Source organism: Platalea leucorodia (assembly GCF_965183815.1).
Source record: "Platalea leucorodia genome assembly, chromosome: 5".
Taxonomy (NCBI): Eukaryota; Metazoa; Chordata; class Aves; order Pelecaniformes; family Threskiornithidae; genus Platalea; species Platalea leucorodia.
The window spans coordinates 53,699,438-53,987,795 of NC_138827.1; the positions used below are offsets into that span (position 1 = coordinate 53,699,438).

Genomic DNA, 288,358 nt, shown 5'->3' on the forward strand with positions numbered 1-288,358 from the left:
GCAGGGGACGCTGCCGCCGCGCAGGCCCCGGCCCCCCGCCCCGGGCGGCCGCCGGGCGCCGCTCGGTCCCTCGCCCGGGAGGAGGGAGCCGGGCAGCGGCCTCCCGGCCCCCGCAGCCCCCAGGCGGGCCGGCGGCGGGAGGAGCGGGCGCTGCGCGGGGGCTCCTCCTCCGCGGCCTCTCCCCGCCTCCCCGCCGTGACGGCCGGGCGCGCCCCCCGCTCCGCGCCGCCCCTTCCCCGCCTCAGCTCCCCGGAGAGGCCGCTCCGCGCCCGGCTGCCGCCGCCGCCACTGCCGCCGCCGCGCTCGCACACTTAGTTGGAGCCGCCCGGTCCCCCGCGCCTCCTCGTCCTCTCCAGCGCGGGCCCCGAGCCGCGCCCGGCGCCTGCCGGCGGCTCTCCGCCGCGGGGGAGCCGCTCCGAGCGGCGGCTCCTGAGGTGAGCGTCCGCCGGGTGCCGGCGGGGGCGGGCGGCGGGGGGGGCAGCCGCGGGCGGGGGGCCGGGGGGCGCCGCTTCCCCCGCCGAGGCCCGGGCCTGGGCCGGCGGCGGGCGGCGCCCCCGCTCCGGGCCGGGGCCGGGGCCGGGGCCGGGACCGGGACCGGGACCGGGACCGGGACCGGCGTGCGGGGGGCCCACCCCCCGCGGGGCCGTGCCCGCCGCTGCGTCCCCCGGCCGCCGCGCAGCCTTTTTATTCCCTTATTTCTCCGTATCCCGATCCCCCCCCGCCTTCCTCCAGGCGATGTTTTATTCATGACCCCGCCGGGCTTTGTACGGGGAGCGGGCGCCTTCCTCCGCAGTTCGCCAAGTGCTGCGAGACCCCGGGGCTGGCGGGGGGACTGGGGGGGCCGCGGCTTGGAGGCGAGAGGGCTGCAGCTGGGCAAGGTTTTTCCCATCCGGGCAGGCAACCCGGGGCTTGAACGGCATCTGTTTGCTTTGGGGGGTGCTGGCGATGCCACGGCTCAAAAGTGGAGTGAGGCAGGGGGGTCTCTCGCTGCATTTCCCTCGCTGCAGGTCTGCAGGCCTCATGGAGAAGAAACAAGTCACTGCAAGGCTTTCTGTAGCAAATTTTAAATATGTATATATATCTGTCTTCTCTTTCAAGGGTTCAGCAGCAGGCGTATTGCCACACCAAACGCCTGTAAGCCAGGCGGCACTTACACCATCACCGAGTTAACTGTAGATGTCAGACTGTGCTTGCACTGATGTGATGTCAGATTCGTAATAACAGGCAGAAATGGTGAATTCGGGCTGAGCGTGATGGAGATGGCACAGACCCAGCTGGCCTGGACAGACTCGGTGGAGCCTCTTTCTTCCGTGGTGCAGGGCCTGCTGTGTAGGTAGTCCCCCGGAGCAGGCGGATCATGGGGGCCCTGGGATACAGATTCGTGGGTACTGCGGACTCAGAGGAGCAGATATTTGTGCCTGGAGCAGAGATACTTAGCTTGCTTTCCCTTACAAAGGTATTCAGATACGTGTTGGTTAGACAGTCGTTTGCTGATGCCCGTCTTCTCTGTAACTTCTGCGATGAGGCTGCCACCATGGGTATCAGTCAACAGGATGAATTTTGTTGCGTGCTGTAGAAAGCCAGCTGCGATCAATAGGTGGTTTCATATTAGCCCCCGATACTGCCTCTTGATTTCTCATGAGCTGATCATGGACTGGGGAACTAAAACTGAGAGATGCCAAAACATGTTCCTCACCTTATTTGGTTTCCTGTTTGTCTGCCCTTCACCTTCCCCATGCCTTGGTTGGTTGGATTTCAATGGAAAAATTCTGGTCCTGAGTCTGTTCAAAGAAATCCGTGTGTTCTGGTTTTGCTTTTCTAACTCGCTGTTTGATAATAGCCGTGAGGCTATGTGTTTCTGAAGATCTCCTGTGTATGGGGGCTGGAGGTGTTTGCCCTTTGGTACAAGTGGAGTGCACCGATACTGCTTGATGTTGTTTAACCTTATATTGTCTTAAGTGTTCTATAATGAGGCAGCTTGATTTGTTTAAGACTTTGTGATGATGTAATACAACAGTAATTATAAATCTTCTTATTGTCTGAAGAATGTTTAAATACTGCTCTGTCTCAGGAGGTACTTCATATGTGTTTATTTCCAAGAGGTGCAGGCATGGATGAGCAGTGTTTGATATTAATCATGTTCATTTTGGGGTGGGAGGGCAGGACCAGTTTGACACTAGTGCTTTAAGTTGTAATTTATGGGTGTGACATCATGTGGTAGATAAGCTTTTATGGGATCTGCCGTGTAAATTATGGCCTTTGTTTATATACGTGCAATTACTTGTTTTGAAAATCCATGCTGTATAGTTTGCTTAATAGCCTGCGCTGGAGCTGTGAATAAGATCTAGCAGAATGTGCTTTAATTGCGCAATATTGCTCAGCGTTTGAAAACATTTCGCTTTACCTTGTGCTCGCAGCCTGCACCAGGTGTGAAGTTATTGCGCTGCATCTGCACGCCGTGATATGTCTTGTATGGTAGTCGGCTGCAAAAGCAATGGCCGGGCACTTTTATTTTCTTCTTTCTCCATTATCTGTTTCATTTTGTTTTTTAAAAGAAGGGGGGTGTTGAAATGAGTGATTTCAACTAATCCGTGCTGGAGGGAGCAGCTTGGTTATTTAAGGCTGCTGTAGTTTGTTATGCAATCAGATTAACGAAGGTTGAAATGATCATTCAACTTTGGGTAAACAAATGATATATATAACAACATGGATTAGGGCGACTGTTTACATTGGAGACATGTGCTGCAGTTAGTGTAGTGCAAATATTGGACAAAAACACAATGAGTGGACACAGTAATGTAGTAAATAAATTTTTGGTAAATTTCTCAGGATTATAATGCACTTACAATTGATTGTCTATACTCCAGGAGCTTCTGTGGTGCACTAGGTGCTGTGCACACACATGGGCAAACTTACTTTCAGCTTCATTTAGTTGACAAGCAAAGGCCTCGGCAAACATCTTTGTGCACAGCCCGATCGTGCCTGGGGTGCTGTGCAGGCTCTGTGCTAATTGCAGTGCAGGTGTTGGGTCTAGGAAGATGACCAGTGCCCAACTGGAAGCTCTTTAAATAAAATTTAAAAAAATATATAATTCCAAACACGTTTGCTGAGGCTGGCAGCCCTTCAACCAGTCCATTATTAGTTGGCTATTTCTTCTTGTTGTCGTGGAAGCAGCGTGGCTGCAGGAGAGATTTTTAAGGCTTGTCTCCCTGAATCTGCACAGAGAGGAGGCGATGACGTGCGTGCTGCTCGGCAAAGGTCGGTGCAGGCATCGCTGGTGTATCAGAGGTGAGACCCTGCCGGCAGAGACAAGAGCCGATATGGAAAGGGGAAGGTGGAAGCCTGGGATGTGGGGGAAGTAGCTGGAGCGCAGGGAGGATAGGGAGGCGTTTGTCGGTGTTGCGGCAGGGACCTCTCTTGTGCGTCTGTGCACGCAGTGCCTCGCTCGGACCCCGGTCTGCGGTTGCAGCGCAGTGATCTCGCGTGGGCTCTGGTGCTATACAGGTGAACCTCGCTCTAAAAATACCATAGTGTGAAATATGCCCACTGTTATTACGGTATGCAATGGCGTCAAGTGGTTGGGGGAAAGGGGGAATAACTGACTCCTGGCAGTCAGTTTTCTGGTGGCCTTCGTATCGGCGTGGAGGCTGAGCCCTTCCAACCTTCCTCTCATTCAGGGAAAGGTAAGGTACCCTTGAGGATGCTGTTCTTCCATCCTTCAGCAGAAGATGATGGAACAGCACTATGTTTTCAATACACATGCAAACATACTCTGGAAAGGTTTTTTTTTAATATTATTGTTACTTATTTCCTTGCTGCCTGTGTTTAATTCTATGTAAGCAGGCACCTAATTGCAAAGGGATTTCACAGGCACTTGCAAATATCTGTCACTATGCTACTGGCTCATCTTTGTGCTGTATAACATACTTGTGACTAAATGTACACAAGCACATTTCAGGTATACTGGAATCTAAAGAGGTACTTTTGGGAATAAGTAATATTGTTCAGGCCATATTCTTGTAGGACGTTCAGAGAGGAGGCGGTGTGGAATGTGATATGCAATCAGTAATTTTAAGCCTATTTCTTTTACTGGTAGTAGTCTACTTCAGCTCCGATTTATTAACAGGTTGGTATCTTGTCATCTTCAATTTTACGGACTGAATAAGAGCAGTTATTCTTGGTCAGACTAGAGATCTGTCTAGCTCAGTATCTTTTCTGATGGGGCCACTTACAGGTGTATAGGAAAACTGTAACTACAGAGTTCTCTTCCTCCTGGTAAACCCTTCCAGCAGTCATCACTTTAGGAAATCTTTGGGCTGGCAGTTGTTCCGTTGAGGCTGTTTTGTTTAATAGCTGCTGATGGATTGTCTTCTCTGAAAAATGTCTAATTTGTTTTGAAAACCTTTATGGCATTAGTCTTCACAACATCCTGTGTTGGTGAACTTCAGGTATAATTGTGCACTCTGAAAAGGATTTTATTTTATTCCTTTTATGGCTTGTTAGTTGAAGTGTCCGCCCTATGATTTTTATCTGAATTCTGGAAGAATATCTTCCTTTTTAGATTTTTACATGCAAAAGTACTATGTATAGGGATGTTAACAGGTCTTAGAATGTATATAAAGATAACTGCTATATGTTTGCAGTAAGGTATGCTCCCAGCCCTATTTACAGTCACGTTTCATAGATAGGTACCGTTACACTTGCAGCATTTTGGTGGTTGCATGCAAAAAAAATATGTTCAAATACAAGAAGTGACGTGATTTCTGCAGCTATACATCCTGTACATAGATTGCAGTAAGTCTTGGTGCAGAACAACTCGGACAACAAAAGAGTTGCTGTATGCCGAAGAGTGACTTCAGCAGTGTTGTTTGAAGTTCTTGCCAAAGGAAATCTTTGCAAGTTATCTGGTGCAACATTTTAGTGGATATGGAAGGATGTGGGGAACAGAATTGAAAAATTGTATTAAAGAGCTTGAAGTTAAGAAATAAAGATTCCAATAAGTGCAGCATCATACAGTAAAAAAAAAATGTGTTGGTCACTGAATTGTTCTTTAGGTTAGCTTTCAACATGCCATCCCAGACCATTTCAGGAACAGATGGGTGTTAAAAAGCTTAAATTCCGCTTGTCCTTCGTGTGGCAGGGAAGCAGGATCTTTTGACTGTGAACTGACCTGATTGCTTTTGTACTGGTGGTCCAGGAGTCAGTCTGGGTTACAGGGGCCATCTGGGTTACAGAGTTTGTTGTACTAGACTTTGGTACTGGTGGTAACGGCCGTTATGTTTGGTGTATTAAAAGAAGCCCTCCAAAGGTTGGTAATTTATTTATTATTATGGCAGCTTCTGAAATCCTATTGATAAAAATGGGTGAAATTTTCATGTTTTTAAAGCAAACAAAAAATCTTCATCTTGTAATTTCTGCTGTTATTCCACCCTTAAGCCTGTAAAACTTATGATTAAAGTGGGTGGAATTTCAGCTTACTGGTTTACGGGTGGGGTAATAGTAGAGAGTGACCAGACAAACGTTTTCTGCCCGTTTTAAAAATAGAGACACTTACATAATAATGCTATACACAACAAGAGTACATGCATATGGATAAGATCTCTGCAACAGAGTATTAATCCAACAGCATCCGTTGCCTGTGTGTCTGCTGTCACTTGCTTCAAAGGAAGGTAATTCTGGAGTGAAGAGGTGCCAATGCCGAACGATTTAACTGGAGTATTGGTCTGGTCCTGAACAGCCTTTAGGCAGGGCTCTGGATTAGAGGTTTGGAGAAACAGATTTTTAAACCATTATGAGCTCGTAATTTGTTATCTGAATCATGGAAAAACATTCTTTCTCTTTTGTGGAGCACTGTCTATCTGTTTGCATTTTGAGTTATTTGCAGAGATTAATCTCTTAATGTGTGGCATGTGATTAGTAAAACTGAGGCCCCATTTTTGAGAGTGGAGTGCTATTGCTAATAAAAAACCCCCAAACCAGTGAAAGTGTCTGAAAGCATCAGGATCGCATCAGGGTCTTTCCTCTTACTATGGAAGTGGCCCCCATTTGTTTTTCTTCTGTCTCTGTATCTAACAGAAAGTAATAGACTTTAACCATCAAGTTTGGAAAAAGATAAAAAGCAAGTTCAGTTGAAATATGTATTTAATAGGAAAATCTTTCCAGGATCTATATATACAGGTGGGCATTTTCCCAAAAGTGTGTGTTAGGCGTTGAGGCCATAACTATGTTGTTGCTAACCAAAATTCTAGCCCTGAACGTATCTATAAATACCATAGCCTCACCCCTTTGACTTCGTGAAATGATAGGTAGTTGGAATAACTTCATACATCAAGACATAAAAGGACCTTGGTGAACTTGTGCTTTTATAATAAACAAGGAAAAGTTTATCCAAGTTGCCCAATAGAGGAGTTTATCCACACAAAGATAGCTCTTTATTCGGTAAGGGGGAGGGACTTACCTTTTAGACTTTGCTCCTTAGGATTTTTATCTCATCCCATCCCAAGTTTTTATTAATAAAAGCAAAACAACTTTAATGTGATTATCCATGTTTGGCAGACAGACCTCTGTGTTTTAGAGTCATGGCTAATTAGATTTGTGGAGCCTGTGCAATTTAGGATATTGGGCAGGGAGATTGTTTTAGCAGGAAGACATGGAGGAAGGAACAAATTGCTCTCCTTCCTTTTCTTATGGTGGCAGTGGCATTTTCTGTGAACTTTGCAGGTTTCTAGATGATGTACTGATGTTGGTGTACCATTCCTGGGGAAGCGGGCTTGTTGAAGTTTGCCTTTCTGTTTGGAGAACTCCTTTTAAATTACTATTCAATAAAGATCTGAATATCGGATATTTGCACATCTCCACTAGCAAACAGTCTGAGGAAAGAATTGGCTGGTAAAACAAAACAAATGCTGTCTTTCTAAGAGCTGGTAACGGGCTGTAAGCCCATTTCAGCTGTAACTTTGAGGGATGACTAAGATGTTTCTCTCTTCTGGCAATACCCAGTTTGGATCCTGCTGCTTAATTTTGTCTACAGGCCTGCTCATCTCAGCTGCGTCTTACAGGGAATGCAGCTGATGTGCAATAAATGTACCGATAAAATGTGCAGGAGTTTGGTCTTTTGTTGCAGATGGATTTACACAGCACTCCGTCACTAGGAAGCCGCCTTCAGCAGCAGGGTGTTCTCTGAAGTAGCATGTTTAAAGATGTGGTTTGGGCTGCTGAGCGTGGTCAGCCATGTGATGCTGAAGGACAGGGTACTATTCCTTTTCTTCCAGTGCAGTTGTGCTTGTTACGTGCGCACAGTAGCTGTGGTCTGGTGGATGCCCAGAGGCTCAGCTTTCTCTTCTGAGCCTTTATTTTTGCAGGAATCTGAAATAGCAGAACTGAAGCTGCTGAATAAGCCGGACTGAATCCAGGGGAGCAGATCTGGCGGCTCTCCCCTTCACCTACCACAGAAATGCATAGAGGAGAAACTCGTGTGAGTACTTCAGGGACTTGTTTTATTAGTGGGTGAAAAAAAAGCCAACCAGGGTTTTCTAATACTGTCGCTGTTATTTTTACCACTCAAAGTTCTTATGGTCATGGTTGTTTTTTCTTATGATTTATGTTTTTAAATTACTACCTAGTTTTCAGGTGTGGGAGCCTATAATTTAAGAGTGCCTGGCCAGTGCTACTGAAATGAAAATCAAAACCTCCCAATGAACAAGCTTCTGAGATAATTTCTATTGTTTTTCCTCTGTTTAAAAAAAAAAAAAAAAAAGAGGAAGCTGTATCCATTCTGCTTTGGTCATGTCAGATAAGGTATATCTTTGAGACTAAAAAGTCTTGATGCTTGTGGGAGGAGGGGAGTGCTGCTTTCTTTTGTCTCAGACGTTGCAGTGGAGGATACTAATTAACCACCAAACAAATTGGGTTTGGGGGAGTTTGCCTTTGCTATTGCAGTGAAAATGTTTTGTTTGGAAGAGCTGCGCGAAATTACACCTGCAGGCGTTCATATAGAGGTAAATCAGCCCCTGGCTGCCCAAAATCTTCCTGTTTCAGTCTGCAGAAATATGCCAGGAAAGCTTTTGAAATGGCAACAGCCAGTCCGCATGTTCTGGAGCAGATTGTGTACCGGAGACCGCGGCACAGCCCTGAGCAAAGACGTCAGCAGTGAGGAGTGACTGCCATCCCCAACACAAACAGACAGACTCCATCAGTGTGACAGACCGGTGAAGAGTGACGCAACACTAATGGGCAGATCATGATGATTGTCAGCTCAGAATATAGGGTTTGTTTGTTGTTCTTCCCCAACGACAGGAGCTGACTCTGAGGTGGATTTTCCTGTAACTAGCATTCTGCATCTTTGACAGTTTGGCAAGAGTGAGACTATTTCCTAAAAAAAAAAATAATGGAATAAGAGGCCTCAGGCTTAGTAACAGCATTTAGAATAATAAATGCTCAGCCTTGTGAAGCTACATTTAGTTGTACATTTATTTGGGGGTTTTTACAAGCATAATGGAAAATTATGCACTTGACTGTTCATTGAGTTGCAGTGGGATTCAGGGGACCAATTTCCCTAAGACTATGAAAATCCCAGGCTTCGTGATGTAATTTTTGTTTGCCTTTACACTTCTGTGCTAGTCTCTGAGGTTTTTTTTCATCCACAGCAAATGCTTGGGTGCTTCAACAGAAATAGTTTAAAAGCCAATGATTTGACAGAAAAAAAGCTGGAGCTTCTTAGATGTGTGGGGACTGGATGAAGTCAGATTAATGTGGCGTTAGGGTAGAAATTTGTCGGAGAAGCCTGGTCAAGTGACTGGCTGGAGAGAGAGGGGGTTCGTGAAGTCAGAGTCACTTCTTCAGCCAAAGGAGGATCGGGCTGACATCTTTGTGACAGGGGTTTTTGCCTGGCCTCTCCCACAGACTCCGGGTTCCTGTCATGTACAGCCCTCGCAATTGCTTGGCGTTCTGTGAGCTCATGCCTTAAAAAAAGGCTCTCAAAGTGAACAGCTTTCCAGAAGGTCATTAGAAATTTAATACTACAATTTAACGAGGTTTGTAAGTTACCTGTAACGCAAATAACAGTGCTGACGACTGCTTTTCAATTATTAATTTTTGTGCAGTGTGTTGTTGGCCATTAAGATGGGTTGTCTGTGCAAAGGAGTTCCATAAAATGCAAATTATTAGCTTCTGTGTGGGTCAGAAAACATTGCATACTTGATGTAACTCTTGTAGTTAAATAGACTCCTTTGTTAAGCAAATAATTTAAGCACTGGTTACTCTTAGCAGTGTCAAAAATATACATGAATTCTTGCTGAGTGTAAATAAGCATTTCAGCTTTGAATGATGACTGCAGGATTTGGCTTAAAAGCTATTTTTGGGCCATGGGCACAGCCCAAAGCCGGGGGACGTACGTGGCTCCGCTCCTGGAATGGCGTCAGGATGGAGGATGACTCAGTCAGTCCTGCAACTTCCTTGTTGCTCCAGAAAGGTAGTGATTTATTGCACGCCTGTGTCAGCAATAAATAGCCATCCACCCAGCGCTGATTCAGCCGCTCTGAAAGTGGTGGTTAAGGATGTGCGCCCCATCTTTGCCTACTCGATCCCTCCCAGCTCCCTTCCCACCCAGCAGCCGCGGAGGGTGTAAACAAACACGTAGCCTTTCCTCCCCCATACTTCTGACTGTTGGCCAGGCGGCCCGTGTGAGGCTGCGAGCAGAGATCCTGTTCTTGCAGATAGACGCATGCTGCATGCCAGTGTTGAGATTTGGATGGTGTTCTTGTTGTGTCAGGGAAGATTGGCTGTGCAAAGCCTGCGGGGTTTGGTTGTCTGAGGGCGCTGAGGTTGAAGCAATAGTAAATGTTGCAGAATCAGCACATAGTGCTGTTGCTGCTGGGTGAAAAATGGGTCCAAACCCTTCCAGGCCCTGCCCTGGCCTTCCTTTGTAGGCAGAACAGGTTGGGCAGCAGTGTGGGATCAGGGGAGACTACAGAGAAGAAGGTGAAGTTCACAGAGAATGTTCATTAAGTGCTAGAGGTGAAGTACTCTTGTTTTTCTGGGGTTTATGTTGGCTTGCAATAGGTGAGGAGAAATTTCTTTGCTCCTGTTATGATTAATGAGAGTAAGGCAAGTAGTTGTTTTACTGCTGGCTTTTCCCTCCTGCCTGCCCTCCAAAAGAAACCCCAAGGTGCAAAAAACCACCAGTCTAAACACCTGATTTTGAAATAAAGCACTCTATTTCAGATATAGGAACGATCCTACTGATGTCAAAGGATTGTGATGGAGAATAGTATCTGAATGGCAATACCTCCTCCCTTCTCTGCCACCTTGCTTTCCCAAGAGCTACTGCTATCCTGGGAAAGCACATGAAGAACCCACTTGCTGTTTCTTGCCATCACAGCCCTTATCTTTTTAGTGGAGGATAAATACCAGGATAATTGTTGTGTTCCTGTATTTTTTTGCCTTAAGCCAAATGCAGAAGAAACAACTCTCTTTTCTCGGGCATTTTTGCATCGGCGTATGCTTTGAAAAGGCACATAACAGGCTGTTGGCCATAATCAGTGTTAGCCACTTCCCGAGACGTGGTCTTTCGCAAGCAAGAGGTAAGTTTTAATGCGGTGCTTGTGAGAGGCAGAGGTGGGATGGAAGATCCCAGGTGAATTAACCATGCCAAGGAAACTATTGCCAAAAAAATCTGATGTGGATTTTCTGAGCGTGTGAGATCAGCCCTGCTTTTGATCTTGTTCATGACTCTGAATATCCTCAGGAATAAAAGCCACAAGTGAGAATAGAGGTGGCCCTGAAGACTTCTTGGTTTCGCTTTGATGGTTGTTACCCAGTGAATTGCACTGTCCTGTTTGCTGATGGATTCTCTTAATGAGTAAATTGGTGACCTCTGTGCTTTTCCAGGTGTTCAGTTTCCCATTCCTCTCTTCCCTGCCTATAATCTTCCATTCTTTACCTGGTGCCAACTCCTGCGACATCTCATGAACGTGCCTGCATTGTGTTTTGTATGGAAACAGTTTTATTGCTTTGAAAATGCTGAGTATGGTTGGGTGTAAGCAAAAAGTACCATGTGAACTTCATGGTCTGCTGCTTCCATGCCAATAAAATCAAACTCTGTGAGTTAGGCTTGGTATCCATAAAGTCTCTTCCAAGTGCAAACTGAGCTCAGCTCAGATGCTGTCTGTGGGAATGCTGATCTGGTCTCAATGTCAAGGGGAAGAAACGTGTTGGAGGAGACGCAGGGACCTTTCTGTATCATCAGACTGCACAACTGGTTTTGTATCTTGATTTGAATGTCAAAGAAGAGATGGAAAACAGAAGATGGGAGTGACTTTCACCCTTAAGGTAATATATGACTCTTGGTGCTAGGGATTGCAAGCTGGTTTACCAGTCTCTAGTTCATCATTCCTACCTGGTCATTAGCCAGTGCATCTAGTAGGTTCAAGTATTTGGTTAGTCACTGGAGGTACTCTAGGACAAAGTTTAAATTGATGAAAATTACAGCAGTCTAAGGTGCTGTGTTTGTTGTGCTTACCTGGAAATTTAGGAGTATTCCCTTGGTGCTGTGTGCAGCTGCCTTTAGCAATTCCCCCGGTTTTTATCCTGTTTGCTGCTTTGTTATAGATCTATACCAGAAAGGCTTGGATGAAATGAGTGCCCGCAGGGAAAGTTTTAGGGAATATTGGGAAGAAGTATAAAGGAGAACAAGGATGCACCAGAAAATCAGCTTCAAAGCATGTGGTAAGGAGGAAAAAATGTACATGCTTCCAGATATCACTGGAATAGGAGAAAAATGTCATGGTGTAGTGAATGGTGCTCCAGGGTGGGAGCCAGGAGACCACAGCTCTTTTTCCCCGAGAGGCTGTGGAGCTGCTGCGACTGGAGTTGCCCATTCAGGTGCTTTGCAGCTGTGATGGTATCTGTGGCATGCAGCGTGGTAGGACTCTGATCTTGTTCTGTGCCTTGTTATCAGAGACGTAAAAACAGAACCCTTTTCTCAGCTTTGAAATATTTGTGTTTTTTTTTTTTTTTAAAATAGAGTGAAATCTGGATTATTTTTCTAAATCCTTTGATCAACTTGAACCTCAGTAGTTTAATTCTGTTCTCATAACAGATTTGCTTTTCAAATACTATTTTTAAGTTCATAGTTATGAAGAAGAGTATTTTCTCTTGCTGTCTATGACAAGTACTAATGCTCCCAGTTCAGTCCCGGGGCTGGGGTGTCCATTGCTATTTCCTGATGGCTTTTGTAGCTGTTCTCTCCCTGCTTCTGCAGGGTGAAAGCAATGCTGATTGATTGCAGGTTTATATTGCTAATAACTATGAACAAGCAATTCTGACTCATCAGTCATGGAAGACAGAAGTACCGTCAAATACTGTGGCTATGTTAATTAGTTTACATACAGGGAAATTATGTAAATATCAGTGCAGATTAGGTTTAGCCCCTGTGTGCGCTTGCATTCAATACCCTGGGGCCAAAGCTGGGTACTGCTGAAGTCACGGAGAATTTTGCTGTTGAGCTTAGTAATTCTAGGATTTAGCTTCTGAATGTTTAGAGGTACAATGGTTTTTAATACTGTTAAATGCCGTAGAAGAAGGATTCTTGTGGCTTTACTTTATCATTAGACCCATAATCACAGATGTGTGAAAGAACAAAGTAAACTGAAAACCTGTCTTTCAGGCTTTCTGATTGCCCTCTTTAGAAGGTGTACAGCTCCCCTTTGCATCTGGCTTTCAGTTGTCCCCCAGCCTCAGCTCCCCACCACCCTCCATCCCGTCCTACAGCTCCTACCTACCTCGTACAGACTGGAGCCTGCAGGCACCTTGGGTTTAGTATGGACTGAAAACTAATATTGAAAAAGAAGTTCAGAGTAATGGTTGGCCACCGTGATGCCCAGCAAAGGAGGTATTGCGTGGGCATCACTAGGGGCTTTCACTTAGCAGTTCTGAGCAGGTGGGGTTGGCTAACTCTTCATTTTTGGGGTAGGAGCAGAGCCTGGGCATGTTGTTTCTGGGTCATTACCATGAAGCGTTGGTATCAATAAGCTGAGAAATGGTATGGAGAGCGGGAGTAGTATGTCTGTTCATAAATGTATTAAACAAGGAGGCGGCAAGGTAGAGGGCTGGGAGATGAAACGTGAAGAGCTAAATAGCTGGTGGCATGAGGCTGGAAACATGAGCAGGAGAAAATGAGACACTGACTAACGAAACCAAAAGGCACTTGCTGCTGAAAAGGAAATTGTGTAAGGGCACACACATGCTTTGCATTACTGTCTCGAGGTGTGTGGTCAAGGGGGCAGAAATGATCAAATGCTTCCTTCTCCTGTTCTTCATATGCTGTGTATTATGAATAAAAGCTTTCTGAGTGAGAGGCTCTGAGCCAGAGCACTTTTCTGTAGGCTGTGATGCAGGATGCTGGCCTTCATGTTGCTTTTCCTTTTAGAGGCAGCAATGCAAGAAATGAGCCTGTCAAAAAAACAAGGACAGAGGCTGCTCTCTGGCAGTGGGCTGTAACCAGGGGTGGTGGTGCCACATCCTAAACGTGGGTCTTGGGCTGGTCACCCCCCGATGCCAGTGACACCCCAGGCTTTTGTGGGAGGCACGGAGTAGTGCCTGGCTCTTTGTGCACCCTTCTGTCTTTCAATAGGTGAGATATAGTTGGGCTGGATTCAGCCAGGAGATTTGCCAATTGAATCCTGCTGAGCACTATCACTAGCTATGGGGCAAGGGAGAAGAGGAAGGAAAGAATTTGGTCTCCAGTTAGGGTTTTTCTACAACTCTGAAACGTTAAAGATCAGTCAAATAGATTGTAAATGTTCCAGTTGTGAACTGCAGTGATTTTGCTTAATGCACTTCACTGATTCCTCCTGTCGTATTTTCCAGGTGGAAATGTTAATATTCCACTTAAGAGCAGTATTTCTTCTGATTTCTGGCTGCACTCGTTTGGCCCCCAAACCTTCTCTCTTTCTGCCACACACCACATAGATAACTGGTTTTATGGGAAAATAATCATCACTTGTGTTAGCTCCTTGATTCCCAGCAATGCTGGTTTGTACTCTCGTATTTAAAATTGCAAGACAGACAAATAGACAAGTGTGCAAAAGGCAAAGCATCAGCAGCAAGAAAAAAGATATTATATTTGATTAAAATAAATTTCTCCATGGTACCTTAACTATAGCTAATCAGGAATGTGTCTTTTTGGGGGAACTAAGGGTAAGATGAAGTTTTATGGATGAGCCTTCACTTGTTGAACCTGGGATGGAGCTGGATGGAAGAAATCATAGGCTCATCGTGGCACTGACATACTGTTGGGAAAGAGGGGGCAGTGACTGACCCTGCAAACAGTGGCTGTGGGAATACGTCAACTCTCAGGATTTCAGTACCTTTACTGGTTAATGGTCCTGCTAACGTGCCTGTTTTATAGGATTGAGGCTTGTTTGTATTTGCTTTCTGTCCACCACCCTTACTATCCTGTGTTGCACAGCAGACCTGCAAAACCCAAAGCAGCATGAATTTCCGTGGAGTTTGATGTTGCCACCTGTGTTGGCACAGTGTATTCGACAGTGTATTTGGCAGGACACCAAACAACATGAGCTATCTTGTTAGGCCAGCAGATGTAATGGAGGTAAGGTGCTGTGCCTGCTGTAGTTGGACCTCGTGTCCAAGACTGTCAAGTTTTTTAGTGCTGGTTTTGAGTGGGGAAGTTCATGTAGGTAGTATCTGCAAAGTCCTAGGCAACATAAAAGTTGCATCATGGGTCTCTCTTCTTTATTGGTTTAACATTTTAAAGAGTTTCTAAATATATAAAATGCTAAAAGCTTAAACTTTAAGAACCTTGTTCATTGGTTAACTTTACTTGTAACTCAAAATGATTTCTTTATTATGGAGCTTCCTCTTGCCAGCACTAACACCATTTCCCATTTCGGTTTGCTTTTCTTAAATTTCCCCTTGCCACATTACTAATTGTGTTAGTTGGCGCAAGGAAACTCAGGATGAGATCAGGTGTCGTTCTGGGAAGCACAGTTATGACTTTCGGCAAGGAGGCTGGCTTCCCAAAGCTCACAAGGTAGAGAGGAGCAACCAAGGGTGAGTGGGGAACAGGGCAATGGGCAGGAGAGCCTGATAGAGAATCCTGTGCCGTGATGGTCAATCCATGATGACTTGCTGTGTTGCATTTAGTACAACTTTAGTTACACCTCGAATTGAAGAGGAAAAAGTTGTCCCTGTACTTGAGCTGGGGTAGGAGAGAGCATTACATGGTGGTTTCACTGTGTACTTGATCTGTATCCCTATGCCCTTTCCCAGGTATCTGCTTTTGGTTTCTGTTGGGTGCAGGATGAAATGGACCTTTAGTCTGACCCGATGTAGCTGTTGAGAATAATTCTGCATTGTTGGCCCATCTTTAAAGTCAGCAAGGTTTGTGTGGGCATGGGTGTCTTTGCAGAACGGCTTGGGGGACTGGGAGGTTCAACTGCAGGCGTCCTGGGGAAGGAATTGCCTCCTTATTCGTTTCTGTACATCCCCAGCTGAGCTTATTGGATAGCAGCAGCTCTGGAAAGCAGAGTAATATAATTAAAGGTTGCTGTCAAATTAAAATTTAGAAAAAGCCTATTTCTGCCACACATGTAAGAGCAGAGGGATGGAAAGGTGGAGCCTTCTTTTGCCTGTGCTGTGCTACTTGTCCTTTGGTTTCCTGTCCGTGAAATGGTATAAAAATGCAAACCACCTCTGTGCAGCACATGGGGACAAATGAGTAAAAGGTCAGTGAAATTGCAAAGTATTTTCCCTGTTCATAAAAAGGAGCAAATGTTCTGTTGGGTTGCAAGGGGAGGTGGCCTGTCTTTCGTTTCTTTTACAGTGTTTTCTCGTCTTCCTCTCAGATGAGTGCTAAAAGAAGTGCTGGTATGTTTGCAGTCTCTGAGGAATGATGGATTATCATCCGTTAAGGGACTGACTGTCTAATTGAAATAGTGAATTTTGAGCACTATGTGAGTGTGCTTGCTCCTTGCATGTTGTTACTCAGTGACTATGCTATATGAATGCTTGCTAGCAGGAAAACTAATTTTCATGTTTATACACTTAATGATTTGTTTTGGTAAAACCCCTTATTTTTAGTCTCTTCTAAGCCAGGAGAAAAATGAACTTACTTTTAGAGTTGGTCATTTTTTTTTAGGATTGCACTTTTTCCCCCCCCGAAGTCTGCACGTAGCGTTTTTCCCCATGTTTCCTGCCTCCTCACCTTATGCACAGCCAATCAGAATACTATTTTTTCTCCAAATTTAACTTTTACAGTAAATTAGCAATGTATTCTCTTAGTTATTGGGTAGGATTATTCTTATTCTTATTCAATTCTTATTCTCCATTAGATTCCTCCCTTAGCTGAGGACCACATATAGTGACAGAAATGATTAGCCAGCAGCATTTTAGGCATAAGAGTTTGTAATGTCCAGCCAGCTGAAATGCCTGTGTTCTTTAAGATGAGTGAGAGCACTGCAGCCTGCGACTGCATGCCATCCTTCAAAGTCCCCTCCTCAGTTTTAATTACCACTAGACCTGGCTGCGGTTTGCTTTCAGGTTATATGACAAAAATATATGTAGGATTTGCGGGTTCAGAGTCATGCCTTTGTGCTGGGTATGCAGTTGAACAAGCGTGAGTCTAATGCATGGTTAAAGCTCTGCTCTTTCTTTTCTGCGTTTTTGTCTTTCAAACAAGTTCACATCAAGTTTTTTTATAAGTGAATGCTTTATAAGCTAAGTAGAAAGTCTTTGTATTAATTTGATGACACAAGCAAAAATACAGATCAAAAGGCAAATGCAAACATATAAGAAAATACCTGTAAGAAAGGTTCTCCTTATGTGAATTGTTTTAAGTGAATTGAAAGCACTATTTTTTTATATATATAAATATATATATAAATTATATATATATAAATTATCTATATATAAAATATATATGTGTGTGTATATACACATATTTTTTTCACCACAAAAACTACTGCATGTCATTGGTAGTGGTACAAAATGGTGTTTGACTGGGTATCAAAGTCAGTGGTGGATGGCCATCTGCTGTGCACCACTTGGATGCAGGGTTGTGGCTGCAGACGCCCATCTGCAGCTCCCACCCATTTCTGCTGCTCACCCATAACCACGGGACTGTGCAAAATCCTGTGGATAAGATGACTTGCACAAAACACTGATTGCTGCGATGCCCGTTTCACTCTTAACGCTACTTAGTCACGGTATCTGCTGACGCAAAAGAAATTATATACTCTGTGCAGATGTGAGAGCAGTAATAATATAAATACACATGCTTCTGAAAAGTAACTCTCATAAAGGTGCAAGTGTCCATAGCATAAGGTATATGTGATAACTGAAGGTATATTTGCAATATCAATAATTATGTTTATTGTAGCTTTTAAATAAGAGCAGTACGTGTGAAAATACAGTAAGGCAGATTGCAGTGCAGGCCAGCTGCCCAAATAAGTACCGAGATTCGTGTTGGTGACAGACAGAGCCACTACGTGCGGTTCCAGGTTTGGTACTTTCTGTGTGTTCTGAGTTAATTAGTGATTTATGTGCAAGTTGAATTGGATCGCAATGATTATTGTGGTGTCTGCGCTTAAGGAAGTGGGTACAGGTATGTAAAGATTTTTGGAGAAGCAGGTGGGTATAGCGCAGATAGACCATGGCAGCACTAAGCACCGGGCTTAGGTTTGGTTTCTAGTGGCTCCTTTTGCTTTGCCTTGTGCACCAAAGACTCGCTTGCCCTTAACTTTCACTTCTTCCCCCCGCCCCCCTTGAAATGTGTTAATTGGCCTTTAGCCAAAAGGTGTTGCTGCCGAACCCTTGAGAAGTGGAAGCCAATCTGAACATTCAAGCATTGTATATGTTCAAGCACGTTGTCTGGGGTGATCTTCAGAAGCGTGAAGCAGCTACAGCAGCCAATCTGCTTGAGCATCTCCTGTGGTCTGGAGCTTCGGAAACCCATCTTGGTTGTGTTTTCAATGTCAGCAGTTGCCCTGCTCTTGGTGGCTTTCCTTTCTCCTTTGTCAGCTTTGGGAGGGAGCAAACTTGAAGCAGAAGAAGATAAGTGGTGGGTGAAATGAATATTTAAGCACCTCTAGATTTATTTCACTGACAAATAAAATAGCTGCTTGATTTCTGCAGGAGGAGCGTTTGCCAGAGCCTTGCCAAATACTCTAAAAAGGGAGCTGGAGAATGTTAAACACAAACCCCACAGCATTTGATGGGAGTTTATTCTGTTGTTTCAGTAGTGACTCATCTCCAGAATGATCCATCCACTTCAGTATGTGTACGTGGGGAAGAAAGCCCTGACAAAGGTCTGAGCGCCTCCTACGAAATGCCATGTCCTGTTCAATTATTAGTTAAAGCATCTGAGTATCTTAAGCCCTTAGGCAATTTTGAGAGTTGTGCAGGCAAAAAGATGTTTGCAGTCAAATCTTGTTCACTTTTTATTAAACATCCTATATTTTTAAAAGAGTATGGGATGAGAGAGAGATGGTAGGTATGATTTTCTTTTTCTGGATGGACAGGATTGTTGTTTTTGAAATCTCAGGGGTTGTTAGGACGTCACTTTTTCCTTTCTGTACATCGCATCTTTGGCTAACTGACCTGAAAATTAAAAAATCAGCATTTCAGTGCGTTTGTTAAATGCTCCGCTTCCTGAGGTGGCCATTCAGAAAGCCAAGGGCTCCCATCTCGATTTTCCTCCTGCCCCTACTCGTTGTCCTCTGAAGGCAGCAATGAGTACAAAAACAGGAAAGGGGAATGATAATGTGGGAATACAGCGAGCACTGAGTTAGCAATGCCAGAAGGAAACGGCTTTCTGATGGCAGTCTTGCTTCTGGTGAAAAATAAACAAGAGGTGAACTGAGTTAAAATACTTCTGAAACTGGAGTTCTCTCTCTTGTCAAATTTTTCTGTGATGTCTTTCTACAATTTTTTAATGCAATAAAGTAGAAAGAATGCCCCTTGTATTGACTGGATACTGGCACTAGTGTTTTAGCAAACACCTACGCAGTATAGATGCCCTAAATTATCTAGAGGGCTTGTTAGCATATCATCTGCATGCAAAAGAAAGTGATAATGGTGATGGAGGCTTCTTAGAAATTGAGTGAAGGACTCTGGGTCCTGTATGTTGTGCTTCTGCATGTTGCTTTTTCCTTCAACCCTGATTTTTTTCCTTATATCATTCCACAGATGTTGTGCATACATATTGTGATACATATTTTTTTTCCATAATATTCCCCCATGGAATTGCTAGAAAAATAGAACTGTATTATATGGCAAAATATAAGATGGGGTGTGAAAGCCTGTTACTGCTTTGCTGCCTTTCCAGAGCTGCAGAGCCTGTCCCAAGGGTTTGGGGAGACTCTCTTGATTCATCAGATGTTGCATGTGCTCCTTTTGTTTAGGTGCCGGGTGGTCAACACAGATGCACTTTTGACTTCCACGTGGCACTAACATTTCCCTCTTCAAGAGCGGCGTAATGCCGAGAACAAGCGGTGTCCTTTGGCTCTCTGTGTTCAAATGAGTGAACCCATAAATCAAGAGCACCACGATTAATGAATTCACTGTGAAGGTTTGTGGGGGGGAGGAGGGCGTCTTGCACATGCTGTGAACAGTGTCAGCCTTGGTCGGGGATCTGAAGAAACTGAGACAGGGCTACCACATAATTTTTTTTGCTATTTTCTGGTTTCACATTTCAACTGGAAAAAAACCCTTGAGTGTGAAACTCCAGAACTTTTGGAAAAGGTTGTCTGCGTGAGAAGAAATGTCATCCAGGGGTCCTGCTCCAGGCTTGTTCACTGTGAGCCTGGTAGTTTTATGTGCTTGTCTCCAAGCAAGGAAGAGCCGAATTCTGGGATATGGGCACCTGTGTCTCTAAGCCTTCAGAGCTCGTGATGGAGTAACAAGCAGTGGGATCCCAAGGGTAGTATGTGAGAAAGGAGGGTATTTAACCAAAAGACTTGGAAGTAAAACGGCTCAACATATGTCCCATCTGTCTTTTGATGGTGGTCTGGTCCCGCACAGAAGATTTCCTAAAGATCTGCACAGTGATACAGGCAGGGCTTATTTTAGAAGCAGCATGGTAGAAATTAGGATGAAGTGTTGTATTCAACTGCAGTTTGACATGTATTGAAATGATATAATATGTCCTAAATAAGAAACATTTTCTAACAAAAAGAAATGAACCATTGGGAATTATGGTAAACGTATGGGAAGCTATGACATTGTATATTAGGAACACTGTATCCTCTGGGTTTGCAAAAAGAAGTTCTGTTTTTAGCAAGAGAAAGCTATATTTACATGACGGATCAACATGATTTAATGGTTACCAACCGATTACAAGGGAGCTTTCTTTAATAAAATAGCTGCCAGTAAAAATGGAGATGATTTGGGTTGCCTCGCTGAGAATTTACATTACTTGAATTTAAATAAGCGTATCCTACTTTGTGCAGAAACTGTGAGTGACGATTTATGCCGTGTCCTTATCATCAGCTGTGGAGAAGATTGAGTAAGTTGGAGGTCAATTCAGTATTTTCCTGTCCAGCCCCTGGTGTCTGTCTCTTGGCCAGGAGACTGAGACAGGGTACCTTTTCTTCTCAAACTGTGGATATGAAGTCCTCTTCCCACAGTGGGCAGTGGAAGATGTGCTTTGGAAAAGGATTAGGTTATTGTTACTTTTTGCTTTCCTTTTTCTTTTCATTGTTTTCTCCACAAAAAATGTCCATTGTTTTTGAGCCAGTCTTTTTCTCTCTGTCATCATTTTTTTGCTGTTGTTTTGAAGGACTTAAGATATTTTTTTCCTTATTTTGTCTTAAGAAAAATTAGTAAGCTGTCTGGCTTTTGTGAAGTTCATGGAGCACATAAAATAGTGGTAGAGCAAAACCCTCCACCAGTGAAAATACTTCATTTACAGAACAAGTTGTTTCTGAGAAAAGTTGAGTAATGCTTGATTCGATTTTGTTTTGTTTTGTTTTCCTTTGGTTTCTTGGCTTCCGAATCAGTGTTGAAAAATACCTGCCAACTGTAATTATTTTACTGGAAGCTTAATTCAAGGTCTAATTTTACTGGAAGCCCGAAGGAGGGGAGGAGACCAGAGCTGGAGAATGGCATCTGATGTTGAATGATGGCGATGTCAGACATACTTAAGATAAACAAACTTGCTGTTAATAAAATAAACACACAATGTTGCTTTTGGCCCAACGTGGTGAATGGACTCTATGGAAGTACCCGTAGCAAGCTGGCCGTTTCGCTGCTGGTCCAAAAGCCTTTGCTGGTGGTTTTGGTCATCTTTCACCAGAACCTCTTGGCACACGTGTAACTTTGAGCCCTCGAGCTGGTTGTGGTTGAAGTGTGTGTGTTTTAAGTGCTTTGGCTGAAAAGAAAACCAGTACTATTCTGATAAGGAGATTGAAAGTATTAAGTTGTTTTAAATACTAGCTTTCCTTAGTGGAATTCAGGTTAGCTGTTTCCCGTTGTTAAAAACTTACTGTTGTGCCGGTATTTCTCCCATCAGGGAACCTCCTGAAGCAATTGCAGCATTTCCAGATGGGTCTGCTAACATCTTCATTGTCCAAGTTTTCTCTTAAGAAAGAGAAAAAGGAAAGAGAGAGAGCAGGGCGGGGTGGGGCAATTTTTTGGAGTGAATCAACCCAAAGAGCAGGCTGTGTGGGGAAGTATTTAATTTCTTCCACATTCTTGACTTCCTTCCATGGCTGGAGCATCACAGATGTGCAGGCACGAAGAGGTGGCTTGTTGTGAGACAGGTGAGTTACACCCGATGGCTTTGTGTCAAGAGAAAAAACCGAGTGGTTTATCCTCACACCTGAGAGGAATGATTTGAGAGGAAGCATCTCTTGTTCTTACAATTTGAGTTTTCTTATAGAATCATAGAATCATTAAGATTGGAAAAGACCCTTAAGATCATCGAGTCCAACCGTTAACCTATCACTGCCAAGTCCACCACTAAACCATGTCCCTAAGCACCACGTCATTCTTGGTACAATTTGAGTCATCCCTCTGCAGTTCTGCTCCCTGTGTTCAGGGTGAGCTGCATTCATGCTGTGGGTTGCTTCATTGAAAGATCAAACCCCCATTTCAGACCCCCAAATCTTTTGGTTAACTTTCATCAACACTTTATGTAGCATGTGTGCCTTCTGCTTTTGTTATCCATCACAAAAGCATGAGGAATTTAACTATGATATTGATACTTCCAAAATATTTCTGAAATTAGACGATAAAGGATTGATGTTTCATATGAGCTGTGTGTGAAGTGTTTACAGAGCAGAAGGGTTGTGGCAAGAGCAGTTAACTTTGTGTTTTAATAGTTTAGGCAGAAATGTTTGGGAACAACGCAGTGGGAAACTATTCTCATGTTGTTCTCAGGGGGAAAAAACAGCCACTCATTGTGCACTGGGCAGGACAGTGACGGGCGCAACTCAGTTTTGTAGCTCACTGTGAGTATGAAGAAGGATGAATAGGTTACATAGGGAAAGGGACTCTCTCCTCCCTCACCGGCTTTTTCTTCAGGGGAAAAAAACCCAAACCCATAGTTTTTCTCAATTTACCTATTGAGAATAAACTTGAAAGGTATTTATAAACCACAGGGTTTATCTGATTGTCTGGTTAGGCAAATCAGCAGAATCTGTTTGGGGAAGGAGCCAGGGAGGGTATCGCTGCCTTTCTTTTAAACTTCAGGTAGAATCATAAAATTAGAGGTTGCTGCAAGTCCCCTCCAGCATGTTTCATATAATTTGATATTTACGCACTGAAAGCCTGTCTAGACTCTTACCACTTGTGTTTATTACGTACAGCGTCAATCACTGCGTGTCTCTCCTTGTCAGTTTGTATATATGAGATTCATCCTGAACTGTCTGCATCTCCCTTTTCCCCACAAAACTCCCCCAAAAAGGCATACCTCCTTTTCCTCATAAAACTGCTTGTGCCAGGAGCCCCGCAGTGTCTGAGGACCCATCTTGTCTGTGAGCATGGTACATTTTGCCGATGCTACAGACTTGCTGCATAGACCTGAACCGCCTGGATCTGCTTTTATAAAACCATCTTTCAAGCTGAGGGTGATTCATTGCGTTGGGGGGCTGAAGGCTGATCTATTTTAATCTGGAACCTGCTGCAATTATATTTAGTTGTCTATTTGCCCGTATGTAAAATGGGGATTGTGGTACCCTCCATCTTCTGAAAACCAGTCCTGGTGCTTGAAATGAGCAGCATTTTATAAGGACTGGATGATAGTACTCATAGTGTCTATCACGAAACCTTTTTTGAGTTTTCTGGTGGGTTCAACAGAAGTAAAATTAGTTTTAATGGGAATTGCAAATTGTCTTCTGTTTGATCTTGTACTAGTATTTGTTTATCTTCTGTTTTACACTTTAATGATAAGCTTCTTGGAGGAGACTGCTCTTGCTCCGTGTTTACACAGTGTCCAGCACAGTGGGATTCTTTCCCATGCTACTCCTACATACTACAGATATTTAAGTAATAATGAAATTGCATGCAGTGCTCTCTCTTCTCCTACACAAACTGCTTTAAACCATTCAACTGCTCCTTTCACATGTCTTATCTGAAACCCTGTGAATTGTGCCTAGAATTGTTTTGAGCTTGTCAGAGCTCTCTGCTGCCTGTTTGGTAACAAGAAGCGCTGTTTACTTACATACAAGTAAATCCTCTATATTAAACAGGAGCAGAAGCTGTTTTCTGTGTTCTGAGGACTTCAGGAAAACTTGAACAACAAACGCTTTCTCCCTTTTCTAAATGCTGAAATATTTACTTCTTGTCTTAATCTTACAGAGACATTCTTCACAGAACATGTGTTTAAGAGAGAGGCGAATCCAAAATCTGTAGACAAGAGATTAAAAAGTCAAATCCCAGTTTGGAAGGTAGATATATTAATTCTATGTGTTCACACTTGTTTACAATAGACACAGCATTTGGGTTTTGTCTATCCGTTGCTGCTTCTGGAAGTACTTTGCATATTTAATGAATGGTTTCACATTTGAATTATTCCCCAACAAATTCTTGCTTGCCATTATCGGTCTCTTTTCTTCTGCTGTCATCTGAAACTCTTCTTCGCAGCATTAAAAGGCTGAACAACTGCACTCAGTTCTCAATCGGTTTCTTAATAATTTTATGAATGTCAGTCCTTCTGGGACAGAGTACTGCGAAATGTAGCATGTTGTCCTGCACATCTGCATAGAGGCTTGTGTAGGAGCTTGCTTAATTTCAGATATCATTGACCTGACTGGCACTGCTTTTCAGATTGCCGTCTGTAGTATTGAAGTGAAATCTCTTACTGCCAGTGCATTTGAATTATAGAAGATGCTGGTTTTCATGAGTGGCTGAAAGTAAAGGCTGATATTGACAACTCTCTCTCCCCTGCGCCTCCCCCCCCCCCCCTTGCTTCCTTATAAACAAAACACATGTACAGGAAAGGGGAAAATTTTATTTGCTTTTTGGGACTGGAAGCCTACCAAAGCACTGATAATTGGCTTTGACTTTTTCCCCCCCTCTGATTGGAAACAACACAATTTTTTTTTTTCTCTGATTGTGTTCAGATTGTGCTCTGTGAAAATTACACTGCCTTTCTCTTACTGACCCATGGAAGAGCAGATTTCCCTGTCGCTGGATGTGTTTTCCCTGTCCTTTGCTGCCTGTCTCTGTCACAGCCTTGGACGCAGTCTTCCTGATCCATTGCTCCTTGGTGCTGCTATGCTGCGTGTTTGATGGTTCCAGTTCCAGCTGTGCAGTACAGGTAGTTCATGGTAACCATTCTTGTTTATGCAAGGGACAGGACGCTCGGAGCATAAATCCATGATCCCAACTAGCCTGGTATTAGGGTTTCCCAGAGCAGGCTGATAAATGTATCAGCGTGACCTGGACTCACATCTCTGTGCATCTTCATCTGGAGTCAGTTGCAGCTCATGAAACTGAACTCATTGATTTAAAAAAAAATATATAAGGGAATGAGGAAGGCATCTAAGAGGAGGTCTCGCCTCCTCTCTCCAGGGAAGGTATCCCCATAGTCTTGAAAAAGCTGTTGGCCAAAACTGTCTTGTGTTTCTAGAGTAAAAGGGAGAAGAGCCAGGATGCCCTTGTGAGTCCTGCCAAGGATGCACAAACCTTCCTCTATTCCAGATCATCTTTTTAACAGGAGTACCCTGCAATAAAATGCTTGTGTAGTTTTTAAGTTAGTAAAAGGCAGACCATAGAGTTAAGATTGGTGGAGTTTTCTCCTTGCTTGGATTTTAATGTTGCTAAATTACACTAGCATCTATTATTAAGCATGCTTTTGCAGCCTGCCGTCATTTTTCTTCACTGATTTCCACTCCTGTAGAATATGTATAAACTCAATATTATCATTAATGATATGAGTGGTGTCCTAAATATCTTCATACACTGTTTTTGTACATCAAAAATTGTTAACCTTCATTTCAGAGGTCTGATATGTCTTTAGCAAGAAAATAATTGAACGTTATGGGAACATGCTCCTTCTAAATACTGAAGGGATGCCCTGTTGTAAAAGAAGCTCAAGTGCGTGTTAAACAGCTGCGGGCAGATATATTTTTTAATTTAATAGAAGAGCTCATTTGAATGTTTTCTCGAGGGAGCGCCACTTCAGTGAGCGTGTTGGTTGACTTGGAAGAATTAAAATGCTTCTGTCGGAAAGGAAGCCCTATAGGATATCATGTTGAGTGGGGATGTTGAAAAGTGTGTGTGAGTATTTGAATTTTTTGGATATGGATTTGCTGTCATAGTAAAGTTTTGGATGACACAGAAAACTAAGGTAATCCTTGATTGAGTGAATAAAAGTACAGTAATGAGTGTTTACATAGTCTAGGCCATACTTTTTTTTAGAAGTTTGAAAAACTGAAGGTGATTCTGTTCTGCTGTGTATTTCTTACCATTTCCTTTGCCAAATAAACATTTCAAAAGCTATTAAATATATTAATATGATGTCCTCTCCTCTGAATTTTATAACCTCCGCTACTTCAAGACATACATTTTCAAGTGAATCTGAGGCTTGTGCTTCTGTGAGCATTTGGGATACAGGAAATATTGAACCCCAAAATGTTTTGGGTGGGGTTGGTTTTTTTGTTTTTGTTTTTTTTAAAGTTAGAAAGTTAGTAGTATTTTCCTTCCTCTCCTTTTGTTCACCAAGCCCCATTACTGCTGGCAGCGAACACTTCTTGCTTGTGCTCAGAATCCAAATGCTGCTGTCGCAGTTCCTGAGTGGGCTCGTACCCCAGCTTTTGAGGTAGCTTCCGGAATTTGAGAGACTCTTAATTTGCAATTTCAATTTATCTTTGTTTATGCAGAGCTTTTATCCTATGGTCAGCCTTCCTGTTACATGTTTACTTTTTACAACTTGCGTGCCTTTGGCTCTGCAGTTGAAGTTACAGCTGTTTTGTAACTGAAATACAAATTATTCTAAAATGTGGGAGATGTGCTGAAAAATTCTTGTATGCCTCATATGCAATTATATCTGTATATAAGGCAGACTAGTAATCTTTGCAGAATCACAGCTTACTATACCAGCTCTGAAGTCATCGTTATTTCCAGTAAAAGTGCTTTCTTATTGCATTAAAAGGTTGTGCCCCTTACATGTCAGCAGTGATAACCAATTTGGTCATTATATTCATGGTAATTGTTGACTATATAATCGCATACTTTTTGGCTCATAAGAGATTATTTATAAAGCATAATGAATAAACTGTACTATCAGGATGCCTGGTAAGTATCATTTTTTAAGATGCTGTGTTAAAATGCATTTTACTTAGTTGCTAAAGCTTACTTTTATTACGGTTTACTGTTTGCATTGCAATAGCATTGACACCTCTAACTGCTCCTCAGCTCTTTGCTCATCTTCAGGAATACTTGGGATTTTACAAGTTGAACAGGATGTGATACTTTTCCTCTGAGGAATTTCTACTGCAAGCTTTTTTCTTGGCAGAAACCCAGCTTTTTCTTAAAAATTATATCTGCTCTTAAGACAATGAAAAAAGCTACAAATTTTTCTTGATCTTTTTGTCCAAGTACTAATTATATAATTTGTATAAAAACATCAGACTTCAAATGCAGCATGTTGCCATTTTAAAGGATAAACCTAGCATACTATTTTTTTTAAATGCTATTTAAAAAAACTGATAAGTGAATGCGTCTAGCATGTATACAATTCTGTAAGAACATCATTCCTAGGATAGCCAAATCCCTAAAGCTTTAAGCCTCTCTTTGATCCAAGGGATTAGCAGAGATTTCCATTTTTGCATGGCAAATTTTTGAGCTGTTAAGGATGCATGGAGGAACCATGTTTTCATGAGAGAAGTGTCGTGTAGGAGTAATACTGCTCCTAATCCTGCTCTGTGCGCATGGTCTTCTGCACTGGTTTGCACAAGCCATTTCAAATAGGTTTGAACATTGCTCTTGCACTCAGAGGAGAGCCCTTTTGCTGTTTAGTTGCTCTAGAAGATATAAGCTCATCTGATGACCCAGGCTGTCACCTACAAACCAAGCTAAGTGTTGAAGCAACTTTATTAATGCTGAGGATTTATGATGCAGCTGTTTATAGGGGTCAGTGCTAGTCAGACACCTTCGGGTGGCATTGCAAGGAAACATATGTTGTGTCACAAGGCCGGATTGGAGGCTCTCTGATGAAGGCAAGGTTTTTCTTCCCCTTCGGTGAAACATTTAAAGCATTTTTGGATAATATAATATAATTGGCTGCAAGGGGAATCATGGAATCATTTAGGTTGGAAAAGACCTTTAAGATCACAGAGTCCAACTGCTAACCTAACACTGCCAAGTCCACCACTAAACCATGTCCCTAAGTGCCACATCCACATGTCTTTTAAATACCTCCAGGGATGGTGACTCAACCACTTCCCTTGACAGCCTGTTCCAATGCTTGATAAACGTTTCAGTGAAGAAATTTTTCCTAATATCCCTAAATTCCTAAGTCCTAGTGGAATGACTCTCTTCCCCATGTTGTGTTAGAAGAGCGAAGGTTTAGGTTTGGTGATTTTTACAGGATATACAGACTTTTATAGAAAAAGTCCACCATGTAATAACCCATGCTATGGTAAGTGTGGTCTCTCATCACGTACCTGTGAGGATGCTTCTAGGAGAATGGTTTGATCAGAGTGAAAGCTATGGTGAGAAAGGCTGCAGAGACATCAAGAACAGGATTTTCAGGTGCAAGGAGAAAAATCGAATGTGAAATAAGAAGAGATATGGCATTACTGGTATTAAGAAGAATAGAAGATAGATGTTTTGTAAGCCAACAATATCTGTATGTAAGATAAGGACTGACTTGTATCGGCCATTTACACAATTCAAATTGGTGTTTACAGTATAAATACTGTAATGTGCTTGTAGCATCTCTTCTGGTGATGATCATGAGCAATGCAAGAATGGCATTGAACAGAGTTGGGGTTCAGCTGTCCAGTGAGCATTGGCATTTAGAGAACCTTTCTCTCAGGCCAGAGCTATTTTAAATTTAAAACCAAATGATAAAATAGCATCAGGCAAAAGAAATGCTCAAATAAAGAACAGGAACTGTCTCAAAGGATTGTCAAAAACATCATCAGCTGTTTTCACATATCCTTCAAGAGCTTCAGAAGTGGCATGGATGTGGTTGGCTGGTGCAGAGCTGCAATCCCAGTCTGACCTCTCTTCTCCTTGAGTGACTGCATGGGAGATAAGCTGGAGTAGGGTTGGTTCGCACAGAAGGTCAGTGTTTTAACTTGATTTCATTCAGTGGTGTGGTTGCTCTTCATCTTTATTGTACATCCCCAAATCAGCATCCTTTGTTAGAAATTCATTGGTACTGTACCTGATGAAATGAGACAAGTTACTTCGACATTTGTGGTTGTTAAAACCCAATTTTGTAAATAATCTACTTCCAATAGGCCCTTACAGTCAGAGCAGCTGCAGCTCTCTGTCTGCAGGTAAGAATCAAGGAGGTCCTTGGTGAATATTTCTTCATCTTTCAGAAGGGCTGTTGTTGGTAGGGACTAAAGCAAAGAAATTCAAGACTGTAAAATATGTGCACTCAGAGACAAATATTTTTAGGTGCAGAGAGAAGTCATGCAAGAACTTCCCATCAAACTCCACATGTTCTTTTGTCATCTAAAGCAAGAAGACAAGATTCTGCACAGCAGATGAGAGCAAAATTTAAAGCAGGGGTGAAAACAAAAAAGCAAAAACCTTTAATACCTTTTATGATTTCAAGTTGAACTACTCTCCCACTATTTTGCTAGAATTAACTGTTTGTTAGTTTATTTTCTGCAAGGCATAGGATAGATAATATTTGTGAATGGCATGAGCAATTGTTTTTTTTTTATTTTATTTTTCATGTATGTTTTTTCCGTTCACTGTAATGTGAAGCTCTAGCAGTAGAAGCCTACAATTAGGTAAGGATATTAATAGTATCTGAAACTTTCTGTAGAATAGTTCTTTAGTAGGTTTCTCAGCATGTATACTTTGTGCTTGTCTCCTGCTTTAAAGTCTTTGGTAGTGTACAGTGTGAAAAGTTTTGTTTTGCATAGTAAGTATATTGTCAGTGCTTAACAAATGCTTCGTTTTTAATGAAAAAAAACTTTCAAGCAATACAGTGCTAAAAGTAGCACTCTTCGTAGCAGATACCAAACTGATGCTCCTGGACAACTGTGTTTTAATTAAAACCCATATTATTATTAGTTGCAACCAAAGATATTAGCTCTGTTGCAAGACATGTCTTGACACTTGAATCTGATGCTCAGCCAGCCTGTTAAATACATTAAAAATACTTCATATTTTTAATCTGATGTTTGAAAACAGCATGGCAAGCATAACCCTAATAGGGGGCAGCTATTTCTTTGCTTGGCATGGTGCATCTGGAATTTTGCTGTGATTTCACAGATTTTTCTTAACCTGAACCATCAGAACACAACTCAGCAGAGGCTGCTGGCTGTTGCTTGGCATCAAGAAGAAATTACATAAATCTAAAGGCTTGGGTTGTTTCTGTCAAAAATGAAGTTTCCCAGATTTACTGAAAATTCATCTCGAGTCATTGCAAGTCCCCTGGCTAGGGAGTTTGATGTGCACATGTGGCATGGGTTATGGGCTCTTCCCCCTGTCTTTCCTATCCTGCAAGCATTTCTTCACATCCCCTTGGAAGAAACCTGCAGAACAATAGAATATCCTACTTACTCTAATTTAGAAGTACCATACATTATTATTATTTAGGGGGGCAGGTCTCATTTGGATTAATATTAGTCAAGGTCACTTGAGGTTTAAGTTAAAGGCAATAAATAAATGCAGTTTTTATAATCATAGGAAGTATTTCCCTCAATTTGGAAAATTATTTTAAAAAACAGTGTTAGGATAATTAACAGAAAAATGGTTTTAATGCTTGCCTGACAACAACTCTGGAAAGTAATTTTGTTTTTTAAGAGTACGAGAGATGTTTTCTGTCCTCGAAACCAGCCAGCAAAAGCTCTAGCACAGAGTGTTGTTAAATTTGTTTTTGCTGGGAGAGCCTGGCACCATGGGAGGAGGAAATGAGGTAAGGACGGATATTTTTAGGAATCTTGGTTTTGAAATACAAAGATGTGTGTATTTGTGCCTTCTAAATATTATTTTTGGCTCTATAGGATACATATATATGTGTGTGTTTGTGTATACACATATATATACACATGCACATGTATATATACACGCACATATTTTTTTTATATATATATGTACACGCACATACACCTTTGAAACATTTTCATGTCAAACGGAAGGGTGTAGAGGAGAATACAAACACATGCCTGAAAGTGCACGGCATGAGCCATGGTGTTGCAGCCTGTGCCGCGGAGTGTGGTAGTCTCTACTACAGCTTCTGCTCGGTTGCTCGTTCATAGCTTGTACTAAATTTGCCTAGTTTTACCTCAGAGAGTTGGCTCTGAACCAAGTGTAGAGGTGTCTAGGGAAGCTGAAGATGCCTGGGCTTTTACCTCTAGCAGGCAGTACTTCTTACAAAACATCTAATGAACTCCCATTAAATGTCTAAGGAAAAAAAAAAAAAAAGCTGATGTAGAGTTTTGCTCCAGAGTTTTTCTAGGCTAAAAAGCCAGACCAAAATACTCCTTGAAAATATGAAGTTCGGTTAACTCTTACTGTGAGATAAGTGAAAATGTATGGGGTAGGTGTATGGGACCAACAGAAGGTGATCCAAGGGGGAAAGAATATGTTGCCTTTGGCCTAGGGAAATGGGAGTAAACATGTAGGAGTCAGGATTGTTTTTCAGTCCTCCTTTCTCTGTTATTTTGATCGAGCCTCCTCATCCAAAATATGATGCCTATTTACAGGGAAGACATCTATTGATAGGGCAACTCGTGGAATGAGAAGCTTAGCATTGAGTTGAAGACTTAATGAAGGGATGTTAGCAAGGAGCTGTCTGGTAGCATAAGCTGACTGCGTTATTCTTGAAGAATACAAATTATTCCCTCTTTTAAGGAATGCCTCTGAATGTCCATATGGAGTCTGTCATGCTAAGCATGAAAAATTAATCTTGGTAAGTGAGATAGCCTGGTCTGTAGAAACTGGGGAAGAGGAGTTGCAGCTCATGGGTTTACTAATAGCACACAGCAACAAGGCGCTCGTGGGGTTTTCATCAGAGATTATATAAGAGACAGGCATAATATGCAAGAACTGTCTTGCATATTATTATGCCACATCATGACAGCTCTTCCAAGTGTTTTCCACTGACTAAAACTTGCTATGAAATGGTGCTATGCCTTCAAGAGGGTTTTTTAGAAATTGTGAGAGATCTACTGAATTACAGTGTATCAGGGTGAAGCCTTCTGGTAGTAAGACCAGTTGACTGTTCATGTGTATAAACAAAGTGTGTATGGGGATGATTGTGAGATATAATCCTGTTGGGCCAGGGCCAACTCTACGAGATTCAACAAGGCCAAGTGCCGGGTCCTGCACTTGGGTCACAACAACCCCATGCAACCCTACAGGCTGGGGGAGGAGTGGCTGGAGAGCTGCCTGCTGGAAAAGGACTTGGGGGTGTTGGTTGACAGCCATCTGAACATGAGCCAGCAGCATGCTCAGGTGGCCAAGAGGGCCAATGGCATCCTGGCTTGTATCAGGAATAGTGTGGCCAGCAGGACCAGGGAGGTGATAATGCCCCTGTACTCGGCACTGGTGAGGCTGCACTTCGAGTGCTGTGTTCAGTTTTGGGCCCCTCACTACAAGGAGGACATCGAAGTGCTGGAGTATGTCCAGAGAAGGGCAATGAAGCTGGTGAAGGGTCTAGAGCACAAGTCTTATGAGGAGCGGCTGAGGGAGCTGGGGTTGTTTAGCCTGGAGAAGAGGAGGCTGAGGGGAGACCTTATCACTCTCTACAACTACCTGAAAGGAGGTTGTAGCGAGGTGGGGGTCAGTCTCTTCTCCCTAGTAACAAGTGATAGGACGAGAGGAAATGGCCTCAAGCTGCGCCAGGGGAAGTTTAGGTTGGATATTAGGAAAAACTTCTTCACCGAAAGGGTAGTCAGGCATTGGAACAGGCTGCCCAGGGAAGTGGTTGAGTCTCCATCCCTGGAGGTATTTAAAAGATGTGTAGATGTGGTTCTTAGGGACATGGTTTAGTGGTGGACTTGGCAGTGTTAGGTTAAAGGTTGGACTTGATGATCTTAAGGGTCTTTTCCAACCTTAACGATTCTATGATTCACCAAAAAAAAAATTTAGTATCTGTTATATCTCATCTTGCTATAGTAATCAATACAAATTAATCTTTTTGTTGTTTTGATTTAGTGTTTTTTTATTTTTTTAATTCAATATGCAGAACTTCCTATGGTAAATAATGAAATGAAAGCAAGAAATAAAATATGACGGTGCTGATGTACCTTTACATGTTATTTTCTGTCACGTTTTCACAGTGTTTTGTTTGCCGAATCCCAATGATGCGTTGTCATTGAGCTGTCTACAGTAAAGCCTGGGTCACAGTTGTACATTATTCTTTCTAATCTGTGTTACCCTGTGCTTGTCAAGATAGGTTTATTCCACTCTCAGGCAGCTTAATTGTCTGGCTTTTCTCTGGCCCTTTGGGATTCTGCAGTTTTCTCTAGTCTTGATTAATTTGCACAGTTTAGTGCCACCCATCAGGCCCTTCCCTGGCCACTCTTTCCTGGAGATGTGGTGTAGCCCATCTCTGTATTTAACAAAGAATGCTGATGCGGGGTTTGGGTCCGTCTGTCATCCCCCCTCCCCCTCCCAGTATTGAAGTTTATTACTATGTGATTGGAGGGGAATTAATGAGGACTAAACAGAGGCAGGCAGGCTGTAGGACCACTCAGCTCTCCTGAGTTAGGCTCTTGCTCTGGAGCGTTCCTGGAGTCCCGTCCTTGTGCAGATGCTCAAGGAAGCCTTTTGAGGGTAAACTTGCCCTTGTGAAGATCTCCCTTTTCTCCTTTTCCCTCTTCCTCCTCCTCCCCGTGGCAGGCCAGGTGACTTTCTGAGGTTCCTTCCAAGCCACTTGCCAGGGGCTTCTGCAATAAAGTCCATCCAAGACGCTGTCACTGGCTTTTGAACGTTCAGATAACAGTGGTGTTTTCTTTATCCAAAGAAATCAAGCACGTTGACTTCCGTGACTGAAGTTAGGTTAAAATTTTTTGATTTAACGTGTTTCTCTACTTGTTTTCAAACACTATCATTAATTCTGATTTCAAACAACTTGTAAGGCTGATCGATCTGTAATTTTCAAGATCATGCCAGAGCATTTCTCGCTCCTCCCTCTAGCTGGCTTGGATGAAAAATGGAGTATTTTTCCCTGGTAAATTCTGAGTAAATCAATCATGTAGTGATCTTGCAAACTGGGGTGTAGGAAAATGGCATGGGCATGCTACACACCTCAAACACTGCCTGTAATATACCGATTAGCTACCAGCTGCACAGCGGGTGAGAAGCGATCAGGGCAGTGTATTTATTTTATGTATTCAGTTTGATTTGCTAAAATAAACAGAATTTGTTCCTGCTGGAAGTGAGGTTCCTGCCTGCAATCTGCTCGCCTGTTTTGGAGCCCCTTGTTTTGATTCCCAGATGTGCCATCCCATATCATTGGTATTCTGCAAGGGTGCATGGCCGCTCGCAGGGAGTGAAATCCTTGGGGCTCAGGGAGGGAGCTCAGAAGCCTGGGCTGGCTTTTCACTCACAAACCACCGAGGAAAGCTGAGTGCCACGGTGAAAATACAAAAGCGGTGGATTTTATCAGGTAAAAATCGGATTACCCACTCCTCTCCTTCTGAAGAAGTCTGCTGTGCTCTGAAATACTAGGCTTGGTTTTTATACACAAATAAAAGATCCCTTAATGTCCTTCTCTGAGTCTGTACTGTAGCTTACATAAAATCAGATCTTCCCCCGCCCCCCCCCCCCCCAATAAGGCACTTAAGCAGCCTTAAATGAAGATTAAGGTTCCATTACACTTTTATCAGTCATGTTATAGACTGAAATGCGCTGGTCACATGCAGATTGTTCTTCTTTGTCAAATAACAGCAAAAATCAATATTTTATTTTTTTTTAAAACCAGTATATCTACAGAAACACTTGTTTGCATCAAGTAACTCCCTTGTTTTATTGAGCCTCTCTTTGGGGATCCATGCATGCCAGGGAAGTAGGTTGCCCAGAGTGAAGACGTGAAGCCATTGGTAAGCCCAGCTTTAAACCCGTGGCTATGTGAGCATCCACATCATTCCTCCTGTCACATTTTACCTTAACATTATCATTTGTCCTTTGAATTCGGAGGCCTGTATAAGATCTTTTTATTGCCTAAAAAGAGAGGAGAAACCAAGCTGATAGAGTTACAGCTTCCGTTCCAGCTGGTACCATCTGTGTGTGCCGGCTGGCAAACGCTTGAGGAATTGCCATTCCTGGTTTTGCATCTTGGCTGTATTTAAAGTTTTTGATCTCTGGTGCTTTCTCAGAAACTCTCTTTTGGGGAGGCTTGGAGGGAGTTGTTGGCATTTGGGTAATGAAATCCAAGTGGCTGCTTTGTGTGCCTTCAATATAGAGCCTGAAGGTGATCAAGGCTTCTTTCCCCAGGTTTTTTGCTGCTTTCTTTCTTCATTGGGTAGCTGTTGATGGCTGTGCTGTGGCCAGCATGGGCTGACAGCCCTACAAAAGTCTTCCGAGTGATGTGATTCATGTTAGCTGAGGACCTTATAGAAAACAAAGTTTCCATGTTTAATTCCTTCACCCTTATACTTTTAATTTCTTTCACTCAACTGGGCTGTCAGAATAATAGAGTTGCTAAGCAACTTCTTCACTTCTTCCCTTATTGCCATGGCATTTGTCTCCTTCTCTGGTGTTTCTGGGGACTTGAGAGGGTCTCTTCCATCCCGGCAAGTAGTCGATAATTCCCATAATCTTGTTGTGAGGAGGCGGGATGGTGTTGGTAACAGAAAGCTGATTTCACCTAATTGCATATCAAAATTGCTTCTCGTGCTGCTTGGTTTCCTCGAGCTCGTACGGCAGGTTTCACACCAAGCTTTCCTCGCTTTAGCTGCAGTTAAAGCACTTGCTTTTGCTCTCTGCACCGCAGCGCTGTGGGGACTTGATGTATTGAAAAACCTCTTCCAGGGGTGGCAATGGCAGTGTCATAAATAGGAAAGCCTCAGGTTTGATTGCACAGCAAAATAACACAATGAGGGAGCGTTACGTTATGGCACATTGCTTATCAGAAAGGAAAGTGAAATGATTTCCAGGCAGAATGTCCTGATTTTTTTTATTTTTGGTTTTAAGCTTTACAGCATATTTGGTAAACCTGAGCACTTAGACTTTGCTTCCCTTTTAGCAAAGGGAACGAAAAAAAAAAAAGGAAAACGTGGCAATTTTTAGTTTTTATTTCAGTATGTTTTAAAACTTCTCAGTCTTCCAAACAGATGACAGTGACTAAGAGGATTCTCCATGTTGGTGCTGGTACTTTATCATGCCACCGTAGGAGAAGGTGCAGCTGTGAAGGCCTTTGCATGCAGAATGACTCTTCTCTCCATGTTGTTCTGCACAAAGCCTTGATGAACCAGAAATACCGTCTCTGTCCTTGCTCTTTTTTAGCTTCCAGCTCTTGCATTGATGTCCTGGATTTAGTCTTTGGAGTTTTGAAGACCTGAACTTCACCTTGATGAAGTACAGTTTATTTATGAGCACTGACATATGTATTAAATGATTCACCGTAGATGACAAAACAGTGGCTATTCGTCATGTAATTTTTTAATTATAAAAAATGCGATTGTAGAGAAACAAGGTAAAGAGAGAAGAATCCTGTTATTAGCTTCTGGGTTTGATGCTTTTCTTCTGTCTCTATCCTAATGACGTTTTTTGCAGTGGGATGTAGGCACCTTTAAATAGCCTGTTTAAAATATAATTGGTAAGTGCTCAGCTACAGTATCGTAATTCAGTTGCGCAGAATTTGCATATAAGATGGGGGTGGAAAAATACAGTAATACTGATGGAAGAATTTATGGTGTTTTGGTGCATATCTCTCTGGAAGCGGATTTTCATGAGACTGTTTATCAGTTGTCTGGCAATGTATGATTTACAGGTGCTATAAATGACGTCAGCATTTACAGTTATGTTGTTTTGAGTTAAATGCTGTTCTAGGGAACTGGACGCGTTATATGGCTTTTCTTATGAATAACATTGAACCAACTTCCAGTTGCAGACTCCTTGCTCAGCCCTGACCATCCACATTCATGGGCTTGGGAGGGAGGTGCACAATCTGTGCAGGAACTTGTACAGCACTGGCTTATACTTGGGGCAATAGAGCTGCACTGTTTAAAAGCTGGGTTTGTGTGATGCAATCACATTGTTTAAAAAAAAAAGTTTTTATTGTGTATTTTTTTAGCATTGCTAAAGGAAAAGCTAAGATTAGATAGCTGGATGGGGTTTTGTGTTATTTAAAAAATTTCTTGGTGCTGCCTTACTTAAAAACAAAACAAAACAAAACAACAAAGAAATAAGGGAAAAAAAAGAGTTGTGGGGTTTTTTTGGTTTTTTTGTTTTTTTTTTTTTTTTATTAAATCATTAAAAAAATGTGCAATGATTTTTGCCTGAGGGAGGATTGTGGCAGACTGGAGCCAGGTGGGCTGTATGTCTGTGACCAGGTCTCTTGCAAAGGGCTGAGCAACTGTGGTCTGCCTGCCGAGTGGGGGCGAAATGTTTGCTTTCTTGGGATTTGAGGAAACCGTGGGTAAGCTTTCTGTCTGTCCCGCAGGCTGAAGGATTTTTCATAGTCGCTCAAACCCAGTTTTTGCATTTCAGGTTGGTGGCTGGCTTACTGTCAGCTCTGCACCCCAGCAAGAGTGCTTCTTTGTGTGCTTCACTCTGCCCAGCTTTGCTCTAATGGGAATGGTTTTGTGTCTTTTGAGCTTCTGGTGTACTCTGATTTTGAGTGTTAGCTTTTGAAGAAATACTACAATTAGCAATAGTTTGACTCCCCCGTTTCCTTTTTTTTTTTCTTTTTTTTTCTTTTTATTCTCCTTAATTAACATAAAATTCAATGTTTTTTGAATTTAATCTCACTACTGCTTTCCTAATATAATAAAAGCATATCCAAGAAAGCCTGCCTGCTGTTAGAGTTCATAAACTTATTTCTTTTTCTAATGTGAAAAAGAAATCCTTTTCACACTTGAAGCTAAAAGGGGGAGAGAAAGGCTATAAAGATGTTGCAGAATTGACTCTAAGTAAAGCAGCTGCTATTTTATGTGCAAAAAGCTAAATGTGGGAGTAAAGGGGCCAATGAGCTTAACATTGTACAGCTGTTGGTTGGCTGCCTTTTAACTTTGGATGCAGCTGCGTTGAAGTTTCACTGTCACAGGGAATCATGGACCCTGGTCAGTGAAATGGTCCTGCTGGACCAAGAGCCCCACGCGAGGCAGCCTGACCTGGCTGGGCATGCTGAACCTGCAGAGCTGGAGACGAGTCAACAAGTTATTGCAATTAGTCCTTACTGGACGTGAGAAGGGAAATAACAATGAAATAAAGAAGGAGCAAAGATATAAATTTAAGCAACACTGTATTACTTCTCAAAGTAATAATCATTCCAGGGCAGAAGGCTTTGAGATACATCCCTAAGGAAGATGATACAGCCATAAAACATCCTTGTAGAGAGGTTATCAAAAAACCCAAAACGATGCTATGCTGTTGAGTATAAGCACTGTTGAAATGCAACAGTTCTCATGTAGTTTCTGCATTAATATCAACAGTAAGTCAAAATATTTTAAGTTTGAAGGCTGCTGAGACGGCTTTAGCAATTCTTTGTGGCTATGTGGGTAGTATGGAAAGGTACATGTTGTTCCTTTGCCCCTTATGCTAGTGACAGTATATAATAACTAAGGCCTTGAAGGTCTTAGAGCATTGGGCACTGAATTAGAAAAGGAGCAATATTTGAGCATTTGAATAATAAAGTAATTGTAAGGGGAGGTCATTGTGGGCAGAAGGAAAAGGAGTCAAAATAGCTCCTGGAAGGCCAGGTCAATTTATCCCCATGAGAAAGGAGGCCTGCTTGGAGCATAGCAGAAGAAATTGGAAATTGGAAAATACTTTTGAATCGGGATTGTCCTTCTGGTCTCGAGATGATGAAAACAGTGCAGTGGGTGAAGCTTCCGTATGTCTGTGGATGTTGTCCTTGCCCCTGGATATGAATGAGAGGCCCACTGTGGACCAGTAGAGAGCTAGCCTGGGTGATGCATTAGCATCCTCAGAGCCATTACATACAAAGCCCCTCCTCAAAGCCAGCCAAATAGCGTATGTACTCATGTCCTTCATGCTTTTCGAAGTCTTCTCAATCTTTTGTGATCCATATTTCTGTTTTCTTCAGGGGACCTATATTATTTTGTTCCACTCTAACAAATCGAAGTGTGTTGCATTAACTCTTCTTCCCATCAGTTTTCTCTTCCTGGGTGAGCATCTGCAGAGCTTTAGCATTTTTGGATGTCTGCAGTGGCATGTTTTGGCGTGGGTTATCCACGGGAGTTATAATCCTGTAGGCATTTGTATTGTTCAGGCAGCACAAGTCTTAAAAAAATTCCTATTATGCTTCAATTCCTACTGATTGCATTCAACAGTATTTGGAACCTTTTTCAATTATTTATTACACATTTCTTCTCTGCTCCTACAGTTAAGCAGAGTGTATTTTTTTCCCTGCTCTGTATGGATTTCTGTCCTTGCTTAGACTCCTGTAAGGCTATAATGTTTTCAGCTGGGTTTTTCCCCCGCCTTCTATTCATGTATCGGTTTGGCAGAAAAATCACAGTGAGAGCTCAACTGTGTGGCCAGGCGACTCTGAGGGGGCGTGGGAGAACACTTCATTTGCCATTTTCTTTCAGGATTATTTCCTCTAGCTTGTTCGTGCTCAGCTATACACCCTTCACAACTGCAGGACCTCAAGCCAGCAATTCATCTCCCTGACTTAAGAAACTTCACAGTCCTGCATCTAGACTGATGTATGACCCCCTGCTCCTCCCTAGATGAGTTACATTCCATGTGCTGCGTGGAGGGAGTCCGGAGCAGTACTCGAAATATTTTTGAATGGTTCCTGGTCCTGGAGTCAGTTCCAGTTTCAGTTTTTGATGGTGAACAGCACTGATTAGTTTATAATCTTCACTGTTCCTCAAGAGATGTGAAGGCACATGCACGCTTTGCAAAGAAAACTTAATATTGTTTAATGCTATCACAGAGTCCATGCTGTGCATGTAAGAGTCACTGGCGTGGCGTTCGCATGCATTGGTGCTGCACTAAAGACCTGGAGAGTCACAACACTTGATCTGCAGAAGTGATTTCAAACCAGCTTTGGATGAACTGGGTGAATCCAAACGTACCCATTCTGCGTTGGTGCGTTTCGGGACAGCAGCTGGATCAACCTTAAGGCTTGATTGAATCAACTGCAAATAGCTTTGGATTCAGCCACTTGGAAAGAGGAGTCAGGGCACAGACTGACGTGACCTTGATGTCCTGGGTGGAGTGGCAGAAGTTCTGCACTCTCTACTGGGACCAAGCATCCATTAAAGAGGGGACGGCACAGGCAGCTAGGAGCAGTAACCTCTGCAGATGTAGACCTCTTGCTCAGCTGGCTGACCTTTGCATTGAAGCAGATAACAAATGCTCTGATGGTACATCAGTGCAGAGTCAGACCTAGAGATGACGATATCCAGCTGATGCTCAGCAATGAGCAGCTGGTGGGTAACAGCACCCAAACCGTAACAGACCTTTCCAAAAGGATACTGTGTCCTTGACCTAACTGCCCTTTGCTTCAGGTCTGCAGGGATTTTGCTGAGCTGAGATTCATGGGCGAGGTGTAAATGTTCTCGGAGTGGTTCTTAAACCTTTTTCTGTACCAAAAATTGCTTCATAATTATTATTCTGCATGGTGTTTGGTTTAAGTAAATTCAAGTGGTATACAGAAGTTTACAGGATGAAATAGAAAGTTGTGCTTGATGTGTTTTCCCCTAAAATTTCTAATTTGAAAGATTTGTTTTATACACAATTGGTTTTAAACACTGTTTTTTTGAGTTCAAATAGATCCCTAAACTGTGGGTCAAAGCACAAGAGCACTGTACAGGTATATGAGATGCCACATAGGAGCCAGCTGCCTATACACAGAACATTAGCATGGTCACTTTTGGGGGAGTGTAACATTAGGCCAAAATACAGGGGCAGGGTTCTAAAAGCCTGAATAAGATGTAGATAATTTAAAGAAGATAGAAAGTGGTTTCTATGTTTTTAATCCTGATGGGGTCTGTTGCTGCCTTGACTGCTCCTTGTTGTAACCCAGGGAAGTCGGGCACCCCATCAGCATCGTCAGTGGGAGGAGAGATCTGCAGCATTTGCTGCTCCTGTACCACTGATCCGGCTCTGGGCTTGCTGGTTGTTTGAGTTATAACTGTGTTAATATGAACTGAAAATATTTAAATTGTTTTTGGCTAGCCTACCTCTCATTTATTTATACCATAGGCTGGAACATGGTTTTGATCTTATTTTTTGAGTCTCCTCCAGGCTTGGTTATGCACATATCCATTCACCATCTCACCGTTGAAAGGAAAACTCTCCATTACTTGCTCTATTAGCATTAATGGAGAGTGTGGAAATATAACTTATGATGTTGTAAGACCTTTTTCTTAATCTAAAAAAAAAAAAAAAAAAAGAAAAAGCCCATACCCAAAGCTGTGACTTGGCTAAGCTGCTATATCTGCATTGAGGGAATGGAGTAAGGAAACATTTTTTTCAAGTGCTGAGCCTCCAGCAGGGATGTGCAGAAGTGCCCATGCTGAAGTGCTGGATGGGGGGATGTGATCAAAGTGGATGGATCACAAGAGGTTTTACAGGAGCGGTGACACATTGCTTTTCTTCCCCATAGCCCAGCTCCTCTCTCAACTATGTTTTTTCAGCTGCCTGTTCTTGGCCAGAGGTTTCTGAAGATCTTCTGCTCCTGAGCAGAGCCTGCCTTCTCAACTGACCTCCCAGCTTGGGTTTCTGGGGGATAACCTGTGTGATAGGGTATGATATCAGATAGGGTATCGCATAGGGCTCTCGGATCAAACCATACCAATGCAAACATTCGGGTACTGTGGCCTTCAACACCAAAAATCCTGTTTTTTCCTCCTTGATCTGGAGGAGTAACCCTGCTAAGCAGGAGGGAGCAGTCAGTAGTGTAATTTTAGGAATGAGGGTTTGCAGTGTGCATCCCTTTCGTTGCTACTTGTGCCATCTACATAGGACTACAGTTAGGAAATGTCCTGACTGTGAAAAAAATCACCAGTAGAAATGCTGAACCCTATACAATTGTTCACAAAATCTAACAGTGAAATGAGCCGCCTTGTTAGCTTTTATCATTAAGTTTAACTGATAATTTTTAGCTAGATAGATTGTAGCTGTCATTTCAGCCATAGAGGAGGCAGCCGTGCATGGGACTGGATGCCTGTGCTGGGATTACTCCTCACCAGCCTGGACGAGCCACCTGCTGTGGTTTTGAGCAGCATCTCTGCACTTATTCTGTGGTTTAAGTATTATCAGGTTAGTGAAGACAGACTTCTTTCTCTAGCTCATCTCCAAAAAAAGGAGGCCCCTTTAAATTGTTTAATGCTTTAATTGCACAGAAACAGCAGAGGTGCATATGGCAAATGCTTCCTTGCTGACACATTAGCAGCAGGTCCCCGGCATCTCAACCCCGTGGCTTCTGCATAGCTGAGTTGTTTTGTTTTAATTTTAACCTAAGTGGCACATGAAGTAGCTTCTGCCACAGCTCTTTGGATGAAAAATGCCTGGTAAGTGACCGGGGGGGCAGATTGTGGGCTCTGTATTGCTGCAGAAACATCCAGCAGCCCCTCTCCAGCTTGCGGGTGCTCCCCTCTTCTACTGTGGTGATGAATTTGGTCAAACTTGCTGCTTGGCCAGACTTACCAGGGAGCAAGGAAGGGTCTCCAGGTAAAAGCTGGAAGTGCACAGCGTAACTGGAGAGCAACTGAGTTTTGAAAGATGCTAATCATTGCCACATGGAGTGGAGAGGTTGCATCTCACACAGCTAGAGGCATCTAGCAGACCCAACTCTGTGTGATTATTTCAACCATCATGGTGGAACACAAGGAAGACTAAGTAGTAGTTTGGGAAGGAAATAAAAGTGTGGAAGAAGAAAGAATAAAGATTAGACCTCCAAGTCTAAAATGTCCAAGTCTAATACCACCGATATGTGGTATTAGATACTTGATGCTTTTACTGTTGAAATAAAGAAGTATGTGCTTCGCATTTTTAGGAGAGACTTGTTGAGCCACTGCTTTTTTGGGAGAGGGGCAGTCCTAAAAACAGTTCAGCTGCAGGCCAAAGTTAGTGTTTACATCTGGAGGTGCGTTCCTCATCACTGGTGGGGAGGCGGGTAGGAGGAATTTAGGAGAATGAAGCTGCTTTTTCAGTGTGGTAATTATCTCTCAAGGTTTTCCTCCAAAGCAAATGGTTTTGTTGACAGTGTGGCTACAGCTACTGCATCACTTTATTTCAGTCTAATTCTAAATGATGGGGTTGATTGGCTAGGTGTAATGCTTGCGTCTTTAAATTATTTTTAGTAAGGCAAAGAAAGGGGAATGAATTCTCAGAAGGGAGATGATGCTCCGACCTGTACTTAGACGTGTACAAAACATTGTAGAAATCACTGTTCCTGTACCTCAGGGCCTAAAAGGCCTGTGTCTTACTCAGTAAACTATATCTTGCTCTTAAACCATGAAGACAGAAATAACATTAAATGGGAAAGCTTATTGTTGGTTTTCTTTATACTTTAGAGGTATTTGGGCACCCTGCCCATTATGGTAAGTGCTGGAGATTATGCTTAGATATACAGGAAAGTCGTCATGTACGAAAGAGAATTCAATCGGGCTTTTCTGTAGTCCTGTCTAGTATCTCCCATCACACCAGCATGCCTGGCTGGGCTGTGATCATCAGCACTACATTTCCAAAATCCCTTTGGAAATAAATCACAAAACAATCTTTCTTCCATGAAATCTGAGTTTTAGGAAGTGACCTCAAGTCACCTAAAGTCAGTGGAAGGGGTCTTGTTGCCTTTAATCAGGTCCCTCATGCTGGTTTCTGTTGGGTTTTCAATCAGCTAGCACTGACTGTGACCCAAAAGAGAAGTACTGGGCAATGGACTGAGATACTGTAGTGGCCCAACAGCTCTGAAACTGCCTCTGAAACGTGTTTGGTAGCAAACACACGTCTGAACATTTTGTGTGTGTTGTGGAAACCTCTACTGCAGTTCTGTAATGTCCTTGTAACAGCTATAGCGGTTGCTCATCTAGGAGCAGGAAATATGTAAGGTGTTCTCAGCTTATTGTCATGTAATCTTATTTTTGATGAAAAGTGCTTGTTTTTTCTGCAAAGGGAACGTACGTAGGATAAATGTCCTGGTTCTTTGGAAATTCTGGTTGAGTAGCACCACCTACCATGGTAAAGAGGAGCTGTGGCACCGCTACTGGTTTGAAAGAGACTGTGCAGGTGCAATATGTTGTATGAAAGTTTTGCTTTCTCACCAGAAACATACCATCTTTAGTGTGTTTTTCCTTTGTGTGCAAGGAAAAAAAACCCTACAGTATTGCCAGCCCATACTCTTGTAAAGTCTTATCTGTCTTCAATATTTTGACTATTAATTCTCCTAGAAAGAGGAAAAAAATAATTAGATGCTAGAACTGCATTCTGTAACTGCAGTGGTAATTTTCCTATCAGTAATCCTAAAGTATTTGAGGTTTTTAAAAAAAAAAAAAAAAAACAAACAAAAAAAAACAACAAACCAAAACCAAAACAAAAAACCAGAATAAAATTTCATTAATTTTCTTTGGAAACAGCAAAAATGGTAGGTCCTGTGACTGACATATCTTGCTCCTGGGTTGCTGGGCTTTTCACACTAGTGTTGCTTTAACTCCACCCTGTGTGAATGAAGAGGAAGATTGCAATGCAATTCCCGTTCTCTTCCTCATTTGTGTTTTATAAATCTCCCAGTGATTCTCTTCGCAGGGACTCATTGGTGCTACTTCTCCTTATAAGACTGAATAAGGAGAAAATGCTCCCTAGATGTATTGTGTTGCTCTTGAGAGCTATACTATTTGGAAATCACTTGTTGCTTTAATGCATCAAAAAAACCATGTATTGGGTCAGCAGAACTGCTGATTGCAAACAGAAGAAAAGAGGAGGCTATTTTTGCTGATAAAAAAGGTAAGATAAGCCTCAGTGGGGCAAAGTCTGTCCTGTAATAAGACAAATAACCTGATGATATGAATTAGTAGCATTAATTCAAACCAAGCCCTCTCTGCTGGGAAAAACTAGGTAGACAAGCTTCTGTGGTTTTTCTGTCTGGTCTTTCTAGCTGTCAAATTGCAGTATTCTTGTTTGCTCTTTGAAAAGTGAGTGCTTAAAATATGATTTCTGCTGAGCACGGCTTCCCAAGAGAGGATACATGCAAATGGCAGTTCCACTATCCAACTGGGTAACTGGGCTGGTTTAGCTTGTCGATGGTATTTTTAGTGCAGCTTGAGTAAAATGCTATAAAACCGTGGTGCACTTTCTCTGCATTTTCTTATGTGTTATTGATTTTATCGCACCGCACTCATTCTTTTCCCTTTCAGCGAGATTACTGCTGGATTCGCCCAGCTGGCTGGAACAGCGTGTTTCCAGTAGGATGCCGAAATGTGGTAATAAACACAGAAATTTTGCATCACGGAGACAAACGATTCATAGAAGGGGAGAAAATGCTTAATTTCATGGTTATTAGTATCAGCAGGAGGAGGGGAGCGTGTTCTGCCTATGGGTTCCAAGTAACAGAGCATCACCACTCACTTTGACTTTTCTTTTTCCCCTTCTGCCACTGCAAGGTATTACTTCAGAGTGTTTGCAACTCTGGTTCTGCTGTAACCTTGCCCTGTTCATTTAGCAAGTCAGTGGGTTAATTTTTGATATAACTATGCTATTCACCAGCAATGTCGGTTTGAATAATTTGAAGAAGGAGAAAGAGAGCTTATATGATATATATTTTTTGTTAATTTTTTTTTTCCTCCCCTCCTTGGGCCATTGGTGCACTTCAAAGGCAAAAGCTCTATCTTTTTGACTCAAAAATGCCTTTGGCAGTTGAAAGTAACCCCCCCAAAAGTCATCTTTTCTGGTAGAGGTGCTGGAGGGTAGTTGAGGAAAAGGGATATCACAGTGGGGGACTCCAAGGTGCTAACTTCCATCAACCCTCATGGAGGGCAAATTCAGGAGACATTGCTGCTTTCCTCTTTTGGGGGGGGGGGGGGGGGGGGGGGGTGTCAAATGGAAATGAAGCAGGCTTATTTCTTATAGGAAATAAATATAATTAATAGCATTAAATTAAATCCTTGGGTTCTGCCTGGACTAGGTTGTATTATAGGAAAAGTCAGTGTGTTTTTTTTCTTCGTAGCTTAGGGTTTTTTAATGGTTGCACAAAGCTCATTGCTTTGATCTCTTGAGCTCTGTGAAATTTTAACCTGATTTCCTGTGTGGTCAACACGGAAGGAAACCTTTAAATGTATCTGCAGCCTGAAGATGAAAAATTGGTTATCTCAGTGCAATAAAAATGAAAACAAATATACCTGTGGTAATAGAAGAATTAACATACATTTGTTGTAAAACACTGGAGATCCTCCATTCTCTATTAAGTGTTTGGTTTTCAGCTGTGGAAGCAAAATGTCTTTTGTCAAGGATGCAGCCTTGGATGTGACCATCAGAAAGAAGAGGTGAGGGGATGACGAGTGGATTAATGAAGTGTTGAAAGAGCTGGTAAAAGAAAAAGCACAACATAGACATGCCTCAAAAAAAAAAAAAAAAAAAAAAAAAAGAAAAAAGGAATTGCTTAAGGTTTCCAAAGGCAATTTCTATTCTAAGAATCGAGCTCCCCATTTTTAGCTCAAAAGAAACTTGGGGTACGAAGTACAGCATCTGAGAGTGTCTGTAGTCTTCTCTTGACCCGCACATAAGATGTTAATCTTAAGCCTGATGCATTTAATTTGAGGGTGATGTAGACACTTTTGATCTGCCTGAGAGATTTTTCTCACTAGCATTTTGCAGATTGGAGCTTGTAAATTGCCTCTCAAATCTTGATAATTAATGATGGTGGGTGGTGAACATGAACTGCAAATGGTTTGAGGTTTTCTTATTCTTTTTATTTTTGGCTTCTAAAAATCTGTATGCCCCCAAAATGCTCAGGAAGACAAAAGGAAAAATTATAATTGTGTAAAAGTGGGGGAGGAGGCGGAACGGATGTGTTCTGCTGCTGCCATTTGAAGTACTGCGTTTCACATCCTCAAAACCCTCTGCAGGCATCCCACTGAATGAGGAGCAGCACCTCGTTTCTGAGCAATACCTGAACCTCGTCACTGTGGGCTTCGGTACTCGGGCAAGAGAGGTTTCCCCAAGGCTGGGGATGGTGTAAGGCTGGAGAGCATCACAGTGTTGTGTATCTCTTGTAAAATTAATGCTGCTTTTCTCTCACCTTTTTTTTTTTTGTTTTAAATCCTCTGCTAACTCTGGGTTGTGTTAGTTATCAGTGTCACAGTGTTGTCTGTCTCACTGCATTGTGTTTACAGTAGTCCAAGAAACGTGCCTGGAAATGTGTGTTGGACTTAACCTTGGGGGTCGTTTTGGAGTAGCTTTCTCAGCCCAGTTTATTGGCACCAGGGGAAGCTGCCTCCATAATCCAAGTACTAGTTGTGTAGTTTTTCCAGATACTGCTGTGATTACTGTTCTTTAATGTAAAAGGTGAAACTTCCAGTTCTTGTATTCCCATTTGTTTCCTTTAATCACAGCGTGCCTTTGAACGTGACCATATTTTTAGTAAGGTTGGCGTGTGCTACCAAGATACTGCAGGAGAGATTTGACTGTGGATATTTTTTACTTCCCTCCCCCAAGGAGCTTTATCCTTCTGCATTCACATTCTGTGTCTCTTTGCTCCGGATTGCTCCTACAGCTCACCGGTCCTGGGTGACAGGACCATCACCCTCCTGGCTACTAATCAATGATTAAGTATTTTGCAGTGTGTTTTGCTGCATGTTGGCTGTGTATAAGGCTTCAGAAAGAATCCCCTCCCAAAAACCAACCCACTGCTATGTTATGAAATACATTTGGTTTTTATTACTAAGCAGCTGTTTCCCTTTTGTAAGTGGTCCCTGCTGAGACACAGAAGGGAAAAAAAGAAAGAGGAAAAATAGTTGAAAAAGGCAACGGCATAATTCATTCAACAGGTACTTCTGTGAGTGCCGTTTGGCTGTTCTGTGACAGAGAAGCTGGGTTTGCAGTGTGCAGTGATTTCCCCCACGTGCAGTCTGTTAACGGTCCCACATACACACCTCCTTGTCTTTTCTGGGGTTACATCGGGTCTCCCCTTGCTCTTTGCCCCATAGCTGGCCACATCCTTTTCCCTTGGATAATATAACTGGTTATATTTTAAATCAGAAATCAGTTACTGTTTTCAGGCTCTGCTTACCTTGAGGCTCCTGCTTTTCTTTAAAATCTGAAACAGGGACTCTGGCGAAAAACTTGATTGCTCCCCCCCCCCCCCCCCCATTTGTTTCAGCTGGTCTAGTAAAAGCTATTATCTTTAAGCAAATTTGCATCCTCTAAGAAAATTAGTCCACGTTTCGTTTCCAGTCCAGTTAGCAGTTCCCCTTCTCAGTCTGCTATTTCTCCTCCATCTCCCACATCTCTGTGTGTCTTGCTGTACCTCCTGAGCAGGCACAGTGTGGCTGATGCTTGAAATCCATATGGATCCTCGTTTCCCACCCCGACAGTGAGATGAAGACCTGTTATCTTAATGCAGGCTGTCATGCTGTTTGGACACATGTGAAGACAAATTGTCAGCTGCGACCTTCCCTGCATTGCAAAAACTTAAGAACAACTAATATAGTTTACATAAAATGAGTGTATCAGTATTTACGACATGTGGAGGTGTAATTAGGATGGCCTGCTCTGGATATTGACTGCTCGGATGTGCACAGGGGGATCCTGAGAGCAATTTGTTTCTTAGCAGGGCTATAGCTTTGTCTATACGCCTGACAAGCAGATGGATTAAAATGGTTTGAAGAAGAGCCTTGGAGATTGCTTGAGGAAGCGGAAAGTTTCCCTAGCTTAATACTGACTTTTGCTGCAAAACCTATGTTTTCTTTTTAAAAAAAAAAAGTATGTAACCATATAGGGTTAAAAAAATAGCTCAAGGGGGATCTGCTCACTCCCTTCCACTACGAGCATGAATGCCTGATTTAAAATGCTATGATTTTGGGTGAGCAGCTAGCTGTGACTAAGGGAGAAGACAGGGGTGGGGTAATTAGAAATTTATGCTCAAGTGTGCATCTATAGGAGGAATGAAAAAAGGAGAAAGCATGTTGGGGAATATACTGAACATGAAAAAAGCACGTAGAGGTGTGACTGGGAGGGTTAGCTGATTAGAACAGGGATTGAGCTTATATATGTTGTATGCTTTGAGTGAAATGCCCTGGTTAAATGGAGAAAAGCACTTCTCTGTGCTCTTGTACAGAGCAAGGTGGAAGGTGGAAGCTGGTCTGTGAGTAGAAGCGAGAGGTGGTTCTGCATCCAGAGTCCTTTTGCCTTGCATGGTGAAAGCCGCCCGTCAGGGAACCTGCGGCTGCAATGGCAGAAGCAGAATCGCTCTCAACCCAGCTGGCCACATCCTCATTTCTGTGACTTGGGATGGGCAGGGAAATCCCTCCGAGGGCGGTTGCGGAGGCCCCATAAACCATGTCGTGATGTGTCATGGTGCTGCCTAGGCACGGACAGGCGTGCTGTTCGTGCTGAACACACAGGGAAATAAACCTCAAAAGATATTCTTTGGGTTATATGTTTTTGGTGGGATGGATACTGCTATATCCTAGGTAAGAGCACCCTTCTTCTGTTACAGATAAAATTCTTGTGGTCGGCATGGAGTAAAATGAGCCACATCCTTTTAAGTAAATACTCAGAAGTGATGAGTTAAGAAATTGTGTGTATGATCTTATGCTATAGCTGAACTAAAGCACTCAGTGAAAAGGGGTGATTCTTATTTTGCTCTAGCTCTTCTCCTCTTCCAAAAGGTTTGGCTGATGGAAAGGCAAGCCAGGTCATCTCACCCAACTTTGAAGTTGGCTTTGTTTGAGTGTGGAATCATTTGGTCATTAAACAGTTTGTGGTCTTAATTTTTTTTTTTTTAATATAAAATATTGCAGCTATAAACTAGCTTTTTCTTCCCCCTTTTGTTTTATGTGACATCTGGATTGTTCAGGGAGTGTTATTCCATCTTAAAATGGGGATAGTTGCCTTTTTGAGCGGTGGAGGTTTTATGGATCCAGTAGAATAATGATCACATAGAAAAAAGATAATACAGCTGGCTATCGCCTTTCACATCTATTAACATAAGATCTTTAATTGATTTAGGGGGGGTGTTTTGTCTGAACACTTGCAATTAGCAGCTCTTAATCACTAAAACACTTTGTAAGAAGTCTGGCTTGATGAGTAGATTGGTAAAAGGCACAGGAGGAACAGATATTGCTGTGTTCTGTGGGAAACATCTGTGTGCGTGTTGCTTTCTTCAAGCCACAGATTAAAGAATAGGGCTGGAGGAGACGTTGAGTTCCTCTTCCAGGGCAGGACTGGTCTACCTATATCATGATCTGCATATATCAGATGTTTATTGAATACGGTTTTAACAACCTAAGGAGATGGAGACAGCCTGTGCTCTTGTACTTCTCTTCACAAACCCCATTATTTGTCGTCTTAAAGCTCTACATTTAGAGGTTACCTTTTGTCAATATTTTTCTCTCTCTTTTGCCATCTTTAGGTAAAAGCGTCTTGACAGCCACGCAGGAAGGTGGATTATTTTTCAAACAATGAGCGTGCGTCTCTAGACATGATTTGTGGTTTGGTCCAGCTGGAGCTGTCTGAATGAAGCTATGGGCTGTGCCTCCGCCAAGCATGTTTCTACTGTTCAAAACGAAGAGGAAACTCAGAAGGGGAAAAACTATCAGAACGGAGATGTGTTTGGTGGTAAGTGTTGCAGGATTTCATCTTTCTCCCAACATCATGAATATTCTGGAATGTGTATTTGGGAGCCTTAACCTTTCACAAAACATAAAGGAAAATGCATGGTAAAATAAATCACGATGATAGTGCAGTTGGCCCCTCCAAGGGACAGTACCATGACACCTGAAACAGAGGTTGGGGTGAAATCCTTAGTAGAAAATTAACATTCTAATTGATGTACAGTACTGCACTGTCTTTAACTCCATGAATCCCGGAATAGTTAAAAGACAATGAGTTGCATAACCCCCTCATATTTATATATGTGTCTCTGTTATATATTTGTCATTAGGTACCAAAATGGTTGACTCATTTCCTAAAAATAAAAGTCTGTTCAGTAAGAAAAGTAATTCCTCAATACTGTTGTCCTATAAAGCAATAAAACATTAGTTCTGAAATCCTGTAGCAAACAGAGTTTGAAGGTACAATGAAACTAGAAATAACCTTCTGTGAGGGATTCATTGGTACTCACAGCTCTGAACGTGGGATGAAAACATCTGTTTCACTGTGTGGGAAGACTGGTCTAGGATCCAGGTATTATCACAGACACTTGTGCATCAGGAAAGTTGTATAAGATAAAATGTACAGTCAGCTTCATGATTTCGTGTGCCGCCCCCCCCCCCCCTTCTGTTAGTATATGCTAAGTGTTTTTTAGATAATGATCTAAACAGTAATTCAGTTTTTTAAATGTTAGGAATTATCTGGAAGACTGTTCAGAAATGAGATTTCTAGATCTGCCCAGATATCTATCTGAAAGTTAAGTCAGCTGTGAATAAGCTAACTTGGTACTGTTATTCTTAAAATAGGTGCATTGCTACTGAGTACGCCAAACTTCTCTTGTGGTTTTTATAGCAATTGTTTGTGTAGAAGTGGGAATGACGCATCTAGCAGCAAAATATATCTTCCTTTAATTTCAAAAGCAACAATATTTCACTTTTTCAACCCTTCTGGGGGCTAGCTTGCTCCCAACAGTGGATCCCGAAGTAAGACTACCTAGAGGCATGACCTGAAGAGGAAGTAGCTGTGCAGCAAACTTCAGGCCTAAATGATGGGTTACTTTCCTGTGTGTGCTCCTTCACTAACATGAGAGATGCTGGTTTTGGAATTGTGAGTTCAGTGTGTTGCTTTTATTTAAAACAGGCTTTAAGTGCTGTCATGAACAAAAAGCTCTATTTGTTTCTCAAAGGAATTTGAGTTTATGTTTTAGCTGATCTTTAATGAGGGAGCAATTTTTGGCAATACATGTCTCAGCTTTTTTTCCTCTGTTTAACTGCATGCTGCGGGCCAAAGATCATAACTTTAATGACAAGAAGCCTAAAGTAACTTCTGGAGGCAGAGGATCAAGAAGACCAAAGGGATTTTAAAGGGCTCCCACTTTATAGAGGTCGACTGGTGTCAGCGGTATCATTTAGCTATTCTGGGATCCATTTGAGGGCCATTACTCATTCCCTATTTTACAGAAACCTATCAATATCAGGAATACTACCTGCTGTTAACTGTTTTCTGGCACATATTTTAGTTTAGGTACACAGCTTGTCATTGCTAAAGATGCAGTTCAATGGCTGATCCTTTTTTAGCAAAGAGCTGGAGTCTGTGACTTAAACGATTTGTTGAGTGGTAACCAGAATGAGCACAAAAGCCATGTTTTCCCCTTGCGGCTGAGGGGCAGCCTCCAGATGAGGAACTGGGCGTACGAGAAAGGTGAGCTGGAGTGTACCTGGCTTTACTGCTGTGCTTTTGGGACTTGCAAATGATCAACAGAATGTTTAGATGCATAGAAGCAGGAAGCCGCATGCTTTACATGTCCAGTGCCTTGCATAGTTCCTGAACGCAATTTTTCAATATAAAAAAGAGAGGCAAGAAAAATACACGTTAACATCATATTTCTTGTCCTCCTTAACAATCTTCTGGACTGACCAAATGCCTAGGGCTCTTTCATAGGAGACTGAATACTATTCCTGCTCCCTCTTCTTCCATGTTAGAAATCGTAGTGGCAGTTGCATTGTTTGTTATGAGTTAGATCTGAAAGCTCAGAATATTCTGCCCACTTCAATTTCTATTAAACTTTCATGTTGTTAGTCCCAAATTAATTCCATGTAACATATTCTGCAGAGCTATTCCTTAAGTCATCAAGGAGAAAGTCAGTGCCGTATCAGAGGGCTGTCATCATCAACTCGCTGCAAGGAGAGAGCGTGGTTGTGCTAGATTTGAACAGACTATCTCAGCTAGGATGACAAATCTTAACAGAACAAGTTCCCAGAGATACAGAAGCATCCACAGAGTCAACAAAGGTTAAAAACCACGGCAGCAGTTCCATCATGCGTCCCCCTGTCCAGTTTCAGGTGCCAAGAGCTGCTGAATGTTTCCTTGCTTGTTGCTGGGAAGGGACAGAAATGTCTCATCCAGCCAGTGGACAAAAGCAAGTATCTCTGCAGCCTGTACAGATCAAAAATTAACTGCAGAATGACTAGGCAGAGCAAGACCAAGGTGAGTGGCAGGGAAATCGGATGGTTCATGAGGAGCAAGAAGGTAATGGAAAGGGAATCAGAGGCAATCAGTAAGAGGTTTTGGGGAAGGAGGCAGCAAAATAAAAGAAACAAAGATGACAAGTGGGGTTGGAAGGTGGCTGATGTAGTGATAGCATCGATAACATCCTGGGATTATTAGTATCCATAAATGATGATTTTCATAGATGATGAACACTTGCAGTGTTCACATCTGGGGACTAATCTGACATAAAGCACCTGTGGAGAACTAGCAGGTACGAGCTTCGTAGTTGTAGTAGCCCAGATTGCCTCAGATGTTTTGGAAGTGGAGAAAATAATGAAGAACTTGGAACAGCAATGACAGAATTAAAGGAAAATACCTTAGTGCTGGTGCTGCCTTCCCTGAGCAGCTGATGTGATCTGAAAGACAGTATATTGCCCCTTCCTGTTTGCCTAACACCTGAGATGAAAATGGTACTCTTCTTTCTTCCATGAACATCATCCCCAGACAAGTTGCAGGCAGAAAGAGTCAACAGTAAGGATTGTACTTTCCATCTTGCTTTTGCATTAAATAGGTCATTTTGAGTGAAGGGAGGTATGAAAATACTTTATTTGGTTCTAGCCAGTTTTGCTCTTACCTTTGCCTTTGGCTGCTGGGTTTTTTTGCCACTTAGGGGTTTTTTTTCATGTGTGGTTGAAAGCATTAGCCACATAGCTGAAAAACCTTTCGCTTTCCCACATACCATCCTTTTTCCACAAATAAGTGCAGTTGTTCATGTGATTTTCTGTGAGCTCCATCTTCTCTGGTGCTCAAGAGCTTTCCTGTTTTGCCCGACTGCTATAATTGCAGCTCCACAAGTAGCAAGTGAAGCTACTGAGGAATGAACTAGATGGTCATCATTACCATTGCACTTGTTTTCCAGCTGGGCAATAAGAACTGCCAATGCCAGCCTACAGTGATACAGTGCTACTCTATACCGTCTCTGCTGTCAAGGTTGAATAACGATGGAAGTTTTAGAGGGCAGAGAAGGGGGTTAGTCATAGCCTGGGGTTATAAGGTTCCCTCTTGTAACTGGTGGAAAAGAGCTGTAACTGTAATGAGAGTGCTGGGGGGAGGAGAGAAGACCTGTCTGGTTGTAGTTAAGCATGGATTCTTTCTATGAAAGAGGTCTGCTGTGCATGTAGTACAACAATCCTTAGTTGTCTGAACTGAAGAAGACATCAAGGTGGTCTCAGAACGGTGTAAATGGTGGTGTCTCCAAGCTTCTCCTTTGGAGTAAGCTCATGGTACAGGACTTCATGAGTAAAGGAAGGACGGAAAGGACATAAGTAATTCCTGTGCAGCTCCATGCTCTCTGTGCCTTGGATAACAATTCGCCGTTCACGTTGTAAACAGCATCATTATTGCGTTGCCAACTTTGACTTCCTTCGCTATGAACACACTTCTAGTCCTTCAGCACTTTTTCCTCTTCCTTTCAGGAGAGAAGCAAGCAAAGAAGCCATGCAGGAGTTAATGAGCATCAATAGGGCTGCAGCTTTGCCCTCTGCCTTCTTGTTGTCACTCAGCTTGCATGCCACGAGCCTTATACTTGTTTTGCAGCCCTCCCTCCAAGCCCTCAGAAGGTGGCCTGTCTAGAAGACCACTTAACATTTCCAGAGCTTTCTTCAGGCGTTGTGATGTTTGTCTTAGGGTTTATTCATCCTCCTTTATTAATAAAGGAGATAATTTCCAGGTATATGGTGTTTGGCTATTTTTTTTCTAATCAGTAGGTTTTGCTCGACTATAGATGTCACTTTGAATCCAGAGACTATTTTCTGAACTGCTCGGAGTGGTGCAGTTCTGCTTCTGTTCTTCCTCAGAGCCTCTAGATGCTTTTTCCTTGCCTGGTGGTGTTTGGTTGAAGCCAAGTCTGTTGACTATTTGAGAGATCATTGCTTCTGTGGGGATTTTTTTTTTTTTTACTTTTAAAAGTCACTGCACGTTATGATTGTGCTCCAGTGCCATATTTCCTCCCCGGCTTTTAACCTTTTTTTCAGTTGAGCAGATACATTGAGCCAGGTGTTCACTGTAAATTTGAAACTCTAGTATTTAAAACCGAGACACCCACTGTGAAACCCATGAATTCTGTAAGAACAAATTCTGGTTAACTGAAAACAAAACATAAAAATGCTCATCTTATCCCAAACTGCAGAAGGCATGCTGCGTTTTCCTGTAATATATATTTAAATAATTGAGTTAACAGGCCTATCAAAGGAGATGTTCTAGAGAAGATTGAATATAATATGATTATTATGTCTTGTTGGTCTCTAATGACTTTAAAATCCCTCTAATAAGGATAGTAATAATAAATCTTCATTTATTCATCATTCCACTTCAAAGCTGATTTCCAGAGCAATACATAAGAACTATAATAATGTAAATACCAATGAAGAACAAAATGCCATGATAGAGCCTTGAGTGTTGTTGATTTCAGCATATGTTCTAATAATGTCTCTTGTAGATTAATTTTATTTGTGCCTTTTTAAATAATCATGGGATATTTATTTGGGGAGGAGGTTATTGATGTGATTTTTTGTGTAAGAAAATAACTGGTAATGTGACTTGTTGTGGGGAAAAATCTCCCAATTTTAGAATCTGTTTATTAATCTGAGAGGCTAATCCAGATGTTTATATGGAGCTCTCGGGTGCTTTGCAAAAGTGAGAGTAAACATGGAAGGTGAGAATCTTCTGGCAAATTGGGAATATCTGTGCTGCAATTGCCAGTTAGGATTTTTATTAACAGCAGCTCCAATTGCTAAACCAGTCTAAATAAAGCTGAACACAAAGCACAACAGTTTATAAACCAATTTATCTCAGAGCAGCTGGGAGAACGCTAGAAAAGGAAATCTTTAGCATTGAGGTATCATGATGAGATTGAAAAACCGATTGATGCGCATTGTAATTGATTGCTTCACAAGCCCTAGTGTGGTAATCTTCACAACTTTCCTGGTTTGTATCACAGACCCACCCTTGTTTTAGAGACGGACAGCATGGAGAAGATGTGTGAGGGACCTGATGTCAGATCACTTGCAGATGTGCATGCCCTTTGCTTTGCTCTGCTCTTCCTCACTTGTTTTTTCCAACAGTTTTCTCCTGTGTTGATACTTCTTCCCAAATCTTTTGAAAATGCCATAGTTGAAAAGCCAAGCAGGAAAGTGAGAGTATTTAACTATGGCAAGTATTGACCTGTCCTGTATGGTGGCAGTTGGTCTGCCATGTCAGGAAAGCAACAACCCATCTCACAGGGAGGACTCCCTGGTCTCTTCAAATCGAGGAGTTCAGCTTAGCCACCCAAAACCAATACACTGCTCTGTAGCTGCCATACCTGAACTGGAAGGAGGTAGCTTTATTTGGCTTCTTATTCACCAGTACCACCATTTAAAACCCAAAATCTTTATCAGCTCATCATGAGTTTTCTCATGTTAGTGTTTTCTTTCTTCCTATATGTTTTATGGGTTTGTCTCACTTCTGCTAACCCCTGCCTTGTGACAGTTGATTATTTCTTTCCTTGTGTCTGCCCTGTCTCATCCATGTGGGTATCTCAGTCTGCTGCCCAAGACAGAAGAGCTCTGACTTATTTTGATGTATGCCATGTGTGTTTGAAGTAAGTGTCAAAAGATGCTGAAATATTTGAAACTTTTAAAACATGTCCACTGTATACAGGAAGAGAATAGCAAGGGAAATTTGGGACTATGACTTACCTTTCCTAAATAAGCGGCATCTCCAAAAATATTGTGCCCATGTCTTTGTAGACATTAGTTTGTTTTGAAGGCTCTTTCCTTGATTAACAGGCCTAGAATTATTATCTTATTCAAAATTTCAGACTCGGGTTGTTGCACAGGACACTTTAAAATATCTGTGAGCCCAGTAGACAGTTCAGATGTCCTCAATTAACGTGAGATCTACTTCCTAAGCCTGCCTTTCTCCACCTAGTTCCTGTGCACAAAATTCCGCAGGTCATCTTCTGGCCATTTGAAGTTCTGAAGTTGGGAAGTTTTTAGATGAAATTTGAAGTGGAAAAAATATATTAGAAGTGTTTTCAGTGAATAACACCTTCCTGTTACCTCTCACTTTCCCTCAACTGATTAAAAAAAAATGCTAAAATTGAGGACAAGAAATTCTTTCTTCTGAAAGGCAGTGTGGCCATCCTCACCAAACTGAAACTATCTGGAAAGCCATAGCTTAAAGAATATAACTCCCGTCATGTTGACCGTGAATGCGTGCCATGATCAGAAGGTCTTGCTGCACTAGGCTTCACACAAACACGCAGCTCGCTTTGCCTGGCAGCATTTATTTTATTGACTCTGGTCAGCTGGTTAGCACTCAAATAGTAATTGCTTCAGCTCATTTGGCTGTCCTGACATGCTTCTGCAATGTCAGATCTTACTCATTTTAGGGACAGTAGTAATTATGCATAAAGGGACCAGCACCATGCAGTGTCCTAATATCATAGTGGATATTTTGAGACAGTAACCTTTTCGAAGACATTTTCAAACGTGAACAAATATCTCTGGTACAACCACAGGCGCTTGTTCCATGCAGTGCTTAATCTGAACTCCATGGAAGTGAGTGGCATGTAGGCACCCGCTCTCTGAAAATCCAGTCTCAGGGGTGCAAAACTTTAAATATCATAGTGAATTTCAAAGGAGGAGATTTTCATTGCTTAAATTCACATTCCGGCTGAGCTCCTGGAACAGTAGCTTTCATGTTGTTCATGATTTCAACAGCTCACGTTATGAAGTAGATCTTGCTTCAACGATTGAAAGCTAAAGAAAAGCAGATGAGTGCATTGCAGCATAGGGCTGAAGTGCATGAGCATCTTCCAGAATTATACTGGACTCTGTTTTTCCTCACTTTTTTTATTCAGTTGAAATGGTATTTTTTTAGTTTAACAACATCTTTGTTTTTATCCACTCTGTTCCAACACAGTTTGGTGATAGTCATGGGTCAGTCCTAAACACGTGTTTCAGGAAGTGAGAGAGAAGAATAGAACCAAAAACCACTTTGGCATTATGTTCATGTGGGAAATGTAATAAAATTCTATTTGCTATCTCAGTTTATGATGTATTTGTGTAACTCTGAGAACACCCTTGGTAAGTCAATAATTTACTATTTTATTCCCATAAGGAAGCAACAGGGTTTAAAAAAAAATCAAAACTAAACCAAACCCCACCCTCAGGTTTTATCTAGTCATGTATTTATGATCAATGTGTGCAAAGAAAGTGTTTTCCACATGAATTAAAACTCTGTATTTTCACCTTTTGTGAATAGAAGTGGCCTCACAAAGGGGGACGAGCTGGGAGCTGAAGGTGACCCCAGCACCTGCAGTGCCCTCGCTATTGGGGTGCAGTCCCACAGGGCCTGAACAGGGGCCAGAGCTGGGTGTCAGCAGTCCCAGGCACAGCAATGAACTGGTACAGGGTCCATCCAGTGAGGAGCACCAGGAGATGAGGCTGCAGTCAGGGATGGGGATGAGCTAGAGCTTGCCTGAGGGCTTTGTTTAGGAGACAAGATACCTTCAATGTGGGGTTGAGGTCCCTCCAGGAGACAGGACCAGAGGCAGGACTGAAGACAGGCAGGCCTGCTCTGGCAAGGACTGAAGGCCCAAGCCTCAGCTGAAACAGAGCTCCTGGATCCATGGGCAGAACGTGCAAGTGGGGTTTTCGTGAGGCTGGTCAAGGCCTCTCAGTGCACTCAGGGCCCTGACAGCATCTGTCCATTAATCGTGAGCTTTACCTGATGATTGTGATTGAACTAGCTTTCTCTTTTCCTGCTCTTCCCCTGTTTGTTTTTGCTTGCAAGTGGAGAAATGCTGGTCTGGTGATCCTTACGGATGAGATCCAAGTCAATGGAAAGGTTCCTGTAGGCTCCGAGAAGATACCTTGCCACTTTTAACAAGATTGGTTTTCAGCATCTAGTTTCACTGATCCAGCAGTGAAAAAAACTAGTTCAGAAGTGATGATAGAGTAGCTCTTTACATACTTGGGTGTTGGAAAATAGTTTAGTTGTAAATCATTTCAGTGAAGTCAAGCAACAGTGGTTAAAGACATTCCTCGGTCAGGTGTAGTAATCCCTGTGCAACTGATCACTAGTGGTAGCCATGGGGTTCCCATTCCGGGAGAGTTAAAGAGCTTGTCCCCACCCTCCAGTGCTGTGTGCATTATGATGAATAACTTCTGTTTTGATAGCACTCCGGAGTCTGTCGGGACGGGGCACGACCAGGGTAGCAATTGTCTGAACATGGGTAAAGACACGTCATACTTCCCTGTTGCTATCTTCATATCTCACACAGCAGTTGCCACCTCTTTCATACCATTGACCTTACAGCTACAGAAGCTTTTTGTTCTTTTTAAGTCAACTTAAAAAGAAAAGAGAAGAAAACACTGACCCTCGGAAGCCGATCACTTCCACCACCAATGAGCAAGCTTGTGCTAAGGAGCACATTGACCGAGCAGATGCACAGAAACAAATCGCTTGTTTTTACGTGCTGGAGGAGTGTTCTCAGTCATTGGGTGAGGTTTTGCATTGCTATGCCCTCAGCCACATTGCAGGGCTGCTTTGGGGAGGCACTGCATTTGTATAAATCAAGCACTGATTTACCAGATAAAGCCTTCCCATTCTTAGTCATGACTTCTCCTGGCAGGAAGCAAAAAATGAGCAATAAAGAAAAATGGTGCATATTTGGAGTTCTGTCTCGTATTATTTCAGTTCTTTCCTTTGGAAAAAAATCAGAAAGACCCAAAATGAGGTTACTTTCCCAAATGGATAGCAGATCTTTGCCATATAAATGTTGCTGATATTTTCCTACCTGTAAGCAGGGAATAATTGAGTAAATTTAACAAAACAAGTTCTTATTTTTTGTTGCTGTGTTTTGAGATTATTGTATGAGATGACTGAGCTGATATAGTAGTGTATGGCCCTTAACTTAAAAAATAATCCCTGTAGTTCAAACTGTGTTTGCGATCTAGCCAGAAGATGCAAAGTATCCTTCTTCTTTGCAACCCTTTAACCTTAGTATATGGTTCAACATCAAACATTTAACTTAAGCATTTAACTTAGCTTTGGAATGGCTGAAAGCGTGTGCGGATAATTTTGCAATAGGAAAACTGAAGAAAGAGGGGGCGACTCCTACTTTATTTTTTGTGAAACCATAATTTTGTAAATTTTTGTCTTGCATATGAGTGAATTTGAAATTGCTTGACACCTTGAAAAGAGCTGGACTTAAAGCAGAGCAGGTGTCCATAAATTAACTAGATAGTCCATAAATTAACTTCAGATTCTGTAGTATCATCTTCTGTCAGTTAATCGTCTTGCAATGTTTACAACCCCTTGTCATGTTATTAGATGAGGGAATTATTCTGCAATGTCATTCTACTAAGTGCAAATGCACTGTATTTATACAGACCTTCTCTGGTACAGCCACTGTTTGTTATCTGCTTTGCAGCAGTGCCTGGGTTTCTAGCCTGGTGTCTGCTGGGTTTGGCATGATATGCACGCAATAAGACTCAGCACCTTTACTGGGGATTTACAGTATAAAGAGAGGTGAACCAAGGTGACAAAACAGTTGTTATCCCCATTTTGGGGGGAGAAATTAATCACAGGCAGGTTGTAACTTCCCTGCTTCTTAGTTTAATGTAAGCTTTCATCTTTTGCAATCTGCCTGTTGGTGTCAGAGCACCCGAAGGCGATGTATCAGAGGATGGGGGGCTCTGAGGGCACCCCTGAGTCTCTGCAGGCTGTTGATACATGGGCAGAGTTAACATAGTTTTATTCTTGGGAATAACCCTTCCCACAAGCTGCTTAGCTCGATGAGGAGTATAGTCAAAGTTGAATGCAAATGAAGTGCATGGGGTATGCATTTCACAACTGCATTAGTGGACTATATATAGTGTACTATAAATAGGGGCATACATCCACCTTTGTAAAGGCAGAATCTTTGGCGCTCATTGCCTACCTGTAGGTGCAAACAAGGAAAAATCATGGTAAAAAGGCCACATACCTTCAATTACTGCAGTGTTCCTTTTGTCATTTTCCAAGTATTGTATTACTTGGCCACAAAGTTAAAAAAAAAAAAAAAAAAAGAACAAAGACTGAAATTTGGCCAGGAAGACCTCAGTCTGGGGGCTAATTCTCTGATTCCCCAGGTAAGCCTTGTGAAGCTGCACGGATGCGTATTCATTTCAGCAACACAAGGCTGTAATTTTATAGTAGGAATACTGGTAGAAATACCTATTAAATACAAGGAAAAGGTACCTGACCAGTCAGTATTTGTGTACAGCCAAAGATGCCTTTACGGGTTAGTTGCTATGAAACTTTGATTTCTAAAAAGCTGCCAGAATGCCTTGTTGTCCTCTGTGCTTGGACTACAGTGAACATCTGTTTGCTAACGTAGAAGGCATTTTTCCGTTAGGTACTTCTCCAAAACATTGAGACATCGTGGGTATTTTAAATAAATCCTATAACCCAGCAGTCACATGTTGTCCTGGTCCGAAGCCCAAGACTGATGGTGTTCTGTCTTGAGCTTGCACAAAAAAAAATTGGAAAATTTGGAAATGTTAAGATTGCTGCCTCATGGGCGTATAAAAAACAAAGCCTGGCTTCTGCTGAGTGGGTGTAATCGTGCCCTGCCATGTGCCTTTTCTTCTTATCTGTATGAGGGGGGGATCTGGCAAAAAGGATCAGGTTTAGGGTGCTCTTAAATTATATATTTCCTTTCTGCTCTTGTAAGAGGAACGCTGCAAGGGGCTGTTCAGGCAACAGAGGTGCCGAGCACTTCATGTTCTGTGATACTGGGAAATAGCATGAAGTCGCCTTTGTTTCAGGATTTATGATCTCAGGAATGATCTTAGTCTATTCAAAGGGAAAAAAGAGGGTGTAGGTGTCTTTCATGGAAGTTTCCTGAAGTGTAGTAATGGTTATATGTATTAAAATTACATGCATTTTATGCCCTGTATTTTGTTGTCAAATATATATCAAATTTCTAACTGTAGGAACTGGTGCATCTTGAGATCTTTTTAGGCTGAAAGTGCTCATCTAATATAAGTGCTCTAAGCACACATTTCTTATTTTGATTTTTTTTTTTAGCTATTATTAAAAAGTGCCTTTTCTCACATTGATATTTTGTTTTCTTTTAAAAAGTGTTGCCCAGAGGGAAGGGGAAGAGATATGGAAAATCACTAGCTTTTTAAAATTTCTTTTTCTTTTCTTTTCCACCCAGTCATCTTTGCACTTCCAGCATACCCTAAATGTGTGTGTTCACGTATTATTTGCATGGAGCGGCTTTGATATGGTTGCAAGACAGCAGGCAGCGAACAGGGACGAGTACTTCTAGTCTCATAAACAGGTTATGTTTGCGATGACAGTAGGGACAAGGGAGGAGATCATTAACGGTACAAGATGGTGTGGAAAAGCACCAACTACATGCTGCAGAGAATTGGGAGTTAATTTGTGGCTTGGCATATATGGTGAGATGGAGATGTTAAACCAGACATCTCCTGTGACTGGACAGGGCTGTGAGCCAGGCAGTCCCTTGCTGCACGGTGTCGCTCCAGTTTCGGGAATTTTTTAGGGTGTTCCCATCGTTACTGTTGATTGCTTGAACAATATGCCTCTGTTGGCACCATGTGGGTGGTAGGTTTTTGCTTTCGGGGCTTTAGATAAAGCTTTTGCAACATGGATGCTGCTCAGGGAAGTAGGCATCTTTCGGAGATAAATTAACTCGGAACGTTGTAACCAGAGTAAAATATTAATCTTTCCGATAGGTTAATTTTGTAGCTCTTTGGATGGCCTGTACATAAAGTAATGTAATTAGCTTTTCTATCTTTTGCATCTGGAAATGTGCGCTGTATTTTATAAATTAAGTTTTCATTAGTCGTCCCCTCCCCTCTTGGTTTACAGAAATACTAGCAATGAGGAGACATTTGTGCTCATCATGAATCTCCAGTACGTTACTGGTCCTGGATAATAATACTGTCCCTTTCATAATGCAATTAATAAAAATGAAATAGCTGTTGATTTACAAATATTCTTTGAGGTACATGAGCAGTGAAAATTTGATAGACTAATATTAATGGAAGAAAGCTACTGTGCCAGAAAGGATGTGAAAATCCATTTCAAGTCATACGTTGCGGGGCAGCAATCTCATTTAATAGTTGACTGATTGAGAATGTCATTATTTGTTAAGTAAAAAGGAATCGGCTTTTTTATTGACAAGGATACTGAAGACATCTCGTCATGTATTTGCAATATAATAAAAAAATTAAATAATATATATAAAATAGTGTATATATAAATATAGAATTTAAAAAAGTGTGCTGAAAGATGAGCTGGCGGGGATGAAGACTTGCCTGGCTGAACAGAGAGCTTTGGCTGGAACTCAGGAAAAAAAGGAGGTTTGGAAGAAGGGGCAGGCAACTCAGGAGGACTACAAAGATGATGTGAGGTTATGCAGGGAGAAAATTAGAAGGGCCAAAGCCCAACTACAACTTAATCTGGCAACTGCCATAAAAGACAATAAAAATGTTTCTATAAATGCATTAGCAACATAAAGAGAGCTAAGGAGAATCTCTATCCTTTATTGGATGTAGGGGGGAAACATAGTGACAAGGATGAGGAAAAGGCTGGAGTTCTTAATGCCGCCTTGGCCTCAGTCTTTAGTAGTAAGACCAGTTGTTCTTGGGGGTACCCAGCCTCCTGAGCTGGAAGACGGGGACGGGGAGCAGAGTGAAGCCCCCATAATCCAAGGGGAAGTGGTTAGCAACCTGCTACACCACTTAGACATGCACAAGTCTATGGGGCTGGATGGGATCCACCCAAGGGTACTGAGGGAGCTGGCGGAGGTGCTCACTAAGCCACTTTCCATCATCTATCAGCAGTCCTGGCTAACCGAGGAGGTCCCAGTGGGCTGGAGGTTAGCAAATGTGACACCCATCTACAAGAAGGGTCGGAAGCAGGATGTGGGAAACTGCAGACCTGTCAGCCTGACCTTGGTGCCAGGGAAGGTTATGGAGCAGATCATCCTGAGTGCCATCACGCAGCATGTATGGGATACCCGGGGGATCAGGCCCAGTCAGCATGGGTTTATGAAAGGCAGGTCCTGCTTGACTAACCTGATCTCCTTCTATGACAAGGTGACCCGCTCAGTGGATGAGGGAAAGGCTGTGGATGTTGTCTAGCTGGACTTGAGTAAGGCCTTTGACATGGTTTCCCACAGCATTCTCCTGGAGAAACTGGCTGCTCGTGGCTTGGATGAGTATACTCTTTGCTGGGTAAAAAACTGGCTGGATGGCCAGGCCCAAAGAGTTGTGGTGAATGGAGTCCAATCCAGTTGGCAGCCAGTCACAAGTGGTGTTCCCCAGGGCTGAGTGTTGGGGCCAGTTCTGTTTAATATCTCTCTGAATGATCTGGATGAGGGGATCGAGTGCACCCTCATTAAGTTTGCAGACAACAGCAGGTTGGGTGGGAGTGTTGGTCTGCTGGAGGGTAGGAAGGCTCTACAGAGGGACCTGGACAGGCTGGATCGATGGGCTGAAGCCAACTGTATGAGGTTCGACAAGGCTCGGTGCCAGGTCCTGCACTTGGGTCACAACAACCCCATGCAACGCCGCGGGCTTGGGGAAGAGTGGCTGGAAAGCTGCCCGGTGGAAAAGGACCTGGGGGATGTTGCTCGACTGTAAGGAACAAGCCCCAAACGCCTGTACTGTGAGGCCGGATGCCCTGCCAGGAGTCAAGAGAGAGGGTTAAGTCACGAGGGGGTGCCACTTCTCTTGATTGGTCAACTTCTCTTGATTTGATGGGTGTCTCAACCACTCCTGGAACTGGGACGAAAGAAGGTTCCAGAAGTCCAGGAACTGAGGCCAATAAATAGGGGCACGTGCGAGTGTACATGGGCTCTCTACACCGAATACCCCTGTTGGCAGGTCCGACGCTGGATGCAGGATTGGTGATCTCTCTGTTTCTCCCTCTCTCTTTCTTTCTCTCTCTCTCCTCCTAAAATTGTCAAGTAACGCAAGGCTTGGCTTGATTTCCCATAAAGCCGCATAGCTTAGGTCGATATAATTGTTAGAGGGCCAACATTTACGGAATACTTGTTCTATAGAAATCTCCCATTAAAGTTGGTGTTTATGTACAGACCTTGAGTGTTATTTCACCTTAATCCACACTGAGGGGATTTGCGAATCTGAGTCATCCCCCCTCCCCACAGGTGGGATGTGACATTGACAGCTGCCTGAATATGAGCCAGCAGTGTGCCCAGGTGGCCAAGAAGGCCAATGGCATCCTGGCTTGTATCAGAAATAGTGTGGCCAGCAGGACCAGGGAGGTGATCTTTGCCTCGTACTCGGCACTGGTGAGGCCGAACCTTGAATACTGTGTTCAGTTTTGGGCCCATCACTACAAGAACATTGAGGTGCTGGAGCGTGTCCAGAGAAGAGCAAAGAGAGTCATACGAGGAGTGGCTGAGGGAGCTGGGGTTGTTTAGTCTGGAGAAGAAGAGGCTGAGGGGAGACCTTATTGCTCTCTACAACTACCTGAAAGGAGGCTGTAGCGAGGTGGGGGTCGCTCTGCTCTCCCAAGCAACAAGTGATAGGACGAGAGGAAGCGGCCTCAAGCTGCGCCAGGGGAAGTTTAGGTTGGATATTAGGAAAAACTTCTTCACCGAAAGGGTAGTCAGGCACTGGCACAGGCTGCCCAGGGAAGTGGTTGAGTCTCCATCTCTGGAGGTATTTAAAAGCCGTGTAGATGTGGTTCTTAGGGACATGGTTTAGTGGTGGACTTGGCAGTGTTACATTAATGGTTGGACTCGATGATCTTGAAGGTCTTTTCCAACCTAAACGATTCAATGATTCTATGGTTCTAATAATAGGAATGTGCAATTTTGGGGGTGTGGAGTGGTAATGTCTTTTTTCCAGGGAACTCTTGAGGCAGCTCAGTTCAGGAGAGGTTTTTGGTGTCTAGAGCAATTGGTCAATATGTTAGCGGAGGTGTAAGGAGCAGGACCTCCATCATTGTACAAGGGATGCTCACAGTAATGGTCAATTAGGTTTGTTTTCTGGAATCTGAATAGTCCCTCACAGGTTCTGTGCTAAAATGATAAATGTTTTGCAATGGAGTACATAGACGGATGCCAGCTGAGGGAGAATTAACAGAGACTGGGAGTTTTGTTAATGATGTTGAAAAACCTGAAAAGAGTTAAATATTTAGTGCTTGGTGGGTTTTTTTCCTTTCTAAGGGAGAATTTAAAAAGGAGCAGTAAAATGAAGCTCAAGTACCCTTTCCAGCGTGGCCGCAGTGTGCTATCTAGATTGGCCAAGGTGACAACTTTTGGGTTGGTATCAAGATAGTTTCCAGGATGTGGTGTGAAGAGGTGAGAGGACAGCACCCACCTCTTCTCCGCAGCTGAGGAGGTCTTGCCACCACTGCCTACAAGCTTGCTAAGTTTTTGCCACCTACTTGGATCGTAGAAGAAGTTTTGGCTCTTCCTGTGTTGTAGTTTATGTTATGTTTGCAGATTTGCTCACCAGCCATTCCTCTTCTCTCTTGTCTCTCTCTTCCACAACAGAGGTCTATGGCCATGAAGGCAATTCTTCAAGCTTTGCTTTTGCAGTTTCTGAGTGGCACAGAGTGTTTTCTTCAGGGCAGAGTGACGTAATTTTGTTTAAAAATAAGTTTGTGATGTTTAAATGTAGTAAGCGATTGGAAATGCTGAACTTCCAGATCCTTCAAGATTCTGCAAGGGCTGTGTGGGGCCAGCCCTGTGCTGCTCCCCTGTCGTGGCGTGGGGATGCTGGGGCAAGATGGTGCAACCTCTATCCAAAAACCTACCTGGTGGTTTCATACGAACAGCAATATTTTCAAGGCACAGACCCTTTGTTTTCCTCCTGTCTGTTCCTTTAATTAATCTCTCTGCTGCTTGTTTCCTCTCCTGCTTTCATTTCTCAATTTGATCTTTTTAGTGGGCTAGATAATTGCATTTACTGAGTATCCTTCCTGCTGAGCACTGTGGCTGTAATCTCCTCCACCTGAGAAATGGTTTCCTTTGAACAACCTGGTGTCTGGCTCAAAGTTATGTGTTAATTAAATAAAAAAATTAAAAAAAAAAAAAAAGTGTGTGTATCTGTATATATATGAGTTATATAGTTTTAGCAAGCAAAAATCTGGGTAGCTTGAAGACAGTTATGAGTGCACACCACCAGCACTGTTTTTTGGCTTCTTAATTACAGATGAGTGCACAAAAGTCTTTAATTATATGATCGCTTAGCTGTTTTTTCAATACCATCTTATATATGGAGGTTCCTCAAATCTTAAATACAAATGGGAGTTTAAAATATCTGGAGATTGTGTAATTAAAGACGGTACCATGCAAGCGAGGCGGAAATTGTGTGTTTAGCAATAACTGGATTTTAGGGTATTGAGGTTGTATTTTTAAGAGTCTTTCTGAGGTAACGAAATGGCCTCTGAGGTTGTGGTACATTTCCCCATGCTTGAACCAGCCACTGGCAGCATGTCCCTGGCCAGAGGGATTAATTGGTGGAGTTGGCCAGAGGGTCCCTGACCTTCTTGTCAGGGAACCGTGATGGAGCAAGAGCAGCAGCACAGCATTGCCTTCCTTCTCGGGTTCCAGGGGGTTTAAGATTTCCAATCCTTCCCCTACCACATGCATGCACATCCATGAGCCTCCCTTGTCCCCAAGAAAGTGGTTTTGGGTACTCACTGTCTTCCACTTGCTCATGCGTCTTCCCATACTTCTCTTCGTGTAAAGAGAATTAACCCCAAGGAGCATGGAGGAAGTCTGAGCTAGAGCAGGAAAAGCTTTAGGTTATACCCTGACCGGTGAACTGTCCTCCCCCCTCGGTCTGTAGACCCAGGGGTGGATGACCTGCATGCAAGGAAGCCAGTTGTGCAAAGCATGGTGAGTTGCCATTTTTTTTTCCCCACATGCTGTTAGTAGAGAGATTGCATATGAAGCAGAAATCTTTATGGAAAAATTACGTCCCACAAAACAACTCTAGTGGCTGCACACCAATATGTATGTATTTTTTTCCCCTGCCAAAGTACTCCTCTGACCTACCTACCACAAAGGTAGACCTAGCAGATACACTGTAGTGGGCCTGTGCCCCTGATGCAAGGTTAGTTGACATGATGCTTTATGCATAACGTGATAGAAAATTACACATACAACTGTAGTTTTCACAGTACTTAGACTATGTGACAGTCCAAATGTAGAGAAGCCTTGGGAACTTTTTGGCCAAGAAGAAACCAAGTAATGACTTCCTTGATTCAGCTACTCCTGTCCTGTGCACAGTGGTGTGTCACTGCAAGACATGTACCAAATTCAAAAATTAAACCTATAGAAACACAGGAGCTAAATTACAGTTTTGTCATCATCTGCCACTAAGACATGTGACGAGCAGTGGCGTTGCAGGCATTGGAACGGTACTTTCTCCCTCAGACAGAAGTCAGGCTGTACCTTTTGTGTGAGAGGACAGAGATGATACCCAAAGGATCGAGAGTTGCAAGTGGTTTGCAGCACTGGAAACGCCTGACAGCATTAGTGAAGGATGGGTTAATATAGCAATGTGAGTTTTTGTGCTTCTACAGCAACAAAGGTCAAGATGATGTCCATTAAATGTAATGGAGCTGCGCTTGTGTCAAACCTGTCAGTCCCAGAGGAACGCTGTTGAAAGCTGTCATGATTTGGGCCTGGAAAGGGGTAGCCTGATAAAGTAGAAGGGAATTTGCTAAAATTTTCCAGTTTAGTTTCAAGTAGGCATCACCCTTGAGGGAGTTAATGTTTCATACAGCACTGGGTGTGATGTGGGGCTGTAGCAGGAACCGCTCAACAGCTTACGAAAGAGCTAGCTTTGAAGAAGGAAGACGATGGGCCACTTACTTACCCAATGCTGGTTGATCTCTGATGAAATTTCATTCTCAACCCACATTGAGGTGGATCGGAAATCCACCCCCACAGCTGTGAATCTTATGATTTTTAACAAATATTTTTAGAAAGAGCAATTCAGTCCTTTATCTAAATATAGCTTTTAGCTTTCAAGTCTTTGAGAGAGGAGAGCACGTGAATCTTTGATCCATGGCATTCCTCGTGATCACAGCAGTAAGAGTACTTTCCGCACCTGGCAGAAATTAAGTATGGTACAGAGAAATTTGTTAGACAAAAAGTTTGTATTTTACAGAATAGACATGTCTTTTATTACGGATGAAGGATAAATCTTGGCATGTCCTTCAACAGAAAGGCAAGAGATACTAAAGCAAAATATGAAGCACAGGAAAATGAAGGTGTGGATAGAAACTTTCTTCTTGGTGGTGTGACTGAAGTACCACTTATCTCCTGTCTGATACTTGATATGTCACTAAAAATAGAGAAGAGAGGCTCACCCATCGTCCGTGTTGATGATGACAGAGCCAAATCTGTTTGTCCTTAGATGTCTGAAATGGGAATGCAATGTAATTCAGCATATTTTTTTAAATTATTTATTTTTTTAAGGCAATGTTTAACAGAAGATTTCTCCAAAAGTCACAGTGAGTCCAGATATATTTGATGGAGTTATGCTTTTTTGTGGTAGTGTTTTGTTTTTTTTTTTTAACGGAGCCAGAAATAGCATCATTACTGATGTTGCTGTGGTAATGGCACTTACAGCAATGTCTGAAAGTGCTGAAGAAATTTTTCTCGTAGGAACAACCAGAGTTTTCTCTCTCCCCCCCCCCCCCCCCGTAATTGTTTCAATATTATAAGTTGATATGCTCATTTATCACTGAAATCATTATTAATGCGTGCTGTTTTTCTCTGTCACATTGCCATGGCAACTGGGTGACATGTTTGAGTAGAATTATCTGTTTCCAGATGGAGATCTTCATTCATAAGATTTGCCTGCTGAGAATTTTTGCAGCATATTCAACGTAAAAATTCTTCCTTCCTTGCCCTTCCAAAGAGTTTCACGCTAGAGGCGTTACTGCTTTCTGGTTTATATCCTGTGATAGATTTTGTGGTGGGTGTTACGCTCAACAATATTTCTGTCATTTATTTGTGGTTCATTTATGTTGTTTTTCTTTCGACTCAATTGGGCTGCTTTTCTTCAACTCGGTGTTTGCTGTGGCAGTCCTGTAAACCCATTCCTCCTGCACTTGAGTTGTTGGAAGTCTTCTCTTTTTATATAATATACCACACAATGTAAGGCAGTACTTGATTTTTACTTTTACACGTGAAAGGAGCATAAAGATGTATTTCTCTTTATATATGATATACCACACTCTGAGTGATGGTGTCCTAAAATTTTTATCATATTCAGTACTGGATTTCTAGTTTTGCACAGGAAATAAGCATAAAGATGTTTCACTTTTGTTCATTTTTGATGTAAAACTGTATTTAGGAAAAAGAAAAAAGGTATTACTCTTGAACAAGGTAGAGCAAGGTAAATATGCACAGAACTTTGTCTAATTTCCTTTATCCTGATCTTCTTACAGTTTTAAAGGTCTTGTTGACTGTCAGACTGGTTGAGATCAAGTAGGACATAATTAGCATTTCAGGATTTCTCTGGGTTTGTTTCTGATCGCTCAGACCAAAATATCTCAAAATGGTGTATTTACTTTAGTAGAAATCAAAAGTTAAAAATCAAAAGGTGAATTTAGCATGCTTTACTTCTTTAATTCCAGGTGCACTCTTACCTTATTACGCAAAACCTGGTTAGCAGTTTTTGCAAATACCTAAAAGTGTTACCTTTAGGGAAGGCGTCAAAGGCCCGTTCCTCCAACCAGTCTTTAATCTAATTTTCATATTCACTTTAAGTCATTAATGACCGTACACCCCATGACACACTTCAAGGTCTGTCTGCTGCTTAAACGTCCATTCTTTTGCATTTGCAGTACTTTCATCCTGACAGTAACTTTAGAACAAGAACAATCTCATAAATAGCCCAGAACTTGTGGTTTCTGAACCCCATCTTATGTATATCGTATCTTTAGAAGGTAACATTTATTTTCACCTAGTCAAAAAAGTCTATATGTAGTTGTATACTCCCAAAAATAACATAATATAGTGCAAGACCTGTCTTCCTCAAATATTTATTTGAATTTAATCTCTATATTTAGTATATTTGAAACAATTAATGATGTCTCATCTGTGAAGAGCAAGGTGTTATGCATCCGACTCGTTTCTTCTCTGTTACACCAACTAGCAGTGTCCTCCCTAGCCAAGCTGCTCGCTACCACCTTCTCCTCCTTTGCACCCTTTGGTTGCCCTTTTGGTTGCCTGCTTATTGCAGTCAGCAGTCTTGGCTGGGAACGTGCTAAATATTGACTGGTCCCATTGCTTTCAGGAATTGTTCCGCATTTCTCATGTCAGGTCTCTACTTGAACAGACTTGTGACGAGCCCATAAAAATGAAGAGATTTTACAGCTTAGCTTGATCCAAGGAAGAAAAATGGGAGTTCAACATGAATGTGAAGGGTAAAGTTTGTGTCATTGAGTACTGTAAATGCCAGAGGGAGACCTGCAAGCAGAATCTAGTGTTTCTTCTCAGATAGCAGAAAGGTTGCAGGTATAAATATCGACATTTTAGCTGTGATTCAGGTAGTTACTTGTATTTAAGCAGCCTAGTTCAATGGCTATTGAAATTAGTTAGAGGTGGGGTTTTTCCTCAGTGCGTTAGCTAGTTCAGAAGGTGGATGTTTCCAGGTATCCCTTGTTGTACCTTGGAAGCTGCAGGGCATGTAGTCAGCTGGATACTCCTCCTTTTTCTTTCTGTGGCAGTACAATTACTTAGCTGGTTTTTTTTCCCCTTTGAAAGTGCAATCATATCTATTTATACCTACCTCCAGCAAGTGACTACTCAATATGAGCTAATGTTGCCAATATATTGTATTTGTGCTCCCTATTTTAAGGAAAATATTTTGCCTGTGATAGGAAATTATGAGAGCTTATGAGTAATAATATTGCTTCAAACTTAACATTGCTGATCCATTCCCTTCATCTCTGTATCTGATAAAACAGTTGTTCATGGCTCAGTCCTCTCCTTTGCTCCCATTAACTGAAATAGGTTGATCGCTTGCTTTCCACAGGCCAGCGCTGTGTTTGCCTGTTTGTCTGATATTGGTACGTGCACCGCTTGCTCAAAACATGTGGGTTTGACGGAGTTGCTATCTGCTTGGCACTTCTCTCTGTTAATCATTTATTTAGGTACTGAAGCCTGAGTGTTGGCCACTCAAGACTGCTTCTTCCTTCATGTGCCGCATCCCCAAGAAATAGTCTCTTGGCCTCTAAGGCAGGTTGTCAGTGTTAGATTGTGTCAAATTTACATTGCTTTTTGAGATACAAGTAGAGATTTCTCATGCCCAAACACATACCATATAATAGAGCCATATACCATATAATAATGACATTAATAATCATTTTGTAAGACACTTCCTATTAAAAGAGTAATTCTACTAACATCTACAGAAGCAGGTGTCTTCTACTTTGACCTCCTGAATTTCTTTTATCTGTATTCTCCTAAGGAGAAGGTGGATTTCTCTGAAGTAAGACTTGCTGGTTGGTGTAGTGTATTCAACTTGTCCTGAAAATGTAGTGAAAAATGATTGTTTTATTTTTGGAAAATTTCTTGCTGCTGCGTGTCTCAGGCATGAATTGTCCAGGCATCTGCACTTCTGCAGTTGGTAGAATGGAGGGAAGAATAACACCAACTGTGCTACACTACACAGATAACTGAGTAGTTACTGTATTCATAAGTAAGGTATTGGGGGAAAGCATGTTTACTAACCCTGTTGTAAATATCTACAGAAATTACACAAGAAATCTGTGCAAAGTTTTTTGCTGCCATTTCAGGGCTACTTGAGGCATCTGGAAAGTTATGCAGCATTAGAAGGATCTGTGCCCATGTTCAATGTGAATTTAAAATTACATTTTTGAAAACTTCTCTTGATAATGATATCTAAAAAGACTTTTGTGGAGCCGAAGCTGGAAAGGAAGTGTGGCCCAGACATTCACACAACCACAAAGAGTAGGAACAGGCTGCCCGGTACCCTCAAGTATTCTCAAATTATACTGTAGCTCAAGCATTCCTTAAATTTCTCATGTCCACGTTGTAATCCGTACTCTCACCTGGCCTGACTCTGTCCATGGGTTCTCTAACATTTATTCTCTTTATGAATCCTACACAATTCAGGCAGATCTCTGTGGAAGTTAATAGCAAGAGGAGGTCTAAAGAAAACATTGGACTGATACTTGTTGAAGATGGCCACCTGATTAGTAGGAATGAAGGAAAAGCAGAGGCATTCAATGCTTTTTTCGCCTCAGTTTTTAATAATACTGACAGACCTTGGGCTGCCTGGTCCTCTGAGTTGGATACTGTCCCTCACAGCATCCTTCTGGACAAGTTGTCTGACTGTGAGATGAGGAGGTACACGGTGCACTGGGTGAAGAACTGGCTGAAGGGCAGAGCTTGAAGGGTTGTAGCAAATGGGGCTACATCTGGCTGGCAGCTGGTCACCAGCAGTGTTCCTCAGGGCTCAATCCTAGGGCCAGTGCTATTCAATATATTTATCAACAATCTGGATGCAGGAGTTGAATGCACCATTAGTAAGTTTGCTGATGACACCAAACTGGGAGGTGCTGTTGACTCTCTTGAGGGACAGGAGGCCTTGCAGAGGGCTCTAGATAGATTGGAGCATGGGGCTATGATTGATGGGATGAAATTTAACAAGTTCAAGTGCTGGATTCTGCACCTAGGATGGAGTAATGCCAGGCACAAGTATAAATTGGGAGAGGAATGGCTGGAGAGCAGCCCTGCAGAAAGAGATCTGGGGGCGCTGGTTGGCAGCAGGCTCAATAGGAGCCAGCAGTGTGCCCTCGCAGCCAAGAGGGCAAACCACATCCTGGGGTGCATGAAACAGCACAACCAGCCGGTCAAGAGAAGTGACTATCCCACTGTATTCAGTGTTGGTGCGGCCCCACCTGGAGTACTGTGTGCGGTTCTGGGCCCCACCATTTAAGAAGGACGTTCAGGCACTTGAATGTGTCCAGAGGAGGGCAAGAAAGCTGGTGACAGTGCTGGAAGGCATGTGCTGTGAGGAGCGGCTAAGGACTTTGGGCTTGTCTAGTTGGGAGAGAGGGAGGCTGAGGGGCGACCTCATTGCTCTCTACAGCTTCCTGAGGAGGGGACGTGGAGAGGGAGGTGCTGCTCTCTTCTCCCTGGCATCCAGGGGCGGGATGCCTGGGAATGGTTCAAAGCTGCGCCAGGAGGGGTTTAGACTGGACATTAGGAAGCATTTCTTTGCCGAGAGGGTGGTCAAACACTGGAAGAGGCTTCCTAGAGAGGTGGTTGATGCCCCAAGCCTGTCAGTGTTTAAGAGACATTTGGACAATGCCCTTAATAACATGCTTTAACTTTTGGTCAGCCCTAAAGTGGTCAAGCAGTTGGACTAGATGATTGTTGTAGGTCCCTTCCAACTGAAATATTCTGTTCTATTCTATTCTATTCACCTGGTAAAAGCAGCACAATTTTGTAAGTAGTAATGGTGCAATAATTACAAGAATGTTGTCATGATGGTGATGATGCATATGGGGAAGCCAGGTACCAGCAAGTCCTCAGCTCAGACACCTGAGCAGCAATGCCTGGCAGCACTGTCTTACAATCAGTTAGAGAAGACATACAGAATGAAGTTTCCAACAAAACCCCTCCTTCCCATCTTGCCTTCATCCTATTGAACTGTATCAAACTTTCATATATAAATCTGATTATGCTGATTATCAGTCGTGGGCTCATCAGTGCCCTGGTCTGCTTGCTACAAGAAGCAATGTCTTCCAAGGAAGCATCCCTTACAGACAGTCCGCGTAGGACAGTCTGATGCCTGGGTGTGTGCTCACTGTTTGATCACAGTTAATCTTTTGGAATAAGCAGGAGACACATTTCAGAGGTTATTTTTGCCATTGAACATCAGGACCTCCATACCTTACTTGTTTTTTACAAGGCTGGATTGAACATGCCTCTCTTTTAGTTAATGTGGACTAGCTACCGGTTGTGCAAACTTCCTGTGTGCTATTTTCTCCTTCTTATCTGCTTTCCTATTCAAATCCATACATGCAACTGGGGGAGTTTTATGCTTTTTCTGCATGTGGGTTTTATTGAAGGAGTGAGAAAAATGTGAGTTAGATATTGCTTTCAATCAAGTACTTCTAATTCCCAGGCTTTATTGTGTTCAGCCTTTTTGGTTTTATGAATTGTCACTTCCAGATTACCTAAATTCCATTTAAAAAAGAAAAAAAATCAGAGTTATTGTTCACATTTAGCGATCTAATAATATTGTCTTAAATTCTTCTATCTGTTTTGAGACTCTGCATCTCAGATGCTGCTATTTGATAAATTAACTGTTTTATTTAAACTCTATAATAAAAAAAGCATATAGATGCGGACTAGGCCAAATGAAAAACCATGTTGTATTTATTAAAAAAAGATTGTTTTTCAAAGTTAGGCTTATTTAGCTTATACACTCTGTGGTTAACAGTTTCCTGAAAACAAGCTTTCTTCTAAATAGTTTTGATTTTTTTTTAACAATACAGTAACCCAGAAAAATCCGTTTGTGTTTTGTTTTTCCTTTAGCAAGTGAGATAAATTGCTTGAAAACACAAAGAAAAAGAATAAAGTTTTCTTTTAATTTGCCGAGGTTTTGCCTTTTAGTCCCAGTGTACTGTGTCTCATTTCATTTTGTATTAACATTTTCTGCTTACGTGGGGTAAAGTTTCTCTTCTGTATTATATATCCTGGCTGGAAGAGTGTGGATGCAAAACTCTGGGTGTTTTTTCGATAGATTCATGTGCTACAAAGATAACCAGAGCAAAAAGCACCTGAGAAAAGGCAGTGTTGGTGCTGCAAGCACTGCATTCACAGGCTAGAAAGAAGAATCACTTTTCCTCAAATCCCATCTTGTCCTACCAAGGAAAAAACATCCCTTTATGCAAGCTTCGGGTGAGGCTGTTTACTGTGGGATAGCACGTGTATGTTAGATAATATTTCCATACTGGCACTGGAGCTGGGAATTTATTATTTGAAGAGCTGAAATGCCTAGCTGATAAATATTAAGGGCAAACCAGGAATCTTAGTTTTCTTATTACTTATTTTCAGGATGGATTTCTATCTGGGTAACATTCATGTGCAGTAAAAATGGCATGGGGGGCGGGCGGGGGGAGAGGAAGACGGTCAACATGGGGCCTTTTCTCCAGAAATCATTATATGTCTGTGCATTGTGTACCTTTTGCTTTAGCTCCATTAAAACAGTACGGGGGGGAAAAAAAAAAAAAAAAAAAAGCAGGGGTTTTTGGTATGGTTTTTTTTTTTCCAGCTTTTAACTAAAATTTTAAATATCCTCCATCAGCATTGCTTTTCAAAAGAGGTTTTTTCAATGCAAGGAACATCCACGAGCAGCATCCTCTCTGTAGTAACGACTGTACATCGCTTGTTTGCCCACTGATGATAAAAATCCAGGGCGGATGCAGGAGCAAAGAACTTGTTTATGTTATATAGAAAACTAGGGATTTGGGGGAGAGTACATACCGAACATCCCCTGTTTGTGGTGCCATGGCCATACTAGACCAGAGAGCTACTGAACAATTTCTGGAAGCCAGAACTGGAAATTCTTACTGAAGCTTCAGTCAGGAAAAACTTCCTTGGTATCAGTCACATTTAAGCCTTTGAAACTATAAACGTGTAATTTTTAGTTGCTTTACTTAATTAGGGTCTTTTCTAGTCAGCTGTTTTGGTTTTAGTTTGTTTTTTTTCCCAGCTGCTGAACTACAGTGGTTCAAATTTTTTTTTTCTTTTTTTTTTTTTCTTGGTGCTCAGATGAGTATAGGATCAAACCAGTGGAAGAGGTCAAATACATGAAAAATGGGGGAGAAGATGATCAGAAAATAGCAGCCAGGAACCAAGAAAACTTGGTAAGGATTGAACTTATCGCTTATCTAATGAAATAACGTGGCTCTGCTTTTGTAATGAAATATGCAACGTGCAGCACATTCAAGCTACAGCTTACACGCGGCAAGAGGATTTTCTCCAAAATGTTGTAACTCTCTGCGAAGCTCGCATAGAAGGTGCAAAATAAGACTTTTTCCTGCTTGTCTTTCTGAATTAGGCTCTACTTGATCTTGGAGTGAGTGCTTCCACGATTATACTTGCTCACCTCCTTTGCAGATCTGAATACACGCACTTTGAAATGCATGTGTCTATATTGCAAATGAGTTGGTAGTAAACCAGCAGTGTGCTGCCATTAGGAAAATGACCTACTTATGTAGATATTATTTGCTCTGTGCTTTCTGGTTTTACATATTTTAAAATTCACAGGGAAGGCAGTTTGGAATAGAAAAAGCAATATATTGATAACACAGCGGTCACGAGAATCATTTTGTGTGTGTTTCTTTTTCCCTGATTTGAGCACCTTGCTGGCTGATAGTTCCACTTACGGGAAGGAAATCTCAGGTAAAGTCTTAGTACTACTTGAAATAATTAGGATGCTGTTGAATCGGCTTAAAAATCACAGTTGAGTCACTTCTGGCATTTCTGAGAAGTCGTTTCTTCTCTTCTAAGGAAGAGGAGAGGAATGTCAATTTTGTAATTGGCTGACTGGAGCTTTGCCCAGTTTAACTTTTTGAAGACATCTCACAATTATAGTTGGGTGCAAAATTTCACATCTGGTTCCACTCACTCATTGCAGCTTTTCTTCACGTAGGATTGTTTGGTTTTTTCCCTCCATCAGTAAGACCGAAGGGGGAACATCATCATCAGATTTCAGTGGAGCCGTAACCATTATCACCAGCTGAAGATTTGCCTTTTGCCATCATTTGGCAGCTGTACAAAAATCCACTGTTTGTGATTTTTTTCTTTTCCCAAAGATCTAAGTGAGCTCCAGGCAACCTGGATACTTTATATTCCCTCTTCTAGACACACATACTTGTGTTACACAATTACAGATTCATTCCTGTAGTAAATAGAAGAGTTTATTTTGCTGTATTCTGTCTTTACTTCATTGCTCGAGCAGTGGTTGAGCAGCACACAACATGATTTCTGCTTTGGTCTCCAGATTAGGTATTTGCTACCTGCAATTTTGCATTGCTGATGCTCCAGTGGACAGTGCAACTTCAGCTGGCAGCAGGATTTTGGGATTTTTTAGGGCCTCAGAAACATTGCTGAGAAGATCACCTTTTCTAGCAGCATCCGCAGTGCATTTAGCATTATCGCCAATGTAAGCACGTTTGTTTTGAACTGGAAGAGGTGTGACTGTAAGAATTTTTTGCTCATTTTAAAGACCCCAGTGCTTTGTTGATAAACAGAGAAAAAGGAAAAATGAGCACAATTCTCAGTTTTTTTGATAAAAAATGAAAAAGTCTAGCAGGTTAAATTTTAAACTAGCCGTCAGCTGTATTTAAATTAGAGTATTTGCAGAAGGTAACATGCCACTTGAATGACAACGAGGAAGAGTTCAGGAAAGCTTAGGTCTGCTGACGTGACACAGTCGCTGAAGTTGTATTCAAAACTAGATAGAGATATTTTGTACTTCTGTTAGTGCCTGCTTTCTTGTAGCACCTAAGTGTTAGCCTGATTAAATTTAGGAAGAGACATTTCTACAGCACAGTGCTTATTATTTTGTTATTGATGGGTGATGTTTGATGGGAGCAGTGGGTTTGTTGGAAAATAAAACTTAATATGGAGTTGGAGGGCTGGTATAGCTCTCTTCTCTGTCATATCTTTTGGGAGAAAAAAAAGACAATAACACAAAAAAGTCTTCAATCAGACAGGATATATGTAATTTAAAACAAAAACCATCTTGCACACCAAAAAGGCTTTATTTTCCTTTTCCTCATCTTACTATAAGGAGATTACATTGTCTGTAATGTATGCAGCTTTTTAATCCTGGGAATTGTCAGGTCCTCGTCACTCCTGGATTTTTTAAAGGGGTTTCACTGTTCAAGTTCTCCTTAGTAAACATGTTTTAGTTCACTGCTTAGAAGATGGGTTAAGCTACCCATCACTCAGGCTTTAGTTTTCTTAACGTGTGAAAAGTTGGCAAGCGCTTACATAATCCCGTCTTCTCATCAGGCATTTCCAGGCAACGGAAATTTTAGGAACAAGAAAAGGTGGTGGCAGAATGGACCAGCCCTTTTCCCTCCTCTCTTGTTTCTTAATCCCACATTTCTTTATTGTCACAGGGCTGCTAATTCACATCTCCTTCAGAAACATGACCCAGATGAGATGTATAACCTGAATGTCATTATAGTCGGTTCCCTGGGAACTGCTGCAGTGTGGGTTATCTTATGCTCTGATACTTGTGCTTCAATTATATTATTCAGATGCCATCAAATTTTTCAGTCCCATTATCACTACTGTTACTTTTTTAAGGTATTTTGAAGTCTCGCTTAAAAAAAAAGAATCTCTGCTGAAGTGAAAATAAAACTGCTTCCCTTATAACTTAGGCTCTTTGATGTGGTGCCATCTCTGCCTTTGCTGTTGCAATATTTCTGAGTCAGAGAAAAAAAAAAAAAGGTCATGCAAGTAGATAAAGAGAATGCGAGGGCATGGCAGACACCAGGCAAATTGTCATTTTTTTACTGGGGTCCTGTGGCCAGGGTCCCAGGCTTTTTTTCTGTTTAAAGAGAGAAGTGGAGATGAGCTGGTACAAGCGTGGGTATCCGTGGGAGAGACGGGGCTCTGTCAGTGAATCACCGTCTGCTCAGCTTCAACCTGAGGCTTAAGCAGGACTCAAAACTTGAGCAAGGCTGGCATTATAAAGCAGAAATACTCCTCAGATGTATTGACAACAGGAATGGCTATGCTAGGGCTGCATGCTAGGTGAAACAGAAGATGCTCCACGTGAAGACATTTTCTGGCAGAATCAAAGGCCTCCTTGAATTAAAATGTAGGCTTTTGACGGGGCAGGGTGGGGGAGGGGGTGGGAGGAATTAAGAAAAGATAAAAAAGCGAAGCTTGTTTCAGACTCTGTCACAGTCAGTCATTGTTTTCCTGCGGTTCCCTCATATCCATCAGCCTGACTCACTTCTTTACCCAGGTTGTTTCTGTGGTTCTCCACTTGCCACTGGGATCTCTCTGGTCCTGGTTTCATTCCTCGTCCCTCTGGCTCCCAGCACCTTCCCGAGTATCTTACCTGGGCATCTCCACCCTCAAAATCAAGCCAGTCATGTTGCCCTTGGTGGGGAAAATCCTGAGCTGACATTAACACATCCTTGTAGCCTGCAGATGGGAATGGGATGTAGCAGGATTAGGTGCTGGAGACCCGGGGTTATGCTGCATGCTGGCACTCTGCACCACGTGCTTTAATAGCTGCTCAGCTAAAACAGGGACATTTGAGTTAGATCTGTAAAGAACTAGTAGACAGATGAAAGAAGTAATTTGTACTGGTTTTCAAGACTACATGTGTTTCTTAATCACAAGTGTTGGACTATATATACATAAAAAAACCATGGAAATTGTGCTAATTTTCAAATGAGATGTGATTGTGCATAGAAGCTCATGAGTGTGGTGTTGTTCCCAGAGCTCAAGAAGCAGCTGTGATGGTTATTTGTACATTCGGAAGCCGAAGGGCTGGCTGCAGTGGTTTATTGGGGTCCTGGACTGGCACGGCTGGGAAGGCAGGCGGGCTGGCTTTGCCCACAGTGGGTCCGGCTCTGGCAAGGTTGTTGGCTCAAGGCAAAGCCAAGATGATGCTGTCTCCACACACAGCTTGGTGCCAGCGTACCAAGCGAGGTGATGAACCCCTATGTGTTAAAACTAAACCTCAACTCCCCGTGGACCCACAGTGGCTCAGCAAAACCCCCCCGGGGCAGAGATGAGCTCTCCTGTGTTTCCCCATCTTTTGGGGGGACTGTGGGTTGTTAATTCAGTACTGAACAGTGTTTAAGGATTTTATGATAAGGGTTCTCCAAAACAAAGAGAGTTTTACCAACTTTGAGTTTACCACTCAGCAGATCTGGATGGGGTTTTTTGGCCTTTAATATCAGCAAAAGCTAATCATGGCTAGTGACGTATGTCACATACCTGGTTTTGTTACTTTGGAAAACTAAAATGCTAAAAATCAGGAAGTATTAATATTTTAAAAAGCTAAGTCAATTCTAAAATGTACCTGCTATGAGCAGATATGACTGGAATAAATAACACGTTTTACCATTTCTAAAGATCTATTAATTTTTTGTTTGGGAAGGCCTCACTGTTTAGCTCTACAACATCATGTTAAATATAGAGAGTACAATCATAACAGCCTATTTAACATTCATAATAGGACAAATGTAATTGTCCTCATTTCCATACTCTCGCAGCACTAATGGCTTTTCCATTGTAAAATTTTATTGCCAGAAAAGGTAAAATAAGAAGGTGTGGTGTATTCGTGCAGCTTAACATTGCTTTGGCAAACTCGATGAGCAGTTTTCCTCTAAGATGGTCTGTAATAGTACAGATATCTCTGAAAATATCAAATACCTAAAGCTACATTTTTTTTGTCTTGGGTAATTAACTCAATATTTATTGCAGTTCAGTTTTTGGATGTTTTTGTAACTTTTACTAATAGAAACATTTTTCTGGTCTGCATTGGCACAGAAGGCTACTTATTGGGATTTTTATGCTTTGTTATCCAAACCCTCAAAACAATTGGGCATAATCCTTTGTTTTGTCCTGAAGCTCCATAGTGAAATTGCATGTTAGAGCTTGAGATGAATTCCTGCTGGAGTTGGATGAAAATTGCCTCTCTCTGTTGGTCTTGCTATCTCTCACTCCGCCTTTAATAACACAAACAATGTTTTGCCCTTTTTTTCCCCAGTAAATATAAATTTCCACTGCACTTACCTGCAAATGTAATTTTTTTCAGCCTCGCGTGCACTGTTATTTCCTGTCTTGAGTTTCTCAGCCCAGCCGCTGTTCTCCATTTATCATTCAGCTCCGTAATACTTAGTATTGCAAAACCTCAGTATCCGTAGCTCTGTATTCAACACCAGTTATCAATTTCTGCAATGATATGTTAAAAGTAGGCAGTAGTATCTGACAGATGAATCGTATGAAATTAAAAGCCTAGTAGACAATGAGGTATGAAACAACTGTAATAACTATATAAAATGCAATGTGAAAGGGAAGCTACTATGTATAATATAAATCTTCAAATAGATATGCAAAATATGTATTACAGATACATCAATGATAAACATTTTGTGATGTGCAATGCAAATATTGGCATATGTCTGAATTCCAGATCAATTTAGGAAAGTATCTTTTTAATTCTATTGCCAAGTTGCCCAATCTAGGCACTCAAAAAAATAAGAAGAAATAAGCTAGCTGAAAGAAATAAGCTAGCCACCAGTCTCTGGGGTTAATTTTATTGGGGGGGGGGGGGTGGGGTGGGGTGGGTGTTTTCCTTTGTATATATGCAAAATACCACAAGTGCAAATTTAAGCATGGGAGTACAATTAATTTGGTACTTTAAAATGTATAAAGCCACTGCTGCTTACTATTGCTAGATAAGCTTTGAATTGCTGTGTTTTAAATGCATAACTATATATTTATCACAGCACTGTACATTGTAGTACATTGGTGAAGAGCTTTGTAAAAATTACAAGTAGTACAATATTAATGTATACTACAGTACTAAGATTTCAGGCTGTAGTTTCCTAATTATTTATTTTAAACCATTTTGCAACAATAGCGTGTTTCGAAACACATGATTTCAGGATAGAACTTGCTCATGCTCTGCTTAGAAGGGGAAATAAGCCAGAAATGCCCAAGACCAACAGCCCTCAAGCCCTTAGAAAGAAGTGGTTTTCTTGGGTTTTGTCTACCCTGAAGAGTTTTGGCGTGTTAAATCCCGTGTTGACCCCTCGTTTGCTTTCAGTGCTGTACGCAGCATCATCCAGGAGACCTCGTCCCACCGCTGGCGCAGAGTTAGCTCCAGGTATGAGTGCTGGGACGATTGCATCATTATTATGGTTCATTATCCACTGTCAAGGATGGATATCTAGATATTTTCTGTATATAAAGGAGAGGCTATTAACTTCTCTGCCTCTTGCCACCCTTTTTTCCCTTCTCCTATTTTCAGATATAAAGCTTCACCTCAACAAAACATTTGAAGATGTTGTTGGCTCTTGTGTTGGAATCTAGGCAGGGAGAAAAGCACAAAAACACTCTGAAAAATACAGTTTGGGTCATTCTGGGAGGGGAAAAAAAAATTAAGATGCCCTTTTCTTTGGTTCCTGGGGCATAAGAATAATATTCTTACATTCTTATATATAAGGACAAAGTGAGCATTGCCACATGTGCATGGAGACTTGATAATGTTCAGGGGTTCCTGCACCGCCCACCCATTGCATCTCCTGTAATCCTGAGAGCTGGAAAGAGAGCAGAGAAGTTGAGGGCTGCAAAGCAAGGCTACTCCCCCACACGTTTTCCCACAAGGAGAGGCATACACTTCGCCTAGATGCTGCATCAGCCAAATCCTGAGGCCCTTAGGGAGGTCTGTGGAAACAGGTCCCACAGGCTTCTCGCAGACCAGCGCAGAGATGCTCCCCATCTGGACTGCTTCTCTCTCGAGTTCAAGAAATAAACCACAGAACAAAAGCTGCCGCTACAAAACGCAGCTACAGAATAAGTAAGTAAATGAAAGCCAGGGATTAAAATTTAAAAGGAACTAAATAAAGGAGTGATGAGCGCAATATCAAGCTCCTTTCTGCCAGAGGTGGCAGGGTTCATGTTAGGATAAAGCAGGCAGCATCCTGCGCCCCGCAGGCAGGCGGGCAGGCTGGGGTGCCCATGAACCTCCCTGCCCCGGGCAGCTGCAAGGGCATAGGTGTCATTCCCTCAAGGCAGAGGGTCTGTCCTGGCAAAGCAAATGATTTGCCCCACTTGGTGAAGTAGAATTTTCCTTTTTACTTTTATAAGATGATACCTAAGAAATTCCCCTGGAATATATAGTTGTTTATTGGATGTATTTTCCTCCAGTTTTCATTGGTAGGGTCTGGATTGGCACATTTTATGCTGCGTGTACTCCCAGGTTCCCTTTCCTGGGGAAATTATAAAATCACCCTTTGGATTTCTTTTTTTCAAAGTCTGAGACCCTAAATGAATGCTGCCCTATCACTATCAGTACTAAGTAATTACAACATTTCAATTTTCATAAACCAGCCTCTCCAATGTTTTTTGGAAGAAATGCATTTGCAGCTGAAATAGAAGTGCACGGAAAGGATATTGTTACTAGAACCAGTTATTTTAAATGCCATGCAATTAGCTTATTTCCATATTGCCCATTTAATTTCAAATTTGCAGTGATATTCTTCAAAGAATGGTTTCTCATAATGAATTTATGACAGTTTTAGCTCATTCCACTTACGGGTCACTGCATATTATATAGACATCAAAGTAAATGATTGCACTGAGTATTAATATTCTTTTTTCTCTGGATTCCATCAAAAACGGTTTTGGGGAAAGAAGTATTATTTTTTCCTCTAGTATTTAATTTTTGAAAATCCAGAAGATAAGTGGATACTATTAATAAATATTTTTAGCAAGTTCAGAAAATAACAAAAACTACTTGTGCTCCAGATACATTTCTTCAGACTAGGCCTTGTTTCAGTCTTAACCCTCCATTAAGTAAATCTGCATAGTGCTTTATTGAGAGTTAGAATGATATGATTTATCAGGCTCTTGATGGATGTGATTTTAAAGTAGAAAGTTTAAAAAAAGAAAAATATTTCTTTCTAAGCATATTAAAATAACAGTGTCCAGAAGCAACTCTAATAGCAGTCTTGCTAGTGTTTCCTAGGGGAAAAAAGTGGTAGTGAAAGTCTAATGCCCAAGAACCTTGGGCAGCTGTCAGGAGCAAGTTTTCAGGATCAGCTGCGTTGTTGGTGTAAAGGATTCTTGCAAAACCTGCAGAGATGTTCCAATCACTTGTGGGAGCAGATCATTTTTTGTACTGGTCATGTTTTTTCCATGCCTGTATCATTTTAATGGGTGGGTTTCTGCCTGGGATTTTTTTACCCTCTGTGGGGAAGCTGGAGGAGGATGGACGAGGAGCTGTTGGTGAAACAGAGGAGTCAGCAGCAGTGGCATGGTTGCTGTTGAGAGTGAACGATGTTGCTGGCTTTGAAATCCTCTGCCAATATAAACTGCATTGCTGTGTTCAGGGTCCTCTTAAAAGTCGAGCTGAGCTGCTCTCCCTTCATTGTCAGGCACTGGTTGAGAATGCGCTTTGCCAAGGAATTCCTTTTTCGCAGCAATCCTACCTAGGACCTAAACTGCAAAACTTAAAGCGTTGCTGCTCGTTGGCTGAAATGTGTTGGACTTTTCCAGACCACATCATCCAGAGTTTGTAGATGTCAGCATCTGAAGGCCAAGCGGGATGATGCTGTCTGTGGTGAGCTCTGGCGGTGGCAAGCGGATGGGCACAGTAACATCTCTCCATAGCCCTGAGTATAGCGGCCTACCAGCTACCATGAGCTTGTGGGCATTTCTCTAATCATCTCATTATCATCGTCCTTGTGCTTGAAGTTGTCAAGGCCATGGGCATTGCATGTCTGTTTTGGACATGCAACTTTCAATGCTGCTCTCCAGGAGGAGGTATAGAAATGTACACTGTTCCCTATAATAGTTTATTGTGTACTTTGTGGTAAACCAGCCTGCATTGCAGTGCTGCCAACATCAGCCATTTGAAAATGAGTCAGTTGACCAAAATATATAGATTATATAGGAAATTTGTTATTTAAAAACATTGTATGTAAAGCTCTGGAATTTCTTTATTTCAGTGTTTCTTCCATGATCGTGAGGACTGGGAACCCTTTTTTCCCCCCCTTTTTTTTAGAGCTGAGATTCTTTTTTATTCTTTTTGTTATTTTTTTAAGAGCTTGAGCATCTCAAAACTTGAGGAATTGAAGCTTTAAGAAAGATGAGCAATAAGATTTTGAAAGCTGTCAGCAATAGAAGCTGTCTGTATCCTCTGTTTTGGTACTCGCTTTTCAGTGACTGCCTGGTAGGTGTTAATTATTAATTCTGCTGTTTTGGAACAGAGGATAAGACAAGATACAGGCGGAAATGAACACACAGAAATGCCTAAAATCATCAAAAGTCGCTGTCGGAGAATAAAGCTGGCAAGTCCAGGCAGCCGTGCTGACTGCTTGCCCAAGAGTCCTGGGGTGGGAGTACTGCTGACCACTGGTGAGCTGTGGTCTCCTGTCCTCCTGCCTCCCTCTGATAGCAGCGAGGTAGAAGTTCATCCTTTCATCTGTTGACATTTAATTATAGACGATATTATATGGGTTTGCTCAAGCTTTCTTTTCAGGCATAGGACTCCTTCAATTGAGGCAGTTGTGGAGAAAACGTAGGGCTCAAGATTTACATATTTGGTGAGATGTTAATTTCAGGCTATGTAAGTAGATGGAGATAACATGCAAATTTATCCATAGATGTCTATTTCATTAGATATTTAACCATGCAGCCTTAATGCTCTCTCATTTTTAGTTTGAATACAATATTGCACCTGGAAAAGAAAGTTTCAAGGTGCTGAGAGATGGGATATGCCATTTCAGACGCAAAACCAATACTGAATTTGTTTATTTTGATTTATTGAAGCTGAGGTGGTGCGCTTTGAGGGGTAGGACATTCAGTGTTGTTTTCAGGCAAATCCTTCTTACAGTCAATGCGTTTTTGCTATAACTTGTTTATACTGTGGCTATTTTTTTCAGTGGAAAAAGTGTTTTCTTTTGTGAACTTCCCTAACTAATGTCTTTAAAGATAAGTTAAAAGAGGTGAACTTGAAGTCAGTCAAAGGAACTGTTGTCTGCTGTACGTAGAAGATCTCCAGCACCCAGTTCTCGGGATTTAATGCTCTGTTGTGGATGGGGTCCTGTGACAGATGCTTCCTTCTCTCCCTTTTCCTCCTTTTACCTTTATCCTGTGTTTCTTTGACCAACACCAACACTTTGATCCCCTGGCCTGTTTATAGAGAAATGCATCTTTAAAGTGGTTTCTAGTAGCTGGAAGCTCAGCTTGCTTACACTGAATTACAGTGGCTTTGTATAGATTCAGAGATCAAATTTAAAGGCAAAGACTGACCAATATGAAAGAATGGGATTTGTTCATGGTTTTAGGGATGAGATTGCTTATGCCATCTTCTGAGGTTGGTGACAGCTGGTTTGATCTCAAATGCAGTGAAACAGGTAACACTTGACAGCTCTCTAGTGCAGAGTAGACTTTAACATCCGTATTGGATGTCTCTCTCGGGTGGAATTTAATGCATCTTCTTGAGTGACAGGCAAGAAAGGTGGCATCTTCTGCAGCCAGCAGAGCTGCTAGGGTGAGTATGGTCCAAAGCCCCAAAGGTGAATCTGCATTAATGGCTGCTGAAAGCAAGCGGAGAGGTAAAGAAGGAAGGGCAAAAGGTGAAAGGCGGGCAGAAAAGGGGAAAAGAAGCAGAAACGCTACAGGGAGAGGTGAGAAGAGATTCAGAGGGCTCTCTGCAGCTCTGAACTTCTCAGCTTACCCTAGTTGAGGAGAGTCATCCTTCCTCTAAGCAGTGGGGCACCCTATGGCCTACCTTAATGAGACACAAACATCATTACTGACATGTAGGAAGACACCTGGGTTTTGTTCAGCAAAGGTAGTATACCACCAGCCAACATTTTACTCGGTGTTAAATCCATATAGCGGTAGCTGAGGACACTCATCAGCTCTAAAAACAATTTTGATGGGACGTTTCTGATGTAGGTGGGAGCTTATTCTTAGCATTTCTTTCCAGGTGTTTTCTGAGGGGTCTGGTGATTTTATATGATCTGTCCCAGTTTAATCCCACAGGGATTGCCATGGTCAGACACAGTGTTGTCCTGTAGGAGACAGGTCAGGTCCTGTGTCTCAGTCTCTGCTCTGTACCTCTAGATAGTCTGACTGGCCGTACTGGTGTGGAGGTTTCAAGAGGCAGGTCTGCGCTTTTGCCATGAACAGCATGTGACAGCAGCACGTTGCATAATCTAGATTTGTCATTATTTGAAAAACAGAGTTTTCTGGCGTATTTTTTCAAATGAGCGTTTTCTGTTAAAAGCCCCATTGGTCCTCTGTTAGGGGATTATAAAACCAGGGGCTCCCAATCCGTTTTGCACCATTACTGTTTTGAAACACTTGCATTTTGTCCCCTTTTTCACATAAACAAGGCAATTTTTTTCCACTATCCAATCCATACGAGACTTTCTTCATCACCTAAATTATTTTTAGTGTGTTTTTTCCCCCCACTCTTCTTGGTTATTTAGTAAGAAATGTAAAAACTACTTTTAGAAGCAACATACAGGAGAAGATCCAAGAGCGAGGAGTACTTGCAGGAATAAAAGTTGCAGCAGGAGAGTGCTAATTATTTAACTAATCTTCAAAAAGACAGTATCTGTTGTACTGAATGAGCATGAAACATTATTTTCCTGTTCCAATAGTCGCTGCTTTTGTTATGTTTTCCACCTGTTACGCAATTGTATGCTCACATCATTATTGAGCAGGAATGTTTTTCACCGCTGCAGCAGTTGTTTTGTGTTTGCTTGCTTGATATTTCGATTGTGCTTCATCACAATATGTGAATGAAGTTGGTCATTATTTAAAGTCCACCATGGGGAAAATGATGGTGTTTTGTACAAAATTATTTGAAACCGCAGCAGACATTTTCAAGTGTGGGGGCTTTTTTGTTTGTTTTTTAAATTTTTTCAGGGAAATGAGGGGTCTCTGCAGCAGCTGGGATACCCAGGTGTTTTATCAGCTTAGGCTTGCTGGGACAGTGCTGCAGTGAAGGCCACATGTGGGCAGAAAACATCCCGATTTAATGATGTCTTCTCTAGAAAAAGTGAAAGAGAACTGAAGACAGCTGTTGGGGAAGCTCATTAGCTGTATTAACTGGCTCGTTGAGCTCTTTAGCCTTAGTTAGTGCATGCTCAGGGTGACAGGCTTGGCTAATCCAGGTTTCCCCAAGACCTGGTGTGAAGTCAGAAGGTGCTCCCCTGTTTGCTCTCCTGCTGCTGCACGTTTTGGGATCCTTGGATAGGTAACAACGTTCCTCAGCCTACGTTGGTCCGCCTTGCAAAGGGGGTTTACTGGTGCTGGGGCAGCCACCGCGGAGGTCTCCAGGGTGGTGTGAAGCCATGGGATGATCCGCGGGAAGGAGGTGAGTGAACCAAGAGGAGGGGATTTAGCCCTGGTGGTGGACAAAAGCAGGGTCATGTAACCTACATACACGGATAGGGGAGACTGACAACATTCCTGGTGTTCTTGAAACTTTGCTGGTGCCCTATGCCCTCCCCGCCCCGCCCCCCCCCCAAAAAAAAAAAAAAAAAACCAAACAACTAGAATCGCAATAGACTTGTGAAGAGGAAGGGGAGGGATATAAATGTAATGTTTTCAGGAATTTTTTTGGATAGTAAGTGAAATTGGAGGATTTTTTTTTTCTTTCTCTAACTGAGAAGCATTTTCAATTATTTAGTTATTTCTATAAGATGTCTGGAGCATCAGTTAGGCACTTGCCAAATAGAGTCAGCATAAACAATTTTTAATCTTTCAAAGTTGAAGGTGGCAGGTTACACTCCTGTTTTAAATAGAGGGATGGAGGCTGGAACTGGGGATGTGTGAGCACTTGGGGTTCCCATCAGCTCTGCAGCAGTAAACTCCCTCTGCAGCAAGTGGTGGGGCACTGCTGATGCTTTTGGTGTTGCTGCCAGCTCTGGCTAGTCGATGTGAAATTCCCTATATCAGATATCTGCCTCCAGTTGAACTATGAATGCTTCAGCCACCTCTAAGGATAAAACAATGAGCGTATCTCTCCATCTGTACTACATGTGCTCGAACCTGGGCTGGAGGGGGCTCAGCTTGATTTTATTTTTCTTTTTCCCCCCACTATAATTTTGCTTTTTGGCTTCAGTTGTTCCCCTTTGCTTTTGCAGATAGCCAAGACCAGCTGCTCTGCAGGCAGCTGAGAGACTCAAGTGCATGTATTGGAAGGGATTTCTGCATTTCAGCTGGTGGAAAGAGGAGCAGAAAATTGGATTGGGAGAAGGGGAATCAATATAAGATGATAACCCTCAAGAGTTCAGGAGTTTTTTTTAAGTAAAAAGAAAAACAAAGTCAGGGAGGAAAAAAACCCTATGAAAATACATTTATGCTTGTAAAAGCAAGCACTTTGATACTATGAAGATGCTGGGCAGATAATTCAGGCTCTTGTGCGTATGGAGGACGATGCAGTTTGGAATTAAATTACATGTAGGTATGTTATAAAATAAATCCCCTTTACACATGAATATTTTTGATGTGAAGCACTAGTTTACACAGATAGCAAAGTAATACTGAACTAAGCTAATACGCAGTTTACCGAACAGTCTCGTATTATTTGTCCTCACCAGGAAGAAAACCTTTTTTTTTTTGGCTTTAAATTGTTTGCTCCTTGCTCCCGCAAGAAAAACTGTTTGAGTTCAAACGCAGCTCTCCGGTGCTCCGCTTCCATCTCCCGCACTTGATCTACGCGAACCGCACTGGCTGCGTACTTCTGCTTGCTGCTTTATCTAATATGTAATCTTTCCATGGGATAGCATCAAAGACACGCAGCTTTAAATAAAATAAACAAGCTGCCGGATAGTCTATGCATGGGAACGCAAAACCAATGCTTTTTAATAAGGTAATAATATTATATTTGTGTGTGTGAGTGTGTGTATATATATATATATATTTAAATGTAGTTTGTATTACAGCAGCACCTGAAGGCAGTAGTTGGGAATCAGAAGCGGCTGCTTTGCCTGCAAACACAGCAAAAAGGGGCTCATATTACTGATTCTTCACCAAAATTTCATCCAAATCAGAACTTTTATTCCAAAATCTGTGTAGTTCCAGGGGAGTGACCTGGGGGTAAGTTTGCAAACCCCAAGCTATAAAATGGAAGGCAAACGCTGGAAAGGGTAAAGGCATGGTATGCAGCAGAGCATGATGTACTGCCATCCTTTTCCCCCAGTATTTGGATGTTAGACTCCACAATGCGAGGAGACGATTTGGATGGGAGTGGGAGGGAACACACTGTCAAGCTGCCCTTTTCCCTTGGTTTTCTTTTTTCCTTTAGCCATTCAGAGAAATGAAGCTGCTGTGAGAGACAGAGGACAGGTTTGACTGTCAAGCGTGGTGGAAAGCAGGGGATGATTTCAGGGTTGGAGAGATGCTGGTAATGTCATACTTCTGCCGGTGAAATCTTTTTAGACTTGGAGAGCACGTTGCCTTAGCAAGCGTTCCTGAGCTAAACATAGGAAATCCTCAGCCCTTTCAGGTGACTGGTGGGGCTCTGAAATAACTGGCTTCAAGTTGCTTCATAGTCTCTAAGAGTGAGTCAAGGTCAAAACGTGCTTTATTTTTTATGAGCGCTTGGCTGGATGTACAAGTTTAGCAGCTTGTGTATTTTTGGGATTTGTTGCTTCTGAAGCTCTCCCGGCTCTCTAAGTCACTCCATCCTGCCCAGCTTTTCCAAAGATTAACATCCATATGGGAATGCTGTCTCTGAAGCAATGTTTACACTCATTTCCTTCCTAGGGAAAACATTCAGCAAGGAAACAGGACTTCAACAGCACTGTGGACGCGGTGACAGCAGATGCGAGGAGACGGTGGCACGTCTTTCCAAAGTACAGCTTGTTCTTAGCGGGTTGTGTATTGAGTTTTCTGCATCCTCTTTTTTTTTTTTTAAAAAAAAAAAAAAAAAAAAAAAAGAAAAAAAGCAAGCAGAAATCTTTTACTGAGCTAAAGGCATTGCTCAGCCTTGCAGCGAACCCAGCCAGGACTGGCTGCTGGCCAAGCCTTTGCTAGCCGCAGCCTGTGTGCACACCATGTAACTCCTCTAAGAATAGTGCCGGTACTCTTTTAAAGAAGTCCCCCAAAAAAAAGATTTTAGCAATGCATTGTCTTCATCCTTGTTGTTAAAGAGGTGGAGTTTGGAGGGGATTTTTTTCGCCCCACGACAGTGTCTGTTGCTTCGCCTGTGCCTGCAACAAGCTATCGCTAATGCTGAGAAATATTTTCGGACCTAATGCAGTGAGTCAGGGCTTAGCCATAAATTGGTCATGGGATAGAAAGGATGCAGATTGTCTGTTACCCAGTGTCTAGTTTTAGCGATTTCAGAAACATGAGCAATTTCTCAACTGATGTTAATTAGACTCATAACTCTTTCAGAGATGATCTAAGGCAAGGATTAATTATAAAAGTTTCTCGGTGTTAGAACATGTTTCTTTAAGTTTGGCATGCTTTCGTTTTACAATTAGCATGAAAGAATTTCCCCTTGCTTAAAATCCCTAAACATACCATTCTATCTTGCTATGTAAATAACCATATTTATGAGTTTATCTAAACAAATCTAACTGTTAAATGGGAAAAACACATAAAAGGCCCAAGTGCTACCAGCCAATTCAAAGGCTCATCGAGTGGACTTACATGTTCCTCGTGGGCTTGGTTGTGTTTTGGAAGCTGTTCTTCTGGTTGTACTTGATTTCTTGCTTAAATAAAGCATGGATTATTTTCCTATCTTCATTTAAAAAAAATAAGTGACCTAACAAAGTGCCCTTACATGCTTCTCCTTTTGTCTCCATACCCAGGGGCTTTTCCAGGGCAGCTCTGTGGAGTCTTGATGGAGATGGGGATCCAGTGGTCCCATATTAAACCACCCCCGTGGCTTGTTGTGCTGGGCTCTTGCCTCTGAGCCTGTAGTGTGCACTTTGAGGGGTGCACTTTATAAATCTGAATATTTTTAACGCCATAGCTGCATTTCCTTGGAGGACAGAAGGAAGTGGAGTTTGTTTCAATAAAATTGTGTGAGTGTGAGAATAGCCAGTTCACATCAACACTTCTAAAAGGTGAACCTAAATAAAAATGGTCAACTGGGTATATGGACGGCTTGGTTTGACTTGATGGTGTACAATCACAAAAGGCTAGATGAGGTTACATGTCTTCTCTCCATCTTCTCTGTCTTCTATGCTCCTTGTTTTCCTGGGGGTAAATTTTAGCAGATTCTCACAGCATAATATCAGAGCGTTCCCAGTTAAGGATCCCTGCACTGGTTTGGAGAACTTGGCCAAGTTTTCATTTTGTTCACTTTTTTACTTCATAAAGCTCTTCTCTTACGATTAAGTCACATAGCCAAATAGTGATGTCATTTTTTTTTTTGTTTTTTTTTTTTTTGTATCGTACTTCTGTGAGTGCTTTAAAACAGAAGAGATTAAAATCTAGTTCCTATGACTGCTGTGTTTGAACTTTTTTTTTTCTAGAAAAGCATTGCATTAGCCTGTCCTTGAGCACAGGTCATGTAATAGAAAATCGTTGGGGATTTTTGCTTGTAATAAATTTAGACTTAGATTCTTATCATATGTTAACGTTTTTAATAATCTGACACTACAGATCTCCCTAGTTTTATGGCCTGTACTTATGACTCCTGCATTATGTATGCTGATGATTACTGTGTGAATGTAAGTTATTGAATTGATTTTATGATGGTAGCATAGAGCATAAAGCTGAGTTCACTTAAGGAAATAAAAGCCATGCAAACACAAAACACTAAAATAATAACAAAGTCTTTTATGTCATGCTGGGTGATGAACCGTGGAGGGATTTGTAATTCAGCTTTCTGCTGAAACCCTTTTGTGAAGAGGTGCTCCAGCATCACTCACCCTCCAGTCCTCAGTGTCCCCAAACTTGGCCCAGTTACCGTCGAGACAGAATGTATTGGATCTGCTTTGAGTTTACAAATGGTGACAGATTAATTTGGAAAGACAGATTACAAACATGCATTATGGCCACAGTCTGAGTCCTATAAAAGTGATGTATGGCTGGTGCAGAATGACAAAAACTTGTATCAAGGGAACAGCTTAATTAACTATTCTTGATTAAAGTTGTACAGTATGTGAATTTAATAGCTTGTCTTCAAAAGCAGAATGTGAAATCGCTTATTACTTTGGTGTATCTTGCTGGCAAATTGGGAGCTGCCAGAGGTTCTTTGTGATTAATTGAGTTTAGAGGAACTTAACACTGGGGTGGGAGATACCAAATAATTATTCTGCTCTTCCTTGAAGCTCATTGCCTCACGTGAATAAAGAAGTTGTCAAGAACAAAGTAATGGGAGTGGACTAGGAATAGGATTGATAGCTATCAGGAAGGGGAAGGCATATTTGGATTGTGAAGCAAGGATGGTGGATGGTGAATACCACCATCAAAATGGTGGGCAGTGAAATACTTAACAGCATTGCTATTCAAACTTCCAAGTTGATGGTCAATTTGTATGTCATCAGGGTTGTTGGGGTCATCGTAGGTGTGGAGAACAGAAGTTTATTGTGTCTCACTTCTGTCATCTTTTAGGTTGAGCAGCTCTAGTTCATGAAGTGTTTTTTCGATGGTCATGCTTTGTGGAGCTCTAGTTCTTCTTCTTTGAGACCTTCTTGGTGTGTGTAGCTGAAGAAGGTCACATATTCTGCAGCCCGTTACATCTTTAACATGCATCAATATGATGCTTGTCTTTTTTGCAAGAGCATGGTGTTTCCATGTTGTATATATCCAGTTGGTTATTCCTCCTTGTATGTAATATCTAGCATGTGAGCCCTGTTTAAATAATCTCTCTTTTTCAGTACGCCTCTCCAAGTTATCAGGATAACTTTGAATTCTGCAAAGTACAGTCTTTCCTGGCTGGATGCTCTCCATGGTTTTGGCAAGCAGTCATAGTCTCCAATGCATTATTATTCATCATCCCAGTCCCTAATGAAAATCCGGCTCCAAGACAGATACCAACAAAATCCTACTTGATACGTTCCTCCATCTTAACAATGTGTCCTTGTAAACTACCGTCTGTGTGACTTGCCAACCAGCTTTGTGCTTATCCTAGAGTGCTTTCGTCTTGCAGGTCTAGAAGAACAGACTTGGGTTTCCTAACTTGTTGATAAAAATATCAGGAGAGATGGTGACAAAAGTCTTAAGAAAATCAAAAGCGTATCACATGTTCACTGCAACCAATGTAACTGAAATATGATATTTACATAAATATGATTTTTTTTTAAAATATAATTTTCAAGTACTGTTAGTTTACAACATTTTCCCATGTAAAGGTTTTCCCTAAAAGTATTCATAGTACGGAATGGATATTTGCTTTAAAATACAAGCTTAGATTGTAAAGCATAATTGAAAGCGAAAGGGTGAATTTTGGGAGTGTTTTATTGCTGCAGCATGAAGAGCATTGAATGCCTTTGTTATACAGTGCTTCGGTATTAGTCAAAGCTCAGATTCAGTCAGTCTGATCAGTTAGCACAGAAGCGCAAGTAGTGAACTTTATCATTATATGATGTCCAAATGAGCCTAAAAAAAGGATCTCCTCATCATATCCTTTAAAATAATGTAAAAATCCTGCTTTATGTCTCTTTCAGAATCCGTACCTCAAAAATATTTATACTTGATCTCATCTGAAAAACCCTCCTGATTCTAATCAGAGACAGTTTCCAGGGCATGTTTTCACTGTAAATAAGTAAATATGCTATTTGGATGGGTGAGCGTTGCTGCTGCTTGAAAGTAAGATGGGTGAAAAAGGTGATCTTAGAGCAGCTGTCCTGGCTTTGAGACCGGGCATCTGCACACCTGTGACTGATCCAAGAGAAAGAATTAGGTTTTCTTCCTAGTATACATGGGATCTTACCTTGACTGGAATTAGTGAAGGTCTGAGTCCTGAATAAAACAGCAAAGAGGTGCGGTTTCTTCGGGAGATACTCATTCCTCCTGGTACTCTTCTCCTGGGAGCAAGGCTTACTGCAACAGGTAGGCTCGCTGAAATGAAGAGGACTGGTTGTGGCTGAAGATATTGTACACTACAGTAAATAAATACAAAGCCCAAACTTCTTAAGGACATGTTTGCATCAACACATTTTTCTTGGGGACAGGTGTATTGCAGAAGCTGCTTCTGTAGTTACACCTAATTATAAGACACCATTGCTTTGTATTTTATGAGTGCTTTGAAAAAATTAGCAAAATCCATTAATACTGTGGTCAGTGAACTCATAAGAAATTGCCTGACGATGCTGTTATTTATACACAGTGGAAAAATCGATAAATTTAATCCAAGGTAAAACTGTCTGGCTCTCTAAAGGAGAAGGCTGCCTCGGTTGCTGAGGACTGGAAATCATTGCCTCATGCTAATTGAATAACATCCAGCAGTTGTGTGGCTGAATCTTCCAGACTGATTGACTCATGGGGACTGAGTATCTAAATGAAGTGTATTTGTCATGCTGCAGTCCTACAGGATTAAAAGCACTTGGATTCATTTGATCTGATGCATTCCAACAATATTAAATAAGTCCATTTTTTATTGTCCTTTGCACCTTGTATTTTCCTGGCTGTGGAAGTCCAGTATCTTACTTTTTGGAAACTGAACTGTGATATGACAAATATTTCTGGCCAGTATTTCTAGCTCTGGCAGGGCTTGAAGAATTCTTGGCTGGCTTTTACAGTAGGCTGATAGCTTAGACCAAATATAACAAGAGGCAGAGTACAGCATGTAGAATTAAATCATGTTACTTGTTATTATATTATTTTTCTTGTCTTGAAATTATTCACTGTATTCTTTTGTGGTTTTGTGATAAATAGTAATTCTGAAATGTTTTAATCAATACTTTAGATGTTAAATAATTTTAAACAAAACGTCTGAAAGATCCTTTTGTCTTTCAGCAAGATAATTGCACTGTGAAATTTGCTTTCATAATTCATTTGGGAAGTCCAGTTCATTGAACGTTTGGGATGTAGGACTTACTCCCGATGTATCTATGGTTTCTCCTCTGGAACCTTCTTTGCAGCTGTGTCAATGGGCACTATTTATAATCATGCAAAGACACAAGTTGCATAGTTTAAAGTCTTTGCAAAGGTATCTCATGGGTAGGAGAAAAGGGAAGGCAAAGGCTATTGTGTGAATGTAAAGACATGAATCGACTATGACAGAGACATCTTTGTTGCTGCTCACAGTAGCATTCATACATAAGTAAATAAAGGCTGACAAGGTAAGAGTGGGAACAGAGAACAGCTCATGGTGTGCTGCTTTCCAAAGAGGTGAGCTTTGCAGTGGAAACCAAGAGAGGGGGAAAGTTTCCCCCAGCCATGCCATCTATCTGGCGCTTTGGCTTTGGTACACAGCAGGCTGCACAGCCATTTGAGTCAGTTGGTGTGAATGAACCATGGGAAAAAGACTTAAAGTTTTCTTTTCAGATAGACCAGTGAGTTAACAGGACTCGGTACAGGGCCAGACAAGTCCTAGTCCTGGCAGAAGGAGCATAACAAAAGTGCATGGCTGGGACCCTTTTAGTGGCAGATCACAGTCAAATGGCCATAAATTGACAGTGAAACTGTAGTCTCAATAAGAGAGGGACCTACCAAGAGGTAAATAAATACCTTTCAATATTGAAAAGTATTCTCTGAACATATATTGCATTATTAATGTTTCTGATTGGTCCGGGAGACCATGTGCTGAATGTCCATGGAGGCGGCTGTGCAGCAACCCTGGGTCCCTTAGGGGATTTGGGAGGCCAAAAACTGCCCTCCCAGCAAGCTCGCAACAGCACAGCTAATATTAATTGAAAGTGAGTTTAAGCTCCAGGAATTTGGGGCTTAAACTAAACCCTGAATTTGACAATTAGGAGGAGACCACCTAATCATCTAGTGTTTGTCTTCCCAGATAAGCCTTGACAATATCCTGAGCATTCTCTGCACCTGCTAGCCGGTTAGCAAGTTGCTTAACGCGCCCTTTCAGAAGTGAGCAGACAGGGGAAATAGGTGTGCACCGTCTCAGTCTGAGGCTGGTGTAATCACAGATAGCTTGCTTGGCGCTGTCTGAGCAGCCGGAAAGTTCATAGATGGGCTGGAGAAGAGAGACCGTGGGCACAGGAGCTCACAGGTTTGAGGCAAGTACACCTTAAACATCATAAAATGTGCCGCCATCCTGTGGTCCCCCATCTGCTGTTTGCCCTTCCTTTCTCTGGTGAAGGTTATTTTATCAATTGTGCCTATGTGTGGCACAGGCTTCTTGAGCTGGCCTCCATGCTGTTCCTGTGGCAGGTTGTTTGCCTGTCTTCCCCTTCGGCTTTCCTTCCCTGCATGCCTTACCCAGCTGTTTTAAACATATATAGCAGTATCGCAAAGAGTCCTTCCAGCATGAAGTCATTCACTGTCATTGTGATGTTTAATAGCTGCAAAATTAGTCTTCGGCACATGCGGTCTTTTGCTGGAAGAGTCGTGCAGACCATGATTCAGAAGAGCAGCGTTATGGGCGTATGCACTGTTGACCTAAGGGGGATTTAGGCACCTTCATGAGATGAAATGGGCCCTTAAGGCAGATTTAGGCACCTCTGTGAGATGAAACGAGCCCTTAAGTGCTTTGCAGATCCAGGAGCAAAGTGTGCCTAGGTTGAAGTCTCCATCATGAAAACTGTTAACAATGAACTTAAGCACATGATTCTTAGGGATGTGCTCCATCACATCCCATAGCCTCAGTGGTGTGGGAGGCTCTGCTTTTCATGAAGGGTCAGGAAATGAGAGCAGTTCTGCATTTCTCTGGTAGGGGAAAAAGTGATCCTGACACCCAGTTCATGACTGTTTCAAAACCGCTTTCGCAGTCCTTCAGGTTGAGAAGTTTTGGGTAAGTGTTGTCAGATTTGGCTGCGAAGCGCCAAGCATGGTGTTTCCAGTTGTCTTTGTAAAAGTTATATAATCTATTTGTTGGTGTTACTGATAGAGCTGATAAGCCTGCTTGAAGTTCAGGTGTGCTCCTTGCTAGGTCTTGATGTTCTAGGTCTTGCTAGGTCTCTAGTCTGTTTTTAACAGTTTACAAAATGTGGGCCAGACAAAGGCCAAGGAAGGAATACATACCATGGGTCTCTGCTATGTTGTTTGAAAGTTGAAAGTTTTGACAGAACAAATGACCTAACTTGGGTCTTCGGTTGAACATAGGTATAGGATCTGCAGAGAGCCCTGATCACCATGTCTCTGCTGCTTTTTGTTTTGCAAGAGAGATGAACAAGTGAGAAATATTAAATCACAGCTTACTGATTTTGATTTCAAAGTAGATTTTATTTGTTAATGTTCTTAGTAGCAGTCAGGGAAGATTCTTGGCCTGTTGTAGCTGCTCTGCTTTTATATGGCTCAGAGTGTTATAAAAAAGGCAGAGGGATTATGGAGCTTTGGTAACTTTAATAAAATCTGGTTTTGCTGTTAGGATCACTGGTGTGGTATATGGTTTGAATTAAAGTTCTCATTATCACATTAAGATTCAACAAGGAGTTAATTAAGTGTAGGGAAGTAATTGAATGCTAATACTACAATACAGCAGTGAAAAATGAGGCAGTATTTCCATACTAAACTCTAGTTTTCTCCTCATTGTAAGTACCATGCCTATGAACATGCATTGGAGTATACTGCTGACTCGGGCAGAAAGCTTTCGTGTTTGGCAGTGCTGCACCCCTTGGTAGTAACATGCTGGTCCATCATTTTCTGAACATTCCTGAGATGGGACAACCCTATTGAATTTTAGAGGTACTTATCTTTGCACTCACCTGACTTGAAAAGAAAATAGTATGTTGAAACTTGGCATCTGCAAATGGCCGGAAATCAACTTGTAGATTTGAAAGCTAGTTTTGATTAGAAATAGCAAAATTGAAATGATTTAAGAACGCCTGTTTTGCTTGTTGCATGTGATTTTTGTTAATTTTAGGAAGACCTGTTGGACTGTGAGTCATGGGACATGCAGGTATTTTACTTTCTGATAATTCTGTTAGCACCGAATAATTGTTTTGTTAAATAATCCAAGGGTTGAAGCAAGGAGACAGATCATCTCCACCAGGCTTTTGGCTTGAGAGAGATCTTGAGTACTGTACCACAAATTTTATGTACCCATTAGAGAAGTTGAGCTCAGCTTATTTCTCCTTCAGCATTTATTTACCTCATTTTTTTTGAAGTATGAATGCACAGCATACAGATGTCCCCTGTATATGTGGTAATAAAACTTAATGATATTTCAGTGGCAAACCATGATTTACAGTAACAAAATGAGTACATTCAGAGAGGGCTTGCAGAAGTCAGAGAGATCTGAACTGGAGCTGCCTCTGTTTTTGAAGGAGTTGGGCTGTTTCATCCCCAAATACGTGATCTGATCTGCTTTTCAAAATAAATGTGCTTTCATTTCTTAGGGAAACCTCAACAGTAAAAACAATTGGTAGAGCCACGTGCAGCTTCCGTCCATTTGCTTATGAGCCTCAGACAGGGCTGCTGCAGGCAGAGAAATGCCATCTCTGAATAGGGTAGGTTAACCTCACTGGTTTGAGATACTGCATTAAAAACAGGAGCTTCTCTTGCTCTTAAATGTGGCGAAACATGTGATACATTCTGACTTCAGCGAGGCTTTAAATACTGTGACCGAAATTGGAAATGTGCTCTGTAGGAAAGATGTAGGCAGATGGGAAAGAGCCCAGAGGGGAGTGACAAGAATAGGAGTTTTAGCAAACATAAGCTGTAATGGAAGATGGAAGGAATTGATTTGTTTAGCCTAAAAATACAGAAGGAAAGGCAAGTCACCCGATATATAAAAGGTTGCTTTAAAAGGCATGACAATCGTTTTTTCTCCGTGACCACGGAGAAATGCAAGAAGACATCAGGCAAGGATTTAAGCTGGGTAGTAGGTTAAATGTTTGAACTTTTAGGGAAGTGGCAAAATGAAAGACAGGCTGTTGAGAAAACCTGCAGGATAGGAGTTTGGAGAACAGGTTAGACAGAAATATGTTGAAGTGGTTTGGATACATGCCCTCAGGTGATGCAATTACATGATATTTTGAAATATCTTCCTTTCATGGTGGTTGACAGCATGTGAACCTTTCAGGAGACTAATCTTGTAGAGTTTCACAACACTATTTCACATTCTGGTCAAGGAGCCATTGAAATTTTGTAGATGAGTGAAGGATCCATCCTTGGCCAGCCTGATCTTGCACGGCATACGAGACCTCCTTTAGCATGGCCAGTTCCTCCCAAGGGAGCAGACGCCGTATCCCAACGCTGGCCTGTCTCATGGCCATGCCACTGCTGGGACTGATGCACAGCAGCCATGCTTGGCTGGCACTGACACTTTCCTGGAGAAAAGATTTGCTGCTTTCTGGAAAAGAAGGGCAGAGCTCATTTTGAGTCTTTTCCGTGTCCTCTCCCACCTATGAGGGGTGGTTTTGGGAAGAGGTGATGCAGAAGGTGAGATGATGGATACATTAAAATCAGAGTTGATAGTAAAGGCCGAAACAGGCATACAGTCATTGTGGGACTCTTAAATATTTGACATCTTAAATGTTGGACATGAGTATTTCCAGGCCTGTAATTGAATTTTAAGCTAGTTTTTCACCCAATATTGGCTTGAATATCTTCCTCTAATCTGCAGCATCTTGAGTATCAAAGCTATTTTTATACATCCTTGATGGAATATATTTACTTATCGGTGCCTCTTTTTGCTAACACTGAGGAGACATGCTTATTTATCTGCTCTTTTTCCAAGGAAACTTAGAGGAGATAAACACTTAAAAACCCAGCCTCCATTACTGGTTTAAATGGTTTAAAAATTTTATAATCTGTTTATGTTTGTCTTTCATTCTGATGTATATGATATCTATTCTCAGTATTACTCTCAAATAAATTTGTTTGGAGAATCCAGACAAAATCCATGCTTATACATCTGAGAACTGGAAACTCAGTAAGTGAGCAGGCTACTATATTCTTTGTGAAATAATCATCATTCTTTCTACTATTCAAAAGTAACGGCTAACCAAAACAATGAAAAGATGGTGCAAAATACATAAATCAGATTTAAGGCTCCTCCTGCAGCCGTAATACTTCTCATGTGTGTCATAGTACATATGACATATTTAATAATATTCCAACTATTATGTCCTTTAAAATGTACATTTTATCCTTGCTTGCTGAAATTTGCCATGTAGCAAGAACTATAACTTCATTCTCTCGGGTCTTAAATCTTACGCCTTGTGCAAATTTGAGAATTAATGCAAATAAAACAGACGTTGAGAGGAGCAAAATACAGACATTGAAAATATGTTCCAGCAGTGGCATTTACATAATTGCAATCTACCAAAAATCTAAAAATTTGAGCCTTGGACAGTGCTGGGAGAATGAGAGCTTATTGTAGGGAATTCTTGCTGTTTTGGAACAGGCATTAATTTGTTTTTTCCCCTTCATCAGCCACACGGCTCTGCAAGTGGGAGATGCAGTTAGCCAGCAGTGTCCGTCTGCATGAGCACGCTGCATGCGGCGTATGATGTTCCATGTTTTCGGAGGTGTTGCCCAGGATGTCAGCCTGTGGGAACTTCTCAGGGTTGCCTTGATCAAAACGTCTTGCTACCATTTTGTTCTGTTTACGTTTGGCTTAATGGTGTCTTTTCATTTGCACCATATCTTCTAATTAGTTCTGGTTTTCTTCTTCCCTTAATTGTAAACAACAAACCCAGAAGGACTTTTTCTTTCACTGCTTTCCCTTGTTGTTCCATCCTTTGTAAATCTCAGGTTTGAACAAGAGGGAAAAAGTACCTTACGTGTATCCTGCAGAATTCCCCATTAAGTCTGGGTTAATGGGACGCTCTCATTGTCCTAACATCTAGGAGGATCTTGGTGTACTTTATGGAACTGCTTGGATGTAATAAGAAATGTGTAATGAAAATAGTCTACTCAAACTTGCAATTTACGGATAAAAGCCAGCAACCAGTATAACTGCAGACTCTGCAAGAGGAGACACCATCAACATGCTGTTGTTATGCAGATGGAGGGAACCAAGTGTTATTTTTAACACCTCCTCAAAGTGGCTGTTGGATGGTCACCGTCTTTTCAATGAGCCCAGCCTAAAACGTAAGCCAAAACTTAGTATTAAGGCAGTGAGGCAGCATATGCGCATATGGAGAGTCATCAGTCTTGGTTGGTTTTGACAGTGAAGGAAGATCTCAGGAGGCTTCGCTTGCATGTGCCTGACATGGAGGCATCTCTCAGGGAACTGATTTTACAAAGGGTGGGTGTAGAGCATGTTCCAAAAACAGGCTGAAAAAGTTCAGTTTTGCCTTTAGAAAACCAGCTTTAGAAATTGCTACAGCTGCTGAAATTTTAGGCCCAGCTATTTAAAAAGCCACAAAACAGGGCACATCTCATTCTCTAGATATGTTCTCTCATATATGTTTGAAGGGCATAAAGCTCTTCAAAACCATCCCAGTAAAAAGCTTTGCAAAACTTGGGGTAGCAGTAACCTGGTTGCCGTTCCAGCAAAGTGCCTTCTTGAAGCAAAAACTAATGGATACGTGCCCTGCTGCAGACGGGCTGCGTAATGCACCAAATTACTCTTCAGACTGTCTGCACCATTTATTCCTGGCTATAAATGTTTTACAGACTTCACGCAATACTGTTGCTTCCATGTTATTACACTTGGTGGAAAACTGCCTTCAGGAGACGTGCATGAAAAACTTGAGGGCATGACTAATATATACATTTACTATAAATAACTGTATTTCTGTAAAAGCTTGTTGAGCGAGAGAGAGAATAATTGATGACACAGGCTTAATAAGCAGAACGTTAATTTTCAGCCAGGTTTTGTTATCCAGGGTGGCTGTACAATCCAGAAGAGCAACATACCTGCAAAAGAGCAAGGTTAGTTGTGCTTTTTGTTGCCAAGTGCCCTAAAACCTCTGAAGTTTCCTTAAGAGTCAGTCTAGTCTTGTAAGTTATCAGTAATGCGGTTTTTAACTTTTATCCATCTATTGTTTATTTCAACTACTCTGATGTACCAAAGCCATTAAAGATCTGGTATATTAATGAGAGTTGGAGAGCAAGTTTCCTTTCTGCCCATAGCATTTTATTTGCAGTATTTCTGGATATCTTTCAATGTAAGCAAATATTCTGCATGCCCTCAAGCAATTTCATGCATCCCACCTTCATTTCTGGTGTATATAACTGTAAGGGACAGTTTTCAGCCTCTTGCAAAGTTGTTTGTAGAGGGGATGGATGTTTCTCAACTTCATTTTGCAAATTGCTCCGTGCTGGAAATTTTGCAGATGTGTCCCTTCCTCTGCTTGCTGCTCATGTTCCCATTCTCTATGAAATGTAGAGTTTTATTACATGGGTAAGTAAGATGCCTGCTGAAGGAGCAAGATAATTTCCCATTTGAAATGAAACTTCATGCAGCACTATGGATACAGGTGTTTTGGCTTTATTTATGTCTATGATGTTCATTTTCTTATCCTGGCTGACCTTTCAGAGTACTATGGAGGCTGAAGGAGCCAGAAAACCCTGATATTTAGGGCAGTGTAAACGTTGTATTTCAGAATGGAGGCATTTTTCTAGTGATCACACCCCTCAATTTCTGTAGGGGACACCTTGAAGTTTAGCAATCTGTCTGCAGCAAAGAACTTTGAGATGGAAATTAATGTTTTTCTGGACCTTGGTGTCGCAAAGTGTATAGAAAGGAGAGGATTCAAATGTCTAATCTCTGTGGAGGGATGATATAACTATGAAAGGGAACAGAATGGCAAGGTGCAGGTAAGCGTTTCCCTAGAGGATTTCTTGGTCATACTTATTTATCATTTATGTATGTACCTTATTTGTAATTTCATCTGTTTACCTGTCTTCATGCCAGCTGCTCCCATGTCTACATTTCAGTTCATCTTCAGCCTTCCTGGTATTTGGTTACTCAACAGAATTAATTGGAGTTACTGTAACCAATTAGTCCAGACTTTCTAATATTGACTGGGAGGGAGAAAGAGTTGAAAAGCTGATGGGGATGTTTCAAAAATTGTAGCTATTAGATTTAGTAAATATTAGTGCCCTTTGAAAACCCTTTAGTGGTGGGAATTGCCCTTCTTTTTTTTTCCTTGCTCTTTAATGACGTTCTCTGTCAAAACTCAAAGACCAGTAACTTTGGCTGAGGGTGAACTATATTTAGATACTGCAGGAGAAGTCATGCAACTCTCTCCGGAGAGAGCTTTTTCCTTCCTGTTCCTTTTTATCCCCCCCCTTCTGGTTGGATTTTTCAGATTTTTTGAGATCCTGCAGTCTGAGTTGATTTTAATGGGCATGTTAGATGTTCTAATAATCACCCCCCTGATTTTAACTTCTCAAAGGCATTTAAAAAAGCAACTAGAAATTAGTTACTGCACCAGTTCATCTTATTTTCAGCCAAATATACAAACAGCTATTCCAAACAAAAAAGCAGGCCGGGTGGCAACCTAAACAGAAGGAAGCAGGTAACCTCAGATTAGATGTCCTTGGAGAGGGAACTCAATATCAGAGAGCCAGCGGGGCAAGAACTGAAATGGGGCCAAACCTGCAGACAGAGCAAGTTTGTTACCCTGCCTCCAGCCCGTGCCGCCCTCTGTGAAGAGGTGGTTTGCTTCCTCCCTTGGAGGGGCTCTCAGAGTTCGTAGCATGTTCTTAACTAGTCTCTCTTTTCTTTTCTTTTTTTTTTTTTCTTTTTTTTCTTTTCTTTTTTTCTTGGTCTCCGTGATTCACCCAGCTCCTTGTAATCCATACTCCTCTGTAGAATCATTTCGTTCTTACACTTGCCCTGAATTTCTGTGTTGGCTTCTTTAGTGGATTATCAGAGTCTAGTGAAGGATCTCCATGTAGATTGTATTTATTTTGTACAAGCACAACAAGCATTTCTCTTTCGGGTTTCAAAGGCCTGGCTGAAAGCTACCTTGCGCTCAATTGAAAGACTCTTGTTGACTTTAAGCCAGGTCTTACTGAGCAAGATGCATAGGTGTGTGCATGCATGCATGCGTGTATGACTTGTAAATAAACACTAAAAGCAGCATTATCTGATTTCTCAGATTGCAGTGTATGGATACCTCTCTGGTGGGCTGTAGAAAGCTGCTCAGGATTTGTACCTTTCTCTTTTTTTACCTGTTTTTTTCCCATTTTGAGTAAATTTTTTTTTTTTTTTTGTGTGTGTGTGTGCTTTCCAAATCCTGCTCTTCCATATTGCATTGCAGGAGCTGGAGTCACTACAGCAAAATTTCCCAGTAATAGGCTGGAAGGAGGAGCTCCATTAAGTGGCTCATTTCAGGATGAGGCCTGCCCTCTGGAACGAATTTGAGAAAACCATGGAGCTCTGATGAAAGCACAGGATTTTCCTCTGCCAAACCTGGGTTATACTCCCGGCGTCAGTGCAGACTCCCTGCATGATGTTGGCTGGGTTTGCAGAATCTGATTTTTTTTTTTTTTTTTTTCCCCCCCCAAAATAAATGCCAGGCAGTGTGTCTGCTTCTGCCTTCCCTTTGCATGCCTGAATGGCCACAATTTGGGCCTGAAGTCTTCTCTCCCACTGTTACATGGGGATAAAACTCAACAAACCTACTCAATTTTTTTTTTCCAGTATCTGATTTATCAAGAAAGATACCTTATCACAGAATCACAGACTGATTGAGGTTGGAAGGGAATTCTGGAGGTCATCTCGTCCAACTCCGCTGCTCAAGCAGGGCCACCTAGAGCTGGCTGCCCAGGACTGAGTCCAGACAGCTTTTAGACATCTCCAAGGATGGAGATATTTATAGAGTAAGGCATCATGGGCAAATCCTTCATGCTTAGTTGAGGACCAGTTGTTCTTGGGGGTACCCAGCCCCCTGAGCTGGAAGACGGGGACGGGGAGCAGAGTGAAGCCCCCATAATCCAAGGGGAAGTGGTTAGCGACCTGCTACACCACTTAGACATGCACAAGTCTATGGGGCTGGATGGGATCCACCCAAGGGTACTGAGGGAGCTGGCGGAGGTGCTCACTAAGCCACTTTCCATCATCTATCAGCAGTCCTGGCTAACCGAGGAGGTCCCAGTGGGCTGGAGGTTAGCAAATGTGACACCCATCTACAAGAAGGGTCGGAAGCAGGATGTGGGAAACTGCAGACCTGTCAGCCTGACCTTGGTGCCAGGGAAGGTTATGGAGCAGATCATCCTGAGTGCCATCACGCAGCATGTATGGGACACCCGGGGGATCAGGCCCAGTCAGCATGGGTTTATGAAAGGCAGGTCCTGCTTGACTAACCTGATCTCCTTCTATGACAAGGTGACCTGCTCAGTGGATGAGGGAAAGGCTGTGGATGTTGTCTAGCTGGACTTGAGTAAGGCCTTTGACATGGTTTCCCACAGCATTCTCCTGGAGAAACTGGCTGCTCGTGGCTTGGATGAGTATACTCTTTGCTGGGTAAAAAACTGGCTGGATGGCCAGGCCCAAAGAGTGGTGGTGAATGGAGTCCAATCCAGTTGGCAGCCAGTCACAAGTGGTGTTCCCCAGGGCTGAGTGTTGGGGCCAGTTCTGTTTAATATCTCTCTGAATGATCTGGATGAGGGGATCGAGTGCACCCTCATTAAGTTTGCAGACAACAGCAGGTTGGGTGGGAGTGTTGGTCTGCTGGAGGGTAGGAAGGCTCTACAGAGGGACCTGGACAGGCTGGATCGATGGGCTGAAGCCAACTGTATGAGGTTCGACAAGGCTCGGTGCCAGGTCCTGCACTTGGGTCACAACAACCCCATGCAACGCCGCGGGCTTGGGGAAGAGTGGCTGGAAAGCTGCCCGGTGGAAAAGGACCTGGGGGATGTTGCTCGACTGTAAGGAACAAGCCCCAAACGCCTGTACTGTGAGGCCGGATGCCCTGCCAGGAGTCAAGAGAGAGGGTTAAGTCACGAGGGGGTGCCACTTCTCTTGATTGGTCAACTTCTCTTGATTTGATGGGTGTCTCAACCACTCCTGGAACTGGGACGAAAGAAGGTTCCAGAAGTCCAGGAACTGAGGCCAATAAATAGGGGCACGTGCGAGTGTACATGGGCTCTCTACACCGAATACCCCTGTTGGCAGGTCCGACGCTGGATGCAGGATTGGTGATCTCTCTGTTTCTCCCTCTCTCTTTCTTTCTCTCTCTCTCCTCCTAAAATTGTCAAGTAACGCAAGGCTTGGCTTGATTTCCCATAAAGCCGCATAGCTTAGGTCGATATAATTGTTAGAGGGCCAACATTTACGGAATACTTGTTCTATAGAAATCTCCCATTAAAGTTGGTGTTTATGTACAGACCTTGAGTGTTATTTCACCTTAATCCACACTGAGGGGATTTGCGACAACAACCCCATGCAACGCTACAGGCTTGGGGAGGAGTGGCTGGAAAACTGCCCAGTGGAAAAGGACCTGGGGGTGTTGGTTGACAGCCGCCTGAATGAAGGCCAATGGCATCCTGGCTTGTATCAGAAATAGTGTGGCCAGCAGGAGTAAGGAAGTGGTCTTTGCCTTATGCTCGGCACTGGTGAGGCTGCACTTTGAATACTGTGTTCAGTTTTGGGCCCCTCGGTACAAGAAGGACATCGAGGCACTGGAGCGTGTCCAAAGAAGGGCAACAAAGCTGGTGAAGGGTCTAGAGCACAAGTCTTATGAGGAGCGGCTGAGGGAGCTGGGGTTGTTTAGCCTGGAGAAGAGGAGGCTGAGGGGAGACCTTATTGCTCTCTACAGCTACCTGAAAGGAGGCTGTAGCGAGGTGGGTGTCAGTCTCTTCTCCCAAGCAACAAGTGACAGGACGAGAGGAAATGGCCTCAAGTTGTGCCGGGGGGCGGAGGGGGTTGGATTGGAGGTTGGATTGGATATTAGGAAAAACTTCTTCACTGAAAGGGTAGTCAGGCACTGGCACAGGCTGCCCAGGGAAGTGGTTGAGTCTCCATCCCTGGAGGTATTTAAAAACCACGTAGATGTGGTTCTTAGGGACATGGTTTAGTGGTAGACTGGGCAACACTAGGTTAATGGTTGGACCCGATGATCTTAAAGATCTTTTCCAGCCTAAATGATTCTATGTAATTTTGGCCTGATACAGCGAGCAATAAGATTTATTAAAATATTCCATTTATTATGAAAAATTTCTTCACGGAAAGGGTTGTCAAGCATTGGAACACAGACTGCCCAGGGAAGTGGTTGAATGGACGTATTTAAAAGACACGTAGATGTGGTGCTCAGGGACATGGTTTAGTAGTGGACTTGGTAGTGCTCGGTTAATGATTGGACTTGATGATCTTAAAGGTCTTTTCCAACCTAAATGATACTAAAATTTTATTATGAAACATGACCTCAAGCTTCATTCAAATCCACAAATAATGTTTTCAAGTCCTCATTCTGAAGACCAAGGTGTTCCAGGTGGCAGGACGGCAGCACTTGGGCAAATGGACAGGCTGAACATTGTCGTTGCCTCAGGTGCCTCAGTTACAAGGTGGTCCTTAAAACTGAGCTCCCATGGTGGATAGCAAACAATGTTTTCTAGGAGCCTGGGGCAAGAAAGGCATCAATAGTGGAGCGGTGCCAGCACCTGTTGACTTGTGTCACAGTTGTGTGTTCAGGAGTCTACATAACTGCATCCACAGTCGCAGCCATCTGGGAGGTGTATTGGAGAGATCAGGGGAGTTCCAATATTGGCTGTTCTCATGACCGTTGCCAGTAGAAGGTTGCTTTTAAGAAAGACTTATTTTGGAAAGGTAGAAGGTCCTTCTGATGACTGTGAAGATAATGTCATAGGTGTCTTCTCACCATGAGCATCTATTTCTTTGTCTCTCTTTGCGTGTGTGCCATGAAGGTTAAATTCGTTACTAAGCCCTGGTTTTAGGGTCGGGTGTATATTTTGGAGACGGCATGCATCTGGAGTACACTGCCCGGTGCTCGATGTGTGCAAACCGAACCCCTCTCCAGCCTGGTTTCTAAAGCTCAGCCCATGCAGGCACCCACCTCCATTGTCAGATGGGTCCATGATTTTCACCATCCCTCCCGTCATGCATAGGATCCTGAGAGGAGGAGGCGAATGGACTCCCTGTGTTAGCACCGTCCGGCATGCATGATCTGTACTGTGTCCTGCCTCATCACCAAGTGTGCCTTAGACCCCCTTCTGGACAGCACAATGTATATGCATATACAGATTATGACAGGGATAATGTGATTCCTGTGATGAAATTGCATCCAAGAATAATCATCTTTGACCAGCATCTGTGATTTTTCAGTGCTTGATTTGCCCCTTTGTTATAAAGTTACCCTAAATAACATTTTCAGGTGGTTTTGCTTCCAGGTAGCTAGAAAAAGAAGAAAGAGGCTCTCTTCCTGCCAGATGATAGTACAAAAAATAAACACTCATATATGTATAAGGCAAGGAATCTAGAGTAAAATCTCATAGTTCAGTACTTCTCTCTTGTTCACCCTGATGCATCAAGACAGTCCATGTGAAATATTATTACCTGAGACTGATCCTCATTCATAACTGAGGGAGGTAAAAAGTGCTGGGCTGACATACTGAAATTTTACATCTCATCTTTCATGCCATTTCTAACTAATGCATTTGGTTTCCTTCTTTTCAAATACAATTATTTTAAAGAGTAGTTTATGGTATAAAAAGAAAATAAATACTTCATTTTTCCCCTAAATGATTTTAATGATGAATTACATGGCTCCAGAAAGCAGTTTGAAAGGCGCTGTGGGCTCCTTTGAAGAAAAGTGTCATCTCGATATAAATCAGGAATATTATTTTATAAATATTTGAATAGCTGTAAACTACCAATATCGAGTAAAATGTGGTCACTATCTGGAGAGTCCCTTTAAGTTTCTATCAACTTCAATATATTTGACTAGGAAATCTACAGAGACAAATTAATCTTAAAAATGATACTAATTTAGGGGGACATGCCACCTTCAAACATTGATAGCTCCAACATACAGTTGCAAGTTAGATACTTCAGCCTTTTCCAAATTAAACAAAAAACAGCCTTGAAACTAAGAACACCATTTTACTTACACTAAGTTTTACTGTTTTATTGGGGATTTACCCCATTTGGTTGTATATTAGTTTAATTATTGTAACTTTGGAGGAAAAACAACTAAAAACCAAAATGTGACTGTAAGTTAATGAAAATTAGCCATTAGATAGTAGCATTGCTGCTGTCATCTTTAATTGATTTCTTCCTGGCCAATTTAATCGATTAAAAAAATGCATAAAATAATATATAGTCTCTTCATAAAATATGTTAGCACTTAAGGTAAAAATCAGCCCTTCTCTAGTAAGCCGTGAATGTTAAGAGAGTTGAGAAGAAGGACTATTAGCAGCTTACCTGAGTCCATCTGTGTCAGTCTTATGAAGAAAAGCAAAATACTTCAAATGAAGTTCACATGTCTCTAGAAATGGGTTTGTAAGAGGGGAAGCGTCAAGGGAAATGTTGACAGATATTTAATTATAATGGCAGTAGTGGCTGTTGCTGTGTTAATAGCATCTGGCAGCAGAGTAACCGCCATCTGTTAATGCCCTGAAATTCTGATACGGTGCATCCTTTATGGAGGAATTAACAATAATTAACAAATCTATCAAATGAAATCACCTTGATTGGATGACAGCTTTACCTTGATAATGATTAATTGCAAAATAATGGGGAGTAAAATGTCCACTATTCGCCTTTTTACTATAGGCCAGCTAATGCCACTATCCAAGTACAGCATCCTGGAGGGTTTGCTTTTAAGCTTGTGGTGTGAGACATCATTTAGTGCATCTCCTTTGAATAATCCTTATAAGCAGAGCTAGATTAAAAACAAACTTTTTAATCTTAAATTTCTATTTGCAACAGATTTTTTGCATCTTGTTGCGATTGTTGCGATTTGCAACAGATTATTTGCATCTTAATTTCTATTTGCAACAGATTAGGACTCTAAAATGAGTTGCCGTTCTGCTGATGCATGGTAACTTATTTGCTGTTAAATTAAGGGAGAAAATGAGGTTAGACTGACAGAAACGTCCCTTCAACCAAAGTCAAGTCTGCCCGGAAGAGCAATCGTGACTATGTTAAAGCATTTTGGGTTTCTTTGTAATCTTGATATTAAAATACAAACTATTAATTTCTGATGAATCAGTTTGTCCTCAAAGTGATGGGAAAAAATATTCTATTTGTATTTGGAAGAATTATTTTTTAATATCTGTTTTTATCAAAGCCGATATTTTGGTCAGTGTAATGAAATATCAGGGCTGTAAATAATAGCTATAAACAAAGCAACGAGCCAATTCGAGGCCTGGTGGGGTTTTATTTTTCTCTTAACTCCTCTTTTTCCATTCATTCCTGCTGAGGAACAGATGGAGAAGGTGGCATACTCTGATTAAATAGAAGAATTGTAAGTAATAGGTAATTGAGGTGTGTTAATTATCAGAGGCAGTAGGAGGCAAAGAGTAAATATTGGGATCTTGAATTCAGGTACACTGGAATTTTATTTCCATCTTCCTATGTGAGTCACTTAATATGCTGAATATTGCTCTGGGACCCACAAAGAGAAGGCAACATATATTTTCCTTGTGTCTTTCTATTTGTTCGTAAGTGACAGAATTTTCTTTAGGCTGGGATTTGCGCTGATTCCAGTTACTGATAGAGCTGCACTGGCGCCAAACCACAAGCAGAGGTGTGGAAAGCTGGGTTTGCACCACCATGATTTATCACAGGTCCCGAAGCAGGAGCTATAAATCAGAGCTTCCCTTCCCTTTTAATTGAGGCAATGGATTTGCAGCAGATTTTTGGTGGGGAAAGGCCTGTGCCTCCAGGGTGACGATATGCAGAGACAGAAGATAGCCCAAAATTCACCTTATGTTGCAGTTGGTGGGCAGGAGGTGTTAGGACTGCAGAACATGCCTACTGCTGGACCATCCAGATGTGCCATTCCAGATGTGCAGTGTGGACCATTCCTGGTTTCTGCCTCTGCATTGTGGCAAATGAACTGGTGGAGCAGATTTGAGGATAAAGGCTCACCTTGTGCATGAGTTCGGCATTTAGCTGATTTCTGGTTTTGGTGTCTTCTCCATGAGACCTATGCCTCTCTATTTTGCTTGGCAGTTTTATGAGTTTGCTTGACAGTTGTATGAGTTGTACATCAGCTCATATGAGTTGTATGACTATATACATGCATGTTCAACACACACTATAAGCTTGTACATAGTCATCCCCAGTTAACACTGTTAAAATTAGAAGATGCTTTGAAAGCAAGTGGTTTCGTCTTCTGCTACTTTGACTTGACATCATGGGCAGGCAGTGGCTGGCAGGATGTAACAAACGCAGAGATGTTTGTTAAGGCTTGGAAGAAAGGCTTGTTTCTCTCTCACTGTTATTTTCATGCAAGACACCGTTTTCTGTTTAGGAGGATTAGAAGATATGCATTAAACAGTGTTAAATATGCTGAGGCAGTTGATGTTTACAACCCTTGTAGAATTATTCATTAAAATATTAACTGCTAGACAGCCTCTTTTTTTTTTTTTTTTTAAATTCAGTGATTTAGTAGCCCTCTTAAAAATCATGTTGTGTGATTCAGACATTCAAAGACTAAATAAGACAAAACAAAACCACCAAAATTACCCACAAAAGCACTAATTCTTGGGTTTACATTTCTTAAATTGTCATGGACATGACGTGCCTGAGAAATTCAGATGGATTTGTGGAGCGGGTGAGCTGTAAGATTTGACTCAGCTCTCTCCCATCTGCACCAGCAGCTTTCCCTAACACGCGGTGCTGGGAAGATCTGGAAGAGGGGCTGTACCCTTCTCCAGGTTTTTGCAGACAATAGATACATGTGTGCACTAAGCTTTGGTTTACAGAAGCTTTTGGCATGAGGACAAGGTGTTACCTTGAAGTGCTGGCTCTCAGCTAAACTCTTTTCCCTCGCCATGCCTTTTTTAAGATGTTTTTAATGGCTCTAGTCCTCTGCGGAGGACATGGTTGTGTTCTTGTCTATAAACATATTCTGGTTTGCTTCCTTGGGCCCCTTGTGTCCAGTTTTCAGGCTGGGCAGGTCAAGTCTGCCATTGCTGCTCTTCTCACTGGCACGTTTAATGTATGGTTTCTCCCACATATGTTTTTCCACGTGATGCTAATGTTTCTCACCTCTGTTCTGAGCAAACCTACAGGTCTGGGGTGACTCTGGGGCTCTTCCTTTTCAGTGCTTTGCCTTGCTCTGTTAAAGGTGCCACTTGCTGTTATTACCAATACAACTCTATGAGGAGCCAAGCCGCAGCTGCACACCTCGTTTTCCATGGACCGCTGGAGAGTTATTAGCCAGCGTGGTGTTTGATCCTACACGTCACGGATGGATTTCACCCAGAGGCAATCCCCCAGGCCACCGAGCCTGTGATATTTAAAAATTGCCCGCTTGGGGTCATTGCATCAGTTGCGTTGCCTTTAATTTCCTTTTTGATGAGCTTTTCTCATTCTGTTGTACAGGTAGAAGAGCCTGAACCCACCACAGTGTGACACCGTGATGACAAATGCCTGTCGCGCTTTGTGTGCTTGATAGATACTGATGGTATCTCTGTTGTGTGTTTTTTGTGTGTTTCAGGAAAAAAGTGCCAGTTCAAATGCAAGACTTAAATCTAATAAAGAGATCCCAGGATTAGGACATCAACCCAGAGCAAAGTAAGTTAATTTTTTTTTTAAATTGTAATACAAATAAACACAGGATTAAGCAGTATCTGTGACATTCCCAATTATTGCCTAGTGAAAACCAGTTGGTGGTTCCAGCAGCCATGTTCAGTTTAAATAAAATAGGTAAGGTCACCTGTGTCCCAATACCAATGACACAGCCAGGCAGCACTTGTGCTGACATCCCTGCAGCATCCTCTCCTTTGCATGGCTAAGATGGAGGACTTAAAAATGTGTGAGCTGCATCTTGCTGTGCCTTATAGGAGTACCATACTGTGCTATTTCTCAGCTTTCCGTACAACTTACACATAAACAAAATTATATATGCCCTAGTGTTCCTAAATATTATCGGTTATGTTCCCAGGGAAGTATTTGCTAGTTTTTGGTTTAGATTAGCAGCTATATTGCCTGGGATTCGGAATGGTAAACTTTTTCCATTTAAAACGGTGAAGTTTTTTCTTAAACGGAGGGTTATTTTGTAGCTGAGAGTTTCTCCATCCTTCACTTGCAGTTCTGTGCTGTACCCTGGCTGAGATCAGTCAGCGTTACATATACCATGAAATATTTAACTCCTGTGACAGAGCTGGTTATTGATATTAGTGACTCGTTTCTTATCTAAATCACCGTTACATTTTAATCACTAATTGGATTGAAAATAACAGATTACATGGAGCTGTATATCAGGTTCGTAATGAAGAAGTGATAAAGCTTCTGTTGGATTTTGAACAATAGCGGAAATGCTGTTCTTTATGCCGTGCCTTCGGGGCACTTATTAACTTAAACTTGCTGCATACCAAGTGCGTTGTACAGGGTTTCAAGTCGGGAAACTTCAGTAATTTCCTAATCAACTGACAGTATAATTCGGCCTCCTTTCAAAAGGAAGAATCAAGTGCTTGAGATGTAATTGCAAAAAAGTTCACAGTATGGAGATAGAGGTAAAATCATCCTTCAGCAAAGCTGTATTTCATTGTTGTGGCTTGGTCCTTCCAAGCGAGGTCAGAGATGTATTTAAGATGCTCTAACAGGAGGCTAATCAGCCTGGGCTAAAAAAAGGATGTGTCTTTTGATGGATCATCTCTTCTGGTGCATCCAAGGCAGAGGGACTGCATGGGGTCGGGGGTCCATTCTTTCATCAAACTCTGATTTTAAAAGTCCCTGTAGAAATCTGACCTTTATTCACAAAAAAAGCCTAAAGATGGTGTGTTGGCGGAGGTGAATGTTTCTGTCGCGGTCCTGCAAAAATAAGGAAACGTCTCGGAGAAGTATGGAATGTAACAGTAGGTTGTTGGGTAAAACCTCCACTGTTTGCCCAAGCCTTTGCTGTTTACCCAACGTACCACTGGATTGTTGTTTATAAAGTGGCTACATGTGTTTGAGTTGCTAATCACCAAGTCAGCAAATATCTCTTATCACGTGCAGTTTTTTTTAAGGTTTATCATCTGAAAACCATGACAATTCTGACTGCAATGGGGGGTGGCATTGGGTGAAAAAGTGTTACTTACCTAAAAGAGCAGAAATGAATAGATAAATCATTAGATACACCGTTCTTGTAGAACAGGTGTCATTGCAAAACAAAACATGGACTATGTACCAAATTACGATTTTATGTACGATGGAGGGAGTTTTTAAATGTCAGCTGTAAAAGTAAGGTTGTGAGGGCTCTTCCCATTTGTAGAAGGATTTAGATTTTACATCTAGAGCCCTGCATTCTAAAATCAGTGTACACAGGGAGCCAGCAGTAGATCTATGGGGGTCTTTGACAGAGGTCGAGGGGTTGGTCCTTCCTCGTCGCACCGAGTGCTGGTACCTTCCATGCCTTCATGGGGCTTCATCCACACACCCTGCCCCGAGCTCTTGGGCACTTCCTCTGTTTGTTCATCCTCAAAACTGACTCTGCTGACATCTTTAACCAGAAAAGTGATCACGTATGGCCCATTAGGTACACTGACACATGGTCATAACTCATGGAGTAACACAGCCTGAAGCATAAAACAAAAGTAGTAGTATTTCATACCATATTTACCTTGCTAGATCATGGAATCATAGAATGGTTTGGGTTGGAAGGCACCTTTAAAGATCATCTAGTTCCACCCCTCCTGCTGTGGGCAGGAACATCTTCCACTAGATCAAGTTTCTCAAAGCCCCGTTCATCCTGAGCTTGAACACTTCCAGGGATGGGCATCCACAACTTCTCTGGGCAACCTATTCCAGTGTTTCACCACCCTCATCATAAAGAATTTCTCCCTTATGTCCAATCTAAATCTACCCTCTTAGTTTGAAATTGTTGCCCCTTGTCCTGTCACTACAGGCCTTGGTAAAAAGTCTGTCCCCATCTTTCTTAGAAGCCCCCTTTATATACTGAAAGGCCGCAATAAGGTCTCCCTGGAGTCTTCTCTTTTCCAGGCTGAACAACCCCAACTCCCTCAGCCTTTATTCATAGCAGAGGTGTTCCAGCCCTTGGATCATTTTTGTGGCCCTCCTCTGGACCCGCTCCAGCAGGTCCATGTCTTTCTTTTACTGGGGGCCCCAGAGCTGGATGCAGTGTTCCAGGGAGGGTCTCAAAAGAGCAGAGTAGAGGGGGAGCATCATCTCTCTTGACCTGCTGGCCACGCTGCTGGCGATACATCCAGGACGCGATTGGCTTTCTGTGCTGCAAGCACATGTCGCCAGCTCATGTGCAATTCTTCATCCACCAGTATCCCCAAGTCCTTCTCCACAGGGCTGTTCTCAATCCATTCATCACCCAGTCTGTACTGGTACTGGGGATAAAGATACCATCTTTTGGCAAAATGTGTTTCATTGGCCTGCCATGAAACATCTAAAAATGCATTCTCATGCCTTCTGATGCACTTCTTACAAGGAAAATTAAATCCACATTCCTGTTTGGGGAGAGCTTTTACTTCTGGAGGGATACCCAAGAACTCTGCTTAGATTCGGTGATTTTCTGACTCTTCCAGTTGTTCATTAACTCTGTCAGTTCCCTGTCCTGCCAAGGATTTTATAATTTTACACAGCTCCTCAAAATTCACCGTATGTCAGCCAGCATTTGTGTGTGTGTATGTGTGTTGCATCTCTAAATTGTGGGGCAGTTTTACTGTCCAGCCAAACTTTTCTGAAGATCATGGTCTGCAAGGGCTTTAGGACCTCCTGTGGGACTTTTCATGTATATAGCAACACAATACTCCTTTTTTTTTTTTTTTTTTTTTTCCCTCCCCTTCCTTTAGTTTCCTTATAAATTATGGTTGGGTGAGTCACTACAGTGTCATCTCATTTTATTAGAAACTGGATCTATGATGTTGCAAAAGCAAGAATACGTTTCTAGTGCTTCCCTACCCAGAAAGGGCTGTACTGCCTTAAAGCCCCTCTCCAAGACACCTGAATATGCAGTTGACAGGGTCAGCTGCCCCAAAGAAGCATTTTTTCCCCATCTCAGGTGGAGGTGGGAACCTGAGGGACAGGCAGACAGCTGGGGACAAAAAAATCCCGCAGCCACTGAAAGGTGAATTGTTCCCTCTCCTGAATTACCCGCTTTAGGTTTTAATGCCACTTCTGAGACCTTCTCTTCTGAACTGAGCCTTCATTTATGTCCAGCATAAGCAAATCATTGTATATGTTCATCCTGATAGTAAGTGCAGTATGAATGCTGAGCTTTGTAGGAAAGTGCAGCGTGTTGTTGGGCACTTGGGAAAAGTATGAACTCATTACAGCTGAAAGGATCATGTGGAGGAAGAGGAGTCTAGGGTGGGAATTCAGCAAGCTGAACCAGCTTTTAGCATCGGAGAAAATCTCCAAGAGCTGTGTGTTCTTCTAACCATTTGGCATCACTGTTAACACTGGCACCAGTCTCCCATCCTTCCTTTTTTGCATCTTTTTTTGTCCCCCATTGAGTCCCTGGCACTTTTCTCCAGCCCCCCATGGGCCCAGGGGGTCCTCCCTGCTGCAGTTCCAGAGGATGCTCCAGCTTCACCTTCCCAGAGGGATGTCATTATTTCAGGAAGGAGGCTCTCACCACCCCCTAACATCAATAAAGCAGACACACCCCAAATACTGTCTGCCATGCATCCTCATCTTTGTCTCCTCGTCCTTTCCTTTGCGTCTGACCTTCCTGTATTTTTAGCTTGCAGGTCCTCCTTGGGGAAGGGTCTGTTGTCTTGTGCCACCATCGGCATTTCACAGACAACAAATAAGAGTATTTTCCAGCCCTCTTCACTAATGCAAAATCGTATCACTAACCCTGAGCCTCTTGGTGCTGCAGAATTAATTGAAGTGAATAATCTGCTGGGTCTGTTCAGGGAGCAGTAAGGACCACCTGTCTGGGAGGGGAAGGACCAGCCTGGGCTTGTAGACATTCCTGGGTCTTGGGCACAGAGCCCAGCTGTAGCAGGGCAGGCAGATTGTCCAATGTGAGGCTCTAACCTCACGTTGTAGGCATCTCATTTTGTGGTGGTGAAGTTGGCAGTCTTGGAGGACCTTCTGTCTCGACACAGAGCGGGCTCTCACTGGCCCAAGGAAAGGCAGCAGGCTATTAAGTTTCTGCAACCTGCCTGGAAAAGGGAATAGTCTCCTCTGGATGCACACGGGTCCTAGTTACCATCCCAACTGTAGCATGCAGACACAGAATGAAATAATTTTTCTGTGAGCAAACCAAAAAAAGGAAAAAAAAAGATTAAAAAATTGTCATTGTAGACCAAAGTGTAAAGTGATTTATTTTTCACAGTGGTGAAAGCTTACAGCTGAGTCCCTCAGCAACCCCGGACTGCAGCATCAGTATTTTAAAATGGAAGAAATCCTGTTGGTACTGATGCTCTTCCTTTGCCTTTCAGCATGCACATCTCTGAAAGCCAACAAGAATTCTTCAGAATGCTTGATGAAAAAATTGAAAAGGTAAGACACAATAAATTAAATGTACATTTTCACTCGGGGTGGACACACAGGTTTCCCAGCACCATGGGGAGGACAACCAGACGCTGTCTGCTGCAGTGCTCCACGTTCTCCAGTACTTGGAGGGACTCTGGTCCGAGATCCCCCTTGTGGCTCACTGGTTAGATAGTTCAAGTGCAAAGAAGACCAAAAAGGTAAAAAGGTTACAGGAGGTACTGGAAAGAAAACTTTGTTTTGTGGAAACATCACCAGGCTAGGATGAATGGCAAATTAACTTAATGCAAACATTCAGGATATACATGGACTACTGGATAAAGGAGAAGAGCAAAGTGACGTTTTATGCCCTTAGTGACTTGATTTTTCATTTAATCTCTGTGGGAGACAACTGGAATCTTTATGCCCGTAGTATCTGGGATACCCTTCTTATTTCTTGCTGAATCTCTTCAAAATATCTCCTGGCTCCAAAGGTTATGAGTAGTGTGGCTGTATGTATGGATAACCCTGCCTCAAGACCTGAGTAAAATACTGATGCTGGAGGTGTTTTGAAGAAGAGGATGAATAGTTCTTTACACATCTCATTGACTTGATAGCAGCTTTCATGTGTTTCACAAGTCTTCTAAATGAGAATCCCAGCTTCTTTGTGAGATAGTAGTGAATAATTGTGCCACAACATAGATGGGAAACTGAGACTTGAGGAATTAAATGGGCTATTTGGATCAAGTCTGGATCTCAGCCTTTGCTGATACCTTGAGCTGATGTTTGCTCACCAATATACTCTTTACACTTCATATTTTGGAGCGATGTATCTTGTTTAATACTTGATATTAAATATTTGCTTCCCCAATTGGAATAAAGTAATTTGTCCTCCCAAATTGTAGTGTTGGGTTGCAGAGTAGGAGGGAAAGTTTTACTTGGATGACTCTGAATTTCTGCCATTTTTGCCAGCACTCCTGGTCTTAGGAGCTGGAGTGCTACAGCAGGTGAAACTTGTCCCAAGCAACAAACTTGTTACACTACTCTAAAAAAAAATATTTCATGAAAGCAGAAAGTTAGATAAAGGGGAAGAGTTGAAGTGAGGAGGAGTTTATAGATTCCTGAGAAGAGTATTTCTATATCAGTATTTCACAGGAGTAAGATTTTACTTAACCTGTAAGCATTTAAAAGTAGAATTTCTACATATCCATAATATAGCTACGTCTCCTTTGAATAAATGCATTCACCCTATAAATATTTAGATGCTTTTCCTGGACATCATCACCTTCCATGATGTCAAGCACAGAATCTCCAGTGAAATGGATTTTCCAAAGATCTATCTTATCTACATACCAGACCATCTGATGGTTGTATCTAATTATGAATTGAGGTTAGTTTTTGTTTTCGAGATTTGTTTCAGGACACGAATACCATTTGTTCACCAGCTGCTACATTGAGATGCAGTTGACCATGTTTGTTTGCTGTTTGGACCATGCTCTCAGATGTTTGCAGGTGTTCTCCAGGGCTCTTGTACTAATTTATCTTCTAGATCAGGAGATTGCCTATTTAGAGGAAATACACAGTTTTGTCTGTCGAAGAGAGAGAGATGGCTCCCATGCATTTCAAGCTGCTGACAGTTGATGGGATTGGCAGGAGTTAATGCACAGCTGAACATGGGATTTGCTTTCTCTGGGGACCTGTGCCTAAGGAAATAGTCTTCCTAAGAGAACTTTTGGAGTTTTTTAATTAATCTTTGCCTGCGATACATTGTTTTTCTATGTATCTGCCAGAAGTGCCAAAAAGATTGGAAAATATGAGGGATTTTGTTTGATCCCTAAATAGCGTTTTGAGTCCCTTCTCCAGGGAAATGGAGGACAGCAGTCAAACAACTAAAAGAATTCTATCACTGAGCAGGTCACTGGTTATGGCTGAAATAGTCTGCAGAAGTGGGGAGGCGTTGCCTATGGTTGATAAGGTCCCAAAACATGTTGTAATGTTCACGCGGTAACTGTGGCCATGAGTAGCATTGGATTTGTAATGGAAACACTCTGTCCGTCACTGACTCCACGGGCTATGTCTACAGAAACTCTACAGTTAGAAGCAAACCATCCCTCATCTGAATCTGAATTCTCTCAGTGCCAGGAGGCACACAAGGCGCGAACATCGTTCTTCCACTTCAATCGGTCTGCGGCTGCGTGCTCTGGAGTCCCAAGGGCCACAGCGCAGTCTTCTGTTGGTTTTTTCCTCAAGACATGACCGATCCAGTTCCATCTCCTCCTCCTCACTTCATTACTGATTTTCTCCATCTCCGCCATTTCGGGTTTTTTTTGAAAGTTGGTGCTCGTCATTTCTGCAACTTTTTTTTTTTTTTTTCCGGGAGGAGGTAGTTGGCCTCCTGCCCAACCCCCATGACTTGGAGGGCCAGTGGTTTTTCTGTCAGGGTGGCCTTCCTTTAGGCTGCGTTGGTTCGCGGCACCTTCTTCAATTTTATCCGGTGCACCCTCCAGAGAGGGATCCCCTATCCACCACCCAGGGGACGCTCCTTCTAGCCGTGCAGCCCCAGCCGAAGGAAAACCATCCCTCAACCTGCGTTGAAATCCCAAGGGGTGTTAGGTCACCTAATACAAATGAGTAACAACCGCTCTAACGTGTGTGCTATGAATTAGAGAGGAAAATTAAATGGGCATTTTGGACTCAGCAAAACAATTAAATGGACAGGAAGGTCAGCTAAAATAAAATTTCTGCATCAAAGTGTGAAATGGAAAGAACACAGGCGGATGTTTTAGCAACTGAAAATAGGAAGTATTCATGAATCCTGGAGATCAAAAAAAGCCTTAATGAAATGGTCTGGAGAATTTCTCTGAAAGTCTAGCCCCTATCAGTACCCAGCACATACCCGCATTCCTGGCTGCCTGTATGAAGCTGAACTGCATTCTGCAAATGCCACCCAAAGGTAAAAACCAGAATGCCAGCCCCAATGCATGAAGCTTCTGTCTACCAAAATTCAGTGTCAAAACGCTGTGAGGCATTGAGAGGGAGACATCTGTTCCTATCTGTGCGTGAGTGTCCGTCCCTGCTCTGAGAGCTAGAGCTGAACTTGCATGTATGGAACTGCGTGTCATTATGGTAATTCAATTCATAGGGTTTGTTGGAGGGAAGAAACACTGAAATGAAGGCTCAGCACTGAATGCTGAGGTAGGATTGACTGAGAATGTAAAAGTCAGCCTTGCACGCAGGGTTAGATGTTGGTTCTGCTAGAGTTAACCCAGTCATTTCAGAAGCACCGGAATTTGAGCTAAAAAAAAAAAACAAAAACAAAAACAAAAGCTGATGAGAAACCAGAGATAAAAAGTTATGTGGCAGGTTGGGAGTAGCTGGGTAGAGTTAAGCAGTCGACAGCACAGTAAGCAGTAGTTATATGTCATTTGTATATGTAAGACCATGGAGCGCTTCTTGTGATGGTGTTTCTGTGGTGTAGCAACATGCATTCAGACAGATAGGAATCAGGTGATTAAAAGGTTGAACAAATCTCAGCACAGCTGTGGGATGGTTTTCAGATGATGGGATGCTGGTGTAGTGGCAGAGGGTGAGCACAGCTTCGGCGCAGCACCGAGGCTGGATGTGCACTGCACCAGGAGAGAAGAGGAAAAGGAAAGACCAAGTCACCTGCGAGCAGCACAAGGTCCAAGAGTTGTGGCAAAAGCTGGCTCAGAAATGTTCCTGACATCTGCCAGCAGCTGCAGCAAGTCCTCTTGGGGTTTCACAGTCGCTGAAGTTACTGTGAGTAGAGTCATGGGCTTTGCTTTTGGAGATGAAAAGGCACACGCATACAAAGAGTTTGGGAAGAAAATGGAGCAGAGACAGGCAGCTCACCTAGTGACACCATTGTCGTCATTTTTTGAAAATTGGGCTTGCCTGAAGTTGTGTATATATTCCAGCAGAGGATGAGCAACAGGTAATAGCAGCAATTAAGCTTGAAGAGAGAGCCCCCCCAGAGTAAATTAGAAAGACGTGGGTCAGAGGTGCAAGTGATTTGCTTGAGCTGAGAAATTAAGGCAGAAATATGACTTTGGAAACCCGAAAAGGAAGCGGAGAGCGACTGACACATCCCTTCTAAAGCAAATGCAGCAGCTGCTGGATAAATCCGAGATCTGCTGCATGATGCCCAAAAGAGGAGAAGTGGGCTCCACCAGCTGAGCCGGGACAGGAAAAGTCGCTGTACTCATCACAGTGTGATCAATCTGGTTTTTAAATACCATCTCTGATTAAGAAGATAGAAATGTATCCCACTAACGGTGTCCTTGTCTGCATGACACCGGTGTTTTCTGCTGGCTGCAGCGAGGAACTGTAGCAAAATGAGGCTATTTGTGTTGGTATTCAGGCAAATAAATTAGTTACCTATGTTCTCTCTAATCTAATAGTGCAAGGATTGATTTAGTTAGATATTGTATATGGATTCACAAAGAGTTGCTGTGAAACACAGCAGAAGAATTGCCATGTCTCTCCTAAAATTTCTCAAGTTTTTGTCCCCTGCCCCCCCCAATTTCAGCTTTGTTTGGACCCTGATTGTGCAGGACCACATGCAAACTCCACCTTAACCCCTAAGAAGAAACCCCATTAATTTAACAGGATGGCTCAGAGCGGAGCACAGTCTTTGCAGCCTCAAGTCTACAGACTTGAGCGGGTCTCGTCCCACCAAGGCTTCCATGAAAATATGAAATAAAAGCAAAATTAAAAGCTGTGACGTATAAAATGTTGAATGTGGAAAATTTACCCCATTTAGCGCTTGCTAGTGAAAACATCTTGATGATGGCTATCATGGAAGATGGTCTGAAAAATGACTACTTTCTCTGAATCCTACATACAGAGCAGTAAAACAATCATCAGAAATTATCTCCTTTAAGTATATATTATTACTGTAGGCTGTGGCAGAGTGTGTAAGCAGCGCTCTCACTGTAGGAAAAAATACCAAGGCTGGGGTATAATTGAACAGTTGACAAGCATTTTCTAGGATTATATTTGGGGATTGTACCCCCAGAAGAGAAGCATTTCTGGCTTTGAGGTTTAAAAAGAAAAGCCCAAAACAATCCAGGTAAGCTGTTCCAGAGGAAATCATCACTGGTCCCATATCATAAGCTGTTTCCTACATGGCTACAGTGGTTTATAAAAAATAATCACAATGCAAACATGCTCATGAAAAAAAAAGTGATTAAAAAATGTCATAGCACATGAAGATGTCTTGCTATGAAATCTCATGCAGGGCATCGTGTTTCCACTGCCGCAGGGGATGTCGCCTCGAGTGGAGAGATAACTTGGTCTTGAACACCAGCGCTGGTGTCAGGGTGGGTTTGCAGGGGTTTCTCCGCCGATCTGCACACCTGGCCACCGGGAGCTGGGTTGGAGACTACCAGTTTGCCGTTGGAGGCCATGGGAGAGATGCCCAGCGGCAACTCACTTCCCCTCGTTAGTAAAACTGGGCATGAAACATGGGGCAAAGACACAATGCAGCTTCTTGTGTCGTATTTAAAGAGTGCTGTTAGAAATAGGGGAGGTTGCTGACCGAAACGTATGCAAGGGCAGAATTATTAGGCTAAAACTCATTAGCAAAGTGGATTGCTCTTAATGACTCTATTGATTTTTCTCTAACAAAATAAGAAACGGACAAAAATTAGCACAGTATACAATTATTTAGTGCCGCCTCCCAGCATTTTCTTCCCATCCTTTCTGTGAGTGCTGTAAACAAAACCAGATTGATGAAAAGGGTTCCCACCGCAGAGCCAGGCCAGCGTTTCCCAGCACCGGCCATCTCCTCTGAAAGGGGCCACTGTGTCCCGCAAGCTCTTTCAGCCATCGCAGAAGAAAGGGCTGCTTGGTGCAGCTCATTTCCCTCTCCTGGGCCGGCCGGCCTCCTCTTCCTCCTCACCTCGCCGGGGTCGCAGCGCGAGGGTGCCGGTGCCAAGCTGCAGAGCCGTGGCGGAAGAAGCATCTCCATAGCTGCCTTCTCTCCCTGGGCAAGTCTGCCAGCCACACAAAAGGCTATTGAACCGGGGAGGCTTCTGCATTCGGGCAGCGTGGGGTTTTGTTTATTGGCCTGTCACCCACAACAATGGGGAAAAGGGCTTTTCCTGTGATTTTTCTTTTTCTCTTTTTTTTTTTTTTCTCTAAAAGCATGTCATCAGCTGTGATGCATGCCCTGGTAGGGGCATCAGGATGGTAGCACTTTCTAGATGCAGCAAGGGGAGAGAGCAGGGGAATGAGCCCTTCTGGTTTGGGTACAAGCAGCAGGAAGAGAGTGTAAGGCTTTTTTTTTTTTTTTTTTAATTACCTTAAACGCACACACTTGTGTTAAGGCATTTCTGTGGACATCTACAAAAGCTGAAAGTTGGATTTTGAAACTGCAGGGAAGGAAGACGGGATTTCTCGGGAATTACCTGGACTTGGATGCACGTGTTCCCATTCTCATCTTCCTTGGTGTAGTTCATTTACACTCTCAATCATTAAAACTTTTAATAGCCCATATGTTCCTGTTATTACCCACATGCTCTGTGCCTGCAGCTCCTCTGGACACAGGAGCCTTCTCCCCTGGGCAGCAGGGGACAGGGTTTGGCCAGCAATCCTGCACCCTCATTTTCCAGCCACGATGCTGCTCTATTTGGGAGGATTGTCACCTTCTCTGCTTTCTTCTTCTCCTTCGTGGCACACATCTGTTCCAAAAAACCCCACCATCACTTCAGTTTGCACTCAGATACTACCGGAGCTCCTCTGCTCCGGTCGTGGAGCTTGTCTTCTGACTGCCGCTTCACATGGTCAGTATTTCAGTGGGGTTTCTTCAGAAGACCTTATCAGCTTTGCAAGTTGTTAGCTCACCGTTTCAAGTAAAGTTTTGCCCAGCCCCACCAGGATAATTCCCTATTTCAAGCACAGCAGGCCTCTCACTGATCACAGGTGTGGCCACTCAAGGTATCATCTTCTCCACCATCTATCAAACATCCTCTAAAACAACCAAGGGGTCAAAAATTGACATTTTTAAGTATTTACTGGATTGGAGCCACAGTGCTTAGCAGGAGCAAAGCAGCCTTCGTTCTCTGCCAGCAGGGAGATGGAGACCACATCTTCCCCCTTCCCGCCAGCGGGTGCATTGGCGGGGGGCCGCCCCTGCTGAAGCAAGCGCCAGGGGTGAACACAGCTCTGGAGCATTTCCCTGCAGAAAATACAGCAGACTCAGGCTGCAGAGGGGCTCCTTGTCTTGCTGTCAGGCGTTACCACAGTTTGGGCATCGAATTAGCTGGTCAGGTCGGTGTTGCGGGTCTGTGCAGGGCGCAGCGAGTGGAAGAGCTGCGTTGTCACGCTGCAGGATGGTGTAGGAGGTGTTTCTGGCATTTCAGGCAGTTCTTACCCTCCTCCCCCTTTTGGCTGCACCGCTGCCACCCACATGCTTGTGGGAAAGAGCAGGCTGGCGGGAAGCTTGGGACGGCAGCAGCTCCCTGCCCACCCATGACCAAGGGCCACGATCTCAAAGGCCAGCACCGAGACACCGACCTGTCTCCATCCCCACCGGCATGAAGATGGAAATACAGTGTCTGGCAGCAGCAGTCTGGCTCTCGGTGGCCTTCAGGCAGTGGGCGAGAGGTGGTATTTCCCTGCCGTGGCAAGGACTTCTTCAGCACGTTGCTTTTTAAGCAGTTTCTTGGCATTCTTTTGAGGAGTGATGCACTTGGTTGCCATAGAGCAAACCCAGAAGCAGAAGGAACAGCAGGAGGAATGGAAAGAAAAAGAATGCAAGATGACTTTTGGTGGTTTGGGTCCGTTTGAGCCTTTAATAGCACTGATAGCCCCTGGTGCAGAGCAGAGTGGGGAATGATGGGCCACGGGTCTCCCTCTTGAGCAGGAGGCCAGGTGACCAGCTAAATGAATGTCTTGGAAAGGCCCTGAACCTGCTGATGGCTTTCACAGCTCTGAAGCATGTTGGACAAAGCCTTCATAGCCATTGGCTTAGTCTCATGGTTTTGTCCAAATGCGTCATGGTCCCTGGCACGGAGAAAAACCGATGGAGAAAACCTGGCATGGAGAAAACCGCATGTTCCTCAGTGTGGACCCTCCAGTAAAGTGAGCTGTGCAATCCCAGCCTCATCACTGGGATTTTAATTGCAGAGACGTTTTGGAGCCTTTGTTTCCGACGTGTACTCTAGCTGTGCATCCCAAATAAACTGATGCTGGGATTTTCCACACAAGCACTCGGGTGATATACCTGGCACACGGGGAATAGCCCAGAGGTTGAGATTTTCAACACTACATTCAAGACACTTGTTTTATGCAGGATATCTTGGGTGGCTTGTGTGTTGAAAAGCTCAGCTCCAGATGTTTCCTTGTAGAGAAACAAGGACAGCGTGTCCTCGGGTCCTCTTCTTGCTGCTTTGCAAGAAACCGCTAGTGAGGGACAGGACTTGTCTTCTCCAGACCTTCCCGAGGGCACTCAACAGATGCTGCTCCAAGTCTTGCGTTTGGGATGAGATGTAAGGCGTAACACAACTGGTCCATGTTACGTGAAGCTTAGCCTGTTTTCTCCCATTGTGCAAGTGTAATTTCAATACGAATAGTATCTTTTGCTTTTATGTTAAACTCTTACTGAGGTTATCAGATGAGGTATTCTTGTTCACAGCAGCTGGCTTGTGTTGCTCATAGGATTACGTGCTTTGTTGCTTTTGCCTCGGAGATTACATTTTCAGAATGAATCTATAACGTTGTGTCCATCAAGGTGTATCTTTACATAAAATAGTTTTGTAAATCAGTTTGTTGGACTCCTCCTAGAACTCAGTATAGGGGATGAAATTTATGAGATTAATGATAACAGAAAGGGAAGGTTTCATGCAAACCTTCCAGAAACGGTTGGAGGAGTTGTGTAAATCCTGTTCCCTATTTTTAAGGTTTCTACCCAGCTCTGAACTTCAATCTCCTAAGTTTAGAGAACTGAAACGAATTATTAGTAAGTACTCCCTTGCTTTATGTTATTCCCGTCTTCAGGTAGTCATTTACAAACTGTCTGGCTTTTCTCTTTACAGGGTCGTGATTATTGTTCAGAAGAGGAGGATGTCACATAGTGCCAATTCTGCCGCTCGCACCAGGAGTACTACTGTGTAAATAGATTACAACCCAGTCGAGACCTTTTGGAAGTCTTCTAGACCGAACAGCACTACATAACAGAAGAAGATCATTTCCACATTATATGCTCCATTCAGTTACAGTGTTTCTTAATGAACAGATGAGGAATATTGCTAAGAACTCGTAAGGAACTGTTTTTGTTGCTGCTAGTTAAAACTTGTTGCAACTTCTCACTTTTTTCTGTGTCCAGATATGCAGCAAATCCTTAAAGTTAATCCAAAAGACGTTGTTGATTTTATTGAGGCTTCTGGCCTGTTTTCTATCAGATGAGGTAGTGTTATACAAAGCTTCCATAAGTCAACATTCAAGCATCTAAGAAACACCCTTAAGCTGTCTGTCGGTCCGCGTTTGGGCCAGAGTGCTTATTAATGCTGGTGATTTCAAGCTTTGGAGATGGGATGTTTTTGCCATGGCAGGCCTTGTTTCTCTGCTGAGAAGAAGCTGAGAAACTATTATCCGTTAAAAGCATGTTATCACTGAAATACTGGAAGTGATGCAGGAGCAGGAATTTGTATTTTAAGAGGAAAAAGAGTTTCATTTAATAGGTATCTTAATCAAGGACTAAGCTTGCAGTATTGGCTTTGCTAAGCACGAATGGGAGTGTGATCACAATCATTTTGAATCTCTTTTTTTCTAAGAAAATAAACATTTTACTGTTTTTATGTATTCTTGTCTTTTACCATTCCTACAACACAATGTTTTAAGAGTCTGGGGCCAAGGAAGGCAAAACCAGCCCTCTGCATTGATGAGTCTGTGGATCTAATCTCTTAAAGCAGCTCTGTGCCAACTGGGGGTATCTGTTGCGTGTCTTGTAGAGTTTATTTTTCCATATTATACAGAGAGGACATTACCTTCTCAAAAGCAGATGTAATATTTTTAACAAAAGCTGTCATGAGTGAAAAAACAAAAAAAAACTTAAGGAAAAAAAATACACCTTTTGTATTTATTATTTCAAAGGACATTGTTACCTGTGCTGGTATTTCTTCCTGCTTTGACACCATATGAGGGCCAGCTTTGCACTGCATCCCATGGAGAAACGAGAAACTTTGTCAGGACGTAGGTTTCTGTATTGTATTGATTTCATTGCTCTGATGTGTGTGATTTATGTGGAATAGACCATGAGATTGCATTAATAGCATCTTTTCCTGATGTGGCCAACACTTGAGTGGGGCACTCATCCCAAAGCCCTTTAACGTTGGTCATTTTTCACTGGACCTTCTGAAAATCAGATCCCTTTAAAGGGTTTCAAGTCCCTCAAAAATCACCCGAGACTTCTGAAAATCTCTAAAATATTAGGGAATTTCTTGACTAAAGACATTTCCTCCAATGTTCGCTCCGAGTGGGGCTGGACAGTCCATGTCAGAAGATTTTTGTTCCCTATCATCAGTGCTGTGCCATACCTAGAATATGTCCAAAAAAGTGCAAATTCCTCATGCTTCCTTCCCTGCACTGGATTTTCCTTTGGCTTTCGGGCAGTGGATGGGGCAGTGGGGTGGGGAGGACCCACTGGGGAGAGAGACCCAGGAGTTACCCTTATTCGTGCAGGACTGGATGTGAGCACCTCCAGCAAGAGCAGCTTTCCAAGCAGCGTGTGTGAGGCTGCAGTACCGAGCTGTCTTCTTAAGGTAAAAGCTGTTTCTGAACACTGCAAGCTGCTCAGTCCCCTGGTCTCCTGTCAGTCTTGGTTTGAGTCAAGTGGTTGCTGTATCGTAGGACTGGGACAACTCAAGTGATGGTACCTAGCTTCAATAGCGTTCCATATAAAAGCTTAGTGAAAGGGCATATTCCACTGTGTGCATCTTTAGCCTGTTGATGGTCAAAAATTGCCAGCCAATTCTGATTTTCCTAAATCCTTGCTGCATTTTGGCACCTGCTTTGGCCACGCAGCTCTTCCCGAGCATCCCAGCGTCCCTGGAGATGAGGTTTCACCGCCTTCCGCCCATCACATCATCCTTCTTAGGGCTGTTGGCATCTCTCAGTGCTACAGAGCCATTTGATCTGTTACGAATTCTTCAAGGTGATAACTCTCCTCTTGCATATGATTTTTTCCGTAATTTATGTCAGCTCTCGAGCAGGTAGCCACTCTAAGGAGAGTCAAGAGACTGTGCATTTCAATTATTTAAACACTTCAATTAATAAAGAAAGAGTCCTGGGGCTTGATCCCGCAAATTCTTCTCTCAAAAGTGCTTTATAGAGCTTTTGCAAGTAGTACAAGAGTGATGGAACTGGGTCTGTCCTTTTGAAACATAGTTCATTTTCTAGATGCTGAACATCTCGTGTATAAATTTCCCCATACAAACCCTGTGTTACAGACACATTGTAGTCTTTCAATACACCAGCCTCCTTTTACATGGAGTTTCTTTCTGCCACCTATTAGTTTTAATATATTTTTTCTTTTTTTCCTTGCTGATGATGATGGCACCAAAGGTATGGGCTTTGGTGGAAGCTTTGTGAGAGAGGAAAAAGCATTTCTCATCTTACCTGTGTGCTTAATGTGACCAGCAGCAAGTGCTTTAGTCTTCTGTATAAATTATAACCTCACTGATGGACCTTTAGATGACAGTATTTGTGAATGCCTGGGTAGACTGTCCTGCCACTGGTTGTGGAAGCATGAAGATGGACAGGAGGTTTGGAGGGTGTCAGTAGTTGTCTTTGGAGTTAACATGCTCCAGGAGTGCCCCAGGCTGCTGGTGGGATTGGAGTGAGGGCAACAGGCTTCGATTTGCTCTACCCTTCTGCAAGAAACATGAACAGAATTGAGGTTTTTTGGGGGGTGGGGTGGGGGAGAGTGTTGCCTGTTCATATCAAATCAACAAATCCTTGGCCATGGCAGGTCTTGCTACCATCACCATGTACCAGGCAGAACCCAGGAGCTTCCTGATGGTTTTCAGCTGATTGAGCTTCTTGGTCAGGCAGGAGACTTGCACTTAAACTCTTTGGGATATGGAAAAGCAAAGATCAGCGCTAGCTACCTATGAAAAGGAGCCATGCTTACAGAAACAAAACTTAAACAGAGCAGAAGCCTGTTTCTAGTCTTGAATGTCTGAAGTCTATGAAATATAAGATGGTTTCTAAGCACTTCAGGCTTTGGGTTGACATCCTTCTCTCCACACCTCAGCCACTAAGAGCTGTCTGCTTCGCTTGTTAAGGCAGGATAACCATCTCCTCAAGCCTTGAGCAGCAACTTGCTGCAAAAACATATCCAGAGCAAGTGCAGGGACCTGACTGCAGGCATGTAACATTTGGGAAAGGGACAGGAACAACCGAACCTCCTTGTAAGAAGCTGCACGTGCCACAAGCAGACCCACGAGGCCACTTAGATGACTGTTGCTTTTTAACCTGCTTTATTTCTTCCACTTTTGCAAGCCCTAACAAATTTTGTTAGAAGTCTAAATATATACGGCAACTGAGGATCTATAAAAATATAAGCACATTACTGTGGAGTAAAATGCATCTCTCCTTGAAGCCATACCTCCACGTTGTTGCTTTGCTCAAATATATTCAGCAGGGTGGAAAAGAGGAGGATGGGAAGAGAAGGAAAACTGCTTATATCTGATATGCTGTGCTTAGTTGTAAATGGGTTTTTCAAGGTTTCTTTTAAAAGAACTACTGAGAAAATTATTTGAGGCCAAACTTCTTTTGAGGAGGCTGATGCACTATTTAATAGGCTCGAATTCTTACTCTGGGATCTTGGAGGAGATTGTGGTGAAGGGATTTTGCAGTCAATCATCTTCTTCCCTTGATGTGCCTTCTTCCTTCCACTAAAGCCCTTCGAGCTATGCCAGTTTTCCTCCTCAGAGCCTTCCCCAAGTGTTAGCTCCAGGCAAGAGAGAGGAGAAGAGCCGGGGAGCAGGAAGAGTTGCCCAAGAGGCCAGCACCCATCCCTGGATTCAGCTTTGTGCCGTGGCCAGCGCATGTAGAAGCCTCCCAAATACCAACACAAGGGACCCCACCCCAAGGGATACCCATATCTTTCCAAGGGCTGCCTGGATGGATGCTCTGTCCCAGGCGGGCGTGAAGCCAGCGCATCAGAACTGTGCCGTATTGCTGCATCATCATCGTCATTCACCTAACGAGCAGGGCTTGCTGGGGGCTGCCAAGATTGAGCGTTGGTGCTCTCGGGGCGATTTGGGTGCAGTTTGATGCAGTGCTTGTAGGCCATATTTGACCTGGCGAGGCACTCCTGGAAGAAAAAAAAAAAAAATTGTTTGTTGACTTCCTGACACTAATTTTTGTCTCCCTCACTAGTAACTAGAGATAGGGACACATTTTGTTTAGTTTTGTGATTTTCGGCAACTTCTCCTTCAGCCACTGCCCGTCTCTGTATTGTATCTATTGCAACACATACGCTTTGACCTAAAAAGATGATGCCTTTATTTGTTTAATTATTGTGAGTTTCTCTTCACCTGTGCCCCCTCCCAAACCCTTCCACCCTCCATACAGCATCCAGCTCACCAAGGGGGCAGGTCCAGTCGTGGTGGGCAGGAGGAGGCAGAGGCTTTACCCTCCTACCTGAAATGTGGTTGTGTGCGTTAGGACGATTTTTTAATGTGCTTGGGTTGCGACTGCTCTGGTCCAAGGAGGAGCCGGCTATTCTGTGTGCCGCTCTGGTTTGATTCTGTTTTGAAGGTTGGCGTTTGGTATTTGTTTTTTTCAGGGGCAAGGGGAAATCCTGCTCTTGAATGCCAGGACCAACCCTCGATGACAAGACATTGCTTTGCCTCGACGTGTTCACCCTGTGATCAACAGCAGCATTTGACCTCAGGCGTGTCTTGAGTCACAGGAATCTGCACCTAAATTAGATTAAAGAAACCCAAAACCGTATTAGTGCTTTTTTCATCTCAGAAGGCTGTGGATCACTTCACATCATGCAGATGCTGACACTTGTACTTTTTTCCCTTGAGACCCCAGCAGAAGATGTTCTGTGCCAGGTCTCTGTGTGCAATACAAGGAACCAGGAGTGGTTTCTCCTCAGCACCAGGACTTTGAGGAAACCATTGAAGGACTTGAGCAAAGCCCCAGCCCGTCCCGGTTGGGAGCAAGGCTTCGCAGGAGCTCTGTGTGGTCAGATGGACTTGCTGAGCTACTGCGGGATTTTCCATGCTGTCCACATAAATTAAGCTCTGTACGAACCGCTGGAGACCGTAGCTTGGCAACCTGTGGGCTTCTCGAAAATTTTTGCAGAGATTCCTACTTCGTCATGAAGAACTGGGCAGGGTATTAGAAGCTGTCTGGGCTTTTGCTGGTGTGGCTGGTGGTTTTTAGGGCATTGTCTTGGACTGCTGGCAATGTTCAAAATTCATGTGATTATTCCTCCTAATCTCTTTTTGGACTTACTGACCTTTTAAAAATACACCTGGGCTGACTGGAGCAGGATTCACTTTGACTCCCCGTGAAGGACTCGTGCTTGCAGATGTTTTATTTGCCTGGTGCAAACAGATGTTACAGTATCGAGGGTGAAGAGCAGCCTGGAAGCCCTATGGACAGATGGAGTGGGTGAATGGGTAAACAAACAGATATAACTGAGAAACCAGTCTGCAGACCTTGGCCAAATACCCTTGAAAAGGTTCATCAAAGCAGCCAGTTAATTATCTGACTACTAATACTGCTGTTCCCTGATTCCTATGAACCTTTCTCTGATGATAGTGGACTTCAGCCCCAAAACTATACCATCCAAAACTTAACATTAATGTCTGTCTTTGCTTTCAGTCAGAGGGTTTTTTTTTTTTTTTTTTAATTAAGTGTCCCTGCTGGGACCCGGAAGACCCAGCTCTGTCTCCTCCCCTGCCACAAATCCTTTGCGGCCATGGATGGGCCACGCAGAACCCGGGCTGACTTACTGCGCCTGTCCATCCCTCTGTGCACAGCAGGAATAGCAGTGCTTTCCAAATCCTGGCTGCACAGGTGAAATCTTCAGCCCACGCACGGCCTCATCCCATCATCCCCAAGCGCACTCGGGCGGGCTCCGACCGTCTCTGCAGCCAGGGGAGTTGTGCGTGGTACTGCCACAAGACGCAGCAGCCACTGCTGTAAGAGAAAGGAGGCAACGATCAGCAATATTGCATGATTTTTTTGCAGCGTGCCTTTTCATTGCTGTGAGAGAGCCCGGGCTCATGACTGGCCATGAAGCACAAGTATTTTAAAATCTGAATTATGAGACAAGAGTGAATGGGTAGATGAAGCATCAGAGAGGCATGTTTAAACTCCAAAGACATTGTCATCATCACACAAAAATTAGACTGAAGATAAATATTCGGTTCTCAGCTATTTCAGTTTTATCAAGTCTATAAAACAATAATTACCTGTCACTTCGATTTTGGAGTTAGCAATGACTCAACTCCAGATCAGCTTGGCTGACATGCCAGATCTTCAGGACAGGAGAGGCTTCCAGCTGGGTAATGTATGCATCCACCGAGGAATGAATTTAACAGGAGCATTAAACAAAAGGGGGTGATTTCCAGTTGCTGTTGGCACTTCCGTTCCACCAGCAGCTTTGGTGAGCATTGCTGCTTCGCGGGTGACAGTCCCTGACACCATGCAGGCTTCATTTCCAACACGCATGTTGCATACTCACATTTTACCACATTGGCCATTTCCCCTTTGTTTTCTAAACTGAGAGCTGGCAAACTTGAGTTCTGATGGCCCATCAGGTGCCTTCACCTCCCCAGCTTGGGGGAAACCTACTGCACCTCCATGTCACATCAGCCTGCGGGGAGCAGCGGCAGCAGCTCATCCCCCATTCCCTGCCACCTGCTGTCACCGATGAAGAGCACCAGGCTCCATGAAACCACATACCCTGCATAATCACCCTCTATAGGCTTAAATTTTCTAACCCAGTGAAGGTTAAACAACATTTTCCGAAGCCAACACCACCTCTAAAGCTGCATGACTGCAAGCGTGCATCCAGCAAGACCCACCCCCTGCCCCACAACAAGCAGGATGGAGAATTGCTGCCTTTCAGCCAAAAGTGGTAGATGAGTTATGGAGGTGATCTCTGCATCTGCAGGGAGAAGACACTGAAGTGAAAGGATGTCAGCAGGGTCAGGGCTCCCCACAGCATGTGGAGGGGCCAGCCAAAGCCAACAGGGACTGATACAGCCAGAGAGTGCCTGCCTGTGGGATCATGGCTGTGTCACAGCTGTCCCTCGAGAGTCTGTACTGGGACCAGTACTATTCAATATCTTCATCAATGATATCATAGACAGCAGGATTCAGTACACACTCACTAAGTCTGTGGATGACACCAAGCTGAGTGGTGCAGTTGATTCACTAGAGGATAGGGATGCCACCCAGAGGGACCTTGACAGGCTGGAGGAGTGGCCCCATGCAAAGCTCATGAAGTTCCACAAGGCCAAGTGCAAGGTTCTGCACATGGGCTGGGGCAGTCCCCACTACCAGTACAGACTGGGGGATGAATGGATTGAGAGCAGCCCTGTGGAGAAGGACTTGGGGGTGCTGGTGAATGAAGAATTGCACATGAGCCAGCAATGCGCGCTTGCAGCCCAGAAAGCCAATCGTGTCCTGGGTGCATCACGAGGAGTGTGGCCAGCAGGTCAAGGGAGGGGATGCTCCCCCTCTACTCTGCTCTCAGGAGACCCCACCTGGAGCACTGCATCCAGCTCTGGGGTTGCCAGTGTAAGACAGACATGGACCTGTTGTTAGAGCAGGTCCAGAGGAGGCCACAGAAATGGTCAGAGGGCTGGAACACCTCTGCTTTGGAGAAAGGTTGGGAGAGCTGGGGCTGTTCAGCCTGCAGAAGAGAAGGCTGTGGGGAGACCTTATTGTGGCCTTTCAATACATGAAGCTAGCTTATAAGAAAAATGGAGACTTTTTACCAGGGCCTGTGGTGACAGAACAAGGAGCAACAAAAGAGGGCAGACTTTTTTTTTAAACTAAAAGAGGGTAGATCTAGGGTAAATATAAGGAAGACTTTTTTTTAACCATGAGGGTGGTGGGACACTGGAACAGGTTGCCCAAAGAAGTTGTGGGTGCCCCATCCCTGGTAGCGTTCAAGGCCAGGTTGGACAGGGCTTTGAGCAACCTGATGTAGTGCAAGATGTCCCTGCCCCATGGCAGAAGCATTGGACTAGATGATCTTTAAAGGTCCCTTCCAACCCAAACCATCCTAAAACTCTGTGACTCTATGAAACCAGTGCCCTGACTCAAATGCTGTGTGGGATGTTGGGGAGTCTGAGCAATAGTCCCATGTGCCAAAGAAGCTTTTATCTGTCTGGGATAACCACAGCCCAGGGCAAAATAACTAGCACTTGTACTCCAGGAAAATCAAAAGCTTTGTCTGAAGCCGAGGTCAGTGTGCAGTAGAGACAATTTTTTTATGGTGTTCACTGAGAAAGCACAGATTTGTTGAACTTCCTACCAGTGTGGCTTTATGGGGGATGCTTTTGGGAGTGTTTAACATTAGAAGCCCCTGCTCTGGGTCCTGCTGGGAAACTCTCCTTTCTCAGACTGAAATGTTTTTCTGTTTAGTTTAATTCTGTAGATGTTTGGGGAAGAGGAGACAAGGAATGCAGGGATGGTTTTGGAGGGGCACATTATTTGCTTTACTGTTGGGGAGGAAACCTTCAGGTCAAACAGCCAAAAAGTTGAGTAAGTGCCGAGTGAAAATTCATATTGTTGTTATTGTACTGTTGTGGCAAAGGGAAAGAAGTCCCAGCTCAGGGGAACGGCAAATTGTGAAAGTTGGTAGAATTCAAAAAAGTTCATGTCTGTGCTTTTAAATTTTTTTCTTTTTTAATTTAGCTGCATACCTCTTCCCACGACACCCAGATAAATGCTCGCTTTGAGCTTGAGTCATCATCATCATCTTCATCATGATCATCTGCTGCTGCTTCTGCTTCTGCTTCTTCTTCATCATCATCATCTTCTTCTTCCTCTTCTGCTTCATCATCATCATCATCATAAACACGTGTGGGAGTCTGAACCTGCTTCGTAAAAGCAACAATAACACCATCCTCATGGACACCTATTCCCTGCACCCACGGCAGAGTCTTAGCAGTGTTGTGAACACCAACAGAACATTTTAGGGGGGCCAGGATGGTGCAGAGGACCCCACCGATGACTTTCACCCTAATTACTGAAAAGCTGATTGAATGAAGACACCAGCCCTGGGGCAGGGTGAGCTCTAGGCTTGAGTCTGTATCTTTATCCGATGGTTGCTGCCTGTTGCTGATTTATCTGCTGGCTGTTGTACAGCCAAAGGAGAAGCATGTGATTTCTTCTCTCGGAATGACTTTCTTCCTCCTCGCTGCTCTGCCATCCGGGATGGTTTCTGTTTAAATCAGGAGACCTGAGCTTTTATTTCAAGCTTTGTTAATAGTGGCAGCCTTGCCTCAATGGGTCTGTTCACAGGAGGTGTTGCCCTGAACGGGTGTTAGCGCAGTGTGCGATGCAGGGCTGGAGCGTGGTACCCTGCTCGCCCAGAGCTGGAGCAATGAACATCTTCCATCACTGCAGACTTTCTACCCCCCCTCCTCCCCAAGCCTTCAAGGTGTGAATTGAATAGAAAATTTGTTCCCCCTGTGTAAATATATAAAAAAAATTAAATTTTGAGACAAAAAGTTCTCAAGTGTAATTGCTGTGAGAAACTAGAAAGCTAAGTGTGGGAACTGAGTGATATTCTCGGGTTTTTGGCATTCTGCTTTTGTGTCTATTAATAATCCCCCGGAGTGAGTCATATGGAGATGCATTTATTCACTGAGTCGGAGAGAGCTGCTACCCAAAATAGCAGCTATGTAATATTTTATGATGCTGTAATGCCAGTGCGGTGAAGATTGACATCATTTAACAGAGATGCTCTCTGCCTGGCAGTCAGATAACCCATGTCAAACCCGACAATAAATGTGGAAAGCCACATGCTCGGTTACATAAAACAGCCGTGAGAGCCGGCTGGTGTCGGAAATGCCTTTTTGCCCTTTCCTGCACATCTTCTGCCTTTTTTTTCCCCCAACACCTTTCTAAGCCTTCTTTGCTAATTTTCTTAAAACGAGGTGTGAGGAGCGTTGGGCCAAGGAGGGATGGGGAAATGGCTTTTGCTGTGGAGGGGAGGATCATGCATGTCTCTGACGATCAACATGTACTCTATTACCACCCCGCCACCCGCAAGGAGAACTAGTTCGTAGAGAAATCCTAAAATGCATTGAATTCTGTACGGCCAGCTCTGAATTGCTCATCGTTTCTTCTCACCCACGCTGCCGCTCCGCTGGCTCCGCGTGTCCCCACGTAAACCTCCAAGCATCCCCCTTGGCCAAGGCTCATGCCCAAAACCCAGCGACTCCTTCCCATCCCGGTGCTCGCAGCCCAAAGTGCCGTGAAGGCGATGGCAGCACCCAGCGAAGGGCGTGAAGGCAGAGAAATGCTCAGGTAGGGTGCTTTACGGAACAGCGAAACTGGTTTTCTGTATTTCTTCTCATTCTCTGCCCTGCACTGCTGCCAGCAGGTCTGTCCTGGTGTCGCAGCCGGTGGGGCGCCCGAGCCGTCCCAGGGTGGTCCCGGTGCCCCCCAAAAGCACATGTGGTGCCACCGAGAACTCTGCACACTTTTTTGCGCCATTTTGGTTTAAATGCCTCTGCAATCAGACCAGCCCTGACGTCACGCCATCACGCTGTGCCCTCCACCAAAGGATGAATAAAGAGGAATTCACCCATGCTGGGGTTTAATAGCTTGGGTGAACTTTCCCAGGCAAACGGTGTTTTATAGGACCATTCCAGCTGGAAACATTTATTAACATTATCTTTTTATGATGTAGCACTTTGGAAGAAAATGGGACTCCTGCCACCAGCAGCTTCAGGCTGATGGGAATGATGGGTCTTGGGACAAGCGGCAGCTGAGGCTGAATTTTTGTCAGAGCTGCTGAAGTCCTCCAGCTTCAGGTGGCCTAACTGCAAAGCGGAAATGTGAAAACGGAGTAATAGCCCATTAATACAACTATTGGCATAAAGTAATTATTAAAGATGATAGTTTTAAGAGGAGGTGTGATGCACTGTCGCCACTGTGCCTCCCTTACTCTTCGCGCATCTCTGCAATAAGTGTCCCTGGAGAGGGGGACTATCGGGAAGGTGTTCAGATCTGGAAATAAATAAATAAATATTCCGATTTCTTGTTAGAAAAGAAATATAAAGAGGGGCCGGGATGGGGGCGCACCCTAGCTGTAATTTTGCATAATATTTGTGCCTTTTCGGAGGCCATCTGCAATGGGAAAGCAACTCCTTGTTGTTTCAAAAGGCATCTGGGCATCGTGGCTGGCAAGGTGGCGTAGATGAACATGGAAAGAGGAAACCAGACCCTCTAAGGACTGCGGGAGGGTGTTGCTAAGAGAGAACACTGGTTCCTCCAAGAGAGCTTTTCCTTTTTTTTCCTTTTTTTTTTTTTTTTTTTTTTAATAAAAAGTAATGCAGTTTGCTGAGGGTTTGCTCCAAGACCTCTCCAGTTACCCCAGTAGAAATGAGAGAGACTTTGGTGCTGTTCGCGGCTCTGCTCCAACCTCCCGAGCCCCCGTCCACCAGGCCCTGGCAGCAGGAAGGGCAACAGGTTAAGCCATCCTGTGCCGAATCTCAGGGTCTGGTTTCTCATGGCGAGCACGTTGCCTGCTCGATAGCACCGGGGTTTTACAGAATTGGTGCTTCTTTTAAGCAACCGCATCCCTCTGCCCGCATGGGCAACACCATGGGCGAGCCACGGCCAGAGGTCGGGTGCAGGCACTTGCAGAGGATAACATCTCTGCCTGTTTTTTTGGTGTTAGTTCAACTCTTGGTTAATGGACAGATAGGGAAGAAGAATGTGAGCAAGCCAGGGAGGGAGGGATGAGGCATCCCTGCAGGAAAGGCAGAGCAGACAGCAGGTCACAATGATTACAAAGAAAGGTGGGAAAATGCAAAGGGACACAGCCACGAAGGGCTGCTCCGTCACAGCGGAGGTGTTAGTCCTGAAAGGTTTGGTCTAAACCCCCCTGCCCCATCCCCAGCTTAGCCCTCACCCACGGTCATCCGCTCCAAGGAGATGCCACAGAGGAGCACGACGCACGGCGACGTATTTGTCTGCTCCTACCAGCACTCCCTTTTCCTCTTTCCATCTCCGTCTCTGCCTGTTTCATTGTGGTAATATTTTTGTTATTTTAATCTTTTTGGCAAAACCCCACATTTGCACTGGAGTCCTGAGTAGATTTCTCAGTTTGCCTGTTTCTGAGAGAGGTTGCTCTGCACTGTCTGACCCGTTTGCCTGCCCAGCCCCAGTAAAACACGGAGGCCCCAAGTATGACAGCAGCTGCCAACGCCATTGCAGGGTCAATAGGCAGCAGACATCCATTTAAGGGACACCTACTACTCCCAAAATAAACAGACACAAAGGAAGCATACAGGACTAAGTGTGTTGTCACATACCCCACAGACCAAACTGCTTTTTGAGGAAGTCCTCCCCAAATGCTTTTTTCGAGGAGGGCAGAAGGTGGCTTTGCTCCAAAGTACTCCAGTCCCTGAACTCGTGATGCTCCCGTAACAGTACGCTGAAGAAATTTAGCACTTCATTGGCAAGACTGGTAATGGTTTCTGCTTAATGAATATCATAAACACTGCTGAACACTTGAACAAGGACTTAAATTACATCTTTTATTTTCTTAATCCTAACTTCCATGAAGGAAAAGCTCATAGGAGTAGATGCGTCGGAGAACAGCTGATAACAGAGATGATGGAGTATGTTTTCTCTGAGATGTACCTAATCAGGCCCAAGAGAGACCTATTTTCATTAGAAGTGGAAAAAACCAACCAGGATCAGAAGTGGCCATACTTAAAAGGAACTTTCAAAGATCTGTATTCTCACTGCAGGAGTGGATTTTAAATAAATAAATAAGTAAATAAACACACGCCCAATAGAGGCTGAAATAGCCCCGTTGGAGCAGGCTGCCGAGAGCCTTTCTAGTCTACTTTCAATTTTATACTGAAAAGGTCACGTTCTGATTATCTATAATATCTCTCGCAGTGAAAGGTTATCCCTTATTTCAGAATTCCCGGCCTTGCAATGCGCCTGCGGCTTCCACCCACGGCTGAGCCCCTCTGCGCCCCGGCAGCGCAGGGCCGGGCTGCCTTCAGCCTCCTCCCGCAAAGCTGCTTCCTCGCCCTGCGACAGCCAGGACAGGGCGCTCTGCTCCCCGCTGCAGAACCCCCCCAGGTTCCCATCGGCGCTTCCTCCTGCCTTTCAAAGACCCCGGGCAGAAGCGCTGCTTGCCAGGGCACCGACCGCTGTTCCAGGGTGGTAGCCGGGAGCTCCTCCTCACCGAGGTTGCCAATAAAGACACGGGGCACTACTGGTGCGACTACCAAAGGCCTGGCCAAAATTCAAGGCAAAGACAGCTGGGTGGGCAATTCGGAAATTACTGTCAGTTTAGCATAGCCTGACCAGAATATTTACATTTTATTAAATCTTTACAATCAGCAGTTATAATCAAGTACACAATTATATACACAGATTATATACATTTTAGCCCAGACTTTTACATCACAGTACATAGTTGCCCTTAGAAATATTGTATACACTTACCACCAGACAGTAAAACCCAACAACAGTGTTACAGCACCTGTTATTAGACATCTTTCATAAGAAAATATACGGCTGTAAATTGGGCTGGCTAAAAAAAAAAAAATCTTATAAAATCTGAACATACAATATTTCATTCACAGAATGTTTGGTTTTTTTTTTTTCTATGTTCTGACTGATGCCTTTTGCATAAGATGTCCCGTTTTTAACCTCTCAACATATACTTATTCATGCCTAACGCTATGCCTTCAGGTATGCTGGCAGGAGGAGGAGAACCAAAGCTGGGCTCATTTTGAAACTTCATTAAGAAACAATAAATGTAAACAATTGAGAAGATTCCTCTAAGATCAAATGAGAAATTAATTGACTGATTTGAATTACATGGCATGGAATAAGTGCTAGTTGCAGCTGTGATTCCTGAATTCTTCAGTGTTCAATACCATAGAAGTAACTGTACAATACCATACAAAGAAAGAGGCGATTACTGATTAATGATGTACAAGCAATATTCCATGTGGAGGGAGCAGACCTCTAAAAATTTGGGAAGAACACTTACTCCCCTCTCCAAAAGGTTTTGGTTTTTTTGATGAATACATTCTTTTTTAATATGACAGTGACAGAAGATTATTTTCAGAATTATATGAAAAGGTTAACTAAAGCCTATTTCCTCATAAGGAAATATAAAGTGAAAATAACCTGAATAAAACTGCCCCCCTCCCCCCCCCCCAGTTTAGTCCTCTTTCCCAAAAGGTCAACCTTACCCGATTCAGTTCCGTAAACAAAGCTATGGCTCTCATGATGGTTTCAAAGGTAAAGTAGAACAAACTGAAACAACAACAAAAAAAACCCAACCCAAAAGGAAGGAGGCAACAGTTATCTGAGGTAGGCCACCACCCAAATGACGCTTCAAATCCATATGGAGTTCTGGGATCATTCGAAATCCCTTAAAAGGAGAGCTAATGTCTGCTGCTTTAGCAATAGGTGTGGAAAAAGCAGTTAAATAAAAATGAGCTGGTGGTGGCAAGGAAAGTTAATCTTTTAATAACATTTTACATCTACACCTAAATTTTCTGCAAGTAAAAAAAGAAAATCTTTAGTTGCTATATTGACAGTCATAAAATAATGACCAGAGGGCCTCTATAGCTATAAAAATAATTCTATTTCCACCAAGAGCTAACAAGTATGAAGATGTAGTCCATGTCAAAGAGCACGGGAACAAAAATGCTCCTTTTGTGGCACTAAGCACTGACAGATCAAAGGAAATATCAGAGCGAAAACTTTTGATCTGCACCTGATGGTTTTGATCCTGCAGTTGACTGCACTTGGCCACGTTGCTTCGAGCCTGGGCGCTACCAGGGGAGCGCAGCATCCCTCGGGTGCGGACTGGGGCTCCAAGTAACGAAGGACACTTAAAAGGCTCCCATGATCAACTTCCCTACATGAAGAAACTCACGTAACAAAAAAACCATAAATAAAGAAACTCTCAACTGAAAAACCCCAGCTGCTTCAAGCCCTACTCATTCAGTCCAAACCTCCATACAGTTATTTGTGCAAAGGAATTATAACTACATTTAAAAGCTAATTCATTTAAAAGGACACTTACTCACTATTCTGCTACTGCTTCACTCCCTCCTCAAAATTACCTCCTACTCTAGTGATTTAAAGTTATCATTCCGTTTATGGATAATATTCTGATTGACTGTCATGCTCTCAAAAGGTGCCTGTGCATTTTGATACTCTTGAAAGCAAGTGTCATTAAGTATACATGTATACAACATTTGCCTGGGATTTCTCCATTCATACCGTACAGGAGTATACATAAATAAATACAGTATGGCTGTACTAATTAACAGTTGCATATTCAGCACGCATAATTTCACCAGCTAAATGAAAGGTGCAATTCAAATTGGGGCTTTTTTTTTTTTTTCCATTGTGAAGATGAATATAAACCTTCATTTTTAGCCTGGTGCAGCATATAGGCAGTGTTAATTTACTCTCTATAATATAAAACAAGTCTTTGAACAACAATTCACTAAAAGCAGTTTATATAATTAGTTTTTGGCAGTTTCTTTGGACACAGTCAAAACATCTCTCAGTTGTTTAAACATCCCCATTTTTATTTAAATAATGTTTTTCGTAATAGGGATAACAAATTAGGACTCACACTTACCTGTAACAAACTCCCGAAGCCCAGAGTAACATACCAGTCATCCTTGCAGTTCACGCCACCATACTTTGAACTATGGACCCAACAGCCAAAATTGTTGCACTTCACTACTGGTACTGGCCTCATTGCCTTAAGTATCACATGTATAGAAGTTGCATATAAAAATAATTACAACAAAGTCAAGCTGTTAGAAGTCAAACTTGTAGAAAAAGGAAGATTTTGTTATAGCTGATCTAGTTCTGTTTAGTGTCCTTTCAGAGAATATTGCCAGTTTAAGTTCCGTATCTCAGGGTAGATTGAGTTTTTCAACCTGGACGGCCAAAGGAAATATCTGTAACTCAACATCTGCCTTGTCCGCTTTACCTTAACCTTGAGCACAACTTTCATAACACGCTGCGAACCTTTATCTGGTGGACCCCATACGAGCAAGGCTGTCTTAAGTTTCCCTGATGGAACCTGCTTACAAAGTACACATTGCCTTTGGTTTATACAGTTTGTCTAGTTGGAAGTGGAGCAGAAGGGAAAACTCACATGTCATCATGGTCGTTCTTCATGGTAACAGATGGAAGGAGTGATGAGCAACATTATTATGTCTCAGTATGATATGTCAGGACAAAAATCAAACTGCTTCTAGCTGTGTCTTAAAGACACGACAACTGGAAACATACTTTCACCTGCTGCTATCAATGAAGGCTGTCAACTCAGTAGAGATCAGTGAAACCGCACCTGTGCTCCAACCAGAACAGTGGCTAACCTACTGCCTTCAAGCGCTCTCACAGATAACCGTTACATGGCACGTTAACCCCACTGCGTTCAACTTTTGCTTTCCAGAGACCAAGGGAGTGTGACCTCTTGGAGCCTGGAACGCAGAAGTCGGGCTCGTTCCCTGAATGAGCCTCCTGGGTTACAGCACCACGCAGTGGAGCCAGACAAAAGCTTCAATTGCACGTTCCCATTTTTAAACAGGAAAAATTAAAACAATACAAAGAACGCGTGCTGGATTTCTGTGGTAATTTCCAGGTGAAACCTGGTTGCTCATCGCAATACTGAATATGTTTTCTAGTTCTCAGATATCAGGGCCTCACTTCTACCCAAAGAGTTCTCCATTTGTTTACTAACAAATAAGTTATTATTACAAGTCATAGCTCATCCTTTTCCATCATTTCAAATGCTTCTATATCTTCATTCCAGTCTGCTAATATGGATTCCATAGGTTGGACTTTATTATCCCAGTTAACTTTGGAATTTGACTCTGTCTCGGTCTTTTGTTCCTGAGGCTGGTGATCCCCTTGCGTACATGCTGGCTCCGGAGCGCTAGCCTCATCGGTTCCAGGGACACTGGAATCCTGATTTGAAACGGAAACGCTGTCACTGTCTGCATGAGCAGGAGATAAAGAATCAGGATCATTAACATCAGAGTTTTCTCCTTCTTCGGGCTCCTCACTGACTGCACCAACATCCTGAGATGCTGAAGTAGCTTCTTCTGAATTCTGTTTATGTGAATCGTTTTCAGATAATTTCTGGTCCATATTCTCCATTTCCAAGTCTTTGAGAGGGGAGAGAAAAAACACTTTTTGAAAAAAAAAACTAAGAAAGCAGCATTTTATTATTATTTCAAAAGCAAGGTCACTTCCCTTGGCCTTATTTCCTCAAGGAAGTGCAGACTTCCCATTGATATGGAAATTTAATGTTATTAAGGAACATATTTTACAGAGGGAGGGGAGGGAAAACATTTTAAACACATTTTAAATGAGGGCAAATGATAAAGTGAGACTAGTTTTGGTTCCTCAAACTTGAATAGTGACTTCTGGGTCAGGGCTAGTTACTATCCTTCAGTCTTAAGCCAATACCCACTGTGTGCACCGAAGTTTAACGCTGGATTTTAAAGCACCCCCAGATCCACCAGGATCCCACTTCTAAGCAAGTGGGAGACAGAGTTTAATTAAAGTTTACTGAACTGTGAATTAAAGAGCCAAAGCCAAAACCTCCCTCCTCGCATCCCCACTCAAAGCAACTAACGTACATATCTCAAGCAGTGATTTAGCTTGTAACTTCACAAGAGCTGTCCAATTTAACCATGCAGATTTCTTTGGAGTTTGATGTTTATACCTAGTATAGAGGACACTAATACTTCAAGACTTCTAGGGAGTTTAACTGCATACGCCATGTTTAACACGGGATACTTACTGCTATCAATAATGTAGTTTGGAATCATTTTACCTTTAAAGATTGTTGCTGGGATTCCAAACGGAAGCACAAGGAGGGGGGAAGAAGCAGACACGCATTACAAATTCTCAAACGCAGAGCTATCTTTTGTGTTTAGCATTTTGTTAGAGCATCTTAACCATAAACAGGAGGAATTTGTAAGCAGCTATGAAGAAACAACACTGTAGCTTTTGCCATATCAGTTCTGCAAATGCGCAGAAAATAAACGCTGTCACTGGTTTACTAGAGATACTTATTCGTACGTACCCTGCTTGGACAAAGCAGTGCTATGAGGAAGGCTTACAAAAGGAAAACCTACAATTTTCTGCCATATGCAAACATTTTAATTGGGAATGTATTAGCTTGCAATTTTTTTGTATTACACAAGAGAAACTGCAAAACATCCGAGGTCAGCAGCCTTATTTCTCATGATAATGACTTCTCCTTAGATAGGTAAAATAGTTGTAACAGTTGTCTCTTTCCTTTTGGGTACCAAGAATGTCACTGGGGAGCTTGATAACAGAGAGGCATTTACAATCTAGGGCACTGAAAACACTTACCCTATTCCTGACACTACTTCAAAGCACATTATGACAAAAAGGGTTCAAAAGGAATCCAAAAGGCTGTATTTTCTCATTAGTCAAACTGACATTTAGCTTATGAACAGCATTGCTGGATGTTAATGTTAACTTGCGGGGGGAGCGGATAATGACACATCTCAGATAATGGCTTTCTTATGAAAAAACTAATACCAAACAGAAAACTAGAACTACCAAATAATGTGTTTACTGCTTTGTGTAGCAATAGAAATCATTATTGTGCATTTCACGTCATGCCATGACACAGATGGAAGCTAAATTTGTATAAATAACCTCTAATCTTACCTCTGTCTTTTGCTTTATCAGAAAGGAGCACCTCCACAGCCTCATACTCCCGGATTGCATCCAGTATAATATTTCCTTCCTTGTTGAAGAGGAAGAGCATGGGAATTGTGATATCATCTGTATTCTTTCCATCACCGGCCATTTGGAAGAGAGGAGCTGTGTCACTGCTGCTTCCCTCATTGTCATCTAGCCAGATGCACACAAAAGGAAAAAGCAAGCAAACCTCCTGTTAGATAAACAGACTACAGCTCTGAACTTCAGCAGACTTTTTGAGCAGCTTTCTACTGCCCAGTCAGTTAGGAGGATCCCAGGCATAAAAGAGCATGTTCATTGTAAAAAGCAAAAAGCCAACTTGTGTACTCATTTTCCTTAACATTTTTCATTTGTATCTCAAGTCCACCTCAGCAGTTAGTAGATAGCACAATTTCAACATGCAGTGATCCTTAAAATAACAACTTTTAATCTGCAAAAACAGTGTTAATCACCCATCACAATTTGTTTTGCTACACTTTCTGTGCAGACCAGACAAAACCAAAACATTTCTTCATCTTCTGAAAGCACAATTTCTGTGCTGGAGTACTGGCACCTCAGAGTTTAACAGCTTCTTGTCAGCTTTCCAGTATCTTCAAATCTGTAAAATACAAGTTGTGTTTACACAAATGAAGAACTTAAAGGTTTATTTACCAATAACAATGCCTCCTATTGCTCCAGCTTTTTGAACGTTTCGTGCCTTTTCAGCAAACATACACTGGCCTCTTTGCATCAGAGCAATTTTCTCTTTCACTGCCTCAGGATTAGTAATCTCTGAGCATCCATTATATGGCTTAATGGTTGCAACAAATCCTCTTGTCTGTTTGGAAAAACAAAAACAAACAGAAGGAGATAATTAGAGCACTAGGTTCAAGCTTGCAAAAGATTCCTAAGCATTTTCATTTCTTCAGTTAGTCTAATGCACTTAGTGTAGTCTTCTGTCAGTACAGGCAATCTTTACCCTGAAACTGGAGTTCTAAGAAGCGAAGAACGACCTAGTGAGAACCTAATTCTCATATTCAGTGTGTTTTGTCTATACCTGTGAACTGTTGTCTCGGGAAAATTTTCTTCTGTGACCTGCTGGTCTGGAACTCCTCATTTGGGCTGCATCCCACCCAACCAAAGTCATCGAGTTTTCCTACTGCTTCCAATAGGGACCATTGCTTCTGTGATATTTCCTTCTTCCATCTAAATACAGCCTTTTATAAAAGCTTGTGTAAAGAACAGCCTACTCTAACTCTAGAAGGGCTTCTGCAAATTCATGGCTGACATGGTAGGAAAACCTTCCCTTAAATTAACATCTCAAGATATGCACTGCAGATTATATAAATTTGTTTCAAAAATCATACTATGTAAGCATTTTAAATTCTAAATCATGACTGATGACTCAGGAGCAGAGCATGGGTCACAGACCAATAAGCCACTCATCTAAAAGATTGTCACTGCTGTCATTCTGTCATTGCTGCGCCCTGTCATTCTAACCACTGTAATTAATTGATCACATTCTATCTGGCCACCCTGAAATAGTACCAGTACTGTAAAATTTAGGCTTATGTAATAATGAAAGTAACAGAAAGCTAGGAACAGATCACATATACATCTTACATACCCCTGCTTTGTGTTTGGATAAGTCCATCCCAAATTGTGCAGGTCCAGCAGTCAAGACCACCCTGCCAAAGAATGGATGGGAAACAATTTGAACAGCACGAGGAGGTAGCTGTTGCTCTTTCTGTTGCTGACTGGAGAGTTCAATCATTTCCTGCATGAACCGTAAGCCATCCTCAGCATCAAGTGAACTTGCTGCCTGAATAGTAAAGAAACAATAAACAGTTTCTTAAATGTTTGAGAAACTTGGGGGGAAAAAAAAAAAAAAAATGAAGTTATGTTTGCTTGGACCACTGCTACAAAGATTTTAAAATACAGAGTGGATGCTCACTGGCACTCATTCATCGTTTCAAATAAGGAAGTTACCTTTTTAGTGCCTCTACCACACAGAAGACTAAAAACATACAAACATATAGAACTCCTAAACAAATGGAAGTATCTCACACTGAAAGCTAGTATTTTCAGATAAGATGCTGTTACCTACATCACTTTGACATGAACAGCCTCCATCTAATTTAATGGAAGATTAGTTAAAAGCATTGCTGAGGCAAAATATTAACAAGCATCAGCCTGCTAAATATAGTTGCATATCCAGCTCATGTGCCTCCTTCCACAGTCTGGCTGTCCCTCCTGAACCTCTAAGTGTCAAATATTATTGCTAGTAGGATTTTACCAGAAGTTTTCAAAAAAAGTACTGTCAGGTCTTACTTGCACTGCGTGCTGTACTAATTGTACTCTTCCATCTTTCAGATGGATCAAACTGACTCCCATCTTCTTCAGTATCTCCAAGTGTTCAGGATTACTGGCCATGAAATCTCTGGCTCTCAATGGTGGTTTTGGTCCACTTCCCAAACTCTCTTCTCTGCCAAAAGATGTTAGAGATCAAAGCTTTAAAAACCAGATTAATCTTGAAACATAACTCGCACATTATACCTGCCACCACAAGATCAGAATTCTTTGTAATAATGTTGAGCACAAGCTTCACTAGAATGCAACTTCTATCTTTTTAAAAAAAAGTTGTCAATATTAGTGATAATTTTGTAGTGCAAAAAAAGCACACACAATGTTGATAACAAAACTACCATATGCTATCTCTCATTTCTAAATAATCTGCATTATTGTAAGACTGACTAAAAAGTTTTCCTCACAGACTGCTACTCAGTTTTACTCATGAAGGTAAATATCAAAGAGGTGGTCAGAAGGATAAACTTCCTCAGCTTTAACAGACTATCCTAAACTCTTCAAAATAGGTGAAGTTATGTATGGTAAGTTATGTACGTATGCATGATTTGCTTACTACAAAGAAGAGTTGCAGAACTGTTGAAGAGACTACAGAAATTAATTTTACAAACCAAAGAGACACATTTCCTGTAATACCTGGGCTGCAATTCCCACTTGGAGTATGTGGCTCATTAAGTTCCTTTTGCTTTGAAAGTCTCACTAATTCCTGCTGGAAATGAACTAAGTCTTGCTGATGATGCCAGAAAAAACAGAACTGATTTTTTCTGTAGCTAGGTTATCCATTCTAAAAGGATTCCAAACTCAAGCAGAGCAAGCTCCAATACACCTCATATTTCTCCTTCCATACATAACAGATTATTCCACTCACTCCTACGTTAACAAAAGACACAAAATATTAATCTTACGCTCTGGAAATACCCCTAGGACAGCTCTTATCCACCACATTTTTCAAAGGTTCACGAATACTCTGAGCAAACATAGGGTCATTTGGGAAAAGAATCTGGGTGTTCGGACAGGTCCAGTCAAAGTTGCTGTCATCCAGCTCTGTGTACTCTGTAGTCTAAAATGAAAGACACAGATCACCTATTAAAAATGCAGGTTACATTTTTATACGAAGAAAATCAACAGATAGACCTACCCTTAAGTAATCTGTGTACTCAGGACATACAGCAGCTGAATGCAATAAACGTCCTACAACCACACAGTTTCCAGCAATGAAGAACACATCATTCTTCTGTGCCACACCTTGCAATAATGAAGGTTAACCACTGCACTACAACCCCTTTCTAGTGACAGAAAAATACACCACCAGTTCTAATTTGTAACTTACCAAACTTGGATCCACAGCTTCAAGACAGTTTTTGCAGAAACAGTTAATCTTCTACTGGCAAACAGTACTTCTCAAGCCCGCTCATGACATAGCTAGTGCCCCTGTACTTTTATGTGCTGGACAACTAAAGGAAGTAGTTAGAATTTCATTTGATATTGCCGTTATGCTGAGCGGTCCAGCTACAGGCCTTGGGTAATTCTTGCTTTGTATTACTAAGAATGTCACATCTTTTCATACGAACACAAGATTCTCCTCCTCAGGAGCCATACAGACTTGCAAGTCTGAATGGGCAAGGATGAATCTATACGTAATTCAAACAATCTCTATTTTCAGAAAAGATGACAGAGTTAACATTTGCACAAATCGCTGTTATGTAACATGTGAAACCATGCAGAACATGTACAGTGATTTGGAGCCATTTTTAGCCTGTTCTTAGTTTTGCAAATAACTGTTTGGATAACTGGCAAGTTCATTTTCTCACCTATAAAAATTAACGTAGTATTTATCTACTTAGAAAAAAGCCTGTTTGCAACATATTAGCTAATTAAAAATCAAGTATTTAAAGGCTCCCTAAAAAAACAAGACCTAAAAGGCTATTAGTTTACTGGAATAAACACTTTAAAGTACATATGCTCAGTGTGACAAATAGTAGTCACATCATTTAAGAAAGAAGGTCTAGCAAGCATCAGCGTAGTAAGACACGACCTTTCCTGTTTATGAGAATAAATACTAACAGGATGTTGTGCTGCTACTACCAACTATCTCACAGACACTTTGGCTTATCAGCACTGTGTTTATATTAAAAATAATTTACACATTCCATTTTTTCCCCGTCAGATAAATTCCATAAAAGAGTAACACACTCATCTTCTGTCTTTTAGCCACTTAACACATTTTGTTGACACCGTTTTCAATGGATCTTTCTTACTTGTATTATGCACGTTAGCAGCTTTGACTTTGTTAAGAGCTTAAGAAAACTGCATTTGAACAATTTACTCTATCCTCTTTATTGGCCTTATTAACATTTGCTGTTTTCAAGAGAACTACATATGCCAGGCCAGCACTTCACACAGCATCAGCCATGGGAACCCTGTCTGCCTCAAAAGTATCAACTTCTCATGTTGGGAATGAAAGTTATATAAAATGCTCCTTCAGATCCTTCAGAGAACTTCTTGCATTGTTTAAAAAAAAAAAAGTCTCAATTTCCAAAACTCAAAGACAAAAGATGATAAATGCTCAAGGAAAGAACGTTTCAGAGAGGGTGCAGGAACCCTCTGAACACGAAAAAGCAACCCCCCATTAAAAGTATTACCAATGTTAGACATTAAGAGTAAGTAATCAAAAATTTTTCACTGTTTAATGCTAGAGTCCACAAAACACAGTGCTTTCTACTCAATTTTAAGATTTCTCCAGGACACATAGCTTGACACACAACATGAGCATTTTCCTCTGGCATTATTGTAAAACACATAGTAAAGGGTAAAAATAGAGGCACATTAACATAAGTAAGTCACTGTTAGAGAGGAGTTAGAGACATGCACATGCCTGCAGGGCTATGATCTTATCAGCATCACAGAGCTGTGGTGGGATGGCTCCTATGGCTGGAGTGTTGGAATGGAAGGGTACAGGCTCTTTAGGAAGGACAGGCAGGGAAGAGGAGGAGGGGGTGTCGCCCTCTATGTCAATGACCAGCTGGAGTGCATGGAGCTCTGCCTGGGGATGGATGAGGAGCCAACTGAGAGCTTATGGGTCAGGACTAAAGGGAGGGCAGGAACAGGCAACATTATAGTGGGGGTACCCGACCAGGAAGACCGAGTGGGTGAGGTCCTCTATAGACAGATAGGAGCAGCCTCACATTCACAAGCACTGGTCCTCATGGGGGACTTCAACCACCCTGACATCTGCTGGAGGGACAACACAGCAGGGCATAAGCAATCCAAGAAGTTCCTGGAATGCACTGATGATAACTTCCTTCTCCAAGTGACAGAGGAGCCAATGAGGAGAGGTGCTATGCTGGACCTTGTTCTCACCAATAAGTAGGTGCTGGAGGAGAATGTGAAGCTCAAGGGCAGTCTTGTCTGCAGTGACCATGAAATGGTGGAGTTCAAGATCCTTAGGGCACTGAGGAGGGTGCAGAGCAAGCTCACTGCCCTAGACTTCAAGAGAGCAGACTTTGGCCTCTTCAGGGATCTGCTCAGTAGGGTATCATGGGATAAAGCCCTGCAGGGAAGAGGGGCCCAAGAAAGCTGCTTAATATTCAAGGATCACCTCCTCCAAGCTCAGGAGCGATGCATCCCAACAAAGGGGGAGTCAGGCAAAAACGCCAGGAGGGCTGCATGGCTGAACAAGGAGCTCCTGGACAAACTCAAACTCAAAAAGGAAACCTACAGAGGGTGGAAGCAAGGACAGGTAGCCTGGGAGGAATACAAAGAAATTGTCCAAGCAGCCAGGGAGCAGGCTAGGAAAGCTAAAGCCCCGATAGAATTAAATCTGGCCAGGGACGTCAAAGGTAACAAAGACTTTAATTTAGGCATGTTCTTGCAAATGTTCTAGAAAAAGTAATAGAAAATAAAGATGAAGATAAAAATATCGTAGTGTGTTATTTTCAAATTTATACAGAGATGGGGAATGATTTTCTTTTTAAATATTGCTAATATTCCACAGCTTTTCTCTCAAGTGGTGCAGAATCCAGTCATGGAAACATTATTCATACCCATGTGACTGTCACTGTTAATATGATGAAATAGTTCATATTAAATGAAGTGTTAAAACTGGTGTACTTCTTCAAACTACGATTTTTCCTGTTTTTTCTTCCATTTCCTCTCATAAAAGAAGAAACTGCTTCAAAGCACCACTAAAACCGATTTAAATTTGAGCTGTTACTTACTGTATTTTTTTTAGAGATAGTTTGGTTTGTAGTGGAAAGCCAAAGTGGTAATAGATGAGCTTCTGTAGTGAAGATATAATCTTCGATGTCAAAAATCATATCTTCCTTATCAGCAAACAGCAGGTAAAGATATTTAAACATCTCGGCCAGAAAGAAAGAGTCCATTCTATGGAGAAAAAAATGGACGTCCTTTAGGAAGATCCCCTTTTTTCTAAAACATCAGTAAAACAAATACTCATATTGCTTCATCTCTGAAGACTTCATGACTATTATTGTTAAACTTAATTCCATTAGCATTCCTTCCACTTGGAAGAAACTATGTTTGGAGGGAAATGATTCAGCATGTTCAGTACAAAACAGCATTATAGAAGAAACAAATAAACCTCTTTACAAACTTCTAGATTTGAAGTATATTTTGTTTGAAAGTAATTCATCTAGTGCTCTGAGACAAGTGAAACGTTATTAAACTAAAAATATTCTTATGTAACAAACTATAGAACTATTGATATAGTTTATAGACTATGACAAGCAAGTAATTTAAGACTTGGTTATCAAACTGCAGACAGACAGCTACTCAAAAGTCAATTAATTCAATTATATAAACAGGGTAACTAGATTTTTTTTGTATAATCTTTTTATGAAAAAAAATCGTTGCAAAAACTTTTACCTGTCTTCATGACTTCCTGTACGAACATCCTTCATTGCAGCAAATCCACAAGGTACTCTTGCATACTTGTTCAAGTTTTCAATGAGTGTTTTTCCTACTTCTAGATAGTAAGGGTCCCCAGTAGCCTATAAAAGAAAAACAAACAAACAAAAATCAAAACCAAACACATAGGTGCACTTAGACTTACTGTACAATTAACAGCTTTCATTTTCCTTATGCTAATTTATTGATTGCATACCTTCTCAGACACCAGTAAAGTCTAATATATTAATAGTGCTGAACAGTCACAAGAGAGACTTCTGAGATACTACTGCATTACCTTTTACAGATACACAGATAAACACATGGAAATACTTACAAAAACGCAAGACATTTAGGCACTGCTCTTCTCTGCAACATGCAAGTGGCTTTTGCTCTTAGTCTGTAAGATCTCTTTAAGAGAGATCAGCAACACCTAAATATCTTTAAAAATATGGGCCTTTGTCACTTAACAGTTTTCCTTCTAACTCGAGGCATATAACACAATTCCTAGGAAAAGTTTTGATAACCAATACTTTCATCTTGTTTATATACAAACTGGTTCCAGTAGGTAAAATAAGCTGAAGATACACTACCCATTCTATATTGAAATAAAACATCAACAAAATTCTAGGTGGTAGAAAAAGTGAGCAAAAGTCAGAGGAATGAATGTGATCTTACCTTATACAAGAAGTAAGTGCTTTCGGCAAATTCAGGCCTTAAAGGATGCTGAGCCCAGTGAACTCTAAAGTCTGTTGTGAATGCCTGAGGAAGGAAAAAACCAAACAAAATAAATGCAAGAATGAAAACCAAACACAGGTTTATTTTGAATCCTATGTTAACTGTATTACAACAGCTAAAGTACACGACAGTGGAGGACTGAAGGCCCAACATCAGCCTCAGGAGGCTACAAGAACCTCTGTTCAGTTAGTACATTTGAGGCCAAAACCTAAACCAGTGCTCCAGCCCACTTAGTAGGAGCGAGATTTAAGCTTGTGTTAGTGCAGGAGACTGGACACCACCCAGCCTCTTGACAAATGCCCAGCAAGTGGAGTTCTGCCAAGAGGTGCCAGATGAGAACTTCTGCTCCAGATGCAGGAGGCAGCACACAGCCTCTAATTGCTCCCATCAGCACAAGCACACGGCTGCTGCTGCAATCCAACCAAAGTAGTCTGGTGAAGGACCACTACATAGATATGACCCAAGCTTTGACAAATACCATTTTTGCAAACATACCAACCTCCTGACACTTCCAGTGCATTAAACTCTCATTTCAGACTAACAGATGGTAAGCACCTGTTTCTAACATAAGAAATACTACAGACTAGAAGCCAGTTATCTAAAAATTTCCTAGTCTATGTATTCACTCTTAATATGCACTGGCAAAAGCCACTTCTGTGTTGGCTTTCATACACTACTAGTTCATACCAGGGCTTAAGCTAAGTCTTTGCTAAAGGGGATGGCATATTGGCTTAAACACAACTAACCAATCTTTCAAAGTTTCGTTCGTAACTACAAAGCACTGAAAAAACAACCAGAAAAACCCTAAGGAGCCAAATCATACCATTTTAAAAGCACTTAAAATGATGATTCCAGTGCTTAGAGAGCATTCTTTGGTCTCAATTTCCACATTAGGTGAATGCGATGTTAATTAAAATGTTCTCTAACAGAAATAAGCTTACACCAGAGGAAAGTCAAAATTACAAATAGAGTCAGAAGCTTTCTCATATATTTTGGGTCATCACAGACTAAAGACACACTTCAGCAGGTAAACAAGCTTTTTCTGTGTAGAATTAACTTGCTCAAAGACTGTACTTGCAATATCTACAGATAAGTTTGTGTACCTACTTTCGAGGACATTATGCAAAATTTCAGAACATTCTCTCAGAACAATTCAGTCTTTAGTTTCCTTCTTTGGGTTAATAAAGATGACTGATCTTTAGCATTACTGCTATTACATTACTAAGCAGCTAGTACTACGTGTGCTTATACAAGTTTTGTATAGTGAAATGAGTCAAGGTCAATTCTGAAAGGTTGAAATATAAAGTCTAAGCAATTATTAATAGCAGCACCTTCCTATTATTGTGTTAATTACAGCATAACTGAAGGAAAATATTTCATATCCAAAACACAGCTGTCATACATGCAGAACTGTAAATCACATAAGAATGCTGTGGAAATGAGCCTTTCGCTTTAATAACACATATACCTACTATTTCTTCAAATGGATATCTGAGACTGCTCAAACTGCGGTAAGAATCAGTTTACAAGATCAAAAAATTACTACCTTACCTCTGGAAGAAAGTTATGCTTTTTTATAACCTGATACAGCATCTCATGAGTTTCAATAGCAGGTCTAATATCGCCCTTCAACACCTAAAATTCAATAATAAAATTAACACTAATTCACCATGCATAGGAATAATATTCAAAGTTAGGCACACTCACTGTGTTCATGTAAAGCTACAGACCAATTTCTACATTTCCAGCAGATACATACTGTAAATATTACCCCCTTTCAGTGTAAGCCACAGATATTCCATAAGAGCTTTTTAAGCAAAATCAGTGAGCTCATTAAGACTACTGCCTATGTAGAAAAAGGATCTCTACCATTTACAGAGAACTGTGGTGGAACGTGATTTAGTTTGTCTTAAAAGATGTAAATGGCACACAAACTAGGAAATTTGTCACTAGACTACTGAAAAGGCAGCTTAATATGAGTGTTTTCATGACTAGGAGTGAAGTAAGCAAATCATACAGACATACTTTTCTTGATACTCAACATGGCCAGCAACGCACGATAACTGGCATCATAGCATTGAAGTGACAGGAGAATGAGTACAGAAATCCTCATTCAGTATTTTTGAAAATCAAATTACTAAGCTTGACTTGTCAATTATATATCCAGTCTATTTAGTTGTTTACTTGTTATTAAAATCATCTGCACATAGGTTTTAAACCTTACCTGCAATCCAGGGAAGAAAGCTAGCAAAGAATCCATCCAGGTCCTAGCATTTAGCATTGGTTTATGAATGTGAACATCAAGAAGAAGAGGTGGTTGGCTAATGTACCTCATTATGGCATCGTAGTGCTGACAAATACCAGAAAAATAGAGTTTCTATTATCAATACATTTTACAAAGCAGATATAGATCACGGGACTACGGCATTTTATTTCAATGCAGTACTCCCAATAATTGTTACATTTGGCAATGCACAGTAGTTTTGAGTTTTGCAAACTACAAAAGTTTAGTAAATACTGCAAAGCTCCACAGTATTACACATCCAATACACATCACCTTTGCCAAGTAAGAGACATACAAAAAAGTATACTCAGCAGCCATGTGATAAACAAGTAACTATCACAGTTAAGGCACATTTGTTTTGGCTGAATCTTTAAGCACATGTTAAACAAAGCCAAAATTGCTTTCTCTGAACAAGGTAACTCTAAAGCAAATACATCTCAGGAGGAGAAGAGGAAAAGGAGGTATACAAAAAACCAACAAAGCAGCTGGACTTGATGGCTCAGAACTTTAAAACCCACTAGCTCACTTGTCAACCTGCCGACTTCCAATTCTATACTCCCCAAGATAGCTGCCTTTCTTGTCTTCTGAAGCACAGAAGGTACAATCACGAGCACATGAGCCAAATTGATAGGAAACAGTTAACAGACATAATTGAGGCAAAATATAATAATGGTGGCTGCAGGTTAGGAATATGAAATAATCATTACACTTAAAATGTTGTAACAGGCCTTTAGCTTCTGATTTATTCCAATTTTAATACTGCTTATGATGTAAAATCATGCTATATGATATAAAATCATTTTATGATATAAAATGTTTTTACTGGATATTGCTATTTTCAAAAGCAAGCATGCTCTTATGAAAGAATAGTGATGCTGACAAAGTTGCTTAGTAATCTTACGAATTTAGTGAGCTAAGTGTGTTTTTCAGCTTGTAAGTACACTTAAATGTATACTGGGCCTTAGGATCTGCAGTGCAATGCAAGATCCAGGTTTTGATTTTCAGATCTTTTTTGTTGCTCCAGGACAGAAAGAAATTGTACCATGGCTTGTAACAAGAGGCCCTTATGTTGTTTTACAGAAACATTTGCAGTATTTCTCTCTCCAAGGTGATCTTGAAATACAGCTTCTTCTGTACTGGAAACATGGAAAAAGGTCCAAAAGATTCTGATTTTCATTGAATGGGGTTAAATTAGCTGCTCAGGTGACAGTTCACCCAAGCTTAGCACAAAAATCATACTAAAAAGACCTGGCACTAGACACATCAGAAGTCGCAGAAATTCTGCTAAAGTTCTCTTCATAGGCTTCTCAGGCTAACAGCTGACTGACAATCCAATCAGTCTTAAATTGTCTTACAGAAGGCACAAACCTGAGCAAAGTGTTAACTTACTGTGTTAAATCTTTCCAGGAAACTGTCATCTCCCAGCAAGACATAGGCTTTTAATAAATATTCGTAATATGAATCTATTCCAGCTCCAACTCCACTATCTAGAAACAGCAGAAAATGAAAAAGTGGTTTTACTTTAAGTAGCTACATGGATATTTTCACATGGTTTCATTTTGATTTTAAAGGCTCTTTCAGTAAAAGGAAAAGCCTCCTATCACTAGAATTAAGGCACAGATGGATGCAGAGACACAATACTGTATGTCTATGCTAAAGGTTTTGCGGTATCTGCACACAGTAATATGAACAGACAGGCACTGAAGCCAGTTGTTTCACTTTTCTCATATGAAAATATTTCTACTGGCTGCCATATACAACCACAGACCTATTTATATTTTTCCTATATACTTACAGTAGAATCTCTGAAAACTTATCCCAAGGCATTCCCCCCTCAGTACTAAAGTAAATCACAGAACAGTTTCTTTGCAATGAATAAAACTAATTTCTCTACCAAAACACCCTTTCAGAGCTAAGCCAGGCTTTGTTGTAGCAGGTTTCTCCAGCACTGAAATTATGTAACTCCACTTGCCTATCCATTAACATTTTTAAATAGTCTAGATAAATGTGTTGGGGGGGTGTGTCAAGGTTTTTTTCTTGCCCCAAACCACTCGTGGTCACTGATTCTGAGTCAGAATACCACACACCTTTGCGGACCCAGTCTCCAGTGTGAATATTAATAGTAACGCCCACTAAATTGCTGCTGCGCTGTCTCTTTTCCCAAATAAAATCAAGCGCTTTCCGGGCATATTCCTGCAACAACAAAAAACGCTCATTAAAGGAAATTACAGAGAAACACAGATAGTAGAGACTGTTATTCTTTTGTCTATTGAAATTAAGGTGCTATGAAGTAATAAGATTTTCATATCTAACAATTATAAAACTCAGTACTACATTACATACACTTAAATAGTAGCATGTTCAGTCCACATTTTGTATAAATAGTTATTCTATTGCTGATTAGAAAGAACGGTGCTTGACTACACAACTATTTGCCAATACGCTTTATGGTCTTCGGCAAGTCAAACATCCTTCTGCATGGGTTTCCTGCTCTACAATTGTGCATACAGACAGGATAGTGTAACCTAATTAAAAAAAAAAAAATTCAAGAAATGTAATAGCCTTAGAATCAAAATTGCTGTGTCTTTTCAGACACCTCAATGTGGAGCAGCAGCCCTTTTTCAGGAATATACAAGTTATATACATTCTTTATATACACAAAAAGTAACTTGAAGGTAACAACCTACCCAACAAAAATGGCTCTAAGTTGCCAAAAACATGCACAGGATTTTAGGGGGAGAAGTTTTACCCAAACACTCAACACAGGCCCACCTATGCTTCCACTCACTTCCATGAAACTAAATGAAATACTAGGCCCACACTGGAAGATCTCAAAAAATTCTAATCTGAAAAAAAGCGTGCTTTTTTTTTTGTATCATATCAAAGAAATACTCACAAACATTTTCATTTAGCTTCCTGCTGACAATATACCCTTAGATAGGTCTTGCACAATTTCAGTGGGACTATATGATTTTTTTTTTTTCTCCTTTTTCTCAAGCTGCATTTTAAGGAACAAGTATCTCACTTTTTGTCTTTCTGGTCCTGACCCCTCTACCATGCAAGCATTATCCTTTAGCTAGTCTTCAGTATATTTATCTTGTTTACTTCTGTATGACTGTAACTACTTTCAAACAAAATTACTTCCTGTGTTTTTTAAAGTCAAATTAACACTTTCAGAAAAAAAACCCACAGACACAACAAATCTGAACACACGCAAACTTTTTGTGCAGAACAGCTAAGATATGCACCCATTTGATAAACTCTAAATTATTTTTCGCCAATTACAGAAATCATAGAATCATTAAGGTTGGAAAAGACCCTTAAGATCATTGAGTCCAACCGTTAACCTAGCACTGCCAAGTCCACCACTAAACCTAATCCCAAAAAATAAGATATCGTGGAAAGCAAACCTCAAATATAGATGTTCCTGTGAATCGGCTTAAAGCTGCAAACTCAAGGATCAAGGTACCTGCACAAGCTGTACAGGTATCAGTTTCTGTTCCTGTTCGTGCTTCTGGATGTCTTACACCAAATTTTAAGTTAACCTAGAGAAAAGCAGAGATTATCATCTTTATTTTTACTAGCTGAAAGAATTTACACTCCCGTGATAGGTCTGTAGAGCAACTGTGTAGCAAAATCTATGCTTTTTCCAAAGGTAAGAAAAAAATTCACACGCACCCCTTTAAGTTTTGCTCTGCTTTACCACAAACAGTCAACTCAAACATGCACATACAATTATCCATAAGTACCCAAAATACTCAACCCTCCAAAACAAGGACTGGCCAAATCATCTGTTGCCTGGTACACTGGACATCCAAATAAAAGAATACCACCCTGAAAATCTAATTCTAGCAATTTATTTACCAGCAAACAAGAAACTCAGAACATCACAAGTGCTCATGGAAATTAAGCTTTGTAAATATCTCACTGCTCCTGGCTCCAGATAATACCTGCTAGATGGATCTGCTTTTCTTGCGGGCACAATGTAACTTTCTGCATTCTGGAGAGGGCCCTCTAAGCAGAACATTGTCAAACCCTGAACATTTCAAATTAAACATTTTCACTAGAAAAATTCTGATTTACTGAGCCTAAATTTTTAATTTATGGGAAAGTTTCCAATCAAAGCCATATCTCACAAACTCAATGAATGATATGCATGGGAAGCAGTTTTCTATCATTCAAATAATATGTACCATGCTTTGTTTGAATTTGATGAAAGTTTTTACATTAAGTGAATATTTTTACATTACAGCTACACTTGCCCTCTTAAAAATGTGGATGTAGGCCATGAAGATTAATGAGTTTTGTGCTAAATTCACAAGCAAGTGCTTGCAAGTTGCTCTTTCACTGTCTTAGTGAGAGATATGTACCAAAACAAAAATTAGTCTCCTCAGCTACTTGGTGGTGCCTATAGTAGCAGAGAGCAAGAAATCAGCAGACAGTGACTAGACAGGATTTCTGGAGTTACTATTTACCCACAACAATGTAGACTAGAATTTTCAGAGCTGGAAATGTAAGGAATCAGAGAGACTAAAACTGTACTTTAAAATACTAGGTAGCATGTATTACAAATGAGCAATTTATCCACTTTTCATTTTCTGTACCCTTAATAAATACACAAGTACTTTTAGATACAGAGATAAAAACAAAACAACAAAAATTTTGCTTACAGAAGTAATTCTGAACTGCAGAAACCAGAGAACTTACTCTTGGATAAGGGAGACCACTAGTGGTGTTAAAAGCAGGTAAAAGCTTGTAGCCCAGTTCCTTTGCCATGTGCAGAAGTTCACCATTGTACCACTGCATATATTCACCTTTTTCTTTCAGCATAATCGCCACTGAATGCCCACCTAGAAGACCTCTAAACACAAGAAAAATTATCCACATCTCAATAGGTATATTCACCTCAACAGCAATGCAGCAATTTCTATGATTTAGATGACTATGTAAGTAACTGTGCTACGTTCACACGGCCCTAATATTCAGAAATGCTGAGCAGATGCAACTCCAATTACAGTCAAGGTGAGCTGTCAGTATTTGGGAAGTAATTCTCATTGTTTAGGACTCAGTCCTATAGTTGAATCACTGGTTCATCAATATAGTTAGTCAAAAGTAACAACCAACACTTTTAAAACTGCATGTAATAGCTTAAAACTAACCCACTCTGATCCTGCTTTGCAGCAAGTTGGACTAGAGACCTCCAGCAGTCCCTTCCAGCCTGAAATAATCTATTACCCTATGTATTGAAATATTCTATCTCTTAAATCAAGTATTGAACAGTGTAATCAGTAAGACTCTTTCCATTAAGAAAAAACACTGCTACCTCAGCATGCACAATTTTTTTTTAATCAAAAAAGCTATGCCTGCAGCAGTTAGATGGGGGCCAACTTGATTCAGTGCCACTGCATTGATTCCTGCCTAGCATTTTAAAACCCTTCTTAGGGCAGGTGTAGAGCTATGCTAACTGACAAAGGCACAACTGTTTTAAATGAGGTGAAATAGCACAGAAATGTATGCCTTAAGGACATTTAGCTAAAAAACACATTTTTAAGAGCTTTGAAAACATAAAAGTTACTCACCCAAGGACTCTTATGTTGGTTTCAAAGACAGATACAACTATGTCGTTATCTAAATTAACATCCTTTATTACTTTTTTTACAGCCTCTTCAAACTCTTTGCTTTTATTTAACACCTGGAATACAAATGTAACCAGGTGTTTAGGTTCCAACATAGCTAATACAGTCACACTCAGGTGTGGAAGAACAAGTGCAATGAATTAAAAAAGAAAGCATTTAAGATGCCTTAGATTGACATTCTGGTCCTGCAGGGGCATACTCTGATACAGTGCATACAGACATTAGTATTATTGTTTTTTCTCATGAAATACATGAAACAGAATAAAAGCTGTACACAAAGAATAAAGTCACTGAGAATGTACCTAAACTATTACCCAGGGATTTATTTGTTTGTTCCTTCCCCTACTCCCACGCTGTGACTGTCGTGCAACAGGACTCAGTGGGCTGCAGGCTGTGCTGGCAGAGTGAGCTAAGACTGGCCTGCCCTGATGCCTCCGATTTCACAGAAGGCACCTATCCATGGATTAAGGAGCCACATCCTAAGTTTGGTTAATCATCCTAGCAGTCTTCCTCCTCCCAACAGTTTTCTCCTTGTGCCTGAAGAACAGCTTGGGCATTTCCTACAGATTTTCTTTCATACTGACTCTCTTTTAGTTCAGTCAATCTTTAAGAATCTTTGTGACTTATCCAATTTGTTATCGTAAGTGCCTTTAAATTCCACAAGTGTTAATCCTGCACTAAGACAAGAAAACAATAAATAAACCACAATAATCCATTTGAGTGTCTGGTAGAGACTGGGAGCTCCAGACTCCACATTTTCAACATTTGTGGTCTCGATTCAAAAGAGCGAAGGGTCATCTCACAGCACATCACAAAAAGGGAACGGCTGACAGAGAGAGAGAGAGCATTATCTGATTCACACAGCAAATCAATGCAGTAAGGATGTTCAAAACTTTTTAGATTTACCTGCAGATGTGACTGGCCAAAAATTCCTGATTTCCAAACTCTATCTTATGATGACAAAATATGTCAAAGGGATTGAAATCCAACAAAAAGTAGTTTATTAATGCTTGGAATCTTTTAATAAGAGATGGAACATAAGAAGTTTGGCAACATTTCCTGGCAAACATGTCCAGGGTTGCATTTCTCTAATGTATATTTAAGTGCACACAAATTCATCCATGAAACGTGTACATACAATTTCAAAACATAAATAACTTGGTAGGTATTAAGAGGTGTTCACCTATAAGTCAGCATGTTGCTTTAGCCTGTAATGGGAAGCAAACTCACATACTTTTTTGTTAAGTTAGAGCCCAAGGAAAGTGCAATAAGAAAGCATCAATGAAATGTGAAGGAACTGTTCTAGTTTTCTTTTTGCAACTAACTCCAATCACCACCATCACACCGCTTGGAAGTTCTTACAAGCAATAGCCACTTCAAACAGATAACCAGAGATCAAAGGTGAAGAAAAATTACTATTTTTTTGAATGTATAATTTAACAAAATAGAAATCTAGAAATAAGTCTGACCATCAGAAGACAATATTTTTATCAAAGTTTATCAACAGATTAAACTTACCACAAGAGTGTCCAAGGTATCAATCAAGGTCAGTGAAAATCTATGAAATAAAATTAAAACAGACTTACTGTAGACCTGTATGTGTAGAAATTAAATCATTTTTAATAGTAACCAATACCGTGGAAGAAACTAAATTCTCACAGACTGGTAGCTGCTAAAGAATTAGTTGCACATAGTGTGTTTAATATCAAAACGCCCAGCTAAGTTTCTTCCCTTCGTTAGTGACCAGAATAGCTGACTGAAACAAGCTATGATTATAAAGACACCTTTATTTACTGCAAAGCTTTCAAACTTCCTGTGAGCAAACTAGATTTTTATTTCTAGTCTCCAATCAAATCTACTAAGAAACCCAGCGGAATGCTTCAAAGTCTTTTTCTAACCTCTTTTTTTCTTTCTTTTTCAAAAAATGAAGAATGTTGAATGTAATAAGATTTAAGAAGATTAAAAATCATTCCAAGCTAAGTCTCCCCTACCAGAACCTGTTCCAATTACCTACTTCAGAAAAAGCTGCAATTTGTTGCAATCAAACTCAGTGTTAAAATTAGTGGTGAAAGACTAAAGAAAATGCTATTATTTTGTTATGAAACTTCTATGTGGGATATAATGGAACAGGAAAAGGTACAATAAAGGGCAGTAAGGGGAGGCTGAAGGTACATAGCAGCTTCTGTACTACGAACAAGTGAACAGACTAGGGCTCTTCAGCCTGCAAAAGCAAAAGCTTAAGTGTCATTATACGAAGATTTTAAAATTGCACACGGCATGAAGAAAGTGAATGAGAATCTGCTATTCACTGTTTCTCACAGTAAGTTTCACCTGGTGCCATCCAGCACTAGCAAGTGACAGGCCTGAAATAAAGAACTAGTTATTCTGTAAAAAGAGAACATCAAGTCAGATCCATACTGTTTGTAACAGGAATATCACAATAAGGCTTGTCCTGTTCATATATTCTTCTCTAGGCCTGTTCTAGTAAATACCAAGGTCAGTGGACCTTCAGTGTAACCCGATAAAATTGCTGTTACGTTAAGAAACACACACCACACATTGAATAGAATTTACAGAATATGATGGTATTAAAAATGAAAACTTTGTAAACAGTTATAACTGCCTATTGAAGAACAAGTGTCAAGAATTTAAGCAAGTGCCCGATGTTTGACACCCTGTAGGCAACATGTGACTATGCATGGAGCGTAATTAGAATTCTAATTAAGTGGTCATATATTATAATTTTCTTTAATTTGTGAAGATAAGGGCATTCTATGAGTGCCATTCTAGAAGAGAAAGAGATTAACTAGTGGCTATGCACAACTGCATAACAAATACACAACTTTTTCCATACAAAAGGGGGGGAGATCATGCATTGCACAGCTATAGAGGAGGCTGGCGTGCAAACATACTCCCTAGCCCTCCAGGGAAACAGAATTGACCTAGCTGTCTCACCCTGTCATTTTGTGATTGCAAAGAGTTGTATAGAACATGACTGATGAGCCAACTGGCAAGAAAAATGATTATATAAGAAACCTGATAAATAATACTACAGTTGATTATTAGGAACAGCAAAAAAACATGTATACAGAAAAATAATAAAAAAAGACTTACACTATTCAATGCATCTAGGGGGCTGAAAGGTATTTTTATTCAAATGATAGTATGTCACTATGTAAAAAAAGGTCATTAAAAAGAATGCACGACCAGGATTAAAAATACATTTTCTTGACATTTCTTTCTCATCAGTCATATCTCTCAATACCTCCAAGGCAGCAGGCTTATGTAGGAATCTCTAGACTAAGGAACTTTTGTACATAACAAAAAATAACTGAAGTAACATGCTCAATATCACAGTGAACTAGAAGTAGTATTTAAGACACGGATTTCACCTGTGATTAACTCTATTCTGCTTAGGGACACTAAGCAGTGATACCAATAAAAAAAGCATCAGCTATTTGTTATTAAGTATTTGCTCTATAAACATAAGCAGCACACATACAGACAACATTCCTTGTGAAAAAATTCAATTACAAACACATTTAGAGTAACTCAACTTTGTCTTTGATCTTGATCATTCAATTTATATGGAGAAAAACAGTCCTTAAATCTACATTTTGTCAGCCAAAGGATCAGTACTTTGTATTATAAGCTATCTTAAAAGGAAATATATGAAGAATGTATGAAATCACATTTTATACTTTGGCAAAGGCCTCAGGCTACCACACACATGATAATCATTTGACTAATTATGTTTTCAGAGAGCTTTCTACTAAAAAAAAGGCATTTTAAATATCACTTAAGGCCAGCGTAATGGATAACAGTTTACTGTTCTGTGCAGCTGATAATTAACCCTTATAACCCCTATTTAACAGTCAAATTTACTAATCCCATAAATGTCAGCTCACATTTGGAAGGCTTTCCTATGGAAAATACTTGGAGAATGATTAAAAAACCCCATCTTTGGATTTCAGTCACTGGTCAATCTCTTTTTCCGATTAAGGTACAATTTTACATCAGTTAACATAATGGGAGGAAATAATAAAAGTAGGTATTTCTGCCTAACTTGCAAGAAGCTCACAATTACAGCTTTCTTTCCAATAGATTTCCCCCAATCCCCATACGAGAACTTATGAGACAAATTATGGATTTGTCTGCACCCACAGAATCTTCTTCAGCAAATTTAAGTTTGTGGCCATGTCAACTGAAGAAACAAGTTTTATGGGCTGCAAATTGTACTTAGATTCCTAATGTTTACATGAGAGAGTAACCATTTCAAACACTAACTTTCCCAAGGCATCATCCACATCCCCTCGACTTGGTTCCTGACCCCGTACTCGTCCACGACAAGTTAAAGGCATGAGTTCATCAGCTGGATATGCATGCTCCTGTAGGGAAACAAAACAAGGGAATAACTTAAAACTGTTACAGCGAGCAAATCCTCAGAACCTGTTAAAATGAAGCCCAGTTATGCTGTACTTCAGAATAACTGCATGAAAATCACAGAATCTTTGCGGCGGGAAGGGACCTCTACGGGTCATCTTGTCTAACCCCTCTACTCAAGCAGGTCCACCTAGACCAAGCTATCCAGTACCATGTCCAGATGACTTTTGAATATCTCCAAGGAAGGCGACTCCACAACCTCTCTGAGCACTGGCATAGGTTGCCCAATCACCTTCACAGTAAAAAAGTGTTTCCTGATGTTCAGAGGGAACCTCCCATGTTTCAGTTTGTGCCCATTGCCTCTGGTCCTGTCACTGCGCACCACTGAGAAGAGGCTGGCTCTGTCTTCTTCACAGCCTTCCTTCAGGTATTTATCTACATTGATAAGATCCCCTGAGCCTTCTCTTCTCCAGGCTGAACAGCCCCAGCTCTCTCAGCCTTTCCCCATAGGAAAGATGCTCCAGTCTCTTTGTCATCTTTGTGGCCTTTTGTTGGACTCTGTGCAGCATCTCTATATATCTCTTGTACTGGGGAGGCCACAACTGGACACAGCAGTCACCAGTACTGGCCTCACCAGTACTGAGTAGAGGGGAAGGATCACCTCCCTCGACCTGCTGGCAATGTGTTGCCTAATGCAGCCCAGGATACTATTAGCCACCTTTGCTGCAAGGGCACATTGCAGGCTTGTGGTCAACTTGGTGTCCACCAGGACCCCCAGTTCCTTTTCTGCAAAGCTGCTTTCCAGCTCGGTGGCTGGAAATGGTTAAACTGTGAATAGAGCAACAGGACCTCTTTCTCCTTCTCTCTCTGTCTCTAACCTCCCAGAGAAGTCTGGGACAACTAAGGGCACATCCGAAGAAAACCCCACCAATTAACTTGAATAGTTAATTGTGTGCTTTCTGCAACGAGGTGCATATGACACTTCCTATAATGTTTCTTAGGCAGAAGTTATCATCTCAAAGATGAGTTTAAAACCTAAAACTAATGCAGGCATTATCAAGTGGATGATATTTCATAAAGACATTAGTGGGAATTAGACTTTACAGTCATTTTGGAAACATTTCCATAAGTGACTCAGGGTCACAATCAGTGACAGGTAAGAGAACTCAGAAGGTAAAATAATAAATTGGTAAATCACTACACAAGGCATAACAAAAGACAACATTCACAAAAAAAGCTTACTAAAACTGAGCCTTTTACAAGTATAACATTCTTTTTTTTAAAGATAGAGACATTGCTAGATTTTTTTGGAAAAGCAACGGTTACTTTCTGTATTTCTAGAAAAAGCACACCGCAAAGCAAGCTGTATTGTAATATTATTTCTTGTCAGTCAGGCAGAAATAACAGGAGTGGCACCATTGCCTCAGTCAAGCACGCTGAATAAAATGCCTTTTCCTATTCCCTCCCAAGTCAATGCAAGTTTTGTAGGTTTAAACTACCACTAAAATGGGATATCACATGAAATACACACAAACTTGAAATTCATCATTTTGCAATAGGAGAGGTTTACTGAAAAATTTACAGAGTGGCCACTGACATTAAGAAAGATCAATTCTTAATTTCAACAAACATGCATGAAATTGCCTCTCCATTAGAAGCCCAGCACAAGTGATTTAGGATGGAGCTTCTCTCTTTTGATTTCATCAGGAAACTGGCTGCTGTACTGTGCTCTCCAATTCTGCATAGTGGAGAACTAACATGTGGCAGGATGAAAAAGTTCAATTACTGCACTGAAACTGCAAGTAAACACATTCAAAGTCTTTCCAAATATATGGTACAAAAAATAATCTATATTCAAACGTGAAACAGAGAGGAAAAGGAGGAACATTCTTCTATAAACAAACAGCTCTTAGAGCAACTTCTTTTGAAACTGATAGTTTGTTTCCCTGTCTACCACCCTCCCAAGTATTTTGGTCTTTGCACGACTTTGTTCTCCTCAAGTTCAACTACAAAAGCCAGAATCTAGCTCATTTTAATACGGCTCAGATGTTTCTGAATATCTGTGCAAAGTATTCAGAAAAACAGATTAAAGTAGTACATGACAAAAGCAATGTCAAAACTAAGATCTCTGGCTTAAATCATGGAGAAAAAGGTGATAAAAATTCTGGAGAAAATGGACTTTCAGACTCACAAAATCATAAGGAACTAGAAGCATTTTGAAAAATAAAAGTTCACTTATTCTCTGTCTAGAGCAGGAAAGATTACTGGGTCAAGTGATTTCCCAACTTATAACTTCTTCCCTTTCAAGTAACCTCAAAGGAAGGTACCAATAGCCATTAAACATAAAACATGGCACAAATGTTACAACAAACGTACTTCTGGAAAACATTATACAAATGGATCTAAACAGATACTCTGGAATTTCTACATATTCTGACCAAAGGGATGATCATATTCTAATGTCAGGACTGTAAATTCAGGGCAGCACAGTACTTGAATAATGAAAAAAGATGCATTGCTACTAGTGCTGTAAACCAAGAAATACCTACTGGCCTCAAGTGACTGACAGTTTCATATATTCTTTTTGACAGTCAAGAAGAAAAAAATCCTGATAATTACAAATATTGTTGAAGGACTGAAAAAAAACCGACCAGGTTTTTACTCAAAGTTCCTGTTCACAACTGAAAAAAAAAAAAAAAGACAAGGGAGTTTCCCTCTTGCATGCAAACATGAATTTTCAGTCTTCTAAATATGCAATTCTAAAACATATATTAATAGAAACAGAAAATCAAAACTTTTCAGTTGCCTGTTTCAAAAGCAGCTGCAAAAATACTTAATTCTCTTGCTGTCAGAATCAAGTCTGATACTCTAATCTTTTCTTTAACTTTAAACAAACAAGTCATATTTCTCTGTTTGTTTAGTGCTCCAGCATACGTGGCAAGTAAATATCCTTTTAGCTTCAAAGTTTCCAGGATAGCTGAAGTCATTCTTCTCTTTCATCCAGAATTTTCTTCCTTCAGATGTAGCAAGATACCTACCAGTTTCCAATTTACCACACAATAAACAGTAGGAGCACAGCTCCTTTCTACTGGCATATAACATTTTATCCAATTTTGCCAAATACATAACAGTTTTTACTTCAGAATGCCATGGGAAGCCCAAGCCAAGTGCTTTTCATGGAACCAGGACCCAAGCAACTAGTTACAAATTATCACCAAAGAGCCTGATATTTGTTAAACTTCAAAGGTGTCAAAAGCAAGAGCTAATGTTAAAAAGAAAAACTACATCCATTTTGAAAATACTCTTGCTTGGCTTTCTATCCATTAATTCTATAACTCTTGTGTACTGTATAAACTTGTAACTCACAAGCTTTTAAGCTTGTATTACATATTAAAGCGTTAAACCATAATACAGAAACTGGGACATGTGGCAAGATACTGTCAAGACACAGCGGTTTGTCCTGCAGGAACCGGTGCAACTTAAAGAGAGGGGTTTCTGCAACAGCCACAAAGAATGTACAAAAAGATTGTTAACGTAAAGTCAGTAAGAATGCATCTTTTATATTTATCTTATTCACATTTACAGTTTCTCCTCAGAAGTCTATTACTTATATATATTTGAAAGTAATTATTACTTGAGGAAAGTCAGTCCACTCTAAGTAATTCTTTATTCTTGAACATATCTAAACTAAGCTAACATATTTCAAGGTTAATTAGAGTGCAGAATGGCTCGCATATCCAGAACATGAAGACACCTGCACAGAAAATCACGAGTCATATTAAAAGAAACCATAGCATGTGTGGCTCACTGTCATATGACAGTCACATACTCAGAAGAGCCTATAATGCATAGATATGACACCAGATCCCCTTTTTGTTCTACTTTGTTCTACAAACAATGTTTGTCTGTGAAAGCTACCAAACCGCATCTAACATACCTCACCACAGAAGAAATATTGTACGTAATTTTTACCTACAAAATAAGTAAGATCAATTTGTATTCTCCAGAATCTGATGACTACAAACAGCTCTTCTTGAGCTTCCTTTTCCTAGTATTTTTCAGTCTGGAATTTCAAACCCAATATTTTACCACAGATGAAAACTATTCATAGTTTGACGTGAGATAAACTGGTTGGAGAAAGATCAGGCAGATTAACAGAGTTACCGCTAGCAATTCATAGCTACCATTCTGAAAGCCATCATAACCCTCCTGACACTGCTCTTCCTGAAAGTAACATTTGTTCATTTCTTTTTAAAGGTTATACAGGTGCTCTTATTTATTTTAGCTTTGTTTTCGCCCCCACCTCCCTGCTATTTCTCTAGAACATCATGTACTGTAGATTGCTTTCCCTCTGAGGTCAGCAATAACAACTCCAAAAAAATTAAACAAACAAGTATTTTACTTACCATATAATTGCTATATGCATGATCAAACATTTCAAGCACCTGGTTTCTAAAAAAGAAAAAAGAAAAAGCATTAGTGGTCTGCCTTACAATGGCCTTTAACATTCCATCTTAGAACAGCACAATGTATTATACTTTAATATCTGAACATCAGTAACAGGTCCTCTACTAATGTACTCCACTCAAGTAAATGAAATATAGCACAATAACTTTTCCTAATTCGGCTACTCTCATTCACTGCAGAAAGGAAAGACTATTTCTTCACCTAACATGATTTTTTTTTTTATTTGGGGATCTCTTTCAACCTCCTGTGCTTCCCCTTAAATAGCTGTAGATGACACCAACACATTAAAGCTAGAGATGGGACACATTCCATGCTCAGCAGAAAATGGCAAATAGAAATATGTTCTGCTTGTAATCACAAATACTAAAACCAACTGACACAGCATAAATGCCTGTCTGTGATTCAGAAAAGGACCATAAGTTATGAAGTACACCTCTTCCTTGCATTAGAAGTCTTGGCAAGCAAATACTAAAGGAAACCCTTGTAGATACATTTATTTTACATGTTTGAAAAGCAGTCAAGGTGAGAAATGCTACTATATAAAAAAGCACTGGTCTTTCTGAGAAACAGCCCTCCTTCAAGTCATTCCTAACTGTTTTACTGGGAAGCCCTGCAAGGCAAAAGAGCATGCTAATTTCTAAGCTACCATCAACATAATTCACAATCTCTACTGATAAGACTGAACATAAAAGAGACAAGAACACCACAATTATATTCTAACTATCTGATTTAGTTCAATGACTTGGGGAATTTAAACAGTAGTTTTAACTCATCAAATGCATTAAGTCATCAAAAGAGCAGAGTATGATGCTTTTTTCAGATACTTCACAGAGCACATCCAGTCTGCAGTTCTGGGATCCATTGCAGCAGAAAACCCCAGGGTTTGGCACACAAGTGCCATGTCCAGATGAACTAAGCATACAATGCCATTCAGTGATGGAGCATAGAGAAAGCTTCTTACAACTTTTCTTTCTCTACACACAACTTACATTTACAGGGCGTTTTCTGAAAGAATTTCTGTGACTGACGTGATCTTGTCATTAAATAAATACACAGATTACCTGCCGTTATTCAGAAATGACCTGGCTTGGTGCCCCCAAATACAAACTGTGGCAAGGCATTACTTGCATATGCCTGGGGCATCAGACGATACAGCGAATGCAAGTTATGAATGCAAAAATTTTAAAACCAATTGGTGAATGACATTTAAGCTCCTTATGTAGTCACATGAGGAAAACATACAAAACATTATACACACAAAGTACCCTGAGAAGCCAAGATGAAAACCCTAGTAACTGTAATCATCATCAGATTTAAATATCAACTTATATCTAACGATTAATAACCATGAAAGTTTCCAGAGTGTTTCTCCAGCAGACTTTTTGCATCAGTACTCTGTGCAACTGACCAGTAGATAGGAAGAGGATGATCATGAAACTACCCCACTAATATACTAAGATCATTATATGCTTTATCACATAGTTGTCTAAAAAAATCCTACTCTATGCAGTGCAATACATTGCCACCTATACTGTAATCTTTATCCTTCAACTAAAAAACTGTAGTAAAAGAGAATCAGCTTCTTACATGTACATGCATGAGAGACCAAAGCAGTTTACCTTATATATAGGAACAAAGCAAGAACACATGTAAACATTTACCTTTTTTATGACTCCCAAACACTCACATGATCCAGAGGCATATCCATAATTAGACCAACTGACTATGAATTTAGAGTTACCTTTGATCACTTTTACCCATAATTACATGCAACCACTAGCTGCAATCTTCAAGACTGGAGCTCCCAAGCGTATGGCAAAAGGGTTTGACCCCACACGCAGCAGAGGCGATGAGGGGCTGCCTGCCCCAAACAGCTGTGACGACCTGACCCGAAACACCAGACCGGCTCTGACATACACACCTCCAACATTGATGGGAGACCAATACCACGCATCTCGTAGAGTCTTCGGAGGGGAAAGGGAGGGACAGGAGAGACGTTCCCGGAGCTCTGCCGGGCGAGGGGCACACCCGCACCCGTCAAGCCCAACCCAACCCCCGGGCGGGAGCGCAGATCCCCCTGCCCCAGCACGGCGAGGGCCCGGTGAGCGACGAAGGGACGCCGGTGCACCGCAAAGCCACCGCGGGCGCTGGGCTCGGCCCGGGCCCCGCCGGCCTCCGCCCCGGCCGCACAGGGCTCCGGCGGCCCCGAGGGCGACCCGTCGCCGCCGTCGTTCCCCTCCCCGCTCCAGCCCTGCCCGCCGCGGCGGCGCTCACCCCAACCGGCGCTTCTCTTCCTTGCTCATGGCTGCGGCGCCCGGGGCGGCCGCCAGCACGGAGGAGGCGGAGAGCAGGCCAAGGGCCAGGAGCTTCCACGGCCTCCTCCAGCGGGGCCCCCGGTCGCCACCACCGCCGCCCCCCTGGCAGCCCGCAGCTCCGTTCATGGCCGCGGCCGCCTGCCCGCTGCCGCTAGGCCCGGCTCCGGCCCATCCCGCCCGCTGCCCGCCCCTCGCGGCGCGGCAGCCGCGGCTCCCAGCGCCGACGCGCAGGCGGAAGGGACCGGCCCTCCGCTTTCCTGTGGAGTAGCCAAGGAAACCGCCTCGCTCCGCCACTTCCGGGTCCGCCCGCACGCGCCGCCCGGCCGGGCCAATAGGAACGGGACAGGAGGGCCGCGAGGCGGGAGAGCGCGCGGACCACGTGACGGCGGCAGCACGCCCGGCGGGAGGGCGACGTGGACAAAAGGAGGGGCGGGAGGAGAGCGGCGCGCGGGCGTCGGACTACAGCTCCCGGCATGCACCAGCGCGCGCGGCCCGCCGGCTTCTGCGGCTCGCGGTCCCTGAGGGGAGCGGCAACGGCCGCCCGCGGGGGCACGGCTGCCGCCGGCGGAACGGCGGCCCTCGGCCGGGGCGAGCGAAAGGCAAGCATCTCCTTTGCTCACCCCCCGCAGCCGCGTCAAGTGCAGTTTTTAAATCCGAAACCCTCAGATTCATTTATCACGCACACACAAAACCAGCCTCCCAGCGATGGAAGGGAAGAGCTTATTTTATTTTCATTGACAAGCGTTTTTACAAAGTTATACGCAAGATACAACGTGTTTCATATCCTGTCCTTTAAAACTGGCAACCCCGTGAAATAAAACAGCGGTAACGTCCCCTGGCCTGCTCCCCTCAAGGCACCGCGGCGCTCCTAACCCTCAACCCTCCAGGCGGTGAAAGGTGATTTATTATTGTTCCTAGTTCACAAGAGAAATAATTAATTTCCAGGTAAGTGTAGGAAATTCCAAGAAAGCGAAAAAAATTACTAAGTGGATTATTACTGGTTTTGATCAATGGTCCAACATAACCTTGCAGATTGCTGACCTCTAAATTGCTGTCACCTATACCCAAGTCTGATTAAAGACAAGAAAAATGCTACTCTCCCTCCATTTGCAAACATCTGAATGTACAGAAAACGTCCACAAAGGCAAAAAATCAGTCCCCTAGCCATGAGGAACTTCAATTTAAATTGCAGAACAAGGCAATGTACAGGCTAAATCTTCCCCGTTGTTTCCCATCCTACTTACAAAAAAAAATACGCTAAGCATCTGTATTCAACAACTCAGTTCTTTAATACTACAGGAAAATATTATCCAGATTTAATCCTGCCATAGAAATAACTCAAAAATTACTATGATGGGAATGTTTATGCTAAATACTTTCTGTACAGATGTATCTAATTCATATCAGTCGTAAACAGCTTTTGTAGGAGATTGCAGCCTTTTTCAGACAGTAACCATCACTGTCTTGCAAGGCCTCTTTTATACAAAACACCATATTAAAAAACATCATGTCCTCTAATTTTAGCATAGCTAGAAGAGACTGCTGCTGCTTAACTGTAAAGCACACGTTATAAATTTGAAGTCACTTAACATTCAGTACCAATTAGAAATAACTAATGATTTATAAAAATATTGGCTGACAGTGGTTTGTGTGTTTACAAATCAGTATTTTTGCAGGAAATATAAGGAGGAAATGAGTCAAAGTACTTCTGCAAGGAAAACATCTGTGACCTTAATGTTTGTATACTGCAGTATGGCTTCTGGAATAAATAGGAGTTGCATTTATTTTACATTAGTGACGTTGCAGTTGGTCCAGTTACTCAACAACGTTCCTTACTTATGCAGTAATATTTGCCTGTTCCTCTAGTGTCAATTCTCTGTTAGTATTATAGCATATTTTGATAGCATTAAATAATAGACTTCGCACAGTTTGCTGAAGTTAAATGCAAACAAGTATTATGCTCTCGGGACTTTGTTATTTCTTCCCATGTTTTTATGGGCATAAATCCTGCAGTCCTTACTGTATTTATCATTAATCTTTGCTGTCCTCTACTGTATTCTGTTTATTCAGAAACAGTCTGAAATACCAGGCCAAATTTTTAAGGTGCCTTAAACTGACCTCTAAAGTGAGGTCTTGATCTCGCAAGCCCAATTTATTACAATACTGTTTTTCATTTCCAACCTTTTCTGTGCACAGGCTTTAAATTGTGCATACAAATAATGCATACAAGCAACTTTGTGCATAGATTATGATTCGATACAGATGATAATATGGTGGCTATGAAAGCAGTAGGTCTCAGTTTAATACCTGCTTTTGAAATGTGATTTTGCCCTCCAAAATCTAAGCACAACCTCTGGCTGCTTTTTGCTTCAGTTAACATCTGTATTAGAAATCATATGCAATCATTATGATATTTCACAATGATTGCAATTTATGATAGAGTTTATGTACCTAAAAAGGCCTACAGAACTGAGTAACTCTGACTTAAGTTAGTAAGAATGGGAATGGCAGGACATTTAATATTCTTTATTAGATAGGTGTAAGTGAATATATTTTATGGTGGGAAGTAAAATAGAAAGATGCTTCCTAATGGTTATAGTTATTGTAAACACTCTCATCTTTCCCTTCCATAAAATAAAACAATATAAAATAGCCATAAAGTGCTCTGGAAGGCTATATAACCCAGAAGTGCAGAGTGGGACTGAGAAACCTGCTCCCATATTTTCCCCATTTTAAATATAGCAATAAGAGAAAAAAAAAATCAGAACACTTGCTTGTCTTTAATACCATCAAAACTTTAAAATAATTAAGTAATCAGTTCGCAGAGTTTGCATAGAGTATGGCTTTTGAGCTACCTACTAAATTAACTGGTTTGTTCTGTTTAACTACTAGAAGTTTTATTTATTTCCTGTATACTGCATGCAAATACTAAAAGCATCCTCGACAGCAACCACTTAAGAATCATAGCAGTACTTGTTAAATCCATGCATTTGAAAATCATGAGCTACTCCCCTGCTAAAACACCTAAGAACAGTTAAGTTGTTAAATAACTTTATAGTTGGGGTGAGTTGCTTTTGAAGCACTCAGTGGTCACATTTTCAGACTTTTTCTATAACCATTAAAGGTAGCAAATTTTAAGTGAAAGATGAGGTTCCCAACAGCAACCTGGTTTTAAACAGTGAGGACTTGAACCGAAACCTATCACCCATCACTCAGGAAGGGATCCGTGCTAAAACTGCAAGAGCTGGTGATACCACAACAAAGCCCATTTTCTCTAGCCCCAACCCAAGTAAGTATTCACAATTAAACAGGGATTACTGGAGTAAATAAATCCTGCAGGGCTGGGCTGAAAAATGCTTCTTACTCTTCAGCGTTTTGCTGTGCACAGCTATCTTCTCTGTTTTCTTCTGTGAAACTATCTTTTACTTCTGTGCTTTTTATTTCCGTGTGTGAACATGATTCATCTTCTGGCTTCCCTTCACCCTCACCAGCCTCTCTACCTCCTGTGACCTCTATGGCACTAACCTCGCCCTGCTCCGGCACCAAAGAAACTGGCACGTCTAGCAGTCCTGTTCTTGGGTTTTCTGTATCCAAAATGGGCACTTGTGTTGTGTCTGCATTTTCAGCAGGATTATGAAAAAAGCTCTCAGTCCCTACCTCCACCAGGACGGCATGGCTATTCCCTGCTCCTCCTTCCTCCCCATCTAATATTTTGCCTTCAGACACATTTTCAGTGTCTTCCTCTGGCTGCAATCTATCACTTTGGCAGCTTCCCACACCTGCGTACCAAATGCTTTGCTTGATATCCACCCCTGGCTTTGCCTCCTGAGGCGTAGCTGAGCTTTCCACCAGCCATTCTGCTTGTGCCATACTGCAGGCCGCCTTCGACACATTCTCCAAATTCGTACCATCTGTCCCCAAACTAGACGAAGATGGTTGGTCCTCCTTGAACTCCATGCATTTTGCTGCATCTTTATTCATCATCGTCTGGCTCACTTGAATTTTTGCCATAGCCACTTTGCTCAACTCGTCGTTCCCTTTATTGTGCTCCTGCAACTTTAATATCTCAGCTTCACAAATCTCCTTTATGTTCTCAGCTGGAGTATCTACTGGTATCTCAACCGTTACCATCAGCAAACTCCTTATCTCATTCACATCATCAGGGGATTTACAACTCTTTTCTTCTGACTTGCTTTCTTTTTCAGGATTATCCCCAAACCCTCCTTTCCCTGTGTTTTCATCCTGGGAAATAACCCTTGCCTCAGTACTCGCTCCTTCATCATTGCTTTCTTTTTTACTGCCCTCCTCAAACCCTGTTTCTACTGCATTTTCACTCTGAGATAATTCTTTTTCTACCTTGATTTTTTTTTCTGCATTCCCTGAAATCTCTGCTTCTGCTACATTATCATGTGGGGAAGTCAGCTTTATCTCAGCAACTTCTTCCTGTGCTTGGCTTTCTTTTTCAGTGCCACCAACAACCACAGCATCCGTTGCCATTTGATTCTCAGAAGTTACCTTTTCCTCCACTGCTCCTTCATGTACCTGAAGTCCTTCTTTAGCGGTGGCTCCAAAATCTTTCATTGCAGTTTCAGCCCCAGGAGCTGCTTCTTCCTCCATAGCTTCTTGTTGTGTCTTAAGCTCTTTCTCAGCGTTCACTACACACTTTGCTCCCACCATGTCTTCATTCTCCAAAACAATTTTTTCCTCTCCAACTTTTTGTTTTGTAAGGGTAGCTGTAAGGGATTCCTGTATTTCACCGATGTCTGTAACGACCACTTTTTCACATTTGCCTGCATGATCACCAGCCGTATTACCGGAAGCAACTGCCTCTTTGTCTGATGACCTTCTATCATCTGCACCCTTCTCCCAAGAAATTTTTTCCATCACAATGAGCGTTTCGTCACTTTGAGTTTCAGGGTCTGACATCTCGGCTCGGGCAGTGGAAGGCTTCTTCGCAGGAGTGGTTTGTGCAGATCCTGAAGGGGTCTTTAGGTCCGTTAAGCTGGACACACTTTCACAGGGCAAATTCAAGTTATCTTCAAAGAGGTTGTGCTTCTTCATAACGGCAGCTTCTTTTATCACTAAATAAAACAGAAAGATCAAACTCTTTTGGAAAGACTGACAAGAGGTACCTTGAAAAAGGTACACCATTTTCCCAAGTCTCTAATGTCATACATTTTGATACTACAGATATTAGATATTCATTTTCAACTTGCTTTTTTAGTTTACATTTCTTTGGGAGGGGGAGGAATTTATCTGTTCTGAATAATGGAACTTCAATATTGACCTAAGCATTGCTGTAACAGAAAACTACCAGAGGACCCGCAATGCACAAGGGTAATGTTTCAATGCAGAAGTATTTACAGTGAATATATGAATAGAAGCGTGCTCATTACATTAATTATTATACCGGTATTTTTGAACAGGAGTGCCAGAGAGGAGCTATTAAAACTTATTGTGCAATACAGAAGCTTGTTTTTTATCTAGAGTATAGACAGACAGACAGATCCAGAGAGATACAAGTATTTTATATATCTATATATGCCATCAAGAATAGTTTCATTTTCTGACACAAAAGCAGAGAAATTTGCAGGGAGTACTGCACTGGCATCAGTGATGTACTGGAAACTGCATCCAGCAGTACATTTCATTTGGGGGAATTCATTTTCGCTGCCATTAGATATCACCAAGTCTTTGCAAACAAGAGCATAATTTCACTCCTTGGCCCAGGGAATCAAGATAAAATGAAGTTGGCATAATTACATTTTGTTAGAAACAGGCTTGAGCCAAGCTATCACTCGGTTTCCCAGGTTTAGTAAAGCTGCCCCATAGTTTAGATTTTAGGGCTTGCCACACGTCTTTAGTGAGCTAAATGAAAACACTGTAGCATCATAACCACCAGACTTCGGGAAAGCGGGACCTGGGTCTGAAACAGCCAGGGTAGGACTCTGGGAAGGTCTGAAGCAAGAGCGCACTGGCCAACAGCCAAAATGTTATTACTGTCACCTCAAGAATGTTCTCACCTTTCAGAGTTTCTTCAAGCAGTGTCTGATATAAAATCTCTTCGTACACATTCTCTACTTGGATAACGCTAGTGTAATCAGCAAAAATTAACTGCTCGTATTTCTGCAGCTCCTGTGCAGACACAAAGAAAGGAACAGATATATAAAAATGAGAGATTCTGAGAGTCCTACTTCAACAGAGCACCCTGGAGATGCCATCTAGCAGGTCTTGCAATGCTCCTTGCTGGCTCTTGAGGTGAACTATTTGAACTATGACTAAATGCACTACGTGTATTCACAATTTATTATGCACTTATCAAACAGTATTCTTGCGCTATAATTACATTTAAAAGCACTATAGATTATTGCCATCTGCACTATAAAAAACAATTCTGAAATAAATAGCTGGTGAGGAAATGCCTCACTCACTGTTTGTCCAAGGAGCCAAATCCACAGCGAGCATGGGAGATACAGGGTTTGGTTTTGTTTTTCTAATAGGTGTGTAACATTTTTAGCTTACTGATTTATATGCAATAGGCTGTCTAGACAGTAATTGAGTCATTATCACTAAGCAGCTGCTTGGTGGTCTATAAAAAGTAAATTAAGTGACCTCTGCCCACTTCTAGAAGAGGTGCCTACATACGAACACCTGGAGGCTTTCAAGTAAAAGGTCAAGACTTGACTGGGCGTGTCAGTTTTGCCACACATTTGGTTCTAGAGCTGGCTGCTCATTTCTGCAGAGGCACAAATGCAAAACGCTTGCGGAAAATTAAACAGAAAGGTTTAAAGTGTGAGGTTTGCACCACGACTGCTTCCTCCATCCTGTATGACAGAGCCACAATGTGGGACTCCATCCTCTCTACATATATTCAAGGTGATGAAATGCTTGCCCCTGTGCATAGACACCATGTCTTGAAGGCACTGCTGACACTCTACAAGAGACTATTATTTTGGGGATAGTAAAGAAAGTAGAGTGACATACAGAAGAGAGTGATTTTAAATACATTTTTGAAAGTTGTAAGTATTAATAATCCATATTCAAAGACTCGCAAGTGTAACTTGGCAAAACACTTAGTTTTAAACTTGGTTTTGGAACTGAAACAAGCTGGAGAGGATCAGCAAGAGCAGCATGCGGTTGTGAGAGCTTATAGCTTCAGGGATATGATGAACATCAAGGGAAACAAAAGGACAGAGAGGCCGGGATGGCTTAGGGCAGTCATCTTTCAGCAGGTCCAGTGAAAATGCAAGAGGACATGCATGGGCTTCAAGAAGGGTAAAGGCTATTTATTTTGAGCCAAGGTGAAAAGCATTCCAACTGGCCCCTGATGTGGCCACACTGATAACATCTCCATGAAACTCTGGTAGCTGCATTTGCTGAGTACTAACCTACCCATATGATTAAGGGCAACAGAGAACGTCCCTGTATGTTTGTTTCCAGATTGTTGAGACAATTACTTCCATTTAAAATCACTGAAAGCAAGTGCACAGCCTGTCTGCTTGCTGTTCCTGCTGCCCAAGCAGGCATTTGGCTTTGAAGGAGGTCGTTAGCAGAGGCTGTATATGGTCACAGCTGTGCCTCAGGGTGCTGAAGAGCAAAGTGCCCTCTCCCACGGACTGAATTTGAGTCTGCAGCAGGGCTGCTGAACACAAAGACAAGCTCATAACCTACAATCGTAGCTGTCAAGAGGAGTCCAGTTTGAGGGGACTTCAGATCTCTAGGGAAGAAATGAAATGGGCATGGGCAAAGGTCTGCAACTAGCTTTGGGAAAGCAAGCTGTATATACAGTTTCCCTGTTTCCTGAAATCTTCCTACTGCCACATCAGTCCACAACCTGGCAAATCTATGCATCATTTGGCCAAGCAGGCAGCCAATCTGCATGACTCCCCGAGAGAAAACAGCTTTACAGAGTTTAGGATTTACTGCCAAGATGTTAATCCTTCCCTGCCTTTTATTATTGTTTTTTTCTAATCACAGAAACATACTGGTTTGCATGCTGAAGCCAGTGTCTTTTGCATCGTCGGCAAAGTAATCTGTACCAGTGCTTCTTGAAATATCTTCTTCCGGATAGTGCTGCTGTCATAATCATATTGCTGTCAAAACAGACAAAAAGAGAAACAAGCCCAAACATGCCTGGGGTTATTAGTCACTCATAGGAGGAACTGGTTCTTGTTAACCTGTAACTGGTGACGGGTGAATCCCAAAGGATGCCACATCACGGATGCACTAAGGGGTTTGAATTCCCATGCAGGTTACTCCAGCTTTTACAAAAATACTCTAAAATCTGGTTTTCTGGGATCTCTTTCCCTTCATTTTTTTTTTTTTTTTTTTACCTAGGCTAGAAACAGCCCCCTGGTTGCGCTCTCCAGGTATTTCAGCACTGCCTCATCCAAGAGGAACGAATTAAAGGGGCCGGCTAATTATAAAGATAATAAAAAATTATTTACCCAGATCCACAGCATCATCTCCAGCTGATTTAATTGCAGTTAAAAGGACTGCACATGCAAATACTTTTACAAGTGTCTGCCCAGAATTAGGTTTTACCCCCCAAAAAGATCAGGTTTGCTAAGTGCCACCAAATCAGTATTTCCAGCTGGACGGTAAGAGGTACCTTCTTTCAAATACTGAGATAAATTCACATAAAATATATTCTCAGTTTCCAAAAAGGCAGAACCCAAGGTCTTCCTGTGCAAATGCAACATCACATTTACCTTCAGTACTCTCAGCTTGACTTTTTCAATGGTTGTTGCAACTTTCGCCGAGTCTGCCTGGCGACTTGGAGAGAACAACTGCTCAAAAGTATAAACTGCATTTTCCATTAGCTAAAAATAATAATTAAAAAATCTGTTAAAGACCAGTAACATAAAATTCCTACATACATAAAGCATGATAAATGTGTTAACTTAAATTGTATTTTTGAGAAGGAGAAATAGAGAAAGAGTAATGAGCCTAAAATCAATAAATATTTCAAGTACTTTAAATGATTGTGGAAGGGGAAGAAAAGCCTTGTTTAGTTTAGATTGCAACACTCAGTTTTGGAATTGGAAACCAAATAGAAGATGATCAAATGCAAGAGAATAAGAAAATGAAACTACCTCAACTTCTATCTTGAGTTTACAGGCAGGTCAATACTAGGAAGTCTGCTAATGTAACTAAACAAACAGTTATATCAGCAAACTTACTCAGAGTAGATTCATTTATATTGTCCAAAAATTTTCTGCTGTATTTCAGTTCTCTGAAGGCTAACGTGCACAGAAATGTTGCAATAAATAAATAAAAGTAAGCCTTGGTATCATTATTATGCTATCATAGCTTTCTTGTATAGATTTAATTTCATGTTACGATCCAAACTGATGGTGACAAAGACAAAAAGTAGAATCGATCATCTGTATATAAAGGCCATAAACAAAACTCATCCCTAATAAGAAGACTCCCATTGACTCCTACCAGATTCTAATGGTCTTAATCATTAATACTGCAGATAATTTTTTCTAAAAGTAATTAATCAGTAGCTTTCCTTATAATACAAATAATTATCAGCAAAAATTGCACAGAGTGCAGTAATTTCTCACAGAATTATGTTAGGCTGGCATTTGCCATATTTTCAGGTTATCCAGAGAGTCATTAAAAATATTAAACTCCCTACTCTGAAAAGATATTTCAGAAAAACAGTTCTGCAAGCAGTTATGTCTACTTAATGAGGTTTTTCCTTTTTTAGCTAAGTGTTTCCATTCAAATTTTACTATATTCTTACTGGAGAAGTACGGGGACATCCACAGGGAGGCTGTCCATACCACTGGGTGTTCCTTGGCATCACGTGGGACCATCCCAGTTGATATACATAGACAGCCATATACTATAGAGGACTTCTTGTAGTTTGTAAATGAATATGTACATACTTAGGGATAAGATATGCTTTTAATTCCTCCTTGGCTAGTAATATTTTCATGAACGAAAATATGCAGTGACAAATGCTGAAGGCCGATTTTTATAACTGGCTTTGCAGATAATGTAGGATTGGACTATACAGACTGTATTTATAAATGGAAATGGAGAAGATGGAGGTTTACTCAATTTGTGTGTGCATCAGAAGGCGGTACAGTAAAGGCTCATGCACTGCAAGACCTTGGATACAAGAAAAAGACAGGATCAGTGTAGAGTTAAGTCTGAGGCTAATTAAAAGATTAACTACTCACTTTTTATTTAAATTTTTATTTGAAGCAAATCATGAATTGGCATAGTTCAGGTGAAGTCACTACTGCTGCTTTATTTATTCCAGTTGAGCACTGTGCTCCAGAATTTCCTAAAATTGGCCGCTAGAGGATGCCAAGCTCCCAAGCCAAAGAATCCTGCTCCAGCCTCCACCAGAGTTAGAGTTAAGCCAAACGCTTTTTTTATGTTAAGACTACACGAGCACAGACATGTCTGACCTTACTCGTTAATAAATTAAATGTCCATGGACAAAGAGTGAAACTACTTACTATTTTTATGAGAAAAATACCAGCCTTTTAAAGAGAGAGAAGCGGCAACAGCATTTTTAGAACAACTTGTGCTTTAATTTAACTTCTTTATTGTGAATTTTGACTCATGTTCTGTTCAGAAAAAAAAAACCACTCGGTTTGTATGGGATATATCTTCTGTCTACTTCTTTGTCTTCACTCATGGTCTATACTTACTGAAAGACATTCTATTTGGCAGCATTTTGGAATGGTCCACCCTGAAAGACCCAGACGTGAAATCAGAATTTTATTTCTGAATAATTCTTCGGATGCTGATCATGGCTGTACTTAGAAGAGCTGCTTTTAGGAAAATCCTATCCCAGCACTGTGCTAGAGACTTGCTTTCCATATTCATAACTCCCACTCCACAGAACTGGACCAGCTCCATTTGACAAGATTACCAACTAGATTATTTAATAGTTTCTCAACTACAGATTAAAATCACAGGGTTCAACATAGAGCTACAAGGTCAAATCTGCCTTGTGATCTGGCAATCAAAAGAAGTCTGCTGGCCAGCTCCTAATAGATTTCTGGCCAAGCATCCAGAAGAAATAAAAGCAAAGCAAAATTATAGCCTATACCAATACACACTAGAGGGGAAAATGAGGTGGGGTTTCTTTTTCATCTGAAATGATGTAGTTGCTTCAATCATTCCCATGAGAAGTGAAGTTGGTTAAAGCACCTACATGCAGCTACATCCTGAGATGTCATCTGTGTCCAAGTAATTGCCAGTTTCTAACATTAATTGCCTTACTTTACTTTATATTAATGGGAAAATAAACTACCAAGGAGGAGATGTGCCATTTTGGTAAAATATATTTAAGATCCTTCCTGAAAAATAAACCCTTGAGAATGGAAATCAGGTAGATTTTAGCCACCCTGTTGGTACAAGCACAGCTTTCTCAGGTGCTGAGACACTGAGAATTCAGAATGTCAAGGTTCAGGGGAAAAAATGATCGATCCAAAATTGTTGTGCCATACTGAAAGACTCACACGCATGCAACCTCACAAATATAAATGTGAAACAGCTTCTAGCTGTGATTTTCTTAGGTTCTGTTACCTGTACTTTGATTGAGATATATTCTGGGACACTTGCGCAGCTTTTTATCAAGATTACTTTGAAGCAGATTAGAAGGACAAACCTAACCTGTTCTCACAGGAGGAAAAACTGGATCTTACAGTACCTCTTGCATGAAGTTCTGTGTCCTCTGAATCACAAAATCAATGTGATAGACCCTGAAGCGACTCTTGAGGTCTTGAAGGAGCTCTTGGAGGAGGTTCACTTTCAGATAGCAGGGCTCCATCTTCACAGCGTTGAAAGGTAGGTTCATAAGCTGATCCACATTCTGTGTTCCAGTGGAGGAAGAATAGGTTTTGAGAGAAAGCAACCAGAGGCGAATTAAATAACAGTGGCCGTAAAACAAATTCTGATCTCTACACTCTAGTTACACAAATACCGCAAGACTTTCTAAATGACAAAACCAAGTGCTAACATACTACCACCTGGGAAAGCAAACACTGCTTGTCCTTGTGTTAATGTAAAAAGCTCCAGATATATTTTTGTCTTACCTCCTTTAGCTTCGTCATGTCATTTGTCTTCTGGAAGTCCTGGATGATTTCATTAACTTCTTTATCAAAAAGTGAGCGGACTTCAGTGAATCCAGAACTCACTGGACCCATGAGCTCCTCCAATATGGATGCGAGAAATGGCTGGATATTTTCCATGCAGCACTTCTGGGCAGGCTCAGAAACAGCAGCTGGAGTGCCAGACAATACAACAGTTGCATTTAGGCTACTAAGAGATATACTGATCTACTTTACAATGAATTAAACTACTCCGTATTTTTCCCCGGAGTGACACCTCTGCCAAGATGATGAGGGTGATGAAAGGAGAGTTTATAGTTTTATGAGTGACAATGAAACATCTTTTCCCATGCCCCACCTAACCAAATGCTAGCAGCTCAGGGGCACTGTGAGAGCAGAGGAAAGGGCAGCTGTCAGTATTGATACACACTGGGAGATTTGCACAGAGCGTGGCCACAGTGACTCTATAAGGAGTTATCCGAACTTGGTACTCCAGTTCACTGAAAGCATCCTAGTCTGATATGTGAGAATATCAACAGAACATCCTGAATTTTATCAAAACAGCTCCTACATTATCAGCTTTTTTTTTTATTTGCTAGCTTAAGCAACATAAACTAATGTTTTGCCTGCTTTTTACACTCATTTTTATATTCATAGCAAAATTATAATTACTTCACATTAGTTTAAAACCACCTAAGAAGCCCTTTGGATTAAGTATTCTTTGGTAGCCTATGAATTTGTCACATAACCAGAACCTGTTTTTGTGGCGCGTTGCTAGATGTCAGGTCAAAACCACTACACTTTTAATTATGCTCATGTGACCTGTATCTTCATTACATAAGGCTGTCCAAGTGGAAATGAAAGCAGAATGAGCAACTAATCAGGATACTCAAAACCTGTCAGCTCTAGCTCCAGCTTGAGGAGACCTGCTATTTTCACAGACACAGTGGCCACAGGTATCAGTTCCCATCAAAGGCAGCAGAGGTTCAAAGAATTTTTTTTCTGAAAATCAGTGTCTCCAGTTGGATTTTGCAAAACACATGAGGATTTCAAAACAATGACATCTGGTAATTTGAGCAACACAATGGGAAACATTAAAAAATTGCTCCAAAACACAGCTGTTCCTCCACTAACCTTTGATTTTTCCAGCTAAGAAGTTCTTGCAGTTCAGAATCTGATCCATGTCTGAGCGAATGGTTCCTTCAAGAGTTTTTGCAAAATCTCTGCATTCTTCTTTCAAGGTACTTAATCCTTCTGACACCTGCTGCTGGACTAAGCCGTAAGTTTCTTCTACGATCTAAACCCAAATTAAATTAATAAGCATAGATCAGAATCAGCACACACGGACAACTGCTATGAGAAACAACTACTCTGCAAATATCAGTACTTACACCAAACCAGGCCCGCTTCCTATCATTCTTCTTTCCTTTCATTTTAGGCAGGATCATTGTCTGAAGGTTAGGCAGGAGTTCCTCCATCACAAGGTTGCTCAGGATCTATATGGTCAGAAGATTAAAATGACTTGTTCACACACTGTTGTTCATCTGAAAACTGAGCACTCAAAAATGTGTAACATGATCCAAAAGTCTTATTAGCTCCAGCCTCATCCTCAGGCAAAAAGGATAAAATAAATAGCTGCTGGAGTCTGTGAAAAACTTTTCAAGCTTTTCAACTTTTACTTTTGTCAGTAAAAGGCAACTATACTGGTCTAAAACCAGTAAAACTTTCACATTGGAAAATTCATATACTTTAAAGTCTCCTCCCAACATCTCCAGCTTCTTGAATAAAAAAATACATGAAATGTATAACCTAAGAAGCTATTCTGTGACAAAGGTGCACCACAGCAGAAAGGCAGGGGGAAGAAAAGTGTCAAAGGGACTTCTACACATCAAGTGTTTGTGCTGGAATGTAGGAAAACTGAGGAAAATGTGTCATTGCCCCATTTTTTAATTATTTCTCTAAGTATATTGTCAGTCTATCATTGCTGTATTTTTCTAAATTGACACTGAGTACTTCTCTCCCTCAAGAACGTTTTCACTTTGAAACAGGGTTCAGTGGTTGTAGAAGAGATGCATCACCCTCTCTGATCCCAGCATCTAACTGGCAATTCAGTCTTGCAGATGCTTCCAACTGGAAAGAAAAAACATCAGACTGGGAATACAGATGATACCAATTTGGGGGAGTGGTCAATATGCTGGCAGGCAAAGCTGCTATTCAGAGGGACCTAGATGGGCTGAAGAAATGGCTGGACAAAAACCTCATGAAGTTCAGCAAAAGCAAATGCATAGTTCAGCATCTGGGATGGAACAATCCTGTGCACAAGTAAAGGCTGGCGACAACTGGCTGGAAAGCAGTTTTGCAGAAGAGGACTTGGGCATCCTGGTGGACAAGAAATTTGACATCCGTCTGCAGGGTGCCGTTGCAGCAAAGGGCAACAGCAGGTCGAGGGAGGAGAATGTTCCCCTCTATTCAGCACTTGTCAGACCGCATCTGGAGCGGTGTCCAGTTTTGGGCTCCCCAGTACAAGACAGATCTTGACACACTGGAGTGGGTCCAGCAGAGGCCACCAAGATGGTCACGGGATGGAGCACATGACATGTGAGGTGGAGGGAACTGGATTTGCTCAGCCTTAAGAAGATAACGCTCAGGGCAGACCTTATTGCTGTCTACAACTACATAATGGAGGACGACGGGCAGACGGAGCCAGACTTTTCTTGGAAACGCACAGGGAAAGGAAGAAGGTGACAGCTAAAAGTAGCAACAAGGGAAATAGTACAGTTACTAAGAAATACATTTCACCATGAGGGCAGTCATGGGAACAAGTCATGCAGTCTCCAACTTTGGATATCTTCAGAACTCAACTGCACAAAGCTCCTAAAGTTGGCTTTGCTTTGAGTGGGGGATTTGGGCCAATATCCTCCAGAGATCCCCTTTTAACTACATTATTCTCCGGTTCTGTGGTTCTCTTCATAGTGTCACCCAGCTTTGTACAGAAGAAGCATCAAAGTCTGGCTTCTTCTATACAGAAAGAATGAAGTGGTGTGAGCCAGGTTCCTGGTTTCATTCACTGGCACCCATTTCAGAAGTTTTCTTCAGTCACCCACTCTATAAGGCTTTGCACCTCCTCTGCCTAGATTTGAACTACAACTTCTTTCTTGCCCGTCCCACTCAGATACACCAAACTGCAATAAATATACAGAGTTAACAGGCACACATCTGGTTTTGAGAGCTTAGGCTTTGCTCTCCATTTTTTTTTATTTATGGACACCGTATCTCTGGCCTGAGCAAGCTGCAACACCTCTCTTTCTCCTGCACTTTCCTCTTGCTGTTGGCCAACAGGGCAAACTATGCAAGCAGAGGGAGGCAGTTCATCATGGGACCTGCCCTATTTCTATTTCTTTGTGATCTCAGGTCTCTGAACATGTTTCCTATGGAGGCATCTATCAGTGCTGGCGATATATGCTAGATTCTTGAATTTCTCTACTAAAACATCTCGATTTTGAACTAGATACCTCAGTCCTATATTTGGTTCAGTCATTAGTCATCCTCATGATTCAGAGGAGGGAGGGAAATCTTTTATTTCTGGACATGTTCATTTTCTGTTCATGGATCTTGCCCAGGTATGTTTGTACTGGCGCACAGTTACAGATGCACAGCTGCCAATTTTTGATGACAGCGGCAATACTATTCTGCATGTGCTATACAGAACGGAACATAACCCTTTCATCAAGGCTTTTGATCTGTCCTGACTGTACAGCACATATGTGGTTGTCCACAGTGTCCTGAAAGCTTTGAAGTGCAGTGGATATCCTGCAAATCACAGAGAGACATAGTAACCCTATAAAAAAGCAGACAAAATGCATCTAAATGTTCCATGCATTTCTTATTTAATCTGGGTGAAGGATTACTAGCTTGATCAACAGTTTCAGTAAAGTCTCACAGACAAAAGTATGTAGTCCTCCTTCCTCTCCAGTGGCGCTTGAACAGAGTTTTTGCTAGAAGTGATGCATATTTGAACCCAGCTTTTTTCCTTGCTTCAACAACAGCCTAGCACAGTCCTCATTCAAGGATCACTGCCCTGATGCATCCAGCTGCTGGCTGAGCCAATAGAGAGTGCAAAAACACTGCTCAACTTTGTATTTTCATCATGCTTGGAGTGCCAGTGTTTCATGGCATTCAACCTCACGTACTACGGCTGCTCGAGTGGGTTTTAGACATACAGTTGATACTAAAGTCAGAGCAACACTGCTTCCTCCAGCTGTCACACTTGACAAAGGACTCTATGAACACAAGAAACACTCCTTTTGCGGGGACGTGCTCCTCCTTTACTGCTATCAAGAGTCCCATGATGCACCAACAGCATGACAGAGAAATGGCAGGAATTTAGACAGCAAAAGTAAGTAGGAAAGGGCTCTGACTGCATGCCATGTAGTGCAAAACAGAGTACCTCCTGGGCATAAGACAGCCCCTACAGAAATATATCACACAATACCCTACTTATTAATATACCTATAATATACCTATAATATGCAATACCCTATTATTGTTATTTCATATAACTTAAGTTCTTATAGATTATGCCACAGCACCACTCAAATTCAGCTATGCTGACTCAAATACCTGTCAAAACCAATGGACTAATTCAGGTCCTAAACTAATGAGTCACTTAAAAAACATCTCATGAATAACCCAAAGTGGAGCACCACAGACTGAATAATAAATGTGACAACGTATCAAACATTCTGAAGAACGTGAGCTCTCTGGAAACATTTTTAGGAATGCTGGATTGGCTTTATATTTCTGTACCAAAAGCTGCACTGTAGGGGTTTGGGGTTTTTTAATCCCTTATTCAGCTATCCTTGATTTACCAATATATTATTCTACATTCATGTAGAATGTAGAACAGGGAGATCCTGTTTCACTAACCTGGTCTCCTTCTATGACAAGGTGACCCACTTAGTGGATGAGGGGAAGGCTGTGGATGTTGTCTACTTGGACTTTAGTAAGGCCTTTGACACTGTCTCCCACAGCATTCTCCTGGAGAAGCTGGCTGCACACGGCTTGGATGGGTGCACTCTGCACTGGGTTAAAAACTGGCTGGACGGCCGAGCCCAGAGAGTGGTGGTGAACGGAGTCAAATCCAGTTGGCGGCCGGTCACGAGTGGTGTTCCCCAGCGCTCAGTACTGGGGCCGGTCCTGTTCAACATCTTCATTGATGATCTGGATGAGGGGATCGAGTGCACCCTCAGTAAGTTTGCAGATGACACCAAGTTGGGTGGAAGTGTCAATCTGCTGGAGGGTAGGAAGGCCCTGCAGAGGGACCTGGACAGGCTGGATCGTTGGGCCAGGGCCAACTGTATGAGGTTCAACAAGGCAAAGTGCCGGGTCCTGCACTTGGGTCACAACAACCCCATGCAACGCTACAGGCTGGGGGAGGAGCGGCTGGAGAGCTGCCTGGCAGAAAAGGACCTGGGGATGTTGGTTGACAGCCGCCTGAACATGAGCCAGCAGTGTGCCCAGGTGGCCAAGAGGGCCAATGGCATCCTGGCTTGTATCAGGAATAGTGTGGCCAGCAGGACCAGGGAGGTGATAGTGCCCCTGTACTCGGCACTGGTGAGGCCGCACTTCGAGTGCTGTGTTCAGTTTTGGGCCCCTCACTACAAGAAGGACATCGAGGTGCTGGAGCGTGTCCAGAGGAGGGCAACAAAGCTGGTGAAGGGTCTAGAGCACAAGTCTGATGAGGAGCGGCTGAGGGAGCTGGGGTTGTTTAGCCTGGAGAGGAGGAGGCTGAGGGGAGACCTTATTGCTCTCTACAACTACCTGAAAGGAGGTTGTAGCGAGGTGGGGGTCGGTCTCTTCTCCCTAGTAACGAGTGATAGGACGAGAGGAAACAGCCTCAAGCTGCGCCAGGGGAGGTTTAGGTTAGATATTAGGAAAAACTTCTTCACTGAGAGGGTGGTCAAGCATTGGAACGGGCTGCCCAGGGAAGTGGTTGAGTCTCCATCCCTGGAGGTATTTAAAGAACGGATAGATACGGTGCTTGAAGACATGGTATAGATGGACTTGGCAGTGATAGGTTAACAGCTGGACTCGATGATCTTAAGGGTCCTTTCCAACCTTGACGATTCTATGATTCTATGATTCTATGTTGTACTGATCAATGGAATTATGCTTGTATAACATTAGTGTGTTGTGGTGCTCCCACTATGTGGCTGTGCTGTTGCTTATAGCAAGCATCGTCAAAAATTGCCTGGTTTAAACCCTGTATTTCAGCACTTAACCTACAGAAATACCATTTACAATTCAATTTATCCTTTGTTAGTAATGAAACCTTAAAAACAAAAAAACAGCAAAAACAAAATCAGGAAAAGGAATTTTTACGACACAAAAAAAGTTTAGTAGGTCTTCAGCTGAGTGACTGGGTACTTGCTAATATTACATCCATGTTGCAGTACCTAGGCAGAACCGCGTGAGCTAATGCTGCGGGGACTCTGTCATTACAAATGAATGTCAGGGAATATATTTATTGGCATTCTGCAGAGATTTTCACAGCAACAAATTGTAGATTGCTTGTTCCAAACATTCACTTAGCTTGGATATTTGCCTAAAATAATTATTATGTTTGGTCAAAGCAGGCATGAGAACACACTATACTTAGAGAATGAATTATTACTAAGAAGATAATAGCATAACTAGTCTGGATGTCTTCTGATTACAGTTCTCTCGAGGTATATGGGTTATGAGTAAGTAGTTGGCAAGCAATAGGAAAAATAAAACATAAAATGAAACTAGCACTATAATAGCTCCATAACTTGCGGGAGGAGGGGAGAAGAGAAAACCCCGCGCTCCCTCCACTGGAAGAATGGAACTCCTTATACTAAGGAATTTATTATCAGATGTTAGCAGGAAACTTCAATCCCTGACATGATGGCACTGGGAAAGACACTTTATAGATTCTTCTCCAGTTTCCACATTTTTCAGCATTTCAAAGGTAGACTTCTCCTACAAGAATAATCTGGTTTCTTAAAACAAAACCCTGGATTGTGAACTCTCCATCAGACTTTTTTTCCGTTTTCCCAAAGGGAAGCCAGATTTCATCAAGGAAAACACCCAGCAGCTGGTACTAAAGTAAATATTTGCTGCCGAGTGCTCAGTGCTTTGGAAAAAATTTATAAATCAGGGCCCAAATAATGTCTCAGTTGCACTAAAAGACATCTGGAGTGATGCCAGAGGGATTGGTGGAGTTACTTCAGCTACCATCAGTGCTCCAAAGCTGCTCACTCAGGTGCCCAAATATGGACCCAGACCCTGAGCTTAGCATCTCATTTCTGAAGAACCGAACTACACAAATTTTTAGCATTTATGTGTGACTGTTACTATGCAAGACTGTTTCAGAAGTCTGGCACAATAAGTAGGTCTACTAGTTTATCAGCTCAGGACTAAAAGCTTCATTCCCAAAGAACGGGGAAAAGCAAAATGACGAGATTCTTCAAAATGTAGCTGTTCTTCGTAAAGCCTGAGCTCCTATGATGGCATCTAGAGGCATTAGAGGACAAGCAACAGGAAACTGTTGGGTTTAGTAACAAAGGTAACAGCAACAGAAGAAAAAAATATCTCTTACCTGCAAAATAGCTGTTATGAAACACAGAAAAAGAGAGCACAGCCCAACACAGCCCAACAGCGAGTATCTGCTTTATACAAACTGTGGGTTCTGAGTTTGGTGTGTATTGCTTTTGGTCTCACTGATCTACCAAAACAATAAACAGCAGCAAATGTGCTAACGAGGCGTTAGCAAGTGCCTTGTTTTAGACACAGCATTTATTCACCAATTGACCCTGTGGCATAAAATTAAAGTAGATGTATGCACTTTTTGTGGAAATGTGGCCATCCCTACATTCCAGCACAACACAACAACTTTAGTTCACAGCACATTTTCTTTCACTTTCTAGCAAAAAACTCAGAATGGGGTTTAGTAAAAAAGAATTATCACTTATGTATCTGTAAGAAGTATCTTGAAATCTTGGGTATTTCTACCTACTAGATTTTCCATTTAAAAATGCCATTTTTTTCCCAAGAGGCTTTACAACTTTCACCATCCTCAGAGCTGCTATATCCAAAGCCAAAAAAAAAAAAATCAGGAAGATATTCTTTTACCTCTTTTTCATTGCCGGTTATCATTTCCCATGTCCCATAGTGGCCTTTCTCCTGCCGGAAGAACTGAATAGCTTCTAAGAACGCCTCGACTTCGTATGTGGTCTGCTTGAGAAAATCTAGAGAAAACAATAAGCAACACAAAGGATTTACCCATAAATAACCTTTAAAAAATAACCATCCTTTTTGATCCATATTCCTCTTCTATGTGCATCTAGCAGTAATGTTTTAAAATCATTTACTAAATCTGAATGTCTGAAGACCTTGGGCTTTCATTAAGATTTAGAAGCGTAATGTTGAACATTGCACATATGAGCTATCACAAGCCACCCCATCTAAGTTCATAAGTTAAACCAACACCAGCAAATGTTAATATGGAGCACATGATACGGTAAGAGTTTTATGGCAGCAAGCCTTGTCTGTGGTAGACTTTGACAAGGCAGTCATTAACATATGAAAGCTCATCCCTTGCCTTTATACCTATGAGCAAGATGGTATATGGGAAAACTTTGACAGCACATACCAGAGCCAAGAGTTGGGAGCTTCTGCTTCTTTAATTTAAGATAAGAATTAAGAATTTAAGGTAATGATAGTCAGCTGATTGTGGCATGTTGTACGCCCTTGATAAATTGCTAAACCCTGAGTTAACGCTCCCCAATAATCTTTTGTTTCCTTTGTTTTATTAAGGATTGTTTCCTTTGTTCTATTAAGGAATTGATGATCAAGATTATTTTTCATGGATGTACAATAAAACAGACCAGGACAAAGTAAACATGGTGCTCATACCAATTAAGCACAAAAACTTCCGACAAAATCATGCTGCTTTCCCTAAATATTTCAGGAATGTTTAACCACAGCTCCGGAGTATCTGGTTATCATCCACAGCTACTGCTGCTAGATGGTAGCTCTTCCCAAGAACAAAGTGGTAGCCTGGGGACACTCTGTTGTACAAATGAGACCACACGGAAAAACCTGAGAAGTGGATGAGCTAGTTTGCTCTTACAAACTCTGGATAACCAGTCCGGCAACAGAAACTACCTCTCAGGCAATTTGTTCTTTCCAAACTGCTAAAGGCTTTCAAGAGAGTTGCAGCCAACACTCTCCTTCACATGAGAGCACAGAAAAACACAGCTAATTAAGACTGCAACAGCAGTTACACAGCAGAACTAGTTTGTCATGATTTGGGGAGAAACAGTCCCTCTGCCTCAAAATGCGGAAAAGCTCCCTAGAGCAATCAGGCTGCTTGACAAACCTGAGTAAGAAAAACCACCACTGAAATACTTCAGGAATTCAAGTGCTGTGTCTTTGCTATAAAACAGAGCTTCAGGATTATTGTGAGGTTTATTATCTTAAGGGAAAAACAAAGCCACGATGGTTTATTGTCCCCTCTTCAAAGTTATCTATTTGCAGCCTTGATCGGCTGAAGTCCTGTCGTGGACACGTTAGGAAGAAAGGAGGGAAGGAGGAGAATGTTAATTCTCTCAAAGGTAAGTATGCTGCTTTAAAAGATACTGATATGTATAAAAAATTGTTATGTGAAGAGTCAGAGAGTAAGTTCTCAAGCCTTGCCTGTCAAGCAAGACACGTCTTTTGACTTGTTCATGAAACTTCTAAAGAGAGAAGCTTTACAGGAGGCTTGCATACATGCCAAGGGCAATACAGGGATTATACAGATTATGGGAAACACAAAGGATTAACTCTACAGTAATGCCTGAAATGTCTCCTCCATGCGATTTGCACAAAAATGAAAGCTACAGAAACCTACAATTAATTTCATCAGTGCTTCACCCTGGCTACTGCTTGAAAACAGCAACGCATAGATTTTATCTACGTGGTGGGCAATGAGGTTTCAGATCTTCTAAGAGCCCAAATGTCAGAATTTGCCCTTTCAGAGTTTCCCCTGGGTGTAATAATTACTTCAGGAAGGTATGTTATGTATACTGAGGTGCAGTAAACACTCTCTCAGTGCCACTCCATAGATACTGTCCCTGTTTTGCAGATATTTGGATGTCCAGAGAGATCACACAATTTCTTCAAGCTCACATGATGACCGAATAAGAGAAAAACAGACAGGTAAAATCCCAACCATACCTTCACTGCTACCTCCATTATTTATAGCATTTTTAACAGCAAGTCACAAACCAGGATGCTAAAATATCAGTAAAAGAGTTGTAAGTCAGGCTGTTCACTGCCAAGAGTACATCTTCTGACAGCAGCTGTAATGAAAGAATGGATTATTCCACCTGAGAAAGTGGTTGGAGTGTTGCATCTGAAAGCTTTTGTCCTCCCAAAATTAAACTCTGAATATTTTGACGAATAGAGGGCTGGGCTTGGCTGGAGGAAAGGAACTGCAGCTCCTGCAGCCCTCTGATCGTGACTCACATGTTTTCCTTCTTCACAGCTGTGCTCCCTCCTAACCAAAAGGGACAACAGACCGTCCAAAGGGCTGGATCTTGGACCTGCTGAGATGATGATGCACCACTGCTGACAAGAGTCTGCCCTCTAAGATCATCAAGTTTTAAACTCCATGCTCAAGGGAGTATTTTCTCTCTGTTCTGACTGTCCCCAACCCTGTAGAGAAGTGGGAAGAAGGTGCTAAGAATCCAAGAGCGATTCACTTGAATAGTTCGGGGGGGGGGGGGGAATATCAAGCTGTAAGTACCATAAAACCCCAATCACGCGTTCTTTCCTATGCCAGTAAACACAGGAGAAAAACACAATTATGGCAGCCTTACTACAAAAACAGCTCAAAGTAGAAAGGAAGCTTTATCCTTCAAGGCTACTACAATTGCTTAATTTAGGCAATTTCATTCTCACTTTCCATAGGAGGAAAAGATTGCATCAGCAATTAGGCACTGAACAACTAGATCCATCCAGTGTTGCACTGTGCAGAAGCTGTTGGCAAGGCACACAAGACAGAGGCGCATTCATGGGATACGGCTCAAGAAAAGGGAATTGTACCCAAGCTGAAAGGAGCTGCGGTGCACATCCTCCAAGATTTCAGCAGGGAAGAGCCAGGGCTTCTGTAAATCAAATCTAGCAGTTTATGAAAAAGCTAGAGGACTGTGGCAGGCTTGGCAGCCAGCTCCATTATGCCATAGCAAAGCAAGGAAAACAATGAATAAGCTGTTGGAGTAGCCCTGCTTGCGTGCAAGAGAGAGGATGGTGCGTGGGAGATGGAAGCACACTCTGCAGCTGCAAACAGGGCAGGTGGTAAACCCCAGTGGTATCAGGAACGATTGTTCATCAGCAGAAAGGACAACGTGTGCTTCACTCTCCTGAACGCCCTCGCAGGGGCTTCCCCTTCAACAAATCTGGCTGGCACCTATCATGAGTGATGCATTTGTCCCCACTGTTTGTAGGAAGTGGAGCATGTTAGGGGAGCTTGGTGCAGAGGTGGTTGTAGGTCATCCTTATCCAACTCCCATAGGAAGCCATAAAGTTTACTGAATGTCCTCCAGCAAAAGGCCGATGAGGCTTCACAGCTACCCAAACTGATGCTACGTGCTTAATCCAGGCTGGTCTGTGCTTGGAAAATCACCCAAGCAGCTTCTCCAGCTGCTAATGAATATAACATCAGCTTATTTGTGGAGAGCAAAACAAAATTCTGTTTGTTCTGTTTCATTTTAAAATAAGAAAACCCACCTAGAGACTCTATCTTTACGTATCCAAGTGTGGAGCCTAATTTTGGCTAACTGGTAAGATATTGCTAACCATAGATTCCTTTTATAAACATAACAGAACAACTGCTATAAAGCTCCTTTTTAAAAGATGGAAGGATATCTGGGAACACCATAACTTTATAAATCTCCCCAAATTTGCATATATCTCAGAGGCACAGCTGAGTTTGTTCAGTACTGCAGAGAGGTGTCTGTAGGAATGAGCTTCCTTGCAGCATATAAACAGTTTAAATCCCTCTTAAAAAAAATAAAATGTTGAACTTTAACTCATCAAAATGATACACAGAGGATCAGCCTACTTGACACCCAGTAAAAGTGCACTTGCACCTGGTGCAAAATTGTTAACTTAGAGGGTCCCCTTCCTAGTTTCAGCTGTATCCGATGTTTCGGCTGCTGTGGGACTTGCAGTCTCCTAACGAGGTGCTGCAGGCTATGAGCTGTGGCCCCTTCTCTGTCACTTGGCAGATGAATGTCTGGTCATACAGGCGAGTAATGAGGAAATCTTCAGACCCAAGTTCCTACGTGCTCTCCCATCCACTGCAGGACAGCTGCACCTTTGTTTGAAGATGCATGTGTCGCTGGCACATTGTTTAAAAGCCCTCGGGAAAGGCTATCTGAAAATTTTTTCTGGCTCATTAACACTTCTTGTGTATGTCTAAAGACAGCAGCAGAAATGAATTGCCCTGGTGAATTCGGACTCATCTGTAGCCATAGATCAACTGGTCTTAACGTCAGTCAAAACACTGGAGACCTCTGTGCAAAAACTTCTATGAATAGGTCTCGTTACCACAGAGGATGAGTGCTGCAGACCTCACTGCCTCCAGCTAAAATTGTGGATTTTCAGCAAATCCAGATAATATGAAATCTGTATTCAAACATTCCAGTTCAAATTTTGTATCTCTATGTACTGCAGACTGCTGCACTGGGTCTCTTGCTGTGCTTTGTAGCAGAAAGCTCAAAACCAGCTGATGTTTAATCGCTCACATGATGATTTCTCTTAATTACGATCAAAGGAAGATGCCTCTTTAACATTACATATCCTAACCTGCCATGCCAGCTGTAAAAAGTGAGTATTTCAATATCCAGTTTAAACTGTGTGCCCCTCTAAACAATAATTGTCATTAATGAAGCTATTCAAACTCATTATTGCAGCATGAAAGAGGCTAAAATGGTCATCAAACACCACGAATGCCAATAGGTGTTTGAAGACAGACGGCATATCATTTACCCCCTTAACAAATGCAATGGCGACAAATCGAGTCTTTATATAGCACCACAGCTCATTTCTATATCGCTCATGCAACCGCATCGAAAAGTCTTTGTTTGGGAAGAGAAGCAAAATGTTTCTCCAGCTCCTGGTGGGACTTCAGTCGGATGCGATAACCAGACAGCAAGAATTTTCCACCTCCCAGAGCTGATGGGGGGTGGTTTTCTCTACTGAGATACCAGTGGTTCACAGTTCCCTTCTGTGTCTTGGCTAGTTCTGCAAACTGGGACTCACTGATTTTTGGATGCAGCAGCAGCATTACCGCATTGAACTGTTTTGAGAGCCAAGGAACTGCAGTCAGGATGTTTTATGATGTGTAAAAACTGAATATGTCATTCTTCAAAACAAACTGAGTGCCCCTATTGCAATCCAGTAAATGTCCTTCTCCCATATGGGCTTTTCTTACAATAAATTTATTACTTTTATTGTTAATAATAGTGAAGGGGTATACTGACTGTGGACAAAGTGCTTTACCAAAGCAAGCTAAACCACTGAGAGTAATCTAAGCTTTTTAGCTGACATTTCACAAAAGGCTGAGGCCCAAAGATGTAGACGAACAAGTGTTAAAACAGAATCCAGAAGTCTGAGCTCAGAGAGCATAGGTTTTAATTAAAGAAATGCTGATTCTGACATAATGCACATCATCTGACTACCAAAACTCGGAAGTTATCCACCCTGGCTTCATCTGTTTCCTGCAGCACTCACATCTACGTGTATGTTCCTGAGCTGGAGAGCTGCCTACAGTTTGGTGAAACATTCTGCATTCAGTGAATGTTATTTTCTATACGGTCCCTGAATTCTTCCTGCAGGTAACTGTAATTGATATTAAAGCAATCTGGCATCCAACAATGGCTGTATTTATAAGAGATGATCATGTAAAGGCCCATAGGTAGGAAAGTAGCCTTGCCTGGCTCTTGCCTACTATCCTCAGTACCTCCATCTTTGGTCAAATATCTCTTCCCAACACAAGCCGCTAACAACCTGTTATGCTTTTTAGTTCCCTCCTACAAGACAGCAGGGCCCATGAATACCTCCTAAATCTTCAAAAACTACAGGCTGACTTTGGTTAAAGAGTGGGGAAGTCAGGAGGACAGTCACTGGAAGGAAATGAAGATCACCGAGGAGTCGAGTTTGGTGGCCTTTCACTGATAGGAAGAATGTTTGTCACTTACTAAAATTTTGGAATATGATAAATCAGTAGAAACTGCATTAAATTTTATGTGATCTCACAATAATATTTCCTTGCTTCCTCATCTATTTGGTGGAAAGCTGGCTCAGGTGAAGGCAGTGCCAAAACATCTATTTTGTAGCTCTTTCTTCCTGATCACCTTATACAGCATTTTCCTGGGACAAGAAAAATCTCTGTACAGATACTGGTGAAGGGCCTTCCTTCTTGTGATGCTACAAATAGATAGTAGGAGGTGAATAAAGCTTAAAAATATTTGGAATTTTAAGTGTCTTATCTTTGGTTTTAGCCGTCTCAAAAGATAGTGCTTCCACCACTGGACACTGTTCCCTTGAGGAACAGATTTCATGCTAAGACATGCAAATTACATTTTTCCTGGTTTTCTTATCCTTCCAAGTGATCCCCCTCTCACCTTGGCATCTGTTTTTTTCAAATATATTTATATTGCTGTTTTTCACCTGCTTTCCATTAAGCATGCTTTTTAATTAAAAATAATTCTAAAAAAGTTCTTTTAAAACAAAAGGTGGTAAAAAAGAAAATACACAACCCTAACCCAGAGGGAGGCTGCTGAAAGAAAAGGCTGCTATTTTCAAGAAGTGTGTCTTCACCATCTAAATACACAGGACATTTCCCTCTCTTGTACTTGTACTTCAAAGAAAGCTATTGCACGCTGCCAGCCACTGAAGGATGTGCGGTGAAGGCAGCTGGAGAACATCAGGGAATAAAAGACATTCCTGAAGTTAAGGAATCACTCTGTCAACCTCCCAACACCACAATTACGGGATGCCCATCAAATAAAAATAAATGAGCACGACAAAGAACGATTTCCCTTTCTAAGAGTGATCTTTGTAGCACAGCTTTCCTGCAACAGCATTGTTTCCAGCATTTCTGGTAATACCTGCCTGGGATTTATTTGCTGTGGGTAAGGACTGTGGTGATTATTGTCTGTTTCTCATACAGTTTCTGTTTAATGATGAGCAACTTTCTACTGTGACGTGTATGAGTAATATCATCACGCAGAGGAAGATGGACAGGACAGAGAATGGCTCAGAGAGAGCAACACCATCCGATAATCACACTGTCAGAAGGCAAAAAGCGACCACCTGTGTTTCCGGCACATTTTAAGAACTGTTCCTTGTAAGATACTACAGAAAATTCATAAGAAAGGCCATGGGCATCAACTCCAAAAAATGAGGTTCTGAAAATTTCTGTCTCCAAAAAATAAGCAAATGGTGCCAACCCAAAGGGGATGGCAGGTAAGAAAATGAGAGTGAATCCATCTGCTTGAAGCTGGGGAGATGAGGCAAGCTCGGGAACTGGACCAAGGAAGAGATAGCTTGCCCACACAGCTACAGCACCTCTAGAAATGATCCTCTGAATAAAAGGACACACTGTTTACTTCTACAAAATGGAGTCCTGTCCATATTATTATCCAAATCGAGAATGAAGTGAAGTATAATGCCCTGCGTCTGAGAAGCATCAACCTCACAGCTCTGATGTTTTCCTGAGAGCAATGTACTATCATATTATTCATAGATCATGTGGTATAAAGCTGCTAACCACTAACAGAAGCTAGATGAGGTCATTTCCAAACAGGATACAACCCTGCAATAATACAGGGGTATTTATAGCAAATGAAGTTTTGCAGCACAAGTTCCGTCTGAGACCATCAAACCAACATACAGCGGGTTTAACTATTTAGTTAGCAGCACGCAATGCCTGTATTAAAGCTGTTCAAAGCAGCATGAGACAGATTACAAAGTACCTCCCTCTGCTGCGACCAGCAACTTCATGTTTCATAGTCTAAAACATGAGTGCACTGTATAAACACACACAAAGTATCACAGTATCATTTATCTCTGACGATTTCCAAGCACTTTCCAAACCAGCTACCATATTCCTGGTGCAGGCGAGAATTTTTCTGCTGCTGAACTTGGAAGCTGGAGCCCAAATACAACCTTACACCTGCACAAATGAGTATCTTCACGGCTCCTAAAATAGGCTCGGGTGGTGGGCACAAGGCAGCGTCTCTTCTGCAACACCCCATGCTTGGTAATATATAAGAAAAGGAGAATCAGCCCAAGGCGTGGAGGTGAGAGGTAGGAAGAACGTAATCACAATTAGGATTTTAGCACATTAATCATCTTGGTGTTTCAGAATGAATATACCTCCTACAGACTGAAAATCCTAACTACAGTATAGGCAAGTACACTTACTGGAAAAGCAAAAGCCACGTTGAATGAAGGAAATGATGTTGCAGAACAAACACATCCCAGAAAGAGGAAAAACAGCCTTATATTAAGCAAAATATTCTAAATTATACAAAAAAGTGTATGACCTAAAACATTTCATGGGTTTTGCAGCACCCCACAAGCTTCATCAAAGATATTTATAGCAAAATGGTTCTGAATGTTATGACAGCATTAATATTTCTATGGAAGTTTGCACACCAGTTTTGAAAAGTCCAATTGAACCTTGGCTATCTATCTAGTGAAAGACCAGCCATGGTCTCAGCCACTCATGTGGATCACAGGAGAACTGATCTTATTAACCACAAAGTGATTTAATTAATCAAAGTGCAGCAGCTGCAGTGAGAGAAGCCAAGACACAAGTCGCAGGCTTGAGTCAGGCAGGCGACGGGCTGAATACTCTGTCTTCATTTGTACCTTTTCCCACCCCCAAATTATCAGGCAAACTTTCAAAAAGGTCTTGCTTTCATCCCAGTGTAGAAGGACATTTTTCTTTAACATCAAAAAAAGCAATCCCCTCCTCAGTTCTACTTTAATTGGTCCTTCTGCATGTCATCTGAAAAAGGCAACATGAAAATCCTTTTCTTCAGCTGCCCTCTCTGGAGAAGAAATGCCAACCTGTTTGCAACATGAAGACTAAAAAATCTTTCCAAAGTCCTATTTGGACTCGTGACAGCTGCTTTGCTCTGTATATGGAGATACATAGTCTTCAGCTTAAGTATTTAATGTCATCTTCTCAACCTTTATCAACGCTTCAGTAATTATTTTGAATTATAGTCCAAGAGTTGGTAAGCCCTACATGTACAATATACATGTAACAAAGGAAAGCTAGAAATAATTATGAGAAAAACACCTGCCAGCTAAACTTAAGAGTTGAAAAAGGAAATGTGGACACAGCTAATGGCAACCCTAAAAGCCAGAGATGGAGAAAAAAAACCTGAAGCTGTCCTAGTTGTTGTGACGTAGCCAAGCTGTCACAGAATGATCTGCATGAGCGTACATTTTGTATTTCTCTCTTACCTAATGTATTTCTTTATTGTACTTCTTTAATGTATTTTTTTTCTCTATTTTTTTTTGTTATTTATGGTGAAATTGGAGATGACAGGATATGGTTTTGAAAGTCCCTTAGCTTCCTGTGTCATGAGCGGGATTATCAAGATAAGGATGTGAAATCAAACCAGATGAAAGAAAATAAAATTATGAAGTGAAACTCCACGTCTTCCAGAATTAGCTAGTTGTATTTTCCTTCTCATCATGCAGACCTCCCTCTATCCCAGCACGAAGTGGTTGGGCTTCTTCACTTTTAACAACGAATACCAAGTGAAACACAATAGCTGGTAACCTCATATAGGAAATGAGAAGACCTCCTAAAAGAACAAAAAATTAAATAAGCGTTCAGAAGAAACTTCAGTCTGATTTTCAGGCCATACAAATGTAAAGGATTAAAAACTGAAGAATGGGAAATATTAGAGCATTGTGAATATTTTGAGCATTTCCCTCATCATGGCCATTCTGGGACTGACAGCACTTCCCCATTGGGGGTTAGGTGGCCATTTCAGCAGCAAATTTTCCCCAAAATTTGAGGTGTGCAGTTCTTGCCATTTCGCTAAGAAAATGGGGATGGAGAGGGAACCAGAGTAAGTCCAAGCCGTAGATGAAAGTGGAGGGATCATAGAGATAAAGGCAAACCAATGAATCGCATGCTACAGCCCACATCTAAACTGGGAGTAGCGGTTTAGGAAATTGGAGGAAAAAATGAAGCCATTTCCTTCCACACTCCACTTCAACTCAAGCACAGCTTCTCTAAAAGCCTGAGAAGTTTTAAAAGCTAAGTATAACATAAAATCCTACACTGTTGAAGGTCTGACCTCCACAGATGCTTAAGAAGAACAGACTCTCTGGAAGTACCAGTGAATGGTCAGCAGCTCCTCCCTATCAACCTAAGAAAAACTCAATTAAGGCAAAACTTAGGGAGGGAAAGTTTAAAAATAATATTATGGGCAGAAAATTCTCCTTCTTGCTGCCCCTTCTGTCAGGAAGTTGATATGAAAGTGGCATTAGGATATATATTTTTTGTCACGTGCTGTTATTCTCCTGAATTAATTATGAATCATCAATACTGAAAACAATATAGTAATACATTTTAATAATGTAGGATCTTTAGATATACAAAAAATTTGAATGCAGTGAACAATACTAATTATTTACTAAAGCCAATAAGGCCACATGTAGTACACTGTAAATGCGTCCCAGCTAAGATCACATCAGAAAACAAGAATTCTCCAGTAACCCTTGAAACTGCATCTTTTACAAGAGCTATGTTTTGTCTTGACACATCTGTCATTTGAAACATTTATTTTTCAGTTTTACTAAAACAGCGAAGGCTACATAGATCACCCTGGGAAAATACGGCAAATGTCCTACAGCATAAGGCACAGACTAGCAAAGCAAACAGTGAAAATCTAATTGTGTAGCCCTGTACCCAGGGAACTGTACGTTCTTCTCTGTATGTGGAATTATCTTTATCAAGAGCCATCACTAGGTTGTATTACTCTACACCACCATATTTTATTACTGACTCCTCTGTATCTGTTGGCTTGCTCTTCTGCAAAGAACATTTTTTGGCTGACCTGTTCTACATTTAGAGCCCTCCCCTCAACGTTATCTTTCTATACGCACATTTATGTCATTTAACTAATTTAACTCACCCTTTTGTTTATCATATTCATTGATCACAGCCAAAGAGCTTTGAAATCAGCAAATACGCCCGTTATAATGTTTTATACCCTATGCTTAGGTAATAAATTCAATGAGAAATGAATCATGGCATTTCAGAGCTGCACACAACGTTCTTTAATGAAGCCCATTGAAGTTCTTAATTACAAAGCTGTTGGTAAAGAATGAACAGTTTGGAGGGAAGGAAGCTTTCTGATGGCGCTTTTGCTTTACAGTTTTGAGATAACGGCCAAGATTAGATAGTAGCACCTCTGTACTGAGTATGCAAATTTCCAGTCATCTTTTTTTTCCTGGGAGCCAAGTTACACAGTCATTAATTTTCACAGGAGAAGGGTCACACACTGAATGGTGGAAAGCAATTTCTGAAATAGATTTGACTCAAACGCAGCCAGAAAAGGGAATCAAATGCAAGTATGGCCTATGTTAGAGTTGCCAAATGTGGTAGCCCAATAGCTGCCGCTCTCATTACATCCCTGCCCCCCTGCCCCCACTGACAGCAGGTCCAGACCTATGTTCCCCCAACCAGTAACTCTCATGTCTCTTCGGTAGCTGGCTCGGACCTATGGTCCCTCCAGTACCAGTCCCAGCCCTACGGTCTCTCTGGTCACGGCTCCCACACCTCCTCTCCTACTTGCCAGATAGTCCAGCTTGAAGTTTGCTAGTGAGTGAAGCCTACGTACATGCACGGGTAGTGGAAGCACTCTCACCAGATGATGGCCTCACACCTATGGGACTCTGTGTTCTGTGGTCCCTTCTCCCATTGCTGGCACTGGGACCTCTCACACACATCTCTCCAGGTGCTGGCACCTCAAACCTGGAGTCCCCATAACCCCATGGCTCCTTCTCTACTTGCTGGCACTTTAGACCCCAACACACACACCAGAGAGCACCCTCACCCTGGAAAATAGAAGTAGAGTTTAGTAAGAAGACAGGACAGACCGTGGTGATCAAGCATGGGGCCTGACTGGACAAGCATACTGACCAGCCTGCTGTTCACACCCAACTGACCCCATTTATCACCTTTTTCCCTCTGTTATCCTACGTTTGTTCCTCTCCAAACCACTTTGATCCTTCCCTTTTCCTACCTTTGGTCCTTCCCCTAAACATCCCATAATAAATCTCACACATTCCCACAGTCTCCTGGAAAACATCCCATAATACGCTTTACACAATCCCCAAATGCTCTTCCCCTCCATCCTGTAACGAGTCCCATACCAGCTTAGGCAACAACAGCCCTGCAGACTGTGAGGCAGTCGGGGAGAGCCACTGGTGGCCCACCTGGGGGCCTGGACCATGAGCTGGGCCCCCTCCTCTAAGCACTGGGGCAACCGCGTCGGGGTCCCCTCTGCGCCCATCAGTTTGTCGGGGTTCAGTGCTGCTCCATGAGCACCTGTGTTTTCATTAATCAGCCCTTAATCACACGACCTCACAGCTTAAAACCCAAAAAGCATTTGATCTCCTCCCCAAATCCTGGGGCATCACGAAAGCCAACTTGCAAAGAGCAAAGCAGGAACTGCCCAGATGAATCACTGAACTGGGGTGATTTCTGTATGCAGATTAATCAGTCAATCAAGTTTCAGAGTCGGGGTAATTCACAGAATCTCAGCATATGCATCCGGTTGTGCTAGAATATTTTTAAAGCCATGACCAGTCAGGTCCTGATTGGCTTAGGCTCATTTTAAAGGTTTTAAATGTGCTTTATTTGAATTGTACTCAAGAAAGTTGCAAAACACCTACATATTCTATTGGTAATGGAGGAAATCATTGTCCTCTTGAACTGCAAACCCTTATCAATTAGTATAAAGGAAGGACAAACACAACAGAAAAATCTGGGGCGGGGAGGAGAACCCACAATCTGTACATCTGAATCATATTTGCAAGCAGTGATCATTAAATCCAAACGCTTTTGTAATTATTCTCCTGACCATGAGTTCTTACCAGAAAACCCAGAAACACAGGCTGGACTGGTTATTTATAACAGGGGGACTCTAAAGAGAGGAAATAGCTGAATACCAGGGTGGCTCCCATCGCGAGACCACACGCTGATTCACTCCAGTCTTCTGTTCAGCAAGAGACAGTATTTAGTTCTGCTTCCTGGGAGAAAACAAACTTTAACTGAAAACTCCTCCAAGTTTTTGGCTAAAGCCCAGTATGATATATTTCTTTCCAGAAGTGGTAGTTTATAGAAAAGACAGAAAGGCAACTTCTGATCAGACATTACATCTTTCTCCGGCCCTTGCCAAATCTGCCCTGGCAAAAGTTAACTTGGCACTTTTTAGAAGAGGTGGGGCGAGTGCTGCCTTGGCCGCTGCTCCTTATCCCACTAAATTATATTCCACAATCGAACTTGAAGGATTTTTCACATTTCTTCTCTCTTTTCATTTTTTTTAAATACAAGAACACACAGCCAATTTTTATATCATGAGCTTTATTACCTGTACTATTGCTGCACGTGCCTATAACTTCATCAGATTGTTCAGGTAACTGTTTTTTGTAGGCAGAATTGTTTGCAAGTAAGGCTTTAAAAAGTATTAATGAAGTAACATCTTTCAGTCATGTGAGAATGAATATAAATCAGTATGAAGTCCTTGAAAAAAAACCCTGACGTTCACGCCAAGGGCAGAGTTAAGGTTATTGGGGTGCTCGTCGGTGATCATCTTTCTGCTTGCAGCACCTAGGTTTCTAGGAGATGGTATAACTCCAAGAAATCCAGAAAATACGGGCTCCCTAGCTGTAAAAAACTCTTCATTTTTGCCAGTGTAACAATAGGTCTTAATCCAGACTGTCTTTATCTACCCATCAGTCTGTGGAGCAGAAATAATGTGACAGAAAGGATAGGCCTTGATGAAGGCACTTCGGTGTCACCAAGCATCTTCTGTCAGGTAAAAACTTCACCACAGAAAAAGCTGAGAGGGATAAATCCTGGAACAGATGCATAAATGAGCAATAGCTGAGCCATATGAAATATAATAAAACACAGACTCGCAGGCATTGGAGATGGAAAAGACCTATTAGGTCATCTAGTCCTAGCTTCTGCCAATTCAGAATTGGCCCCTAGAGTGCTGTGCTGAACTTTAAGAAAAAAAAAAGGCTGCCAAAAGCTTTGTCAAGCCTGTTACACTTGCTCCAGAAGAGAGAAATGAAAAACCCCAAACCTAATAAACAGGCTTCAAGTCAGGGAGGACTGACAGTGCCAGGAAAACCTGATTGTATCCCCATCTCCTTACCAAGCTTCAGTGAAGAGCAAAGGGGTGCCTTTCCAAAGTCTGGAGTGCTTTCATGCTGTACGACCGCTGCAGCTAAAACCAGGCTAATCAGAACTGAAAATCAGAGGCAGGCTTTGCCCTTGGGCACACTATGGGAATTCGGGTTCCTTTGGCACCTATATAGGGAATATTTATTAAGACTTAAGCTATTTGGAAATGCCAAGTGAAGGCGTGTTCCTTCTAGATTGATGCCTCCAACCTATGTTAATCTAGCCATGAAATAGTCTCTATAGTCCCCATGACGGGGTATTTGCTTACACGGGTGTTTTAGCCCTCAGCCTCTCCACACCTACACAGATTTGCATCAGAGCTGCCTCCTCCGGTTTGTACAAGGCTGTCAGAGCTAGAAGGGCACGCTGCATCTCACCACCTTCAGCACGAGCTGGGAAATGAGCTGGAAAGGGGGACCACCGAGTGTCAGGGGAGTGTGGACTAGCTAGCACTGGGACCGAGAATCCTGCATGTCCTGTGAAGAAGGCACCTGCCACCAACCACCACCGCGCACCATGCAAATAACTGCGCATCTTAGGGAACTGCCTAGAAATACAGTAATGTGTGTTTTCGTCATGGGAATGGAGTCCTAAAGGAGACCAGGAATGCCTTTGGCAGTGGAGACAAGGGAAAAGAGACAGCAGTTGAGAAGAATCTGGGGAGGACAGTGTGAGACAGCTGTCTGAGGGTAATGGGGTGAAGCTGATGGCCAGGAGACGAAAGTGGCAGCTAAAAAAAAAACACGGGAAGCCACTTCTGTAAGTAAAAGTGACTGTTCACACACGGCACTCTCAATTCGTTTATCTACAAGCACGGGCTTCAGGCCCAAGTAGCTGAGATTGCTGGATAAGTTCCTGAGTGTTCCCATCTCCCACCAAGGGCAGCAGGAGCAGATGGGAATCATAAGTGACACTAAAGGCATGAAGAGCCTGGACACCAGCGGGGGAACCAGGTCAGCTTGATGCAAAAAGAGAAAAGTCATCTGAAAAACAGGAAAGCATTTCTTTTTCTGAAGGAAGCAACTCATAAATGCTTTTCCAATTTTGTGGGAGCAAGGTTGGTTTTATAATCCTAGCAAGTCACGAGTTTGTTTTTTTTAAAGTTTTCTAGTCTAAGATCCTCAGAAAGTGAGACTTAAAATTTACCCTTGTGCAAACAATCCATACTGTGTCTTATGCACCATTCATGTCCCGCTTACAAGGCTTAACCACGTCTGGGCGCTTGAGCTGCCATCTAAACACCCACAGAAAACATCAAATGTTTGACCATTGGTGATAGATGTATAACATTACAGAAATGTACTGGGAGACTGCGTTCCCTCCACATTGTACAAACGTGGTCTACCATATATATGATGCATTTGTCAAGCTTGCAAACACAGGTGAGAGTTTTCCATGCCATACCTAGTAAACATGTCATATGATTTTGTATCATGATACTGGATTTAGATGTGCTGACAGAGAGGGGAACACCACTTTCAAAGACATTCCCATGTTTTCTACCCAAGCTTACTACACTGCAGCTCAAATCCCACTTAACTTTGCTCCCAGCAAAGGAAGAACAAGGGGTATGTTAATGCATTCCTCAAGGCACTGAAAGTCAAGCATCTTTCATAAGTAACTTGCTTTTTTCTACAGCTTTTTTACTGTAACAGCTATTTAAATCTTCACCAGGGTGAATGACGTACAGGAAGAGGCCCTTTCTGCACTCACCGTGGTTTGAGTGTCTCACGCAGTCCCGCAGCATGGCGCTGAACTGCCTCTGAGCTTCTGGCTCCGGAAAGCAATAGTAGCTGTGTCGGGCGAAGGGCTGCCACAGGTAAACCGGGAACTCCCTCGGCAGCTGAACGAAGGCTTGAGCGACCTCCTTCTCACTCATCCCTACACAAAACACACATCTCCGTTTGAAATCTGCAGATGTCTTGCAGGGGTTTGGCTCTTTTCCTCTGCTATGACAGAGAGAACAGACCTTTGCTAGCAGGGAAACACGAGACATGAAAAAATCAAGTCTCCTTGATCCAAGTGATTGGGCACAGAGGGCAGGGGGACACAGCTGGGATGGGCAAGCTCAGCAGGCGCCAACCACCTCTCTACGTTATACCATAGCAACTTGATGTCCTCTTTTTTTGTATTCAAGGTGGCCATAAATTACACATTTTTGGTAAAATTTCAAAAAAACTATTTAATTGGATTGTAGCTGCTAGGGAAAAGGTTTTCATGGCAATTAAGTAAGTTAGTGGGCAGCTCTGGTCTCTTCCACATAGACACCATATAGGAGCATATAGTCTTCCATGTAGAAACGAACTGCATTAAACCATGTAGGAACAGCAGCGGTTTCTCTGTCTCCAGGGTTTCCAAACACAACTGCAAAAGGGCCTTATGAACTGTCACTTCAAGCCTTGGAAGGTGAAGCAAAGAAAGGATTAAATATCTCCTGTTTCCATTTGCCCTGAACCACTGTGCACAGGGGATGCTGTACAACACCACTTAGGGATGACCAAACCCAATCTTGTCTCAGTGCCATGCATCAAGAGCCCAGCCACAAGAGGTTCATCTTGGAGGGTCTTCAGCATCGCACAGAAGGGGAGAAGGGCCATAAAAGACTAACTGAGCCACTCTTTGTGAAGGAAGAGACACGGGGAGCCCGCAAGAGGCCCTGGGCTGCTCCGCGTCACTCAACCCCAACTCCTGCGGAGCTGCGGTGACACATGGAGGACACCTCCAGGCACCACTGCCCCACGCTACCTTCTGACCACCCTCCGCCTTGGGAAAGGAGTGTAAGGACACCTCCCAACAGTCATAACTTTAAGTGGTATGAAACAGGACTTACAAAAAAGTCCTTGTCTACATGTCGCCCTCATCCGTTTCCTTATGTGGCATCCCATTTTCCAAATCCTCTGCAACATGAGATGAGATCCGCTCCCTTAAAGCCTGAATTTTCTCCATCTTTGTGGAGTGGGGTGGGGGCAGACAGAACCACAGTGGTTCCTGTCCCAGAAACAACAAATTCAGCAGCAGTAACTTTCCTGCCCTCTCTGTGGGACTTATTATCAACTGTGAGTCAACACAGGCAGCTGGCATCTAAAAATGGAAACAAATAAACCAGGAATATTAACAAAGCCCGGGAACAATGGTGGTGTGGTTCCTGCCCTGCTTCTGCACAGCTTCCAGCGGCTTTGTGCCGGGATGCTGGGAAAAAAAAGGGAGCAGCATTTCTCTGAACGTTAGCTTATAGCATCTTCTGTGTATGTCCACTCTGGAGCTGTGCTTTGACTTAGAAAAAGGGCTGCCTGCATCTTCTGTTGCCCCGTTTTAAAGTCTAGCCTGAAAGACTGCCCAGAAGAGGTCTGTGTAGCAAACAGAGCCTGGGGTTTGGCAGTTCAGCTTCGAGCCGGGCTTACCAGCAGTATCTGGAAAATATTTATCAGACAGCAAATTGTAATCTTCTTCTGAAGTCAGTACTTTGCCTCCTGCAGGAAGAACATGATATTTAGGGCTGGCTCCTTTCTGGTAGGCCTGGAAAATCAAGAGAGAGGGAGTCAAATAGTGATTTAAGGAGAGGGAAAACATAAAGCACACAACTCATTTACAAAGCTAATGCATGGGGATATTCCCCAAAAGGAATTTTTTTTTGTCAGGCTGAATTTTGGATATATTCCCTGGAAACGTCAAATCTAAAACATGGTTAAATGTAAAAAACATATTTAAAAATATCGTCTCAGTGCTTATGAGCCGTGATGAAGAGTCAGGGACAGGAGGGAGGGGAAAGGATGGGATTTTCTTCTAAGCCCTATTTGTTTAATTTGTCAGCCAGGACTAGTTTGACTACGGCAGCTGCCAAATTAAAAGCTTCACTGTAGTCAACTTGAAGCTACCCAAGAATTGCTACTTAAACCCAACTGCAGAAGCACGGGGATGTATTACAACGACATACAGGTAAGAAGCATTCTGTGATATGCAAAGGAAGGTTCAAAGCGCTGTTAAAATGATTTGCTAATTCTTGCAAACGTGTATGGCCAACGCAAGGCACTTGGTTGTACCCATGGAGCTTCCAGCCATCTCCACAAGGCTGGAGCTGCCTTGCCGAGAACAACATTTCATCTAGTACTGCAAAAAGAAAGGCGGCAGCAGTGGCCAATTCACTTGATATCAGTTTCTTTGGGACCATAGAAGAACGTAAGAAGCAGCAGCATTTACCTCTTTAGTCTCAAAGCAATCCACAGTGTAGTCGTTTTTGATAACGACATATCTGTCCTTCCACTTCTTCACATCGTCAGCAAAATGTAGCAGCTCTGCCTCATATAAGACCGTCCCAGCTTCTGCCGGGGGCTAAAAAGACAATTTGCTAGATTTGAAATTACTCTGGATTACTGACCATTTTGAAGCTTTTATTTCTACATTTCCATAAGACTGCTACAAGGGCTTTTGAGTCTTCAAATGCAATTTGGAGTCACAAACACCTCTCTGATTCGGGCAGATACTACATAATCAAATTCTTGTAGCCTGAGGTGAAGAGGCAGCAGAGGAGCTCTGCCTTCCAAAAATACTTCCAGATTTCTGAGACATTCTTATTTACCTTTTGGTTGGCATGCTGAATGCAAGATGACTTGTAGTTCATTATCTCCCGTTTTCCACTACATAACATCAATGAAAACATTTCATTGGTGCAGCAGAGTTTTATTATAAAATAGTAAATTATTTCCCATTTCTTTGTAACACTTTTGCACCTGTGCTCTTGCAACTGATGCATCTTTCTGAAAGACAAAGCTCTTCTATTATCCCACCTTTTACATCCCACCTCATTGCTTTACCCTATTCATTTCAAGAGCATTGGAAACCCATGATTTCCAATACAGCCGAAAAATTTAGATTTGTATCTTCTTAATATTGAAGGCTGGTTGTCTGCATTTTCCTCTAATAAAGAGACTTTTGTCTCTTTTTTGTCTCTCCTCCTCTAATAAAAAACAGCTCTCCATAGCTCACTTCACAGGGGAGATTATTGCCATCTTCTTTATGGAACCCTGTAGCCATGGCTGAAAGGGTTAATTACATTTCCTACATAAATTTCTGCCCTGAATGTATGATCTCTGACCCAAGATTCTTGCAAAACCTTGCAATCAGCAGGAAGCAACTAGTTTTGTCGAAGCATCTAACTCTATCTTGATGAAATGCATGCTTTGTACTTGTGTCATGGTTCTTCTCATGCTATGATGAGACAACCAAACACAACCAAAACAAAGATGAATTTTCAAAAATAAACTTTAAACCTGCACCCGAACGCAACTTTTCCACCTAAAACCTAACTGAATCAAATCCAACATCTGCACTTGCAAATCTGTTGTGTACACTTGGGTTATATATAAGAAAGTATACATGTAAAATGCCATAGATACATATTTATTATGTATTCAACTATCTAATATAAGAAGCTGAAAGAACACTTCTGTACTGTGCTTGTGTATATAGAAACATTTAAATAACTTTAAAAATACTTTGAGCTTGACTTTTAGAAAACTTTGAGTATCTTTACCACCTATTAACTTTACTTGAGGGCATTCAACACTGGCAAAACCAAGAAAACCAAGCCCAGTTGGTAGCTGATACACTTCCAGCTCATGTTTTTCATATATTATGACTACTAAATGTGTGATTTAAATAGTTAATGCATTAATTATTTCATGCAGGAGAGCAGAGCTGTATGGCAGCTTCAGGACGGGGAAGGGCTTACAGGCGCTCCTACCTTGGTTTTCAGGAACCGAGACTGGGGATCCCGGTGCTGCTCCAGCTCATCCTGCACATGCTTGCAGAAAGCCACCGCATATTGGCATCTGTAGTGTGGGCTGAAGTTTTTGATGACGGCCTCTGTTTTTCCTGAAGCAGAAATAGAGATTTAATTGTATTTAATGTACATCAGCTCAGAAATTGTAATACAGAACCGAAGCAGTTATCACCAGCGACTCAAAATATTGCCCAAGCATACCAAAGGCCACTTGCTGCACAGCAGATCAGGAAACCCTCAGAGATGCATTCACCTGTTGTGATAACCAAGTGCAGAGGGAATTTGTCCAGGTCTTAAAGATATAGAGAAAACACTGGGGTTTGGACATTGTTTTTCCTTCTAAGAGTGGGCAAAACATACCCCAAATCCATTTCTCTAAGAAAAGATACTATCGACCTCTCCCTAGGACATACTGCCACAGAGCCATGGGTGTTCGAGAGCTGATAAGGTTTTCAAAGAAACATATACACAAGTGATACTGGCTAGTGTTTAGCCATATTAGCCAATTTTATCACATAATCAGATTTTAAAGCTGAGTCAAAGCTCCTACAAAGGATGTTTTCTAGGCTTCAGCACTGCAGTCTCTTCTTTGTTTTAATGTAAACACATACTCAGTCATGCTGCAATAAACACTAATCTTGTATTGTCTTGCTATGATCAAGATCTCTTCAGTACCAATAACAGCAATAAACACACTGACAGTCTCATTTCTGGGTATGTTAAAGCAATTTACAAGTAATTAACTCATTAACCCTATCAAAGAAATAATAATGCTTTACAGACAGGGAAGTGAAGCTGAAAGTTAAAGCCATGTGCATGCATGTGACTCAAAGAGTCTGTGGCATTGCAAAAACCAAAACCTGGACTATGCTCTAGATAGCATCCAGGATGCTGGAGATCCCTTTCTTCCTTGTATTAAGAAGCCCCATGACAAAGGTTTTTTTTCTGAGCATAAAACAGAGAAACATAATTTCACACCTCAAGCAATTTTGGTTCTTTTACAATTTTAATTTGTTCTGCCTGGGGGATAAAAAAAACAAATTTTCTTTATAAGACAAAAAAATTGTAGTTCCTAAACTGATTTCTTGAAGCCTCTCATATACATGGGCTCCTAAGCCAGGACTGGCATTCAGCACTCCTGAAGGGCCAAACAGGGGAACCAGCAAGAAGCACTGTAGAAGTCCTGGAAAAGCTGAACCACCTGCATCCTGTAATGATGTTCCCCAATTGACAAACTCCTCCCAGCCACCCACCAGCACTACCACCAAAAGGGATTCACTGGGAGTTTTCATGATGTTTCTGTATATTATACAATGGGCTGCGACTCTGCAGCAGCTATGATGAAATCAGAGAGAGGTCTCAACAGATTTGCTCTTTTCATGCATAGAAGCGTAGTCCTTCTAAAGTAACCATGCAAAACTTCCTGCATTACTACTGATTTTATTGCCGTTTCTCACCAAAAAATGGGGTTTAAATGTCAGCACAGTTCCCAGAATGTTCATGCCTTTTTTCATCTTAAATAATTTTAAATATGGTTAAAGAAAGAGAAAAGCTGTAGATCATTATGAGAGTAAGTGCATGGGATGCTCTGGTGTAGAAGATGGTATGGTCCAAGATTTACCGCTTCTGGCTACCTTATTTCCATTTAAAAAACCCAAATACGTGTGGCTGAGACTGCCATGGAAAAATAGGTAGTTTGCTAAGGAGTTCGCAGAGATGGGCAATGGCAAAAGATTTTGTAAGGTGCTGATTTCAGGTCCAGCTCCCATTTGCTCCTAATGTGGGACATTACCAGGCTGTTAGAGGTAATTTCATCAATTCACACAGTTGCAGTATTTAATTACTCCATAACTTCCTGACAATTACATTTACAGTGCTGTAGCTACGTGGACGTGCACACAAAAGAAAAAGCTACGCATCAGCTCCTCTGCTTCTGCAATTTTATTTTCAGTTTGATGCACAGAATTTGACGCATCTCTCAAGTTTAGGGACAATATTGACATGACCTTTCATTCCAGCTACTCCTGTGTAACCAGCTGTCCTTCTTAAGCATCAATGGGATCACTGCCTTCAATTAAACTGAAAGCCCCTTTCCAATCCCACACCACCACCAAGTTACAAACCTGCCCCCCCTTCAAACCCTGCTTGGGTGCACGGAGGAGATGACTCGGACGACTGATGCGTTTGCAGAGTCATTACACAAAGCTGGAGGGATGTCAGGAGGTCGAGTTAAGTTTTCAGGTGTGTAAGTTTTTCACATATTTACTTGTGGGACAGCACCAGGTGACAATCTGGACTCCAACCCTCCAGTTTTAAGAGACCAGATTTTTTTGAGACCTACCCATTATAGGATGTGCTTGCATATAATAGCAGGATACCGGTGCTGCTAAAGCAGAAAATCCCTGCCCATCTGACAGCCTTTTAAAAACTAGCCTGCTTTGGGCAGAGGCATAAATTTATTCTCCAAATAAGGACAAAGCTTCCCAAAACCTTCTTTATAGCATTTTTTTTTTACTTCTGGTCCCAGCCAGCAGTAGGATGTCGTTGGCCCCGGCCCCAGTGGAGTTTCCTGCTCAGGCCACTGCCAGGGTTTGCCCCTGTTTTCCACCGCGGTTTTTTCTTTTCCAGCTTGCAGTGGCCTCTTAATCTGTTACAGAGGGCTCTGGGACACTGGACTTCACTTGACTACTGCCTGCATCCTGCACTAAAAGTTTGTAGAGGAAGTGGGACAAAGAACAAAATTCTGGTGTTGGGAAAAAACCCCAACAATAGCAGGAAGTACCTGTAATTTTGGCAAAGTCTTTCAATTATGGCTAAATTGGCTCAGAAATGTGATTCTTCAGTGTCAACATTTCTTAGATCAGCTTAAAGTACGACAAGCAAAAAGAAAGGAACTATGCAATTCATAATATATATAAGTGAGAAATATGACATCAATGTGATTTCTACGTGCAGAACATACTTACAATCAACCAAAACACAAATCGAGGAGCAAATGTTTCAGGCTGTTTATTCCAGTCTTTGTACTACTTGTTACAAAAGATCTCCATATTAAAAATACTACCCCTTCTTAAAATTAGAAGAAAAAGCTTTTTGAAGAGGTTGTGAGTGGCACTACACGAGGATCTGGCCTTGCACCTCTCGGCTCAACAGGAATTGCAATGCTACCTGCAAGTGGGAAGAGAAGCAGACAGACCCTTGATCCATTGTTCACCAATGGATCTTTAAACTCTTTTGGTTTACAAAAGATAAAAATATGCTATCTGAAAACAAACATGATGGGAACAGTCATGAGTAATACAAACTCTTCCCATGAAATGATAACATGGGGCAACCGGAGATAAAATACTCCAGGGCAGTTGAAAAATGAGTTCCCCTAATTCTTTTCCAAATTTAGTGTGGCTTGCTTAGTCAGAGCTGTTTATATGGAGCAAGGCCAATTTTCCCACTCGGTTGGTCTGGCAATGGTGCAGCTCCAGCCCGTGTAAATGTGATCTGAAACCCAGCAGCTAGATTGATGTTTATCCTAGGAGAAGACAAAATGTGACCATCTCCAGTAGAAACCTGCATGCAACCGAAATTACCAACAGTGAAAGACAACAGTGATAGAAGGATTTCTGCCAAATTAAGGTGGCAAGGGTCTGCACACACAGATGTTCCCCCTTTGTTGAGGGTCTAGATCCCGCTACTTTTCAAATGCTTCATGATGCACCTCCTCTTCTGCAGAACCACCCTTGATCACAAAAGTTGAGCATGAAGTTATGATACGTCTTTTAAGACTACAACCAAATGTCATTGCACTGAGAAACAAGAAACATCTGCCGGTTGCCCCATTGGAAATCTGGATTCCACCCCCCCCCCCTCCTTGTTTCTTCCTGCTTGTCCACCGCCTTTGACCTTTTTAACTGTGCGTCACCCATGCTGGACACTTGTACATAACTCCAAGTCATCAGACCCACAGCATGTCCTCAAATACCCTAATTTTTACTTTGGGTTTCACTGCTTTTATTGAAATAAACTGACATCCAACATTGAAAAATAAGGGCAGTCTTTGGCAAGTTCCCCACGCATTTCTGCTGGTCTAGCTGGCTTTCAGCCTGGTGGGATAGCCATGCGCAGCCTGGCCATCTCGCCCTGCCATGCTCCTCCGCTCTCAACAATGTGTTACCAAGTGACTGGTACAAATGCAGGTCAGGAAAGTTCAGGAAAAAAGGTCAGAAAACAATAACTTGTCAGCTGGCATACAAGAGAGGCGTTGCTCACACTCACCAGACTTCAGCCATTTGGAAGTTCAGAAAAGAAAGAGGTAAGGACTCGCCATAAAAGCTGTTATTCCACTTAAATATTGGTGTTTGGTAGCAATATGATGCTTCTCAGGGTAGCAAGATGTCCATGACCCTTCCTCTTCATAGCACAATTGCTTGCACTCACTCAGCAGCTTTTGAATGGGGTTTTCAAAAAACACCACAATCACGATACGAATCTCTTCGGGGATCTGGGGGATTTATCTTCTTAAACCATTTAAGCCCTTTGGAAAATATACTTTGTGCCCTGAGGGACATGAACTGCAAAAAAAGTAGATGATTTGCTGTATCAAAGCAAACCCTAGACAAAATAAAACCTAAAAGAAACAATAAGCATTATGCATGCTGAATGCCAGTACACCCAGCACTTCAAACAAGTGTGAAGTATGGAGACAGAACAGGAACAAATGACTTTGTCCTTGTATTTCTTCCACAAGGCCACAAGCAAAACCATCAGAAGTAAACAGAAAAAGGTCATTTCATCATACCCAAATGGTGCTTCACCAGCCAGGAGTGCAACCCACAACCAGGGACATGCTTTTAAACTATACCTACTGTGTGCGTTAACATTACTCAGCAAGTTCAGTATCGAGCTTTAAAATTACTACTATCCATCCATCCATCCATCCATCCATCTAGATATATCATCTTACTCTCATATCCCATCAGGGTAGCAGCAAAATGAGTTAACAAAATAATTTCTGTGTTCAGCTCACGGGTCAACTTTCATCTGAAGTCCACGATAAACGCAACCTTTGATGGAGATAAATGTCTAAAATTGTAGATGGTCTACTTGAGCCCTGTGAATCGGCAAAGCTGGATTTCAGTATTGGCAGCTCTGAAACAGGTTTGATGCTTGCTGTGAAGAGAGAGAAGCAGGCTCTGCTGCTTCTCCTGCAATACAGTGCATGAAAGCTGCTCTTCCTGAATTCACCCGTTCATTTCAAACATCATTATCACTTATTAAATGCATCTGGTAACCAGAAAACCTGTAAAAGCAATTCTCTTTGGCATATCCTCTGTATCAGTGCCCAGCACCTTCCAGTGCTATGGGACATGTAATAGTGCAGCAGAATTACCAGCAATTCTCTCTTTCCTACAGTTTTCTGTCTTGCACAGTACTATGGTACCACCCAGAAACTGTTTAAATCCAAGTGCTCCCAGGCTTTATCCTACACGTACAGGGAGGCAATATAAAATACTCTGTTATTGAAAGCGTAGCTCAGTTTGATCTTTATTTATAGAAACAGTATTTTGATTATTTGTGAGTCATGACTTAATATCTGTTATGAAAAAAAGGGATGACAGACACAAATCCCATGTTCTGATGTGGCTGAATCATGTCCCCACAGGTTTGTTTGCACTCACTGAGCCAAACGAAGAAGCTCTCCGGTGGAGCCGCCCCTCCTCCCCGTGCAGACATGCTGAAAAGCATGGTTTGCACCTGATAAAATATTGAAACCAATTATTTACTCTCAGCCTTGTTTTGTATTAATGGAGACTACTCTTATTAAAAACTTACAATGCTGTAACTACACTGGGGTGCACGCATGCCCAAATTATCCATCTGCAATGTGGACACTGGACTGCGCTGGTAAAATTCCAATTAGTCACCCAAAACTCAATCCATGGGAGAGAATAATACCCATCACACCTGAGATCATCCTCTTCCTAAATCTCAGCATATAAGCACTTCTTGGGTGCTTAGCCCATCTTCTGTATAGGATGAGTGGGGAAGTCGATGCTGTCTTGTGAAAAAATCAGATTTCCTAGCAAGTTTGCCAGCTGAGGCCATGGGTGTGGAATTTGTGCTCTACCAGAAGTGAAGCTTCTCTCTCAGGGCAAGCTAAACAAACACGTTTGTAAGTTCATATAAACTTGATCCACAGCAAAGGAGGAGCCAAAAATAACAGGCTTCATTCCAGCCTTGCAGATCTCCCTTTCTACAATTTTACTCGAGTACTTAGCTCTTCCTCAAGTGATCCACTAAACGAGGCTAAATTTTATACTGAGCTGCACAATTATCCCATATATTTCAATACGTTTATATACCTATAATGTTCTTCTTGGGCAACTTCATGAGCATCTCGTATTTCAGAGGGAGTAGACAGACCTGAGTGAGACAGACCTCATACACTCTAAAAAAAAAGCCTGTTTTCTTAAGAGTAGCTTGTGATTTAACTATGGATCCTGCTGTTTTAAAATAATTCTGAATACTGCCTCATTATTAAAAAATGCAGAGCAAAACAGAGCACTAATCCTGCTTAAACACAGCCTGTCTCTTGGGTCAAACTCGGAGGCTCATTCCTACAACCAGGTTTCCTTTCCCCTTTCCCCTTCCCTCCCAGACCAGGATCAAGAAAATTCTTCTTGGGAAATGCAGAGACAGGACCATCACACCTTTGATCTACAGTTAACCACCACTATCCTAACAGTGCATTTTCCATGCCTGCACAAGCATCTGCTATAACCTGAAACTCTCTGGAGGATACCTCAATTGCAATCACGTTATTTCCACGCTACATCCTTCGCAAGAAGCACGTAATTCCCTCCGACTGCATGACATGTTGCCAGGGTAGTTTATTTGAGACCAGCTGCTGTTAAGATGGAAATGCCCAGGGAAACGTATTTTAACATCAATCTGTGATTGCAGAGCAACAGGCTGGGGTGCAACATGTCTTGTGCACACTTGAAATGGAGAAGTAACAGAGACACAGATGGCTGAAGATGTGACTTGTAGCCGTCCGCGCACAATGTATTTCATTGGGACAACAGATATAAGCTTTGTTGAGACTCTTCCACCACCGGGTACATCTGCTCCTTCAGCACGTGCACTTCGTGGACATGTGCCAGCCCTGGGACACCTCTCCCTCCAGCTTCTTCATACCTTCTCCTGTACGTGTGTCATCTCTCATACTGGGGTAAATGGATGGACAACCTCTCCACCTGGAGATGTGTCCTGCACAAGCAGCTCCACCAGCATTGCAGAGGGGAGCGGCAGTAAACATCAGCAAACCATTGGTAGTGCTATTGCTCTCCTAAACACGTAGGCCTGGGGCAGCAGATAGGGAAGACAATAGGGAAGGATTTGAATTTTAACCTTGAAATGCCTGAATTGCAACTGGTGAGATCAGGCACTCCTGTACCCAACAGTGGGGGCCACCAGCCACCAGCTCTGCAACACCCCCGTCACCGCATCGGTATTTAGAGGAGAAACAAGATTTCACGAGTTGCCTTTGTACTTCTGTCAGATTAAAAATCCTAATATTCATGAATTACATAAAGGCCAAAACTCATGGTTAATCAAGCAGAAACAAGCCCAATGCGAGCCAAGGGTTTGATTAACGCTGTGTCAGATAAGCTTATCCTTAAGGCTGCTGAAATTTATCCTTTATTGGTAATGGGGTTAGAAGCAGCAGCGCTCTGTCTAGAAACAATTACTTATGGTCAAATTCATCAACAATAAGGTCTGACAATCCTTTATTTATAAGCTTATTTCACAGCACCAGAAGAACTAGGGATTTAGCAAAACAAATGAACCCAGTTTAGTTCCTGGGGGCCACAAGAAGCTAAACTATGCTCTGTATTAAGTTAATTTGGTGAAGGTCAACAGTTTTCAAGTTTTTGGGGTTTTTTTTCAACACCATGAGCCACAAGCTGAGCCACTAATGGGGAAATGGACACCGAGCACGTCTTGAGCAGCTTTCTCCATTCTGGATCTCAGCATCACATTACACATCATGGTAGGTCATACAAGAATGTTTCTTGGGAACATTTAAACAGCTTTCTAAAAATGTAAGCTGAGGCCTCATCACCCTTTAAATCAGGATGATGTATTCCCTCTTCCCTCCCTTTCGGGTGACAGGTGTTGCAGCCAGTTACTTCGCTGCCCAACCATCCGCAAAATAAAATAATGAAAACCATACAGATAACACATACAGATAACAGAAATAACCATCTTCATTATACTAGTTGAAGGTTTTTCTGAATATATATATACATATTTATACAGACACACACACCTGCACAAGATTAGTTCTGTGCAATGCCTGGAGTGTGCTCATATAGATCCAGGACATATTCTTACTCATTTATTTTTTCTTAATTATTTTGCCAATATTATGCCATACTAGACAGGTCTATTACAAAATTACTCAAAGGCGTATATGACATTGTACATAGGTATGAGTACACACACACATCTTTCCAGGCAGGGCCTTATTTATGCTGAGGTTGCCTTATGTTAAAGTTCCCTTTATTCCCTTTACCTTATAACTCCTTTTACTACCAGTCTAGTGTAGGTCAATCCAGCTGGACTTCTCAGAGTACCGGGTTTCCCATGAAGACATCACTTTTAAGCACTGTAGCAGAAGGCTGTTAGCCCATGGTAATATTTTATTCCATTTCTCTTCAACAAACACACAAACCCCACAAAATGGAGAAGGGTTACGTGTTGGTAATGAGATGAGAATAACGGTACTGTCAGGTCCTCCTTCCTTGCAATTTTTCTCACCGAATCGTAAGGCATGTGATTCTCTTTGGGCTCCCACATACACTGAAAACGAGTAAATGTCACGAATTGTAAAGGAAAATATTTCAGCTAGCTGGAATCCTATGTGCCAAAAAGGTTAAAACCAAGATTAATCTCTAAACTAAATTAAACAGAGGCCTCAAAGTACAGCCATTTATTTTAAATGGCTTTCCAACACCACCACCACATCTCTTAATTTTATGGCAGGAAATAATTTCACCCTCAGAGCTCCTCCTTGACATTTCGAACCCCAAAAGACCAACTAGGTAAATACACAGATTTTAACCCAAACAACTAGCACCACTCAGATTTCTGGAGCGCTGATCTATAGCCCAAGGCCATAGACATGTCACCAGTATGCCAGCTGGGACCATTTTCCAATTTCATCTCTTTTTCTTAGCTTGTGCCAACACTGCCTTGCCTTGGTCCTCTGTGGGGCCGCAGCTGTGGAAGGACATTTGGAGGTGGACTGCAAGGAACGCAGACATCTTCTCCCTGGGAAGGCATTAGAGCAGCAGTCTCAGAGACGGTCTCCTTCCCATGTCCAGCTTGCGAGCTTGCAATAATCTTTTGCTCTTGCAATCTCTCAGGCAACCTTGTCTTGTGGTCTTTTGGCACATTGCTTTCTTGGTAAATATGTATTTTTAAAATTGGATCTCTGCTACAGCATCCCAGGAAGTTCTTTTAAGTCAAAACCCCAGTGATACTTGTGCTGCAAACTTTATTAAGCAGAGGGGGGAAAATAACAGATGTGTATTTCACATAGCAAAGGAGACAGAAGTATTTATTCCTATTAGATATAGCTGACAACATAGGTCTTTAGATGGACAAAGAGACAAGTCTTTGTGAAAACCAAGAATCAATTTTATTGCTCTTCCCCCTTTTTTAAAAAGGACAAACAAATTAAAAAATATATATCATTAAGCTTCTAATAAAACTTTATATTACAGGAAGAGGAAATATGTAAAATGCAGTTCACATCTGAAGGAATTTTTTTACCCCACCTCCCACTTTACATTAAGCTTGCACAACAAAAGTGGGAAAATATTTCATTTGTAGTGCATTTATAATCATTTGCTTCAGGTTCTCATTAATTTCATGTTATACTGCAAGATGAATGCAAGGAAATTTAACTGTTGGCACAGCAAAACATTATTGGGGAGAGGACGGGAGGACTCGCTTTATAAAACCTAGGAGTTTGAGTGAAGCATCATTTCAAAATCTCTTTAATATACATTTTGTTGTTACAAAGCATGGTGATACAATGGGATCATTTTCTGACACCACATGGGCTGTGTTGGCCATAAAGATGCTACAGTAAGAATTGTTCAGGGCTGGCACAACGTACAAGACAAAAATGTTGTTCCACAGCACTACATCATAGGGTGCAATGTCATGATCCCAGCAGCTAGTCTGCGTGCTTGCCCTGGTAAAGCCAGAATTATTCACCATGACTTTGAGTAACCTGTTTTGCATAAGTATTAAACATACTGAAAAAATATTTCCATCGTATCATCCATCCATATGTACACCCAGCAGGTGCAGAACAGCAACCGGTGTGGACTAGTGGTTTTAAGCTGGGAAAATGAACCAGTAGACGAATGCTTCTTAGTTCTGGCATTTCTAAATGATTTTTCATTTTTGATTATGGTTAATCTTTCTATGCCTTAGCTAAGCCAAACTAGACAAATTCTCCTTGCTGATAGTCTGTTCTCACATTCAGAAAAGTAAGATAATATCCTCAAACACTTTTGCTAAATCTTTAGAAATAAATGGATTAAAAATCATTGCATTCACACTTTGCAAGAAATACTTCCAAGCATTAAAAGGTCTATATTCATGCAACTGAAAGTCTCCCCTTTTACGAACAAACCCTTCTCTACTTCTCTGTGGATGATAATATCTCCCAGCCAGCAAAACCACACTGTTCACTGAATTTTTAATTCTGCAGAAGAGACGGGGAGGAAGCGTTGGCGTCTCATCCTCTGGGGAAGGAGGTTCCTTCCCACGGCTGCAAAAAAGCATCAATTAAGGCTAAGAGTCTAGAAAGAAGGCGTAAAATTATTACACCAATCTGCTCACCAAACCCTGTGTAAAACAGTCTCTTTTTCTGTGAATACTATAGAGGGAGAAGCAGATAAGCTTTATAATTTAAGTTAGTCGAGAAACACCAAGAACACTGCTTATTACCGCAGTACCAGAGCATTAGCCGCCTGGATCAGGGGTTCTTCAAAGCTATAGAAACGTCTGGTTTGACATGAGGAGAGGAAGACGCACTGATGACCTCAACCGAGTTTCCTCTCACCCTTCAAAACAATCTTGGTCTGAGTGAGTACATCTGGTTTTGTCACTTACGCTTTACTCAGACTCTAGTATAGTGGCTGCTACTGCCCAGCAGTCCCAGTTTGGGATAGGATGCAGCCTTTTGCTCTCTTCCAGCTGCGAAATGGGTGCAAAGGAAACAGAATTGGCTGCAATGGAGCAAAGGAGGTCTTCCCTTCCCTTGCGAAACCAATGTGACTGTTCCAAAAGCCCCTGCTAAATTTACTCCAGGGACAATCCATGGGCAGAAGCAGAGAAAAGGAGACAAAGGGCGTGAAAAGAAGATAAAGGAGAACAAGCAAACAGAAGACGGGAGATACCCCCTGGCTGGCTGGGGCTTCTCAACATGGGGGACCTGCCAGTGGCCTCCTTTTCCCTCTTTTCTCCCATGCAAAGTTGAGCAAGGCCATAATTAAGATCCCAGTATTTCCAAAGCACTGTAAAAGAAGGAAACAAAGTGATCCAAACATTTTGGGTTTTTTTGCAAAGCTAAAAGGACCCATTAAACTTAATTAATCATTCCTTACTTGGAAGAGTTTATGCCTTTGATTCTTCTGAATTAAAGTTGGGACCTGACTAATAAAAGTATACCTTCTGCTAGCAAATTCAGAATTAATTCCATAAATTTTATCCTGAAAAGAGTTCAAGTAAAAGCAAAACAACCCCTAATTTTCTGCAATTGCAGCAGTATCAAAGATGAAGGATTGCCTTCGCACCAGGTCTGCTCTTCCTACAACCAGCCAGTGCCAGCAATCCAGATCATCAGAGGTAGAAGAAATACTCCCAGGTCACAAGGCCATAGGCTAGGGGAATTTAAGGAAAAAAGGGAAAAAGAAGAACTGTGTTCAGAAAGAATTTGATGTAAATATAAGAGGACACATACAAAGCAAGACCTTTATCTTATAGTCACTCCTGCGCAAATGCTGTGGTTTAAGGTTTAATTACTCTTTGTCCCAGCCAACTGTTGAAAAGTTATTTATTTTCTTTTTTTAGACTTCTATTTTTAGCCGTAATTCAGAGAAACACCAGGGCTGCACTAAGTGTTTGACTGCGACTCCCAGACAGGCGCAGCTACGGTGCCACTTGCTGTGACGGGAAGGTGGTGGCACACAACTCCGCAGGTGGAGTCTCAAAGTCGTCTTGTTTCCTCCGTGGAGCTGGTTTCACTAAAGCCCGCTTATATACAGTGGAATCAAGCTCAGAGGGGTTAGTCCAGCCACCTGACAGTCTGCCAAGTCTTGTACATGATTCTTCTTCCACCTGGACAAGTTTCAGTTCCTCAAGTGCTCATGAAAGCATCATTGAGAAGACAACAGGGTTAGCGCTGGTGTTTGTTTTTTCCATTTCTAAGAAGACTTCCCGGGAAGAAGCACCAGTCAGCTATTGTCTCTCTCACTAAATGTGTGTCTGAGTCTCCTCAGCTGCTCAGCTCTTCCGCCTCAATGTTTCAATGCGCCTTCCGTTTTGAGAAAAAAAAAAGATAAGTTGCCTCATTTCCTCTCCATTTATCTTTCACGTTCAGAAGGGCTTGTGACAACACGACACAACTTGAAAGGAAAAAACCAAATCAAAACCACCTTCTTCCAGCGCTGTGTTTGTACAGTAGGACCACGTGAGCTTCTGGGCTTGGAAAAACAGCCGGACAGGTTATTATTAAGAAGAGGAAATTTGTTCCCAAGAATTTATTTGGAAACAGTTCAGTGAGAGCTCTCCTGCTGGTTTGCAGTAACTCTGCGCTCCTCAAGGTCTTCAGCAGGACCTCCACGTATGGACACACCAAAAGTATGTGTCCGTATGCCATAACTTGTGGCAACACGTAACCGGAACATGTTAGAGGCCTGGTTTTACGTCTATGGCAATCTTTGGTGGCAATACCTCAATTAGTGCATTTAACAGTCTGCTTGCAGCACTCTTGCCTTTGTACAATCAATTATGGAGCTCTGGTTTTGTAAGTCTCAGTTCTTCCATCATGGGTCTCCATAAAGTTATCCCCATCAATCCAGTCTGAGCTCCTATCAACATGGATGCTGATACTTCCTCTCTTTTCGGAAAATAATATCGTCCTCTGTTTTGTTTGTCCATATCAAAACTTAAATTCTTCATCTTTCTGTGTTTTGTAAAATGTTTTATTTAGCGGACTAAGAAAAAAAAAAGTCCTAAGAATGCAACATGCTGATAAAAATAAAAGAAAATAACTTTCGTGTGATAAGAGTTTTATCTGGAAAATTTATGTGTATCAGATTATATGTTCATTTTCTGAATGAAGGAGTAATCATTAGTAATGCTACTTTAAACATACTTAGCTCCTATCTACTCAACTGCACTTTAAGCACACTATCACAGTTCATTTCACTGGGGAAGCAGCCAGGCCACAGTCTCATTTACAGACTCCCAGCTGGGGAGAAGGATGCTAAAGGCACCCCTCTGTGTCAAAAGGGGCCACAAAATGTTTATGTTAGTTCAGGTCTTCATAAGAAAGAGCAGATTTTGGATAATAATTAACAGCTATGATTATGTGGTGTTGCTTTGAAATTTTGAAATTATACAATTTATTTTTCTTTTTGGCTTTCCCCAAACACCTCAGTTAAGTGACTGCAGAAGATAAAGGAGAGCCTATGAGATGATCTAGTTTTTGCTTCAGCCTCTGCAGGGCTGCTTTGCAAAAATTTGCCATGAGCCCATGTAAGAGTCAAGTGTCCACAAACTGCCTCTAACAGAGTAACACTCATTTTGAATCTCATCCAAATCTGAATTCCTCCAAAGGCTGCCTGCATTTACTGACTACAGCTAAGTTTCAAGCCATGTTTGCATTCTTCGATGGTGGCTGAAAGTCAGCCTGTGTCTTTCTGAGAAACAACTGCTGGGAAAGCCGCATAAATCCATTTTCTGTCTTCATTTAGGCTGATGGGATTCACCAGCCTGATGAAGTGCAGGATGAGCACTGAATTTCTACGAAGTCTTTTCCCTAATGGCATCCAGTGTGGCTTCAAAACACTCCCAAGAGCTCTAGAACCCACAATACCCTTTCAGAGACTGTTCTATCCCTTACCATTACTCCTAAAGATCACTTCATTTCTCTACTATACAATGCAATCATCTCTTCTGATGAGATGCTACTCATGCAGTAGCAAAACTTCTTTGTACCCTGGGATGTTACTTTGCTATTTATCCTTTCAAGCATCGCTGAGCAATTATTTCACCAACAGTTTCACCATAGGTTTTGCATAAAACCAGCAGCTTCATACAAAAAGGCAGGCTCTTGGTTAACTAAAGAGCAGATCAGTGAAAAGGATGATTGAACAAGAACAGGCCAGGAATTCTGGAAAACTGTATTCACGAAAACCACCAATATGATTTATGGATTCTTTATAATTTCCAATGCAAAACCATGGCCATTAGGAGAGACAATATTGAAAAAGTACACCTTATGGTCTCTGCTTTACACTGAGCTTGACTAGCAAAGATGCACCAAACCTTCGAAAATGAGCCAGTCAGGTTGAACCTTCTCGCTCCAAAAGTTTGGGTTTAAGTTGAGTCACGGCTTTTTTTTGCATGTTTCAGAAATTCAGAGGTCAGGACATCAAAACATGGGCCTCAGATTTAACATACTGGTTTCCAATTTTGCTTGTGGGCATGTCCCTCTGAGGGACATGTGCCTTAGCTAACAGCCACAAAAACCATAGTCTAGAAGATGATAGTCTTCTTACAACCTCTTCTGAACCAGTAACGAGGTCAGGTCCTTGTATTGTAATTATTTCACTTTTAGAAGTACCTCTGTCACTAAGAGGATAATATACATGGTTGAAGATTCAAAGGCATTTTTGAAAACTACTTTTGCTGCCACCAGTGTGAGGCAACTTTTTGTGTTTCCAGAACTGCTGGATACCAACCACCACTGCCAGGTGGATGCTCGGCACCTCTGAAGCCAAGCTGAAAGTCTAAATGCCAACTGAAGTTCTAAAAATTACAATTTTTGCTTGGATGTATGAAAAATATCTGCTTAGTGTGCTTCAGAAGAGCCTTCTGCAAGAAAAAAATGAAAGCATCAAACCTTATCTCATTCAAGAATGACTAGTACAGAGCAATGATAAGAAAGTCGGAGGAGATAACGCAGCCCTGGCTTCAAGATTGAGCAGATACCCTAACATGCTTTTTAAACTCTTAATTTCCTAGGGTTCCTCTAATTTGTAAAATACTGTATCTTGAAATTGGAAGAAAACAAAATCATAGTAAAGAAACACATAAGATACAAAAGTAAAACTGCTTCACTAGCCAGCACGTTTTGCTTTTCTTTTAGTTATTCAAATAAAAATTAAAATCTTTCAAATGCACTAGAACCACCTCTTTTGCAAAACTGCTCTGGAAAACTCATTTTTTAAACATACACTCATCTTTGCTTGTCTACTGTATATAAATTGCGTATCTTCTGGTTAACGTATTATTCAGTCCGGAATAATTACACATCAGAGAGATGCCTAATAAGCTAATCTTTAAACTCTACAGATCTAAAAAAAGATTCCAAGGCATGTTTTATGAATATAGAATTGCATCAGCTGACAAATATATGGCACAGTCCATATTATTGTGGTTGCAACCAAGAACCACATGAATCAATGTTATGGGTTTGTTTTTGCATTATTCAAGATGACAGGACTTCTGAAGGAAAGCAAGAGCACGTTCTGTAATTGTGAGAATCCACTGTGAAGATAAAAGAAAATTAGCCACACAGTATGGTAAAGAAAATACAGAATATAAGCAATACTGCATTTTTTCAGCAGCGTGCACTTCACTGGAAGACTCCATAAGGTTTTCAAAATCAAACAGCTGCTATGAGAAGCAACAATGAATAGAAATACTTGGACTTACGAGTAAAACTAACAGGGGACAGAATTAACAAAGAAATATTTTCAGTTACCATAACCATATTGTTTTAGACTTACATCAGACAAAAGCTATTTCAACAGGAAAACCTGTCTTAGCCAACAGCTGGAAAACTCATAGCCTTATTCTGGAAGGAAAGGGGACTTATTACTTTTTACAGATGTCTCCATTCCCATCATCCAAAAGAAGTTAAAACTATGAATAGAGAGATGGGCCCCATCTGAAATATGGCTTTCACATCCTCCCAAGGCTGCGTATACTCACATCTCTGGCATCGATTCAGCCTATGCTAGTACGTGTAATGGTCGCAGAAACTCAACCTGACGTTTTGTATGGCATCTTCAAATTCAGCTTTACATTTGTTTTTGGTTCGGTCTCTCAGAAAATCGCGTGTCCCTTCCAACAGCAGAACTCCAGACACCTCTGCTATTAGAGGGGCTGGATTTTATTTTTAAAAATTGCTCTTTTGCAGACAGTAACTACAAAACCCCAGCCAGTGTTCACCTACGCTTTTCAGCCCCAACACCCTGCGAGACCTGGCTGTCAGAGCACCCTCCAAGGCAAGTCTGATTTCAGTTTATAATCACGAAAGTAACACCTGCCAATGCCAAGTGTTACGGAAAAAGCACAGCAACTTTTCAGTTGACCACACTTCCTGCTGCCTAAATATTCAAGGCACGCTGAAGAAAAACCATGTAGCAAGATTAATAACTAAAAAACCACAAGCTCTTGCTCAAAATTACCACGTAGTATTTTATACTCTTACCAACACATTGTTTTTGTATGCTTGTTTACATTGGTAACGCCCTTGTATCTCAGTGTGGTATCAGCTTTAGACATCCCCATTCTGGTATGAGATGTGCTGAGCAGCTTCATGTTTTTTCCATGTGTAAGAGAATTTGGTGATAAATTCAGATGGGGGCCTTTCTTCTTCATTCACTACGAACATCTTCCTCCAACAAATCCCAGTGCTGCTTCTCCCTGGGCTGCTTCCGTTTATGGCCACAGCTCCCATGGGATTATCATAAACACTTCAAGCCCCAAATGCCCAATCTCCAAAGTCTTCTACAGAAGCTTCTTTTGTCACAGATCTCGGGTGTGTTTCACAGCAAATACGGCCTCAATTTTGTTCCAGGCACTCTTCCTCCCCACTGCTTCCCTTGGGTTTGGTGGGACGTCGTTTGAAAGCAGCTTACTGCTGGGCCCTCCTGCTCTCAGCTAAAAAGCTGTTGAAATTCAAACGCAGGAGGAAGGGATTGAAGCTCTGGTAGAGAACGGTGAACTACATACAACAACATGGAGGCCTTTCTTCTGCAGCTTCTGAGGAAACGCCATAATGAGGACAATTGAACTGGCAAAGGAACTGCTCTGCTAATGAAATACCCACGGTCCCTCCAGCGGCACAGCAATTACGTGCCATGAAACCAAGCAAGGACGCTGCAGCTATTCCCTAAGGAAAGCATAATTAAAATATAATATCCCACATAATTAAAATATTATCTCAAAAGGAATGAGAGAAACAGGAGACAAACCCTAATACTGGCCCAAAAATTGCAGTGTGGCCCATGTAGCAGACTGGTGAAGTTTCATGCATCTACAAGCAAGGTTAAATTAGGATTCAAGTTTTCACATTGCCTTGATTTTGACATCCAAAGAGAGGGGTGCTCAAATCCTGCATCAGCCCACACAGACACAGACATCCTTCCCCATTCCTTCAGTCTGTTTTTGAGCAACAGGCTGATGGAAGCAGCTATGACCATCATTTTCTACTTAGCACATGATTTGCTTCTATAGTTGAAAAAGTTTTTGAACTTCCTAGAGATCAATTTCTTCTATTAAATGCTTTGTGATGGCTGAATCAAGACTTTGGCATGGGCTTCAAATGCCTTTCACATGCAGGTCAGACTTAAATAAGGCTCATGGAAACTGGGAGCGATGCCTGCCCTGTGGCCTTTCACCAGTCTGCTCAAGACCTCTCTCTAAATCGTAATGTTTGATTTATACCACAAGCTGAATAAATGGACAAGGAGGCTAACATAGCTTTGGACAGAAAATTTCAGATTTTTGAGGTAAACATTTTATTATGGGTGGATTTATTATGTTTCGTATTTGAATGTGTCCCTCCTTCACAGAGCGCACACTTGGATTAATCGGGTTGATTTCCCTGGATTAAATCCTCCTGTGCAGCACATTTAGGTTTGCTTCATGGGATTTCTGACTGTTTATCTGTTTTAAACCAAAAGACGCAGGAACAACCTTTGGCTCCTGTCTAGCAAGCCTCCTGTACAAGGTATAGGAAGCTACACTAGGTAAGTGTGCACCCACCTACCACTCACTTTGGTACATTATAACACCAAGCAATGCATCAAAGGTCTGATCCATGAAATGCCAGAGACTGGTTTCTTTTGTGGGTTGTATAAGACACAACTCCCCATGAACAATCCAGCAGCTGTGTTACTTTTGCATACAGGTTTTTCCAAGGGTTTACAGCTTCGTTTCAGTGCATCACCCCTTCCTCCACACACACCTGATCTGCTAATTCCAACCTGCACGGGAGGTGGACATGCCTTCACCATGCTTGTTGACATTTGCTACTTTCCTTTTGGGTTTTGGGCAATGTTTGGGTTTGGAATAATTTTTTCAACATCACTTTGTAGGAAATGGCATAGTCTCAGTTTAAGCCCTTCCTTCTCTACTAAAAACACAGCAGCATAACAGACCTGCGCTCTTAGCACAGTTTCATTATATGATCATTTTGCCTTCTGCAAATGAGGGTCTTCACTGTGGGCCACAAGAGGGGTAAACAAAACTCCAGCTCAAACAATTACATTTGAAAAGCACATGAAAATCAAGAACTCATGTCTCCTCTGTATCTTTAACTCAGACAGTACCCTTTTCTTATGGGCATTTGAAACACTTTTGAAAGGTGGTGAGACACTGGAACAGGTTGCCCAGAGAAGTTGTGGACACCCCATCCCTGGAAGTGTTCAAGGCCAGGTTGGATGGGGCTTTGAGCAACCTGGTCTAGTGGAGGGTGTCCCTGCCCATGGCAGGGGGGGTTGGAACTGGATGATCTTTAAGGTCCCTTCCAACCCAAACCATTCTATGATTCTATGATCTCTTCTCCTCCAAAAGCACCAAAAAAAACACCATCAACTTAGATCAACTGACAATCTGGATGATTTTGTGACTGCTCCTTGCAGACACAAATGCAACCCTGACATCTGGATACCTTCCTCCAGCCATGCTCACAAATCACCAGTTGCCTCAAACTCTCGTGTTAGTAGTTTTGCTGCTGCTTCCCAGGCTGAGAGCAAAGATCAATGGAGCACAAGCAGCAGTGGTTAAAGCTACTTTTCTTTACAATCACATCTAAAAATACTGTCTTCTAATCAAGCCAGTATGGTATGTACCCCATTTATTGGGGAGCTCTGAAAGTTTGTAGTGACTTGATTTATATTTAAGGCAGGTAAACACCACCATGAAGAACTAGATCCTGTTGCTGTATCTGTTACAAAATGTAAAGCTGGACAAAACATATGTCACTTATGGGAGAAGCTCCCAGATGGCCCCTGCCACCTTCTTTTTCTGACTTACAGAAGTGCTGAGTGCCCGCAGTCACAATTGAGCACAGCCGGAGCCTGGATGGAAATCTGGGGAGAGCACTGAAATAGCCAATTCCCTGAAAAATTAATCATTAGGTTTGTCAAGCCCCAAATTAATAGCCATAACTCCTTGTACGTGAAATAAAATACCACTACCTATCACAGTATCTCAGCAGGAAGATCAGTGATTGATGTCTGCACAGCACTTTGTAGCTTGGCAGGTGTACAGGAAATCTCAGAAGGGGAAAAAACCCAAACAACAAATCTGGGGCTTCTTACTGAATGAAGCCAATACAAAAATATACCAAAAAGCTGCCTTGGCACCCTGGTCTCCCTCGAGCATCAGCGGTGAGTTCAGGGCTTCAGATTTGCAGACCATTTCAGCTAACACAGTAAGCGTATACGGCAGAAAGTTCTGTTTGCTTTGTGGCATTGCCTTTGTCTACAGCGGCGAACAGCTGCTGGTAGCTATGGGTTTTGCAGCTCTTTGCCAGACTGCACAGAGGACAAACATGGAAACAACGGGGTTTAGTTCAGCAGGTAAACACTGGCAGTGGTTAGAAACCCTTCCCACTCGCCTCTGGTTTCCCTTACTCCAGCTCTATGGCCCCCAATCCCTTCCCTCCTCTTGCAGGATATGCCTGAGCTGCTCAACAGAACATCCAAAGAGAGGAAAACCACATTTTCTTTAGCTTAATTCTCAAAAAAAAAAAAAAAAATGCTCATCCATTTCAGCTGCAGTTTTCTCAAAAATGCAATTTGAGGCAGATGCTCAGCATGGAAACTTCAGTCTGAATAGCTGAAGACTGGCAAAGCCTCATTTGCAACTGAAAACAGTGGAAAGTGCCTGGTAGACTAAATTACAGACAATGATATTACTTTACAGATACCCCTAAGAGCAAAAAAGCCTTTTTTTTTTCCCCTTTGCACAGACCCTGCCATTAAATCTTTTCCAGGGGATGATAAAAGCTTGCCTTTCCTCCAGTGCGACCCCTACAATATGTGGAATATCAAGTCAAAATATGCAAGGATCCTCCATATCACGTTTAATAAAAGCAGGTTGATCTTTAGACAACGTTCACCTAAGATATTTAACTTCCCCAGTGCTGCTTCAAGAATCAGGTCTTCAGTTATCAACATCATGACAAAGCTCTGCAGAGAATCACAGCACAAAGAGTAACTGTGGTTTCATGCAGAGGAAGGAAAATACCATGGAAAGCTTTAAAAATTCTTTCCTAAGATAGCACGAGAGGGGTTGTGGAAGAGTGCTAGCTAAAAGGACAGGGATGAGTGAGCTGGACTCTGAGTGGTGGCATCTTTTGTAAATTTGAAGCAATGATGCCCGTATATCTCTGAAAAGAGTAAGGAAAAGCTCCTTGGCAGGCAGCAAGTTTCCAGATATGGCACATGAGGACATTTTTTTCAGCTGGGATCCCAAGCACACAGAACTAAAAACCAGTACTAAATCCAGGAAGCTGTTACTCCAGCAAATGAGGCACCCCAGGCAGTGAGCAGGGGATCTTTAGAAACGGTATGCATGGACAGAGCTTTTGAGCTCCACAAAACCTGCAGCTACCTTGACCTGGGGAATATAAACCTTCGTGGGAAATCCCAGGTGTTTTTATAATACAAAGAAGCTGCAGACATTTTTTCCTAAGGTTGGCTGTGAAAGTATTTAGCGATCACAAGTGCTTAAGGGTCCAGCTGGTCCCTAGCACGTATCATAGCCGTTAACTCTGCCTGGCTGGGACACATCAGCACGGTGCAGCTGGAACTGTTGCAGAGGCCTGACCCTGCACTGGAGATTGGCACGGGCTGCTTCTCCTAGTTCTGGAAGTCCCTGGTCCCACACCTTCATTTCTCCGGACCTTTGCTTTAGCTTTGTGTATTTTCCCTACTTAAACAATAAACAACCAGGAACAAGGATTGCCTTACACTGTTTGTACCACGAACACTCTTTGTGAGGATCAACATGTCCCCCACACAACAACTAACGTGCAATTTAGGCACAGATGAAATTTTCTGCAAGTTGCCTGTTGCAATACGTGAGAGCCGCAGTCACAACGTGCACCGACTTTAGAAGCACAACACAGAATGAACCTGGAAAAAACAGCAGCATTTTTGGGGAGCTATGAACTGATTGTCTTACACCATTACCAATGATCTCCTTACAAGTCCATTATCATTTGAAAAGGCATCGCTGCTGCTGGCGTTGTCAGCGGAGAGCCCAAAAACGGGCCAGGCACTGGTGTGGGTGGCTGTTCTCAGCATGCCACCTTGCCAGAAACCGTAACAGGGAGGATGCACCACATTCACTGTTTAAGCAATGACATGTAGAAAAAACAACCTGAAGATCAGCTGACATGCTCACTTTGCATAAATCTCAAAAGCAGAATTTATTCTGAAGGACAGATCATGGCTCGCTCCTGGAAAGATACATAAAGTGGGTAGCAAGCCAGAAACCTCCGCTGCTATTTCCCAGCCTGGAGTTACTGCATTGCGGCAGCCTAACACTGCGGCTACCCCGGCCTGTCGAGCAGCATGCTGCCAGGCATGGTTTGAGGCACTCCTGAAGGTGTGCAGGCTGCTCCAACCTAAAGGGTTGGCACAGCACCCTCTGAGATCCCGGAGCGCACCTGCAACAGCCAGTGGCAAACATCTACCAGCCACCACAGTCACACTCTGACGGCTGATGTGGCGCCTCCCCCTATTCACATCGGACCTGCCACACGTTCAGCAGAGAACTACCTGGGAGACACTTGGCTGGTCTGGCACTGAAGAGGGGATTGCATGAAAACACCGAACATGTCATCCACAACAAAAGCCTCCGTAGCATCTGCACACTCCTTAGGAACCACGCTGCTCAGGGCAAGGCAGAAGAACAGGCTTAGAATCAAGATCATCACAAACAACATCAAAAGGTTATTTTTAATAACTATTTTTGAATTAGAAAATTTATTTAGAAAATAAATTAACTATTCCTTATTTCACTTATTTCCTAGAAGAATTTCAACCAAACAAAAATAATCTACGTATTCTTGAAAACTATATTGCTTTTAATTTTTTAATCATCTAACCAGAAGAACCCAAGAGTTAGCCTTGCTTTTGTTTTCTATTTCTTGATATTGCTAGCTAAGCTATCTACCCAGTTTAAAAAAAAATGCAATAACTAAATAATAACTTTGGTAGCACTACAATGGCCTAATATATAGGTTTAAAGCTTTATTACCATTGAAAGTGTAAGAGTAACTGTTCGTGTCTAATGTATTAACTAATATCTTACCACAGAAGCATGAAGAATAAAGGCTTATGATTTCAAAAATTAACATATAAATAAATACCTGGAAAAACTAATTCACCAAAATCTTAGGTTACGCCTATCAAGTTAAACATTGGTATAGAATCAGCATCAAACTTCTTTTTATATGTAAGACTAAGAAGAAAATACAGGATAAAGTTTTCAGAACACCCAAACAGGCGAACCCTTTCTTCACACAAGTTTGAGCCATTTCCACAAGCTTTAATCTTGCTTTTATATAAGAGTTGGCCTCATTTCATCACTGACCTTTAACTGCAATAGCAACACTTGCAAGCATGTTCAAAAACTTGAAGCCACTCTTAATTGTTCTTTAAGTGTGAAGAGAACAGCATGTTTATTATATGCAAAGGAAAAAGCTGTAGACAGAAATGCTGCTATACTTTAAAAGCAGCCATGACCACATCGCTTATGAATATCATCCTTCCCGATCTAGACACTGGCTTTTCAGCTGCTACTGCCCAAAGGCATCAACAACAAAGCCGCTTTAATCATCTCAGAGCTTGCTTTTTCTCCCCTTAATATCAATAAAATTTCTATCAGATGCAAAGACTGTCTTATAATTTGTGGCCAAGCTGCACTAATTAAAGAAACTCCAATCTTCAAGATTTCGGAAAATACCAAGTACAAAAGAGCAGCAGACTCCACATTTAGAGTGCGCCTCTCAATTACAGTTTTTTTGGCAAATGTGAGCATATTTCTCACTTTTTCTATTGAGAAGAAGCTCTTTCCATTGATACCCATGCTTAATTCAACATTGTACGTAGTTTCTTCTACACAGACAGCAGAAAAGCATGAAAAACGCCACATGCCTTCCCCTACCACCCAGCGGTTTCCCTTCACTCATACTACCCGAAAAAGACCTTCTTTCCCAGAAAGAAACCACCTTTCAGTTTTCAAACCCAGGCTCTGTAGCAAGTGTTATGTAGCACATCATCTTCAAGGTTAGTTCTTGTGCAAGCAATACGGTTTGCTTTGGTGTAAGGGAGCTTGAGATGATCCTGCTGAATGGGCAAGGAGCCTAACCTGGCTTCCCAGATGCTTCGGCAGAAAAAGGAGCCGTGCCACAAAATGGATAACTGACATTTATGGGTTTATGAAAACCTCAAGCCATTTACAGAAGGTAAATGGGATGTGATCATGGACAATTCTTTCATTGACAAACCGAAGAACAAAATCTTACCTCCCACTTTTATCGGGGAAATTCTTGACCATGCCTGCTGCTAGACAATGTGACTGTAAACTTCCAAAATTGCTAGCGGTACTTTTGAAAGAAGTTAATAAATGGGACTATATGAGAAATGGAAATTGAATAGAGAAGGTATCTCCTGCCTTAATCTCCCAAAGCTGAAATCTGGAAGTTACCAAGCACAGTAAATTCTCTTCAACTTGGGTGGCAAATACCTTTCCCATCAATCATGTCCCTGGATGCCTTTTGCTTGCATCCAGTCTAAAGCTAAGATAAAGCGCCTGGCCCCATGAATTAAAGAATGTAAGAACCACAGAGAAGCTCCTTCTCCTTTCCAACACAGACAGGCACTATTTATTAAAACTACGAGATGAAAATCTGCCACTGGCTCCAACAACAACAACCTCTCTGAAGACTAACACTTCCCAGAAAGCAAGTAAAGCCAAAAGGATTTTTCTTCAAAATCTCATTTCTTGAGGTCTTCAAAAACTTGGACACTTAGCAAGGTGAGTATAATGAAGAACAGAAATTCATATCCATATTGAAATTTGAATTTCCTACCCATTTCACTTCATTTTTTCATTCCATGGGTATTTATGCCTGTTTGGATTGGACTAGATAGTACTTGCTAAGTGCTAACTAGCAATCATGAATTCTGCATTCAACATGTGTTTGTAAAAGAAAATATAACTCTGCCTCTTCCCTAGATTTTGGGAATCACAGAAAAATCATATCAGCTTTTACCATAAGCCTCAGAACGTGAAAATGAAAAGCACCCTCTAAGAGCTACGAAGTAGATGCTGGTAAGTCCAGAGAGACGCCACACTCATACCCTGTATGGTGCTACAGCCATGCTCACCTGTGGAAAACAAGAGAAAGAGGATTTCCAAAACACGGCAAGACATAGCTTGTAACAGGCTGAGAAAAGGCAGTAAGTGCAGCCAGATTTTCTACAAAACTCTGTTATACTTGCAGTTGAACACCAAATTAAAACCAGAAGGACTATGCGACAGTTTAAAGCAGAAAATACAATATCCAGTCTGAGTGCCTGTCCAAAAAAGGCCAACTTTTCCACAATTAATTCCAAGTTATTCTTCCACCCTCCAGCATCCCTGCTCGTGGCTATGTGCACGCTGGCTGGCTGCTGGCGAGAATTTCACTCCAGAGCTGTATCAGGCGCTTGGGTTATCTCCCTCCGAGTCATTGGGACTTATCTCCATACAGCCGATGGTATTGTTCACATAGTTTCCTATAAAGCTTGCGACTGATATCCTTACCTTGTCTTTTAAGTAAAAGGTAAACCAGGCTCCTCTTCAGTCTCTAAAACTTAACAGAATGGGAGGAGTCTATCTGCTTTTTCTAAGTATGCTGCACCTTGTAGGAACACATCTAAAGTGTTTTATCCTTGTGCAACTGCCCTCCCCCCCCCCATCTTAATTAGTACCATACTGAAATTCATAGGCAAAACAAATGACTAGAAAGAAACTTCTTACAGATGTTAAAGTAATAGCTTTCACTGTCAAATGAAAAGAACAACAGCTGGAAGGTCTGCTCGGAAAAAAATCCTGAACAATGAGGAAACCCGCAGGGTGCATCCCTGGGTGCCACAGGGTCACAGCACCATCGCTGCGTCCCTCAGCCAGGCTGTCCCATCTGCCTGGGCAAGGAAAGAGATGGAAAAGAAGGGAAAGAAGAAAGAAAAACTGCATTTAAACAAACAAATCAAAAGCAAATGACTACAAAGCCTCATCCTCTGGACAGCTTTATGTTTATTGCAATGGGTAGACTGGATATGGTGAAGCACACCGAGTACCTTTAATAAAAAACAACCTTCAGAGAAGTTCAGTTTTTTGTATGCTAAACTCTTTTGAAGATGTACCTGTTGAAATGGCTGCTGTTGGGTGCTTGAAATCTCTTCACTGCTCCAAATTTAAAAAAATTTGGTCCCAACAGACCACACATGATGGAGCAGAGCTTGGTCTTCTACTACTGCTGCAGCTGAGATTGCAGAAATGGAAAACCACTAAAGACTTTCAGGGCCATTTCTCCCTTCTCCACACTGTGAGATCTGCTTCCTTGATTGTTTGCCTAATATTAGAGACCCAAAGCAAAAACGTTCTATCAGCAATCTTGAAACGTCCAGCACAGTCTCTCAGGGCATACTACTAAGTTGTTTTAACGGGCACTTTCATCTTTTTCCCCAATTTCATGATTACACCCTGAGTCCATAGGTCCCCATTACCGCCCTATACTGCTCCCTGTTGGGTGTAACACTCATTAAGTATCATTAGACAAATCATGCAATGAACACCTCCCATCACAAGTTTAGCCCACGCCCCATCAAACCAAAAGCATGAATTTTTTTAATAAACTCTTTTCACATGAACAACTCCCAGTCTTCTAATTATTACTGTCATTTTTTAAACTCCATCTATTTCATTCGCATCCTGAGTAATTCCCATGTAGTTCCACCAGAAGCCTACAAAGAAGGATTATTTCCTCCACAAGTCTTTCCTTTTTTAAGGGTTCAGTCCAAAACCTAGAGGAATTACTGTAAAAAATTCTTTTAATTTCAGGGGGCTTTACATAATTTTACTGCTTATAATGTGTGCATATTTAAAATATCTTAAGGATCTTAAATAAATAGAAAAAAATATTTTTCCATAGGTATGGTTAGAAAAACAAGCTTGTGCTACACTACCACTTCTTCCTTAAAAGCACAGAAGTTGAAGTAGGAAATCACAGCCTTTGCATTCAGTAACTGAGACTCTGCATAGGATGCCTTCATGATTTTCTCTGGGATTCATTTCTCCGACTGGTCTGACGAGGCTCACACTTATTCACCCGCAGGGAACCGCAGAGAGCAAAGCGTCTCCCAGGCTCTACCTGGGGATGCCCATGCTAAGGGCCATGTTCTCGCTGGTTTATGTAGACACCTACACGTATGTTTTTACATATTTTTTTTACATAATTTTACATATCACATAAATTTTGTCCTTGTTTTGTTCTCCTCTCATCCCTCAAACAATGTGAGCAGACTTTTGGAAATAAGAAAACCTGTAGATTTGTACATATGTTGATGAATAAACCATATTAGTTTATTGCTGAAAACTCCATCCTCCCCTTTAGCCCTCAGTCTCTCATTTCCATTCGTTATATTGTTTTATCTTATATGTTGTCTAAATAAACTACAGGGCTTTACAACACAGTGACACATTAAATTATCATTACAGCAACAAGAAATTAAATTACACCATCATGACAACAACCACACAGGAATCCTGCTACGCATTCAAGCAGTCATGTTTAGCTCTGCCCCATGCAGTTTTGGCTAACCCCCCCTTGCAGGGAGCAGCCCGGCATGCTGCAGAGCTGACATCCCACCCAAATAATTTTCTCTGCTGCCGGCTGAGGTTAGTGTGGCAGGAACTAACTCAAAGGATGCCAGCGTCTAACGACAGCAAGCTTCTGCTGCAAAGGCAAGGAGAGGGGAGCACGAGTCATTGCCAAACTACGCTAAGGGAGATGCAAAAATCTAGTGCCGAAACCAGGACGCATAAAGTGCAAGTATAAATTTGTTTACCAAAACACTGGTTGGGAGGGAGCACTAGAGATGATCTAGACCAAACTCTCACTTGAAGTAATACTCAGGATGTCCTGTCTTGAGTCTACTGATGTTTGGGCCAATATAAGTGAGCATCCCAAAACATGCAAAGTTTGGAGAATGTCGCTGGCTGCAGTCTCTGAATAAGATATGCAAGGCAGCACCGTGCAAGGCAGACACCTGCTGTCTCACGACCTCCCTCACCAGTGCCATCCCATTCAAGCACTATGGATTGACAGCAAAAAGCCCTTTCGACTAAAGACCCCCCCCTGCATCATCTTTGGAGGAAAAAAACTCCCAGACCCCAGTAAAAAAACCCTAACCTTTACAAAGCCAGCTAAAAACGTGCTGCTTTTTCAATCTACAGCAATTTAGCCTGCTTCTTCTTTGAACAAGGAGAGCTCATCACGGCATTTGCTCTGGAAATACATCAGACCAAGACGTATCAGATAGATAAGCATGGTCTGAATCTTGCAAATTCTGGCCTCAACAGGAGCAGTAGGTTTGGTGAGCTGGCTGGACTGCACTCTGTTTTGATTTAAGATGCTCTTCCCAGTTCCTTTTTTCTTCTTGGAAGTAGTAATTTATGGGCAGCCTCCATACAAAGTGCGTCTTTAGTTATTTTTCAAAGCAAGAGTTTAGAGTGGGGGATCCTCACTTACAGCAAGAACAGCAGACTTGAGCCAGGGAATAAGCACAATGTTTTAATTTCTTTTTTCACAATGATTTTGCTTTATCACTTGCCTCTGCAAAGATGTGATAGGCAAACTAGAGGTGTGTCTGAAGAGCCGCTCAGCTCCCAGTAAGGCAAAGGCACCCTCCCTTTGAGTGGCAGGGAAGTCTCAGATACGTACATCCAGTCCAGTTTCACACGTGTCTGAATAGATCAGGATTTCCCAACCCTCCAACATGAGTTCCCCTTCTAATTCTAGATGATGTAGAGGGCAAAAGATCTGCACGATTTCCTCTTGCACAGCTGTGGAGAAACTAATAAGCTCCCTGAATCTCCCACTTTTTTTCTTTGCATTAATTGGACATCAGCCTTTTCAGGCACTCACAACTGCCCTCACTTAGTCAGGGACCAGAAAACTTGAAATGCTGAACTGTGAAAGCACAATTTTGGCTGCAGCATGGGGATGAGTATAAATAAAAAAGGAAATCCATGGGGACCGCACCCTTGTGGCTCTGATGGGACCTGAAACCACCCTTAAGGGGGCAGGAGAAAATGACAATACTGAGGGGACACTGTAGAAAAATCTCCACATGTGAGGCCTGCAGCTTTGACCATTGCTTTTTGGGTGAAAGCCATTTAGTATTTGGACGTCTTTCCCACTATGGGAATCTCTGGAAAGGTCCACTGTGATTCAAAAAAGTCCTAACAGAGGAGTGGTTCAACATTTGCACTCCCTCTACACCACAAAAAAATCCCAAAGCAACAGAAAAAAAGGACAAGCTTGGCTGCAGGCACCACCCAGGAGTCACCCTATGGTCTGAATCACCGGCGCCGAGTTTGATCTCCCAGTCCACAGCAGCGAGGACGCTCGCAGGCTTCAGACACATAATACGTAATATACTGGAATAGGGCTTCCTTTTCACATGCAAACTTTTATTTCGCTTGTAAATCTCCAGCCTTAAAATTTGCTTTGTAAATACTTTACCTGCTACCTTACCGATACGAAGCGTAGGTAGATAGGCAAGAGCAAGATGTATTTAATCTTTTAACCACTCAAATAATAAAAATGCCCCACCCCAAATACAGAATTACACTCTTTTCCTTCGTAGTTTAATAGTAATATGCATAAATTTAAAGCAATATTTTCTTTCGTTTTCTCTCTCCTAATATTTTAATGGGATAAAAAATTGCTCTTACGTAAGTTTGAACAGTTTACCTAAATGCCCACCCAGCAGTTCTTCCACTGCCTTCAATGGACTTCGCAAAAAAATCAGGCCATATGGTCTTGATCCGATCTACTTTCGTGAAATCTAGTGGCCCAAAAGTTTCAGCTGCCGGTGCTGGGGAATTGGGACCTTATTGCCCCACGGGCAGTTTCAGGTCGCATCTCTCGGCACTCTTGGAAGTTAGGCATGTCACAACTCACTCATCGCGAATTTTTAAAGCATTGCTGTTTAAAAACCCGCCGGCCCGACCCCCCATCGGCCGCCGTCCCTCTCCAGCCCAGCCCGGCTGCGTGCGCGGTCCCCGCCGACCCCAGCGGCTCCGCGCCCTGCCCGGCGCCCGCGGCTCCCGGCTGCACCGCGCCCCGCTCCGGCCCCGGGACCCCGCCGCGCCGCGGGGGCTGGGGACTCCCCCCCGCGCCCCCCGGGGGCCGCTCCGCCAGCTTTCCCACCAGAGAGCGCAACTGCAGATGCGAGCGCCTCTTTCCCCAGCCGGCGCTCTCAGAAAAAGTCTCGGCAGGCAGCCGGCCGCTTCGCCCCCCGCTGCAGAGCCCTACCTCGGATGTAGGTGCACTTGCTCTCGTCCAGCAGGCTGGAGGCAGAGCCGCCCATGCTGCCGCCGGCGCCGAGCAGCTGCGCGGGGCGCTGCGGGGGAGCGCTGCCGCTGCCGGGGAGCGCCGCCGCCGCCGCCGCCGCCGCCGCCGCCCAGCCCGGCCCGGCCCGGCCCGGCCCCGCGCCCGCTTCCTCCCGCGGGCGCCGCCTCTCGGCCGCCGCCGCCAAGAGGAGGTCGGGCCCTGGCGGCAGGAGGGCTCCTGCGGACCCTGCTCCCCGCCCCCGCTCTCCCTCTCCCCCCGAACCCTCCAGCCGCCCCCTTCGTCCCCTGCCCGGGAGGGGAGGCCGGGGTTGCCCCTCGCCGGTCTCAGAAATTTGGGAGCAGAAGGTTGCAGGAGGCTCCAGCAGAAGTTGCGGAGGAGCTGGAGAACAGGTCCGCCTGCAAGGCAAGCGGGTTAGTGCCTCTAGGCACGCGTGTCCCCGTCCGTTTTCTCTGGCCCATGAAAATGCACGGCACTGCTGTCTCCTCTTGCCCACGTGTCACTTGTTACCCCCATCTCAAAATCCGCACCCCCCTGGAGACACACTTAGACCCTTTGAAGCTTCCATGGAGGCCACTTTAAAGACCATTGATTGCACATGTAGTAGGTATCACGGGATTGAAGTCCGTTAGAAATCATCTCCAACATTTTTCAAGAAGGAAGAACCACCTGAAACACCCTTCAAGCAGGCCGCCGCCTTCTGCAAGGCACCCTGAGACACCATGGGGTTCACGGGGCTCGGCCTGCAGGCCCCTATCTTCCCACTCCAGTCAGCCTCGTACTGGGAATCCTGGTGGCCTATATAGGATGCTACTGATATACGATTCCAGGATGAACCATAAACCTACACAAGCAGGAACTAAAATGCATGTCACCAGTTAAAATTGTCATCATCGAACCAACTTCCTAAAACATGCAAGAGCACCAGTTTGCAGATCCTCGGCACAGCAGTGTAAGATAGTATGGAACAGCTATCTGAATTTCCTTGCCTCTGAATAATAATTTCAGTGAGGCTTTATACCATATGTGACTTCCTAAGGTATTTTCTTCTGTTTTGCTGTTTTTATAATGCTAATGCAGCTGACTGGGAACGGGCAGCATGCCATACGTTACCGTGCCTCGTATGTTTAGCGTGGAGTAGATGAGTTGCAATGAATATGGATTGTGCCGACATGCTGGAGATTCACAATGACTAGAAGTTATGTATTTTAGACTTAAATACTTTCCATTGAGCTTGCACACATCTGTCACTTGCTGTGAAATTGCTTTAACACAGTTAAGTTTTGCTTACGTGGATTGTCCGTTAAGTACATTTAACACTGGCACTCAGTTGATCACAGGATGGTTAAAAATTTTCAGGTTGAATCCTAAAACTTTTTAAACCAACACTAAACTTGACCAGATTTGAAGTTTTGAAGACAATATGTAATACCAAGTTCAGTATTTTGCTAAACAGCCTCTTCCTTCAAGAAAACTGATTAAATGCAAGTTCAATATCAATTCACGCTCTCTGGGCACGTGTTAGTTGCGCTGAAGTGTAACAGAGCAGTTGTTTAACCACCCTGATGAGACTGGGTTCATCCAGAGCATCACTAAAACAGCGTTTCACAAGTCTATAGATATCTCAGCTGAGAGTATAATACTAAATCAACAGCACTTCTAGAGGTCAAATGTGAATCAGACTCTGTTACCCACATATTTGGCTGTTAAGCTCTGCTTGAGAGCTTTGCACTTGCTGGCAGGAAGGTGGATGCCGTGGTTTGCTCACTGCACATCTTTGAGCCATGTGAGCAGACAGCAGTGAGGAAATACTGTTTACTGTCATGCATTTTAAAGGCGTTAACTCAGAGAAGAATTTGGCCTGTGCTCAGTGTAGCATATCTTTTATCAAATGTATTTGAGAAGCCTTTCGTAATGTACAGTCACATGTAATATGCAAGTCAGCTCCAGGAGTCTGGAGAGATAAACTATGGAAAATTCGTGAACCATAAACTGGATTGCTCTTCTGTCTCGTCATTTAGCAGATGAAAACATGCCAAATCCCAGAAGCTTTATACCCAAGAACAGATGTCAGTGTGCATAGTGAATGGGAAACCTTCCTGTCTAATTACAGCTAGGGTAAAAACAAAATGAGAACTGAATAGTTTTTTTAATTATAACATTTTACACTTCGGTAATGCCTGATCCCCAAGCATTTCACAAATGCTAGCTAATTAAAGACAATAATTTTCCTTTTAGGATAGGGAAATGCTGTGTTTTAATGGCAAAGTTTGTATCTTAAGCATCTTAAAAAGATACCATGAGAAATGTGAGCAAAGTCAGGAACAGATATAAATGATTCTATTTCTATACTGCTTAATAACAAAATCATCCTCCTCTACGCTAAGAAATCGGCCATGTTAGATTTTAGTCTGATGTAACATATCTGCACTGCAGCTATCAGTGATAAAGTAATACTACCAAAACAAAAATACCACCGGAGGCAAAACAAATATTTCCCCACTTTTTCTCCTATGAAATCCTGATCTTTGAGGATTTTTTTTTTCCTTTACTCTCCCAAAGAGTTCCTCCTCTAAACACCTGTTTTGCATTATATCCTAAAGGGCAACATGATCGAGCTCTTCCATCCCATAGAGAAAGCGAACTCATGAGTGAACAGGACCAGAAGAAGCACCTCCTCCCCAATAAAGGAATGAAGATCTGTCTCCGCTGCCTCTGTGACTTCACTTGTGGCAGCGTGACATCAGGAGAGACGTGGTTTCTTACATCACCAGAGTCCAAGCTTCACTCATGGTCTGTACCCACAAGGCAGCCAGTGAAAGTACCGGGAGCTCATGTACCCAAAACGTGCAGTGCACAGTCACTACACTGCCTTATTTTGTATCAGCCTCCAACTCTATTTTGGGAGGAGGGGAGAAGGACGTTGACTCCACAATCACTTCTTTATTATCTCCCTGCAGAGGGAACTGTAATGTAACCCTGATGTGCCACAGAGACAGACACGACAATGAGATCCATTCTGAGTGCAAATGGGCATACCACCGTAATAAACTTCCAGCGGTTGTTAGTCAAACACACGGTCCTTAACGCGACCACAGGGCTGACAAACTGCAGATGTGTCATCAGAGGGATGGATAAAACCTTTGCCACATTGTTGGCTACTTCTCCTGTGTACCAACACTTGTCTAATTGGAAGTAAGACCTGCCGATGAACCAGTTGCTTTGACATGCTGCATAATAGCCCTTGACTGAGCCTTTTGCTTTAGAGGGAACCGCAGGGTTCATCCTGTGTGTACTCTCCCACAGCCTTCTTGGTTGCCTCAGAAACACCGTTTGTTATCAACCAGAAGCATTTAAGTGAAATTAAGTGAAAAATAATTATACAAAACTACCTTATAAGATTTCTCCAAGGGAAAGTAGCCATTTTAAGACCGCTGACTTCTGTAAGCAGGATAACAAGGTGCTGTTGACAAAGACAGCTGCAAATATAATAAAACCATCGTGGATAAATAATAATTATCTATTGCTAGAGGAAACTGTTAATCATTATTGTCTGAAAGCCAAAACCAGGTTGTAGAAAGCAGTACTGGGAAGACATGTCAGAAGATAAAAGCAGCCGTTTTCTCAGGACACACTGTTGGTTGAAATATATTCTGAATCCCTTCCATCTAAGTAACACAGAAAAATTTTAATTCTTATGAGTTATTTTCAAAAGGTTAGAAGGAGGTCTTAAAACCTAGCTGCAGAAGATACACTAAAAGAATCACAACTGTTCTGGCTGGAGAGCCAAAAATAATATTTTGATAAAATAACCTTTAAAAAATTTAGAGTTGGTTGTGCTTTAGCTACTACCCTAATTCTGAGAGACTGGTAAGAAGCCCTGAAAGCCCACAGACAAAAGAGTGGATTTCAATAGATTCTTAATCACAGAATCATGGAACCTCCTAGGTTGGAAAGGACCTCAAAAGATCATCTGGTCCAACCTTTCATGGGAAAGGGAGCATAGATGAGATTATCTAGCACCCTGTGCAATTCCATCTTGAAAACCCCCAGTGATGGAGACTCGACCACATCCCTGGGGATGTTGTTCCAATGAATGATTGGTCTTACTGTAAAAAATTTGTTCCTTCTATCAAGATGAAATGAAAAGGCACGATGTGGAGACAGTATATGAAGTGCTACTATGTTCTAGGGAAGAGATAAAAATGGTGTTTATGGTCATTATTCAAAGAAAGAAATCAGATAAACCCCCTTATGTAACTTCAGAAAGTATGGATGACAGTCTGAACTACTCATGAAGAAGGAAAAGCAAGACAAAGGTATATTTCAATAGCAGACAGTATCTTGGTGGTAAAATTATATAATTTGTATCTCTATCTTTCACTACTTCTGTGAAAGAACAAGGCTTAAAAGGTAGTGCTGGTCAAAATGTAATCAGGCCACTGAGTGCACAATCTAATGCAGGAGGAGACTTTGCTGCCTTCGTCGCTCCTTATTTGCTTCCCAATTATGTTTTCTTGCCATTCAACATGTAAACAACATTTGTTTGAATACTCATTGAATACCAGTGCTCAAAAAATGCCAAATTATAAATAACCTTCATCATTTTACCCTGCTTGGTTGCAAATCCTTCATAAATGTCAATTTCATCCACAGAATTGAATCCGATTCATAATCTAAGAGATTTTTGAAACTTTTCAGCAATGAAACGTTCCCGTAATGCATTAATGGTGACACGTCAGAGTTCAGTAGTTCTCCACTCGCATTTACTAAGCATATATATACCTAGCCCACGGCGAGGCGAGGCTAGATGCCAGCATTGCTACAAATCTAGAATTTCCATCCTCAGTATCCAAACAGCACACATCTTGTTCCTCAAAAATAAATACTTTTTAGTGGAAAGGTAGACAACTTGGGGTAAAAACTCTTTTATCTTAGTTGTCAAAGAGTGAGGTGGGGTCATGAAAGCTACGCTGTAAGTGAGGGCTAGAAGCTTTTCTCTCCTTTCACACCTGAGATTCTTGAGTGGGAGGATTTAAGCAGCTGGGCCTTAAAGACACTACCTAAGCAAAACATAAGAATGCTGCATCAATAGAATTGCTTCTTAAAAATTAGGAGAATAGCACACTGTTGATGGTATACACTCGAGAGGAGGTATGTTCTTTTCTTTCCTATCCATAAGGGCCCTTCACCATGTCTTTGGTTCACGTGGAGCACAAACAAAAACTTGTAAATATGTTCTGAGCAAGTTATACTCTTTATAACAAAATACACAAGCTCTTAGTACTTACGGCATATTACCAACTTGCATGTCAAGGCTGCTTTTTAAAAACAGATTCTAAAATTGACTTATTACAAATAAACAGATTCTCTCAAGTACAGCTCTAGACAGTGGCTGTGGAGAAGGAAAAGCACTCTGTACACCATGAGTACTTAAGTAGAAAAATCCTCTGAAACCAGTAATCTCACAAAAGCAAGAGACTTTGCCTTACCTTAACTTTAAATAATTTATCTTCAAGCCCTATGGTGAAAAGTTCCCCTGGTCTTCAATCCTTCCCTCTGTGGTTTTACTGCAGGAGTGCTGTTGGCCCCGCCGTCTGCCATGTCAGGAACCTAACAAAACCACTGGTTTAAGCTTGTGCTTTTGATGTCAGTCTTGTGACTCTTTGAAGCTGGAGTATGCTTTTGGAAGGTTGGAGGGGCAATGCTGGATCTAGAAGAACAGGAAAGTGAAGAGGTGCAGCAAACCCAATACAAATGGGAACCAGTAAGGAGGAAACTCTGATGGTTAGGACATGACATGGGACTAAGGGCATCTGGGAAAGGAATGAAGACTCTGACTATAGAGGTGAAATTCAGAATCTTTAAGATGTGATTCTTGATTTTATTTCCTATAAATTAAGGAATCCTAGAGCTGAGAATCGTCTCCAGCTGTTGCATACTCCATTTGCCTGTCCCAGTGGCCAAGTAATTACAGGGTTTTGTATATATGTAAACTAAAATAAATTATATGTGTTGAACTTTTCCTGTTTACTAAATACACAAATCATATTTGGTAAATTCAAACACCATTTCCTTCTCTGCTTAGTCACTAGGTTACAAAATCTGTTAAACGACACAGCTAGAGGTGATCATTCCTGCTCAGCTGTCATTAGAGGCTGTATTTTAATTAGTTAGGACATTCATGTCAAAGCAGCTAACATACAGGCCTTTGCAAATTAATTGTTGAAGCAAGCTTCCTCATTGTCAAACAAGACACATTGATTTGTTCCCTCACCTTGAAAAAGAGGTGGTATATAGAAACCAGTAAATAAAACCACAGTTGATGGCACTTTCCACTGCCTAGTGCTCACACAGCTACAGAAGAGCCAACAAGAAGGCATGGCTCATCAGCAGAAAATCCAGGATAAAAATCTGTCTGTCGGAGATCCAATGGATTCTTTGCTGCCTCAAATGGGCAGCCACACCTGCTTGGGAAGACAAAAAGAAAAAACATCATAAGTGGTGAAAATGAGTTTATAGGGTGGGATTTCCAGGAGGCAGCATTAAAGGCTTTCAGCTCAGGTAACAGAGGAAGGCTCAAGACATCCCACCGTCTTTGAACAGACTTTAGTGAGGCAAGACATCAAAAGCTAGAAATTAGACCTGTCATTTTTTCTTAATTAAGTAAATTGTAGTGTGACTCTACTTAGAGGAGTAAGAAATTCTGTTTCCATTTGATTAACAAAGATGTGACCGAAACTTTCTTCCCAAGTGAGCTGATGTTCATGTATTATTAACTACCCTTCAAAAGTACAGCAGGCATATGCTGCAGAAGCTGAATGATCCTGCAGACATGATTAACAAAGGAGAGGACTAAATCCCCACAACATCTGGATTTGCTTCTTCTGGGCACAGATGGTTTTGGTTGCTTTTTATTCCAAGTATATTCATTAAGACTAAGCATGGGGTTTAAACACAGCCTTCCTGTTCCAAGACTCCATTTTCCGTGGAGAATCTTCTCATTGGGAGCCTATCCAAGAAGGCATATGTAGTGATTGAAATGGGATTTGCTAGACCATCTTGCACACTGAATGGGCTGCAAGAGTTCAAAAGGAGGTACACAAAGGAAAGCTGAATAGTTTGGATTTTTTATAATTTTATCCCTCTCTCAGAAGTGATTGTCTAATCTGCTTAATTTTCTTTCTAGATAATTTTATAAAAACCTTAGCACTCCTAGGTTTTTAGCTTACAGTAAATGGATCCCAAAATGTTTACAAGTTTTTCTGTTCATTAAATTTAGATGCTCAGAGCATAAGTCCATCCATCTAAGCCTAGCTTCTGACATGGGAAAGCCACACAGTGATAAGCCTTCACAACAAAGGACACAATGTACTAATCATGTCAGTGGGTGAGGTACCCACTGATCCTTGTAATCCTGTTAGCCTCCTGCTCCTCTCGAGCTCATCTGCAGTCACACAAGAATTTGCTCAGACAAGAGAAGGACATCACCTACTCTACAGCACCAGCACATCCAGGGGGCAGTTCCCTCATTCCAGTACATGCTGTGTCATGATATGTTTGTTAATGGCGCAGGATCTGCCACAGTAGTGTTGATTGCTATATAAATGGCAACAAGCATCTTATGGTGAAGCAGGAAGAGAGAAATCTTAGCAATTAATTATTACCAAGACTTATTTGGGTAGTAATATCTGGACACAGAGTTTTTCATTGTCCTTTAGGAGAGCAAGTGTAATTAACTGGTATATTACTTACCTCTGCACTGATTTTCTTACGCTTACTGGGTTGCTCTTCTAGTTGTTAATGTGGGTAACAAGTAATCTGCTTTTTTAACTTGTTACCTGGCTTGGGTTCTCTCTAGCTAGCATCTTTACAGCAGTTGCTGTATCTTGTGAAACATATATGTCCATCTATAATAAAATGGGTTGCATTAGCTTTGCTTTATTTTACATTCTTCTATGTTAACTAATGCTAAAAAAATAAGGAAAAAAAAAAGAGAAAAGTAAACTCCTGCATTATTGTCATGCAACTCGTACACATGTCAAGTGCCTGGCCAAGCTAGCAGTGTCTGTTGCATCTCTTAAAATGGTTAACACTAATTTGTAGAACACCAAACACCCTGGTTTGCTGTAGAAGCAGTGCAAAATACAGTCTCGATATGCAGAAATTAGAAAGTATCTGATATCTACTTTTGCTCTAAATTGTGCATTTTTATATAATAGCAATCTACTTACAATTGATAAACTATCTACTTACAATTGATAAACTATCAGGTATATTTAATGCAGTAAAGCAGCCCTCTGCAGAAAAAAAAAAAAGGATCATCTTATGACTTTTTTTTATGATGTTTAGCAGAAACCTATATTCTCCTGGTTATCTATGCAGTTCAACTTTACCAGATTGGTTGTTACCACAGTTGGTTGCAATCATGTTTGTAAGTGAAATGCAACTATTGCTTTTCCTTCCTTTTCTATTTCATAATAAAGTTAGTATTTCCGTAGGCACTGGAATCCTCATTTGCCTGACATGAGAGAAAATAACAACATTCTTCTGTTATTCCAACTTTGAAACATGATGATTAGGAGTATTATCATAGATCACAGAAAAATCTAGGTTGGAAGGGACTTCTGGAGACCATCTGGTCCAACCTTCTGCTGGAAGCAGGGCCATCGAGTTAGGTTGTCCAGGCCTCTGCCAAGGCAAGTCTTGAATGTTTCCAGTGAGGGAAATTACACCACTTCCCTGGCAACATATTCCAATGTTTAATTGTTCTCACGCTGAAATTTATTTTACTTACATCCAGACAGAATTCCTCCTTGAAGCAACTTGTTTGTATTAGCCTTAATTTTTTTTCTCTTAATGTGTTCAGATATGCAAATTAGTGATTGCCTGTCTAAATAACCAACAGAAGAAAGAGCAGTGGCCTAGTTTTATGTCTTATGTCATGCTGGATATTTAGTAATTGAACTATCTGAAGGCCAGGTTTTGGCAAAGTCTTTCATTCCCCTTTGCACAGCCTGTGTAAGTACTGGACAGAATTGGGTGGTCTTTAAGCACTTTGTCAAGTACCGGAGAACTGGGGAATACAGAAGTGGGCAGGAGGTTGAACTTGAGGCCATTAACATTCTACAACAGCCACCCACCCCATTTTAAAATGAAGTTTTTCGAGGGCTTTGCCTACAGAGTATAATTGAGCTGTAAAAGTCCCAGCCACTGCCTGAAGGCCTGCATTCGACCCTCATTTTGTGCACATACATCATGGCTGTAGACTGAAATCAGTATGCAAAACCAACCTTGTAGTCCTGCCAACAATTACCTGTTACTTGGTGCACTGCCCAGAATAAAATCTTGCAAAATTTTAGACTCTAGTCTCCATTTCTCTGGTATATTTCTATAGCTATTTAAACAACTCGGGGGGGGGGGGGGGGGGGGGAGGAGGGAGGAAGAGACAATAAAAATGTTTAGATTATGGAATAAGCACGCATAATGGTTTGGCTACAGTTCCCTTCTCTTTCCCCAAATACTTGAAAGAATAACAAGAGGAAATACTAAAAACAACCAGCAATCTAAACAAAGGTTGTGAGGTCAAACTTTCACTTGCTCCTCCTTCCTTCTCTTTATCGCTGCTAGCCACTTGGCTGCCGGCTCTCAGCTGAAGGGATTGGTTGCATTGTTAGTCCATGGACAAAAACAATAAATAACAAAAAAAGATTTTGTTGGTGCCCGGTGGTATCTTGAGCTGTTCCAGAGTTTTACCTTGTGCAAAATGAAAATCCTCTGAAAACAAGGAAAAATAAACTGAAGTTCATGTAAATGAAGTACATGAAGTACTAGCCTTAACTCTGGTCACCATCGATGACAGTTATCACTAGAATGAGTTGCACAAATGACAGCTATGTCTTCTGTGTTTAGGTGTATCTGCAAAGGATCGTGAGGAAAAGTACCGCATTAGCTTGGCAGGGCTGTAATTGCAGCTATTAGGGAGGCAGCAGTTAAGGAAAGATGCAAAGATGAGTTATGAAGATTTTCACTAGTGGTGCACAAAAGTCTTCTTGCCAATAGGTTTTCATAGCGGTGAAACAGGAAAGAAGTATGAATATATGAATTTAAAGATTGTCCAGTGAAAGTTTTGCATCAAGTGGCAACCTGTACAAACAGGTGAAGGACTGCAGAAGTCCACCCAGCGTGAAGATGTTTCTAGGCATCACGCTATGTGTGAGGACAGGATGGGTATAAGTAGCTGCCACTCAGTGCAGTTCATGTAAATGCTGGATTTGCCATTGCAAAAGGAATCAGTAGACCCTGTCTGACAGTGCTCCAGTGTCCTGTTTGCTGAATGTTTCTGCTGTCTGCAAAGCTCAGGCACCTTGTACAGCTACAACCCTGAAAATAAACAGAGCCGAAGTTGTAACCTAGTTGCGTGTTGCCTAATTCAATGCTCGGGGAGCACAGACAGCCAATGCTAACTGTATCAATTTAGAGTCTTTGTAAGTGAATTTTCTAGTTTAACAAGGAACTAGTTTAGGGTAGAGGCTGGTATCACATGGCTGTAATTGAAGTACTAGTGTGACACAATAAAAACAAAGGAAGCTATACAGTTCCTACTGAGTTTTCTCTCACACATCTTATTATAGAGGAGTGATAAAGATTATACTTCTAACTGATCAAAAGCTGGAGTTACAGACATGAATGACAGGAATCAGATTTTTGGTTGATATTCATATATCCTGGCTGTTGCAATGAATGTTGACGGCACTAGCTATCAAAGTCATGGATGCTCAGTTGTCCACTGTAACTCTCTGAGGTTATGCAAAATATAACCTCAACCAAAACTTTAAACTAGCTGTTCTCTTCCATTTTATTAAGACGTTATCACATCAAAAGTTACTCCTTGCTATCTGGCGCCCTCTCCCGCACGTTTACTTGTGTAGGCTGTTCTGGTTAGAGAGAGAATCTCCCACAACATCATCCTCCTCTGGTAAGGTCTCTCAGTACAAAAGTCCCTCCTGACGCAGCAAACCTTACCTCCCTGTTTTTCAGATACATAGGTTGTGGCCACTCATTACACTCTGAAAGGCTCCCAAGCAACCTTAGCTTTGTTAATGAAGAGTTATCAGGCAATTAGTTTTCTTTACGAAGCAAAATTATTCCTAGCATCCTCAACTTACCATGGTCCAGCTCTCCGCTGGTTGTCTCTGGTTTATTGACAATAATTACCCTTGCCACAAAATGCACTGAATGGGTATTGGTGTCTTTACCTCCTCAACATAATCTTTCTACCTCTTCTACCTTTCTACCTTTCCCCTCATAGAGTTCAGCTGAAGTTGAAGCAAATTGATCTGAGCCTCGCTGCCTCCTCACCACCATCATAACCACCTTCAGCCTTCTTGCTACTCCATCTCTGTAGTAAGGTAGCAATAGCTATGTAGCAGTGATTGTCCCTGCACTCAGTAGAGGCAAGAAAAAGCAGACAGGTTTTGTGTCTCTTGCTGCAAACCTAAGTGTTTTGCACAGAAGGACCATTGTATCTGCAGCAGAGAAAGTTCAGAGAGATGTGACTTGACCTCTGCCTCCTGATGGCAGGTTCTCTGGTCATCCAGCTGAGATTGTAACAATCTGAAACAGCATCTCTGAGACAGAAAATTTGCTCCACGTATGGGTCCTTTTCCCCTGGTGTGAGAGAGAATGAACCCACCTCTTTATCTGGAGATGAAAATCTATGGTCCTGACTCCCACAAAAGGCAAGGAATGGGGCACAAACCCTGAGGAGTTTAAGAATTCATATAAGAGGAAACAATATGGGGCTAGCACTTAATCAGCACGTTTCTACATCCTCCTCTCATGGGCTGATTGCCAAACCACTTTCTCTTCTGTTTCCTTCCTCCCTGTTGTCTTTTTTACACTCTGTCAAGTCGTTCACGCTGCCTCCTCATCCCCGCTCAGTGTTCCAAGACTTCTCTTTGCCATATTTTCCTAGTTCATCATAAAAAAGCTGCAATAAACTAAGAAATTATGTCTTAGAGAACACCACAGAGAATGCTTTGACTTCTGGCTAATGCTCTGCTGCAATGTTTACTGTATTTGATCTATACATGTTAGAAGGCTTTTTAGTTGTAGGTTGGGGATGAAAAGTAGATGCCTGTTTTTAGTAAAAATTCATAGATACTGGCCATTCATTTTCTGCAGGTGCCTTTGAAAAATCTTTCTGCAGGGTAGCCTGTTTGATTATTGTCTGATCAGTGGCTATGCAATACTACTGTAAATTATTTCACCAGAAAGTACATTAAAAGCTTGTTTTCAGCTGCCTTGTGGAAACGTAAATCCAGCTTCTTTGTGGAAACAGGTGTGTAGTTTCACGTAGTTTCACATAGTTTCATTGTCCAAGAATTCTGTATCACTGACTTCTTTAGACACAGATTGGTTTTTTTTCTATAGACTTCCTGGAGACCAGTGCTGAGTGACAGGATGAAGCCTCCTAAAAATGCACTTGTAATTTTTGTTTGTCTGACTAACCCATGATGTGATATCTCCTAGGTGAGTAAGATAGTGTGGCTCCAACTGTTCCTGCTGGAGGTAAGTGTTTAGGACCAGGACATGTGCTAAGCCTGGAAGTTTGTGAAAGCTATTTCTATACTTGTGTTGTGCATTTAGGTCCTCCCTCCCCCCAAAACTTCCCGATGCACACCAACCCGCTAGACTTCTGCAAAATAAACCACTGAAAGTAGTGGGAAAAGGAACCCACAAAGTTTCATGAACTGAAACCGCCTACTGTATGACTTACTTCAGCATACCTGTTCCTGAAACACAGTAGGCAGTTCTGTAAAGAATACAAAAGAACGTAACAAAGCTTCCAACAATGCCTACTCTTTTATAGTACTGAGGGTTTTGGTATCTATTGACAGTTTCCTCCCACTACCATTTAGCTTATTACTGGTGATGCCTGGAACTCCTTTCAAACAGTATTCTTTAAATTGTTTCCAGGGTTTGAAGTAAGCTTGTTTTAACTTTTCTTAACAAAGTGTTCTCTATTGTTGCTAAACTATTACCAAAAAAACCTTATTTTTGTGGCTCATGGCTAAAAAATCTGATCTGAATTCTCTCAGTGCCACGAGGCACACAAGGCACGAACATCGTTCTTCCACTTCGATCGGTCCGCGGCTGCGTGCTCTGGAGTCAAGGGCCACAGCGCAGTCTTCCGTCGGTTTCCCCCTCAGGACATGACCGATCCAGTTCCATCTCCTCCTCCTCACTTCATTACTGATTTTCTCCATCTCCGCCAATTCTGATGCTCGTTGTTTCTGCAACTTTTTTTTTTTTTTTTTTTTTTTGGGGAGGAAGTAGTTGGCCTCCTGCCCAACCCCCATGACTTGGAGGGCCAGTGGTTTTTCTGTCAGGGTGGCCTTCCCTTAGGCTGCGTTGGTTCGCGGCACCTTCTTCAATTTTATCCGGTGCACCCTCCAGAGAGGGATCCCCTATCCACCACCCAGGGGACGCACCTTCTAGCCGTGCAGCCCCAGCCGAAGGATGGCTAAAAAAAGACGTTAACTTTCTCCCACCTGCTTCTGCTAACTTCAAGGTGTTTCAAAATCTTTAGCTTTGACCTTTGAGAAAATGTAAGTTTCAAAGCGACTCATGTTCTGTTTGAAAGTAGGTATGATTTATGCATCTTAATCATGTAGATACTATGGAATCGCTACCTGAAGAGAATCACTACATTCTGTTTTCTTCCTTCCTCCCTTCCTTTCTTTCCCCTCAATTTTTTTATTCCAAAGTTGTAATTGAAGCAGATCTAAAAAAAAACAAAAACAAAACAAACAAAAAAACAAAACAAAACAAAACAAACAAACCCCACACTAATGAGATCTGTTTTTAAGAACTTAAAATCAGGTTTTTGTCTTTCTGATGAAATCTGTCAAATCATACCTTACGCAATTTCCCTTTCTTACCTTTCTAAGCTCAGCTTGAAATTGTGTTGTAGCTTACTTTTACAAGTTTGGACCTGGGCAGAAATCTAGAACTTTAGCTTTAGCTCACTCTATACATCTAAGTTAGGTATGATTCAGAGGACCAAAGCTATCTTGCTAGCTTAGTCAATTCAGAGGCATGTAAGCACAGAGAAGACAATTCAGAATACCTAAAGTAGGTGCTTAGAGCACATTGTGTGGAAAAAAATCCCAGCTTAACGTTATGAGTACAAAAAAAAAAGCTTCTTTGACCTGTTAGTCACCCTTGAGCATTCTCCTGTTCTGCATTAATTGCAATGCCTCTCTTTTCCAGTCAGTCACACTGGCTACATAACAGAAGAGTTCTTTAGTGCTTCTAATTTTTATTGTCATTGTGTTGCCACTGTTATGTTAATTAGATTAAACCAGACTCCCACTGAGACTGTAACAATGATAAACATTGTAGTAATGTCAGCTCTCCCTGAAACCAGTTTTGATGGCTTTGTAAATGTCCTGCCCCACGCTGCTGTGTAATGTAAATAATCTGTTTTGATCACACTTGCTCATATATGTTGCAATAATCAATATAGAAAAATAAATTCATATTGACAGGGAATCTGAGGCACATTATCAATCTTTCCAATCAACTAACCATGAAGAGGGTAATGGAAAGAGCATAATTTTAAACATGTATTAATACTGCCATTTCTTAACTACACAATGCAACTATTGTGGGGAATTGTCTCCTGTCAGAAGTTTGAAATGACTGTACATTAGTACTCATCAGTTCTTTGTCTGGAAAGATTGGCTTGTTCCATTTTTCCCTCTTTGCCTTAAATGGTTTGTAGCCTTTCCACTGCTTGTTCTAAAGTTAATAACAAATTCTGAGAACTTTTAACATAGACCCTCAGTTCCATGGGATTTCACTTCCAGGCAGCTAACTTCTAAATCCATATTCTGACAGATTTCATCTGAGGAAAGAAGAACAATGCAAGAGTAAGTGCTGAACTGCCTTTCTTGTCTTACTGTATGAAGACATTCAGCAAAAAGGCACTCCTCATTATCAGACTGTATTAAGAAGTAGGGCAGACTTCATAAATGCAGGTTCTTTACAAGCAATGTGGAAACCATTATAACAAATAGTTATGTACTTCTCACTAGCCTTATGCCTCATTTAAATGAATCCAAAAGGTTTAAGTCTTCTGTATCCAGCGTGTGCGCACGTTTGTGTGTGTGTGCATGTATGGACATACATATCTGCTGTGTTCATAAACCTGTATTACACATCTCATTTCTCATCTTACTGCAAATTTGAACCAGATGTGTGAGGCTGTAGAGAATAGGTGTAGGCTGTTTTTCTCTAAACTGTGTTCTTGCTCGTCATTTGGAAGGCAAAAATTTTCCAAATAGCAGACCCACAGACTTAAGAAACAAGTAACAACATACAGCCAAGATCTCACTTTTCTATCCCTTAGCCTGAAAATAATGGAAGAGTGGAGGTGGAACCCAAAAAGGGGAATTATTTCTTCTTTAGACCTCTACCCTAACATAATGCCTGCTCCCAGCACCTATCAAAGTCCACTACAGATCCCTAATTCATAAGGCTGTTTAGAAGATCATCTGACAATTGTTATCTTTGTCTTCAGGTGTGGGAGCTGATTCACAAACCTTAAGTGACTTGCTTAGGTTCACACAGGCAGTCTGCAGTACAAGTGGAAATTGGGCTGGGCCTCCTTGGAAAGAAACTCTCTAACTGCAAAATCCGATTTAATGTTGGACTGAAATGTGAGTGTGTGCAATATGCATTACCATCCACCAAAAAAATTAGAGCTCAGATCTACGTGCTTCAAATTCAAGGGCTGCCCAGACTATAGCAGCAGGACCGTCTTTGAGTTAAACAACTTTTAATGTTTATGAAAAAAGAGCTGCGTTACGCAGAAGTGGGCAGAATTGCTTTGGTGAGTCACATGCTGACTTGGAACCAGAACACAGCTGGCATACACCTATTTTTCACAATTTCTTGAGGTCACTGCTTAAGTTCAAATAATGGAAAAATGAGATGAGTTAAAGGAAAACCTCTTTGAATTATATTTGAAACACATAGCTCAGGGATAGTCTTGAAAAATTTAACCAGCCTCTGAAAAGTACGGCACAATCATCTGTTGAGCTTCTCCACTTACGGAAATTAGCCCACACTTGATGATACAGTCGTATGGGGATCGTATGCTTTCACCAGCTACAAAACAAGGTAAGTCTGTGCTGTGCAAAATCCTTCAAAATAAGGTATAAAAAGAGGGAAGGAGTAGTCATTCATTTGCTATAACTGATGCTTAAGCCAGGGATGACTAAAACTGTATCATGACTGTTTTTTTTTTCCGGATTTTTCCCCCTCTCTTCTTTGCCTGCTTCTGTCCTTATCCTTCACTCTGTATTTAAAAATACACTTTCATTCATCACTTTTTAAATGGCCTTGTAGAGATAAACACAACAGGCCAAGACATCCTCATACTTATTTACCTCTTGCATGCTTTTCAGTGCAAGCATAAACCTTCAACAGCTTCAGCAAAAGTGCTCTTGGTTGGGCCATTCACTCGCAGGATTGTACTAATAATTGCAGGAAAAAATCTATATTTGCAGAACTAATAATTGCAGGAAAAAAATCTATATTTGATTGCATCTGTTTCATATAGCTACAATTACAAATGTCACTAAACTTATTTGTACCCTCCTTTAAAGAGATCTTTGCGGATACTTCCTTCTACTATTGTCTGATGTGAAAAACTCCGCAAGAGGGCACCAGATAGTTATCTTAAATATCATCCAGGCAGCTATTGTGAAAAAGCTGTTACTTGCACTTAATTAGAGATCAATAGCTGTATTAACCAACTACAAGTTAGGTCTTCAATATAGAAACATTCAGTGGCAAGTTCAGTGTTTCCATCTACCCTCAGCTTGAAGTTTGCTGCTTCTGTTTCAGATCTCAAGGAGAGCTTGTATGCAGGTATTGCTTCTACCTACAAACATTGCCCCATTTCTAATCTTACTACCCTGCTGTCTTGTGTCACATACCTAAAATATTGCACATGCCTAAAATATTGCCTAGAGCTCTTGGATGCAAACAGCGGTTGTTAAATTTGCTTTCCAGGGCACAGCACAACTTTTTCACCGCAAATGAAAAGTTCATCAGTGCAAGAGACAGCTTTATTATGGGTTAGTCTCAGTCTGTAGAGCTATTCCCCCAAATGCTACCACCTTCCATGCTTCAAAGGCCTTTGACCTTGTCTTTGCCATGTGTATATAGTTATTTTAAAAAAAAACTATTTCAATACATTGTGTACAGAATTTCCCCTATACGAAACCACATTCGATAGGTGTTAATCACACTTGTTTCCTTAATGCAGAAGATAGGATGTTACAAACGTGTTTGCTGAATCACAAATTAAAAAGCTGTAAAAATGGTTTTACCGTGCCCCTATTTTTGTTCAAATTACTTCTGCTAGGCACTGAAGCTGATGCATTCTGCATTCCTCTTTGCTCTGAGACTACTTAGATCCTTCTGAAAGTAGTGCAAAATATCATCAAGATTCCTTTGAGGAAACAAGGTAAAAAACTAACTAAAAATTATCTCTTTCCTCTCAATCCACTTGTTATAATGCAAAAGGTAAATAAAGTAGTAAAAAAGGAAAAACATATGCAGCTTGATACCTAGCCTGGGTTCTGTCCTCTTTACTGCTCTTTTTGCAGACAGGTAACTGCAGGAATAGCTTCTGTTTCACTGAAGCATTTCAAAAAGTCATCCTTTGCAAATCTAACAGAGAAATTGTCCTGGTTTCAGCTGGGATAGAGTTAATTTTCTTCCTAGTAGCTGGTATAGTGCTGTGTTTTGGATTTAGTATGAGAATAATGTTGATAACACACTGATGTTTTAGTTGTTGCTAAGTAGTGCTTACACTAGTCAAGGACTTTTCAGCTTCCCCTGCCCTGCCAACGAGAAGCTGGGAGGGAGCACAGCCAGGACAGCTGACCCAGACTGGCCCAAGGGCTATTCCATACCATATGATGTCATGCCCAGTATATAAACCGGGGGGTTGGCCGGGAGGCAGCGATCGCTGCTCAGGGATGGGATGGGCATCGGTTAGCAGGTGGTGAGCAATTGTATCATGTATCACTTTGTATATATATACTTTGTATATTATTATTGTATATTATTATTATTATTATTGTTACTACTACTACTACTGCTGCTACTATTGCTACTATTACTCCTATTTTATTTTACTTCAATTATTAAACTGTTCTTATCTCAACCCACGAGTTTTCTCACTTTCAGTTGCTGGCTGGGGTTAAACCATGACAGAAATGTTAAGTCTTTAAAGCAGATTTGCAATGATTCATTTGCAATTATTTTGAAACAACTGCTTAATTGAACAAGTCCCTGCATAGCACAGGAAAGAGAATTAGGAAAAACGAAATTGTGGCTTTTGGTTAAATTCTGAAAAGTTACCAGCAGCACAAAACACAAACTTGCTTGGAAATCCAAGTCCCAAGAAGAGGTTCTGGCACACTCCAGAACTGGCTGGATATATCACTAGTGACTTGCCCTAAATATCTTGGGGGAACTTCTTTGTCAGAACACCAACAAACTCTAATGTGTGCTTTCTCTTTGCTGCCAACCCACACTGTGGATTTCAGATGTAGTAATTTGACACACTGGAAAATAAAGTGGGCCTGAATCATTCTGTCAAAGAGTGGGAGTAGGGAAATTCCTAGTCCTGTATCCCCACTACAATTCTCTCTTGTGGGGGACTTTTTCTGCTATTCTGTCCACCACTCACTCAGAAACTCTCACTCTGCTGCTGCTTTCTGAGTTCTGGCTTCCTCCTTATTACCATTACCAGCACAAGTAGTTTTGGGTGATAACACACATTCCTCTCACTCACCTTTGGATTTTTTTCTTCTGGACTTTGCTTTTCATTCACACCTTTGCAAGCAATAACTGCACTAGCACAAACTAACCTTGGGCCCTAGCCATGACACTAGTAGGGTGCGTGTAATGGGATGGCAGGACCCTTGTCCCTCAAGAAGAGAAGAAAGGATTAAGAATCCTTATTGCACATGGTGAGAGAACAGAAGGTCAGTGACAGTTTGCCAGCCACACACATACTTTAATCTCCTTCAAAAGAGAAGAAAAATGCTCAGTGGGAAAGCAAAGAATACTCCTAGGCTAGGAGTATTAAGTCATAGAGCAGTTATATAGAGAGTGCAGTTCCATTTCATGTTTTTGTTTCTATACATATTCTTAATTAGAAGACTCATTTGACTTAGCATTCAAGAGGAGCAACATTTTATTACTTTCCCAGTTGCTTATAAAGAGGGACCGCGTTTTTGTCTTTATCTCCCAGCCCTGGATTTCTGGGAATAGAAGGGTAGCCTTTAACAATTTATCTTTTATAGCCTGAATTTTGAATATCCATTAGCTACACAGAACAGGTCATAACGCACAACATCGCACAAGTAGAAGGAAACCACATGTGTTTAGTGTGTTACAGTCATCCCTTGAAATAAGCTGGACAAGAATAATATTCTGTTACCAGAGATTAAATCACTAGTGAATTTAAGCCAAAAAAAGTTCAGTGTACTCTGAAAATACAGCTTAGAGGACAAGAAATTAGGACCAGACACCTGGCTTCACATGCAAGAATCTACACCAGAATGTAAACTAGGAACAGTAAAGTCACACCTATGTTAGGGTACCTGAATGGCTGTAAACACTGTCAGAAAGTTGCTACTTTGGGCAGATAAACAGCTTCTACCTATTCAGTTATGATTTTCTTTGGCAGCACATGCAAGAAGAAAGAATTATTACCTTTGTTTTTGTTGTGGATAAACAATATGTTTTAGATAAATGGAATTAATTATCTTCTCTTACCTTTTTAAAGGGATAAAGGAAATGCCTAAAATAAAGTTCCCATCAAATGAAAATATTTCAATAAGCTAATTACCTGATTAAATAATTAAATTCTTTGTCTCCCTGCATTTCTACACCTGGTAATATACTGTCTTAAATATCAAATTCAGAATTAATACCAGCCATTAAATGCATGCTACCCCACTCCAGAAGTCCAAGTTAAGCATGCCTTTACAAATGATATCTCTAATTATCCAGCTTTGTTATTTCAGTCAATTGTCTTAATATGCCTTAAAGATATTTCACAAACTAAGGAGACATAAAATGTCTACTCAAAGGATGAATATTCTGAAAACGCTGTGTATTTTTGAGCACAAACCCTAAGTCTATAGATTTGGTAAATACATTTTTTCATTCTAAGTGAGTTTGGGGTTTTGCCTTCTGAAATGTTTAAGAAACTGAATTTCATGTACTAACTTTTTCATTTGTATAGCCATTTCTGTAATTCGGGATTTTGCTGTTTTGAACTATCTTTCTTTTTTTAAATTGGCAAAATCCTTTGATCACTGCTTGAAACTTCATTTTATGAAGTAGATAATATTATCTTGCAGCTACTCCTGAAGTTCTTGGCTAGTTTTGACCTCTGTTTTTACTTTGCTGATATGATTATTTTCAGAACCATGCAGTTTAATGGTGTTATGAAAACACTGTCTGGAAAATACTAAATATTGCTGAATTACTACCAGTTACTGATACCACTGTACTACTGTTGTTCACCAGTCGTGGTTGTATGATTGTTTAGCTTCTATCTACACTGGAATGCTTCTTGCCCGTACAACTACTAAAGCTATTAGACTATACTGCCAGTTCAGAGTTGAGATATTTTTCCTACACTCCCTCCCATCTTTGCCTTCTTAGAAGCAATCTGCATTAGAGAACTTGGCCTGATACTGTTTCCACCAAAGCTGGTGAAAGATTTTATGCCCCTGCTTGCTCAAAATATGTTGCCATTCTGCACACTGCTTAAGAAGTGCGTTGCAGTCATGAGTTTATTAAGGCTATATTAGGGTCAGATACATCAACATTTTTAGGGTACACTGGAGGGGAAAACAAGTCTTTGACACTTCCTAAACAAGAACCACTATGTTACTATCTGCTCCCATCTCTGCTACTCCTAGCTCATTCAGGACTTACAAACTGCTATTTTTAGCAATATCTTTCCCTCTTGGGTCAGCATTGATTGTCCAAATGCTGGCTACATACTGTTTTTCAGCAACTTTTTTGAAAGCAAGAACTTAATAATAGTGGGGCTTGAATACTGAAGATCCTGTAGTGTCTCATGAAAAACTTCTTTTCCAAAGGAATAAAGCTGATAGAAACCCTAATTTCTGCATTTTGATCCTTGAGTAACATGGATTCTGCTACAATTCCCATTTATTAACGTTACCTTTGTGAGTAGTTAGTATGCCATGGTTTTCTCCTTCTCACTTATTTTTGTCTACAGGTCTCAAAATAAAGCCGCAGTCTTTTCAAAGTTCTGAAAATATATTACCAGGCTATTATGTTACCTATCAGTCCAGGAAATTAATAGAGATTACAGCAGACCTGACTGTTTCTGACACACATTGAATTATTTTCATCACACACACAAGCAAGCATCTAGAATGCATGACCCGCTACTGAAACAGGTGGTAAGTCTATCTCTCCAGATATTTATTACTGCTAAGCATAACCTACTACACCGTTAGCAAGTATATCCAAAGTAACTCCTTACACTTCAAGATGCCCATTTGAATGCTGCATAAAGTGACATAACTTCTGCCTTGCCATGAAAGATATCCTCTGTCATTGATTTCTTTGGGTCTAGTAAACCCATCTACAGCCAGGGAGCCCTACTTCAAACATGATGCGTTCATCAAACTGAACTATTACTTGATGGAAGGGCTGAATGTCTGCCTTTACCCTATCTTTGTGCAGCTCTCCTATGATCCAACAAAGGGATTTTCCTCTGGATTGCTACCGGACACTTTCACCAGATTGTTATAGCTCTAGCAAGAGGAAGAGGTACATTGCAGTTGCAGCCACACTACGACAATGTCACATCAGTTCATCTACCTGTGCCAATGGCACCTGTCAGTTCAAGATACCATTGTCAAGCAAACGTTTCTTGTTAAGGTATCTTAGTTTAGTTTTGAAGCTGGAATAAGCACTAGCATCACACGCAAGTACACAGGAGGTTTTCTTGTATTCTGAACTTCCTCGAGAATGTGACGTGCCACAATACAATCTGTGCTGAGCAATCTTTTTTAATTTCCCTCCTGTCCCATTCGTAATATTGAACATTTTTCATTAAAGATCAGGCAGCTTGCTTGCCTCTGCTTTGTTTTTAAAGAATCTAAATCTTAAATTGTAGCAAAACCATCAATTCTGAGCCAGCATTGGTTCAGAAGAACAACCTCAGTGCCCATTCTTCCTGCCTCGCTTGTATCTGATTTGATCCCAAGGAAGGCTGCTTTGTATACACTTTGTAGCCTGTACAAATGGTAAATGCCTCAGAAATATCTCTTGCTCTGTTTGACAGGGGCAGCCAGCATGGAAAAAAGGATTGAGTATTTTACTAACGTTTGGGCAAACAAGTCTCTCAGGCTACCTGGGACACCACCAATTACCTTACCTCATCTTACCAATCCACTGCCCATTTATTTTTCCCTTGCTATCACTTATTTATATACTCATCTTTCTTTACTGTAATGTACCACAGCAGAGTAACGCACCAAGACTGACATTTCCTCCTATCTTCTCCCATATTTTTTGTATTATTCCCTGCTTCCAGACTTTTAAAATGGGAGTACTTTATTTTCCTTTTTCTTGTCTCTACGTATTAGTTTCTAAAAGGCAGTGAATGGGTGACCTTCAATCACTTTAACAGGTAATAAATATTTTACCTGGAAGGAGGACATGGAAACAGCATCTCTCAGTTGACTGGAGTCATTTTCTTTACTATTATTTTGCTGCTGTGAGGAGCAGAAGAAATGTTTCCATTACACCAGGAACAGGGGAAACCACGAGCTGATGAAAGCTTTTCCAGCTATCATGCTGCATGTTTTTTTCCCACCTGCTGCAGAGAAAGCTGGAAAGAACAAAAATGCTCACAAATGCAAAAGTTTGAAATACAATATTATCCATATCCCAAGCTTTCTTGTCTGCACTGTGACTGCAGAATCACAGCATGATGGGATAGGAGGTCCCTGTGCAACCTCCCACTCAAAGCAGGGCAGCTCTGGGGTCAGACCAGGTTGCTCAGGGCTTGAACCAGTTGGGTCTTGAAAACCTCCACAAATGGAAATGGCACAACCTCTCTGGGCAAACTGTGCCACTGCTTGAGCGTCCTCATGGGGAATGGGTTTTCCCTGCATTCAGTCCAAACCCTTCTTGTTTCAGTTTATTGTCACCTCTCACCTTGCTCCCTTGCAACATGGAGAACAGCCTGACTCCATATTCTCAATAACCTCATAGGAAGGGGTTGGATGGTGTAGGGTCGCTGAAGCCTTCCCTGCCCCAGGCTGACCAAGCCCCACTCCCGTGGCCTCTCCTCTCAGGGCAAGTGCTCCAGCCCCACCACCCTGGGGGCCTCACTGACCTCGCTCCAGTCTGTCAATGCCTTTCCTGTACTAGGAGCCCAAAACCGGGCACAGTATCTGGACGTGATCTAACGAGTGCTGAGCAGAAGGGACTAATCTCCCCCTTGATCTCCTGGCCGTGCCCCTGTTTGTGCCACCCAGGATGCTGACCCCAGGGCCTTCCTGGACAGAGGAGGTAGTGTCCTGGCTCCTACGCTGAGCAGGATACTTGGTATGGAGCAGAACTGTGCATCTGCACCACGTTTTTCCCCTGAACAAGAAACCTTCTTCAAGTGATGTCTTGGCAGACTGACAGCCTGCACTTGAAAAGTATTTGGTAGCCTTTTTTTACATCCTTAAAAGTAGCAAGAACACCACATTGCAGAGAAGATCTGTGGTGCCACTATTAAATGGTAAATACAGGAAATACAAAACAAAATGAAACAAATATTCTTATAAATACGGTGAGTTGGACACCACTGGCACAACTTAACTGTATTGAATTTCTTTTTGTCTCCCTTTCAGCAAAATGTTCTTAAAAATGTTTATAGTTCATTAATTTACATACCACTGTATAGTTTTTCATTTTACCAGATGCTTCCAACTCACCTTGCATTCCATCTGCCTTTGGAGATCTGCCTTCCTTCCAATTGAGTAGTTTCATTTTGCAAATCTTATTTTTGCAACATTCAATGACCTAATATTCCTTTAGCTTTATTCATCTCCAAAAAATTTTACTAACAGTGGTACGTTAACATAGAAACTACTTCACTCACCACAGTACTGCAGACAATTAACAAGTGAAGCAGTTTTCACCAAAGGACACTTTCTGGTACAGCAATAGCTTGACAGACGACATCTTCATTTCCTCGGCACTGTCAAACAGTTGAAATACCAGGAAGATTTCAGTCATTAATTCTGACTAGTTTCATTCTAAAGAGAGGAACTTATCAGAATCTCTTTTTCTGTTCTGTACCAGCTTTGAACTTTAACATTTAAAGAGCTGAACACAACCCACTTAAGAAAAAGAATTCTTTAAAAAAACCTAATCAGGAACAAAAAAAGGACTGTTAAATCCTGTCCCCGGTTGACTCCCTCTGAGATTTAGCTGAGACATTTGATCACACTTCGAAAACAGAGATGTTATTGCTGACTACCTTATCAAGCTCTTGTGAGGATTTAATTATATAGGCTGCAGTGTAGGTCACAAGGACTGTGAGGGAGTGAAAGTTACTACATAAAAATAGTTACTTAGAATGACCAGGAATAACCTGACATAGGCTAGAATTTCGTAAAAATACCTGAAGTTTTGCAAAGAGGGAAAAAGTCCAAACCAGGACTTTGTTAATATTCCAATTATGAGAATATTAACTGTAAATCTCTAGGAAAACTTAAAATACTCCATATTGAATTGTTTTAAATACTCCATATTGGATAATCTTAAATGATGTTGCTGCATCATTAAAGACTGAAGTATTAATTCAAATTTACGTCTCACAAGGTGATGTCTGTTCACTTTTTACTCACACCAGATTTAATTACACTAAGCACACCGCTTTGCTTTTGCTATAAAACAGTTAATGACAAGACCAATAAGGGCACCACTGAAGACCCAAAGCTCATAAAAACTATCTTAATTTAACAAACATTAAAATGCAAGACACCGGAAGACAAATGCTTATTTCATGTTACTACCGCAGAGCAGACTTGAGATGCTTGAAATCACCTAATGTGCATTTTTGTATCTTAAATACAAGCACACTGAGCCTTGCTTCAGTTTCTGACCCTTGTTTGAGGAGCGTGAAGATGGCAGCATGCCTTTATGTTGGGCTCGGTGCCACGCTGCTCCAGCCTCACAGTTCAGTCCTGCTCGGGGGTCCAGCTTCTTCTCATGGCCTATAAACGGCAGAAACCTTCCTCTCTTCAGAAGGGCGGCTAAGAGCGAGATGGGTGAAGAGCCATGGGGTTTAGCGGCACGTTTAGGCAGGAAAGCCCGGCAAAGGCCAGCCGGAGGCCACGCGTTTGGCCCCCTGGGTCCTGAGGCTGGCAGGCCCGCTCTTGCCCAAAGACAATTTAATAACCCCACTCCATCGCTTCACCTCGCGACGGGACGCAAGCGGCTGCTCGGCGTCAGTCCGGGCTTCAGCCAGGACACGGCCGGCACCGCCCCGCCTGCCTTGCTCGGCACGCAGGTACCCGCGCTGCCTCACGCCGACCCGCCAGCGCCCGGGCAGGCGGCGGGAGGCTCAGACCCGCGGCCCCCGTCGCCTCCTCGGCGGCGCTGAGTGGAAAACACGGGACCGCGCCGATCGCCCACCGCGGCGTTACCTCGGGGAGCGCTGCCGCCCCCGGCCCCGCCCCCGGCCCCCTCCCGCCGGGCGACACCGCCGGCGGCTGGCGCCGCCCCAGGCCCGCGGCGCCGGCTCGGGGCAGGGGGCCGCGGCTCGCTTGAGGGCTTAGCGCCGGTGCGGGCCGTTAATGGAGAGGGGCCGCGGCGCGGGAGAGCGGGGGCCGCGGGCTGAGGTAAGGGAGGGCGGCGGCGGGGAGCCCCGCATCGCCCGGCCCTCGGGACCAGCGGCGGGGGAAGGGGAGGGCGGCGCTGGCAGGCGGCGGGGAGCCGGGGGCCAGGCGGCCGCAGCTGAGGTGTGGGGAAGGCGGGGAAAAGAGCGAGCGGCCCCCGGCCGCCGCCGCGCCCCGGCGGGACGGGGGGAGGGAGGGCGCTAGGCGGCCCGGTCTCGGCAGCCCCATCCGCGCTCCCCCTGCCCAGCCCCGGCCATGCATATGTAACTCCCCTCTATTTCCCGAGCTCCATTGCGGAGGCTGCTGCTCGCCATATTGTGCTGCTGGGGCTGCGGCTTCTCCGCCGGCGAGAGCGGGCGGCGGGAGCGAGCGAGCGAGCGGCGCGGTGAGGCGAGGCGCGGCGCGGCGGCCTGAGGCAGGAGCCCGGCGGGCGGTGAGCGCAGAGCGGCGGGCGGCTGCGGTGGCGGTCGCTGCCGCCGGGTCTCTCCCCCTAGTGGGGCAGGGGAGGGTGCGGAGCCGCCGGCTGCGGTGGGGTGCCCCGGAGCGGCGTCTGGTGCCGGGAGCGGTGCCTGACCCTGGTGCGGGGGAGCCGGAGGAGGGGCTGCGCCTCCCTGAGGTGGTTGTGGCGGCGGGGTGGGGGTGTCCCGCAGTGGGCTCCCCTCCAGGCGCGGGGGCTGTCCGGCGAGGAGCCGCGGCCGGGCTGCCCCGGCCCGGGCTGGGTAGCCGCCGCGCAGGTGGATGCGCTGCTCGCCCCGGCGTCAGGCGGCTCCGCTCGCCCTGAGCCCCCTGACAGGCTGCCCCCGCCGGGCCGGGGCTGCTCGCCCCCCGCTTGCCGGCCCCGCACGCTGAGGGGGCTGCCAGGGCCGGCGGTGGGGCCGTGGGACGTGCCGGGAGCCCTTCTGCTTCCCCCCAGCCTGGCGCCTTCGGCGCTGCTGCAGGGCCGCCGGCCGCGGGGAGCGTCGCAAGCCCTGAGCCGCCCCCGGGGTGGCCGGCGTGGGGCCGGTGGCCCGGGGGTGCGGGGATATCGATGGATGTGCACACGCAGGCTGGGGAGGCTGCAGGGAGAGGTACCATACACGGCGCCGTACCACAGCCGCATACCGTAACACCAACCCGGAGAGCAAGGCATTGCCAAATGCCTCACTTGAGAAGGGAGAGCTAATTAACAGAGTCACGAGCCGTTATTGTTGTTCTGATAAATTGCCCCTGCTTAAAATACAATACTCAATATGATTTACCGCTCTGCATTCCCAGTCTTTTGTTTCTCCTAAAGCCTGTGCACATCACCATGCTGAACAGTATTAGCAAGGCTGATAAACTGGTACTGGGAATGACCTGACTGCTCTTGTGGAAATGCCATCGTTTCCAACAGGGCATCAGGTGGAGAAAGACACTGTGTCGGGAGCTGTAGATGTGTCTCCTCCCTTCACACTTGCTCTCGCTGCTTCCGATATGAATTTAGCACCTGTTTCTTGCCAACTTTCATACTCTGTGGCAGCTGGCTCTTCAAAATTGCCTTCCTTGGACTCACCCCATGGCATAGTGTATATATGAAACGAACACTGAGCAAGATTCTTCTTGAGATTTTCGTTAAGCTATTTGTTTTTCAGACCCTCTTCTATGGAGAGTAAGTGAATCAAGTGCCTAATTTCATAAAAATCCAGAGGACAGCTAGTGGAGAAAGCTGATTTCCAGGATGATAAATCATAATCCAATCCTGTTTGGAAGCGGCTATAGCTCTGTGTAATAAATATGCATTGCACGCAGGCTTTTAAGGATTAAAGGAAATTGCTTGCATTTGAAAAAATGACTGGTGTGCGGGTGAAATTATTTTTGCTTGGGGAAAATTCTTTAATCAAATATGTCATTCATTCAGTGACAAAGACTTGATTTGTCATAGGAGTTCCCTGCAGAGGTACTCTCATTTGTATTCTCTATGTTTTCATTAAAAACTTTTGTAATGAGATAATTTGACATTTTTATACATCATGTCAAGCTCAGAGCTGGCATTCAACTTATCAGCTAAGACAGAGGCGCTCACTTTGAAAGTAGCGGATATCTATAAGCAGTATATTTTGCATTAAAAGGTACACTTGTTTGAAGGATTAGCTTTGTCAGTTGTTTGGAGATGGGAGGAATTTTCACTGGCCAGATATTAGTATGAGCTGCGCTCTCGGGTAGCAAGCTTTGTGGCTGGATTTGACTCTGCTATGGTGTGCTTCAGTGATGATGCTTAAATAAGTTTAGAACATCTTTAGACCTTATTGACCCTGTGAATTGCTATTTACAGTGTTTAATAAGTGCCTTATTATTTTATGCATTCGGCTTCATAATAATGGTGGGACGCAGATTTTGCATTGGAGGAATTTAACTTCTTCGGTGGCTGAAGTTTTGACCTTTGGCATCAAAGCTTTGAAACACCAGCCCTACTGCAGTTGCCAAGAAAAGCACTGCCTGTCATGTCTTAAGAGTAGTAATACACAAGCACCAGTGTAATAAATTGCATGGGGCTCCTTTTATCAATGACACTTTGTGTTTAAGAGTGGTGCATGGTAATATGTTGAGTATAAAGACTTGGTTGGGCATCTTGGGTGATTAGAGCAGAATTGTGGCATTTTCAGGGCTGTGCTACCATGAAATAGAAATGTGGTTGGCACCTATAGGAAAGCCATTAGTCTTATATGTGAAATAGACGTTGAGATACATGAACTTCTTCAGCTTGCTTTAAAGTTTTCTCTTTCCCTTGTTTAACAAAAAGAATGCAATGGGGGGAAAGGGAGCTTCAAAAATGAGACATAAGTCTGCAACTGCTCAGTTGTATTTTTCTTAAAAGGAGCACTGGATCTACTGTTACTGAAGCATCAGTTCAGAGAACGTGCATGAAAGAAGTATCAGAGTAAAGGGATTCCTTCCACTTTATTTCCTTGCTTAAATACCCTTTACCTATTTTTACTGAATAGATCAGCAGTTTAATAATGATGCAAACAGGGAGAAAATTGTTGAGCCTGAGCTTGGTTCTGCTTGTTGGTGAAAATAACTGGGCTTTGAAGCTGACCGTAAATTCTTAATTTTCTGAGGTATTAGCAGCATTCAGTATTATGGAGCTGTTTAGACTTGTTGCAGTGGAGAAATATTTTAGGAATTATTCCTGTCTGCCTTCCCCCCACTTCTGGATCGTGGACATCTCTTGCGAACAGCTGGGAGTTAGCAGTAGTATTCTGCTAACTAATTAAAAACCTAATCCATTCTTTACTCTTTACCACTCAGGGATAAAATTAAACTATTTTGGATGATTACTGGGTTTAAACTGTGTAAGTATTGCTCCTGTAGTACTGTTTACAAAATGTACAGTTTTATTTGAGAGTGAGTCCTTAAAACACAAATTGTTGTTAGCTGTCACCCAGCTTTAGATGAAAGCTGTCTGATTGCCAAATTAACAATTTTGTTTCTATATATTTATTGTAGGTATTAAGTCAATCATACGGAAGATTACTTGAGTCTTTCTTTTTGTCTCTCAGGTGTTGTGGGGGAGTTTATTTTCTGTTTATTAATAACCAAGCTGTCTTTTGTTCTCACTAAGAAAATTATATCACTATTGGTTGTGGCTAGCTTCACTATGATAACTGCTAAGTGGATGAGAAATTTTTGTGGCTGCCTAACATAGCTCTGGAAAAACTGAAAAAACCCAAGCATATTTCTTGATCTGATATTCTCAGAATTTCTCCCACAATGTAAACTCATTAGAATATTACTGCTTACTGCCAATTGTATTAACAAATGTGATGGATGGTAGGTATGCTGTATGCTGAAGGGAAGGATAACAAAGTGGCTAACTTGATGTGATCCCAGTCGCCCGGGGAGAGCAGTATACCCGATTTACAGTATATTTGTCTTGAGCTTCAACAATGTTTCTTAAAATCTGCTTAGAAGCATCTTGGATCCTGTAGCACTGTAACAAAGCAGCCAAAGCAGTAGTCCAAGTTGCTCATGAGCAAGCTTTCATTTTTTTGCTGGTGAAATGAAAAATAACAAACCCATGTTGGTTTCCCAATGGAAGTGGAAGCAGATCTGTGCTGGCTTCCAAAGCATTGCAGTTCAGGGTTTAGCGTGGTAATTTCAACGTGCCTTCAGTTTTACACTGTGTTGGCAACTGGGTGGCAAGTGAGCTGTTCTGCCACCGGCTCAGGAGGGGCATCTGAAGCCACCGCAGCGCAGTGAGGGGAGCAGGAGGTACAGCCCTGAAGACTACTCTAACAAATTAACTATGGAAGTAATGTATCAGTTCTGTAGCTCCTGTTCATTAAGATCCTATTAAAGTTATCCTCACGTTTGCAGTTGAACAGAGTGCAGGTTTTGATCTTGGCGGTGCCAGGCACCACCACAACTGTCAGGAAGGAACCTGGAAGCCTTGACTACGCATACCTCTGGCAGGAGGTTGTGGGGGTTTTTTTGTTGTTTGGTTGTTTGTTTTTTTTTTTTTTTTAAATCTGGGTGAGCACAGTGTTGTATTAAAACTGCAAAGTCCTGAAGGTGAAATTGAATCAGTGTGCTTCATTATCACCACCAAAAGTGGGTTGAGTTGTTGGGTAAAAAACAGCAGCATTTTTTTTTTTCCCCAGCCTAACTGTAGCTATAGAAGTGATTTCTACAGCACAGTCATCAGTCAAGGAGTGTGTTTCTCCATATTCCCAATGTAAAAACTGAAAGTAGAAGAGTAGTTTTCCAGAGACCCAGCCTTTGCTGCTGAACTAGTAACAGGATTTGTGGAGAAGGGAAAGATCATTTGAATTGTAGTGCAAGTATGTTCATAGGATTTGTTAAAATGTATGGCAAACTAAAAGGCTAACAACAGGGGTATTGAAATCATCTAACTTAACCTTATTGATTGGAGCGGTCAGTTCTCGCTTTCGGCAGCTGTTACTTCAGGGAGACAGCAAGAAATTGGTTAGCCTCAAGAACTGTGCCAGCAGTGCTGTGAGGGTAAGAAAGTACTATAAAAACAAAAGCGCTGGTTCGGAAGCATAATTCTGTGGTAAGGGGGTACGCTCCACAACAGCGGGGTACATGGTATTTTGATACAGTCACATCCATGTAAATGTGGTCTTTTACTGCACACTGTGAGGTCTAGTGCACTATAAACATGCTACTAGACAGTGAAGTTAAAAAAAGAAAAAAAACCCAAGTAAGTCTGATTAAAAATATCCTGTATCATTCCCGTCCTGTTCGTATGTATTTAGTTGCTGTGACAGATTAAACTTTTCTCGATTTTGAAGGTTTACTTTTGTTTGCTCCCGAAAGTTTTCAATCCTTTAACCCTCCTACTCTGATCTGATAACAGCACTGAAATGAATTTTAGGCAGGATTTTAGAAAGGCGTTTTTGCTTTTCTCTTTCACAGTTGGTTGTTAATTCTGAAGTCTAAGGTTGATTTAACTCTAAGAGCTTAACAACTTCATTTCTGAAATGCACCTGGGTAGTCATACACACAGCGTACAGTACCGTGCTTCATAATACGAGAAACTTTGCATAAAATTTAACAAATAACAGAGAAAATGGCAATTCTACTCACTCCCCCACAGAATTCTGCTTAATATTGTTACTTCACAGGGCTAAATTATGGATTGGTAATGGCTGTTTTCTTTTTTTATATGAATTGTTGGTGAAGGTCTTTGGCACATCTGAGATCAAGTGCTTGCCTGATCTATTGACCCACATGAAGAGTGAAAAGGTACTGTCCCTGTAACAGTTTTGTTTTCACTCCTGGCAGAAGGCATTAATGTTGTATTGTATTTTAGTACTCACTCTGAACAAGATATAAATGGTCTATAAAGGGTAAGTATGTGTTGTTTGTTTTTGTTTTGTTTTGTTGTTTTCTTTTTTTTTAGCTTTAATGATTAAAATAATCTTACTACCTGTTGTATTAGAACAGCGGGCAATGTTTGATTTTTTTGTTTGTTTTTTTTTTTTTTAGTACCAAAAACCAAAAAGTTTTTTACTTAATCCTTCGAAGATAAAAAAGATCTAAGCTTTTTGCTTTAGGAATAGCCCGGTATTGAAATGTGATAAATTTGAGCATTTGTAGGTATGACAGCTGGAGAAAGATGGGTGAATTCTGGACTACTTGGAGGCAACTAACCTGATATAGAGAGAGTTCTCTGCAAATGTTGTGATAATTTTGTGTATTTCATTTTTTGTAGCTGAGGAGATGTCCGGGAGGGTATGATACAGAACTGTAAATAAGTTGAACACTAAGGACTGAGGTTATTGACAGTAATGGAATGATTCAGGAGGCAGTGTGAAAAGGCTGCTGATGCCCTTAGCAGGGAATATAGAACCCGTTAGAATAAACTGGAATTTGAGCATCATCTACGTAAGAGCAACGTACATGGACATATAGTGCTTATATGCTATTATACTTTACTGCTATAAATATACAGAGAAGCACCAACTTAAAAATCACATACTTCTGTCACGTCCAAAACTATGTGACTGTTCTTAACACTATGATAGAACAGCCTTGAGTATGATCAAAAGTTTAATTTGATACTTTCTTTTTCTTAATGCTCTTGACATCTAAAACGGGAGGATTCTCTCTCTTTGGTCACTTCTGTTAGCATTAGATTAATTGAATTCTTCCATAGGTGTACATGTGTATGGCAGATGGTTTGTATGAGGTCATAGCACAAATGTTTCTAAAGGCCAGAATGAGCAGCTTGACAGCCAGATTGGAAAATCTGCCATACTCCACAGATCAATTCACTTTAGGTCCAGTAAATTGTGAACGGCAATTAACTGGAAGATCCCACGTCTTAAGGCACCAGGCAGAACCACTTCCTTAGGAGAATAAATACAGTGAAGAAACTGTAAAAGACCATGTGCTAGCAAGCTAGCGTGTTTCAGAAATGCCAGTATTAATTTTTTTCCCCTCTGTCAGGCGTCTAGCCTACTGGATGTTTCATAATCACAGCATTAGGTGGTGTTACTTGGTTTTCAGGGAAGGATTTTTTTTTTTTTTTTTTTTTTTTTTTATGTTGAAGAGAAATGCCTATTAAGTTTATGGGGCAGGTTGTGGGAAAATGGGAGTTTGGGACTAGTTATCAGGAAAACTGAAAACTCAGAACTAGTGTGATTGAGAGGGATGATCATGTTGGGAAAACGTCTGTAGTGTTACTGACTGTTGAGGCTGTTAAACTGCACCAGTGCCTCGAGTTTCTCTGCATTTCTCAATTTTATTGGCTGCTTTGGGACATTTTTGAGTCTGTGGTCTTGAATTAATTATCCTTTTTTTTTTTCTTTTTTTCTCCTGGCTGGTAGCACTCTAGGGCAGAAACGAGGTTGTCTCTCTTTGCTAACTGCTCTTTATAGGCTGCAAACTTTGGATTTCTCAGTTTGACCATCTGAAAATTAAGATCTTTATAATGCTCACTTTGGGAATAAACACAGCTTCCCTAATCTTGATGTACTTCCACTGTTGAGGTTCATAAAATAACTTCTTATGTAGTTAAGTCTCTTCTAGGTGAAAAGCTTTGTTATTGAAAGTAATGGGATAAGAGGAAAAAGTATGAATCTTTCTAGAGTGACCTTTACAATGGATTTCAATAAGCTTCACGTTTTGAGAAATCTAAACGATTTTATGTGGCAAGTGAGAGAATCTGACAAACTGTCTTAAGATGATGTGCTTTCAAGCAGCCTGTAGAAATGCATACTTATAACTTCTTCTAATACGCTTTCTGGTGACACAATACTATAAAGAAAAGGAGAATATGTTATTCTTTCATACAGAACAGGCTGGGTTTATATTTTAAATGTAGAACTTGGCACAACCTTGAGTGTGAGAAACATCTGGCACACATGTATGTACAAATAATTTTATTGTGTTAGTAACTTCTTCATTGTGCCAGTCGATCAGTTATCTAACATTCAGTGGGAGTTGGATGTATTCATCTGAAAGTAAAATTTGTGTTTCATTTTAATATTAGTTTTCTGTTTTTATTATAGTTAAATTGTTTTCTCAGCCATAGTGGGGCTATATTGATATAATTGATCAAAACATTTGAATGTTAATCTCTTCATTTACTTCATTTGGGGTTGTTCAGCCTGGAGAAGAGGAGGCTCCGGGGAGACCTTAGAGCAGCCTTCCAGTACCTGAAGGGGGCCTACAAGAAAGGTGGAGAGGGACTTCTTACAAGGGAGCGTAGTGATAGCTCAAGGGGTAATGGCTTTAAACTGAAAGAGGGTAGATTTAGATTAGATATAAGGAAGAAATTCTTCACTATGAGGGTGGTGAGGCACTGGAAGAGTTTGCCCAGAGAAGCTGTGGATGCCCCATCCCTGAAAGTGTTCAAGGCCAGGCTGGATGGGGCTTTGAGCAACCTGGTCTAGCAGAAGGTGTCCCTGCCCATGGCAGGGGGGTTGGAACTGGATGATCTTTAAGGTCCCTTCCAACCCAAACCATTCTGATTCTGTAAATAAAGTAGGAAAATAGGATGGGAAAGGAATCAGATACATACATTGTTAAAATGGGATTGTCAGGATGATTATCACATTGTCTACTTCTCAGTGTGCATCACGCTGTCCTTCAGGTGTAACTGAAATTGGAATGGCTTGAAGTAGTGAAAGGGTAGACCTGCTTTAAGTTGTTTTGTTACATTAAACGTTGACTGTAATGTGCACCGCAGTCAGATTGCTTGCATTAATATATATTATTGTTTATGGTAATGTGTGGCCTCAGGATAGTCCCAGCTGTTCTTTATTTTCATACATTTTTGTTCAGGCTTAGTTTCTGTTTATTTTGTTTAGCTCAAAACAGGTTTCCAGGTTTGCTCTTTAAGAATGAAATACAGAACCCCTTAAAAATGGATCTGGGAAGAAAGGAGAGAGGATACTTAACTATGTGAGTGCCTCATGGCGAATAGCTTTTCTAAGGTATGGGTTATAATGTCAGCCTTCAAGCACTCATAAATGTAAATGTGGTCTTTGTACCATTATTCAGTTGTGTGGGGAAGAGTGTAAGGACAGCAGTCGAATCTGCAGTGGAGGTGGATGGGGGTTTCTCTCTGAGTTCACATGATCTTTGCTCTTGCAGTAGGTTTGGAGAGAGGTGGAAGAGTGGAAGCTTCTTGCAGTATTCTGGAGGCTTTGGGTGATTGCAGGGGGATGTAAGGGTAACAGTGCCTTTCCATGTGGTATTTGAGAGGGAATTGGGGGAGGACTGTGCTGGCACTTGCAAGGATTGTTTTTTGGCATGGAGGTGGTAGGTAGAGTTGTAATGATGCATATGGTTTTAAACACGCACTACCAAAGCCCAGTTCAGGATCCAAGGATGATGCCCTGACAAGAATCTGATTGCTTTCTTATTTCATAGAATGGTTTGGGTTGACGGGACCTTAAAGATCATCCAGTTCCAACCCCCCTGCCACGGGCAGGGACACCTTCCGCTGGACCAGGTTGCTCAAAGCCCCATCCAACCTGGCCTTGAACACTTTCAGGGAGGGGGCATTCACAGCTTCTCTGGGCAAACTCTTCCAGTGCCTCACCACCCTCATAGTGAAGAATTTCTTCCTTATATCTAATCTAAATCTACCCTCTTTCAGTTTAAAGCCATTACCCCTTGAGCTATCACTATGCTCCCTTGTAAAAAGTCCCTCTCCACCTTTCTTGTAGGCCCCCTTCAGGTACTGGAAGGCTGCTCTAAGATCTCCTGGTGTTTTTGCCTGACTTCCTCTTTGTTGGGATGCATTGTTCCTGAGCTTGGAGGAGGTGATCCTTGAATATTAACCAGATTTCTTGGGCCCCTCTTCCCTGCAGGGCTTTATCCCATGGTACTCCACCAAGCAGATCCCTGAAGAGGCCAAAGTCTGCTTGGTCCAGCAGCATTGTTGCCCATGGAGTTACTGGTGTGCTGGTTTAATCTCTTTCATGGAGCATAATACAACAAGCTGTAACTGTGTCTCTTCTCCCTCAGATTTTCTTAATTCAGGGTTTCTACCCCACAAATATAGTGCAAGGATGTGTTTGTTTGCAAGCTGATGTATCTTAAGGGTGGAAGGCATGGTGTAAGTACTTATTTGTTATCAGATCTGACTTCTGGAGCATGTAATTGCTATTTGAAGTTTCAGCTTCATAGTTTGTATTAATTTGGCGTCTTTAATAGTCTTTTAATTGGCTTTGATTGTGCTTTGCAGATGATAGACTTCTAGTTAATATGTACAAAAGTATTCTAAACACTGGCTTTGCGTAAGCATTGCTAACCACTCACTTTTAAATGTAGTAGGCATTTACAAAGGAGCTCATATTACTATAGAGTATTGACTGATAAAGTGTTTGGTAATAATTTTGAAATTAGGCCATAAGTGTACTTTTAGGCATTCTGTGATAGTAGCTGAAACTATTAACTTGATAACATTCGTTTTGTAATCTGTATCTGATCCTCATGAATTTGCAGATTGACTACTAATCCATCAATATTTACATCTCTATTCTAATAGCTACAAATGTTAAATTTGGGCAGGTATCTTCAGCTCTCAAGAGGCCTGCTTTTAGGAGATGGTCAAAACCCAAGGCATTTTTGCTTGCTGTTGGCCAGTTCAAATATGCGTACAGGAGAGAGAAACTATATTCTCAGAAAACATTTGTGTGGTGTTTTGGGGCTTATTTGTTAATTTTCCAGTTTAGACAAAAATACCTAGTTGCGAATTTTACTGCTGATTCCACAAGTTCTGAGAAGATACTTAAGGAAATATCTTTGTCTTAAATATGTGGTTATATCATGTGTTTATGGAGGGAACTCCCATCTTAAGCAGACTTGCTGGATATATTTTATAGCATCCTAGGTATCTGAAGGCCCAATTCCCTTGTTGCTGTTTTCACGCAGTTCAAACAAATGGATTCTACTTTGTATAAAGCTAGTGGTCACTGTAGTCCCAAAAAAGCCTTCTGATGTTTCTTTTCTGGGTAAGGAGGATGTTCATATAACCATATTCAGCCACATAGATTGTGAAAGGTGTGTGTATGCAGGTGTTGAGTAGGAGAAGGTTCTGTTCAGGTTTCTTCAGCTTTTTATTATGGCAGTGCTGTATTGCCTGATTAGCGTTAGTTGCTGTTGGCTTTTCTTGGCTGTGTCACTTTCCATACAGCAAACCTAAGTATAAATTTCTCTGGTAGTGAGATACCCCCATAATTAGAATAATTTGGGTTGGAAGAGACCTCCAGAGATCATCTAGTACAACCTCCTAGTAAAAGCAGGGCCACTTAGATGAGGTTGCTCATGACCACATCCAGTTGAGTTTGACTGTCTCCAAGAGTGGAGATCCTATGACCTCTCTGAAGTGACCTTTTATTAGTGATCTTTTTGCTGTGGCTTTATGCTTTCAGTATAGCATTAGTTTCCCCTATGAATTATACTGTTCAGCACTTACCAGTTTATTCTGTCTGTCCATATGCCTTTTGTCATGGCAAATACTTTCTCATGTTGTTTTTGGTTGGTAGCTTATGTAGTTGTTGCTTTATGTCTGGCTCATGGTATGAGTCCACAGCACTAGCTCCTAAAGATTCTTAATGGGGTTTTAATGATTGTAAGAGATTATGATGGATACAAAATCATATCTTATCTCTTAGCTGTCTGCAAGACTGACAACTTGAACCTTGCACGATGGAGGTGAGCTGCACTACAGAGGTGCTGTGTTTCGATTGCAACACTGAACACGAATTGATGAGCTTGAATTTGTTGGTAGCATAGATCACTACTGATTGTGCCAAGAGAAGATGACTATACACATGGCTAGTGTAATACTGAATTCAATTTGGAAATCTAAAGAAGTGAAAACCTTCCCACTAAGGGACATTGTGACATTGAACTTGATATCGGGAGGACAAGGACTGATAGCTGAATGAACTAAAAACACTTTAGTGTCCCTCAAGGTTATCCCCTTTTGAGATCAGCATATAATTATACTATATAAGCAATATAAATGTAGTGAGAGACAGTTTGAAGAGTGGTGACAATATGAGTAAACAAGCAGAAGAGGAAGGAGGGGCACAGACAAATGCAGTGACAGACTCATTTAGGATCATTGAGCAGTTAATTTTAGAGCTGGGAACAAAATGAGCTCCAGGCCAGAATCTGATTCGGCTGTCTCCCAGGGATTTTGAGATCCAGAGATGAAAAAACTTCAGAAAAGAGTGAATACTAAAAGTACTAGATTGTAATCTAGTACTAGTTGTCCTAGATTACAACCAAATGTAAAGCAATCTGGGCAAGCTGCCAATGAATTGCAGTGAAGATTAATTCCTTCAAATAATGTCTTTCCGGAATTTTTTTTTCACATCAAGCTCTTAGCCAGAAAGTAAAACCAGAAAAACCTTGCATTTCAGAATGCTTTAATTGAATAAATTGAAATGAATGATTGAATACTTTGTCAAAACATGCAGTTTGTCCCTAATAGTTACAGTATCAGAGAGAGTAAAACATAAAACTCCAATCCTGTTAAGCTTCCAAAGTAACTGCACTACGATACCTGTTTTTAAAAGAACTAATCCTTTGGAAAAAAAAAAAGTCTGAATGGTTGAAGGTGTTGTTGTACTTGGCATACCAAATAGAGGTCTAACTGTCTTACTATTTTAAGTCTAAATATTACGTTCTAAAACTTGGAACAAAAATCAGTTGATTTCTAAGGATTTAATACTGTATAAAAATGTGTGTATTTTTTTTTAAAGAGCCTGATGCTTTTTTTTTTCCTCCCCCCTCAGAAGTGTTTTTCCATGAAAGTGTCAGAGATTGGTACACTGGTTTGAGTTAAATAGCAGCTGGTGTGGTTATGGCCACACCTGAGCTGGGTTTGCTGGTTCTCTCTTCCAGCTGCTTGGTACCATTCCACCCTTTTTCTGATCTCATGGTGTGCTGACACAACCATGCATGCAGTTGCTCTTTAGCCTTTGCCTGGGCTAAAATAGGCACTGCAAAGTGTTTCAGAGAATAATTCAGGTTTTGGGGGACATTTGGATGTCATCTGGTAGAATGTCCCCTGCTCCCTGGTTAAAGCAGGACCACTATCAAGATTAGTTCCAAGCTAGAGCTAAGGAAATGTTAAATTTTCACAAATGACAAATTCTGAGAAAGAAGACTAAGGAGCAATTATATGCTGATGAATCTAAGGCTGGTAAACCTCTGAAGAGGTAGAGTAGGGAAGAGCAGGAGCAGTGACATGTTGCTGCCAAGCTCTTCCTTTGGCTGCCTTGTAGCCAGGACAGCCTGTCTGCCCACAGCTCTGAGTGGTCTCAAGTGTAGCTGTTGCCAGTTGGGTTTTATTTTTACTGGACAGGTTCAGGAATGGGATACCCGAATGCCTGACCTACTGTGACTCATGACTATATTTGAGCAAATAATTAAGCATATTTCAGGATAAAAGCTTGTAAAGCGGATATGGTATGCGACAACTGCGAATGTTGCTCTGCTGGAGTTTTTTCTAGGCACACTGGAAGGACTCTCCAGCATAAATTCCCCAGTCAGTAAGCAGGCAGGAGATCAGAGGGGCTTTTCTGATAGGGTTGTTCATACTGTTATTTTTTCCCATAACTGTCTGCCTGTATTCCAGTGCTTCAGGAGCAAGACTTATTTTGTTGTTGTGTTTTTAAACCCCAGCCATTTGTCTTCAAATTTGTTTTGGAAAATAGTCCACAGATGGATGAGCACAAAGAGCAAGATTGCATAAGCCCTGTTTTCCAAGGAAATCAGGCTTAAATAGCAAGTCTTTCAAATGAAGTGATGCGGTGCTTTTTACTGAAGCTGGCAGGCTCGTCTCCCAGCACTAGTTAGGGAGCTATTCAACTTGTGGATAAAGTTTGGTTGTATGAAGTCGATCAAAAGTTTCCAAAGCTTCTTAAGAACAGCACAGGTGGGTTTTGTTTTCTTTTGTTTTTAATGTTTTGGCAATGTGGAGAACTGAGAAACATTCTGGGTACAAAGAAATCAAAATTGACACGTTCTGATAATCTTTAGCAATCTCCCTCTTTCATCTTTCAGTTTTCTTCTATAAAAGACACGAAGCAACTAGGCAAGTTTTATGACTAAACACTAAATGTTAGCTTGTTTCTCTTTTTTCAGCTGCTGTTTGGAACTGGGGAGTGACAAGGAATCAAACCTGAAGAGACTCATAGCATTTCTGGTTCTCAAATTTGTAATGTGTTCCTTTGGTTATATCAGTCAGCTCTTGCTTTGATAGTGACAGATGTGCATACTCTGTAATTATGAAGTTTGTGCTTAAGAGTTTTACTGTGCTTGAAGACTGAAGGATCGCAGGTGTCTGTACAATATTAGTTAGGGGTTTTTGTTTTTTAAATAACTGACAAGAATGACCCTCTGGCTATAGCATAAATCACAACAACTAGTATTTGTTAGTGGCTCCAAGAGAAAGCTTTTTGATCTGCCTACAGGAATGTGGCTTCTCCCCTTCAGGTTGCCCTGTGGTTGTGTGACTGATTGCTTTCCTCTTATATCCAGAGGGTATAGACAAGTAATAAAGGTAAAAAGTGATAAAAAGTATAAAGTTATGATGTTAGAAGTTGTTTCAAAAACTTAATGATGAAAAAAGGTTCACAGGGGGTGTCTGACTTCACGTTGTTCCCAGTGCTAAAACCTGTGACCTGTGAAGAAGAGATCTTGTCTTCTCCATTTTTAAAGTGAAAAAGATCTGAAATGTTGAATAGCTGAAAACTTAAGTAGATATTGTTGTGATGAGATCTGCTTCATATTTTGAGTTGGAAAAATGAGCGTGAGAAAATTGTTATGTAAGACTTTTTAAAAAAAAAAAACAAACAAACAACAAAACAAAAAAAACCCAAAACCAAACAAAACAAAAAAAAAATGCCGAAAGGGATGCAGAGGAATAGTGAACTATGTCAGTGAAGATCCAACTTAAGCATGTGAGATTTCAGTGGAATAAATTTCAAGACTGAAGAATAAATGTGAGGTTTTATATTTATTCTGTATCTTCTCTCCCCTTGCCAGTAGAAGTTAATAAAAAGTCTGTTGTTCCTTCTGTCTAGAAACTTTCCACTTTATATTTTTAGCTCTGGACAAAGTGTCAACAACAGAAGAAAATCTTGCTTTGGCTCATGAAAGACTTTTCCTAATTTTGTAGCTTTAGAAAGGATCAGTTAGTCTGGCCTGCACCATTCGGGACTTGTTTTAGCAGATGCCTGCTTCAAATCTAGTAGTGGTAGACAGTCTTAAGAGAAAACTGACCTAAGGAGTAATCTGTATTATTGTTGCAGGCTGTGATGTCTTGGCACTGTCGGAACAGCTAGGAAAAGCCCTTCTGTCAGAACCTCCTTTGTGCCAGGCAAGGAGAGCTGGAGATGGTCTGTCCACAGCAATTTGGCTCCACAGCCAGCACAAGAACAGAGAGAATGGTGGTGTCCAGTCCAGTCGTGTCTTGCTCATTAGGGTTTTTTCTACCGGAGACCACCTGAAAATGAACTAAACAGTGGTGTTTAGGATGTGCTCTGAAAATGACTGCCTCTGAAGAGTTCTTGCTTACTTAAAACAGATGTCAGTATAGTTGCCTAACTATTTGCTGTTAAACCTCAGAGCAAGAGGCCAGTGCAATTTCCTCCTCCTTGGTTGTAAAGCTTGACTTGAGAGTCAGCTAACTAGAGGTTTCTCCTACCTCCGTTCCTCAAGTGAATGGAGATCTGTCATTGATGAGAACATCTAAAGAGATGGTTTACTGATTATGATTTTGAGACTGCTAGTTGATACTTGGTGGCTATTACATGGTCACTACAATTTTAGATCAAAATGCCTCCCTTGATTGTGGAGTTTGATCTTTGATACCAGTGCCAGCTGTTGATGTTGCTGTATTAGATTTCAGCAGTGTGAAGAAACGTAATCCAATCCGATGTCCAACAATGTCATAAGGAAGAAAAGTCAAGCCTTATTCACATGCATTTTTCAGGCCCAATACAGATCTGGAAACTGTAGGGGAAGAGGAAAAAAGCTAAGGAGGCTTATTTATTGATCATCAAGCAGATGAAAAACTCCATGCCGTGTAATGTGATTTTTTTGTTGTTGATTTTTGGGGGGGGCAAAGGGGAGATGACACTTCTCAGCATGTTTGAATTGACCATGTTTCTACTGTTCCTCAGATTTCGACTTCGTGTATACCAGAGGCAGAGGAGGTGTTTACTAGTGTTAAAGTGGACTATGTGGATCTCTCCAACTTTCAGCTAGCTTTAAGGCCAGTGTTTTTCCTCTTAAAATTTGAAGTGCTATCACTGCAGACCTTAGGGTGAAAATGAAGCACTCAGCATCTCAGATTAGAAGCTTTTAGAATAAAGCTGGTCAATTATTTATCATGATGCTTGTATGGTGTCTTCTGCAGTGTAGCCTCAGGCTTGTAGGCAAGGCTGCAATATAAATTATAGTGTTAATACACTTGTTCTCCGGATTGATAGGTTTGCTGACAGTCTGGCACTCGGAGAGCTGCTGTTCTCTGTTAGCAAGTGTAAGCACATGCAAGTTTAGGCAAGATCTTACTGGTGCATGCAATGCTCTCTTTACTATGGGGCTGCTTAGATGAGCTCTTTACTGTGATGGAGCTGTGTAATGTTGGGAGCAGGCTTCTCTGTTAAGAGAGGCTGGATTTACTGGGATTTACATGTCTAATCTGCTGCAGTCTGACTGTATGCTGCAGCAGATTTTGGGAAGAGTGTGAATGATTAGCAGGTTGACGAATTTCTCTCAGTAGTTGAAATTATAGTTAATTAAACGTGTCAACTTTAAAAGCAATCAAGAGTCGTATACAGTGCAAACACAGAATAACAACGTTGGGCCTCTCTTAGAACAACTGACTGGCAACAACATGTAACAGAAATCCTTACCCTGAAGGACTTGACGTCCTGTGTGCCTGGAACTATCTTAAATAATAGTAGAAATTAGAACACAAAGAAATACCCTTTCCTTCCAACATTGCTTCTTTGCTGAGATGTGTCACTTAATGCCATCATTAAATTGATATCTCTGAATAATTTAAATAAAATGCCCAGAATCCTGACAGGACAGTCCAATGCTTGGCCAGGCTGGGAGCTGACAGTCTGCAGCTGGGTCATGGTGGCTTCTCACTTTTAATGGGGAGATGAGGTCCTAACTGGATATCTTACTTTTCTGATCCATACAGATGAACATGTCTCTTGTGACAA

General features: G+C 41.9%; 3 protein-coding genes across 5 annotated transcripts; 1 reads left to right on the top strand and 2 right to left on the bottom strand.

Moving 5' to 3' along the window:
* Window positions 1–328: 328 nt before the first annotated feature.
* On the top strand, window positions 329–129,297 carry LOC309591744 (uncharacterized protein C1orf21). Its single transcript, XM_082314498.1, has 6 exons — window positions 329–434; window positions 50,363–50,568; window positions 76,970–77,064; window positions 114,544–114,620; window positions 119,450–119,510; window positions 128,540–129,297. Exons 2-6 carry the CDS (start codon window positions 50,475–50,477, stop codon window positions 128,576–128,578), a joined length of 366 nt encoding a protein of 121 aa, XP_082170624.1. The 5' UTR covers window positions 329–434; window positions 50,363–50,474; the 3' UTR covers window positions 128,579–129,297.
* Window positions 129,298–142,052: 12,755 nt separating this feature from the next.
* EDEM3 (ER degradation enhancing alpha-mannosidase like protein 3) lies at window positions 142,053–174,716 on the bottom strand. 3 transcript variants are annotated; one of them, XM_082314092.1, is made up of 20 exons: window positions 174,504–174,716; window positions 172,169–172,214; window positions 167,667–167,767; window positions 164,898–164,937; window positions 163,323–163,435; window positions 162,451–162,604; window positions 161,154–161,288; window positions 159,831–159,936; window positions 159,133–159,230; window positions 157,684–157,809; window positions 157,011–157,094; window positions 155,400–155,483; window positions 154,701–154,825; window positions 154,034–154,199; window positions 150,722–150,876; window positions 149,784–149,937; window positions 149,080–149,274; window positions 148,125–148,290; window positions 147,441–147,626; window positions 142,053–145,897 (listed from the first exon to the last, which is right to left on the bottom strand). In XM_082314092.1, the coding sequence occupies exons 1-20, from the start codon at window positions 174,668–174,670 to the stop codon at window positions 145,491–145,493; spliced, it is 2,808 nt and encodes a 935-aa protein (XP_082170218.1). In that variant the 5' UTR covers window positions 174,671–174,716; the 3' UTR covers window positions 142,053–145,490. The 3 variants fall into 3 exon arrangements, with proteins under 3 accessions (XP_082170218.1, XP_082170219.1, XP_082170220.1); XM_082314093.1 differs by lacking the exon at window positions 174,504–174,716 and adding an exon at window positions 174,151–174,300; XM_082314094.1 differs by lacking the exons at window positions 163,323–163,435; window positions 172,169–172,214; window positions 174,504–174,716 and having other exon boundaries at window positions 167,667–167,709.
* Window positions 174,717–175,340: 624 nt separating this feature from the next.
* Window positions 175,341–245,265, bottom strand: NIBAN1 (niban apoptosis regulator 1). The gene is made up of 14 exons (XM_082311721.1): window positions 245,137–245,265; window positions 214,893–215,023; window positions 213,350–213,481; window positions 212,554–212,668; window positions 210,866–211,033; window positions 194,782–194,897; window positions 188,019–188,123; window positions 187,762–187,924; window positions 186,613–186,800; window positions 186,228–186,389; window positions 183,256–183,366; window positions 182,530–182,637; window positions 180,568–180,679; window positions 175,341–179,625 (listed from the first exon to the last, which is right to left on the bottom strand). The coding sequence occupies exons 1-14, from the start codon at window positions 245,189–245,191 to the stop codon at window positions 177,905–177,907; spliced, it is 3,387 nt and encodes a 1,128-aa protein (XP_082167847.1). The 5' UTR covers window positions 245,192–245,265; the 3' UTR covers window positions 175,341–177,904.
* Between the last annotated feature and the right edge of the window lie 43,093 nt (window positions 245,266–288,358).

Bases quoted from the DNA above. Each gene is read 5' to 3' on its own strand.
- LOC309591744 (XM_082314498.1), top strand. From the start codon at position 50,475: ATGGGCTGTGCCTCCGCCAAGCATGTTTCTACTGTTCAAAACGAAGAG. The intron at 114,621-119,449 runs GTAAGTTAATTT...TTTGCCTTTCAG, and splicing joins GGACATCAACCCAGAGCAAA to CATGCACATCTCTGAAAGCC. The intron at 119,511-128,539 runs GTAAGACACAAT...TTCTCTTTACAG, and splicing joins TTGATGAAAAAATTGAAAAG to GGTCGTGATTATTGTTCAGA.
- EDEM3 (XM_082314092.1), bottom strand. From the start codon at position 174,670: ATGAACGGAGCTGCGGGCTGCCAGGGGGGCGGCGGTGGTGGCGACCGG. The intron at 163,436-164,897 runs GTAAGTTTAATC...TTTGTATTCCAG, and splicing joins ATACCTTGGACACTCTTGTG to GTGTTAAATAAAAGCAAAGA. The intron at 161,289-162,450 runs GTAAGTTCTCTG...GCTTTTCTCTAG, and splicing joins GTGGTCTCCCTTATCCAAGA to GTTAACTTAAAATTTGGTGT.
- NIBAN1 (XM_082311721.1), bottom strand. From the start codon at position 245,191: ATGGGCGGCTCTGCCTCCAGCCTGCTGGACGAGAGCAAGTGCACCTAC. The intron at 211,034-212,553 runs GTAAGCCCGGCT...TGTTTTGTGTAG, and splicing joins ATATTTTCCAGATACTGCTG to GGATGAGTGAGAAGGAGGTC. The intron at 187,925-188,018 runs GTAAGTACTGAT...ATTTGGGTTTAG, and splicing joins GGAAGCGGGCCTGGTTTGGT to ATCGTAGAAGAAACTTACGG.